At 40.8% G+C, this 277333-nt stretch overlaps 8 protein-coding genes and 3 long non-coding RNA genes across 11 annotated transcripts; 1 reads left to right on the forward strand and 10 right to left on the reverse strand.

Moving 5' to 3' along the window:
* Window positions 1-21917: 21917 nt before the first annotated feature.
* LOC120438714 lies at window positions 21918-25815 on the reverse strand. The gene is made up of 3 exons (XR_005612074.1): window positions 24581-25815; window positions 24134-24289; window positions 21918-21950 (listed from the first exon to the last, which is right to left on the reverse strand). It is a non-coding gene; the product is annotated as an uncharacterized LOC120438714 (long non-coding RNA).
* Window positions 25816-29054: 3239 nt separating this feature from the next.
* On the reverse strand, window positions 29055-33781 carry LOC120438653. Its single transcript, XM_039609114.1, has 6 exons — window positions 33722-33781; window positions 33540-33641; window positions 32892-33008; window positions 29872-29950; window positions 29511-29715; window positions 29055-29379 (listed from the first exon to the last, which is right to left on the reverse strand). Exons 1-6 carry the CDS (start codon window positions 33775-33777, stop codon window positions 29144-29146), a joined length of 795 nt encoding a protein of 264 aa, XP_039465048.1. The 5' UTR covers window positions 33778-33781; the 3' UTR covers window positions 29055-29143.
* Window positions 33782-51768: 17987 nt separating this feature from the next.
* LOC120438623 (NACHT, LRR and PYD domains-containing protein 12-like) lies at window positions 51769-58079 on the reverse strand. Its single transcript, XM_039609043.1, has 6 exons — window positions 57459-58079; window positions 56723-56896; window positions 56303-56476; window positions 55872-56027; window positions 53205-53251; window positions 51769-53029 (listed from the first exon to the last, which is right to left on the reverse strand). The coding sequence occupies exons 1-6, from the start codon at window positions 57716-57718 to the stop codon at window positions 52461-52463; spliced, it is 1380 nt and encodes a 459-aa protein (XP_039464977.1). The 5' UTR covers window positions 57719-58079; the 3' UTR covers window positions 51769-52460.
* A 19157-nt stretch (window positions 58080-77236) lies between these two features.
* On the reverse strand, window positions 77237-82460 carry LOC120434862 (stonustoxin subunit beta-like). Its single transcript, XM_039603376.1, has 2 exons — window positions 82424-82460; window positions 77237-81292 (listed from the first exon to the last, which is right to left on the reverse strand). Exons 1-2 carry the CDS (start codon window positions 82458-82460, stop codon window positions 80760-80762), a joined length of 570 nt encoding a protein of 189 aa, XP_039459310.1. The 3' UTR covers window positions 77237-80759.
* Window positions 82461-87320: 4860 nt separating this feature from the next.
* LOC116318191 (NLR family CARD domain-containing protein 3-like) lies at window positions 87321-107445 on the reverse strand. Its single transcript, XM_039608993.1, has 9 exons — window positions 107424-107445; window positions 107208-107348; window positions 106559-106666; window positions 101338-101390; window positions 99088-99372; window positions 96697-98488; window positions 88193-88366; window positions 87877-88050; window positions 87321-87691 (listed from the first exon to the last, which is right to left on the reverse strand). The coding sequence occupies exons 4-9, from the start codon at window positions 101384-101386 to the stop codon at window positions 87508-87510; spliced, it is 2658 nt and encodes an 885-aa protein (XP_039464927.1). The 5' UTR covers window positions 101387-101390; window positions 106559-106666; window positions 107208-107348; window positions 107424-107445; the 3' UTR covers window positions 87321-87507.
* An 8551-nt stretch (window positions 107446-115996) lies between these two features.
* On the reverse strand, window positions 115997-130165 carry LOC120434864 (ribonuclease inhibitor-like). Its single transcript, XM_039603383.1, has 8 exons — window positions 130128-130165; window positions 128938-129090; window positions 125568-125744; window positions 124478-124651; window positions 122828-123004; window positions 122048-122224; window positions 119266-119439; window positions 115997-116448 (listed from the first exon to the last, which is right to left on the reverse strand). Exons 1-8 carry the CDS (start codon window positions 130163-130165, stop codon window positions 116439-116441), a joined length of 1080 nt encoding a protein of 359 aa, XP_039459317.1. The 3' UTR covers window positions 115997-116438.
* Window positions 130166-134033: 3868 nt separating this feature from the next.
* Window positions 134034-137422, reverse strand: LOC120438682. Its single transcript, XR_005612038.1, has 4 exons — window positions 136063-137422; window positions 134974-135070; window positions 134422-134511; window positions 134034-134334 (listed from the first exon to the last, which is right to left on the reverse strand). It is a non-coding gene; the product is annotated as an uncharacterized LOC120438682 (long non-coding RNA).
* Window positions 137423-145983: 8561 nt separating this feature from the next.
* LOC116324328 (ribonuclease inhibitor-like) lies at window positions 145984-219779 on the reverse strand. Its single transcript, XM_039603390.1, has 4 exons — window positions 219675-219779; window positions 150680-150739; window positions 149695-149835; window positions 145984-146176 (listed from the first exon to the last, which is right to left on the reverse strand). Exons 2-4 carry the CDS (start codon window positions 150727-150729, stop codon window positions 145984-145986), a joined length of 384 nt encoding a protein of 127 aa, XP_039459324.1. The 5' UTR covers window positions 150730-150739; window positions 219675-219779.
* On the forward strand, window positions 190406-192948 carry LOC120438675. Its single transcript, XR_005612031.1, has 3 exons — window positions 190406-190438; window positions 191643-191669; window positions 192792-192948. It is a non-coding gene; the product is annotated as an uncharacterized LOC120438675 (long non-coding RNA).
* A 3550-nt stretch (window positions 219780-223329) lies between the features above and the next one.
* LOC120438674 (stonustoxin subunit alpha-like) lies at window positions 223330-223912 on the reverse strand (the record flags this gene model as incomplete). The annotated part of the gene is made up of 1 exon (XM_039609146.1): window positions 223330-223912. A coding segment is annotated over one exon (465 nt), but the record flags the coding sequence as incomplete, so codon positions are not given.
* A 116-nt stretch (window positions 223913-224028) lies between these two features.
* Window positions 224029-238062, reverse strand: LOC116316564 (ribonuclease inhibitor-like). Its single transcript, XM_039603391.1, has 8 exons — window positions 238010-238062; window positions 235632-235805; window positions 235263-235349; window positions 234895-235068; window positions 234568-234741; window positions 230082-230255; window positions 224177-224217; window positions 224029-224072 (listed from the first exon to the last, which is right to left on the reverse strand). The coding sequence occupies exons 4-8, from the start codon at window positions 235062-235064 to the stop codon at window positions 224029-224031; spliced, it is 603 nt and encodes a 200-aa protein (XP_039459325.1). The 5' UTR covers window positions 235065-235068; window positions 235263-235349; window positions 235632-235805; window positions 238010-238062.
* Between the last annotated feature and the right edge of the window lie 39271 nt (window positions 238063-277333).

Here is a 277333-nt window from a genome sequence, read left to right on the forward strand (position 1 = left end):
AAAGAGATGTTTCCTTTTCTGGACACTAGTTTACACTTAAATTACCCCAAACCAAATTTTAACCTTTTTTATATTTCTATTTTCACTTCTTTTTCTTCATCTAGTGTACAATATTGTTCAGTATTTTGAAAGGTGACTATGAATAAAATGTATTATTATTAAAAGCAGTTGTTGGGAGATCACATGACCCGTCGGCAGGATTGCCAGCATAGTTTTTAGCTCTGCACACATTGTCACAGTTTATCACGTATCCTGTCACATAAATAAGTTATCGATCTGAAGAATCAACTTGACCTACTCACGACAAAGCTCACAGATCTGGAGGACAGGGGTCACAGGAATAACATCAGGCTTGTTGGCTTACCTGAAATGATGGAGGGCTCCGATACAGTCAGCTACATTAAGGCTTATCTCCCCAAGTGGATTCCGTCGTCCTCTGCCCCAAATAAAACCAAAGGTGTCTGTATCTTGCTAAAGAAAAAAATGGACCTTACTACCAGGTATAGCACGAATGATGAAAACGGCCGGCTGGCACTTGTAACTGGCAGTATCTTAAACCATAAACTGGTATTCGTATCTGTATACTGTCCAAATGAGCCAGACAGAGATTTTTTTTACTTATATTGCCAATACACTATTAGAATACAATGATTATTCCATAGTATTGGGTGGAGACTTCAATGCCGTCGTCAACCCCGTTTTTGATAAATCGCATCCAGATGCAGTAGTTAATCTCTCATGTTCTCTGTTGAATACACTTATAAAAGATCTTAATCTCATCGACCTTTGGCGGATGCAGAATTTCGACTTTAGGGATTATGTATTCTTTTCTAATAGACATAAGACATTCTCTAGGATGGACTATATTTATGTTAGTCCTTCCTTAGTGTCAGGTGATACATCTATTTCTATTCAGCCAATCTTGATATCGGATTATTCAGCTTTGTTATGGTCTGTCGATCTGCCCAATACAAAGAATAGGGCCCCCAGGTGGGGCTTTAATACGTCTCTATTAACTAACACTACCTTTCTCAGCCTGCTTAAGCTCCAGCTGAAGGATTTTTTAGATATCAACGCTAATGAAGATATTGACTCACAAGTCTTATGGGAGATTACAAAATGTTTCATTCGTGGCTTTTCCATCTCATTCTCCTCCATGTTGGCAAAAACTAAACTTGCTCAGGTGTCCAATTTAGAAAATCAGATAGAATCTTTACAGAATCTTCAAAAACTTCGTGTAGACTGAGTGTAGACTGATCGGACGATCAGTCTACACTCCTAGCTTCACTAAAAGAAGAATATGATGCAATAACCTTGTCCAAAGCAGAGTTCATCTTGCATAGAACTAGACAGAAGTACTATTTTGAATCAGAGCATCCTAGTCGTTTGTTGGCACTAATGCTTAAAGAATGTGAAATAAGGGCACATATTCCAGCTATAACAGCTGCAAACGGTAAAATTACGATAAATCCTCAGTCCATTAACACCACTTTCTCGTCATTTTTTGAAAATCTGTATAAATCAGATATCAATTTTAAGTATACTACCTGTAATAGCTTTCTCGAAAATTTGGATCTACCTCATATTCCACAAGCAGATCAGGATGAGCTAGAGGCCCCATTAACTCTAGATGAGCTGCATAGAGCGCTGAAAGACCTTAATAAAAGTAAATCATCTGGACTGGATGGCCTTCCGCCAGAACTATTTCTAGAACTTTGGGATACAATAGGCTCACTCATGCTTAGCTTGATTTTGCAATCCGGAACGGGTCTTTCCATAGAGACCAGAAAACAGCACTTATTACCCTTCTCTTAAAAAAGGGAAAGGACCCTCTTGAGTGCTCTAGTTTCAGACTACAATATCATACATACAATACCTCTGCTCACAACTGATCTCAAAGTATTCGCAAAAGCTCTTGCATTGTGCTTGGAAAGAGTTATCCACGTTTTAGTCAATGCAGACCAGACAGGATTTATCCGAGGGCGGCTTGCATCTGATAACATAAGACGGCTGTTACACATCATAGATGCCGCTAACAGCTATCAAAATCCATGTGCAGTATTCTCACTTGATGCAGAAAAAGCCTTTGATAGGCTAGAGTGGTATTATATGTGGATGATATTAAAACACTCTGGGTTTAAGCAGAAATTTGTTGCTATGATTAAAACACTATATTACTCACCTCTTGTTAGTGTCTTAACAGGGGACCTGATCTCTCCCCCTTTCACATTGCAGCGTGGAATGAGGCAGTGTTGCCCTCTCTCTCCTCTCCTGTTCTGCCTCTCTCTAGAGCCCACAAGCCATTAGACAGTCCACAATTTCTCCCATAAGAATTGGTGGTCAAAATCATATCATATCTCTATATGCGGATGATATTATTCTGTTTTTAGACAACTATGAGACGTCCATCCATCCATTAATTAAAAACTTTGACCATTTCAGCTCTCTATCTGGCTACAAAATAAACTGGTCGAAATCTGCCTTGATGCCTTTGAACGTTAAAGCTACATAAATTTCCTTACCCGGGTGTGTTCAGATCAAAAGCACTTTTACTTATCTGGGCATTTCAATTCATAATAGTATTCCAAAGATAAACAAGGACAATTTTACTACTATGCTAAACAAGATCAAATCCGACTTTCAAAGATGGGACAATTTAAAAACTTCGCTTCAGGGTAGAATCAGCACAGTAAAGACGAACATACTGCCACGGCTTAATTTCCTTTTTTTTTTATGTTGCCACTCTCTCCTCCTCCAACTTATTTTAAAGACATACACTCTGCGGTATCTAAATTTATTTGGAATGGCAAAAGGCCTAGGATACGTTTGTCAACACTGCAGCGGCCCAAATTGTTTGGTGGCCTGGCAGTACCAAACTTCGAGTTTTATTACTGGTCATTCCAAATCAGGGCGCTTAGTACGTGGGTCAACCCAGAGGCTACTGCAGCGAGGAAAATGACCGAATCTGCCAAGGCAGCACCGCATAGACTACAAGATCTTCTGTTTTCTAATGTACCCGCCAAAACGCTCTGCAACAACAACAAATTTGGACCTGTTATTGCCAACTCTATACAGGTATGGAGGAAAATAGAAAGACGGCTAGGTGCTCCAGTTAAATTTTGTAAAAACTCATGACTCTGGCATAATTTAAAGTTACTATGTGGCAGCCGACCATTTGTTCAACCCTCTTGGTTTTCACTCGGGATAAACCTTTTTGATGATCTATTCAACGCCCAAGACCTTTGTTCATTTCAGGACTTAAGGACACGTTTTTCCTGCATCTTCTTACTTTGTGTATCTGCAGCTCAGATCAGCTTTAATAGCATATGGTGTCCCCTGGGACTCTCCTCTTCCCTCTCATCCCATGCTGGAATGGATCTTGCCTAACTCTGGCAGACCCTCTGTTTCCAAAATCTACAACAAACTAGTGGAACACGGTATAAAGCCCCTGCCCATTGAATCTATTTGGGTCAGGGAACTGGGAGAACTACAGGTTAATATAGGCTGGGATACAGTGTGGTCTAATCTGAGTTTGACTTCTAAGAACCTGGCGCATCAATTAATTCATTTCAAAACCATACACAGAACATACATTACACCCTATAGGAGGTTCCAGATGAAACTACAGGCTACGTATCATGTCACATATGTCACATTTGCAATGATTCGTCACCAGGCACGTTCTTGCACATGTTTTGGGACTGTGCCGTTGTATCCAATTTTTGGGTCTTTGTGAACTCTGTGTTATCTGAGGTGCTGGAAGTTTTTTATATTCCCAATCCTGGTCTTTGTCTCCTTAATGATACCTCTGAAATCTCCTTAAAAAAAATACAATGCAAAATGTTGTTCGCCGGATTCACATCCCCAAAGAAGACTATTACAAAGCAATGGTTCAGTCCTGACATTTGTATGGAATCATTCTGGATACGATGTCTTATCCATGTCATTAATCTTGAACATACCACAGCAAAATTAAATAAAGCTCGACCCACGACTGTTGAAGCTTGGAAAATCTTCTCACCCAAAGTTATCTCCTGGAAGAGGCAATAACTGGTCATGACTTTGTGTTTTTGTGTTTTTTTCTTTGCTGTCCCTATGCCTTGTAACTAGGGATGGGTACCGGTATCCGGTGCCATCATGGCATACTGCGCAAAGGAGGTAACACCTTGAATGTGATGAAACACCTGGCGACGCATAGCGTTTTTTATGCCGAGAAATGCACCGTATTTGATAGCTTGCTGCGAGACCCCACAACGAGCACATTTACTGCGGGTGGGTTGCCTGTTATCGGACCCGGAGTTAGCAACATCCCCCAAGAACCCGAAGAGGAGAGTCCTGGCCCCTAGCCCTGCCAGTGCAGCAGAAATGATGACAGATGATGATGGCAGCAGCAGCCGTTCTTCTCTGCGTGAGTAGCTTAATGTTGTTCGTGTGTAATTTACGTTGCGTAGGCTAACCACGTTATTAAATTAATGCATGTAAGGTGAACTAGCAAACACCGTCGTAGTTACATGCGGCTGTCTTCTTGTTTGATGGCAGATACTCCCTTCACCCTGGTCAAAAAGGCTAAAATGACCAAAGAAAAAGTGGGAAACAGCTAAACATGAGAGGTTTTTGGGCAAAGTTTGTGTTTTTTCCATTGTTTAAGCACTGCTTCCAGCCAAGAGTGATACCATATATGCCTTATAGCTGCAGAAAAGGCTAACATTGTTATCTTTTTACAAAAAAACAGCTAAAAATGAGAGGTTTTAGGACAAATTTGTGTTTTCCATTCTTTAAGCACCAGTTCAAGCACCGTTTAAGCACCGGCACCGTTCCAAAAGTACCGGTTTGGTACTGGTATCGGATAAAACCTAAATGATACCCCTCCCTATTTGTAACCAATGTTTGCTTTGCTACTGCAGTCTACAGTTGTGCTGTATATGTCTGTACCCCAACCCCCCCAACCCCGTTTTAAATCAATAAAATATTGATCACAAAAAAAAGCAGTTGTTGTACATGTACAAACCATAAATATGGAGTCCAGGTGTGTTTCTGTCTGCCCGGCAGCATTAGTACTGGGAACCTCTGAGCTCTCCTGGTCAACACTGTAGAGGAATTATGAAGAATTGGTTGTCACTGTACCAGACTTACAATCTGCTCAAAAAAAGGAAAAAACACATTTGCGATAAATGTGGCCAGTTTGTTTGTTTAAATTTACTAAAAGATTTTTTATGCTTATCTTATTGTATTGTATTTTTAGATATTTTCCCCCCAGAGAGCAAAAATGATCAATCATTCAAATTATACTCAGGTATCCTGCCACTGTTATTCTGATAATTACCACCATTGTATTTTTATATTTAGATTTTTTTTTGTCAGTTTATTCTGGAAAAACACCTGAGTGGAATTTCCTCCCTAGACTATGTTTGAAGCAAAGCACGAAGAAGACACCTGCTGGAGCAGCTGGAGTCCTACAGACACTCAGCCTAACACCTACAACATCCATTCTTTACACTCTGACTGCTGTGTTTGTGGAAACACTCCAAAACGCCGCGTCATATATGAACATAGATATTTGTGTGAAAAAGAGCTGAGCTGACGTTAAACATGATGGAGGATTTATTTACAAATACTGAGTCACAACAACGTTTAAACACACATGAGGGGAACAGAAGACTGATTTAAAGTCAATAGTGACTTTATTTGGTGTTTACAAAGCAGAAATTTGTTTCTATTCTGACATGATCTATTCCAGGACAGTAAGAGACAGTTTAATTGGGAATGACGTGTTTGCACTGCAGTTTATATCCAATAACATCAAGCAATTAAATAAGCTCTCCAGTAATTCATGTTATTAACAGCTCACCTCTCTACAGCAGACACCGGCTGCATTTTAAAACCTGTGACTGCATCTTTCGACCGGTCACTCTTTAACGACACACAGCTGGGTCCAGGTTCAGGTCTACTTTCAGGTTCAGGTCCAGCAGCTCTCCCATAGATCCTGTAAGAGAAGAAAATGTGCTTTCCATTTGCTGCCACAGAAGCTGAGGAAGACTTAGAATAACTTCATCATCCCAAAGAGAACCTGGATTGCAGGCTGAGCATAAGCAGAAGGAAACTTCAAAGACTAAACCTAGACAGGCATTTTCTAACTGGAAGCCCTAAAAAACAGACCAAAAAGCAGTTTGAGTTTGAACTACAAACACCCGCCAAAAAATAAAAATAAAAAATAAAAAATAAGGTTTAAGTTTAATCCAGATCTGTGTCAACTACAAGTTAGTCTGCATTGGTACTTTTAGGGTTCACCTAGATATCTTCAGCTGCATTTCAAACTCTGATCACTATGAGTCCACTCAGTTGTAATATCTTAATGTAATTAGAATGGACACAAATGCATCCAGTTAATTCCTGAATATTATTATTAATATTATTGATTGATTTTCTAACTAACCAAGGACATAACCAATCAGAAGTGGAGAACTAATGACAGACAAAATGTAGGGATTCATAAACTTCCTGTAGGAATCTCACAGCACAATCTCTAGGGATCAGGAAGAGAACTTCATTGAATAGATCACCTCTGTGAGAGTCTCCACAGTTACTGTGTTCTGTGTTGAAGGAGTCAAAGTGCCAGCAGTTCTGGAAACTTGCTGTTAGTTTGATTGCACTGGGGGTGTTCAAAGTCAGTGTGCATATGTGTACCACTCAAAAGTTTGGACATGTCTTCTTATTTAATGGTTTACTTTTATTTTACTACTTTCTACATCAGTGTTTCCCAACATTTTTAAGGTACAGCACATACTACAAGTTAGAAAAATCACATGGCACACCACCAAACAAAAATGTCACAAAAAGCATATTGATAACTTTTCCGCATGCGCCAGGGATAGAGGAATTGGCTCGTTTTGTCCCCAGTATACATTTTTTGCTTTTGTCGGACCACTGCCCATGACTTGATCTCAGTCAGAATTTTCTCCATCTTACCCGCTGCTTTGTCTCACTTCCAGAATGACTATTATGTACTTTCTTCACTGTCTTCTTCTGTTTTATTGGCAGTTGGCAACCCATTTAATTAGAGCAGGTAATTGTACTGCCCTCTAGTGGAAGAGAATGTAATTGTTCTGCTCGTTACTCACACCTGTTGCTTAGAGTGCTAATCAGTTGGAACCAGATAATTTTCCATGGCACACCTGATCATTTTCTCACGACACACCTATGTGCCCCGACACAGTGGTCTAAGGCTACGTCCACACGTACCCGGGTATTTTTGAAACGCAGATTTTTCTATGCGTTTGCACCTTTCGTCCACACGTAAACGGCATTTTCGGTCACTGAAAACGAAGATTTCTAAAAACGCCTGTCAGGGTGGATATTTTTGAAAACTCTGTTTTTGCATTTACGTGTGGATGAGAAAAACGGAGAAAATGCAGCGTCAAAGGTGTGCACCTTTTTTGACGTCACACTGTGCGCCACGTTATTGTTTCGGTAAAATGAATTTCTACAATACTGTTACTGTTAATTGTACTCTCTGCAGTGTTTAAATGCTTACATATACACACACAGTTACTGTCCCTCCACACATACGACTCGGTTCTGCTTCTTTGCCCCATCTTTGTTTACTATTTCCCACCGAGGCTTCTAGACTTCTGATTGGCCAACATTTCTACACGGTTAGGAATATATCGCCACCTGTTGCTTTGGTATGTTCCTATCAGTGTTTTCCTTCATTTCTGCGTTTACGTGTGGACGGGATTATTTTTTAAAACGAAAACGGAAAATCTCCGTTTTCAAAAATACCCGTGTACGTGTGGACGTAGCCTAAAACCTGCAGGACATCAGCCCTCAAGGCCTGCAGTTGCCTACACCTGTCCTACAGAGTTGTATTTTAGAAACCATGAAACAAAAACAAAACAAAAAAAATCAACATTTAAGTCAGACACCGAAGCGTTTGCTATTAAAGAGTTCATGCATGAGACTGTGACAGCACTGAGCAGCTCCTTCAGTGGGAGACTGCGGCATCCACGGTGTGGGACGGAGAGATTTCGCAGGTCTTTCCTCCCCACTGCTGTCAGACTCCACAACAAAGACTTCAACTGATCAAACACACACATCCACTAATGTGCAATAACACTAATGTGCAATAATCTTTTCTGGCATCGTTGTATTTTTACTCAGTTGTATATAGCATTTGTATTCTATTTTTATCTTATTGTATATTCTATTCTATTTTATTCTACTGTATATAGTATTTTATTTTATTCTATTCTGTACAGTTGTGTACTGTATTTATTCTTATTTTATTTTATTCTAATTTTTGCTTCATAACTTTTGCACTGTCCACTTCCTGCTGTGACAAAACAAATTTCCCACGTGTGGGACTAATAAAGGTTATCTTATCTTATCTTATCTTATTCACAGCTCACCTCTTCGCGGCAGATGTCTGCTGGCCTTTAAAACCAGTGACTGCATCTTTAGACCGGTCACTCTTTAAAGAAATGCAGCTGGGTCCAGATTCAGCACGTCTCCCATTGGTCCTGTTAGAGAAGTAAAACTGTGTTTTTCATTTGCAGCCACAGAAGCTGATGAAGACTTAGAATACCTTCCTGATCTCAAAGAGAAACAGATTTGCACGCTGAGCATGAGCAGAAGGAAACTCCGAGACCCAAACGTAGACGTACATACCTAGGATCCAGAATTGAATTCAAAATAATAATCAGGCCCCATCTTATCTTAATGACCTTGTAGTACCAAACCACCCTATTAGAGCACTTCACTCTCGCACTGCAGGCTTGTTGTTCCTAGAGTATTTAAAAGTAGAAGATGGGGGGTGGGATTCAGGAGATAGACATTTTAAGGTTAGTACTGGATCAGGTGACCCTGAATCCGCTCTCAGTTATGCTGCAACAGCTGTAGGCTGCTGTGAGATTCCCTTCATGCATTGAGGTTGTTTTTTTTTCTTCAGTCACCTTTCTCACTCACTATGTGTTAATAAACCTCTGCATTCAGTCATACTTGATATCAATCTCTGGCTCTCTTCGACAGCATGTCTTTTATCCCATTTTCCTTCACCCCAACCAGTCACTGCAGGTGGCCGCCATGTAATATTCTAATCTTAACTATTATAAAGAACATATTCTTAAACTGCTTCATGAGCCACCATTATTCTTTATTGCTGCTCATTCCGTATATCTATGACACACCTCCACTTCCATAATCATACTCACCCTGTTGCCACTACGGCAAACCCCTAGGGACAATAAGCACGGAGTGCACAAATTGTAAACAATGCAAAAATGCCGCCCCTCCCTGAGCCTGGTTCTGCTGGAGGTTTCTTCCTGTCTAAAGGGAGTTTTTCATTCCCATTGTCACCAAAGTGCTTGTTCATAGGGGGTCATATGATTGTTGGGTTTTTCTCTGTATGTATTATTGTAGGGTCTGCTGTACAATGTATAGCGCCTTGAGGCGACCATTGTTGTGATTTGGCGCTGTATAAATAAAATTAAAATCAAGTGGAGAAAAAGACGCTAAATATATATTGATGGTACTGAAAGTAGCTGTATCATATTATTAAATCTGTGAGATGATCACAAGATATTTATTTTTTCTCTCACTGTTAAAATTTTATTTGTGAACAAGTTCATGAAGTCATTACTAGTGTTAAAGGGATGGTTGGCTCAATAGAGCTCTTAATTTTTGTCAGCCTGGCTACAGTGCTGAAGAGAAACCTGGGGTTGTTCTTATTTAGTATATAGTAAGATCTTCTAACTTTGCAGAGGGCTTTCTTATAAAGCAACAAACTATTTCTCAGGGTTAAATAATCATCTTCTAAATTTGTGACACACCATTTCCTCTCCAGCTTACGAGTTATCTGCTTTAGGCTACGTGTTTGAGAATTATACCACGGAGTCAGGTACTTCTGATTTGAGGCCTTAGTTTTCACAGGAGCTACAGTATCCAGAGTCGTACGTAGTGAGGAGGTAAAATTATTAACAAGATAATCGACCTCTGTTGGAGTAGCGTTCAGATAGCTGCTCTGCTCTATGTTGGTACAGGGCACTGAAGATGATAACAGTGAGTGGATTATACTCATAAACTTAGTTACAGCACTTTCAGAAAGACATCTACTTTGATAAAGTCTACTCTCCACTGCTGTGTAATCAATTATTGTAAATGTTATCAGGAAATGACCAGACAGGAGAGGGTTTTCAGGAAACACTGTTAAATGTTCAGTTTCTATTTCATATGTTAAAACAAGATCTAGAGTGTGATTAAAGTGGTGGGTGGGTTCTTTTAAAGTTTGAGAGAAGCCAATTATAATAAATGCCATGTTGACGCTGTCATCTACATGGATGTTAAAATCACCCACAATAATTATTTTATCTGAGCTGAGCACTAAATCAGATAAAAAGTCTGAGAAATCAGACAGAAACCAAAGCCCCAGGTTCATGTTACTAACCGCTCACCTCTCTGCAGCAGACACCTGCTGGCTTTTAAAACCCGTGACTGCATCTTTAGACCGGTCACTCATTAATGACACACAGCTGGGCTCAGTTCCAGGTTTGAGTCTCTGGTGTTTCCTGAAAAAGTTCAAATTATCAATAACAGCCTCATCACATATAAACTGATATTATTGGCATGACCTTACTCTTTCGCAGATGACTGTTTTTGTTCAAATGTGTTAATGAAATCTTTCACTCGGTTCCTCTCATAGCTGAATTCTGGTCTACGTCGGTCCCTGTGAATAATGATGGAGCAGTGATGTGAGTGCTGAGCTGTGACATGGAGAAGACTCATGGACAGTTAGAGATGGTCATCTCACCTCTGAGTGGTTTTAGAGGGAGGGACTCCCTCCTTTCTGTCCTCACACTGATCCATGCTGCTGAATTCACATCCACATCAGCTCACACACACTTTCTACCTTCACCTAAAGAGGAAACACAAATTATTCATGTGCACATCAAATAGGTGCTGCAGAGGTCATGTCTGATGTGTTTGTACTAACATCTCCATCTGAGACACAGCTTACATCAGTTCACTACAAAAAGTGTCACAAAGACCCGATTTCAGCCTCTAAATCCCTCCATTACTGTATTCCTACAAAGCAGCAGGTCAGACATGACTGTTGAAATGGCAGAGAGCAGCTTTATTTTAGTTACAATGCCCATGGCCAAGCTGACTGCTTACACAATGTTCATACTCTAACTGCTAACTGCTTCTAACAGCTGTTTTTAGTTCTCTCTCTTAGCAGACACTTTGTTTCTAAAGCTGTGATTGGCTGATTAAACACCATGCTTCCATCTTCTGAGCATCTCTGCCTTTTATTTCTTTTTCACAGGTTGGTTTCTGGCTGACTACAACATCCACCATAAACAGAGGGAACCACTGTGTTCCTGTTATCTGTCCATCTCCATCCACTCTTTGACAGTGGGTGGATTTTTTTTCTGCACAGTTACATCACTAACTTGCTCAGTCTGATCTTGTATAAAGTTGTGGATCTTATCACACCTTCTGTCCAAGTACATGTAGCAGCACTTTGCAGCACTTTGCAGAGGAAAACTCATATGTGAGAAATGTTGCTGCACAAATGACACTGAGCTTGAAGCAAAACATATAAGTGTAGCTGTGAGAAACTAACTACAGTGGGACTGCAGTGAATCCCTTAAAGCCTCCATAAATCCATCCAACAGGATCACTGGAGTCTGACAGCAGCACTAAAAAGGAACCAGCAGGGGGCACTCACTGAGTCCTGTTAAATATTTTCCATGGTTTCAGGAGAACATTGAACTACGGAGCCCCGCAAGGGAGATTGGAGGAAAAAAAATAAAGCTGAAGTTTTGCGAGATCTCGCAAATCTAACTCGGGATCTTGCAAAAGTTTTGGCCACATTCTTCGGAGGCCGCCAGCTTGAAGCCGACCGGAAGGTCGAGGCACGATGTGCCGGGAGAGCGGTGTTCCTCCCGGCTTTAGTAGGTCTCGACCTCCCTTTAGCTTCAAGATGGTGGGTGTCATACGTCTCCGAAAACGTCGGAGCACTTTTGCAAATATGTGATGTCTTTTAAGCCGAGTGTTTACACAGCTACATTCACACCTCAAAATATCTTAAAAGTTTATTTTGTGACCCAGAAAGAGTAATATTACAACTAAGTAGCTGCTGCCATTGTTGGAATTCCTATTTTGCGAGACCTCGCAAAACTTTTGCGAGACCTCGCAAAAGTTCATCTTAATTTTTTTTTTTCCCATGTCCCTTGCGGGGCTCCACATTAAACAGACACGACTGTCATTATCATTCATGAAACAAGTGGAGTCCAGCATTTTACAGTTTGACTGTGAGCCTGTTCAGAGTCCAAATGAAGACTGAGTGTGACTGAACATCCCAGCACAATCACACGTCCTCTGTTAAAGAGGATCAAACAGTGGAAGATGTGTGAGGAACGTTTCATGATGTTGGTACCGACCTGCAGCACAGTCTGCTGAAGACCCACACAGACTGTTAGTCTGACGTGACGATGTGAGGAGAACAAATCTGTAACCGCACACTCTGTTTGAAAGGCTCTGATCTGGATGTTGGAGACTTTGTTGTTGCTTTGGAGTCTTTATCCAACACCAGACGCTAGAGATGAAACGAGTCTCCATGTGTTCTCTGCAGAAATATGCTAACAAACAGAGCAGCTAACAAACAGCTGCTCTGTGATGAAGAGGAAACCTCAGAGACTGGAATGAATCAAAGTTGCACTTACTCAGCTTCTTCCCATCAACTTCTTCACTCTGCAGCGCTCTGCTATCTGCACCAGGTCTGTGTAGAAAGAGAGAAAATCTGCTTCTACTCCGTCAGTCCTTTGTGTTTGCAGGCTGCCGCCACATTAAAAAACACCATAGAACAGTCTTATGACGCAGCTCACAGGTCAAAGCTCAACTGCCACACTCTAATATAACATCCTCACTCTTTATAGCAATTTGCAAATAATTTTCAAAAACATAACCTGAGTATGGGTGTCACTTCAAGCTTAAACCCTTTACACATTAAACACTTCACACTATAAAAAAGTCTGAAGTTGTAGCTCACAGGTCAAAGCTCAGCTGCTGCTCTCTTATGTGACTTTAGATTAATAGTTAACCTTCAACAAATGGTCATCATCTTTTCTTTCTATGCACGATTCACGATTCACGATTCACCTGGCTTTCTGGTGCTCCTGATTTAATATATTATCCAGCAGTTGCATAAAGTTGATTCTGTATTCTGATCTGCTGTACATCAGTGTTTAACAACTTTTTCACTCTGTTCCATATCTTAATTTTCAGTCAGCATATATGACCTATGTATTTCCATTGTTTTAAACAACAAAAGTCATAAATTGGGACTATTTTGGTTATATTTTGTAGTTGTGGATTAGCTATCTTAAAGTTCCAGCTAACATTTTGTTAGTTGAAATGGAATACTCTATAATTTGCTTCAGCTTGTCCAAAGATAGAGGATGAGGTAGGTTCAGATTTTGAAATAGTGTATCCAAGATACTTGAAGCTTCTGACATTCTTTGACTTGTTTTCTCTAAAAGTTAGATTCTCCTGTTGCATCACTTCTATCCTCTTTTAATCATCTAATATGTAGGCCAGACTTCTCTTTCACCCTTTTCTCAGACTTCCGGCATACATGTAATATCATGTTCCAGTCTCTTCCATTGTGTAACACAATTGACTACTTTGCTTTGGCATTTACAGGTTCTAACATTGATGGTCCCTTAGTCAGAAGTTGGGACATTTTGTCTCCATTAGTATGTATCTCACTAATAAACTGTAGATCACTAATCAGCATTAATATATTGTATCAAATATATAATTTGCCTTTTGTGAAATCCGTGTATTCCAGTTAGACAAAGACAACTCCACTTTTCTGGCATCAGAGCTCTGTTGACCTGCCACACAAGGAGATGGAGGTGGAGCTTAGTTGGGTGTGAGAAGTGATTAAGTTTACAACAGCTAACAGGGAAAAAAACTAATCTTTATACAACCTTTGCAAGAGGTTGTTCTGCATAACCAGCAATAAGTCATACTTATTCGTGGTTGGCTGCTCTTAGTCATTGATTCTGTTCATAATGTTCAGTGAGAGAATTTCGGGGCATAGTTAAATGATGGCTCCAGCCATCACTGATGGCCTCTAGTTCGCACTGGAGCTGTTCACAGCCAAGGGTGAAGTGGCAGGGGTGAGAATCTGCACTTCAAAGTCTGAGGTCATGGTCCTCAGCCGGAAAAGGGTGGAGTGCCCACTTCGGGTCAGGGATGGGTCTTGTTCACAAGTGAGGGGAGAAGGAAGCGGGAGATTGACAGACGGATTGGTGTTGCGGCCGCAGTGATGCAGACATGGTGCAATCAGCTATTTTCCCAAGACCCCTTTCCACTTTTTACATTATTAAACATGACAAGATCTCTCTCTACCTCCTGTATTACTTCCTATTCTCTCATTTCCTACCTCATTTTCCTTCTTTCCTTCCTTTACTTGTTTCTTTGCGTCCTTTATTTTCCTTCCTCTCACCTCCTCCTTCAATCTTGTTTTTAACATAAGTTTTAAAATAAGTTTTAAAATTACTTTCCTAACACAACAAGTAAGAGTATAAAGCAGAAAACAGCTGATTGACTTTAAGTCATTTCATTCATTAAGATGGAAATCTGGGATTTCTTTGTTTTGACTTTCAAACTAAATTTGACTCTGTGAACCTAAAAAAGTGAAACGTATAAAAAGCTCTTTAATTCTGCTCATTTTGCTTTGAAACAAATGTTCAGAATATTGATAAATGTCTTTTTATGCTTCTGGCTTTTATTGATAATGTGGATAAACATGAATCTGAGGAATGATTGGTTCTTCCTTTCTGCTGACAATCAACATAATAAATGTTGCTTTCCTCATTGGGATTCTGACCAGGTCAATAATAAATGGATTTTTGCTGAGCTCAGCACTTCCTGCTTTGATGAAAGATAAACATGAAGCTGGATTTCATGTTGAGGAGACTCTGAATGGGCCTTAGGATCTTAATATGTCCTCAGTTTCTTTCAGACACTCATGAATATCATACACCTATACTCTGCTGCAGCCTACAGCTCACTGATGAGAGAGACAGCTGGCTTTAAACACACATCCAGAAATAACGTTAGCAATGAGAGCAGAGCTCAAAGCATCCATCCAATTGTTGATCGGCACGGCCGCCTGAATGCGGATATGAAGAGCAGAGCTCATTGGCTGTGAGCTGTTTGTGACACTGCAGGATCTTTTCCAGTTTCACTGCTCACTTCAAACGTCTCATTGGCATCACATTTTACATACAACAGCAGGTAGTGATGGCCAAATGAAGCTTTCTGAAGCACTGAAGCTTGTATTGAAAAACGGTTCATTACTCGAAGCTTTTCAACACAGTCCTCTCTGGTGACACCTGGTGGCCAAAAATATGAAGAGCAGCTTGAATCCACAAAATAAAACCAACTGCTTCATTATAATTGCCCACTCTACAGAGTGGAGTTCTGTCTGATATTGGGCCGCCGTTGTGTTGCTTTGAACGTGTATTTCTTGGTGGTTAAAAAAAAAGTGGTTTATTTGTTTAATAAATAATTTTGACCAGTAAACTTTCCTTGGTTAAACATGCACCATTATGTGGTCTTTCTTTGCTTGTGACTTCTTGATGTTGGTAAATACAATAATTGAAAAATACCACGTTACATATAATATACATATGATAATGTACAACACATTATGGAGTATGCTTCTGCTGTGAGGTCCTGCCTCCATGCACTTGTGCAATTAATCGATAGATGGGTGTATTTATAAATAATATTATATTAGGGAAATTTTCCTATACATATTTTTGACCTGGGGGTAGAATTGATTGTGAAATGGAAAGGGAAAATGCTTATGAACTTGCAAATTAAAAACATGATGCATTTAAAGTAGCCCTTTGTCATTTTTATTTAAGAAGAAAATTTGTTCTAGTGTGCGATGGCCGAACCTGTTCCTTTTCGTGGAGATAATTTCTCCTGCCTTAAGGGAAATCCCTTCACATGGCACAGAAGAGGCTGGAGTGCAGAGAAACTGGTAGAGATGCAGTTATACAGTCTACCTGGGCCCCACAAACTATCAGAAAGAAAACAAATAAATTCAATTGTTGCACATTTGGCAGACTAACATTTTCAGATTAATTAAACAATAAAATATATTTTTACAACATTACATGTAAAGAGTCAAGTGGAAGTTTTTCTAAAGTTATTTAATGATATTTATATTATGGAAGCAGCTTTTTGACATTTTACGTTTTTCCCGTTTTCAGATAGAATAAACACGCACAAAACAAAAGCAAACGGCCAGAACACAAAGCTGGGGCCCGTTCTTCGTACCTCGCTTACTACATCCAAGATCAAATGACACATCCAAGATCAAATCATCGCGCTAACTTTGAGCTCGCTAATCCGGTTCTCCGAACACACCTGTTGTTGACGATTAGTACAGCTGGATGAAGTAATCTGAGATCACTGGGTGGCTTAAAAGGGGCTACGCATCGATAGTAGAAACATTGATCGGCAACCCTTTGATTGGTTGGCGAAGATGTCGAAGGAGCGCGCTCAGTATTTTTCGGCAGCAGAGCAAGAACTCTTGATTGAGGGATTTCAGGAGTTTCAGAGTTTAATTAAAACGCAAGGGAACACTGCAAAGGCTGCAAAAGCAAGGAGAGAGGGCTGGCAGAAAGTTGCTGACAAATTAAACTCGTAAATAATTTATTATATTATATTACATTATATCCTCTTTCACATTAGAGCCACAACAGGACCCACTAGAACATGGGAACAAGTAAAAGTGAAATATAAGAATATTCTACAGAATGGTAATATCTATCACTCATATTGCTCCTAGTCTCTTGAAAAGAGACCCTGAAATAATCTGTTTGTTTGTTCATAACAGCAACCAAGAAAAGGGCAGAGCAAATAAAGACAGGTGGTGGTCCTGCACCCCTCGTCACACCCCGGCTTTTTGTACTGTGACATTTATTGACATTGTGGGGTTTTTTGTGTGTAGTTTTACATAACACTCCATCACTTTTACCTGTTCCCATGCAAGAGGTGACTGAAGCATGCACAGTAAGTTGGGAGATATATGTATATATATATATATATATATATATATATATATATATATATATATATATGTAGATAGAGAGAGAGAGAGAGAGGGGGTGTGTGTGAGAGAGAGAGAGAGAGAGAGAGAGAGTGTTAAGTAAATAATACCCTCACGGAAAATCGATATCTCTCTATGAGCACACTGTCGCTGAGCTAAAGGATCCTGTCTATCCCGCAATATCGCTAAATTCTGAAAACTCTCTTTATCAATCTTGCACCTTCCGCAATGGGTTGCTCGGCGTACAAACGGACAGGACATGGCTGCGACAGACTTCCCAAATCCACCTTAAGCTTTTATAGCCGTGGTCTCTCATCTTGATTACACGAGTGTTTACTATTACTACTCTAAAATATGAATTACATCTGAAATAATCAAATACATGAAATAGAATGATTAATACATTTCCCTTTTTTTTAAGAAATGACCTGTATGTATCTGTATGAAATCAATAAAAGAATCAAATACTGCATTATCTTTAGTTACATTGATAATATTTATTTATGGAAAAACAGTGGAGAAATGTCGCTGTTGCTTTCGTATAAATGAAGCGGACATACCTGAGTGGCCGCGATCTAATCCTGTTTACATAAAGTAAGCCTGCTCCCAAGCAGGTTTACGCTTACGGATCTGTTGCTATGACAGCAAGTCCCGGATGAGCTTCGGAGAACCGAACGATCCAAGATCACGCGAAATCGTCAACAGTCAAATCCAGCTAACTTACTTAGCAAGGTACGAAGAACGGACCCCTGGAAAACCCACCCGATTGACGAAAATCAACTCAAAATTCTCCCACACAACAGAACCTCCTCTATTCCTCTCTGGCTCCAAATCTCTCAGTAGAAATATCAGTGGTTCGCTATCTGTCACCATCAAAACACTCCACAAATCCCGCGAATGATTCACTTCCTTATAAACCATTGAATCAGATACCAAAGCAGTTAGGTTCTAAACCAGGGGTGGGCACCGAGGGCCGGTGTCCCTGCAGGTTTTACATGTGTCCTTGAACCAACACAGCTGATTTAAATGGCTAAATTATCTCCTCAGCATGTCCTGATGTTCTCCAGAGGCCTGGTAACGAACTAATCATGTGATTCAGGTGTGTTAACCCAAGGTGAGATCTAAAACCTGCAGGGACACCGGCCCTCGGGGCCTGGAATTGCCCACCCCTGTTCTAAACGAAGCTTCGGACGTCAGTGATCACGTGACTCTGGCCAAACAAATCAAGCTTCGACACAGTGTTTCTGAAGCAGTGTGTTGATTTTTTTGACACACGCACCAGAGCTTCAGCTTCAAGCGGGCCATCACTAACAGCATGGGTCCGCTCTTCGTACCTCGCTAAGTAAGTTAGCCAGATTTGATTGTTGACGATTTCGCGTGATCTTGGATCATTTGGTTCTCCGAAGCTCATCCGGGACTTGCTGTCATAGCAACAGATCCGTAAGCGTAAACCTGCTCGGGAGCAGGCTTACTTTATGTAAACAAGATTAGATCGCGCCACTCAGGTATGTCCGCTTCATTTATCTGAAAAAGCAACAGCGATATTTCGCCACTGTTTTACCATAAATAAATATTATCAATGTAACTAAAGATAATGCAGTATGTGATTCTTTTATTGATTTCATACAGATACATACAGGTCATTTCCGAAAAAAAGGGAAATGTACTATTAATCATTCTATGTCATGTAGTAGATTATGTCAGATGTAATTCATATTTTAGGGTAGTAATAGTAAATTATTACGTGCAATCAAGATGAGAGACCACGACTATAAAAGCGAAGGTGGATTTGGGAAGTCTGTCGCAGCCATGTCCTGTCCGTTTGTACGCGAGCAACCCATTGCGGAAGGTGCAAGATTGATAAGGAGAGTTTTCAGAATTCAGCTTATATTGCGGGATAGACAGGATCCTTTAGCTCAGCGCGACGGTGTGCTCATAGAGAGATATCGATTTTCCCGTGAGGGTATTATTTACTTTCTTTCTTTCTCTCTCTCTCTCTCTCTCTCTCTCTATATATATATATATATATATATATATATATATCCCAACTTACTGTGCATGCTTCAGTCACCCTTGCATGGGAACAGGTAGAAGTGATGGAGTGTTATGTAAACTACACAAACCCCCCACAATGTCAATAAATGTCACAGTACAAAAAGCATTTTAATTAAGGCAACAACCAAATATTTTACATTGTACAAATAGCACCAGTTATGAAGGTGCTGCTACTGCACCCCGGCTGCTGGTCTAAGGAAGAGCTGCCCCCAGGGATGCCCTCAACAATGGGTCTGGTGGCATTCAACCCTAGGGCCAGCTCCTCTGCCGGGGTGTGACGAGGGGGTGCAGGACCACCACCTGTCTTTATTTGCTCTGCCCTTTTCTTGGTTGCTGTTATAAACAAACAAACATCTTCGCCGACCAATCAAAGGGTTGCCGATCAATGTTTCTACTATCGATGCATAGCCCCTTTTAAGCCACCCAGTGATCTCAGATTACTTCATCCAGCTATACTAATCGTCAACAACAGGTGTTTTCGGAGAACCGGATTGGCGAGCTCAAAGTTAGCGCAATGATTTGATCTTGGATGTGTCATTTGATCTTGGATGTAGTAAGCGAGGTACGAAGAACGGACCCCAGGAGTGTGGAACTCTAGGCCTCGAGGGCCGGTGTCCTGCAGGTCTTAGATATCACCCTGGGTCAACACACCTGAATCAAATGATTAGCTCATTACCAGGCCTCTGGAGAAGGTCAAGACATGCTGAGGAGGTAATTTAACCATTAACATCAGCTGTGTTGGATCAAGGACACAGCTAAAACCTGCAGGACACAGGACCTTGAGGGGCCCACCCCTGGTTTAGTCACATCTGCGTCTCCTTCAAACGACTGACAGAGAGCGTCGGCTTCTCTGACACTGTGACAAATTAAAGGAAAAAGCAAACCCTTTCACTAAAGCAATAAAACAAAGCATAAACCACTAAACAAATTATTAAAAGAGATAAATAAAACAAATACACCCCAAGTTACAGTTCTTCATAAAAGCATGTTTAAAATGTATAAAACAATTCAGAGTAAAAAACCCCCATAAAACCAGGAGTCAGTCGAGGCCAGTCCATAAACAGTTGTAAGATAACAGGCCACAACAAGACAGAATAAAACAAACACAGCACAGAATGAAATAAAACAAGACAGCAGCAGTGTGGCATGATCCTTTAACAAAAGAGGGAAACAGTTGTCAAGGTCCACCCTACTATATGCCATCCCATTTACCACTATCTAAAGGGCAATACTAAAATGAGCAGTTTTCCTGAGGAGATCTGCAGTGCTTAGTTACGTAAGCTCAGCTTGGATGGGAAAAGACTGCCAGACGACTTTGTGTGGTAGTGAAGCGCAGCTGTTTCTTATAAGGCCGCTAATTATCAGCTGGGAAGGTGTGGATGTTAATGCTGCATTTGCAGACATCACATAAAATCCTACCCCAAAATCTACTTCACTACACTACAGTAAGGAGATCCGGTGGCTCTGTTGTGCTGGTGCTCTACTAGAGACCCCAACACACTGGTAATTTTTCAAAGACATGACAGAGATAAATGACACCATCAAAGACAAGACTAGTTTTACATGTTTAATGCAGTCTTTGCTAGTCATTAGATGAGTCACATACATTATGACATCACAAAACAAACAAACTCCCTTAAAAACTATTGCGCCAACATTTTCATGTTATATGTCGGAAACATTTTCAACAATGAGTGAAACAGTAAAAGCATGTGGAAAGTTTGGAAAATCACATTAAGAAAGAGAAATCAAACATTTGGATTCATTTTAATGAGCTCAGACTGGTTGAAAATGCAGAGGAGCTGGTCATGAACTGAGCTTCAGAAAAAAACAATATATTTATATTCACAACCTTTGAGTGGAAAAAGACAGAAAAACAACATGTAGAACAGTTTAAAACATCAACTACTGAATCCATGAATCTGAAACGTGTGTCTGAGTGAAAGAGACAGACATGTACAGACTAAACAGTCAGAATGTTTCTCTAACAGGAGACACTCTTTACACTCAACTCAGCACAGAGTCACTGAAGCACCAGGAGACCAAAGTCTAAATCCAGGATAAAGAGTTTCAGTGAATGTGGTGTTGAAGGTGTGGAGATGGATCAGAGTGTCAGAGGAGATTCTGTAGAAGGACAGAGTGCCAGCAGGACAGTCCACATACACTGCCACTCTGTTAGAGACAGAGGATGAGGAGGAGATGGATATTTGTCCGTTATTGTGCCAGACACACTGAGGACCATCATCAGAGCAGTCCAGACTCCAGGACTGATCATTGTGCCCAAACACACAGTCTCTACTGCGTCCTTTCCTTCTGGTTCTTCTGTAACCCAATGATATATAAACGTCTCCTCTCCACTCGACCTCCCAGTAACAGCGACCAGTCAGACCATTTCTACACAGTAGCTGATGATAATGTTCAAATCTGTCTGGATGATCAGGATATGACTGAACGTCCTTCACATGTGTCACCTTCCTGTCGTTGTCAGACAGTTGGAGTTTTTTGTGTACTGTGTTTGTGTCAATTGTGAGTTGACAGGAATCTGATGGAGAGAACAAACACAATCCAGCTGCAGTTATTGATCCATCATCTGTTCATTGATTGACACTTTGATGATGACTCCTGACATCAGAGATGTGAATGAGTGATGTGACAGTTTGAAGACGGCTGAATGTGTGCTACTTTGTTTTCATGAATCACATTAATTACACACTTACACTTCCTCAGACCTGGTCTCAACCATCGGACTCCAGCAGGCTCCACCCTGAAAGGAGGAGAGGGGTCAGACCAGCACAGTCTCTTTAGTATGCACGCATGGATATTACATGGCTCTTATACACATGTTAGGGGTGTCCAAATTCATAGGCTGCATCCTCCTGAGGCCGCATTTGTAGGCCAATTACGTCACAGCACAAAAGGCTGTCCAAATATATAGACTCCTCCTAATGCAGCTGACAAATGCGTCCTCCTTTTACCCAGATTTGAAGGATGGGTCGGGTGTATCATTCGTAGCCCACCATATCCCAGAATTCATAGCGTAACCTTGCCAATTCCAGTTTCCAACAATGGTGGCAGCAAACTAGTTTTAATATTACTCTCATTTCTCTTTCTGGGTCACAAAATAAACTTTTAAGATATTTTCAGGTGAGAATTTAGCTGTGTAAGCTTCAAATATCTGCTCGCTTTATGAAGACATCACATATTTACAAAGGTGCTCTGACATTTTCAGAGACGTCTTTTACCCACCAGCTCGATAGCTCACTAGAGCCGGCGAGAACAGCGAACTACCGGGACATTGTTTTCAAACCCCTGCGTTTTGCTACTCAGGTTAAACATGATATATAAAACACTTAGATAACTTAAAAAATGTTATTGTTTGGCTTTTTTCAGTGCTTTATTTGTTTGTGAGTAAATCGGTTTGGCTGAGATTGCAGCTGAATAAATGTTGAAAGGAAAACTGATCAAACAGAAGTGTGGCATGATCGAGAATTTACGCCAGTGTCCTGTTATATTTTAGAAAGCAAGTAGGAGACGGCTGAGTTTATTAAACTCCACCGTGACAGCTGGTGGCTTAAAATCTGAAGGCTAGACTGTCCTATTTCACAGCCACTCACTTCCGGCCAACCTGGCCTCCTGAGGACCCGGTCCACATAGACCGCGAAGGCCGGGTTCTCAGGAGGATGCAGCGTATTAATTTGGACACCCCCACCGTTAGACACTGATAAAGGAACAGTCCAACCTTTTCAAAAATACACTTCAATCCATACGTGGATCAAACTGCTCATAATTTGGACTGATCCTTTTGTTATATTAAAAAAAGCCTAACGAACCCAAATATACAAGACTCTTCAAAAAGGGTAAGAAAAGGAAATGTGGATGTCAAATTACCTAAGACTGAAGAGAGGAGGACAGAGCTCATTACTACAGCCATATTATTTGATGCCTCTCTGACTTCTATTTGGAATCTTTGGAAAAAGATTGCAGCCCTGATGAACTTAAAACCAATTTTCTCACTGCGTTGTACCTGTTTTTCAGCACTGTCTGTTCATTTTGTTTTGATATATGGGTATATATACATGGGTGTATGTATATAACAGTGTGCTTGTGTGTGTGTGTGTATACATGGTGGGCATGTATTATTTAACTATTTTTTGTATACTTTGCATGTGAACAATATAAGAAAAAGAAAACTGCCAACAAATAAACTGATGTGCCTAAAAGAAATTATTTATATTCATAAAACATTATAAACATTATATATCAGAGCACTCAAAATTAACGCGTTAATGCAAATTAATCAGCCATCACGGTGAGCATGATTAAAAACTTTTAACGCAATTAACACAACTGGAACACAGACAGACTCAAAATCCCTTAAATGTTTCTGTCAACGCATTTTGGGCAGTTTGTCCGCATAGAGTTATCATCGCACATGCATAAATGGGCAGTTGATCTGGTAGTGATGTGCAGCTGAACCAATCAACCCAATATGAAAGATGATAAATACACACTGGCCCTCTCAATGGGAAATTTGAGTATTAAAAAAATAACAAGATGGAACAGTCGTCCGACATAAAGTGACATGCACGTTATTCAGGAAGGAATTTTCTTTTCATCAAAGCACTTCCAGCTTAAAATATCACATTGACGCGAAGCAAACGTTAGTCGGGGATGCTGCTAGGACTTTGGCTCGTCGCCCAGCTTGCAACACACCATTCACATTTATTGACAGCACTATCACGTATATATATATATATATATATATATATATATATATATATATATATATATATATATATATGTACATTCATGTATACACACACACATACACACACACACACAGATAGATGGAAATGCTTGTCTTGCTCATTGAGACAGCTCAGGAGTACTAATGATGATCTGAAAGCATAATGGCATTTAGGTGGTTTCATTTTTACAATTTCTGACCTGATAATTGTAGAGTTTGGACTCTTCAGCATTTTCACTCCTGAATCATTGAGGTTGTTGTTACTCAGGTCCAGCTCTGTCAGACTACAGAACTGGGAGCTGAGAACTGAGGACACATCTTCACAGCTTCTTTCTGAGAGTTTACAGCCACTTAGTCTAAAAAATTATAAAACCCATTATGAAATTATGAAATAACATTGGTATAAAAGTGCTTTCATGATGCAGCGAGAAGCTATAAGAGTTAATAGATTTGGCAATATGTATTTTTCTGATTTCATTTCTCATTTGATTATTTAACATAAGTGAAAAGTAAAATGTGCAGTCAAGTCAGAAAATTATAAATGTTACACTAATACACAAAACATTAAACAACACACATCTAATGTTCAAATTCTTAGTGATTCTTTTTTTATTACAAAGAAAAAATTCCATATCACTTCATCTGACCTGAGAATTTCTAGTCTACAGTGTGGACTCTTGACCCCAACAGACAGAATCTTCACTCCTGAATCTTGTAAGTTGTTGTTACTCAGGTCCAGCTCTTTCAGACTAGATGACTGGGAGGTGAGAACTGAGGACAGAGCCTCACAGCTTCTCTCTGAGAGGTTACAGACATTAAGTCTGAAAAACCACAGAGACAAACAACGCTGGTTGTTAAAGTGTCTTCATGATACATAGAGGAGTTACTAGAGTTGGTAACATGAATTTTTTTTCTGGCTTCACTCCTCACTTGATTATTCAATATAAGGATACCAGCCAAGTTCGAAACAAAAAAAATATAACAACACATACAGGTGAAACTCAATAAATTAGAATATTATGCAAAAGTTTATTTATTTCAGTAATTCAACTTAAAAGATGAAACTAATAGATGACATAAACTCATCAAAGGCAAAGCGAAATATTTAAAGATTTTGTTACTTAGAATTTTTCTGATTATGGCTTACAGCTTATGAAAACCTCAAATTCAAAATCTTGGAAAATTTGCATATTACATCAGTCTATATCTTACATTTGTTTCACCTTTTAAGTTGAATTGCTGAAATAAACGAACTTTTGCACGATATTTAATTTTTTGAGTTTCACCTGTATATGAACAGAAAAAGCAATTCCATATCATATATATTCCATATATATTGATCTGACCTGAGACTTTCTAGTTTACAGTGTGGACTCTTCACCCCGATGGACAGAATCTTCACTCCTGAATCTTGTAGGTTGTTGTTACTCAGGTCCAGCTCTCTTAGACTAGATGACTGGGAACTGAGAACTGAGGACAGAGCTTCACAGCTTCTCTCTGAGAGGTTACAGACATTAAGTCTGAAAAAACAATGATAGGAAGTAAGAGGACATTATTTCTTATTCCAGAAGATATCAGTGAATTCATTTTTAGGGATAGAGCCAGGTGGGGCTGATTGACACATTTTCAACAAATTTGCTAATCATCTACTTTATACTTAACCCTCTGAGGTCGGCAGATGTGCCGGCGCGTGAAAATCACATGACCTATTTAAGACGGCACAGCAGCAAGATGCAGCGACACAGAGTCTTGGCTTCAACTTGTGTCAAAAGCCCATATTTCAAACTATATACCAGTTTTTAAATCATGTTGCCATCATGATGCCAGATAAAACAGGAGTTATGATCAAAAATACACACAATGTTTTTTTCTGAATAAAACAGTAGGGTTTACAGCGGGAAGAAACGGTAAAAAACAGCGTTTTCTAGAGACAGCGCTAGCAAACACGCTCTGCTTGTTAGTAATTTTTTTTTTTTTTTTTTTTCTTTAAACACCCCTTTCCTTCCCTATTGGTGTTAAAGTCTATCATCTCAAACAATCAAAAACTTATATGGCAACATCTGGCATTTGATTGTTTAGGAAGAGGGGGAAGTTTTAGGAGTGACTGCAGTGAGCTAGAGCAAGCGAGCGAAAGAAAGAGAGACAGCAAGTTTTCACACGTGAGAGATTAGTGACATTCAGTGTGTTTGGAGGCTAAAGTTAGTAAGTAGTGTTGTCGTTGTTTTGTTTTGTGTGCTAGTTATACTGCTGAATGTCACAGTTGTGACAGTGCAAAAACGCCACCAGCTAGAAAACGGGAGGTGTGATACACCTCCTGGTGTCAGACCTCCAGGGTTTAGGCCTGTGGTGTTCCCCATGTCTTATAGTGGAGAGAAACTATTTTTTGAAGTTGCATAAATATTTTATGTTTTTCTTATTTGATGCAGAACACCTGATGGTTCTGTAGATAGTTTTAAATGGTTATATAAAAACGCTAGAGACCTTGGCTGCATTTTTAGGTAAATAGTACCATATAACTTAGTTGTTTGCAAATCTTATGTATAATTTAAAAAAAAAATACAATTTCTATTTGCATTTCAAGTTATTAAAATGATTCGTTAAACATGTTTGCAGTTTTTACAGAAAAAATATAATTTTTTTCTGCTCAGATTTTATGTTTTTTGTCTGAATTTAAATGTGTCAATACAGTATGTCAAAATGAAAGAATAACTCCAAATTCAGATATTTGAGTTTTTGCTGAAAATAATTATATCAAACAAAGCAGGCTGAACAGTTTTTAAAGATGGAATTAAAGGTCTACAGTCTAAAGTTGTCTTCAGAGCTGTTGGCCACTGTTGTTTTTTTGTTTGTTTGTTTGTTTTTAAATGACCTCTGATAAGAAACCCACATTTCTGCTGTTCAACACTGAAGAAAGTTTTACTTTTTTAAATGAGGCCAAATTGCAAAACCCTTCACTGTATCCCTAATAAAATCTCTATAGCTTTACTCTGCTTCACTTCAGCAGCATCAGGTGATTTTCAAATGTTTATTCATGGTTCTCTTCAATTTTTGTTCTACTGCAGAATATTTTTAAGGTTATCTCCTATTAAAAGCCAGGACAGGAATATCTCCTTCATGCTTTTCTGTGTTTTGCCCTTGAATTAAATCGAAATTCAGTTGATTATAGAAATCAGTGACGATACCCCCAGCCTTAGAACCAAGTTAGATATCCCCGACAGATTTTATTTCCCCTGCATTTTTTGAAAAATATACTGATAGCAATGTTGAATATCATTACACATCGAGAACAAACAAAACAACTACACATGGAATAATTACACCACAAGAATGGTTTGTTTTTCTGTTATTTAAAAAATAGGTAGAAGTTTTTTTTATTGCAACCTGTAACCTATGTCAGTTTACGTTTATTTGTTTCATTGTTTACAAAAGGTTGGAGGTGTCAAACAAACAGCAATGGAGTTGCACAATATGGGCGGGTGTGTTGATGTGTTTGTGGTTTTTTGGTGGGGAGCGGGCAAGGGTGAGGTTCTTGTAAAACAAAGGGGGGCCTAGGAAAAAGAAGTTTGGAAACCACTGCGCTAACTGATCCCACAACCACTTATGTCTGCAAGGATCAACAGAACCCTAAGGTACCCTCAATAAAGTAACATACAGCTTACAGAGCTTTGTTGGAAGCTTTGACCACTGGCAACAACTTCAGAAGAGCCTCCTCTGAAGTAGAATATTTCTTCAAGTCAAACACATCCAGATCTTTTTCTGATGACAGTAAAATAAAAACCAGAGCTAACCACTGAGCGGGAGACAGTTCAGTTGAGAGACTTCCTGAACTCAGGGACTGTTGGATCTCCTCCACTAGAGAACAGTCATTCAGTTCATTCAGACAGTGGAACAAATTGATGCTTTTCTCTGCAGACATGTTCTTACTGAGCTTCTTCTTGATGTACTGGACTGTTTCCTTATTGGTCTGTGAGCTACTTCCTGTCTGTGTCAGCAGGCCTCGTAGGAGAGTCTGATTAGTCTGCAGTGAAAGACCCAGGAGGAAGCGGAGGAACAAGTCCAGGTGTCCATTTGAACTAAGTAAGGTCTTGTCCACAGCACTCTGGTGGAGAGATTGAAGGTTTGGTTTGTTAAAGAATTTGTACTTTTTCAAGGTTGTTTGGTCTTCCAGCAGGTTGACTCCAGAATTGATGAAGGTCAGATGGACATGAAGAGCAGCGAGAAACTCCTGAACACTCAGATGGATGAAGCAGAACACCTTGTCCTGGTACAGTCCTCTCTCCTCTTTAAAGACCTGTGTGAACACTCCTGAGTACACAGAGGCTGCTCTGATATCGATGCCACACTCTGTCAGGTCTGTTTCATAGAAGATCAGGTTTCCTTTCTGCAGCTGATCAAAAGCCAGTTTTCCCAGAGACTCCATCATCTTCCTGCTCTCTGGACTCCAGTGTGGATCTGTCTCAGCCCCTCCATCGTACTTGATCTTCTTCACTTTGACCTGAACCACCAGGAAGTGGATGTACATCTCAGTCAGGGTCTTGGGCAGCTGCCCTCCCTCTCTGGTTTTCAGCACATCCTCCAGAACTGTAGCAGTGATCCAGCAGAAGACTGGGATGTGGCACATGATGTGGAGGCTTCGTGATGTCTTGATATGGAAGATGATCCTGCTGGCCTGATCCTTATCTCTGAATCTCTTCCTGAAGTACTCCTCCTTCTGTGGATCAGTGAACCCTCTGACCTCTGTCACCATGTCAACACAGTAAGGAGGGATCTGATTGGCTGCTGCAGGTCGTGTGGTTATCCACAGGCGAGCAGAGGGAAGCATTCTCCCTCTGATGAGATTTATCAGCAGCGCATCCACTGAGGTGGACTTTCTAGGGTCAGTTAGGATTGCAGTTTTGTGGAAGTCCAGAGGAAGCCCACACTCATCCAGACCATCAAAGATGAACACAACCTGGAAGTCTTCAAAGCTGCAGATTCCTGCTTCTTTGGTTTCAGTAAAGAAGTGATGAACAAGTTCCACCAAGCTGAACTTTTCCTCTTTCAGCACATTCAGCTCTCTGAAAGTGAATGGAAATATGAACGGGATGTCCTGGTTGGCTTTGTCTTCAGCCCAGTCCAGGGTGTATTTCTGTGTTAAGACTGTTTTCCCAATGCCAGCCACTCCCTTTGTCAGCACTGTTCTGATTGGTTTATCTCTTCCAGGTAAGGCTTTAAAGATGTCTGATTGTTGTTTCTGGTCTAGCTCGTTTCCTGGATGCCGTTTCAATCTGTCTGACCTCATGTTCATCATTGACCTCTGCAGTCCCTCCCTCTGTGATGTAGAGCTCTGTGTAGATCTGATTCAGAAGGGTTGGGTTTCCTGCTTTAGCGATGCCCTCAAACACACACTGGAACTTCTTCTTCAAGACAGACTTGAGATTATGTTGACAAACTGCACCATAAAGTTCTAAATTAAACAAAACATATATTGGTTCATTTTTATAAAGTCAATATGAATACTTTTTGAATACATATTTTGAGACATTAGTAAATGTTTCATTTATCCAGCAGCTTAAATCTTTATAGAAATCGCCTTACTGCTCTGCAGACGGTCAGCCAGCTCCTCCTGCCTTATTGTCCTCAGGAAGTTCAGTGTGATTTTCACAAATGCCTCTCTGCTGCTCCTCCTCTGCTCATCATCCTCCCTCTGACTCTCTAAACATTCTGGGTAATCTGTAGTCAGAACCTTCTGGATCTTCTTCAGCTCGTCTTTCACAAAAGTGATGATGTTGTCCCCCAGCACCTGAAACAGAATACCTTATGAATGACCCAATCAGACTGAAATCATGGAGCCAATCATCAGATCCATCTTGGACACACTGACAATCCACTGGTCTACAAAGAGCAGAATGGAGATGAATGTGAACAATGTAAAAGTAGTTGTAGTACATGTAGAGACCATAAATATGGAGTCAATGTGTGTTTGATGCTGCTGGGCAGACTGATCACTGGGAACCTCTGAACTCTCCTGGTCCAATCTGTGGAGGAATCGTTAAGAATTACTTCAAGCACAGAACAGATCAAGAAGTTTTCTGCCTATCAGCCATAATAGTCCCAAGGAATCCTGGACATCCTTTTAAGGTTCCCTGTGGCACCAAGTGATCAAAGAGGGGATTGAATAGCCATTTTAGTTTTATTGTTTATTGTAGTCGGTAAGCCAAGTGGGAAAATATGTTATTTAATAAACAGTAATTATTATAATTATGTCTACAGTTTTGGCTTGACATTAACAAAAGCTATTAGATCAGAACTGTGTGTAGTTTAGTTTAGTATGTAAGCAAAGATAATGGAATGGCTTGAGGGCCAATTATCAGCAGTCTATAAAATGCTGCCAATTAACATCAGAGGCTGTTGCAGGAACCCACCGCTGGGTTATTGAACATCAACAGAGAGAGAAAAAAGCATTTTTCTGTTGCGTCCCCACCTAAAATGGAAAACGAGCACAGTCAGAGGTTAAAGTGTATTCAGAAGGTGGCGGAACCTAAAATTGGTTGGAATGGCTCAATGTGGGGAAAAGAATCATAACTAGCAATAAATTCTATTGAGAGCTCCGGTAGATTTTCTTAGTGTACAGGCTGTGATCAGCTGACCTGCTGCTCTTTGTGGATGTAAACAACTGAATTCAACCAGATGTAAGCAGATGCTTTATGAGTTGTGCTGGCTGATTTAATCCTCTACACTCACAGTACACTGTTTATCCTGTCGGTTTTCTAGATGGTATAAACTTGGGATAAAGGTGGAATTCAGTGAATGAATCTCAGCATCATCAGCTAAAATTCATATGAATCTCTGCTACACCTGATGTAAGCTAACTGTGACCTGAGATACTTGAACTCTTCCACTTGGGGCAAGAACTCGTCCCTGACCCGGAGTGGGTACTCCATTCTTTTCCCTTTAAACTTCCCGTTTCCATCAAATGCAGCCCTACCTGTAACTATAACCTCTGTTCTTCCTCTCCTGTCCTGTCTGTCTTACATTTGTCCCCATCTCTAACTAAATTTAGCTTTCAATCTTGCACACACTGCCTGGTTTAGCCTCTTTAGCCTCATCTCTCTATATGTGATAACCATTGGTGATTAATGCAGCATTATGATTGCCTTTCATGTGTTACTGTTCAGGCCCAAACTAATTTGCTGTTTGAAGGAGGACAATGATATGAAACGATAGCTCCTCTGACTGATAAATAAAAAGTAGCAAGCGCGTTTTGAAAATGTGATAGAAAGTACTGATATTAATGTAAATAATATTCCTTCTAGTCAAAGCAAAGTTAGGTTTAGTATCAGATTTGGCTGATAAAGTTTTTAAACACACTTTGTAATTAAAGATTTGGACTCAGGAGATGACCAGGTCAGCTTCTAGAAGATCTGAGATTCACGCAATTTATGAATTTCTAGCAGAACAATTTTATGCTCCATCCAGATTATCAATGTAACAAATAATGAATATGAATAAATGTCTGACGGTAACTTCGTTTTTAAAGCACAGTCTGAACCACAATCTGGACCAACAGCAGTTCGCAGGCTGTTGAGCAGATCTATAAAACGTATAAAACTGATTGATCAGTGGAGACAAAATTTGCATCTTTCCTGTAGAGCTCATTTATTTCTGAGCTGTGCATGTCTGAACCTGCATCTTTAATAACTCAGTGGATCATCAGCAGTACAAGAACGCCATCTGCTGACATAATAATGTATAACATAACAGAAATGTTGAGATGTTGTTAGAATAATTTATTTTCTCCCCTGTGTGAGGACATCTGGCCAGCAACACCACATAAATCCACAGAACATGCTGGGACAACAGAACAATAGACACTGGCTGCAGAGGTAAGCTGTGATGCTGACAGGTGTCAGAGTTTCCCTGTGAATAGTTTTAAGGAGCTGTGGTATGTAGCAGGAGAAAATCAAACCAGGGCAGCAAACTGACAGAGCTGAGTGTGTCTGCATGATGCAATTGTTTTTCGGCAGATAACATCTGGTTCCAGCTGTTTTTCACTCAGCAAGTTTCAGGTTTATAGGAGAGCTGATCAATAAATATGATTTCTGTTTAGTGATTTTCTGTTTAGCTTCAGTTGATGCTGGATTGTTGTGTGACAACCAGTCAGTATAAACCCAGCTCGTAAGTTAAGACTTCCTCATTGTGTGAAGTTTACTTAGTTGTGTTTTACTTTAAGTCCAAGAAACCATCAGAATTAGAGAGAGCTCAAGAAACATTTTGTAAATAGTTCAGGAGAATCTGTGCAGTGTTTTGCATTTGGAACACCACACTGGGAGCTGGGATTAGTGGACATCACATTTTTGGAACTGTTGGTTATGATGTATTTGCATTTGTAAATAAATTCACTGTCTCTGCTAAGGAAGTCTTCTCTGAACAGTTTCAAAACCTCAGAGCTTGGTTTTATTAATGAAACTAGTATGTAGTTTGGCGTCAAGACCTTCTCACTATATTAACAATAGTTCATACATTTAATTAATTATATCAATGTATTAATTATGCATTTAATTAATGGGTTAATCAAATATTCATTTATATGCATGAAAGATTCTATTCTAAGATGTTTTCTTTCTTTTCTTATTTAGAATTGTATGCAGTCATTTAAAAAAATCTATTCCAAAATTTGTGTTATACAGTATTCCCTTTTGATGGTGTCCAAATAAGACTATTATTGACTGTATTTAATGTAATTAATAATATCTATGGTCAGTGTTTGCTGAGACTGACAGGTGTTGGGACAGACGCTCTGATCACTTCCTGTTTGCCAAAAAGGATTTTTAGTTGCTTGGAAACCAAAGACTTATTTTTAAGAGACAGTTTCAATGGGATTGAATGATTGCATGATGTCTTTGCACTGCAGTTTATATCCAACAACATCAAACAGTTACATCAGCCCTCTAAGAGTTCATGTTACGAATAGCTCACCTCTCTGCAACAGATGCCTGCTCGAATTTAAAATTAATGGGACGATCTGCAGACCAGCCACTCTTTAGGGACACACAGCTGGGATCAGGTTCAGGTCCAGCAGGTGTCATATGGATCCTGTTAGAAGAAAAAAGAAGCTGATAAAAACTTAGAATACCTTCTGTGGTGGAGGTGTGGTCCGTTCCTATAGTGAGGTCAACACGAGAGGAGTGTGCAGTCAGATGGAAACCTGGCTGGCATGTGTCCTGAACAAGAGAATTTGATACAAGTGCACAATCAATAAAAACTGCTACACAATTGAAAGACTAGTGTTTCCACGGTCCTTTAGACCTTCCTCATCCCAAAGACAATGTGGTTTGCACACTGAGCTTGTGCAGAAGGAAACGCCAAACTAGTGTTGGCAGTGTAAGAACATAATGTCACCCAGACGTAAATACAGTCATTAACACTGTGCAGGACTATTGATGGTCTTAGTGTGAGCAGCAGGAGTTTAAATGTACATGTTGGACATGTTTTAGAGAATAAAGGAATTCCTCGCTCAGTGACTTCCTTTGAGATGCAGTTTAGAAACTGGGAAACAAAGACAAGCAGTTCATTTAAATCAGACACCAAACTGACATCAAAGAGTTTGTGTTACTAACAGCTCACCTCTCTGCTGCAGACAGAGGCTGGACTTTAAATCTAATGGCTTCATCTTTAGACGCATCACTCTTTAAGGACACACAAATGGGTGGAGGTCCAGGTTGGTCCCTGTGAGTGATGTGCAGTTATGTGAGTGCTGAGCTGTGACATAGAGAAGAGCCATGGTGAGTTAGAGATGGTCATCTCACCTCTGAGTGGTTTTAGAGAGAGGGACTCCCTCCTCTTTCTCCTCACACTGATCCATGCTGCTGAATTCACATCCACATCAGCTCACACACACTTTCTACCTTCACCTGCAGAGGAAACACAAATTATTCATCTGCACATCAACTGAAATCCTCCTTTCCATCATGTGTGCTGTCCAAATATCAGCTGCTTCTTTTCTGCTTTATCTCAGTGTCAGCTGAGAGAATGACAAACCCACTATGTGTCAACAGTTGATGGATGATGACACAGAAATGTGAAATGATGTTGACCTAAATCTGTCCTGATGATAATGTGAAGCTTTGATGAGTTTTGACTGTCTGAAGTGTTACCAGGATGATGAAACACTGGGACTCAGCCCAGCCCTGAAATCTTTGCTATTTTCACTTGATAACAGCAGCTGTTTAAATTTATTGAGCGTATTTGAAAGTAAAGTGAATGTAAATATGAGACAATGTGCGCTCACTAAAGGCTACAGTCAGCTGTGTTAGAGCATCTTTCACACAATGATCCTTTAATAAACACTCAGAGCTCCATCTTGATGAAGCAGTCATGGGTGAGGTTTTCTGCTGACATGTTGACAGTGTGACTTCAGCTTTTACACTGTTCCTGTTTCATATTACATTATTATCACATTATTATTATCACATTATTCCTTCTCACAGTCGGCCTCATTTCACAGCTGCAACTAAATTTCCTGAAGAAAATCCACAGACAGCTGAAAGTTAAGGCATCACTTCCTGTCATGTCATAACTAAGTTACAGCTAGAATAAATCATCATTTACAAAGTCTGCTGCTTCTTCTGTAACCATCTGACCATTAACTAACTCTGCTGCTGCTCTCATTTACAAAGTGCTCAAATAGATTTTTAACTTGTGTCTTTTAGAGCTCTTAGCGTTAGGATGCTGTCTGCAGTAGCAGTATTTACGGCAACACGGGCCGTTGCCCGGGGCAGCATCGTGGTGGGGGGCAGCATCACGGGCATCAGCAAAAAAAAAAAAAAAAAAAGTTGCTCGCACTCGTGCTTTTTCTATCACCCATTTGGTTTTCTATCGCCCATTGGCTGGGAGTAAGGGCGCCCTCCGTTTGCGAGGTGTGCCTGCTGCTTGCGTCACAGGGAGGAGAGGGTGGGGCGGCGGGGGATACTCCGGCTGGCTGGAGCAGCATCTAATAACCAACTCGCAAAATAAAACAAAATAAAAACAAACCAAAAAACACAAAAACACCAGACATTATGATACAGACTCATAATTTGCACCGATGCTTTTTCGAAATTCTATATGCGAAAAGTGAGCGTGAGAGCCCTCGGTGCGCCTGCTTGCTGCTGAAGTCAAAGTAAATTTTATTGTCATCTCCGCTACATACAGTCCAGTATATAGAGACACGAGAGGAAAAGGTTCCAGTTACAGCAGTGCAAGTAAACAAACAATATATATAAGAAGAGTAAGAAAATAAATATACACTTTAGGACTCGAGGTACAGGGATCAATAACAATTAAAAATTTATAATTTACAGTTTGATTATTTTAAGTCTCACACACAACCTGTCGAAAGGGGTTGTGTGAAATCCCAGAAATAAACCTTAGACAAAGCTAACCTTAGACAACAACTAAGGTGTAGGTCTATTAGGTTATGTTGTGGTGATCATCGAGTTGGGGGATGGGTGTTCATACTGGAGTGCAAAATTAAAATTAATGGAAGATTGAAAGGAAAAGTTCAAAGCCATCAGGTGCTCAGTTTAGAAAACAAAAAAGAAAAGGAAGAGAAACGAGCAAAAGATACAGATAAGCTGGTGTGCCATTGGATAATGGCAGGTCATCCTGAAACAATCTGAATCAGAATACTTTATTAAAATCTGTAACATAATGTATTGTTTGGAGTTTCCATTTCTTCTTGGAGCAACTGTAACCCACATAATTTCCTTAGGGATTAACCTCCTAAGACCCGAACTCTTCCACGGCATGCATTTTTAATTTCTCTTTGATATTTGGGCATATTAGGGTACGATGAATGTAAAAACAAAGAATTTTCAACTTTTTTTACCTTATTTTTGTTTTAAAAAAAAAATATGAGCCACACATGAGGATATTCATTTAAAATTTTGATAGAACAGTAGCAGTATAACGTCCTCGTAAGTGTATATCAGGCCCATGTAGAGCAAAATTGAGTGTGTGTGTGTGTGGGGGGGGGGCACTGTCTGCCTACCTTAGCGTTAGGGCTCTGGCAGGTGTCTTGTGTGTAAATATTTATCACAATGATGGTAGAGGCTAAATCACAGAGTACAAAATATAAGTACAAACAAATTACAAATTATATATAGGTACACAAACACGAACGTAGCTCAGAACGGTGGACACACTCGGGCTCGTTACTCCAGCTGTGAGTCCGTTACCGTGAACTATGGAGCGGCAGATTTGTGCTGTTTGTGCTGAAACTAAGCTGCACACAGCTGATGTTAGCCAGGAAAACATTACACACTGACTATAATGGAAAGAACGGAAATAAAAACAGTTTGTTGTGTAAAGAAATCAAACATGAGCTGAACAAACGGTAAAGTTCCTAAAGACAAACTGTTAAAGGAGGAAACAAAGCAAACTTACAGTTTCTTCAAATGCACACCCACAACAAGCTCCACTCCACACCTAGACTGTGTCCCAATCCAGCGACCGCACGCTCCGGAGTTCGCGCAGTTCGCGTGCTACGTACGGCACGTACTGTAAGTGCGAGAAGTGCGGAAGTGAGAGGCTTGTGAAATGGGACGGTCTGGCCTTCGTCGCGCTGCTCAGGTTGCCTAGCAACCATGATACTAACCGCGAGAAACGTTTCATACAGCATTGTTTGACAGAAATGAAGGAGAAAAAAAAATTGTTTTATTCGTTCATTTTTTTATGACATCACTTTGATTAGTTGAATATCTGAGGCTGAGACCACAGGACTGTAAAACATGATAGTTGGGCTTCATTTCTGTACTGAACAGTCATTTCAAGATTAGTTAGTAAATAACAATTAGCTAATGTTGTTCATGAGACTAAAGTCATCTCACTGTGGTAATGTTAATATAATATGGACAATATTATATTTGTTGTCAGATTATTATGAGATATATATATATATTAGGATAATATAAATGTAATAGGATATATTACGGCAGCGAGCTTGAGCTCTGGGTCAAAGATTCAAGTTGCAGTTATTTATATTTATATCACCTTAAATCTTCACTCAAAGACAAGTATCTTTGACAGTGTATATATAGATGTATTATACATAAGAGACAAATATTGTTTGTTTAATATGTTGGCATTACTAAATTTGGCTCAATGCTTACATATATGTGTAAAAAGAAAATGTACGAGCTGTGATAACTGTTTCTGATAGAATGAAGATCAGACTGATATATTAAATATTCCTTTATTGGGTGAGAAAATCAGAGCATGTCATAACTGCTTTAAGTCATACAGAATAGATATCAGAGCCTTAAACAGGCTGACTTCTGCTAAATGGGTCAAACTGGGCAGAAAGTCTACAAACACATAACATCCTTATAGAATATGATCTAACACTACAGATCAACTTACCTCAGAATATATAAAGCATATAAACAATTACAGCAATATGATGCAACAAACACAGCAGTGCTACTAATCCAAAATACTCAAAGCTTCATAGAACTGAAACAAACATTTATTTTTAGCTCCATTCTGCTGCTGATACATACTTTAGGTTTCTGAATATTAAACTTGTTGCTGCCTTTCATAGTGTGTAACTTGAAGGCCCTGAGTACTTTCTCCCACACTGAAAACACTGGGATGATAACATTATTTGAACATTACCTAATAAGACTGATTCAGGACAGACAATTAGTTATGTTAAACTTTCCTAGCAGTCCTTCACAAACAGGGAACAGTCTGTCTATTCTCTCCATCTGTCAGCTGCTGCTGGCTCTTCCTCCTCCTCTTCCTCACACACTGCTGAGTTTGTCCTGGTGGATCATCAGGGGTGCAAAGCCTCACAGATGATGTGCAGCAGTGGGTCCCTCAGTCTGTCCTCACTCTGGACACTTGCAGTTGTCACACATGGAAATCAAATGTGTGATAAGCTGCAGGATTCAAACACAAGTGTAACTTATAAATACATGTTCATACTTTTATTCCACACTCAGAGAGAAAGAAACAGAGAGAGAGAGTGCAGGACAGACAGACAGGTGACAGTCTCAGGTGTATACACTGCTACAAAACAGCACAAGAGAAGGAGGATTTAGTGTTTGTGTTATTACGATTGACTTTAATTATCCATGAAATCATCACATTCTCTGTAAGATTAAGGTCAACTATTGAACGGCGTATATTCTCCCTCACTTCTGTTTCGTGTCAGAGGCTTCTCTAACATTTAATGGTGGTGGACTATTTCAACTTTTTTTCCTCTACTTTAATGGCTGAGAGCATTTTGAGCACAGCGGAGAAAAAGGTGTGCATGAAGGATTTTGAACTATGATGTTTAAATGTTGTCACTGCTGAGGATTGGTGGACACAGATCTTTATTCACTCAGCTGCTGTTTACAGGTTCAAAGTCTTCATCAGAACAAGCTCTTCTAATTGTACTCTGCTCTTAAGTGTCTTTGAAAAGCATGTGTTAGCGCAGACCAAACACTTTTACTTACTGTGATTGTTTTTAATGTCACTCTTAATTTATCTGTTATTGTATATTTTTCACGTTTGTACAAGATATTGTACAGTCGTGGCCAAAACCCCTTCATACTTCATTCAATATGGAGGAAAATCTAATCAAGCAAACCACCCGGAGCTGTACGACACCAGCTGCTTTCTGTACCGAGACAGGAATATAAAGGACCGAGCTTGGAGGAAGATATGTGAAGCTGTCAACCTGGTAAGTTCATTCATTTCTCTTTTGAAATTTTTCACTGACCCGGGGAAGCCGCACAAAAGCTAGCAAGCACGCCTACTGTCCCGCTATTTTCCCACTGATGTACAAATACCTTTCTGCTCTTATGCATGTTGTCATATAGTAATATATGTAATTGTTTATTAATAAACAGCACAAAGTGTATAAAGTGCATGGGGAGGGGCTAGTTATTCTGAGAACCCCTGCTGCAGTAAATGAGGGACCACTGTATATACTTTATGACTATTGTTTAAAACCTGTTAACATTTAATATTGTCTTAACTGAGTCAAGACAATATTCTGCAGCAGATCCCTGAGCTCCTGCTGCTGCACGCACAGGTATGTAATTGTAGCCTCAGATGTACAGCAAGCACTGATAACTTTTTACTTGGATTCCCTTGTGATTACCTTTACTAAATATCTACAACCAATCTATTTATATCCTGTTTTTTTTTTCAATGTTGAAAATGAAAATCTAGTAGCAGCCTTCTCATTTCTTTGTGTTGTTTTGTGCTGTTTTACAGGCCCACAGAGGAGGACAGCTCTGAGGCGGAGGAGGGACGGGTCCCAGGACGGTCCATCGGAGGTGGAGCTGGCCATTTTATATATTTATGTTATGTTTTTCTATTTGAGAATTTTAATATTATTTCAAATAAACTTTTGTAATAACTAATGTCTCAGTTCTACTACACAGCAAATATTCGCACACAACTTGACACATGTAGAATTAATTTCATATTATACTAATGAAAAAATATACTACTATATAGAAACATAGTGAAGACCAATTATTTAAGAGAATAAAGAGAGGTTAGTTTATTTTGGAGTAGAGCTCCATTTATTAAGAAAATTTTAAAAAGGCAGGCAAATGGTGAAACTCACCAAAATGCTCACGCTTCTGGAGGACCTGATGGACCCAGGTACGGCGAGGACGTCCTTTACGCCACTGCTCTGCTCTCCACAGTAAAGAGAGAAGGGAGACTCTCTCTTCAAACGCTAGATCAACAGCTGCCATCTTGCAAACATACTGTCTGGCACTACTTCCTCCCACATTTCCGGTTCATGTGCGTCAAAATTGCATATCTTGACACGAGAATAATTCACGTTGGACACGCATTGAGGTGCGAATGTGCACGCGTCAAGCTAGGGGCATCTGGCGCTTTTTGGTCGCGTCTATTGCGTTCAGTGTGAACACACCATAACCCAATCAGCCTGACATAATGACCTCCAGCCTTGTGCTCTTCAACATTCTCAGCTGAGTTAACAAGACAATTACTGAAATGGTCTCAGCAGGTCCTTTAATGAAAGCAATGAAATGCAGTGGAAATTTTTGGGGGGGATTACATTAATTTTCATGGCAAAGAAGGACTATGCAATTCATCTGATCACTTTTCATAACATTCTGGAGTATATGCAAATTGCTATTATGAACACTTAAGCAGCAACTTTTCCAATTTCCAATATTTACGTAATTCTCAAAACTTTTGGCCACGACTGTATCTGTTTTGAATGTTATGTACTTATGTGGTACATGTATTTTGACTTTTGTTGCAATGATACCAGGTCTGAATTGGAAATGAGATTTTTAATATCAATGAGACTTTTTTTTATCTGGATAAATAAAGGAATAAAAAAAAATACTGTAAGAAAAATGAAATAACTATTAGGTTGCAACAAAAAAAACAGCATGTGAATCAAAATAAACTATTTCCAACAGTCTAATTTGAGTTCTAACCATCCCAGAAACTATACAGAAAGGCATAAACTAGGGCTGAGCAATATATGGCCTAAAATCCATATCGTGTTATAATTTAAAACATGTGCAGTAACAATATATATCGCGATATATTCTTTTCTTTGTATAATGTATTTTCCACACTATAAGGCACACTTAAAATCCTTTAAGTTTCTCAAAAATCGACTGTGCACGGTATGTATGAATTCTGGTTGTGCTTACCGACCTCAAACCGATTTTATGTGGTACAGGGCACTCAAAAATCTGTCAAAATGTTTTAGCATGACTGTGGTAAGCTACAAAGCCATTTAATGGATTGTCAGAGCATTATGACTACCATAGTCAGGAGCCTCGCGGAGTAATCTGGGTCCAAAACTCGCTTCAGGTCCCAAAGTCAAACGAACACTGCGGCATCACTGAGAGTTAAAAACTGTCTGCAACCTTTTATCTTTAATAAAATGATCAGTGTTGCTGCTTTACCTGGTGTAATGACTAAGTTTAACATTCTGGCATCCATGAAAACAGAATTTATTAAATTTAACAGAGTTAGAAATTAGCCGGAAGTTAGCTCGCTAGTTTCCACCTAAAAAGGATATAGCATGTTCTGACTGAGAGATTTGTGAGAAAATTAAAACGTACAGCTCTTCTATCACTTCCAACATAAATGAAGACAGAAAACTAAACAGCAGTGACATTTGTAGGGTTACTGAAGTTGGACTACCTTGAATATAATGATGTGCTATGTAACGACACAGGTATGTTATTATAACATAAACATAGTGAAGCTGGAGGAGGAACGCTAACTTGTTTCCACTCGATAAAAGCTAACATGAGGATTCCTGATTGTTAGGCACAAATGCAATCGCATGGCAGGATGCTGTAAACGGACCAAACTTCAGTCAGGAGAACAACTGAGATTATTCATCCACAATACAAGGTTAGTCATTAATCTGCTACAATAACATGTGAATAGAGCAGCTGCGAGAGAATTCAATATTAATTATTCAATGGTACGGAAGTGCAGTTTTTGGCTTTCCTCATATTCCAAAACGTACTTCATCTCTTTGCTATTACTGTCACCCGGCATAATTTGCAGATGATATTGCTTGCGCTTGTTTTGGTCGATGGTTTCCACAAAAACAGGTGCAGCTTGATGACACCACCAACATGTGCTATCGCGGTAGAGCAGTCAAAATCTCTACCATTGGCAAAATGCCTATAATTTCTACCATATGCTGTTTATACCGCCCACTCCTAGCATAAACTCAAACATGAAATTTTAAAACAGAAGCATATCTAAATGACTTATAGGAAAAAACTGCATTTTCAGCGAAAATGACGCCACTTCCGGTTTTGGGCAGGTAATGGCGGACATCAGAAAGATCGTGCTATTCCAACGTAGGAATTGCAAGGAACAGCTGATCGGACTGGCACAATGTGTTTTTGGAATATTATGTTTTTGTTTCTGCAAGTGCTTTTTACGCCATTTTTGCAAAGCCACGTGTGGAAGGAAACCGTGACTTAGGACAAGCTGAATACATAAGATGTAAGTAAAATTCCTCCTGTTTGATATGCAAAAAAAAAAAAAAAATGTTTGCGCTAGCTTATTTGATTGCAATTCTACCAGGATTTAAAAATAATTACACAAAACCAGCTCTGATCGGCCATAAAGGGTTAATATGAGATCATTTGACAATTGGGTTGAAAATTGAGGCTAACTGACTCATGGAGGTTGAGAAAGTGTCTGGAGCATCGTAACACAAGGTAAAAGAATGCACGCACACATAAGCAGAGAGTGCATTAACCCACCTACTAACACACACAGATGCAATGACGATCAGCTTACACTCATGAACACACTCATATTTCTCATCAATGTTAAAACAGGGAAAACTTAACCAGCACCTGTTATCAAATGCTGAGTTCATCACTGCTGACAATTAACTCTCCAGCTTGCAGGACAACAGGTTAACTTTTTGTGGAAAAAAAAGAGACAATAAATGTACTTGTTACTATAGTAAAATTGTGTGATGCTTTCTGCTGATTGAGCAACACAAGGGATTTACTGTATGAAGGGAATTCTCTTCTGTGGTAATATTATCAACATGAATTTCTGTTGTCCTGTGAAATTAGTTGGTTATGAGTTTGCTATGTAAATTAGTTGATTGATTATAACACAAGTGAATAGGATGTAGCAGAGTCTGTTAGAGTGGTGACTAACAGACTGAGTTTCCTGTTTCAGATGTATGCATGAAGCTTGCACCTAGATGCACACAGCTCTGAGTACATGAAAACAAACTTGTTTTGTAAAATATGTGACAGAATGTCAAATGTTTTTATTTTGGGAAAAAAAGGAAAAGTTAAATAAAATTATTGTGGCTGTGACTAAAATAAGTGCAACACTGTAAACCTTGGGAAGAAACACCGCAATGAATCGTTTAGGAAGCATTTAGAGGTGAACATTAGTGTTGTGAATTCTCTGTGTATTTAAAGAAATCAGTCTAATTGTACTTGACATATACTTCTCACATTGGTGGTGTATCTGTGGAAATGAAAGAAAAATATTTATCTTATTCTACAAATACTAACACATGATTTGGTTTAGCCACAGCTCACTGCACTCTGGGAAAAAAAAGGAAGCAGAATTGGTTGCTGCTGTGGTTCCATCGCAGGTCAATGGTAACAACTGTGTTGTTCAGCACAATGACCTGAAATCATGGGAACCTCATCGCTGGTGAACAGGTGAGGTCTGCGCGTAATGCAGAGTCCAAATAACTAACTGTGCTAAAGTAATCCTTTCACACACAAATGTAATGAGCATGCTCGGCTACTAACACGGTCTTTTCCCAGAAATCATAACCTTACAGTCTTCACACTCAGCAAGCGCTCATAGACCTTCATATCATAGAGACTTCTTGGTGCCTTATCATCTGAATAGAGAACTTAGCTCTCCAGGCTTCCCTTCGCTGAGCGTGGTGCCTCTGAACAGGCACAAAGCTCGCGCAAGTAAACCATGTTGTGACCTGGCACCGTTCACCGTCATACTCAAATGCTATTTGAATGCATTAAGAAATTCTGATATTACATGTATGCACAGACCATGCAGAGTGTGGCCAAAAACTAAGTCAGCTGGACTAAACCCTAAAGATTCCTGCTTTGTTTCTCTGACAGCAAATAACAGCAGGGGCAGCCCTTCATCCCACTCCCGGTTTGATTCTATGGAAAACTTTCGTAACATTCTCTTCAAGATTTGGTGAATCCATTCTAAAACACCCCGACTGTCAGGATGATAAGCACTAGAGGTGTGGCGTCTGACTCCAAGTTCTATCATTACTTGTGCAAACATTTTGGACATGAAGTTTTTGCCCTGATCTGTTTCAATATGTTTTGGAAGACAGAAGGGAGAAAACACCTTTACAAGTGCGTTTACAAAGGCACAGATTTTTAATAAGCACAAAGGGATGGCCTCGGGGTAACGTGTAGCTGTACACATCATTGTAAGGATGCACTGGTTTCCTGATATTTTTTTTTTTTTTTGGAATCGATCCAACACAGTCAGTGATATCATGTTGAAATGCCTCTGTAATAACTGGGATGGGCACCTGGCTAGGTTTACATGTGAGCCTGCAGGTATGGCACAAGTGACAGAATTTCACCGCATCCGATTTGAGACTGAGCCCAAAGAAATAACGGAGGACCCGACTGTAAGTGTTTGTTATTCCGAGGTGACTAGACATGACCAGACATTATGGGCTAAGCTCAGGACATAGCTGGACTGGCCATCGGGCATACCGGGCATTTGCCCAGTGGGCCGATGGTGATTTTTTGTTTTTATGGGCCGATGTGGGTTTTGTTTTTTGTTGTTGTTTTTTTTGTGTGTGTGTGTGTGTGTGTGTAATGGTATAAACAATGAAAGGTGGTGAATTGGCCAGATGCTGTTCAATGTGTAAAAATAAGTCAGTTGTTTGGTGGTGGCTATAGCGGAGCTTCCACAGAGGCCAGCAGGTGGATGAGGGAAAGGGGAGGCAGGAGGAGGAGAGACCCGAGGCAGCCGCCAGTCTGAGTATCAGGTGAACTGAACTTCAGGTAAGAAGTTATGACCTGCAGTCTGTCTGGGTCAGATATAAACCAAGTTTAGGTGGAGTTTATTTTCGTTGTGCTGACTTTTTACAGTCAGTTACAATAACTCTACAAGCTAGCATGTTTCTATACAGCTGGGTGGGTGCTATGATGTTACTGATAGTGAACTTTATTTTTTTCATTAGGTTAGTTAGTAGAGTTGCCAACCGTCCCTTTAAAAAGGTAATCGTCCCATATTCAGAGATTGTCCCGTATTACGCATTCTGTATTGAGCTGAAAAGGAACACAGTTTGTCCCGTACTTCAGCTAGAATGGAAAAAGACACAAAGCTGGAGTTATTCTGTGTCTTTACGCTGTCAGCTGTTTCTTCTTCGCTCATTCTCTCTCCATCCCTCTCCTGTTGCTACTTCAGTCATGAAATTGATCAATGATCAGCTGATCGGCTTTTCTCACGCAAGTCCTGTCTCCCTTGTTTGTTTATCGCCCACTTTGCGCCAGAAAGAGGAAACCAACGGATGTTGCGCTAAACAACAGCAGCACGTTTAAGCTTGATCAGCTGTTGTTAGAATTTATTTTAATATTTATTTCTAGTATCAGCTGATTTTTGCTGGAGCCACAGCTGTAAAAGCTGCTGGTCATGATATTAGTTTGGTTATCTGGTGAGAGGGAAACATGGAGATGAAACCAGGAGATGTCCTTACTGAATCATCAGAGCTGAACAGGTGATGGAGAAACAGGTTTACCTTTTAGGTGACATAAATGAGTTGAAGGGAAGTTATGAACTGTTTCTGAGAGACAAATAACACCAGGATCCTTTTCTATGTAGCTGACAGCTGGTAACTGTGCAGGGGCGGGTCTAGCAAAGTTTTGCCAGGGGGCCAGGTAGGGCATTAACAGGGAAAGGGGGGCACAAGGAAATACTTTTCTTTCTTATTCTCATTTAAAATGTCTCGCTTTTAATAAATATTTCAATCTTACATCAAAGTTTTTATCTGATGTCAAATGTATAGAAATCATACATATACCAACAAGATAGTGTACATCACTGTCACAACAGCATTCATTTTCATTCAAAGGCTTTATGGCTTTTCTATAATACATGGTGGGCCGGTCTCTAGTCAAAATGCCCGATTTTTTGTCCCAGTCCAGCCCTGGCTCAGGATATGAATAAGAAATGGCTGGGAAAACTCCATGGAGGCAAGTGAATTTTTGCAGGTAGTGGGTTAGTGGGTGGGCTTGCTGAAAGTTTAAAGTTTTCTCCAAGTAATGAAATTACTTAGAGAAAACAAACCATAAGAACTATATGATACTCTAAACCATCTGATTTGGATACCTGAGATAAAATATATCTCCCCTTGGATTTCTTTAGCTCTGCATTTGTGGCATTTAATTTAGTGTTACATCTTTGCATATTTGTATATACACCTAAAAGATAATAATAAAAAAGTGTTCCATGTAAAAACACAGCTACAACTGCTGCAGTTCTCCCTCTGAACCAGTAGATGTCTCTGTTATCTAAATGATTGAAGACGTGCAGGACAGCAACTACAGCAGCAGTCAGATCACGTGTCCTGTTATTATGTATAAAGGCATTGAAAAGTCCACTTGTGAGCAAATTTTCACTTTATTCATGTACTGAATCATTTTTACCTTATCAACTGCTGGAAATGAAACAGGTGAGACTGGCAGGATCAATATTAATGTTCTGTAAATATATGAAAAACATTGAAATGTTTTAAATAAAATATGAAAACATTTAGTATTTCTAGAAAGATATTTTACCTAATAGCTGCTCACATTTATGTATTTACGAGTGACAAACTGCAATATCTAACTCTACAGTACATCTACAGTATGTATCAAATATATTCTGTATTCAAATATATATATATGAGATCCAAAACCTGCAGGGACACCGGCCCACGTGGACTGGGATTGGGGGCACCTGGTGTTGAGCATAAAGCCCCTCTGTAGTGCACATGTATACAACCAAGTGAGAAAGTGAAATTACTATTATTAATGTGAAATGATTCAATATGTGATTAATACATGAGAAAAGAAATCTTCCATCACAGTAGATAAGTTAGTGAAACAAACAGTTTGTGCTGAAACAACAACTAATTTCTACATTTCCACATTATTCTCAAACTGATCAATAATATTAATTGTCTTAATGTGGCCCTAATACTCCTTGGTATGAATCTAGAATGGTTGGTGATATTAAAGTCCTGTTTGTGGCACATTAGTATATGTGAGGGGGAAAACTCCTCAAGATGGGTGGTGACCATGGTGGCCATTTAGAAGTCGGCCATCTTGGATACAACTTTTGTTTTTTCAATAGGAAGAGGGCCATGTGACACATCAAACTTATTGGTAATGTCCATCCTCATCCATCCATCCTCATCCGCTTTATCCGAGGTCGGGTCGCGGGGGCAGCAGCCTAAGCAGAGAAGCCCAGACCTCCCTCTCCCCAGCCACCTCCTCCAGCTCATCCGGGGGAACACCAAGGCGTTCCCAGGCCAGCCGAGAGATATAATCTCTCCAGCGCGTCCTGGGTCTGCCCTGGGCCTCCTCCCGGTGGGACATGCCCGAAACACCTCACCCAGGAGGCGCCCAGGGGGCATCCTTGTCAGATGCCCGAACCACCTCAACTGGCTCCTTTCGATGTGGAGGAGCAGCGGCTCTACTCTGAGCCCCTCCCGGATGGCCGAACTTCTCGCCCTATCTCTAAGGGAGAGGCCAGCCACCCTTCGGAGGAAGCTCATTTCTGCCGCTTGTATCCGCGATCTCGTTCTTTCGGTCACTACCCACAGCTCGTGGCCATAGGTGAGGGTCGGGACGTAGATCGACCGGTAAATTGAGAGCTTCGCTTTTACACTCAGCTCCCTCTTCACCACGACGGACCGGTGCAGCGTCCGCATCACTGCAGCACCAATCCGTCTGTCGATCTCCGGCTCCCTTCTCCCATCACTCGCGAACAAGACCCCGAGATACTTAAACTCCTCCACTTGGGGCAGGAACTCATCCCGACCGGAGTGGGCACTCCACCCTTTTCCGGCTGAGAACCATGGCCTCAGATTTGGAGGTGCTGATCCTCATTCCCGCTGCTTCACACTCGGCTGCGAACCGTTCCAGTGCGAGCTGGAGGCCCTCACCCGATGAAGCCACCAGAACCACATCATCCGCAAAAAGCAGAGATGAGATTCTGAGGCCACCAAGTGAAAGCCCTCCGCCACTTGGCTGCGCCTAGAAATCCTGTCCATAAAAATTATGAACAGATTCGGTGATAAAGGGCAGCCTGGCGGAGCCCATCACCCACCGGAAACGAGTCCCGACTTATTGCCGGCAATGCGAACCAAACTCTTACAACGGGCTGTATAGGGATCGAATGGCCCGTAGCAATGGGCCAGACACCCCATACTCCCAACAACACCTCCCACAGGACACCCCGAGGGACACGGTCGAATGCCTTCTCCAAGTCCACAAAACACATGTAGACTGGTTGGGCAAACTCCCATGCACCCTCAAGTATCCTCGAGAGGATAAAGAGCTGGTCCAGTGTTCCGCGACCAGGACGAAAACCGCATTGTTCCTCCTGTATCCGAGGTTCGACTAACGGACGAACTCTCCTTTCCAGCACCCTGGCATAGACTTTCCCAGGAGGCTGAGGAGTGTGATCCCCTGTAGTTGGAACACACCCTCCGGTCTCCTTTCTTAAAGATGGGGACCACCACCCGGTCTGCCAGTCCAGGGTACTGCCCCTGATCTCCACGCAACATTGTAGAGGCGTGTCAACCAGGACAGCCCTACAACGTCCAGAGCCTTCAGGAACTCGGGCGGACCTCATCAACACCAGGGGCTCTGCCACCGAGGAGTTGTTTAACTGCCTCAGTGACCTCGACCCCAGAAATTGGCGGGTCATTCCCTCATCCCCAGACTCTGCTTCCTCCTCGGAAGACGTGTCAGTGGGATTAAGGAGGTCCTCAAGTATTCCTTCCACCGTCTGACAATTTTCTCAGTCGGCGTCAGCAGCGCACCGCCAGCACTATACACAGTGTAGGTAGAGCACCGTTTTCCCCTCCTGAGACGCCTGACGGTTTGCCAGAATCTCTTGAGGCAGTCCGAAAGTCTTTTTCCATGGCCTCTCGAACTCCTCCCACACCCGAGTTTTTGCTTCAGCCACTGCCCGAGCCGCATTCCGCTTGGCCTGTCGATACCTGTCAGCTGCCTCTGGAGTCCCACAGGCTAACCAAGCCCGATAGGACTCCTTCTTCAGCCTGGTGGCTCCCTTCACCTCTGGTGTCCACCATTTGGTTCGGGATTACCACCACGGCAGGCACCAACCACCTTGCGGCCGCAGCTCAATGCAGCAGCAGCTTCGGCAATGGAGACGCTGAACATGGTCCATTCGGACTCAATGTCCCCAGTCTTCCTCGGAATGTTGTTGAAGCTCTGCCGGAGGTGTGCGTTGAAGATCTCGCGGACTGGGGCCTCTGCTAGCCGTTCCCAGCACACCCTCACTACGCGTTTAGGTGCGCCGGGTCTGTCCGGCGTCCTCCCCCGCCACCTGATCCAACTCACCACCAGGTGGTGATCAGTTGACAGCTCAGCCCCTCTCTTTACCCGAGTGTCCAGAACATATGGTCGCAGGTCTGGTGATACGATTACAAAGTCGATCATCGACCTGCGGCCTAGAGCATCCTGGTGCCACGTGCACTTATGGACACTCTTATGTTCGAACAAGGTGTTCGTTATGGCCAAACTGTGATTTGCACAGAAGTCCAACAACAAAACACCACTCGGGTTCAGATCAGGGAGGCCGTTCCTCCCAATCACGCCCCTCCAGGTCTCGCTGTCGTTACCCACGTGAGCATTGAAGTCTCCCAGTAGGACAACAGAGTCTCCAGGTGGGGCACCTTCCAGCACCCCCCAGGGACTCTAAGAAGGCTGGGTACTCTGAACTGCCACTCGGCGCATAAGCGCAGATGACAGTCAGGACCCGTTCCCCGACCCTGAGGCGCAGGGAACAAACCCTCTCATCCACCGGGAAAAACCCCAACCCGGGGGGATATTAGAATACCCACCCCAGCTCGCCGCCTCTCACCAGGGGCAACTCCAGACTGAGACAGAGTCCAGCCCCTCTCCAGGAGACTAGAGCCAGACTATATCTAGCCGGTACTTCTCAACCTCACGCACTAACTCAGGCTCCTTCCCCACCAGAGAGGTGACATTCCATGTCCCTATTGCCAGTCTTGGCAGCCGGGGATCGGTCCGCCAGGGCCTCCGCTCCTGGCCGCCGCCCGACACACAATGCACCCGACCCCTATGGCGCCTCCTGCAGGTGGTGGGCCTGCGGGAGGATGGGCCCATGTCTCCTCTTCGGGCTGTGCCCGGCCGGGCCCCATGGACTAAGGCCCGGCCACCAGGCGCCGCCCTCGGGCACCCTCCCGGGCCTGGCTCCAGGGGGGGGCCCGCAACCCTATCCCGGGCAGGGTAAACTGTTCCCTCGATGTTCTTTTCATACGGGTCTTCTGAATCGCTCTTTGTCTGGTCCCTCACCCAGGACCAATTTGCCATGGGAGACCCTACCAGGGGCAAAAGCCCCAGACAACATAGCCCCTGGGATCCCTGTGACACACAAACCCCTCCACCACGATAAGGTAGCGATTCATGGAGAGGTTATTGGTAATGTCACAAGAAAAACAATGGTGTGATGGGTTTCAACGTAACTTTATTCTTTTATCACCAATCATTCCCATGTTATCACGGTGTATCCATATAAATGGCCCACCCAATATATCAAAGACACATCAATAAAAAAAGAACAATTTCCAAAGTGCGCTCTCTATCTTCTGCTGTCCCTGTAAATATAAAGACCCAGAGTTCAGGGGCTCTCAGGCTGTTTGTTTAGTCTGATTTACAACTCTGTAAATGTATTCCTATCATTGCTCAGATACTCTGTCCACACTCACATTACAACATAATGGTTATTAAATGTCAGCTCCCTCCAAAATAAAATTGGGTTTTTTTGTAACTCAGATCAACTAATTTTACTTTGAAACTCAGTCTGTTGAAACTGTTTCCTGGAGCAGGAGCCTGAACAATTAGAAAAAGCAGATTTAAAAACACTTCATGTCATCAGTGTTCTTAAGCTACATCATGCAGTTCATCTTCTCACCAGCAGAGGGCCACAAATCACCATCAATGAAGAGTTCAGAATCAGAAAAGAGTTTATTGCCAAATGTTGAGCAGATTTACAACATTAGGAAATTGTTGCGGTACTTTGTGCCAAACATACTAACATACTATATGACAAAAATACTAACATACTACAACACAAAAACTGAAATAAACATAAAAATAAAAATAAAAAAATGCTAAGCAGATTGATATATACATGAATGCAGGTGATGATCAGTGCAAAAATGGAACAGATGCAGAGAACATAATACAATAGGATCATGTGTTTGAATCAGAGCAAGTGGTGGGAACAATCTTATGGTTATTATTCATGAGTCCCACAGCAGAGGGGAAGAAACTGTTGCTAATGATGAGAGGTTCTGGTCTGAATGGACCGGAGCCTCCTACCTGAGGGGAGCAGGTCAAACAGACTGTGTCCAGGGTGAGAAGGGTCAGCTGTGATCCGAGCTGCATACCGCAGTGTCCTGGAGGTGTAAAGGTTCTGCAGAGATGGGAGTCTGCAGCCAATCACCTTCTCAGCAGAACGCACAACATGCTGCAGTCTCTGTTTGTCACTGATGGTAACTCCACCGTACCACACGGTGATGGAGGAGGTGAGAATGGACTCGATGATTGCAGTGTAGAATTACATCATTGTCCGTGTTGGCAGGTTGAATTTCTTCAGCAGCCTCAGGAATTACATCCTCTGCTAGGTCTTTTTTATGACGGGCATTCAGCACCACTTTGTTGTGTCTGCACTAGGACACCAGACGTTCAACCTCCATCCTGTAGGCAGACTCATCCCCGTCCGAGATGAGTCCGATAACGGTGGTGTCATCTGCAAACTTAATTAGCTTGACAGACTGGTGGTTGGAGGTCCAGCAGTTGGTGTACAGGGAGAAGAGCAGAGGAGAAAGAACAAAGCCCTGAGGGAAGCCGGTGCTGATGTCATGGGAGTCCAAGACATTCTTCCCCATCGTCACATGTTGTTTCCTATCCGTCAGGATAGGAAGCCACATGGAGATCATCAGAGTGACATCAGAGCTGTATGTATCTGATCAATATTCAAGTTCATGTTTCTTTCATTGGCTCAGTTTTTAAAAGCAGCTGTTTTTATAGAATGACAAAAACGTGAGAGATGCTCAGTCTCTTTAATATTTTATACACTGAGTACAATTGGATGTCCACTTATTCAGTCAAGATAGAAAAATTACATTAAGAAAGAGAAATCAAACATTTGCATTCATTTAAATGTGCTCAGAACACGCTTGTTGAACACGGAAATATAAAGGTTGTGAACGGAGCTTCAGAGACACACAAATTTTCACAGCGAGTTAGCAGAAAAATAAAAATAAAATGTGGATCCGGGAATAATTGTACCTTCCATCTTTAACCTCTTAAGACCCAAATTCTTCCATGGCATACATTTTTAATTTCACTATGATATTTGGGCTGATTGTTTTTACATTCATTGGGTCCCAAAGAATCACCAGTTTTTGTTTTACCTGATTTTTGTTTCTAGGAAAAACGAGAGAGCCACATGAGGATAGTTTTACATTTTGATAACATAGAGCCAGTATAATGTCCTCGTGAGTGGATATTAGGCCCTTGAGGAGCAAAATGTTGTATTTTGGCCAAGACAACGAAAAATGTGATGTCCAAATATGTGGACACCAGGTCCAAGGAGGTTAAGGGACTGAAGAGCAAGCCATTTACAAGGAATCATTTAGAACAGTTTAAAACATCAACTGATTGAATCCATGAATCTGACAACGTGTTTGTGAGTGACAGAGACAGACATGTACAGACTGAACTATCTGTTCAACAATCAGAGTGTTTCTCTAACTGGAGGACATTCTTTACACTCAAGTGCACACAGAGACATCGAACCTCCAGACCAGACTCTAAACCCAGGATAAAGAGTTTCAGTGAATGTGGTGTTGAAGGTGTGGAGGTGGATCAGAGTGTCAGAGGAGACACTGTAGAAGGACAGAGTGCCTGCAGGACAGTCCACATACACTGCTACTCTGTTAGAGACAGAGGAGGAGGATGAGATGGATGTTTGTCTGTTATTGTGCCAGACAGAACGAGGACGATCATCAGAGCACAACAGACTCCAGGAATGATCATTCCTTCCAAACAAACAGTCATAACTGCGTCCTTTCTTTCTGATTCTTCTGCAACTCACTGATATCTCAACTCTTCCTCTCCATTCAACCTCCCAGTAACAGCGACCAATCAAACTATTTCTACACAGCAGCTGAGGATAAACATCAAATCTGTCTGGATGATCAGGATATGATTGAAACTCCCTTACATATGTCATCTTCCTGTTGTTGTCAGACAGTTTGAGGTTTGTGTGTACTGTGTTTGTGTTGATTGTGAGTTGACAGGAATCTGATGGAGAGAACAAACACAATTCAGCTGCAGTTATTGATCCATCATCTGTTCATTGATTGACACTTTGATGATGACTCCTGACATCAGAGATTTGAATGAGTGATGTGACAGTTTGAAGATAGTTAAATGTATGCTGCTGTGTTTTTAGGAACCACATTAAAAACACACTTACACTTCCTCAGACCTGGTCTCAACCATTGGACTCCAGCAGGCTCCACCCTGAAAAAAAAAAGGGGGGGGGGGGGTTCTCTTTCAGCATGCACACATAGACATTAAATGGCATCTGTACATGCATCAAACTGCTGATGATTTGGACTGATCCTGGATCTGTCAGTACCCCAGGGTATTGAATGAAATATGACTGATTCCAAGTATCGTGGGTAAAAGAAAAGAAAAAAAAAGTATGTATCTTTCTTTTTTTTACTCGATTATTTACACTAAAGAATATGGTAACCTAAACATTAAAGTTTATCACAGGCCCACACACTGAGATTAGTACTTACTCCTTGAATCTCACCATTCTCTGGAACACAAATTTGGGGTGATCAGGACCAGTGATGGGAATACCGATGTTAAATTGTGGCATTACTAAACCCTAGTGTGGGCTGAGGTCATATAACCTGACATCACTTCAAAAAACCTTAGGAAGGACATATCACAGTCCAGGATCGGTGAACCAGTGTTTTGGGTTTTTGGATTATTATTATGATTATGATTATTATGATTATTATGATTATTATTATTAGGGTTTGGGTTCTGTTTTGTATTTCTTGCACTCCAGTTCTTCGTGGTTTGCAATTTCTTGTTCTTAGGTTTTGGTTCCTATGTCCTTGTGTTTAGTGTAGGTTTAGTTCAGTGTCAAGTTTGTGCCTGTCGTGTTTCAGTTTTTACTTTGCACGTCCGTTTCTCATGTCTTTGTTTCTAGTTTTGTTTCACTTTTCTCATTAGGTCTGATTTCTCCCAACTGTGTTCCTCTTGTCTCCCATTCCCTGATTACTCCAGTGTGTATTTAAGCCCTGTGTTATCCTTGCTCTGTGTTGCATTGTACACTCATACCTGGCTGTGCGTTCTCTCCTCCTGCTTAGTTTATTTTCGCATTTCTAGTCTAGTTAGTTTTCTGTTCTTTTTGCTGTCCAGCAATAAAAGCTGAGTTTTGAGATATATTTTTGCTGTTCTGCATTTGGGTCTTCATTTCCTGCCTTCTGTACACAGACCATGACAGGCCGGTCACTTTCTTTCCAAGCTCCTTAAAATAATTAAGAGCATATATTTTCTGTTAGTTCAATACAACTTCGATTCAATTTTATCTACCGTATTTTTTGCACTATAAGGCGCACTTAAAATCCTTTAATGATCTCAAAAATCGACAGCATGCCTTATGCATGAACTCTGGTTGTGCTCACTGACCTCGAACTGATTTTATGTAGTACACGACGCGCAGAAATCTGTCAAAAAATGTTTTAGTACGACTTTAGTAAGCTATGAAGGCGCACTGCTTGATGGATTGCCAAAGCATTACAGCTACCGTTGTCAGGAGTCTTGCGGATTAATCTGGGTCCAAAACTCGGTCTGTTAACACATAATGAGTGAGAAAGGTGACTAAAGAAGAAATACTCAGTGCATCATGGGAATCCCCCAGCAGCCTACACCTATTGCAGAATTACTAAGGGAGGATTAAGGGTTACCTGATCCAGACCTAACCATAGAACAGCACCAAGCAGGACAGACAAGATCTGCAAAGACTGGTGTGCTCAGCCAAACGCATCATTTGATCAGAGATTCCTGACCTGCTGTCCATCTACACCAAGCGGTGCAAGAACAAAGTCAGGAAGGTTATCATGGACCTCTTCCATCCCAACAGTGGTCTCTTCTCACTGTTGAGGTCTGGGAAGCGCTTCCGCTCCCTTCAGGCCAAACCAGAGAGAATGAGGAGGAGCTTCTTCCCCCAGGATATTCAGGCCCTGAACCAAGTGTAGGACTGGAGTCGCATACAACACGTCACTGCACGCACACGTTTATTTGCACATTTCTTATAATTTCTGTCTTAAATTGTTATTTGCACATAATTTTTTTAATGTAAATTTCTAAATTTTGTCATAATTTGTAAACCTGCAAATCTGTAGATTCTTTACGGTAAACGGCCTGTATTTATATAGCGCTTTACTAGTCCCTAAGGACCCCAAAGCGCTTTACACACCCAGTCATCCACCCATCCACACACACATTCACACACTGGTGATGGCAAGCTACATTGTAGCCACATCCACCCTGGGACGCACTGACAGAGGCGAGGCTGCCGGACACTGGCGCCACCGGGCCCTCTGACCACCACCAGTAGGCAACGGGTGAAGTGTCTTGCCCAAGGACACAACGACCGATTACAAGGCGACCTCCCAACTCTTGAGCCACGATCACCCTTACTGTTGTTTAATGGTTGTGCTTTGCACAGCAATAATCATTTCACCACATGTCGTACTGTGTATGTTTGTGTGTGTGACAAATTAAATTTTAAATTTGCAGTTGTCTGCAAATTTATCCATACATAACTAGTAGATTTTTTTAGTGTCGATCTTATGCATGGAAATAAGGCAAAATAGTAAAGAAATAAATTACTATGATTATGTCAAATAATCAAATTTAACGATGTTATTGAATAACAAAATAAAATAAAAATAGACACAATTAATGCATGGAAAGTATTTACTCTGCTCATAGAAACAGCTCCATGTCACAATAGCTGACATTTAGCAAGATTGATCTTTACAGTTTCTCCTCATTATCTTTAACTGTTGGTCATTGTTGTTGGTCATTTTTAAAAGAAAAATAATCTTGATCTGACCTGATAATTGTCGAGTTTGGAGTCTTCAGTATCTTCAATGCTGAATCCTGCAGGTTGTTGTTACTCAGATCAAGCTCTCTGAGACTAGATGATTGGGCGTGGATAACTAAGTACAGAGCTTCACAGCTTGGGTCTGACAGGTTACAGCCACTTAGTCTAAAAAAGGTTTAAACACAAATTTTAAAAAAACCCCACTGGTGTTAAAGTACATTTATGGTGCAATGAGGAGTTGCTAGATTTGGCAATATTATTTTTTTTTCCTTTTGATTCATGAATTCTGTCTTAATCATTTAGCCACGTTAGCCATGTTAGATTTTTTTTTTTTGACTAAATAACACAAAGATAAAAAAGCACATGGATAAAGTTTAGCCTTTTAGTGATATTTTTTTCTAACAATCATTGACAAAAATATAAATATCACCTGATCTGACCTTAGAATTTCGAGTTTGCAGTGTTCATTTGCTACTCCAACACACAGAAGTTTCACTCCTGAATCCTGTAGGTCATTATTACTCAGGTCCAGCTCTCTCAGACAAGAGGACTGGGAGCTCACAGCTGAGGACAGATCTTCACAGCTTGTCTCTGTCAGGTTACAGTCAGTAAGTCTGAAAATTATGAACGCAAAGACAAATAACACAGTCATTAATGTGTATTCATTGTGCAACAAGGAGTCACTAGATTTGGCAATAGTTTTTTTCTGTTCGTTAATGAATTCTGATTTGAGTATTAGTTAGAAACTTCAAATTTTTACTAAGATCACAAAGACACAAAAGCACATGGATAAATTTAGTCTTGGGGGTTTTTTTTTCTAACAATCATTGACAAAAATATTAAATATCACTTGATCTGACCTTAGCGTTTCTAGTTTGCAGTGTTGACTTGCGACTCCAACACACAGAAGCTTCACTCCTGAATCCTGTAGGTCATTGTTGCTCAGGTCCAGCTGTCTCAGATTAGAGGAATGAGAGCTCACAACTGAGGACAGAGTTTCACAGCTTCTCTCTGAGAGGCTACAGCCACTCAGTCTGACAAGACAATAATAGGAAAGAAGACAAAATTATTCATTTTTCTGAGAGATATCAGAGGATTTATTTATAGTGATAGCTTCAGGTGGGGTTGATTGGCACAGCTTCAACTAAATCATTCTTAATCAACTTCCTATTGATGCGTACAATGAGGAGGAGCCTCAGCCATACCAGATTAGAATCTGAAAACCAACAAAACACAATTTTCCATTGTACACATTTGCTGTGCCATGCTATTCAACTCAGCATTACACAAAGTGCAAAGCACTTAAGCTTTTCAACCCCACTGCCCCTTGTACTAGGGGTGAGCACTGCATTTCTCATTTTATTTTTATGCACCATCCTACCAATTTGGGGGGGGGGGGGTATTATAGCAAATGCCTTGATGGTTCACTTGAGAAAGTAAATCTGTTGGGCATCTTAAGGGGACTTTGGGCAACAATTCCGATTGCTAAACTGCCACCAGACACAACACACAGACACACAGACACACACACACACGTTGCAGTAAAAGGCTATTAAACTGCAACTACTGTGTCTGCTGTGGTGAAATACATCTTACAGAGCTGTGTTAGAGGCTTGTACCACTGGAAGCAGCCTCAGAAAAGCCTCCTCTGAAGCAGAGTATTTATTCAGGTCAAATGCTTCCAGTTCTTCGTCTGATGACAGTAAGATGAAGACCAGAGCTGACCACTGAGCAGGAGATGGTTTATCTGTGGAGAGACTTCCTGATCTCAGAGACTGTTGGATCTCCTCCACTAAAGAGTGATCCTTCAGTTCATTCAGACAGTGGAACAGATTGATGCTTTTCTCTGCAGACATATTCTCATTAAGCTTCTTCTTGATGTACTGGACCGTTTCCTTATTGGTTTCTGAAATACATCCTGTCTGTGTCAATAGGCCTCGTAAGAGCTTCTGATTGGTCTGCAGTGAAAGACCCAGAAGGAAGCGCAGGAACAAGTCCAGGTGTCCATTTGAACTCTGTAAGGCCTTGTCCACAGCACTCTGGTAGAAGAGAGTCTCTGCAGATTCTTTTGTTTCAGAATTCTGGGATGTTGTATGTTGTTCTACCAGAGGATTTAGTCCAGAGTTGATGAAGGTCAGATGGACATGAAGAGCAGCCAGAAACTCCTGAACACTCAGATGGATGAAGCAGAACACCTTGTCCTGGTACAGTCCTCTCTCCTCTTTAAAGATCTGTGTGAACACTCCTGAGTACACTGAGGCTGCTCTGATATCGATGCCACACTCTGTCAGGTCTGATTCATAGAAGATCAGGTTTCCTTTCTGCAGCTGATCAAAAGCCAGTTTTCCCAGAGACTCCATCATCTTCCTGCTCTCTGGACTCCAGTGTGGATCTGTCTCAGCTCCTCCATCATACTTGACCTTCTTCACTTTGGCCTGAACCACCAGGAAGTGGATGTACATCTCAGTCAGGGTCTTGGGCAGCTGTCCTCCCTCTCTGGTTTCCAGCACATCCTCCAGAACTGTAGCAGTGATCCAGCAGAAGACTGGGATGTGGCACATGATGTGGAGGCTTCGTGATGTCTTGATGTGGGAGATGATCCTGCTGGCCTGCTCCTCATCTCTGAATTTCTTCTTGAAGTACTGCTCTTTCTGTGGGTCAGTGAATCCTCTGACCTCTGTCACCCTGCCAAGCCACTGTGGAGGGATCTGATTGGCTGCTGCAGGTCGTGTGGTTAGCCAGAGGCGAGCAGAGGGAAGCAGGTTCCCACTGATGAGGTTTATCAGCAGCACATCCACTGAGGTGGACTTTCTAGGGTCAGTTAGGATTGCAGTTTTGTGGAAGTCCAGAGGAAGTCGACACTCATCCAGACCATCAAAGATAAACACAACCTGGAAGTCTTCAAAGCTGCAGATTTCTGCTTCTTTGGTTTCAGTAAAAAAGTGATGAACAAGTTCCACCAAGCTGAACTTTTCCTCTTTCAGCACATTCAGCTCTCTGAAAGTGAATGGAAATATGAACTGGATGTCCTGGTTGGCTTTGGCTTCAGCCCAGTCAAGGCTGAACTTCTGTATTAAGACTGTTTTCCCAATGCCAGCCCATCCTTTTGTCAGCACTGTTCTGATTGGTTCATCTCTTCCAGGTGAGGCTTTAAAGATGTCTTCTTGTCTGATGGTTGTTTCTGGTCTGTTTGGTTTCCTGGATGCTGTTTCAATCTGTCTGACCTCATGTTCATCATTGACCTCTTCAGTCCCTCCCTCTGTGATGTAGAGCTCTGTGTAGATCTCATTCAGAAGGGTTGGGTTTCCTGCTTTAGCGATGCCCTCAAACACACACTGGAACTTCTTCTTCAGAGCAGATTTATGGTTAAGTTGACAAACTTCAGCCAGATGTTCTGAAAAATCAGCAAAAAAAATATCAGTTCATTTTTTACTTTGTTTAAACCAATGTTATCCATGTCCTTAAAGATGAAAAAATGTTCTTACTGCTCTGCAGACGGTCAGCCAGCTCCTCCTGCTTCATTCTCCTTAAGAAGTCCACTGTGATCTTCACAAATCCCTCTCTGCTGCTGCTGCTCCTCTGCTCATCATCCTCGCTCTGACTCTCTAAGCATTCTGGGAATTCTGGACTAAGAACCTTCTTGATCTTTTTCAGCTCGTTCTTCACAAAAGTGATGATGTTGTCCTCCAGCAGCTGGAACAGAATATTTATGAATGAGCCAATCAGACTGAAATCATGGAGCCAAACATCAGATCCATGTTGGACACACTGACAATCCACTGGTCTACAAAGAGCAGCATGGAGATGACTGTGAACAGAATAGATGTAAAAGTAGTTGTTGTACATGTACAGACCATAAATATGGAGTCCAGCTGTGTTTGATGCTGCTGGGCAGACTGACCACTGGGAACCTCTGATCTCTCCAGTTCCACTCTGTGGAAAAGTCATGAAAAATTATTTCACATCAACTATGTCCCCAGATAGACAAACAAAGTGGCCGACAGAACTTTCTAGTGCACATTTTATCCCCAAAACATTATTAAAATTTGACACCATAGTTAGCTGTTCTTCCACCTTGTGAGCCAAGTGACTACTGACTTAAAGTTAGAGAGCAATGGGAAACATTTTGCAGGCTTTTTTTTTTTTTTTAAATAAAACCCAAGTCCTTATTTGTTATTGTGTTGGGTTTTCTGTTCATGCTTGAGTTCTGATTTCTGCTACATTTTAATATCATTACAGTACTTCAACATGACGTTTGTTGTGTTATTTAATTTCTTTTTCTTTTTTAGTTCCTGTTGAGTTGGTAATTTCCTATTTTGAGTTCATTTTGAGCTTTGAGTTCATTACTTTCATGTGTAATTCTTCAGTGCTCATTGTCATGACCTTTCGTGCTAGTGCATTGGTTCCCCTGTTCTTTGCTTTTATGTGGCATCTTGTTCATTGTTATTCTTCCTGCATTATACTATACAATTTTTTTTATCTTGCAATAATTGGTGTAAATAGGATTGAGGAAATGTGTTTGCATTGGAGTTTATGTCCAACAATATCAAGCAGTTAAATCAAAGAGTTCATGTTACTAACAGCTCACCTCTCTGCAGCAGACAGAGACTGGACTTTAAAATTAGTTTTATGTGGATTAGACCAGTCACTCTTTAAGGACACACAGCTGGGTTCAGATACAGGTTCAGGTCCAGCAGGTCTACCATAGATCCTGTTAGGGAAGAAAAATGTGTTTTTAATTTGGAGTCACATAAGTTGAAGAAGACTTGATACCTTTGTGTCTGTGAAGGTTCTCAGTCATCCAGGTCATCATAGTCTAAGGAGCTCGAAAAGAAAAGCGTCTGGACTTCTTTGAGTTGCTTGAAGACGCCTCACCTCTCATCCGAGAAGCTTCTTCAGTTCTAAGGGTCAATGGTGGGGAGTCCCAGATTTAAACCCAGTGGGAGTTTCCCCCCAAAGAGGGACAAAGGACCCCCTGATGATCCTCTACCTAATCACATGAGCCAAGGTGTGAAAGTGGGTGTGGGTCCCAATCAGCCAGGGTTTCGGGTGAGCTCATTGTGAAACAGCCAAACAGCCACTTCACAAGCGCATGGCACAACATAGAAGAGCCAGCTCCACGTGACAAGACAAAGGTCACTCTTTCGAGGATGCCAATGTTCACATTTTGGACAGAGAGGACAGATGGTTTGAAAGAGGAGTGAAAGAAGCCATTTACATCCACTGTGAGCGACCATCTTTGAACAGAGGCGGTGGTTTACGACACCAACTGTCTGCCATCTATAATCCAGTTTTGAGTTCCCTCCCCAGACGCCTTAACGCCCACTCACATCCTGGGCCATCTGACCTCAGGAAATCACATGACAGGGTGGGGCCAGGTTTCACAATGAGCTCTCTGAGAACTGGACAAATTACTCTAAGGAGTCATCTACACTGTACAAATGGCGCTGCACTAGCACTATATATAAGCTCTCACAACTTGCTGTCAGGAAAACTTCAGATGGGATTTAGGAAGAATTAATCACTGCTCAATGTTTACTTAACACTTTTAACTTCTGGTGTTTGGTATCAAACATTTTGGTTTTACTCTTAATTTCACCAGTTTTTTTTACAGTTTCTGCTCTTCAGTGCTTGACATGTATTCATCTCCTGGCACCCAAAGTAGCATAAGCACATATTTTAGTTCTAGTTCCTCCCCTCTGCACCAGTTACTTGAATCCAACTGTGAGGAACAGCTCAGACCTGTTATTAGTTTATCCTAACACATCCTACGAGACTCAGACTAAAATTAAAAATTTACTTTTGAGAATGATGATTACAACATGAGAAAGACTTTCAGCCAATATTTTAAAATAGTGACATGGTTCTTTTTAAATTTGGATTTATCTATTTAATGAAGATCGCAGCAGTGCTCTAACTTGTGTAGCACCTGATTCAGATTTAGAAGACTTTATTTATCCCCGAGGGGCAATTAAGAGACTGACCTTGCCGACCATACATACAATACACAAACATCACATTGGGGAGACAGGTCAGGCTAGGTAGTTGGCCGGTCAGCCGCACGAGCAGCGACCCGGAACCGAACAACAATGGAAAATGCACAATGTGAGGAAAGACGAGGAGAAAAAAAGAACTCCCCCCAGACTGTGTTCCATGTTCAGCTGAGAGAAAGTGTCCCTTCACCCGGTTAAGCAAAAGTCAACATTCTTCGGTCAACGCGGATGGCCTTGAATGAGGAGGGAGAAAGTCATAACAAACAGTCTTATTATCTAAGGGAGAATATTGTTATTCCCATAAGCTTTTGCCTTGAGCATCCAGCTGGCGCCAGGGGGGGCGCATGAGATGAAGATGGTAGCTGCTTTGGTTAGTGCGAACAAACTGCTTCCAGTTTTGCAGCTGGTCTAATGTCCGTCACTGGTCACCAGGTCTCTCAATTCCTGTTGTTCTTCTTCAAGATGTTATCCAATTAGCAGAGCCATGAGCTTCTCCAAGATCTTATCCATATTGTGTTTAAAAAACAAACAAACAAAAAAACAGTGCTCACAGCCCTGCCCATCGTCTATCACGTCGGCCAGCCTTGTGGGATTTTGAACAGCTGTAGCCACTTCTTGTTCTTCGATAAGCCAGGTCTGAGCCAATTGGTAGATGTCCAATAGGTACTGTAGTAATATGGATGGGGCCTTTGGTTGTTTAATTAGGTGACTTGCTTTACTAAATTGTATGTAATAACAGTTCCTACCATCGAACTGTCAGCAATATTACTGAAATTATTATCAGTGCCACTTTACATGGTAAATGGACTGGTTCATTAAAAAGCACTTTTCTACTCTGTGCATTCGACACTTTACCCACCTTGCCTCATTAACACATGCACTTTTGTCTATGCTCTCTCTATGTCTGTGCTTTCTATCTGTTATTTACATACATTTATAATCCAATTGAATGTGGATTTGTATCTTGCCCAATTATATTTACACAGGAAAACTGTTTAAGGTGAACTTCATGTTTCCTTACACATGACAAAAAAAATCCCAGGGAATGATGTGTTTGAACTGCACTTTATATCCAACAACATTAAATAATTAAATTATATAGTTAAATAATTTAAACATTAACATAATAATAAAGATTAAATAATATTAAATAAGCTCTCAAAGAGTTTATATTACTAACAGCTCACCTCTTTTGATTAGATGTCTGCTGGGCTTTAAAATTATTCCGATATTCTTTAGAAGCGTCACTCTTTAAAGACAACCTCCTGGGTGGAGGTCCAGGTGGGTTCCTGTGAATAATGATGGAGCAGTGATGTGAGTGCTGAGCTGTGACATGGAGAAGAGTCATGGACAGTTAGAGATGGTCATCTCACCTCTGAGCTTTGGTCTGGCTCTCATGTTCCCCCACACAGAGTGGTTTTAGAGGAGGGACTCCTCCTCTCTGTCCTCACACTGATCCATGCTGCTCAATTCACATCAGCTCACACACACTTTCTACCTTCACCTGCAGAGGAAACACAAATCATTCATGTGCACATCAACTGAAATCCTCCTTTCCATCATGTGTGCTGTCCAAATATCAGCTGCTTCTTTCCTGCTTCATCTCAGTGTCAGCTGACTGCAGTCAGACAGCAGCGTGAGGCAGAGGAAGCTGCAATCAGCTGCTCTACTTCTACTATCAGTCCACTAGATGGAGACATGACGCACACACGATGCATTCACTGACACAAACTGATTCACTGTGACTGGAGGCTTCAGTCCAGTAATACACAGCCAGTTCAACCAATGAGTCATTGAGTTCAACACTTATTACAAACATTTTCAAACATTTCAGCCGATCCATGATTCAAAGAAGATCAGCAGAGTTAAAAGTTTCAAACTAATTATTCCTGCTGAGTTTGCAGAGAACTGAACACACAATAATTTACTGATAATAAGACGCTCCTTATAGCTCTTTGTTCAGTACGGCTTTCCTTCTCCCCATAAAACTGGAGGTTGCAGAGTTAAAGATGTAATTGATTGTCACCAATAGGGACACATTTAGACATAAGTATGTCAGACGGACAGCTAGGATCAAACACTGTTGACGCAGAAACATCTGTGCTTTTACTTAAATCATGTCTGTTTATTAACAGAAGTCAGTACTTATTTTGTAATAATTATTTTGTAATCATTTTGTAATCATTGTCATAATTACCTTCTATTGAAGCAGATTCAACATTTGTGATGCAGTGTTTTTAATGAGAAGCCAACATTTTTTAATCAAGTCCATGCTACATCTATACAACTGCCTGCACTGTTATTATAAAGAATGGATGAACAGCTCCACTATCAGCTATTTCTTCATACAAATGCATCTGCAACTGTGTGTGTGTTTGTGTGTTAAATTATTTTCTCATGTCTCCATAAAATGACATGAAACTGTCTAATAGCTACCATTTTAAAAATATAAGCCTATAAACTACAGTTCCACACAACAACACAAATTCATAACCTACTCAGAACACATACCATCTTTTTCTTAGGGTATGAAGGCAAAAGCTATCAACACAAAGCAAAGACGAAAATTTTTAAGCAATCGTATAATCAGTATATTCGTGTTTATACTGTAAAAGCATGAACAAGTAAGAACAAGTAAAAACAAGGGCTGCAGTGTGACTGCTCATCAGTTGTAATTCAGGCTCTGGCTGCTGTGCTGGGGTCTGCAGAGACTCAGCTTTAACATCACTCTGTGTTCTTGGCTAGCTCTGTGTTATCATGCTGTCTGTGCAGATGGTCTGATGCCACTGTACTTAACTCAACTTTCACAGCCTTTCATTCTCCCTGGCTGTCAGTTCTAGTTGAGCAATATAGCTTTTCTTTTATATTGTAAATACAATCTTATTAACTTCTGTTATTGTTAGATTTTTTTGTAACTCAGGATTATATTTAGCATATATTTATGGTGAATTTAATGACTGGAATAACTTTATGCAATTCAAAGTTCAAAATAATAATGTCTATCATTTACTTAATTTCTTTCAGTTCATCATCTTTCTGAAAGCCATTTGAATTCTCCTCTTTCTCTCTAACCCAACTGTCTTCTGATGGCTGCTTTTACTTTGGTTCTACAAACAGAATCTACGGCGTGAACATACCACCTCCTCCACCAAGCGCTTTGGCAACTGGGAAGAAAACCCTCCAGCATAAACAGGCTTAGGGAGGCACGGCGGTCTCCCATGGCCAGTTAACTAGTAGAAAGCTGGCACACAGACCAGGTAAGGTATAAGGTATAAAGTATTATAGTGATCCCAATAATATTTATAATATGATGACAGAGAATAGAGGAAGTGGGTCTTGAGTCACCCATTTAAGTCATCTCTCTGCTTTGTCTTACATCATGTTCGTGATAAACAAAAATGCTATGAATGATGTTGCGTGCTTTTAGCTAGCATAATACAAAAGAAACAATCTTCCGTGAAAGTTTAAACTGGAAAAACTAGTAACTGAATGTATCAAAGTTTCAGTTTGCGGTTCACCTGATCTTTGTGAAGCAGAAACAATAACAAGATGTTAGCTAATAGATATATATAACATCAAAACACAACAGGAATTTCTTTGTTTTACACTTTAATTCAGATCATACAGCAGATTAATTTTATGTAAAGGAAATAATACATAATAAAAAATACACCTGCTGTTCTGCTTTCAGTTCCATCAGTCTCTGTGACGCCAGAATCATTATCTGTCAGCAGAGGAATTTTTAAACCAACACTTCCTCATGTTTGAGCTTGTCACGCTTCGTGTGTGTCTGCATATTTACTGTATACTATTAAAATTATATTTTAGTGAGTTCCTTCTGTTTTTCCTGTCTGGATTAGGCTGCCTCCTGCTCTGTAGGTCTTCATCTCTGCTGATAAGGAGGTCTCAGACCTGATCTTTTGGACATGAGCCTCTGATCCTGTTAAAGTAGTTCAAGTATTTCAGATCTTTACACCTGAACATTTCCAAAAGACTGAAATCGCACTGAGTTATCCGAGTGCGTGCTCTATAAGGACTCTGATATCAGATAATCTGTATTATTTGATCCAGAAATCAGGTTAAGGGGAAAAAAAGTTTGAAGCTTTTTTTTTTTTTTAATTCAAAGACTTGGAACCCAGAGGAGGGTAATACACAGTGAAACTCAAGAGGCCACATTCTGACCTACTATTGATGATTAAAAGCTTTAAACTGAAAAATAAAAACAAGAATAATAAAAAAAACCTCAAATCCAACGATTAAAACGTGAACATGACAACAGCACAACACAAAGACATGGAAATGTCTGCCACATCTAAATATTTTTCTGTATGTTATGCATGACTCGAGTCAAAGCCCAGTTCAGGTTTACTCCTGCAGAGTAAACCTGAACTGCTTTACTTTGTGTTTTGTTTTGTTTTTAATTTATTTATTTGTTTGTTTTTCATGAGACTTAAGTAAAAATCTGAATTTCAAATTTTTAACAAAAAACTGATTTTATCAGATTGATCTTCCCTTTAACTGGACACAATGTTCAATCAGATTAATGACCAGTGTCTGATTGGTCTAAAGTTTCACACAGATCTATTTAAACTGTTTATCACAGTAACAATTGTTTTAGTGCAGACCTACTGACTGATAGCATGTGTGAATTCAATCAGTCAATAATCTATAATCATGTGGAATTGTCTTCAAACACAAAAGTGATCAAAGTTTGTCCTGATATAAGAGCTTAACATTTGGTCCAAACATCACAGAGCGAAAACTAGCAGTCAAACTGCTAAAGAAGGAAACAAAGCAAACTTACAGTTTCTTCACACAGAGATGCAAACAACAAGCTCCACTCCACACCTGGACACTAAACACAGACACACAGGTGAGGTGCTTACTGAAAATAGGCAGGACTACACCTGAAGAGTGTGAGAGGGCCACACCTTCTTCTTCTTCTTCTTCTTCTTGTAAGTATTATTGGGGGTTGGCAAGCAACTGCATGGTGCATTACCGTCACCACTGGTATGGAGTGTGGACAGGACTCACGCTCAAAAAACAAAAAAACAAAAAATAAACTTCATATCCTTCCAAACAAGAGGGCCACACCTTCGTGTGCTAATTAAATTTCACAGCTGTTTTAGCTGCCAGTGTAAACACAACGAGGCCACCCACAGGGCAAGTAGTGAACGTCAGGGATCTAAAATCATATGAGCATATATGCTTGAAAATCCATCCAAACTATAGCCGAGCAAAAGAAGCTGGAAGCTGATCTATGAATAATGTTCATACCAGAGTTTCTGTTTCCAGCTCAGACGTGTTAAACGCTGCTGCTGTGCTACATTTGTCATTTCCTGCTTTCACTACCATCCATGTCAAAGCGCTGAAGTCATCTTATCACTTTAATGAGGTAAAACAGGAGCTGTAAGTCTGACATTTATTTACTGTCATCACAAACACACACAGCTGGATTAGCACCCAGACAAAGGTCTGAAAAGCTGAAAATCATTCTTTGATTATTATTATTATATATCCTGTTTATGTGGATGCACTTTTCTATCTGTCAGTGCTGAAGAAGACGTCACTGATCACATGACTCTGAGGGATGTTTCCCGCACCTCGCTGAATCTGAGCAATGAAGATTTAAGGCAGCTCTGAAGGCAAAGCAGGTCTGAGCCTGTGTTAGCAAGCTGTACCTAATAAAGTGGCAGTAAGGACTCAGTCAGTAATGATAAGAGCCAGCAGGGGGAAGCAGAGGAGCAGAGAAAAGCACAGAGAGGCGTGGCACTGGCAGAGAAGCAGGCTCACATCAGGCTGGTCATATTCCATCATCTATACCTGAAATAATCATCAAACACAGGACAGACTAGAAACATGTGGAAACATCTGCACCTCAGTCTCAGCCTCAGACCTACTCCTCTGCTTCCTGTTTACAGCGCACACATCATGCTGTGTACTGAGAGTCATGTGGTCAAAGCGAGGACCTGGTACTCTGACAGAGAGCGAGCACAGTTATCCTAATGTGTGATATCACTTCTAACCAGAGAGCATTCAGCTTTCACAGCCAGCCAACATCCTGTAACACTGAGCATGTGCAAACACAGCTCTCAGCTTCCATTACTCACAAGCTCCAGCCCTCCACTTAAAAGCCCAGAACAAACCTCGTAACAACACAGCCCAGAGAGGAGACGTTAACGTTCTGTTTCGGGTGGGAAACTCAGCTGTGGGTGTGGCTGTTCCTCTCCTACAATCTCTGATGTCAGAACCGCCAAATTAGACTGAACTGAAGCCAGACTCAATCATAAAACAGCCGCAAAGTCTCAGAGAGAGAGCGCTGCTCCATCTCTGGACCCAAGTATATGTGTCAGGAGTATCGGAACAGTTGAGATGCATTTTTTCTAAACATTGGGTCTCTGTGCCTTTTAAACCCCAAAACACGCTGCGCCAAAAACTGGTCCACCCCAAGGATCGGGTCCCCCGACACAAACAGAGTAACATAGTGTACGCTGTTAAGTGCCAGGAGGATTGCCAGGATTTATACATCGGGGAAACCAAACAACCTCTAGCGAAGCGGATGGCACAACATAGAAGAGCTACCTCATCAGGCCAGGACTCTGCAGTCTATTTACACCTACAGGCCAGTGGACACTCTTTCAATGATGAGGATGTACACATCCTGGACAGGGAGGAACGCTGGTTTGAGCGCGGAGTCAAGGAGGCCATTTACGTGAAAAGGGAAAGACCATCTCTGAATCGAGGAGGGGGCCTAAGGGTACATCTGTCACCATCTTACAACGCTGTGATTGCAGCCATTCCCCAACTCTCTGTGAATGGTACTCATGGCCATTGATCAGTGTTCTTTGATCAGTGGGTTTTGGTCAGTGATTGTTGATCAATGGTCATGAGAATTTGCATAATTATGATTAAGGAACTGACCTCACAGCCCATTGTTCCTTCAGTGGGCTGGTTTCAGTCATTATGCAAATGTACTGTTTATAAGGTTTGGGGAAACCTGCAGTCAGCTGAGACTGAAGAAGTCACTTGGATGAATGACGAAACGTTTCTCCCACAAAACGCTACGTCCAGATGAACAGAATCAACTTTTGGAGACCCAAGTATATGTTCCACCACCACGCTGCGATGAATCTTGGGATAGGGTGGGCCCACCTGTCCTTCAGATCCAGGAAGAAGGAGGACACGTTTGCGGGAGCCTTGGATTAGCAAGATGGCGCGGCCATGTCCAGACACCTTCACGACTGCTCCGCACAGACTATGCACCTTTGTAGTTGTTAACTTATTTATTGCTTTGTTCTATGTTCCAAAATCTTCTGGTTTTATAGTTTACGATAGCAGATTGCTTCTCAACATCGGTAACAAGTTTGCACATGTAATCTTAGATGCTTTTAAACCCAACCCATAATGGCTGACTGAGATACTCCGTGGCGCAGACAACAACAATGGACAGGTTGCTTACCTGAGGTGAAGAACAAAGATGGCTGACACCCACCAGCTGTCGGATTCATTCTCTGTGCTTCACGTTGACTCACTTTGTGTTAATAGACCTCTGCACTGAATCATGCCTGTTATTAATCTCTGTCTCTCTTCCACAGCATGTCTTTATCCTGTCTTCCTTCTCTCACACCAACCGGTCGCAGCAGATGGCCCCGCCCCTCCCTGAGCCTGGTTCTGCTGGAGGTTTCTTCCTGTTAAAAGGGAGTTTTTCCTTCCCACTGTCTTCAAAATGCTTGCTCATAGGGGGTCATATGATTGTTGTGTTTTTCTCTGTATCTATTTTGTACGATCTACTGTACAATATAAAGCGCCTTGAGGCGACTGTTGTTGTGATTTGGTGCTATATAAATAAAATTGAATTGAATTGAATGTTTTACTAAATGTTCATAACAGTTTCATTCCTCCAATTTAAAAAAAAAATAACTCCATACATTCTGGTTCAGTGTTTAATATATACGTGGCTCATTTGTCCAGCAGCTTAAGTTTACAGTGGCTTGCAAAAGTATTCAGCCCCCTTGAACTTTCCCACATTTTATCACATTACAGCCACAAACATGGATCAATTTTATTGGAATTCCACATGAAAGACCAATACAAAGTGGTGTACACGTGAGAAGTAGAACGAAAATCATACATGATTCCAAACTTTTTTATAAATACAGGGAGTGCAGAATTATTAGGCAAATGAGTATTTTGTCCACATCATCCTCTTCATGCATGTTGTCGTACTCCAAGCTGTATAGGCTCGAAAGCCTACTACCAATTAAGCATATTAGGTGATGTGCATCTCTGTAATGAGAAGGGGTGTGGTCTAATGACATCAACACCCTATATCAGGTGTGCATAATTATTAGGCAACTTCCTTTCCTTTGGCAAAATGGGTCAAAAGAAGAACTTGACAGGCTCAGAAAAGTCAAAAATAGTGAGATATCTTGCAGAGGGATGCAGCAGTCTTAAAATTGCAAAGCTTCTGAAGCGTGATCATCGAACAATCAAGCGTTTCATTCAAAATAGTCAACAGGGTCACAAGAAGCGTGTGGAAAAACCAAGGCGCAAAATAACTGCCATGAACTGAGAAAGGTCAAGCGTGCAGCTGTCAAGATGCCACTTGCCACCAGTTTGGCCATATTTCAGAGCTGCAACATCACTGGAGTGCCCAAAAGCACAAGGTGTGCAATACTCAGAGACATGGCCAAGGTAAGAAAGGCTGAAAGACGACCACCACTGAACAAGACACAAGCTGAAACGTCAAGACTGGGCCAAGAAATATCTCAAGACTGATTTTTCTAAGGTTTTATGGACTGATGAAATGAGAGTGAGTCTTGATGGGCCAGATGGATGGGCCCGTGGCTGGATTGGTAAAGGGCAGAGAGCTCCAGTCCCACTCAGGCGCCAGCAAGGTGGAGGTGGAGTACTGGTTTGGGCTGGTATCATCAAAGATGAGCTTGTGGGGCCTTTTCGGGTTGAGGATGGAGTCAAGCTCAACTCCCAGTCCTACTGCCAGTTTCTGGAAGACATCTTCTTCAAGCAGTGGTACAGGAAGAAGTCTGCATCCTTCAAGAAAACACGATTTTCATGCAGGACAATGCTCCATCACACGCGTCCAAGTACTCCACAGCGTGGCTGGCAAGAAAGGGTATAAAAGAAGAAAAACTAATGACATGGCCTCCTTGTTCACCTGATCTGAACCCCATTGAGAACCTGTGGTCCATCATCAAATGTGAGATTTACAAGGAGGGAAAACAGTACACCTCTCTGAACAGTGTCTGGGAGGCTGTGGTTGCTGCTGCACGCAATGTTGATGGTGAACAGATCAAAACACTGACAGAATCCATGGATGGCAGGCTTTTGAGTGTCGTTGCAAAGAAAGGTGGCTATATTGGTCGCTGATTTGTTTTGGTTTTGTTTTTGAATGTCAGAAATGTATATTTGTGAATGTGGAGATGTTATATTGGTTTCACTGGTAAAATAAATAATTGAAGTGGGTATATATTTGTTTTTGTTAAGTTGCCTAATAATTATGCACAGTAATAGTCACCTGCACACACAGATATCCCCTAAAATAGCTAAAACTAAAACAAACTAAAACTACTTCCAAAAACATTCAGCTTTGATATTAATGAGTTTTTTGGGTTCATTGAGAACATGGTTGTTGTTCAATAATAAAATTATTCCTCAAAAATACAACTTGCCTAATAATTCTGCACTCCCTGTAAATAACTTAAAAGTGGGGTGTGTGTAATTATTCGGCCCTGTCACAGCCCATTGTTCCTTCAGTGGGCTGGTTTCAGTCATTATGCAAATGTACTGTTTATAAGATTTGGGGAAACCTGCAGTCAGCTGAGACTGAAGAAGTCACTTGGATGAGTGACGAAACGTTTCTCCCACAAAACGCTACGTCCAGATGAACAGATTCAACTTTTGGATATTCAGCCCCCTGAGTCAATACTTTGTAGAACCACCTTTTGCTGCAATTACAGCTGCCAGTCTTTTAGGGTATGTCTCTACTAGCTTTGCACATCTAGAGACTGAAATCTTTGCCCATTCTTCTTTGCAAAACAGCTCCAGCTCAGTCAGATTAGATGGACAGCGTTTGTGAACAGCAGTTTTCAGATCTTGCCACAGATTCTCGATTGGATTTAGATCTGGACTTTGACTGGGCCATTCTAACACATGGATATGTTTTGTTTTAAACCATTCCATTGTTGCCCTGGCTTTATGTTTAGGGTCGTTGTCGTGCTGGAAGGTGAACCTCCGCCCCAGTCTCAAGTCTTTTGCAGACTCCAAGAGGTTTTCTTCCAAGATTGCCCTGTATTTGGCTCCATCCATCTTCCCATCAACTCTGACCAGCTTCCCTGTCCCTGCTGAAGAGAAGCACCCCCAGAGCATGATGCTGCCACCACCATATGTGACAGTGGGGATGGTGTGTTCAGAGTGATGTGCAGTGTTAGTTTTCCGCCACACATAGTGTTTTGCATTTTGGCCAAAAAGTTCCATTTTGGTCTCATCTGACCAGGGGCCCGTTCTTCGTACCTCGCTAAGTAAGTTAGCCGGATTTGAATGTTGACGATTTCGCGTGATCTTGGATCGTTCGGTTCACCGAAGCTCATCTGGGACTTGCTGTCATAGCAACAGATCCGTAAGCGTAAACCTGCTCGGGAGCAGGTTTACTTTATGTAAACAGAATTAGATCGTGGCCACTCAGGTATGTCCGCTGCAGTTATATGAAAGCAAGAGCGATATTTCGCCACTCTTTTACCATAAATAAATATTATCAATGTAACTAAAGATAATGCAGCATTTGATTCTTTTATTGATTTCATACAGATACATACAGGTCATTTCCGAAAAAAAGGGAAATGTACTATTAATCATTCTATTACATGTAGTAGATCATGTCAGATGTAATTCATATTTTAGAGTAGTAATAGTAAATTACTACGTGCAATCAAGATGAGAGACCACGACTATAAAAGCGAAGGTGGATTTGGGAAGTCTGTCGCAGCCATGTCCTGTCCGTTTGTACGCGAGCAAGGAAGGTGCAAGATTGATAAGGAGAGTTTACAGAATTTAGCGTATATTGCGGGATAGACAGGATCCTTTAGCTCAGCGCGACGGTGTGCTCATAGAGATATCGATTCTCCGTGAGGGTATTATTTACATACATATACATATGCACACATATATATATATACATATACATATATATATATATATATATATATATATATACATATATATATATATATATATATATATATATATATATATATATATATATATATATACACATATATATATATATATATATATATATATATATATACACATATACATATATATATATATATATATATATACATACATACATACATATATATATATATATATATATACATACATACATACATATATATATATATATATATATATATATATATATATATATGTATGTATATATATATATATATATATATATATATATATATATATATATATATATATATATATATATATATATATATATATATGTATATATATATATATATATATATATATATATATATATATATATATATATATATATATATATATATATATATATATATATATATATATATATATATATATATATATATATATATATATATATATATATATATATATATATATATATATATATATATATATATATATATATATATATATATATATATATATATATATATATATATATATATATATATATATATATATATATATATATATATATACATATATATATATATATATATATATATATATATATATATATATATATATATATATATATATATATATATATATATATATATATATATATATATATATATATATATATATATATATATATATATATATATATATATATATATATATATATATATATATATATATATATATATATATATATATATATATATATATATATATATATATATATATATATATATATATATATATATATATATATATATATATATATATATATATATATATATATATATATATATATATATATATATATATATATATATATATATATACATATATATATACGTATATATATATATATATATATATATATACGTATATATATATATATATATATATATATATATATATATATATATATATATATATATATATATACATATATATATATATATATATATATATATATATATATATATATATATATATATATATATATATATACTTACTGTACTGTGTATATACTTACTCCCGACTTACTGTGCATGCTTCAGTCACCCCTTGCATGGGAACAGGTAAAAGTGATGGAGTGTTATGTCAAACTACACACAAAAAAACCCACAATGTCAATAAATGTCACAGTACAAAAGGGGTGTGACGAGGGGTGCAGGACCACCACCTGTCTTTATTTGCTCTGCCCTTTTCTTGGTTGCTGTTATAAACAAACAAACAGATTATTCCAGGGTCTCTTGTCATAGACTAAAAGCAATATAAGTGATAAATATTACCATTCTGTGGAATATTCTTATATTTCACTTTTACTTTTTCCCATGTTCTAGTGGGTCCTGTTGTGGCTCTAATGTGAAAGAGGATATGATGTAATATAATATAATGTGGTATAATATAATATCACATGATATAATGTAATATCATGGATCACTTACGAGTTTAATTTGTCAGCAACTTTCTGCCAGCCCTCTCTCCTTGCTTTTGCAGCCTTTGCAGTGTTCCCCTGCGTTTAGACTCTGAAACTCCTGATATCCCTCAATCAAGAGTTCTTGGTCTGCTGCCGTGAAATACTGTGCGCGCTCCTTCGACATCTTCGCCGACCAATCACAGGGTTGCCGATCAATGTTTCTACTATCGATGCGTAGCCCCTTTTAAGCCACCCAGTGATCTCAGATTACTTCATCCAGCTATACTAATCGTCAACAACAGGTGTGTTCGGAGAACCGGATTAGCGAGCTCAAAGTTAGCGCGATGATTTGATCTTGGATGTGTCATTTGATCTTGGATGTAGTAAGCGAGGTACGAAGAACGGGCCCCAGAGCACCTTCTTCCACATGTTTGCTGTGTCCCCCACATGGCTTGTGGCAAACTGCAAACGGGACTTCTTATGGTTTTCTGTTAACAATGGCTTTCTTCTTGCCACTCTTCCATGAAGGCCAACTTTGTGCAGTGCACGACTAATAGTTGTCCTATGGACAGATTCCCCCACCTGAGCTGTAGATCTCTGCAGCTCGTCCAGAGTCACCATGGGCCTCTCGGCTGCATTTCTGATCAGCGCTCTTCTGGTTCGGCCTGTGAGTTTAGGTGGATGGCCTTGTCTTGGTAGGTTTACAGTTGTGCCATACTTCTTCCATTTCTGAATGATGGCTTGAACAGTGCTCCGTGGGATGTTCAAGACTTGGGAAATCTTTTTGTAGCCTAAGCCTGCTTTAAATTTCTCAATAACTTTATCCCTGACCTATCTGGTGTGTTCTTTGGACTTGATGGTGTTGTTGCTCCCAATATTCTCTTAGACAACCTCTGAGGCTGTCACAGAGCAGCTGTATTTGTACTGACATTAGATTACACACAGGTGCACTCTATTTAGTCATTAGCACTCATCAGGCAATTTCTATGGGACACTGACTGCACTCAGACCAAAGGGGACTGAAAAATTACGCACACCCCACTTTTCAGTTATTTATTTGTAAAAGATGTTTGGAATCATGTATGATTTTCATTCCACTTCTCACGTGTACACCACTTTGTATTGGTCTTTCATGTGGAATTCCAATAAAATTGATTCATGTTTGTGGCTGTAATGTGACAAAATGTGGGAAAGTTCAAGGGGGCCGAATACTTTTGCAAGCCACTGTATATAGAAATCCTCTTACTGTTCTGCTGATGGTCAGCTAACTCCTCCTGCTTCATTCTCCTCAGGAAGTCTAGTGTGATCTTCACAATTGCCTCTCTGCTGCTGCTCTTTGGTCCATTATCTCCCCACTGGCTCTCTAAGCATTCTGAGTGATCTGGACTAAGAATCTCTGAATCTTCTTCTGCTTTTTCTTCAGAAAAGTGATGATGTTGTCCTCCAGCAGCTGGAACAGAATACTTTATGAATGACCCAATCAGACTGAAATCATGGAGCCAAACATCAGATCCATGTTAGACACACTGACAATCCACTGGTCTACAGAGCAGCATGGAGATGACTGTGAACAGAATAGATGTAAAAGTAGTTGTTGTACATGTACAGACCATAAATATGGAGTCCAGGCGTGTTTGATGCTGCTGGGCAGACTGACCACTGGGAATATGTCCCCTTTTTATATCCTACTTTTCTGTTTGAGCTGATGCTTCATCTTTTTTTCTGTCACAGGTATATGAGAGAGCCACACTTGGAAGATCAGTAGACCCCCTCAAATACTTGGCAGCACATCAGACACTTCCAACAAATCCAACAGTGTGGAAACTGGCAGATATCTGTTTATTCCTGCATCACCAGTGCCAGGTGAAATTAGATTTTCTAAAGCTGCTGGGCTGCTGAGCCAGAGGAGGAGTCCACTGAGGCTGCCACAGGAGAGACAAAATGATTTTGGATGAAAAACCTGTGAAAAAAATCAATCTTTCACCTGCTTCTGTCAATAAACATTCCTAATGTACCACATTATTCGCCAAATGACTGATTAATCAAAGTTGATCAAAGATCAAAGACTCGAAGCTTTGAATGTTTTTGGGTGTAAATAGAAGTAAAGCCTCCAAGCTTAATGAGGCTTCACCTGCCCACCACAACATGTTTCTTCACAATTCATAAGCCTCCCCTCAATAAGGCTCCACAGTAACTTCCCTTTTCATCCAAGCTGATGTTCAGTGTGAAACAGCTGGATTAAAGCAGTACAGGATTCACTGTTTCTATCACATTAACTCTCAGAGGCACTAAAAGGAGCTTTAAACCACAGGGCTTTTCTCTGCCAGCTCTACAGTGTGGGGGCTGAGTCCAGCTAATATGTATGTGGGCGGGGCATCTCCACACCTCTGAAAAAGGTTTATCTTTAAAATAATGTGTGTGCAATTATTAGATTAATAGTAGTTTTTTTTTTTCAGTTTTAGAGCCAAAGATCAGTAAATACATTCCTCAATGAGACTGAATGAAGGAACAACACATGCTTTCGCTGTGCAAGAAACTGCACAATGACAATAAAAAGCTCTAAGTCTCTAAGTCTTGAGAACAGCACACGTGGTCATGACATGACACATGATTAAAAAGCAGCATCCAACCATTATAATGTGGCTTCTTTTATTCCAAACGAGCACACATGCACTTATAAAAGAAAAGAGCCAATGTCATTGTTATCATTTTTATTTATATAGCACATTTAATTACAACAGCAACACTGAACAAAGTGTTGTACGGAAATACAAAATAACTCATACCAAATAATTTATAATAATAGTACCAATTACCAAATAACTCTCATAATCTATTAAAAAGTCAGTGAATGCAAATGTTTTTTTGTAGATGAAATTTGAAAATATTGACAGTAGAAGCCTGTCTGATGAGTAAGGGGTTGAAATCCTTGATCACCTCTGTAAACCAGCCTAGACCCTGCTATGGCTAAAAGCAAAGAATCATTATCATTTGATCTAAGAGATCTAGAAGGTGGATAAGGCTGCAAGAGGTCAAATACTGACCCAAAAGCCTGTCCATTCAGGGCTCTTTAAGTCAATAATAAAATTTTGAAATCAATTCAGATGTGAAAAAAGGAAGCCAGTAAAGAGAGGCAAGCACCAGGGAACTAAGTTAACATCTTTATTTCGTGTCAGAAAACGAGTTGCAGCACTTTGGACCAACTGCCTTTGGACCAACTGCAGCCTTGCAAGGTAGGTCTGACTAGCTCCAACATATACGGAGTTACAGTAGTCCAGCTGGGATGTAATGGAAGCATGTATCAGCTGTTCAAAGTTTTTAGAATATAAAAATGATTTCACCTTGGATAAAAGCCTCAGTTTGAAAAAGCATCTGAGCTAATCTGTTTTTCAAAGGTGAAATTGCTGTCAAATATAGCCCACAAATTTTTGCCATTCGACTTAATAAAAGGCTCAAGACTGTGTAGATTAAAATGAGATGTGCTGGGATTACCACTTGGTTCAAACACCATCACTTCGGTTTTGTTCTCATAAACATTAAGGAAGTTAGAGGCCATCCAGACTTTAATTTCATCAACAGACTGAAGGAAAGTTAAAAGTGGAGGAGAACAGCTTCTCTTCAGTTGAAGAGAATTCTGAATGTCATCGGTGTATGAATGGAAACAAGCATGTAAACGCAGAATAAAATTGGCCCCAATATAGATCCCCGAGGAACACCACAAGTACAGGGAGCTGAGGAAGACATTAAATCTCCAAAACCCCCTGTTTGACGGCTATGACATGACCTGAATGTGTCATTATTTTTTTTAGCTCTAGACTGTGAAGACCAATAAAGGTTCTCCATTCACTTAAACAGTCAGATCCAAAGTGTGATGAAAAAAACGTGACCTTTTTGGAAGCATTACTGTAGTATATAATACCTGTAAAAGGTTTGGACACACCTTTCTTATTTAATGTTGTTTTCTTTATTTCCACGACGTTTACATTGAAGATTCTTACTGAAGGCATCAAAACTACAAATAAACACATATGGAAGTATGTACTAAAGACAGCACAGAAGCATGTTGGTTAGCATAGTTCCACTATCAGGCCAGGGACTTTCTGTGTGGTTTCTATGTTCTCTCCGGGTATTCCTGCTTCCTCCCACATTTCCAAGAGTCAAAAAGTTAGTGGGGTTAGGTTAATTGGTAATTCTATATTTTCACATGAATAAGAATGGTTGTCTGTGTCAGACTGGCAACCTGTCCAGGGTGTACCCTGTCCCTCACCCTAAGACAGCTGGGATAGGCTCCAGATCTTCTGACTAGGAAGAGGATGGGACAAAATAGTGTGAAATAACTTAAAAAATGTTTTATATTTTATATTCTTGAAAATAGCTGCCTTTTGCTTTGATTACTGCTTTGCACTAGTAAAATAATTATAAAAAATAAATGTCAGGGGGTGGGTCTGTGACCCTGCATTTTCATTTGTTTTTTGATCTTCTTTCTTATATTTTGAACATAATGTTAAGTTCTAGGTTCATTATTTAGTTGCCTCAAGTTTAATCTATTTATGTTTCACTTACATCTTCTGGTTAGTCTCATGTATTTCTTGTCTTTGATTTCAGGTTGTCAGGTGTGTATTATCATGTCTGCGTCTCATGTTTCCTGTTTTATTTTGAAGGTTTGTGTCCCCTGTCAGAGCAGTTGGCGTCGCTTCCTTTTCTCGTTATGTCAGATTAGTGTTAGCTGTTTCCCCATGTTTATCCACTTCCCCCAACCACCCTTGTGTGTATTTAGTCTGTGTTTCTGTTGTTCTTGTCATGTTTCCATGCTTCTGTGTCTCCAGGGTTTTCCAAGTACAGGTTTTTGCCACGTTCAAGGTTTTGTTCTTCGTCTTTTGTGTTTCACATTTATTTTCTCCCAGTTCGGTTGAAGTTAGTTTCTTCCTAGTGTATATGCTTTTTGTTTTTGTACCTTTCTTATCAGTCATATTAACCAGCTTGCTTTTTGTTATATTCAAGTTTTCTTCCTCGTTCCTTCGTGTCTGCATTTCGGATCCGGTCCTCAAATTTATACAGTCAGCTTCGCAGCCAGACTGTGACAATAAATCCCCAACAGTATCACCAGCAAAGCACCATCACACCTCCTTCTCCATGCTTCCGTTCTCCTTTTCTGCATCACACAAAGACATGTCAGGTGGAACCAAAGATTTCATCAGACCAAAGCACAGATTTCCACTGGTCTAATGTCCATTGTTTGTGTTTCTTGGCGCAAACAAATCTCTTCTGCAATTTGCTTTTCCTTAGTTGTGGTTTTGTAGCAGCTATTTGACCAGAAAGGCCTGATTCACACACACTCTCCTATGAACGGTTGATGTAAAGATGTGTCTGCTACTGGAACTCTGTGTGGCATTTATCTGGGCTCTGATCTGAGGTGCTGTTAACCTGCAATTTCTGAGGCTGATGACTTGGATAAATTTATCCTCAGCAGCAGAGGTGACTCTTGGTCTTCCTTTTCTGGGGTGGTCTTTACGTGAGACAGTTTCGTCATAGCTCTTGATGGGTTTTTTTTTTTTTACAAAGTCTACTTTCAAGGAGAATGTCAAACAGGCAGAAATGTTCAGCTCTGACTCCCTCCTGTTCTCTAGTTTCTACTTTCAATAGAAAAAGTGGAAATGTTTTTCTACTTGATTCTAATCTGCCGCTGAGTCTCTTTCAGACCACAAATACCCATTCAACCAATTACATTTATTTCACTTTGATCTGCCACAAACAGCAGCGATTTCCACATCCCCTTTATCAGGCTGTGGGACAGTAAGTTTTAATGTCTCAATGGAGTTTAAAGTTCCACAACTCCAATGTGTAGCCGTCACCTTAGAAATAAACAGCAGCAGTGAGAGTGCACTGGGAACTTTACTACGAAGACACAGTTTGGTGTCTTTAACAGTCTCAATGTTTTTCTTCCCTTGTTTTTCAGGAATTTCTCCAAAACGTGTTGATCAGACAGACATTAAATGTTGCTTTATAAACTATTGAGCCAATACATTCATCTTATATGGCTGAAGCATTTTCAACGTATTAGTTTGCAAAAATGATTGCTAAAGTTTACAAGGAATCATTTAACAGTTTAAAACATAAACTGATTAAATTTATGGCTCTGAAAATGAGTTTGAGCGAAAGAGACAGACATGTACAGACTGAATTATGTCTTCAAGAGTCAGAGTGTTCTCTAACAGGAGGTCACTCTTTACACTCAACTCAGCACAGACTCACTGAGGAACTAGAACAGATCCAAAATCCAGGATAAAGCGTTTCAGTGATTGTGGTTTTGAAGGTGTGAAGGTGGATCAGAGTGTCAGAGGAGACTCTGTAGAAGGATAGAGTACCAGCAAGACAGTCCACATACACTGCTACTCTGTTAGAGACAGAAGAGGAGGAGGAGGAGGAGGAGGAGATGGGTGTTTCTCTCTTATTGTGACAGACAGAATGAGGACCATCATTAGAGCAGCGTAGTCTCCAGGATTGATCATTCTGTCCAAACCTACAGTCATAAGTGTCTCCTTTTCCCCCGATTCCTTTGTAACTCAGTGATATATCAACCCTTCCTCTCCACTTGACCTCCCAGTAACAGCGACCAGTCAGACCATTTCTACACAGCAACTGAGGAAGAACATCAAATCTTTCTGGATGATCAGGATATGACTGAACCTCCTCCACATATATCACCTTCCTGTTGTTGTCAGATAGTTTGAGGTTTGTGTTCACTGTGTTTGTGTCGATTGTGAGTTGACAGGAATCTGATGGAGAGAACAAACACAATGTAGCTGCAGTTATTGATCCATCATCTGTTCATTGATTGACACTTTGATGATGACTCCTGACATCAGAGATATGAATTAGTGATGTGACAGTTTGTAGATGTTTGAATGTGTGCTGTTTTGTTTTCATGAATCACAATAAAAATACACTTACACTTTCTCAGACCTGGTCTCAACCATCGGACTCCAGCAGGCTCCAGCCTGAAAGGAGGAGGGCATCAGACAAGCACAGTCTCTTTCAGCATGCACACATGGACATTACATGGCTCTCATGCACGTACTGTTAGACACTGATAAAGGAACTAGAGATGGACCGATCCGATATCACGTATCGGTATCGGTCCGATACTGACCTAAATTACTGGATCGGATATCGGCGAGAAATAAAAAATGTAATCTGATCCATTAAATATCATGAAAACACCTCACAAAACTTGCAACACAGCGTAACTCGGCTCATAACCGTAGCACGTCGGAGCAGTATGCGCCACGTGATAGAGCGGCTGCATGTATTTGGAGCTTCGCTACCAAACCAGTATTTCATCTCTGAGAAAGTTATCCCAGAGAGAAGTAAAGCAAGTGTGTAAGTTCATCTCTGAATGTTTGTAAAGCGTTCCCATATTAAGCTTAACAAGCGATATATGGAGCGACTGCCCCTCTCTTCCTTCCTGCTGCTACTTCAATCATGAAACTGCTTAATGATCAGCTGATCGGCTTTTCTGTCGCGAGTCTGTCTCTCTTGTTTGTTTTTTGCCCACTTTGCACCAGAAAGAGGAAACCAGCGGCTGAATTTAAGTTGATTACATCGATTAAGAATCATGAGGTGGAGGGTGGTTCCCTATTTTTTTCTTTTGCTGGGAGTTTGCAACCCTATTAGTTATGTTGCTTAATATTTCTGCTAAGTACTCTTTAAAATACCAGAATAGGGAGGATGGTGCAGGTTTAGGTTACATGTGAGCTCATCTGTTTGAACATGAATAATATTACAAAAATGTTTCACATCTGTTCAAAAAATTTCAGCTGTTCTTAAATTTGTGGTCAGAAGCTTACATGCATTTATTATAAGCATGAATTTCGTGGTAATTTGGAGCTTTTGAAGGTTACTTGAAAGGTTATCCCCACTGTCAGCGTCACCCCACATAGTTTAGCCTGAGTCTCATCAGGCTAAGACAGCTCAAATAACAAAATAAGGCAGTGACATCATTTTAGAGAAACAGGGCCTCATTTATCTTTGGTTATGCAATATGCTGAAGAACAATCCCTACATAGCAAGCAGGTCTGGCCCGGATCTGGTATCAAGCCGGCACTGTTGACGGACTTCTGGCATGGTAAGTGGTATGTCATCCAGATATGGGCCAGGCCTGGCATAGATGGCACTGTCTATGTGATGGCATATGTTTTGGGTTATGTTGCCCAGGCTCATAGAAAAGATGTCTGGCCAGATGTGCCAGTAAGCTGTCACTTCCGACTGACTGACTGACTAGTGTCATGGCAGACTGTATGGCAGCCAGATGTGGGCCATGCGATGGCATGCCATATCTGTCCCAATTGTGGTTTTGGTTTATGTGGCACTCAGTTCAAAGAAAGTGTTTGATTGCATGAATGTGGCATGTTGTATAGAGCATTTTGAGTAATCCGGGAGAGTAGAGGAGCGCTATATAAGAATCAGTCCATTCACTGTCTGAACAGAGTTTCCTTTGCCAGAGTTAATCCACACATGGGCCAGCACAGGATCACCAGTGTGTCTGCAACCGGCCTTGTGCTGGCTCATGTGTGGGCCCCCTCTGGAAAACCAGATCTGGCCCACCAAAGGGCCGTCATTCTTTGCGGTGTGTGGGCCATACCAATTTTGCTATGTGGGATATGTTTGTCAGCCACAGGGCCACCATGACAATACATTGTGATTTTTAGTTAAGCTGGAGTTGAGACTGGAGAGTGTCAGAGTGCAGCTGGAAAGCTGCATGCTTGGCTGCCAAGCCAGAAAACAATGAAGAGGCTGCCAGTAGTGTGTGTCATGGCAATCAAAGTGGAAAACAAAAATGGACAGTGTTTCCATTTGATGACGTGGCTGCTGCATATTACATGGTGGCAATGAACAATAATCAGGCTGTAGTGCAGCAGAAGCACCTGGCAAAACTGCAGGCGCATGTGATTGGCAGTAGCAGAAGTGGCAGGTCGGGGCTACAGCATCACCATCCCCCATCCACTGTCGGTGTCGCTGCACAGGATAGGGGAGGGAGATGACTCCCAGGTCTTCCTGGAGACCTTTAAGGCCACTGCTGAGGTGTGTCAGCGGCAGAGTGGGCACCACGACTGTTGCCACTGCTGTCAGGGAAGCCCCAGATGGTGGCCCTGAGTCTGCCACCGTGTCTGCTGCTGAGCTCTAAGTAAGATCTTCTAGGCCGGAAGCTGCATGATGCAGTGGTGAGGTGGCAAGAGCCCGGGCAGTCAGAGAATGAGGCCCGCATGAATGTGTCTTTAGTACATTTTTATGCAGAGATTAATTTGATATGAATCAGGGTGAGACAGAGAAAAATAATTGTTAAACATAAAGCAATCTATCCAAATGGTGAAAAAAATATGAGCAAAAGACATTTATTATTGTTCCTGGAAAAGTTCTCCTCGGAAATTGCTACATATTTATCTCTTCATTGTTCAACTAGACTACAGTTTATGCTGTGAACGAAGAAAAACTGTTCCTACATGTGTGATTTTTCATGTTACATCTGCATGAAACAAACAGGAAGTGAATGAAGAATGTAGGAAATCCCAAAAAGTTGATTCTGTACATCTGAACGTAGTGTTGTTAGTGGGAGAAAATGTTTGTCACCCATTCAAGTAACTTCTTCAGTAACTGCAGGTTTCCCCAAACTTATAAACAGTACATTTGCACAATAACTGAAACTAGCACCATTGAATGAACAATGGGCTATAAGCTCAGTTCCATTATCATTATTATGCAAATTCTCATGACTATTGATCAATGTCCATGAGTACCATTCCCAGAGAGTTGAGGAATGGCTGCAATCACAGCTTTCTAAGATGGTGAAAGATGTACCCTTAGGTCCCCTCCTCAATTCAGAGAAGGGCTTTCCCTTTGCACTTGAAATGTATCCAGCTCTTCCTTCTTTAAAAGACATTATGTCCATACCTAAGAGTGTCCAGTCTCCAGCGTGGATCCTTCAGTCCAGCCGACAGCAGCTTCATTCCTGAGTCTCCTGGATGATTGTAGCTCAGGTCCAACTCTCTCAGATGGGAAGGGTTGGAGCTCAGAGCTGAGGCCAGAGAAGTACAGCCTTCCTCTGTGATCAGACAGCCTGACAGACTGCAGACAAACAAAACAACAATCAATCTGTAACCAATGACTTTCTGTTTGTTAGAAACAATAACATCTAACCATCTGTTTGATTTAATTTAACTGTACTTACAACTAAAAAGAAAAACGAATTTGGCAACTTACTTTACAATATAACTTGCTATGAAATATAAGCAAAAAAGCCCCATCAATAAGACCATCAGTGTGAGGAGCACTTTGTAGCACTGGGGATCAAGACTAGCCATTTAACATGGCTGTTTGGGTGGGAAGTGGGCGCAGGGGGATGTGCACGAAGAGAAAAGAACAAAAGACAAACTGAGGACAGAGAGGACAAAAGTTAAGCATATGCATATAAAAGCATCAGAAGTGAAAACAGAAGAAATGCTCAGAGTATCATAGCAAATCTATGAATAGCCCGAGCCTATAAAGAGAATAATGGATGAGCTAGCTGCTTCTCATAAGACAAAATATAAATGAATCAGTCTTTAATTTCTGAGATCTGTTTGACTTCAGCACTCAACGTCCCACCATAACCCATGGAGAAAATTAGGCACCTGAACATGAAGCGGATGAAGGTGGAATATTGTGAGGGTTGATAAAGATGATGATGTTGATGTGAATCCAGGAGGAGTGGGTGGATGGTAGCATCACTATGCAGGATCAGTGTGAGAATATATCATCATCCACAAAGCAGTACCCTCCATGGAGAAGGAGACTGTAGACTAAGACTAATAACAGACGTGGAAAACACCAGGTAGACCGAGCAATCAAACGAGACTGCAAGACCAGGCTGACCAACCTGTGAACTGCATGATTTGATTACAAGAAGGCCTATGACTCAATGCTCCATACCTGGATCCTATAATGCTTAGACCTATACAAGACCAACAGGACCTAAGAGCCTTCATCAGGAACTCAATGGGAATGTGGTGGACAACACTAGAGGCCAACTTGAAGCCCATAGCACAACTCACCATCAAGCGTTGGATCTACCAAGTAGATGTTCCGTCCCTGCTGCTGTTCTGCATAGGCCTGAACCCCCTCAGTAAGATCATTGACAAGACTGGCTACGGATACTGACTACAGAATGGAGCAGTTGTCAGCCACCTCCTGTACATAGATGACATCAACATGTATGCCAAGAGTGAATGAGACATGAATTCACTGATCCACATTAAAAAGGATATACAGCAATGACATTGGAATGTCGTTCGGACTCAAGAAATGTAGTCGGATGATAACAAAGAAAGGGAAGGTAGTCAGAACTGAGGGGATTGAACTACCAGAAGGCAAAATTGCAGACAAAGAGGACAGTTGCAAGTACCTGGGGATCCCACAGGCAAATGGGAACTATGAAGAGGCTGCTACCAACAAGTACCTGCAGACAGTAAGGCAAGTCCTGAGGAGTCAGGTGAACGTTAAGAACAATATACGGGCTATCAACACCTACGCATGATCAGGTACCCTGCTAGGATAATAAGCTAGCCAAAGGAAACAATAGAAACAATTGCATGCAGGGTTTCACCCCAAATCCAGCACCCCGAGGCTGTACGCTAAGCAGAAGGAAAGAGGTTGGGGATTGGTGAGTGTCAGTATTACCATCCAGGATGAGACAATGACCATTCACGAATACATCAGGAAGATTATCCCAGCTGAATGCTCAGTGAATACCTCGGGCATCAGAAACCCAAGAAAGAGGAGGAAGAGGAAGAACCATCATGGAACTACAGGCGCCTGTATGATATGGTATTTACCACGGGCAGATAAAGGAACTGACCGACATCCAGAAATCCTAACAGTGGCTGGATAAAGCTGGACTGAAAGAGAGCACAGAGGCACTAATCATGGCAGCACAGGAACAAGCTCTGAGTACAAGATCCATAGAGGCTGGGGTCTGTCACACTAGGCAAGATCCCAGGTGCAGGCTGTGTAAAAATGCCCCTGAGACAAGGGTCCAAGATTCTAGCAGGCCAGTAGTAATCGGAGCACTAGGAAGTGCAGATCCCAGCAACACAATTGGAGATATCTGTCGAGAAGAACACAGTCCTAGGAACAGCTAAGATACTGTGTAGAACCCGCAAGCTCCCAGGCCTCTGGTTGAGGACTGGGCTTGAAGGATAGATGGCCTGCAAGAGCAAGAGGGGATTTTGTGGGAGTTCTGTTCTCCCTGCCCCAGTGTTTCCCATAGGCAGTGTTTTCAGGCCTAGCCTGTTTCCAGTTTTCAATAAGTTTGTAGTTTTCAGTGTCTCTCTTTGTAGTTTATGTTTTAAATCGCCTGCTGTGGCTGCATGGGAGTGGTGAAGCAGCAGGTTCAGGGCACAGTGCCAGGGAAAGCTGGCTGGCACAGCGGATATCCATCACAGTAAACATGTCTTCCCTATTCCAGTTGCTGCTGTTCCAGAGGAAGAAGAGTGTGTGGTGCTGGGCTGAGATGACAGTTGAAAAGATGAACACTGAAAATCTCTGAATAAAACATTGACTTGCATTGCAACACTGTGTGTAGTTGGGTCCCTCTATCACACCTTCTTCCAGCCAAATAAATGAGTCACTTTTAGTTTTACTAAAACTAGGTCCTTATTTCATTTACACTCATAGTCTCAATAATATAAAGAAACATGGACAGTAACCAACACTTAAACATATCATTTGGACATTTTCTTAGGAATTTGGTATGTTATGGAAGCAAAACTGCACTAAATTTCAAAAAGAGCAGAAGAAATTATGAAAACGTTCCACTATGAAAAAATATAGGACAGTAATTTAGAAGGTAATAATCCATCCAAAGGCAAAGCTGACGATCGATCTTCTATAAGGATGATCTATTGATTCAGTTATAAACATAATGTGTTCAATGATCTTTGATGGAAAATTTTTAAACTGACCTGAGAATTTCCAGTTTACAGTTTGGACTTTCCAGTCCAACAAATAAATACTTCACTCCTGAATCCTGCAGGTCAGAGTTACTCAGGTCCAACTCTCTCAGGCTAGAGGATTGGGAGCTGATAACCAAGGAAAGAGCTTCACAGCTTCTCTCTGAGAAGTTGCATTGACTTAGTCTGAAAAAAATAATATGACCAATAAAAGAAATGCTGGTGTTAAATTGTAACCAGGGTGCAGTGAGGAACTATTATTCTTTAATGCCGTACTTTGATAAAACAACATATAGATGGGCTTGACATTTATTAGCTAGATATTTGATTTGTTAATTAAACAAACAAATATAATTTGACCTCAACCTGACCTCAGCGTATTCAGTTTACAATTTAGACTTTGCAGTCCAGAAGATAGAAGTTGCAGTCCTGAATCCTGCAGGTGGTTGATACTCAGGTCCAGCTCTTTCAGACTTGAAGATTGAGAGCTAAGAACTGAAGACAGAGATTCACAGCATTTCTTGGGGAGGTTACACACACTCAGTCTGGAAATAAAAAAAATCAATAATTAGCAATGATTAATCCAACATTTTAAATAATTCTTATTGCCTTTTGTTTAACAGGTTGTCTTGAAATTTTATAAATAATGAAAAATAATAAGAAACTACAACAAGCACTTGATCTGACCTGAGAATTTCGAGTTTAGAGTGTCGACTATCCACTGCAGCAGACAGCTTTATTACTCCTGAATCTTTCAGGCTGTTGGTACTCAGGTCCATCTCTCTCAGACTAGATGACTGGGAGCTGAGAACTGACAACAAATCTTCACAGACTCTACCTGAGAGGTTACAGCTGCTCAATCTAAAAGCAAGCAAACAAAAATAAATAAACTTAAACATTGTGTCTGGAAAAAATAAAAACATTATAAAATAACACAATTATACCAACAAGGTATAATAAAAGGAAAACAGGGAAGATTTTAATATCTGTGTTTATTCGGGCCAAAATAAGTTCTATTTGTCCCGTCTTGGACCATTTCTCTCATTTAATTCTCTACCTGAAGCAAGCAACTTACGCTTCTTTCCTTTTAATGTCACTAGCCTTAAAAGCCCACTTTTGACTGGCCAGTTTCAGGACATCTGAAAGGGCAGCACTCGGTCCTTAAGAACGGCACCCCTTTAGCTTCTACTTCTGAAAACAAACTTTAAAGAAACTTTCTGGCTCAGGATTGAAAATAAAGTCGTCTCATGCTGATGCATAAATTACAGAACCCGATTCTGGAATATGATAGTGAACATCCACACCATCAAAAATTACAGCAAGATACATCTTTGTTTTTCACATTATTAGACTCATTACTAGGGCTGGGCCATATCATACCATTCACGGTAATACCGGTATAACGATGGGCAATGATAAGAAAATGAAATATCGCGATAGAATATGGGTAAAACACACATGCGCAGTGCCTTTGTTTTCATATGCACATGGCAGATGCTGCGATGCCGCTGCAGTTTTGGTGGTGGTGATGTGTACGGCTGGCAGTGGGAGAGCTGCAGCCGTTGAATTTACTGTTACAGAAACCATTACAGTTACCGTTTAAAAAGGTGGTATTCAGAATACAGTTACTTTGCTGAAATAAAGGGATTACACTGCGGTATTTTCCTGTTTCATATGTTCAGCTATGCCCTCTCTATTTTGGTTTCCACGCCCCAAACAAAACACGCATTAAGAGACTCTAATAGCTATGTCTCAATCTCACGGCCCATGTCACTTCTACTTGTGGCCTGCATAAGGACGTGAAGAAATTTAATTTAAAAAAATTATTCACAGAAATGATTTAAATGATAAATGGCCTGTATTTATATAGCGCTTTAATAGTCCCTAAGGACCCCAAAGCGCTTTACACATCCAGTCATCCACCCATTCACACACTGGTGATGGCAGCTACAGTGTAGCCACCCTGGGGCGCACTGACAGAGGCGAGGCTGCCGGACACTGGCGCCACCGGGCCCTCTGACCACCACCAGTAGGCAACGGGTGAAGTGTCTTGCCCAACGACACAACGACCGAGACTGTCCGAGCCGGGGCTCGAATCAGCAACCTTCCGATTACAAGGCGAACTCCCAACTCTTGAGCCACGATCACCCCGATTTAATATGAAGGCAATAGGCAGAGTGTTACAGGCATAGCCCTAAAGAATGTAGCTTCATGGGCAGTGTAGTCCATGCTACAGGGAGAATGGACTGCTATACCCGTTATGTGTCTGTGAGCGTGAGGAGGGAGAAAAAGGAAAAGTATGAGCTGTCACCGAGCAGAAACGGGAGCTGAAAGCATGCAAATATAATAATAACCACTGCAGCCAAAAAGAGTGCCTGACGAGCCCAGTTGTAAGTAAGCTATTAAGACCCAGCTGTACACTTTTTTTGTGTTTTTCTCTGAAACAATAAGTTCCATTGGAGCAGCCTTTCAATGCCTCTCTGTCTCTCGCTAGCAATTTGACCTAGACAACAAAGTAAAGCTAGTTTTCGGCTGTGAGGCCGACACGGAACCCAACGTATTTGCTAGAGGGGGGGATTCCTTCATCCCCATTTGCTACGCAGCATCAAGATTTTCTAGTACCAAACTTCCGGCACCGAGATGTCTGCCTCTTTCTGAGTGGACAGTTTCACTGCATTTATCATCACAAAAGCAGCAGCAGCAAACCTTCTGGCATTGAAGTGCCAGGTTCTTCTGTAGTAACATTCAGATGTGTAGTGATTTTGGTGAAATTCGGGGGGTGAATGTAGCATATGTGTTAAATACTTCTGAATTTCACCAAAACATCTTGCCTATGTCTGTGTGTGTTGTGTGGTTGTGTGCTGCGTGATAACGTAGGCATGTGCATGTGTGCCCCGGTCACAGCTCCTTTCAGCATTGCCAGAGGTAAGTCATTGTCATGTTGCTCTGAGCTAACAAAAGTTCCCTAAGGCCTCAAGCTGCAATTTGAATATACCCAAACTGCTGTGTTTTGGTCAGTTGTTAACAGACTCATTTGGTGCAATTTTGGTAGGAGGCTAAGTTCACTAATACAAGTTTTTAATAAGTTTTAGACCAAGGATGCAGCTGTAGTACTTGCATGCTAAGTTAGCCTGATCACTAGCGGGAGCTGAAAGGAATCGCTGCCATATTTTGTTAACGGCATGCACTATGTTCTGTCAGGAGAGGTGTCCTAGCAGGTGCGTGACACACACAGATCACAGACCTGAATTTCTATGTGTTGCAGGTATCGAGATGGTTTTTTGTTCCGGGAATGTGGTTTTTCATTGATTGTGTTTGTGGTACAGTGTTGTATTGCCTGTTGAATGGCGTTTATTAATATGAATGTATTTGAGTTTAACGTTTGAATTATAAGCACCAAAATGTTGGGTCCTGGTCCTCAAGATGGCACAGCCACGTCCAGACGCCTTCCTGACCGCTCCGCTCCGACTATCCACTTTTCTTGTTTTTTACTTATTTTTTGCACTGGTTTACATTCCAAAATCCTCTAGTCTTATAGTATACGACGGCAGATCACTTGTAAACATCAGTGACAAGGTTGCACATCTAATCTTGGACACTTTTAAACCTGACCCATCCTGGCTGCCAGAGATTCTACACGGCGCGGAGAACAACAAAGAACGGGCCGCTCATCCGAGGCATAGAACAAAGAAGCGCCGGGGGAAACGCGCTGGCATTAGGAACAGACTGAGACAGCAGGTGCATCGCGCACCACTGCCCAGTATCCTACTGGCCAACGTACAATCCATGGAGAACAAGCTCGATGACCTAAGAGCAAGAGTCACCTTCCAACGTGACATGAGGGACTGCAACATTCTGTGCTTCACGGATACATGGCTGACCCCCACCATGCCGGACCAGGCCGTAACTCCGTCGGATTCATTCTTTGTGCTGCGCGCGGAAAGAACGGCAGAGTCGTACAAAACCAAAGGTGGAGGAGTGTGCTTCATGGTAAACAGAAAGTGGTGTGATGCCAGGAGCATTTCTACTCTTTCCAGCAGCTGCTCGCCACATTTGGAATTCCTGAGCATTAAGTGCCGCCCTTTCTATCTGCCCTGTGAGTTCACCTCGGTCATCGCCACAGCGGTCTACATCCCACCCCAAGCGGACACAGGTATGGCTTTGTCCGAACTACATGATGTGCTGAGTTCGCTTCAAAACAAGGATCCGGGCGCAGCCCTCATTGTAACAGGAGACTTTAATAAAGCGAACCTCAGACAAGTCATGCCAAACTTTTACCAGCATGTCTCGTGTCCAACAAGGGGGGATCGAATTTTGGATCACTGCTACACGCCATACAAGCAGGGCTACAAAGCTGTCTCACACCCGGTTTTGGGAAGTCTGACCACAACGCCATCTTCCTCATTCCCCAGTATAAACAAAACATACGGAGGGAAGAAGTAACCACGAGGGAGGTGAAACGGCGGTCTGCCCAATCAGAAGCTACGCTACAAGACGCACTCGACGACGTCGACTCGGACATGTTCAGAGCATGCGCAGTTGACATCAACGAGTTTACGGAAGTAGCAGTATGCTTCGTCAATATGCTAGCAGAGGAGATTATCCCCACTGCGAGAGTCACCACATTCCCAAACCAGAAACCGTGGATGGACAGATCGATCCGCGCTGCAGTAAACGCCAGGACCGCCACCTACAACGTGGGTCTCGCCACTGGCGATATGAGCGCCTACAAAGCGGCCTCATACGGTGTGCGGCGCGTGGTGAGAGATGCCAAACGCCGGTACTGGGAGCGTGTGGAGTCCCGCTTCCACCAGGGCGACACACGGAGTATGTGGCACGGACTACGCACCATTACAGACTACAAACCCAGGGACACTGTGCCGATCAACGCCGACTCTGCATTCACCAATGAGCTGAACCAGTTCTACACCCATTTTGAGGTTAGCCAGGAGGCTAATGCCATCTACCGCCTGACTACCGAGGACAGTGACGTCATCAGCGTTAGACCGGTGAACAGCTTCGCGGAGCATGATGTCTGAGCGGCATTGAGGAGTGTGAACACAAGGAAAGCGGCGCGGCCAGACGGCATCACCGGCCGTCTGCTGCGCTGCTGTGCTGACCAGCTAGCAGGTGGTCCCCATATGCTTCAAAAGATCCACCATCATCCCGGTGCCCAAGAACAGCAAACCCTCATCCCTGAACGATTACTGGCCAGTTGCGCTGACCTCGGTAGTAATGAAGGTGTTTGAGAGGCTGCTGAAGAACATCATCTCCTCCTCCATCCCAGACACCACAGATCCGCTCCAGTTCGCCTACCGACCCAACAGATCCACTGAGGACGCCATCGCCCACGTCCTGCACACCACCCTCAGCCACGTGGACAAGAAACAGGGTAACTATGTGAGAATGCTGTTTGTTGATTACAGTTCAGCATTTAACACAATAGTGCCCAGCAGACTGTTCACAAAGCTGAGGGATCTGGGACTCAACAGCCGTCTGTGCGCGTGGGTGTTGGACTTCCTCACTGGCAGAACTCAGGTGGTGAGGGTGGGTAGGTGTGTCTCCGACAGCATCACCATCAACACAGGAGAACCACAGGGGTGTGTCCTCTCGCCACTGCTCTACTCCCTCTACACTTCAGACTGTGTGGCTACCCACGGCTCCAACACCATTGTGAAGTTTGCTGACGACACAGTGGTGTTGGGTGCCATCTCCAACAACGATGAGGCGGCCTACATGGACGAAGTGGAGAATCGGGCATCATGGTGCCAGGACAACCACCTCCAGCTGAACGTCGGCAAGACCAAGGAGCTGGTGGTGGACTTCAGAAGGAGTCAGCACAGAGACTACAAGCCCATTATCATCAATGGAGCTCCAGTGGAGAGGGTGCAGTCCTTTAAGTATCTTGGCGTCCACATCTCCTCAGACCTGACATGGGCTGCCCACATTCAGGTCCAGACCAAAAAGGCTAGGCAGCGCCTGTATCACCTAAGACAACTGAGGAAGTTCAGGGTCTCTCCAAAGATCCTCAGGATCTTCTGTACAGGCGCTATGGAGAGCATCCTCACACAGAACATGACATCATGGTTTGGGAACAGCTGTGTGAAGGACCAAAAAGCTCTCCAGAGAGTGATCCATACAGCAGAACGCTGCTGCAGGATTGCTCTCCCCCTGCTTCAGGACACCTACACCAGGAGATGCCGGACTAGAGCAACGCAGATACTGAAGGACCCGTCCCATCCTGGCAACAAACTGTTCCAACTTCTACAATCTGGTAGAAGGTTCCGCATCATCCGGGCAAGGACAGAGAGACTCAAGAGGAGCTTCTATCCTCAAGCCATCCGGGCCCTAAACCAACTGCCTCCCCCAACACACACACACACACACACACACACACACACACACCCGCCCTCTCACATCATCTATAATTGACTGAGACTCTCCTCCAGACACTCAATTCCTTTAACTTTAAATATGTTTATATTGTCCATTCTGTAAAATAGTCAGATGTCTATTCATATTAATGTACAGAATTCACCTGCTTGCTCCTTCTACTGCACATTCACCCAATGTATATACTATATATATATATATATATATATATATATATATATATATATATATATACATATACATATTTATAATGTTATTCCTCTACAGCAGCAACATGCTTTTCTACCAACGTATTGCCAGTTTCCCTTCCCTCTATCCCTTTTTCACAAAAGTATGCAGCAGCATACTTTTGGAACCAGGATGCCAGTTTCTCTTCCTCTATCTGTCCTATGCAAATGCAGCTGCAAGCTTTGGCACCGGGATGACAGCTTCTTCCAAAGCTGCTTACCATCACTTCTGTTCATTTCAGAAATCGTCATGGTAGTTATCGCTACCTTAACCAAAGTAAATTGTCGCCTAGGTGCTTGCTTATAGGTGGTGTTGCAAAAAGCAGTTTCACCCCGGTTCGTATATTCATCAGGCCTCCAGAAAGAACACCGGGACTCAGTAGTCAATTAACAATACCTTTATTAATACACACTTATTGATTATACCTTCTAGAAGGGAGATGTACAGAACCCCGGACTTTCTCTGCAGATCTCAACTCCTTTGTCTGTTACATGCAGTTTTGTATAAGTGACCCCCTTCTAATCCCTCTATGAGGTGCCATAAAACTAAGCACTATGTTTACATGTTTGTGTGTGTGCGAGCACGTGAATGCCTACATGTGCGCGTTCCCCCGTGTCTATGTGAGTGCTCGTGAGTGACTATGTGCGCATACCTGTGTGTATGTGTGTGCACGTGAGTGAGTGTGCATGTGGGTGTGGGTGCGTAAGAATTAAAGCACTGTAGGTGTGTGTGTCTCTATATAGTGACTCCCCGGAGGTCATAAAACCCCATCTCCGTTCCAGACCACAGTTATCAAGTTACAAATGTTGAGACCCCCACACAGGTATTCTCTGGGGAATTTCCACTCAGCATTAACTCTTCTTTGTCTTACATTCACAGTTCAACTGGGGGAGGGTCTCCTAAAATCTACTCCTAAGTTTATGACACAGTCAGGCCTTTATTACATCCAGGGCAGTGTCAGTGTCTCTACAATAGTTCTATCCTATCTAACACATTCCTAAACCCTAAAATAAGCTAAACATTCCTACAGTGGTTATACGATTGTTGGGTTTTTCCTCTAGATATTATCGTAGGGTCTTAAAGCATCTGTCACTGAAAACTGAATTACTTCAAAGGTCTTCAACCCTCATAATGCAGGGTTTTTACTGCCCTAGGGAATGCCTTCTTTGGGGATCTGCCAGGACGGGGAGCAGCCACCAGTCTCCTTCGAGGCTTTCCCCAAGCTGCAGCTCAATTCTGTCTGAGCTTTACCTACTAAAATGCTATCAAAACCTAAAATGAGGATGCTGGCCCAACTAGTGAATGATTGGACATCTGTATAGCTGAGCACCAATGGTGTGTGTCTTACAAATGGCTGGGCATTAATCTGTTCAGACCAGCGTCTACCACCCCCAGACTGGTGGGGCAGCTTAAAAAAAAACTTTAAAGTTGATTGTAAGTTTGATTTGTAAGTTCATTCATGAGGATGAACGCAATTTGAATCACTGGTTGGACCCTTTGTTTTTTGCAGGGCATGAGGTGCCCCAGGCCTGCACTGCATTTTCTCCCTTTGAGATTCTGTTTGGTAGAAAAGCGCAGGGTGTGTTGGACCTAATGAAAGACTACTGGGCACAAAGCCCAGCTAAGAATTAAAGTCAATAAATTCTGGACCTGAGAGTCAAGATATACAGTTTGAGGTTGTCACGAGAGAATTTACTCACTCACATCCTGGGCCATCTGACCTCAGGAATTCACATGACAAGGTGGGGCCAGGTTTCACAGTGAGCTCACCTGAAACCCTGGCGGATTAGGTCCCACACCCGCTTTCACAAATTGGCTCATGTGATTAGGTAGAGGATCATCAGGGGGTCCTTTGTCCCCCTTTGGGGGGAAATTCCCACTGGGTTTAAATCTGGGACTCCCCACCAATTGACCCTTAGAACTGAGGATGCTTCTCGGATGAGAGGTGAAAAGTCTTCAAGCAACTAAAAGAAGTCCAGGCGCTTTTCTTTCCAAGCTCCTTAGTCTACAATGACCTGGATGACTGAGAACCTTCACAGACACAGGTCTATACAGTTCAGTGTTGATTTCAGCAATGTAAATGATGTGTCATAGTTTAACACCTACCCAAAGTGGATCTGTACTTTGATAACAACTGCATATACAAATGTCTCAGAAATCCTAATACTTTCCACTGCTGTGACACATTAAAGGTATGATATACCTGACTGAGTATATCAGTGGGTCTGTCGTATACCACAACAGACCCACTGACATTTCCATGCTTCGCACCATGCTTTATTTACACAAGCTATTTACACACAAGAATGCTTGCTTGCATGACTTCTCGGCTGCAGCTCTCTTCCTGCCAGCCACACGTACACAACAACAAGAACGCAATCAAAGGGAGGAACAGCTTTTTATGCCACCGAGATGTTGTAGATGCTGCGCAGGTGCATCCATAACACCTGCAGTGGCATCACAGATGATGTCCCGCCACAGTGTTGCGGTTTATATCCAATATTTTTTTAAAGGGGCCAAAATCATTACAATGTTTATGTAAAAATAGGAATGAGTACAAATGTACTTACAGAGCTGTGTTGGAGGCTTTGACCACTGGCAGCAGCTTCAGAAGAGCCTCCTCTGAAGATGAGTATTTCTTCAGGTCAAACACATTCAGATCTTTTTCTGATGACAGTAAGATGAAGACCAGAGCTGACCACTGAGCAGGAGAAAGTTTATCTGTAGAGAGACTTCCTGATCTCAGGGATTGTTGGATCTCCTCCACTAGAGAATGATCACTCAGTTCATTCAGACAGTGGAACAGATTGATGCTTTTCTCTGCAGACAGATTCTCACTGATTTTCTCCTTGATGTACAGTGCAGTGTCCTGATTAGTCTGTAAGCTACTTCCTTTCTGTTTCAACAGGCCTCGTAACAGAGTCTGATTGGGCTGCAGTGAAAATCCCAGGAGGAAACGGAGCAACAAGTCCAGGTGTCCATTAGGACTCCGTAAGGCCTCATTAACAGCACTCTGGTAGAAGTGTTTCTCTGCAGATTCTGTTATTTGAGACTTGAAGATTATTTGTTGTTCTTCCAGCAGATTGAGTCCAGACTTGATGAAGGTCAGATGGACATGAAGAGCAGCCAGAAACTCCTGAACACTCAGATGGATGAAGCAGAACACCTTGTCCTGGTACAGTCCTCTCTCCTCTTTAAAGATCTGTGTGAACACTCCTGAGTACACTGAGGCTGCTCTGATATCGATGCCACACTCTGTCAGGTCTGATTCATAGAAGATCAGGTTTCCTTTCTGCAGCTGATCAAAAGCCAGTTTTCCCAGAGATTCAATCATCTTCCTGGTCTCTGGACTCCAGTGTGGATCTGTCTCAGCTCCTCCATCATACTTCACCTTATTCACTTTGGCCTGAACCACGAGGAAGTGGATGTACATCTCAGTCAGGGTCTTGGGCAGCTGTCCTCCCTCTCTGGTTTTCAGCACATCCTCCAGAACTGTAGCAGTGATCCAGGAGAAGACTGGGATGTGGCACATGATGTGGAGGCTTCGTGATGTCTTGATGTGGGAGATGATCCTGCTGGCCTGATCCTCATCTTTGAATCTCTTCTTGAAGTACTCCTCCTTCTGTGGATCAGTAAACCCTCTGACCTCTGTCACTCTGTGAACATACTCAGGGGGGATCTGATCAGCTGCTGCAGGTCGTGTGGTTATCCAGATATGAGCATAGGGAAGCAGTTTCCCCCTGATCAGGTTTGTGAGAAGTACATTAACTGCAGTGGGCACTGTAACATCAGTCACACTCTCAGTGTTGTGGAAGTCCAGGGGAGGGCGACACTCATCGAGACCATCAAAGATGAACATAACCTGGAAGTCTTCAAAGCTGCAGATTCCTGCTTTTTTGGTTTCAGTAAAAAAGTGATGAACAAGTTCCACCAAGCTTAACTTTTTCTGTTTTAGCACATTCAGCTCTCTAAAAGTGAATGGAAATATGAACTGGATGTCCTGGTTGGCTTTGTCTTCAGCCCAGTTGAGACTGAACTTCTGTGTTATGACTGTTTTCCCAATGCCAGCCACTCCTTTTGTCAGCACTGTTCTGATTAGTTCCTGTTTTTCGGGTGAGTCTTTAAAGATGTCTTCTTGTTTGATTGTTGTTTCTGGTCTGTCTGGTTTCCTGGATGCTGTTTCAATCTGTCTGACCTCATGTTCATCATTGACCTCTGCAGTCCCTCCCTCTGTGATGTAGAGCTCTGTGTAGATCTGATTCAGAAGGGTTGGGTTTCCTGCTTTAGCGATCCCCTCAAACACACACTGGAACTTCTTCTTCAGTTTGGACTTAAGTTTAGGCTGACAATTCTGAAGAGCATCTGAATAAAAAAACATTAAAAAATACATATCCAGTCAAACCTGGTCTGAGGGTGCTATGTGAAGAACTTTGCCCGCTGTTCAGCCTATTATATTTGTTATATTTTTTATGCTCATTCTACCCAAAATTCATCAAAAAGAGCTCCGGGATTTCCTAAATGTAATTCCTGAAAACAGTCACATTAAATGCTTCAAACCCACAAAATACTGAATTACTTTACAGCTTGTCATATGTACCCAATCCTAACATACTTTACTTAATATATGTAAATTTTGCATTTTCTTTTTCTTTCATGAAGCACTCGAGTCAAATGAGTGACGCTGTTCATTTTTTTAAGGCAATCAGTTTCCATGGTTTTACCAAGTGAAGAAGACTGGCATTTATTTAAATACTGCTCACATTTGATGTTCTAAGTAGTTTCATAGGTTTATAATAATTATCAAAATACCTCCATGTCCTTTGGAAAATATTTTGCAGCCTTTCAACACATCCAAACATATGTTATAGAATGAAGTTTCTTACAATTAATTCTGAGGTTTCACACTTTTATACCTCAACAAGCTGAAAGGTGACCATTCATATAGAGATAAATGAACTTACCTTGCAGAGCAGATGGATCAGAGTATAAATGCAGTTGAAAGAAGAGAGAAGGATCTATGGTCTGAAGGTGTCTGATCATTATCTTGCATGCTTTGTCTCCTTTTTTCCTCACTGTGTCAATAAAGCAACGTGCCTTATCAGCTCTAATAGGGTTCCCCTCCAATATCGATTCTTTCTCCAAATCATTGAAGACACTTTCTGTTACAAGGGCCTCAAGCAGCTGTATAAGAATTTCTGGTGAGACCCTCCACACAAAGGTTGTCCGTACCCTGGCAAGCTCCTCCTCTACAGGAACAAGAAAGAGCTATAAATGTACATCTCACTCACTCTTTTAATAAACAGTGCCAAAGAATAATTAAGACATGATGCAAAAGAGACATAAAAAATCCCCCCTGTTGGTGTTCTAGACCTTGACGCTCAGGTCCTCTACAAGAGGGCTGGGAGCTTGAGGGTCCTGTGCAGTATCTTAACTGTTCCTAGGACTGCGCTCTTCTCGACAGACATCTCCAATTTTTTTCCTGTGATCTGCTGGAGCCACTCTCCTAGCTGAGGAGTCACTGCACCTAGTGCTCAGATTACCACTGGGACCACTGTTACCCTCACCCTCCACATCTCCAGGAGATTCTTCTCTGAGCCCTTGGTACTCCTCCAGCTTCTAATGTTCCTTATTCCTGATGTTGCTGTCATTCGGTATCGCTACATCTATGACTACGGCCCTCTTGTTCTGCTTGTCTACCACCACTATATCCGGTTGGTTAGTGTAATGGAATTTTTGAGTGATGTCTGTACCACATATCTGCAATAAACACAAGATATTTTGCTCTGATGTAGCAAAACTATCATCTGTCTACAGTCAGTAATGAACACATTACAGTAAAATCACCTTAAGGATTATATTGTCATGGTCCCCGTGCCTGCCTGGCTGGCCCTATGTGGCTACATGTGTTTTGCTTTTGTCTCGCTCTCTCTCTACTTGCTGCCTGGGCGGAGGTCATTGTGGGCTCCCGCCCCTGGCCTTCACCACCTGCAACCAATCACCTGTGGCTCCTCACCTTGTTTGCTCTCGCTACTTAAGGCAGTGACTGAGAGCACCTTGCCGCTGGATTATTGAGTAATGCTCGTCAGTGCTACTTTAGCCTATGCCAATTTTGAGTTCTCTTCGTGAAAGTTCTCCGTGTTAATTCCTGATCTCTGTATACAGATTCTTCGTGCTCGGTTTGGAAGTTTGGACACCAAAGCCTGTTCATGAGTGCCGCAGGGAGAGTGGCGTGTGTGAGCCTGCACCTGCTGTTTTTGGCTGGAAGACAAGTGGAAAGATGCTCAGCACCAGCGGGTCGGGTTACTGGTCCCTATAATAATGCGCCAGAGGACACTCCAGGGCTCTGCTTTTTTCTGTCTGTCTCTGTGTGGCTCTGCTGTCTTTGCCTAAGACTCTACACCCCAGGGTTTGCTTTGCTTTCTTTGCTATGTGTTGTCTTGCTGTTTTGTATATTTATTTTATTGCTGTCCATATGATTTGGTGTATTAAACAGTGTTCCAAGAATTCTGCTCTTTTCCAGAAGTTCTTTTTTACTGATTTAACTGATTTAAATTGGATCTATAAAAAAAACAAAAAACAAAAAAAAACTTGGAGCTCCACATCGTAGGTGGAATAAGGTTATCATGTTGGATTTAAAATTTGTGACCACATTAGCCATCATCATTTTGTTCGTGTATATCGGGAAGTCCCACAGGATCTTAGCTCAGACATTCTCCACCACCCTAGGGGGCATCTCCTATTTTGACCTCTGGACTTCCAGGCCATATTTGGCACGGATGTTTCTGTATACTCTGCTGGCCACTTGTTTATGGCGTTCCATGTATGCCCTGCCTGGTACCATCTTGTGCCCTGCTGTTATGTTCTGGATTCTCTCAGGGTCATCTTGACACAACCTGCACCTGGGGTCTTGCCTGGTGATAGACCCAAGCCTCTATGGATCTTGTACTCAGAGCTTGTCCCTGTGCTGCCATGATTAGTGCTGCTGTGCTGTCTTTCAGTCCAGCTTTGTCCAGCCACTGGTAGGACGGCCAGTTCCTCTATCTGCCATTGGTACAAATCATACCATGCAAGCGCCTTCATATTTCTCTCTCTTGATCATGTCTGTGGTAGGCTTAATTATCTAGGGGGGTTATCTAGGACCCTTACTGGATACAAAATTGAACTTCCTTTCAACTCCCGCTCTGAAGACATATAGTTTTGCAATATCCTACCTGCTGATGCTGTTTTGGCTGATGGTTCCCTCTGCTTCTCTTTTATCATATTTCTACAAAAAAAACATGAGTTGATCATTTTTTTCACAAGAAATGAAGTTTCTGTCAGTTACTGTCCTAAATTAATGAATATGATGGAAGACACTGTGACAAACATTTAGTGCATGCGCCATATACACCCCAAACTGGTGTTGGCAGTGCAGTAATTAAAATAAAGTCCAATGTAATTCAAGGTTTCATTTTTTGAAGCACATTTAGAACACCTTGTCAAGCCATGGGGGGGATTACAAATCTATGAAGGCAGAGCAGGTTCTTAGTTCTTAACTGTTGCAAATCGGCAACGTCTGCCTCGAGAGGGTTAAAGGGTGTGAATTAGACAGGTTTAAAAAAAGATGTAATTGTAATGAAAATAACATGAGATTTTTGAGAATTATTCAACATAATATAAGAGAAAGGTTTTTTCAATTATTTTCACGGTCACACACTGTCAGACTCTGCAACCATTTTTGCACAGTCTGACAGTACTTGCGTCAACTTCGGCCTGCTTAATATCCGTTTGCTCACGAACAAGGGACATCTCATCCAGGATCTCCTCACAGGCCGTAAGTTTGAATTTTTCTGTTTAACTGAGACATGGATACAGCCTAATAGCAGTTAGTAATAATAAAAATAGTTCCGGACTTACTCCGTCCAACTGCACTGCTGACTAACTACCAATCTCTGATCATCTGCTTCTCTCTTTTGATATCCAAATGACTTTTTCCATAATCAAGAACCCTCACACTATTTCCTTTGGGAATATCAAGACAACAAATCTTGATATCCTTTCTTCTGCTCTTTCTAGCTGTTTGTCTCTTAACAACATATTCTATTCAAAATGATTTGATCTGTTATTATAATCATAGCCTCAGCAGTATTTTGAATTCTCTTGCTCCACTAAAAACCAGACCTGTATCTATTTTCAGTCTGCACCCCGGTACTCACCTGAACTCCGACTTCTGAAAGCAAAAGGCCGACGACTTGAACGTCTCTATAAGAAAACCAGCCTTACTGTTCATAAGGAAATGTTCAATAATCATGTTTTATAAGGAGCATATCAATCGAACTAAATATGACTATTACTCTACCATTATCTGCTCAAGTGGAGATTCTACCAAGACACTGTTCTCACTATTCAATTCTTTTCTCACCGCCACCAGATTTTCTACCTGTCCAGCTCTACTCGTCTAACTTTTACGACTCTATAATGCTATTCTTCAGTGAAAAAATTCATAAGGTACACCAAGACCTGGTTCCCGATGTTTCATGTAGCCCCTTCTCCATAATCCCACCCCCATTGCATTGCCTATCTGCCTTCCAACTGCCATGTGTCACTGATATCTCTTCTACCTGTCAGCTTGAACCTGTTCCTACAGTCCTAGACAAGGCCTGTGTTAGGTCTAAACTCACAGACCTCGCTGTCTCAGAGACCTGTCACTGCGAACAAAGCAGACACTCAGAGCTCAGTTGGTTTTCTTGCCGGAAGGGGAAGCGTCTGTAGGGAACGCCAGGACTGACATAATGAATTAATTACATACACCATTAAATAATTAATTAAATGTGACAATAATTCATTAAAATTGGAAATAATTAATTAAATGAATTTAATGATGTATTTATTTAATTCATTTGAGCACTTTGGTCCCCTTCAGCTCTCACCCTGAAATAATTTCATCTCTCAGCCTTGCCCATCAAATTAAGGGGGCGGGGTTAATGGGGCCACTGCAGCTTCTCTAACATCTGATTGGTTGCCATGTAAAGTAAGTCAAGACAGGTCAATCCTAGATAATTGATTGCTGGTGTGGACTTGGGGTAACCAGGTATCTCAGGCTGTGTCCCAATTCAGGGTCTGCACGCTTGAAGTACGCATTTTAAGTGCGATTACGTCACCGCCACGCGACGACGGCTGTACCAATTCGAAGTGTACTTCAAATGCATACTCCAAATGCGCCGTCGATGTCTCCAAATATCAAGCGTGGTCTGGTGCACGCTTCGTGGTCCCATATATCCCACAATTCATTGCGCGGCAGTGGGTGTGGATAATTTTGCCGCAAAATACGGCAGAAGGGAGCGGCCGAAGAGTGAACTGTCAAAAGTAAGTATTGAATATGATGTCACTTATTCATGTGCGAATGTTTAATAACGAAGAACATAAAAACATTACTGTTGGCCACATGTCGGCAAAGTTATGTGACATTAGTGATGTTTGTTACAGAGAATGTGATGATTTTATGCGTAATTAAAGTCAGTCATATATCCACAAACACAACAAGCTGAAAGTCAGTGATGCTGCTCAGTTTGCAGTCCTGAATATGACGGCACAAGCAGGATTCACTGCACTGTTAATGTTAGCTATGTTATATTGCTGCCTCTGTTCGGTGGTGTCGAGCCAAACGGACTTTAACGTGTGTTTGAACGAGCTGACGGTTCACTCGTTAAGCTGAAAGAAAGATGCTTTAATCACAGGAGTCACACATGTGTCCACTGGACCATCTGGGAACTCTTCTTGTTTAGCACTCGTAATAACACAAACACTAAATCCTCCTTCTCTTGTGCTGTTTTGTAGCAGTGTATACACCTGAGACTGTCACCTGTCTGTCTGTCCTGCACTCTCTCTCTGTTTCTTTCTCTCTGATTGTGGAATAAAAGTATGAACATGTATTTATAAGTTACACTTGTGTTTGAATCCTGCAGCTTATCACACATTTGATTTCCATGTGTGACGACTGCAAGTGTCCAGAGTGAGGACAGACTGAGGGACCCACTGCTGCACATCATCTGTGAGGCTTTGCACCCCTGATGATCCACCAGGACAAACTCAGCAGTGTGTGAGGAAGAGGAGGAGGAAGAGCCAGCAGCAGCTGACAGATGGAGAGAATAGACAGACTGTTCCCTGTTTGTGAAGGACTGCTAGGAAAGTTTAACATAACTAATTGTCTGTCCTGAATCAGTCTTATTAGGTAATGTTCAAATAATGTTATCATCCCAGTGTTTTCAGTGTGGGAGAAAGTACTCAGGGCCTTCAAGTTACACACTATGAAAGGCAGCAACAAGTTTAATATTCAGAAACCTAAAGTATGTATCAGCAGCAGAATGGAGCTAAAAATAAATGTTTGTTTCAGTTCTATGAAGCTTTGAGTATTTTGGATTAGTAGCACTGCTGTGTTTGTTGCATCATATTGCTGTAATTGTTTATATGCTTTATATATTCTGAGGTAAGTTGACTTATAGTGTTACATCATATTCTATAAGGATGTTATGTGTTTGTATAGTTTATTAAACCCCGATTCTTTTGTCCCCATGATAGAACAGAGAAAACCGACTCATAGTGTATTAAAATATTGATATTTCTTTTTATTCAATCATCTTCCGGAAGAGAGAGACCCCTGCACAGCTCAAACGCCAGATGCAAGAGCTCTAACATTAGAATCATAAACATTGCTTCATATAGGTTTTATTTTGGTACTTTACACGTCACACAGTCTCAAACATTGCTTATATGGAAAGTTCCTCTTTTCTGGGTCTTATCTATTAATATGCCTGTGCACTAAAACTTCCTGTTTTTCAGTCTGGCTGAGCACTTAGTTTGTGAGTTAAAAGTGGCCTTGCTCTACAAGCCTTCATTATTAAAGTACATAAAACAATATAATGAGCAGATACACATTAAAAAATATTTCTTTTGTTCCTAACAACTTTCTGCCCAGATGACTTAAAGCAGTTATGACATGGTCTGATTTTCTCACCCAATAAAGGAATATTTAATTCAGTCTACTCTTCATTCTATCAGAAACAGTTTTCACAGCTCGTACATTTTCCTTTTTACACATGTATGTAAGCATTGAGCAAATGTAATAATGCCAACATATTAAACGAACAATATTTGTCTCTCAAATATAATACATCTATATATACACTGTCAGAGATACTTGTCTTTGAGTGAAGAGTTAAGGTGATAGGAAATATAAATAACTGCAACTTGAATCTTTGACCCAGAGTTCAGGCTCACTGCTGTAACATACATATATATATATATATATATATATATATATATATATATATATATATATATATATATATATATAAATATATATACATCATAATAATCTGACAATACATATAATATTGGCCATATTATATTTACATTACCACAGTGAGATGATTTTAGTCTCATGAACAACATTAGCTAATTGTTATTTACTAGCTAATCTTAAATGACTGTTCAGTACAGAAATGAAGCCCAACTATCATGTTTTACAGTCCCGTGGTCTCAGCCTCAGATACTCAACTAATCAAAGTGATGTCATGACAAAAATGAATGACCAACAAAACATTTTTTCTCCTTCATTTCTGTCAATCAAAGCTGTATGTAACGTTTCTCGCAGTTAGTATTATGGTTGCTAGGTAACCTGAGCAGCACGACGAAGGCTAGACCGTCCCATTTCACAAGTCTCTCACTTCCGCACTTCTCGTACTTATAATACGCACCGTACGTAGTACCCGTAGTGCGCGTACTTCAAGCGTGCAGACCCTGAATTGGGACACAGCCTCATATTGCATTTCAAATCATAGGCAGCAATGGTGGTGGTGTAAAGTTTTAAAATAATAAATAATAAAAATTTTCTGTCACCTACTACACTGTTAATAGTGTTTTAGCCGTGAATGTAGCAGCGCAATCTTCACATGTCTGGTCAGGTTTTCAACATAGAACGTGTTTGCTAAAGATGTCCAATAACTTTTTGATCCCATTGGTAGTGTGAAAAGGAAAACATACAAAACTTGTGTATTTCTCCAGTTGATTATTGACTTACTGTACCATGAACGCTAAAAGAAGTTGCATTACCTTTAATTGAAGCACCTAGGGCTACTATGAACTGGATAACTAAGAACCAGTAATTGGATAAAGGAGTACTTGGCTTAACATAGATCTGGCTACAGTGCTAAAAAAAGACCTTGGTTTGTTCCAGTTTTCCTCTCAGAGATAATGAATCAGACATCCTAGCTTCATGGAGGGATTTTTTTTTAAATTAAGTAGCAGAAGAGGAATTTCAGTTCTTTAGAAAACAAAGTCTAGATTTTAAGAGAATGTCTAAATAAGACTGATGTGTTTGTAATTTAAATAGGATATTTAGGGTAACAATAAACAGTTAATCAGTTAAAAAAGTACATGTTACTAATATCTTACCTCTCTGCAGAAGACAGTTCTTGTCTTTCAAAACCACTAGAACACCTTTCACACCAGTCACTCTTTAAGGACACAAAGCTGGGTTCAGTGCTAAGTCCCTGATGGATCCTAAAAAGAAAAAAAAAACACCCCTCAAAACATAAAACTCTTCACTGCATGGAGCTATGTGCGATGAGGAAATATACCGGATGACGAATTAAAACATCTATCGTTTCATGTTTATCGTTTGTTTCATGGTGTTGCAAAATACACTGTTTACGACAATATTGTTTTTTTTTTTCTTCTACCGCCTACACAACAATCACATGAAAGGGTATGGAGAGAATTTAGAGATGAGAAGCAAAAAAGAGCCGTCAAGTGCTTAAAGTAAACCTTAGACTCAAACATTAGAACAGGCTTTTCCCCACAGCAAGAAAATAGCAGCCGTTAAAACTTATGTATAAAAATAAATAGTTTTGTGCATTAATCAAAAAACTCGACTCCAGATATATGACACCCAGCTGAAAAAACTTCACCCAAGTCGAGTTGCCCGAGATTAACAGAATATATCGTTATCGGGATATGAGATTTTGGTCATATCGAACAGCTATATCACTGCATATAAACTGCCAATAAGTGTAGTGATAAATTAATACTGACACAAACTTACTCTTTCTTAGATAACTGTCTTCTTTTTGTGAATCCACAAATAAAAAACTTCAAGCAGTTGCACTGTAAGCACACGCAGCTGGTTTCAGGCTCAAGCTCGGGTTCAGGTCCAAGTTCAAGCCCAGGTTGGTTCCTGTGAATACTGATGGAGCAGTGATGTGAGTGCTGGGCTGTGACATGGAGAAGAGTCATGGACAGTTAGAGATGGTCCTCTCACCTTTGAGTGGTTTTAGAGGGAGGGACTCCCTCCTCTCTGTCCTCACACTGATCCATGCTGCTGAATTCACATCAGCTCACACACACTTTCTACCTTCACCTGCAGAGGAAACACAAATAATTCGCGTGCACATCAACTAAAATCCTCCTTTCCATCATTTGTGCTGTCCAAATATCAGCTGCTTCTTTCCTGCTTCATCTCAGTGTCAGCTGAATGCAGTCAGACAGCAGTGTGAGGCAGAGGAAGCTGCAGTCAGCTGCTCTACTTCTACTATCAGTCCACTAGAAGAAGCCATGTAGCACACATCATACATTCACTGATACACACTGACTGCTGTTACTGACAAGCTTCTTTCATCAAAAGCCAAAGTGATCTGAATGAGCAAAATTAAGTTTGCTCATGCAGAAAAACTGCGTGAGCGCAAAGCTGCTGCAGCGTGAGCATAGGAGAAACTCTGGTGAGCGTGGGGGCGTCTTTGTGCGAGTGGCTGCTGGGTTCTGCTTGCCTGGGTTGTTGAATTTACACGCGACCAGTTTAGTTACACATGTGAAAGGAAATAACTTGGATTTTTTTTTTCATATCAGTCTGTTACTGTGAACTATGGAGTGGCAGATTTGTGCTGGAACTAAGCTGCACACAACTGATGTTAGCCACGAAAACATTATAGACTGACTTTAATGGAGAGACCGGAAATAAAAAGACACATTGTTGTGTGAATAAATCAAACATGAGCTGAACAAACAGTAAAGTTCCTAAAGACAAACTGTTAAAGAAGGAAACAAAGCAAACTTACAATATCTTCAAACACACACACCAGCAATAAGCTCCACTCCGTTAAGTTCAGGAAGTGAAAGTAAATTCTTAGCAGGAAGGAAACACGCAGAGAGGTGGTGAGGTGATTCTGGAGCACCTCAGAAACATTTTGATCTCTGGCAGGTTGTCATTTATTTCTGCTGGTTTTCCTGTTTGAACCACAAACATTCAATTCAATTCAATTCAATTTTACTTATACAGCGCCAAATCACAACAGTCCCCTCAAGGTGCTTTATATTGTAAGGTAGACCCTACAATAATAGATAAAGAGAAAAAAAAATGGCCCCCTATGAGAAAGAACTTTTGCGACAGCGGGAAGGAAAAACTCCCTTTTAACAGGAAGAAACCTCCGGCAGAACCAGGCTCAGGGAGGGGCGGCCATCTGCTGCGACCGGTTGGGGTGAAAGAAGGAAAACAGGATGAAAGACATGCTGTGGAAGAGAGACAGAGATTAATAACAGATATGATTCAATGCAGAGAGGTCTATTAACACACAGTGAGTGAGAAAGGTGACTGAAAAAGAAATACTGAATGCATCATGGGAATCCCCGGCAGCCTACGTCTATTGCAGCATAACTAAGGGAGGATTCAGGGTCACCTGGTCCAGCCCTAACTATATGCTTTAGCAAAAAGGATAGTTTTAAGTCTAATCTTAAAAGTAGAGATAGTGTCTGTCTCCCGAATCCAAACTGGAAGCTGGTTCCACAGAAGAGGGGCCTGAAAACTGAAGGCTGTCCCTCCCATTCTACTTTCAAATACTCTAGGAACAACAAGTAGGCCTGCAGTGTGAGAGCGAAGTGCTCTAATAGAGTGATATGGTACTACAATGTCATTAAGATAAGATGGGGACTGATTATTTAAGACGTGGTATGTGAGGAGCAGGATTTTGAATTCAATTCTGGATTTAACAGGAAGCCAATGAAGGGAAGCCAATACAGGAGAAATATGCTCTCTCTTTCTAGTCCCTGTCCGGACTCTTGCTGCAGCATTTTGGATTAACTGAAGGCTTTTCATGGAAATTTTAGGTATATAAATAATAATATATAAATTATAATGACTTACACTAGTCCAGCCTAGAAGTAATAAATGCATGAACTAGTTTTTCAGCGTCACTTTGAGACAGGATATTTCTAATTGTAGAGATATTAGCAAATGGAAGAAAACAGTCTTACATATTTGTTTAATATTAGCATTGAAGGACATATCCATAAGGTTTTCAGGGCCGAGTACAATAACCTCAGTTTTATCTGGAATAAGAAGCAGAAAGTTAGCGGCCATCCAGGTCTTTATGTTTTTAAGACATTCCTGCATTTTAACTAAATGGTGTGTGTTATCTGGCTTCATGGATAGATAGAGCTGCGTGTCATCTGCAGAGCAGTGAAAATTTATGCTATGTCTTCTAATGATGCTGCCTAAGGGAAGCATGTATAATTTAAACAGAATTGGTCCTAGCACTGAACCCTGTGGAACTCCATAATTGACCTTAGTGGGTGAAATGGACTCTCCATTTACATGTACAAATTGGAGTCTGGTAGATTGATATGATACAAACCACTGCAGCGCAGCACCTGTAATACCTACAGCATGTTCTAATCGCTCTAGTAGGATATTATGGTCACCAGTATCGAACGCAGCACTGAGGTCTAGCAGGACAAGCACAGAGATGAGTCCACTGTCAGAGGCCATAAGAAGATCATTTGTAACCTTCACTAAAGCTGTTTCTGTGCTGTGATGAGCTCTGAAACCTGACTGAAACTCTTCAAATAAGCCATTCCTCTGCAAATGATCAGTTAGCTGTTTGACAACTACTCTTTCAAGGATGTTTGAAATGAAAGGAAGGTTGGAGATTGGCATATAATTAGGTAGACCCATAATTAGCTAGACCCAGCAGTCTTATAATTATAAGACAGCTGGGTCTAGAGATGGCTTTTTGAGTAAAGGTTTAACTACAGCCACCTTGAAGGCCTGTGGTACATAGCCGATTATTAGAAATAGGTTGATCATATTTAAGATCGAAGAATTAATTAATGGCAGGACTTCTTTGAGCAGTTTTGTAGGAATGGGGTCTAAAAGACACGTTGATGGTTTGGATGAAGTAATTATTGAAGTTAACTCAGAAAGATCAATTGGAGAAAAAGAGTCTAACTTAACATCAATGGTACTAAAAGTAGCTGTAGATAATATTACATCTGTGGGATGATTATTGGTAATTTTTTCTCTAATGATAAAAATTTTATTTGTGAAGAAGTTCATGAAGTCATTACTAGTTAACGTTAAAGGGATTGTTGGCTCAGTAGAGCTCTGACTTTTTGTCAGCCTGGCTACAGTGCTGAAGAGAAACCTGGAGTTGTTCTTATTTTCTTCAATCAGTGACGAATAGTAAGATGTTCTGGCTTTGCGGAGGGCTTTCTTATAAAGGAACAAACTATTTCTCCAGGCTAAATGATGATCCTCTAAATTTGTGACACAACATTTCCTCTCCAGCTTACGAGGTATCTGCTTTAGGCTACGTGTTTGAGAATTATACCACGGAGTCAGGGACTTCTGATTTGAGGTCTTAGTTTTCACAGGCGCTACAGTATCCAGAGCCATACGTAGTGAGGAGGTAAAATTATTAACGAGATAATCGATTCTGTTGGAGTAGCGTTCAGGGCATTGATGATGATAACAGTGGGTGGATTATATTCTTAAACTTAGTTACAGCACTTTCAGAAAGACATCTACTGTAGTGATCGGAATTCCAGCTCTTTTTAGAGAACTAGCTCTTTCGGCTCCCAACTGGCTCTTCAAGTTGTTTTGTTGCTTTAATTAATTTATTATCAAAAACAATATAAAATTATGCACAAAAGAAATTACTAACGTAAAAAAATTTGGTTTTATTTATATGTTTACATATAAATATATACAGTGGCCCTAGAGACGAAGCATGTACAAACTCCAAAACACATACAAACACCAAAAAGCACGTACAAACTCCGAAGCATGTACGAACCCCAAAAACACATTTCTAGTGTTAACTGACCTTCCAAAAAGAGAGCTACCTAAATCATATAAAGTACACAATTGAAAGCACATGTGTATTGTTTGTGTATTTATACACAGGCACTCATATATATTCAAATAATTTAAAAAAAAAAAAAGTTTACCTGTTACTCCTACTCACCAAATCCAGTCGTTTGTACTTCTTGGCTTGTGTAGCCACTAGGTAACAAAAGCTCAACACTGCGCCTAGCATCCTGGAGCACTTCTGTTGTGTTTTGGAGTTTGTACGTGTTTCTGAGTTTTTACATGTTTTGGAGTTTGTATGTGATTCAGTTTGCACGTGTTTTGCCTCTAGGGTCCACCGTAAATATACTTTTATTTATTCACTCCACATAAAATCTAATAAATAAATCATATAATACAAAAACCAACTATTTACATTTCAACTTTTAACTATTTAAATTTTCTGCTTTTTCCTTTTAAACAAAATTAAAGTGAAACAACACAAAACACTGCAAGCCAAAGCACAATTAAATATAAATTAAAAAATGTAAAACAAAAAGAAGATGCATATTCTCTGTCATATGGGCCTGCATGAATAAACGTTCTGAATCCTTTATCATCCGCAACTGAAAATAGTTATGGATGATTACTATACCTTTCTAATGTGACATTGTTGTAGGGCGATCGTGGCTCAAGAGTTGGGAGTTCGCCTTGTAATCGGAAGGTTGCAGGTTTGAGCCCCGGCTCGGACACTCTCGGTCGTTGTGTCCTTGGGCAAGAAACTTCACCCGTTGCCTACTGGTGGTGGTCAGAGGGCCCGGTGGCGCCAGTGTCCGGCAGTCTCGCCTCTGTCAGTGCGCCCCAGGGTGGCTGTGGCTACAACATAGCTTGCCATCATCAGTGTGTGAATGGGTGGATGACTGATTGTGTAAAGCGCTTTGGGGTCCTTAGGGATTAGAAAAGCGCTATATAAATACAGGCCATTTACCATTTACCAACTACTGCCCCTCCCCCCTCTGCCTAGTGCAAAGCACAAGGCTCGTGTGCGGAGTGAAGCGGAAAAAAAGTGCGAGACAGAGGGTGAGAGAAAGAAAGAAAAAAAAAACACGGCACTGGCTCGCGTTGTTCACGTCAAGGAGTCGGCTCTAAGAGCCATTTCGTTCGCAACCGACACATCACTAAATCAGATGCGTGGAGGCAAGCCAGGTGACAGAGCTGTTACAGGTTTGCATTGGCAAACACTTGCTTTTCCCGTTTTAATGCATTTTTAACCCTTAGATGCACACATGGGGTCAAAAATGACCCCATGGGTTGTTTTTCTTCAAAATCTTTAAAATGCAAAGTGGTAATATATTCATATTCCAGGTATTCCTCATAAAATATGTTTGTAACATGAGTCCATTTGCATTTTTATTTATTTTTTCATTAATTAAAAAAAATGCAGCTTTTGTATCACTACCCCACTCTTCCACAAGTGGGGTCAAAAATGACCCCAAGCAGTTCCTATGGAATCTTCTATGAAACTTTCATTCTTAGCAACTCTGACTGACCCACTTACACTTCTGATGGATAAAGAATTAATCTTTACACAATAATATACATGATTTATAGTCAGGGCTGCACATAAGTGGTCCGCAGGTGTGCATTCGCTGTCAAAATAAAAGTATTCCCGGAAATTCAGAGAATCCGCACTTCTTTTGCGGTGGAGGAACACCAAAGTAATTGCTTATGGAGCTTGCTTCTTCGACATCTTTAAGAGTTCTGAACAAATGTCTGTCCTCCTCCAGAGCATCTAATGTACGCAAACGAGCGTTCCAACTTCTTATCTGGTACGTGTCTTTTATTTTGACAGCAAATGCGCACCTGCGGGCCATTTATGTGCAGCCCTGTTTATAGTTTCCTGTGCATTTCAAACATTGTCCTTTCTGATGTTTTTTTTTTAAATATATATATTTAAAGTAGCATGGCTGCTATGAGGCCAGCTAGGATCCCTGTGGATCTTGCCCTACAAATGATCCAGGACGGATGGGATGAAGAGCCCATCGGAGGCATTGACTCAGAATCTGACATCTAAGATATAGAGGACCCAGACTATTGTCCCCCACACTGAACAAGACCAGTCATATACAGAGGAGCCCTCTGATCAGTCCCCTGAAGGGGAAATGGATATTGAGTCTAACAAAATAAGCCCCTCTTACTGCTCTAGCCACAATATTCTGAATTAGTCGGCCAGATCTTGCACCTGGGTTTAGTACTGTCTCCCCAACAGATGCATGGAAGATGTTCATGTCTGATAATATAATAGAAGAGGTGCTGACATGCACAAACATGTAGGCATAAAGAGTAGCCATAGACAGGGGAAAAGAGTGGAAAAATGTAATCAAACATAAGCTCCTAGCCTTCATTTGATTGACCATTCTTGCAGGAAGTGAGAAGAACTGGGATGTACCAGTCTGTGTGTTTTTTGGAAGTCCTCTGCATAACCCATTGTACAAGGACACTATGTCAATTCAAAGATTTAAAGATATTCAACGTTTCTTGCACTTTGATGACAAGAGGACCAGAGCCTACCGACTGAAAACAAACCACATGGCAGCTTCCCGGTACATATGGGGCCTGTTCCTGGTCAACTGCAGGAAGAAATTCATCGTCAGTGATTGTGTTACAGTGGATGAACAACTTGTGCCTTTCAGAGGGAAGACCCAGCTTCTGCAGTATATGCAGAGCAAGCATACAAAAGTGATACAAGTGATACAAAAACTGCAATTTCATAAAATTAATGAAAAAATAAATAAAAATGCAAAGGGCCTCATGTCACAATCATGTTTTATGAGGAATAAATCAAATATGAAAATATTACAACTCTTCATTTTAAAGTTTTTGAAGAATAACGACCGAATTTATAGCAAAATCCATTGTTTCTATTTGGGGTCATTTTTGACCCCCAAAATGACCCCATTTTTCTGAAGCGTCGGTTCAAATCTGACGCTTGGTGACTTGGACATGGAGCGGCTCTACTCCCGCACGGCGATATATTTCCTCATTGGTAATGCAATCCCGATATGTGATCTTGAGCAGCCGTCGAAGACAACATTTTTGGAAGACGTCAAGATGGCGGTTGATCTTTCCAGTTGATTTCCAAGTCTTCGCTTCATACAGTGCCATCGGTATAACGATGGTCTTCAGGAGCCACAACTTGGTTGATAAAGGCAGTGCGTGGTCATCCATATAGGTCGTAGTCGTTGAAAGGCTGCCCATGCTTCCCAATTTTGCACTTAACGTCATGCTCCACGTCCTCATCACTGCTAAAAGTGCATATATATACACACACACACATATATATATATATATATAATCAGCTCAAGCTGCTCATGTGCAGAGGGTATAACTAGCTTCAGCTCAGGATAATCAATAGTTGTTCTCCACTGATTACTCCTATGTCATGTTTGTGTAATCAAAGGCTGTCATGCTGCCTTCATTTGGTTTTTCATGCACTACAGACTTCATCAATTATGTTTCAAAGAACTGAAGTTTTTTCCCCTCTCAGTAGATTTGTGTAAATAGCAGTTTGCACAGAAGACCACTAGATGGCAGAAGAGTCTGAGCAGCTCATAGAGCCAACAGCTCCTCAGCCTCCTCAATCCTGAACTCCTTCAACTTTGTAAGAAATCCTTTGAGCCACATGGATGTAGAGTAATGTTGGCCAGTATTACACTTGGATCAATAACAGCATTATAAATATTTATAATGATGTCACTGATGATTTTTTTCTCAGATACTGTCTGTCAGCTACGTCTTGATGCATTCTCAATTGTCCAGGAAAGTAAATCTCCAAAAGTTGATTCTGTCTGTGAAGGTTCTCAGTCATCCAGGTCATCGTAGTCTAAGGAGCTTAAAAAGGAAAGCGTCTGGACTTCTTTGAGTTGCTTGAAGACATTTCACCTCTCATCCGAGAAGCTTCTTCAGATTCTGTTCATCTGGACGTAGCGTTTTCAGTGGGAGAAACGTTTCGTCACTCATCCCAGTGACTTCTTCAGTCTCAGCTGACTCCAGGTTTCCCCAATCTTATAAACAGTATATTTGCATGACTGACTGAAACCAGCCCGCTGAGGGAACAATGGGCTGGGAGGTCAGTTCCTTAATCTTAATTATGCAAATTCTCATGACCATTGATCAACAACCACTGACCAAAACCCACTGATCAAAGACCACTGATCAATGGCCATGAGTACCATTCACAGAGGGTTGGGGAATAGCGGCAAACACAGCATTGTAAGATGGCGAAAGATGTACCCTTAGGCCCCCTCCTTGACTAAGAGATGGTCTTTCCCTTTTCACGTAAATGGCCTCCTTGACTCCGCGCTCAAACCAGCGTTCCTCCCTGTCCAGGATGTGTCTGTCATCTAAACTTCATTAATGATGGCAGGAAGGATGAAGAGAAGTCTTCCTCCTCTTAGTGTGTTTCTGTGCTACTTTTACTGTGTTGGTCGTACTCAGTCATCTGTATTCCCTGAATGCAGTAAAAAGTCTTGTTCTGTACTCTAAGTACGTTAAAGCTGCTGTGCTGGGTGACTAATGTGAGGTGGAGGGCAGAAGTTGAAGGTCTGGATCAGATCAACATGAGAGAAAAGCAGGAACAAATTAGTCTGAGTCATTCCTTTGATTCCATTCAGGAAATTTATTGATCATTGGTGTCGACATTAAACATAAAGTACTGATTCATCCACTGAGGCTCAAACTGCACACATACATGAAAACATGATATTTATCTTATAAAAACATTATGTTTTTTTTTTTATTCAAAGATGTCTGAAAGCCTTTCCAGGTGAGTTTGATCCAGGAGGGTCTGAAGCCAGTGTCAGACAGAGACTGTGCAGAGAGTATAGAAGGACAGAGCAGCAGCAGAGCAGTCCAGATACACTGGCGATCCTCTATTAGATCCAGAGGGACACACAGGGATGATGCTGGACTCTAAATTGTGTCTGACAGTGGAGCTGTTCTCAGAGCAGTTCACTCTACAGCACTGACAGTCATCTGCACTTCTTCTCATGCATCTGTCAGTCACTGCTGGATGAAGCTCTCCTCTCCACTCCACCTCACAGTAACATGGCACACTCAGAGCGTCTCTACACACAAGCTGCTCCTGCTTCAACCTCTCTGGATCATCAGGACACAGCTCCTCCTCTCTCAGCACGCACATCGTCCTGTCTACCCTCATCACATCCACCTGCAGAGAGAAGAAGGAAGAGCAGAGGAGATAAACGAGTGTTTCCAGAGACTCTTCATCAGCTGTCAGTCAGTGATGCAGCACATCCAGTATAAAGAGCAGCAGGGCCTTCAGTGCTGAGACTGTACTAGTACTCGTTGTTTCACTTTTTCTAATCTGTACTTTGGATTTTTATTGAAGTTGATGAAAATGTTTTTCACTCCTAGTTTATTTTGGAGTTTCATTAATTAGAATAACCTTGGTCTGTCCACTCTGAGCTCTTTAGGAACCCCAACAACAACAACCCAACAGTCCAGATGGACGGTTCCAGCTGTTAACTGGAGGAATTCCATCCAAACATCTGGTCTCACTAAATTCTTCCTCACCTACAGACTGTGTTGTCTGCGAAGGTTCTCAGTCATTCAGGTCATCATAGTCTAAAGAGCTTGGAAAGAAAAGCGTCTGGACTTCTTTAAGTTGCTTGAAGATGTTTCACCTCTCATCTGAGAAGCTTTTTCAGTTCTAGGGTCAAATGGTGGAGAGTCCCAGATTTAAGCCCTATGCGAGTGTCCCCAAAGGGGACATGGACTCCATATTCATCCTCTTCCTAATCACACGAGACAAGGTGTGAAAACAGGTTTTAGGTGAACTAATTGTGCATCCTAGCCCCACCCCATCATGTGATTTATTGATGTCAAAAGGCCCAGGATGTGAGTGGGTGTTAAGGAGTCTAGGAAGGGATCTCAAAACTGGATTACAGATGGCAGACAGTTGGTGTCGTAAACCACCACCTCTGTTCAAAGATCGTTCACAGCGGACATAGATGGTTTCTTTCACTCCTCTTTAAAACCATCTGTCTTCTCTGTCCAAAATGTGAACATTGGCATCATCAAATGAGTGACCTTTGTCCTTTGTCAGTGGACTCATCTCTGTGCTTGTCCTGCTAGACCTCAGTGCTGCATTCGATACTGTTGACCATAATATCCTATTAGAGCGATTAGAACATGCTGTAGGTATTACAGGTACTGCACTGCAGTGGTTTGTATCATATCTATCTAATAGACTCCAATTTGTACATGTAAATGGAGAGTCCTCTTCAGACACTAAGGTCAATTATGGTGTTCCACAGGGTTCAGTGCTAGGACCAATTCTATTTACATTATACATGCTTCCCTTAGGCAGCATCATTAGAAGACATAGCATAAACTTTTACTGCTATGCAGATGACACGCAGCTCTATCTATCCATGAAGCCAGGTAACACACACCAATTAGTTAAACTGCAGGAATGTCTTAAAGACATAAAGACCTGGATGGCCGCTAACTTTCTGCTTCTTAATTCAGATAAAACTGAGGTTATTGTACTCGGCCCTGAAAATCTTAGAAATATGGTATCTAAGCAGATTCTTACTCTGGATGGCATTACCTTGGCCTCCAGTAACACTGTGAGAAACCTTGGAGTCATTTTTGACCAGGACATGTCCTTCAGCGCACATATTAAACAAATATGTAAGACTGCTTTCTTCCATTTGCGCAACATCTCTAAAATTAGAAATATCCTGTCTCAGAGTGATGCTGAAAAACTAGTTCATGCATTTATTACTTCCAGGCTGGACTACTGTAATTCTTTATTATCAGGATGTCCTAAAAAAACTCGCTGAAAAGCCTTCAGCTAATCCAAAATGCTGCAGCAAGAGTACTGACAGGGACTAGAAAGAGAGAGCATATTTCTCCTGTTTTGGCTTCCTTCATTGGCTTCCTGTTAAATCCAGAATTGAATTCAAAATCCTGCTCCTCACATACAAGGTCTTAAATAATCAGGCCCCATCTTATCTTAATGACCTTGTAGTACCATATCACTCTATTAGAGCACTTCGCTCTCGCACTGCAGGCTTACTTGTTGTTCCTAGAGTATTTAAAAGTAGAATGGGAGGGAGAGCCTACAGTTTTCAGGCCCCTCTTCTGTGGAACCAGCTTCCAGTTTGGATTCGGAGACAGACACTATCTCTACTTTCAAGATTAGGCTTAAAACTTTCCTTTTGCTAAAGTATATAGTTAGGGCTGGACCAGGTGACCCTGAATCCTCCCTTAGTTATGCTGCAATAGACGTAGGCTGCCGGGGATTCCCATGATGCATTGAGTTTTTCCCTTCCAGTCACCTTTCTCACTCACTATGTGCTAATAGACCTCTCTGCATTGAATCATATCTGTTATTAATCTCTGTCTCTCTTCCACAGCATGTCTTTCATCCTGTTTTCCTTCTTTCACCCCAACCGGTCGCAGCAGATGGCCGCCTCCCTGAGCCTGGTTCTGCCGGAGGTTTCTTCCTGTTAAAGGGAGTTTTCCTTCCGCTGTCGCCAAAGTGCTTGCTCATAGGGGTCATATGATTGTTGGGTTTTTCTCTGTATTTATTATTGTGCTATCTACTGTACAATATAAAGCGCCTTGAGGCGACTTTTGTTGTGATTTGGCACTATATAAATAAAATTGAATTGAATTGAATTGAATTGAATTGAATTGTCCTTTTAATGCAGACTGCTTGAAACTTGGAAATAATTGCAGTCATTGGTCTGCACGCTGCTTTGTTGAGAGAGCTGATTGGCTGCTGACCGTGTTTGATGAGAGCATGTGAGCTGTTACTATGGTAACCATACAGGTCGCAAAAAGGTAGAAACAGGAAGTGTTTGTGTCCAATCCTGAAGCCTGTTACCATACTCTTCTAACAGCTTCACTGAGAAGCTGCAGCTTTACAGGAAAAACTGGATCTTTGTTTCATATTGATTGTGTTTAGTACAACACTGCTGACAGCACCACCCACTCACTCCAACACTGTACTGACCTCAGAGTCTCCAGTCTGTAGTCTGGACTCTCCTCAAGATCACACAGCTGCTTCACATCTGGATTCTGCATGTTATTTCCAGCCAGGTCCATCATTATCAGATGGGAGGGGTTGGACTTCAGAGCTGCTGCCAGATAATCACAGCTGATCTTTGACAAACCACAGCTCAACAATCTGTATAAAGAATGAAAGATGTAGGTTTATTAGACAAAGTGTGTGCTTGAAATCATTCAGTGTTTCATAATCAGGCCTCATAGGCCTATCACTAGTTTAGAACCACTGGAGTAGTGGCCTGTAGTATACTGAACCTGTGGGGGAGAACATGTAATTGTCTAACTGTAGTATATGACTCTTCTGTATGACTGATTTTATGTTCTTTACTCTATTTTAGAGAATAATGGCATTGGAAGGACATGAGACCCCTCACATCCTGGTGTTCGTGGATGAAGCTTCAAGCTGGCCAAGGGCCGAAGACGTGGCCGTAATATTATTGGCCCCCGGGCCACAGTGGATGTCCCAGGTCAGCGAGGGGCAATATAACTATGTGTGCTGCCATTTCTGAAAATGGTGTGGCCACTCACATCCCCAGTCTTGGCCCATACAACACACACAAGCTCCTCATCTTCTTGGATCGCCTTTATACCGATTTTATCCCTGAAAATGAGAAAGGTCTCATAGGGCCTCACCTACCCATTTATGTAATTGTATGGGACAATGTCAATTTCCACCATAGCCCACTCATTAGGGGCTTGTTTTCAACGCATCCAAGGATGGTCATTGGGTTCCTACCACCTTACTCTCTTTTCCTCAATCCGATAGAGGAGTTTTTCTCTGCCTGGAGGTGGAGAGTGTATGAGCATCATGCTCAGGATCAGCCGTCCCTGCTCCATGCTATGGACGCAGCGTGTGACGACATTACAGGAGATCAATGCAGGGGATGGTTGCGGCATGCACGCCGTTTCTTCCCTCGTTGCATCGCAAGAGAAAGTATCCGCTGTGATGTGGACGAGAATCTGTGGCCAGACGGACAACAGCGTGTAAATAGGAGGTGAGGAGGGTGAAGACAGTGGACAAGAGCGGGAGAATGAGTACAGCGATCACTGAATAAGTCCTTGTTTTTTGATTTCGTGTTCATACAATTTCCTACTGTAATGTACATTTTCTTTTTACATATGTATGAAACTTTCTTTGCGTGTGAATATAAAATGGTTATAATTTCCTTGGTAGTGTGAGTGCAGTCTGTGATGTCAAACCTTGGAGGCTACTCTTTTCTATTGTATATTGTTGGTCCTCCATAGTGACAAAACATCTAAACATTTTGTATGGCAGTACTCACACAATGCCAAAGGGACGATGCATTTTGGGGGCACTGACTATTCAGAGTACCAAGAAATGTAGTTTTGACACATGAGTGAACTGTTTTAGGAGAGATATGAGCTTTTGCAGGTGGACCATGTTGTTGTGATCAACCATCCAGGTTTATTTTGACAAAAGCATCAAGAATGATGAGAATGTCCGATCTGTGTCGAGAAATGAGCCAAAGCTATTGAGAAGGATCTTTGCCAAGTTGGAGACACTGACTGTTTAGATGGGAAAGGGATTTAGATTGAAGCCTAAGTGAACAGTTTCGGAAGAGATATGAGCTTTTGCAGGTGAGCTATAGTGTTGTGCTGAATTGTAAGAGTGTTTTGCCAAATGATCTTAGAGTTTTGAGAATGTAATCTCTGTTTCAAGAAATGAGCCAAACCAATGGAGAAAAACTGTAAACAAATATGTAAGACTGCTTTCTTCCATTTGCTAATATCTCTAAAATTGGAAATATCCTGTCTCAGAGTGATACTGAAAAACTAGTTCATGCATTTATTACTTCCAGACAGGACTACTGTAATTCATTATTATCAGGAAGTTCTAAACACTCCCTGAAAAGCCTTCGATTAATCCAAAATGCTGCAGCAAGAGTCCTGACAGGGACTAGAAAGAGAGAGCATATTTCTCCTGTTTTGGCTTCCTTCATTGGCTTCCTGTTAAAACCAGAATTAAATTCAAATTAATGCTCCTCACATACAAGGTCTTAAATAATCAGGCCCCATCTTATCTTAATGACCTTGTAGTACCATATCACCCTATTAGAGCACTTCGCTCTCGCACTGCAGGCCTACTTGTTGTTCCTAGAGTATTTAAAAGTAGAATGAGAGGGAGAGCCTTCAGTTTTCAGGCCCCTCTTCTGTGGAACCAGATTCCAGTTTGGATTTGGGAGACAGACACTATCTCTACTTTCAAGATTAGGCTTAAAACTTTCCTTTTTGCTAAATCATATAGTTAGGGCTGAACCAGGTGACCCTGAATCCTCCCTTAGTTATGCTGCAATAGGCATAGGCTGCCGGTGGATTCCTATGATGCGTTGATGATGTGTTAATAGACCTCTCTGCATTAAATCATATCTGTTATTAATCTCTGTCTCTCTTCCACAGCATGTCTTTATGTTTATCCTGTTTTCCTTTTCTCACTCCAACCGGTCACAACAGATGGTCGCCCCTCCCTGAGCTTGGTTCTGCCGGAGGCTTCTTCCTGTTAAAAGGGAGTTTTTCCTTCCCACTGTCGCCAAGTGCTTGCTCATAGGGGGTCATATGATTGTTGGGTTTTTCTCTGTATCTATTATAATAGGATATACTGTGCAATATAAAGCGCCTTGAGGCGACTGCTGTTGTGATTTGGCGCTATATAAATAAAATTGAATTGAATTGAAAGTTCATCTCAGCACAAATAAAACATGGTGACTGACCCCAGAGTTTCAAGTCCACATCCTGGACTCTCCAGAAAACCACACAGCTGCTTCACTCCTGAATCCTCCATCTTGTTGTTCTCACTCAGGTCCAGCTCTCTTAGATGTGTGGGGTTGGACTTCAGTGCTGCTGCCAGATAATCACAGCTCGTCTCTGACAAACCACAGCTCCACAATCTGTATACAGAATGAAAGATGGAAGTTTATTAGATAAAGTGTGTGCTCTTATTGTGTTTAGCTTCTGTCCGATGTTTCTCTCTACAAAACATGGAATATGCAAAGGAATAGAGACGCGCATCAGTCTTTATGGACCTGTTTCCATACCTGCCACCACCATCCTACATGTTTGTACATAAGCTTATGAAATCCTGTCTGCTGTTAAAGTCTTTATTTATTACTCTACACCTGCTACACTGTGACTGTGTTGGCGGAGGTGCCTGAGCCCACTTGACCTGCTAAAGAGAGTCAGCTGTGGATTATTCATTGTTGTGTCTGATACTTAGACCTGTGAAGAAGAACACTACACTGTTAATCAGGCTCCCCTCTCTCTGAATTAGCAAAGGTTAGCGGGCCGTGTCATTGACTATCACTGTTTGAAATATGAACACTGTTCTGCTACAGTCAATGGACTAAACCAGAGAAGAAGAAAACAGACTTTACCATGAAGATCCTCCAGTATATACTTCTGCCAGTATAATATCAGCCTTATGTCTGCAGTTTAGTATCAGCACAACTTTCACATCATATTCATCTCAGCACAACTAAAACATGGTGACTGACCTCAGAGTTTCAAGTCCACATGCTGGACTCTCCAGAATACCACACAGCTGCTTCACTCCTGAATCCTGCAGCTTGTCATTCTCACTCAGGTTCAGCTCTCTTAGATAGGAGGGGTTGGACTTGAGCGCTGCTGCCAGATAATCACAGCTGATCTCTGACAAACCACAGTTCCACAATCTGTATAAAGAATGAAATATGTAGGTTTATTAGACAAAGTGTGTGCTTAAAATCATTCAGTGTTTCATAATCTGTTCAGAGCTGAAGAAGGTACAGAATGTAGAAGTTTAGTGAGCAGTCTTTCGAAGCCTTCACTGTCTGATAGTGATGTTTAAATGTTGGCTCAGAGCAGGAGTTTTATCATTAGTTTGCTTTTCTTATTATTATGTTTAGCTTCTGCTTCACAGATATTCTCTGAGATATTCTCTCAAATGTTTCCTGCTGTTGGACAAACTTTCAGAGTTTCTTCGTACAGGAGATCTCCTGTGGAGCCCATCTGTGCACTCACAGAACTACCAAACTCATCTTATACTAAGCACACACTTTGTAGGAATGATCAGTACTTTGACTGTTTCTCAAGTTAGTCATTTAGTATTTCTCCAGTCTAAGTCACAGAGCGTCACATGACGTCACAGAAACTCATTGGTCAGCTACAGTCATGGTGGTGGAGCAGCATTGATGATGCTGTTGAACAACAAGACCACGGGGATATCAGACTGTTAGTGGGTTTAGTCATGCTTGCTGCACTGTTTGTCGTTATTGAAGTGACCTGCTGAGAGCTCACACTGTTCTCTGTAGAAATGATGTCAGTCTGACTCATCACGTTTGGAGGCATGTTTGATGTTTGTACTTCTTGAAACTCTCACTACAAAACATGGAATATCCAAAGGAATAGAGACGCGCCTCAGTCTTTATGGACCTGTTTCTGTACCTGCCACCATCATTCTACACATTTGTACATCAGCTTATGAAATCCTGTCTGCTGTTAAAGTGTTTATTTATTACTCTTCACTTGCTTCTCTGTCACTGTGTGGGCGGAGGTGCCTGAGACCCACCCACACAGACACAGCTCATCTCTGGAGCTAAAGTTCTGTTTCATCTTCGCCTCTTTTCTTTATCCTTCATCTCTCTTTTCTATTCTTCTGTGGTCTGCAGCCACAGAGCCTCTTACAGACGCTAGCAGACCAATACCTGAGCAGCTAGGATTACCCAGCATGCCGAGCAGCAGTCTTAGTTTTAAATGTGGAATAATTCTTGCTCCATACCTTTACTGTTTCACAGATTGCTGTGTGCCGTGACCTTTGACCAGCTAAAGAGAGTCAGCTGTTGAGTATTCATTGTTGTGTCTGATACTTAGAACTTTGAAGAAGAACATTACACAGTTAATCAGGGTCCCCTCTCTGAATTAGGAAAGGTCAGCTAGACGGTTGGCACCCTGTGGAGGGCCACGGGCCATACGTTGAGTATCACTGTTTGAAATGTGAACAGTGTTCTTCTACGGTCAGTGGACTAAACCAGAAAAGAAGAAAACAGACTTTACCGTGAAGATCCTCAGTGTGGATCAGTATAATATCAGCCTTATATCTGCAGTTTACTGTCAGCACAACTTTCACATCATATTCATCTCAGCACAAATAAAACATGGTTACTGACTTTAGAGTTTTAAGTCCACATGCTGGGCCCTCCAGAAAACCACACAGCTGCTTCATTCCTGAATCCTGCATGTTGTTGTCACTCAGGTCCAGTTCTCTCAGATGGGAGGGGTTGGACTTCAGCGCAGCTGCCAGATATTCACAGCTCTTCTCTGACAAAACACAGGTCCTCAATCTGTATAAAGAATGAAAGATGGCGGTTTGTTAGACAAAGTGTGAGCTTGAAATCATTCATTTCATAATTTCATAATCTGTTCAGAGCTGGAGAAATTTCACAATGTAGAAGTTTAGAAAATGGAAACTCCAAACAGCAGAGGCCAACAGGAAGAGGCTTGAAACAAACATAACAAATGAAAAAGAAATTTCACACTAAAGTTGTACATTTGTACAGTCCAAAAAATGGAACAAGAAATATCAGAGTCCAAAAATATTACCAATTCAGGAGGCCGTCAGTGGGACTGTGGTGAAGGCTCTACACTAAAGCTACACCTAAAGCTGAAGTATTCCCATTATTACGTTTAGCCTCTGCTTCACAGATATTCTCTGAGATATTCTCTGAATATTTCCGCTGTTGGACAAACTATCAGAGTTTCTTGATATAGGAGATGTCCTGTGGAGTTAATCTGTGCACACACAGAGCTACCAAACTCATCTCATGCTGAGCACACACACTTTGTAGGAATAATTTAGCATTTCTCCAGTCTGAGTCACAGAGCGTCACTTGAAATCACAGAAGGTCATTGGTCAGCTGCAGTCATGGTGGTGGAGCAGTATTAATAATGATGCTGTAGACCAATAGGAACAGGGAATATCAGACTGTTAGTGGGTTTAGTCATTCCTGCTGCACGGTTTTGTTCTTCTTATTGACGTGACCTGCTGAGAACTCACACTGTTCTCTATAGAAATGATTTCAGTCTGACTCATTACATGTTTGGAGGCATGTTCGATGTTTGCTCTTCTGGAAACTCTCACTATAAAACATGGAATATGTAAAGGAATGGAGCCACGCTTCAGTTGTTATGAACTTGGTTGCAGTCAGCAAAACTTTCACATCATATTCATCTCAGCACAACTAAAATATGGTGACTGACCTCAGAGTTTCAAGTCCACATCCTGGACACTCCAGAAAACCACACAGCTGCTTCACTCCTGAATCCTGCAGCTTGTCATTATCACTCAGGTCCAGCTCTCTCAGATGGGAGGGGTTGGACTTCAGTGCTGCTGCCAGATAATCACAGCTGATCTCTGACAAACCACAGCTGTCCAATCTGTATAAAGAATGAAAAATGTAAGTTTATTAGACAAAGTGTGTGCTTGAAATAATTTGTAGCATATGTGTATATATATATATATATATATATATATATATATCTACATATATATCTACATATATATATATCTACATATATATATACATATATATATATATATATATATATACACACATATATATATATATATATATATATATATATATATACACATATATATATATATATATGTATGTACATATAAAAAAAAAAACCACCCATCTCACCCCTGCGGGCGGTTTATCCTTCAAGCTCGGGTCCTCTACCAGAGGCCTGGGAGCTTGAGGGTCCTGCACAGTATCTTAGCTGTTCCCAGGACTGCGCTCTTCTGGACAGAGATCTCCGATGTTGTTCCCGGGATCTGCTGGAGCCACTCGCCTAGCTTGGGAGTCACCGCACCTAGTGCTCCGATTACCACGGGGACCACTGTTACCTTCACCCTCCACATCCTATTGAGCTCTTCTCTGAGCCCTTGGTATTTCTCTAGCTTCTCGTGTTCCTTCTTCCTGATATTGCTGTCATTCGGAACCGCTACATTGATCACTACGGCCGTCTTCTTCTGTTTGTCTAGCACCACTATGTCCGGTTGGTTAGCCACCACCATTTTTGTCCGTCTGTATCTGGAAGTCCCGCAGGATCTTAGCTCGGTCATTCTCCATCACCCTTGGGGGCGTCTCCCATTTTGACCTTGGGACTTCCAGGTTATACTCGGCACAGATGTTCCTGTACACTATGCCGGCCACTTGGTTATGGCGTTCCATGTATGCCTTGCCTGCTAGCATCTTGCACCCTGCTGTTATGTGCTGGATTGTCTCTGGGGCATCTTTACACAGCCTGCACCTGAGGTCTTGCCTAGTGTGACAGACCCCAGCCTCTATGGATCTTGTACTCAGAGCTTGTTCTTGTGCTGCCATGATTAGTGCCTCTGTGCTGTCTTTCAGTCCAGCTTTGTCCAGCCACTGGTAGGATTTCTGGATATCAGCCACCTCCTCTATCTGCCGGTGGTACATACCGTGCAGGGGCCTGTCCTTCCATGATGGTTCCTCGCCTTCCTCCTCTTTCTTGGGTTTCTGCTACCTGAGGGATTCACTGAGCACGCTGTCAGTTGGGGCCATCTTCGTGATGTATTCGTGGATGTTTCTTGTCTCATACTGGACTGTGGTGCTGACACTCACCAGTCCCCGGCCCCCTTCCTTCCGCCTAGCGTACAGCCTCAGGGTGCTGGACTTGGGGTGAAACCCTCCATGCATGGTAAGGAGCTTTCTTGTCTTTATGTCAGTGGCTTCTATCTCCTTCTTTGGCCAGCCTATTACCCCAGCAGGGTACCTGATCACGGGCAGGGCGTAGGTGCTGATGGCCCGGATCTTGTTCTTACCGTTCAGCTGACTCCTCAGGACTTGCCTGACCCTCTGCAGGTACTTGGTGGTTGCAGCTTTCCTAGCGGCCTCTTCATGGTTTCTATTCGCCTGCGGGATCCCCAGGTACTTGTAACTGTCCTCTATGTCTGCAATGTTGCCTTCTGGTAGTTCAATCCCCTTAGTTCTGACTACCTTCCCCCTCTTTGTTACCATCTGACTACACTTCTCCAGTCCGAACGACATTCCAATGTCATTGCTGTATAGCCTGGTAGTGTGGATCAGTGAATCGATGTCTCGTTCACTCTTGGCATACAGCTTGATGTCATCCATGTACAGGAGGTGGCTGACAACTGCTCCGTTTCGTAGTCGGTATCCGTAGCCAGTCTTGTTAATGATCTCACTGAGGGGGTTCAGGCCTATGCAGAACAGCAGTGGGGACAGAGCATCTCCTTGGTAGATCCCGCACTTGATGGTGACTTGTGCTATGGGCTTGGAGTTGGCCTCTAGTGTTGTACGCCACATCCCCATTGAGTTCCTGATGAAGGCTCTTAGGGTCCTGTTGATCTTGTACAATTCTAGGCATTCCAGTATTCAGCTGTGGGGCATTGAGTCATAGGCCTTCTTGTAATACAATCCAGGCTGTGCACAGGTTGGTCAGTCTGGTCTTGCAGTCTCGGTTGACTGTTCTGTCTACCAGTAGCTGGTGTTTTGCGCCTCTGGTATTCTTGCCAATTCCTTTCTGTGCCTCGCTCATGTATTGACCCATGTGCCTGTTCATCTTAGACGATATGATGCCTGACAGGAGCTTCCATGTAGTACTGAGGCAGGTAATTGGTCAGTAGTTGGATGGGACCGGTCCCTTCTTGGGGTCCTTGGGGATCAGGACCGTCCGACCTTCAGTTAGCCATTCCGGGTGTCTCTCGTTAACTAGCAGCTGGTTCATTTGTGCTGCCAGACACTCGTGGAGTGCAGTCAGCTTCTTCAGCCAGTAGGCGTGAACCATGTCGGGCCCTGGTGCTGTCCAACTCTTCATACTGGAGACCCTTTCTTGGATGTATATATATATATATATATATACCCTCACTATCACCCTCCCTCCCCCAAATCCAACACCTCCTCCCATGCTTACCTCTCATCTGATGTGGACAGCGGATAAGTTGGAGGTGTGATCGAAGATTGCAGCGGTCCCAGATCCAGCTGTACACACTGGAATATTCTCCCATGTTGCTTGTCTGTGTTTTATTGTGTTATGGTACGATGATATCTGTACATTCCTGGATAATCCTTTTGTGTTACACATTTCAGTTTTTTCCTTTGCTATTTAGCCTGACGTGTCTCCCCAATGTGATGTTTGTGTATTGCATGTACGGTTGACAAGGTCTGTCATCTCGGTTGTGGGCAACTGCAACTGACAAATAAAGGCTATCTCATCATCATCATCTATCATCTTAATGTCACTGTTGACTCCATTCGGCAGAGCCAGGTCACTAAGACATGTGATCTGTCATGTCCAATTAGCTTTGGAGATACACATGACAGAGGCTTTCTGCAGCATGTGATCAAAGTAATCAGTGGTTTCCTTAATTACTGTGCTCCATTGAAAAGGGCTGCATGTGTGCGCAGACCATAGGTTGAGTATCACTGTTTGAAATATGAACATTCTTCTACAACAGACTTGACCATGGACATCTTCAGTGTGGATCAGTATAATATCAGCCTTATGTCTGTAGTTTAGCGTCAGCACAATTTTTACATCATATTCATCTCAGCACAACTAAAACATGGTGGCTGACCTCAGGGTTTTAAGTCCACATGCTGGACTCTCCAGAAAACCACACAGCTGCTTCACTCCTGAATCCTGCAGCTTGTCGTTGTCACTCAGGTCCAGCTCTCTCAGATGGGAGGGGTTGGACTTGAGCGCTGCTGCCAGATAATCACAGCTGATCTCTGACAAACCACAGCTGTCCAATCTGTATAAAGAATGAAAGATGGAAGTTTATTAGACAAAGTGTGTGCTTGAAATCATTCAGAGTTTCATAATCTGTTCAGAGCTGAAGAAGGTTCAGAATGTAGAAGTTTAAAAAATGGAAACTCCAAACAGCTGAAGTCAACAGGAAGCAGCTTCAAAGAAACACAACAAGAGAAAAAACTCTGAATTTTTTACATTAAAGTCATACATTTATCATAAAAGCATGATGCTGTGTTTCCATATCTGGTGTCTGTGTTGCTTTGTGAGGATGGATCACTAATCTACTGCAGCTCCAGATAAACAAGCTGGACCTGAACCTGAGAGCTTCACTTGTGAGGTGAACGTGTGAGAAGTTTTGTGCAGACAAGTGTGGATTTAGAGTCTGGGACGAGCTCTCCACAGTCTTTGTGGAGATCTACATTCTGTATACTGCCTGTGAAAAGCTGGAGACATTTCTCCTCCAAATCGACTGAGCAGCTGCTCGTGGTGGTGTTAGCTTCATGCACAGCTGGTTATTGTACTGGGAATGTTCTGCAGACGAGTGCAAGCAGTCACAACAAAGCTCAGTGTGGACAATGCTGTGCATGCTCCAATGCTGACTGGTTGGAAAGTGGGCGGGAACAGGGAAAAGAGTGACAGCAGCGTTCAGCACAAACATGGAGGATAAAAGAAGAGCATGAGAAACTCAGATGGGCTCAGTGGACACTTTTCATTGTTTTAATGCTCACTTTCACTTCATCTTTACCAACAACAGCACAAGCAAAGCAGTCCACTGACTGCATGGCTGTAACAGCACCCCCTAGTAACCGTAAACCACTACAACATGTAGACGGCCGTCTGGAGCTCGTTATCCTGTTTTTCACTCTCATTGGTTCTTTTGTGCTTGCTTTTAGAATAGTAGTCATTCTGATTGTTAAAAGAAGGCAATCAGCTATGATTACATGCAGCTCCGAAAGCAGTGATGGTAATAACTACTGAAGCACAGTAGTTTCACAGAATGCTGTGTGCTGTGACCTTTGACCTGTGAGGGCCACGTGTGGGCCACAGGCCATACGTTCAGTATCACTTTTTAAACTGTGAAGATTGTTCTGCTACAGCCAATAGACTAAACCAGAGAAGAAAACACACTTTACCATGAACGTCCTTAGTATAATATCAGCCTTGTGTCTGCAGTTTAGTGTCAGCACAACTTTCACATCATATTCATCTCAGCACAACTAAAACACGGTGACTGACTTCAGAGTTTCAAGTCCACATGCTGGACTCTCCAGAAAACCACACAGCTGCTTCACTCCTGAATCCTCCAGCTTGTCGTTGTCACTCAGGTCCAGCTCTCTTAGATGGGAGGGGTTGGACTTCAGCGCTGCAGCCAGATAATTACAACTCGTCTCTGAGAAACCACAGTCCTTCAATCTGTATATAGAATCAGAGATGTAAGTTGGTTAGACAAAGTGTGAGCTTGAAATCATTCAGAGTTTCATAATCTGTTCAGAGCTGAAGAAGGTTCAGAATGTAGAAGTTTAGAAAATGGAAACTCCAAACAGCTGAAGCCAACAGGAAGCAGCTTCAAACAAACACAACAAAAGAAAAAAACTGAATTTTTCAAATTGAAATCGTATATTTATCATAAAAACGTGATAAAAAAAAAACTTAAAGGTGAAGTTGAAAAGAAACTGACATATTAAAAGTTCAACAACACTTTTTTCCAGTCACATTATTAAAGAAGACAAACTACAAGCTCATTTTCATGTGCAGCTGGCTGTAAGACCAGTGCTCAGGACCGTCTACAAAGTGCAACACTGAAATAACATCACACACAAATTTGCTTACAGCGCTTTCACACAATCATCTACTGTCATTATTTTCACTAAACTCTGTGGAGTCCTTTATTGGAAATTCAAATGTGATTCAAATGGTCAGACAAAAGAGGGTTATGAGGAAGATGATGAAATGTTGTGTATTAGCAGTTATCGAATCATTTTCCTCATAAACCAAACAACACGATTCACAAACATGTTTTTACAAACTCAGTGTTGGACTTTGATCAGCAGGATAACCCTGATGTTTATGATGTCTATGATGATCTCCTTAGTCTTCTCCACATTCAGGGACAGGTTGTTGTTGCTGCACCACTAAGCCAGATGGTTAACTTCACTCCTGTAGTAGGTCTCATCGTTGTCGCTGATGAGACCAACCACAGTTCTGTCATCTACAAACTTGATGAAGAGGTTGGAGCTGTGTCATGGTGTGCAGTCATGGGTCAGCAGAGGGAAGAGAAGAGGAATCAATAGGCATCCTTGGGGAGCCCCTGTATTCAGTGTTCTTATGCTGGAGATGTTGCGGCCGACCCATACTGTCTGCTGTCTTCCTGTCAGGAAATCTAGCCACCAATTACACTGATCCCCAGCAGATCCAGTTTATGAATGAGTTGCTGGGGAACGATTGTGTTAAATGCTGAAATGAAGTCTATGAACAGCATTCTAAAGTATAAGTCTGTAGTGTCCAGATGTGTGAGGGCTGCATGAAGGGCAGTTGAAATTGCATCATCAGTCAAGCGGTTTGACTGGTATGCAAACTGAAATGGATCAAGGTTGGGGGGAGGAGATGTCTTGATTTGATGCATGACTACCCATTCAAAGCACTTCATAACGATTGAGGTGAGTGCAACCAGTAGTCGGTAAAGCAGGAGGGAGACGACTTCTTCGTTACAGGAATGATGGTGGAGGCTTTAAAACGTGGGAACGACAGCCTGGCTCAGTGATGCATTAAATATGTCAGTGAAGACATCTGAGTTTCAATAGCTCAGTCCCTGAGGTGCTAGGGATGTTGCTAGCACCTGGGGCTTCATGTGTGATCCTGCCTACGCACTATCTGAGGATAGTGTCACCACCTGTTCATTGAGGGGGAACAGGTGGTGAAGTCTTCTGTGTGGGGGTGTAATTCTGTGCCTCAAAGCAAGCAAAGAATTACTTCAGCTCATTTGGTAAAGAGGTGGAACTGACGGTAGTCTGCGGTGCGGGCTTGTAGTCTGCGTTGGTCTGTATCTCTTTCCACAGCCTGCATCTATCTCTGCTGTCACTAAAGCTTTGTGAAATCCTCCTGGAGTACTGCCTTTTTGCCTCTCTGATGCCACATGACAAGTTTGCCCTTGCTGTTCTTAGGCTCACCTCATCCCTGGCTCTGAAGGCCACTTTCTCACCCGCAGAAGCCTGTAGACCTCACCTGTGAGCCATGGTTTCTGATTGGCCCTGACAGTGATAGTCCTGGTCTCTGTAACACCATCCATGCATTTTGAGATGTAGGCAATGACAGTTTCTGTATATTCCTAAGGTATGAGGTGTTGTCATGTGCGATGGCCTGTTTAAAGATCTGCCAATCTGTGGCCAAAAACAGTCTTGCAGTGCCTCTGAGGACCCTTCTGGGCATACACGTACCTGCTTACAAACTAGTGTGGTGAGTTTGACCAGGGGCCTGGCATTAGCATAACAGTGATGTGATCAGAGGCAAGAAGGTTGGGGGAGGGTGCTTTGTAATCTCCTCTCTGGGTGGTGAAAACATGTTGTTTCCTCATGTAGGAAACTTAATGTGTTCATGCAGTTTGGGAAACATAGTCTTTGGGTCTGCATGATTGAAATCAACCGCTAGGATGAGAAAAGCATCTGTGTGGGCCGTCTGCTGCTCACTGACATGCTGATACAATTCATTCAGTGCCTCACTTCTGTTGTTCTTATTGGAGAAGAGAGGGATGTAGACAGCAACAAACAGCATGGCTGAAAATTCCCTCTGGAGGTAAAACAGTCTGTACTTGATGATCATAAGCTCCAGCAGAGGTAAACAGTGTTTTCAAGCCACAACAACATCACTACACCAGGTATTGTAGATGTAAACGCAGAGTCCTCCTCCGCTAGTCTTAGCTCTTTCGGCGAGAGATCTGTCTGCTCAAAAGCATATTAGCTGGTCAAGGGGGCCGAATACTTTTGCCACGGTAAGTCTACACGATCCAGCTTGTTTTCCATGGAGCGCACGGAGGACAGTACGATGGTGTGAACAGCAGGTTTCTGTGAATTAGCTGCTAGCTGACTCCAGGTACATTCGCCATTACCCCTCTTCCGTTTCCTCTTGCACCAACTGAGACATTTCTACTGTGGACGAGATCTAGAAGAGGGGGTCACTGATGGTGCCTCCAAAGCAGTCTGCAGTTCCTTACTGTAACTCATAGCTCTTGTTAGAGTTGATTATTTTAAGATTGGTACACTCTAAAAAATATTTTGTTGCCCCAACTTAAAAAATTAAGGCAACAATTTCCACTCAGCTTTTTAAGTTATAAATTTTGCATATTATTAAGTAAATTCAGCAAGTAATTTTTAGGTTTGGCTAACTCAACTTGTTTAACAAGCCAAGATGATTTACCCTGACCTCCAAAAGCATAATTAAGTTTATGCAACCTAATATTAATTTAAAATTTCTGGTAAAATTAAGTTGAGAAATCACATTAGTTGAGTTACACCAACTAACTTTTTTACATATATCCTACTCACAGTTATCCATGCCAATTAGTTTAGGTTTCTATAGTAACTTTTCTAAAATCACACAAAGCCATTTCACTTATTCCAATTGATTAATTTATTACAAAACATTTTCAAAGTAATACACTTCTGTATCAATACAACATAAATGAAACATTACAGCAGCCCTTTAATTATAAATGACTAAGCAAAAAAAAAAAGTACTTCATGTACATTAACAATAACTTAAATTGGTATCAACTTGTTCAACTTGTCGAGAATCAAGGAAATGACAAAAGATTTTAATGTTCAACAACGGAACAATCCAAAGCTAAGATTATATGTATTACAAACTTTTCTCAAAACTACACTCATCTAGGACTGCATACAAAAACATAAGAGGCACATCGAATGCTACAGTCCAATTCACATTCGTTTCACGACAGAAGTTTGCACTTAAGAGACATTACCCGTGGACTGGCTTTAAGCCCATCAAGTTCCAGAAATACCTCTAGAGTGTTCTTTACTTGTTTGGGGTAGCTCAGATTGAGAGCGTATATAAGCCCCATCATTAAGGCACACGCTCTGGGCACATCAAGGTCTTCCAGGACTGCTGTTCCTTCAATCACAATTTTAGCGACATCTGGGAGAGACACTGCTGCAAGTCTGGTGACTACAATCTTTACCACTTCTTCTGGGAACTGTTGTTCACCATCCTGGCAAGTAGGTAGTTTAAATGGAAACATGTCAGCATTTTATGTGCCATTTAAAAATAAAACACAAAGAATGCGAGATTCACCTACCAGCTGTTCTCTGAAGAGATCCTCTTCCTTCTCTTTCAGATACACCTTCAGGCAACGGATTGCAACCTCTCTCTTCTTTTCCACCGAACTCTGGAGAATAAAAAAAGCAAAACAAAAATTAAACTTATAGTTTATTAGGTGAAAAGTCAAAACTATTACATTTATGTGACTTGCGTTGTGCCATTGATTTTAAATATGTTTTTAAAAAGAATTAAAGATTTAATCTTTGTAACTTCAATTTAAACTGTTACACACTGGCCTGCTTTAAATGCCCACTTTGCTAGCAGTAGGATAAGGTGAGTAAAAGTAAATGTAATCTAAATTTCATCAACAGCACAATTGTGCTTTTGATGAATAGGACCTGAAGCAGAGGAAGAAATGAATTGTAACTGTAACAACTAATTCATCAATACACCTGCGAGGTACATTATATATACTTTCCAGTTTTAGTAGTAGGTGGGCTAAATGTTTCTCAATTAAATTAGGCAATTCACCAATTTCTTCATCCTCTGCATTTACTACATCTTCACACAATGGATTTTCATTATGTACCTCAAGAGGATCATCTCCTGCATTCAAATGACTGACACACCTCTGTATCAGGTCAGGGTTGAAGTCATCCAATGAGTGAGGAGTGTGTTTTCGGTTCCTATGAGAAGCATATGTTCAAATGAGCAGTAACAATCCCAGCAGGCAAGGCATAAACAGTTCACCATGGCTATGTCTAAGCCTGTAATGCTTTAAGAGCTCATTCCTTCTTGATGTTTCAAATTTGCAAATTTTGCAAGTCCAATGCATTTTGAAATTTACTGCAACCTTTTGTAATGCAAAGAATTATTGAAGCTTTTGAGTTAACAATCTATTTTAAGTATAAAACCTTCTCTAAAACTCTACAATGCAACACTGAAAAAAATGAATCATAAAGACTGAACAAAATTGAATTTTAAAATTTACATCTACAGACTTCAGTTTAAACTTGTAATAAGGTGTCAAATCAAAATGTGTAAGAGAAATTTCTTTTAAACTATTTAAATACCACTGTGGACATGCCACAATCCCACACTTTACATTATGCTTACAAATACAGAAAGCAAATGCAAGTCGTATGCACACACACACACACACAATATTGTTTTTGGGGGTTTTTTGCTAGGTCAACCAACTTTAACCTCAGGCAGAGTTCCCAGTCGAGCTTAGAACATCAACACAATTGATATAAATACTTTTAGTCAGGGATAAATTCACCAAATTTTACTCTGTCAGTAATTAGTTACCTCACCCGAGACCATCTTGTGGAAACACGAATTTACTCTGACACCATGATAAAAGTGCAGGCAGCTGCTGACCGGTTAATTTGAACATATACGGGTTCAAATTGAACATGCTCTGCTGTCGGCATGGTCTATCAGCTAACCAAATGTACCCTAACAAGTGACATATTTTAATTGTATCTGTACTCTTTTATTTGTGAGGAACGTTTGCTAGCTAAAAGAAACGGCTAGCTAAACTTAAAAAAACAACAACAACAACTCTACTCTGCTAAATTACGATTAAAACCATCAAATTTCAGTTTTTTAAAGATTACATTTTAAAGTGTACAAATATAAATTGTAATTCATCCATTTAGAATTCAGTACTTACTTAACTCACCGAACACAGTCTAGGGCAAACACACCTCTTCTCCCACGAGGCCACAAGAATCCAGAAACTGTTGCTACGGGGTTGCCCTCTGCTGTCTGAATGGTCTCAATTCAAACAAGAAGGATGTTGAAACTCATTTTTACATGTTACACAAACTTAATATTTTCTGTTGTTGATTGATGACAAAAGTATTTTATTCAATATACTCAAACATTTAAGTTAAGGTGCTGTTTTTTAATTTTTGTGTTGCACTGACTTTTAACATTGATTAGTCAACTCACTGAAACGTGTACATGTAGACAACTTACTTTTTTTAGCAGAAAAGTGGTTTTTTGTTAAGTTCTACCGACAAACACAACGAATATTTTTTAGAGTGTATTTGTGCAAAGTCACATGACCATTGCTTGCATGTGTGTTGATAAAATGATTTTCCTTATTAGGTCGTAGCTTCTGTACATATATGAGATGCAAGCAGCCTCGTTGCAATAGTTTTCCATTGCACATTTAGAAACTACAAGGTTTTGTTCTTCGAAGGTACAAGACTGCTCAGTTCTGCTTTTTACATGCTTAGTGCACATGTTGATTCGTTAAAAGGTCATGCCCTGTATGGAGCGACTGGAGATCTTGTGAAGGGTCATGCCATATATGGTGTCAGGAAATGTCTCACACACACACACACACACACACAGACGCTGACGTTGCGCACATATGCTTGCCTTGACTGCATGACTGTTTTCACCCAAATAAAAGGAGCTGTAAGGGGATTGAGGTTTGGAGTTGGGTGAGCTTAGGTGAGGAGTGAATGACTCTCTCCAAGATCCTGGCCGGGCTTCCCTTGTGGCAAGTAAAAGATAAAAGCGCTGTGGTTTTGCTTTGTTTACAAGGATCGGTCTCTGAGACAACGAGTTCTGTGAGTTTAGACCTAACAGCTCTTTCACGTATGAAAAGTTTGTGGAATTTCTTCTGTTGATTTTAAACAGGCGCTCACAACTGTATGAGGTTTTTTGTGAAAAAGAACAAGAAAAACAGGAAAACAAAGACAGGAACACTCTTTTGCCAGGACAGAGAGCTGCTGCTCTCTGTCCTGCTGCCGCACCACTATTGGTTAGGAATGACAGCTGTGGATTAATCAGGGTCCCCTCTCTTTGAATTAGGAAAGGTCGGCAGGCCACTCAGCACCCTGTGGAGGGCCACGTGTGGGCCGCCAGCCATACGTTCAGTATCACTGTTTGAAAGGTGAAAATTATTATGCTACAGTCAATAGACTAAACCAGAGAAGAAGAAAACAGAGTTTTCCATGTCTGCAGTTTAGTGTCAGCACAACTTTCACATCATATTAATCTCAGCACAACTAAAACATGGTGACTGACCTCAGAGTTTCAAGTCCACATCCTGGACTCTCCAGGAAACCACACAGATGCTTCACTCCTGAATCCTGCAGGTTGTTGTAGCTCAGATCCAGCTCTCTCAGATGGGAGGGGTTGGACTTGAGAGCTGCTGCCAGATAATCACAGCTGATCTCTGACAAACCACAGCTCCACAAGCTGTATAAAGAATGAAATATGTAGATTTATTAGACAAAGTGTGTGCTTGAAATCATTCAGTGTTTCATAATCTGTTCAGAGCTGAAGAAGGTTCAGAATGTAGAAGCTTAGAAAATGCAAACTCCAAACAGCTGTAGCCAAAAGGAAGCACCTTAAAAATAAAAACACACAATAACAGAAATAAATGTTCAAATTAAAGTTGTGCATTTCTAGAAAGAGTATTTTAAAGACAGAGTCGCTGATGATCATCTTCTGTTCAGTAAAAGTTTTCCACATGTGAGTGTTTATGATGCACAAAAGACTGAGTGCAAAGAAGGAACGAAGATGACAGAGAAATGGCACAAGAGCATCAACAACCCAGTGAAAAAATTTGCAGAAGGATTTTGGAACCTGTTGGATTAAATCACCAAACCAAGTGTTTCTGAAGAAACTCCATCATATTATTGTTCAACATGTCCCAGGATTCCTCTGGGATGTTTGGAACTTGTAGAAGTCAGATGATCCACTCACTTCTACATATAAACAGTAAATAGCCTGTATGGCGGCCAGGGCAGACCTGAGTAGAGGCATCAGGAAAGCTAAGGCTGCCTATAGGAGGAGGATTGAAGATCACTTTGCTGACAACGACCCCAGAAAAATGTGGCAGGGGATCAATCACATTACCAACTACAGAAGCAATAACCAGGCGACATCTAGGACTGATGCCTCGCTGGCTGAGGATCTAAATCGTTTCTTCGCCCGCTTTGAGACGACCAGGCCCTCAGCTGTCACACCACTTCCACCCGCCCCCAGCACCGGCACACTAACACTTAGGGAGCATCAAGTGAGGTGTGTTCTAAGGTCAGTGAATCCTAGGAAGGCGGCAGGTCCTGATGGAATACATGGAAAGGTTCTCAGAGCATGTGCTGACGAACTGACCGGAGTCTTCACTAAAATCTTCAACCTTTCCTTGTCATTAAACACCGTCCCGCCCTGCCTCAAAACCTCCACCATCATCCCCATTGCCAAGAAGACAGCTGTGGTCAGCCCAAATGATTACAGGCCTGTTGCACTTACGCCTGTAGTGATGAAGTACTTTGAGAGACTGGTCTATGAGGTGCCGTAAGGGACATTATTACTGAAACGCTCTCACACACACTACTGAAATTTTACCTCTCACACACACTACTGAAATTTTACCTCTCACACACACTACTGAAACGCTCTCACACACACTACTTAAATGCTCTCACACACACTACTGAAATGCACTCACGCACTCCACTGAAACCAGAGGCATTTCCGCTGAACAGGAAGTTGTTTCCTGACAAGGAAACTGATGGAAAAAGTGGTATATTTCAAAACACTACAAGGATGTCTACTCAGCAACCTGCTAGTACAGCGGTCCCCAACCTTTTTTGCGCCACGTAAACGATATAAAAATTAAAAAAAACGATAAATACCCTGAAAACCATAAATTTCAAACTCAAGCCTCAACTCTTGCGACCCGGTACCAAACGACTCACAGACCGGTACTGGTTCAGGAATTGGGGGTTGGGGACGGCTGTGCTTGTAGCCTAAGTGAAGCAGCCACATTACTTAACAATATTTTAGCTTCCTTGAATCAAGGAATGGATTCAAGGTGCAACAGGGAATTTGGCAAGTATGTCCTGTTTCCCCTAAGCTTTTTATATTGGCAACTCAGTTGTTAACACTGTTAATCAAAAATTCTAACGACAAGGAATATCAATTTTTAATAAAGACTTCAAAATAAGTCAATTCACAGATGATACATCTATTTTTTGAAAGATAAATACGTGGTAGAGAAAACGAAATTTTCTCTAAAGCTTCTCTTTTATCTCTCAGTATCAAAAAATGTGAACTTCTCCCGATTCATACAAGCTCTGACTCCTCAATAGCTTTGGTTAGAGTTGAATCTAAAGTTAAATATATAGGGCTGATAATATCTAAAAAACCCAATTAGCAGAAAAGACACCAATATTTCTAACTGTGTCATGGAGATGAAGAAATCACTTAGCCACTGGTTAATCAGAGACCTCGCTATTTTTGGCAGAAACATCCTATCTAAAGCTGAAGGCATCTCCAAATTGATTTATCCTTGTCACTCTCTATATATCTCCTCTAAAAGCATTAATAAGGCTAACACAGTTATTTTTCGAATTTTTGTGGAGGAATAAAACCCATTACATTGAAATATCTCAGCTTGTGAAGGAATACAATAAAGGAGGTATCAAAACTCCAGAATTAGAATTTATGGTGGGCACCCTTAGAAATAAACGGTTAAAATCTTGTCTGTCACAGCCAGACTCTACTTAGCTCCACATCCCATGATCCTTGTTTAATAAAATAGGAGGATTAGACTTTATTTTGAAATGTGATTTTGCGGTAAATAAAATCCCCATAAAGATATCAAACTTTCCAAAACAGACTTTGCATTTTTGGGAAAATGAGATTTACCCACAACTTCTCCCCATAATTCAACCTTATGGAATAATAGGGTAATAACACTTAATCAAAAATCAATTTTCAAGAGTGACTGGTTTAAACAAAAAGATTATATTCATAACAGATTTGTTGGATGATAACGGTGTCATTCTATGTTACACAGACTTTTCAGAAAAATATTGTCTAAACTGTTCTCAAAGAGAATATAACAAATTTTGTGAACTGGTCCCACTGCCTCTGCTTCATTTGATTAAATATTTTATGATATACAATAATTTCTCATCAGTGCTCCCAAATTTATTGCTAGGGCAATGTCAGCTGTTTGATAAAAATGCAATAAGAAATTTATTAGTAGTTTCTTCAAAGACAAAATATTTCATAGTTACAACAGAATGGTTACATTGCATGGTTCTAATTTAGTTATTTCATATACACTGGATAAAGCACACTAAAAAATTATGAAATAGCCTATTCTACCTAAAGTTAAAGAAACAAACTTTAAAGTAATAAACAAAATTAATCCTGTGGCAGAATTTCTAAAAAAAAGAGATTTGGCTTTGAGGTGGATCAGTGTTCTTTTTGTACTGATAAAAATGAAACCCTAGAACATCTCTTTTTTCCTATGCCCTATCACACAATGCATTTGGTGCAACTTAAAAAAATGTATTTCCCTAAATATTAATGATGTGCCACTATTTGAATTACATCATAATTTTTTTATATGGATCATCTAGCATTGGGTGTCTCAGACATTATTAACATCATCATACTTTTGAGTAAATATAGTATCCATTGTGCTAAATGGAGGAACGCTAAGCCTTCTCTCCCTGGTTTTATTGATGATTTTAAGATATTTTTTTCTTTGCTAAAAAAGACAAAAAGCACATATGCCAAAAAATAACCAGGATAATGCCCGTCTGCTATTATAAATTTTGACTTATGCTGAGGCTAATATATTGTTAAGTAATGCAGCTGTTTCACTTAGGCTACTAGCAGTAGGGCTGGGTATCATCACTGATTTCTAGAATCAATTCGATTCCGATTCACAAGGTCCAGAATCGATTTGATCCACGATTTGATTCGATTCGATTCAATTCGATTTGATTCTGGGAAATTTTGACAGTCAGAAATATTATAATTCAGATCAGTACATTTACATATTTTTGTATCTATAAAAAGGAAGCTGACACACACAAGACTTTATCAAAGGTGTGAGCGTCACAGCAGATGCCTTTGTGTCAAAGTAGCTGAAGATAAAACACAGAAAAACATGAAGGTGATTTTTCCTGGCCTGGGATTTTATAAAAAATATTCTGCAGTACATCAAAAATGAAAGAAAACCATTAATCAACATATGAACGTTACCTCTGATGTTCCAGCGGTTTTATTAGAGACATGGCTGAGCGTTTTGCATTTTGCATAATTTTAAAAAGTTTAAATTTGTTCAGTATTGAACGGCAGAAATTAGGCTTTCGCGAATAATGCAGAGAACAGATTTTTAGACGGGAAACTGTTCTTGAAGTACAGAGAGAGAGAGAGAGAGAGAGAGAGCGCGCTGTGCATGAAGTGTGATTTTTATCGTGGTGGAAGCAAAACAGTAAACGTCAGAGGGAATTCATGACGATGTTTATGTGAAGCGTAGTTTGGATCTTCTTTTGCTGCCGGTTCGGTCAATATTGTTTGGAGAGAGATAAAACTAACAGCTTTAGAATCGGCGCAAAAACGGCGTGAAAACAAAGCGCGGACCCGCCTACAGATCAGAATCAGCGAGCTGTCGGCTCCGTCAGTCCGTGCCGTCGGGTGAGAAAGGCGACATCTCACTGATTCTGATCCGCGGGTCCGCACTGTGTGTTTACGTCTTTGTGCAGAATCCGTGTACCTGCTCTCATTTACTGTCTTAGCTGTTTGGTGGTTGTTGAAATTTTGTGAGGTTTCACCTGAGATTCTGGCATTTCGGGCAAAATAAATTTATATTAAAAAATCGATTCAGGATTTTAATGAATCGATTTTAATCATAAACCGATTATAAAAACCCACCCCTAACTAGCAGGTTGCTGAGTAGACATCTGTGTAGTGGTTTGTTGAAATCTACCACTTTTTCCTTCAGTTTCCTTGTCAAGAATTAACTGCCTGTTCAACTGAAATGCCTTCCTGTTCAACTGAAATGCCTTCCTGTTTAACTGAAATGCCTTCCTGTTCAACTGAAACGCCTTCCTGTTCAACTGAAACGCCTTCCTGTTCAACTGAAATGCCTTCCTGTTTAACTGAAATGCCTTCCTGTTCAACTGAAACGCCTTCCTGTTTAACTGAAATGCCTTCCTGTTCAACTGAAATGCCTTCCTGTTCAACTGAAACGCCTTCCTGTTTAACTGAAATGCCTTCCTGTTCAACTGAAACGCCTTCCTGTTTAACTGAAATGCCTTCCTGTTCAACTGAAACGCCTTCCTGTTTAACTGAAATGCCTTCCTGTTCAACTGAAACGCCTTCCTGTTTAACTGAAATGCCTTCCTGTTCAACTGAAACGCCTTCCTGTTTAACTGAAATGCCTTCCTGTTCAACTGAAACGCCTTCCTGTTCAACTGAAACGCCTTCCTGTTTAACTGAAATGCCTTCCTGTTCAACTGAAACGCCTTCCTGTTTAACTGAAACGCCTTCCTGTTCAACTGAAACGCCTTCCTGTTTAACTGAAATGCCTTGGTTTTCCAGTAGTGTGTGTGAGAGCGTTTCAGTAGTGTGTGTGAGAGCGTTTCAGTAGTGTGTGTGAGAGGTAAAATTTCAGTAGTGTGTGTGAGAGCGTTTCAGTAGTGTGTGTGAGAGTGTTTCAGTAGTGTGTGTGAGAGCGTTTCAGTAGTGTGTGTGAGAGCGTTTCAGTAGTGTGTGTGAGAGGTAAAATTTCAGTAGTGTGTGTGAGAGGTAAAATTTCAGTAGTGTGTGTGAGAGCGTTTCAGTAGTGTGTGTGAGAGCGTTTCAGTAATAATGTCCCTTACGGCACCTCATACTGGTCTGTCAGCACATCAGGGCCAGTCTGCCTCCCACTCTGGACCCCCACCAATTTGCCTACAGGACTAATCGATCCACCGAGGACGCTATCACCATAGCGCTCCACACTGCGCTGAGTCACCTGGAGCACCGAGGAAGCTATGTGAGAATGCTCTTTCTGGACTTCAGCTCAGCATTCAATCACATCATCCCGGAGATCCTGGTCCAGAAACTGTCTCACCTGGGACTCTCCACCCCATCTGCCTCTGGATCAAGGACTTCCTGACAAACAGACCACAGTCTGTCAGACTCGGCCCCCACCTGTCCAGCACCATCACACTCAGCACCGGGTCTCCACAAGGATGTGTTCTGAGTCCCTCCTGTTTACGCCCACATCCGACTGCTCCCCTACCCATCTCTCAAACACCATCATAAAGTTTGCGGACGACACCACCGTGGTTGGACTCATCTCAAGGGGGGATGAGTCGGACTACAGAGATGAGGTCAACAGACTGACTGAGTGGTGTTCAGTTAACAACCTCCAACTGAACATCACGAAAACTAAAGAACTTATCTTGGACTTCAGGAAGGGCAGAGCAGACCCGGCCCACTTTACATTCACGGGAACTGTGTGGAGGGGTACACTCCATGAGGTTTCTGGGCGTGCAGATCTCTGATGATCTCTCCTGGACTGCAAATACCACTGCGGTGGTAAAAAGGCCCAGCAGCGTCTCCACTTTCTGAGAGTGCTCAGGAGGAACAACCTGGAGGAGAGGCTGCTGGTGACATTCTACAGAGCCACCATAGAGAGCATCCTAACGTGCGGCATAACAACATGGTATGCAGGGTGCTCAGCTGCAGACAGGAAAGTACTGCAGAGGGTCATCAACACAGCCCAGAAGATCACTGGCTGCTCTCTGCCCAGCCTGGAGGTCATTGCAAACTCCGGTACCTCAGCAGAGCTGGCAATATCATCAAGGACCATTCTCACCCCAGCAATCAACTGTTTGAACTATTACCGTCAGGCCGACGGTACAGGTCACATAAAACCAGGACAAACAGATTCAGGGATAGCTTCTTTCCCAGAGCTATCACCGTAGTAAATAAGCACAAAAACAATTGAACCTGCTTAGCCATACCATACTGTCACTGTCATTATATTATGCTGCTATTCATACTGTCATACTGTCATTATATTAATGCTGCTATCCTGTAAATATCATACTTACTTTTGTTGAGTACTTACGTTTGTTTTATTGTACCTTTTATATTTTACATTTATATTTATTATTGCATTTTGCACCAAGGGAGTGGCACTCCAATTTCGTTGTACCCTGTACAATGACAATAAAGGCTATTCTATTCTTCTATTCTATTTGTATTGCGCTTTACACTATATTCAGTCATCCACCCATTCACACACACGTTCACACACTGGTGATGGCAAGCTACATCAGCACATATTTAAACATGGTTGAGTTTATACTGCATCAGATTATCGTTGATCATCAGAAATCCTCGAGCTCAGCTCCACAATGATTTCCAGTTTGTTTACTGTTAATGCAACATGTACAGCAGGCCCTGAGAAACATTAGCAGTATGACAGCTGAGTGTCAGCTTCTTCTTCTCATTCATCACACTTTGTTTTTATTCATGTCCTCCTCACATTTACAGTTCAGTCACAGATGCACTCAAACACATGATCATGATTCATGCAGATTTGAGGAGCACTGTTAGCTGCTCTTTCTTCATGGTTAAGCTTGTACACTGATCTACAGCTGACTGACACTCTGAGTCATTTCCTCATTCATAAAGTCAAAGCTCAGAGGAGAGTGTCCATTTGCACAAATTTACCTTGTTACAAAAGCAGAAATCCCAGTTAAACACTGGTTTGCTAAACATAAAGCTTTTACGGCCAATCAGTCATCAATATATCAGGATGGGGACGGCAATGACGTCACAGATTAAGAATAAGAATAAGAATAATAGCTCAGAATAAGATCTATGATCTCCATCTTTGTAACTCTGAGACTCTTTGGACAGTGTTGATATCAGATTGTAAGTTTCCTGCACTGCAAACATTGACTGTGTTGCACAGTGATCAGTCATTGTTTGATTAGAATCAATCACACTGATCGATTCATCTGATCAAAGCTCAAGCTGCTCAATGATAAGCATGGACATTATAATAAATGATGGATTTCGTATAAAATTTATTAAGTCTGTGATGATGACAGAGTGACCCACACTGATTCAAACTGTTCTTCCCTCCTGTTTTTATATCACGCAGCACTGACACGTCTTTATATTCCTGGTCCTCTGGATTCACACAGAGTTTCTGCTATTTATTTACCCGTTGCCATGGTGAATCATAGTATCGGACTCCATAACTCAGACTGAGCATGCTCAGAGCTGATTGACCTGACTCTGATCAGCTCATCTGCAACAGGAAGGTACTTCCTGGAAAATAGCTTGTTATCTAATATGAGCTGATCATTATTATTATTAATAAATATTAATTAATAATTCTCCTCGCAGTGCACTGCACTTTCAGACTGCAGGCTTACTTGTGCTTCCTGGGATATTAAAAAGTAGAAGTTTAAAAGTGTTTCTAATAAAAAGCTTTGAAAATAAATGCTTGTGTGTTTTAACTGTTGCTGGAATCACTGATTTCACACCGTTAAAGTCAAAGCTGGAAATAATTCACAAGTAAACTTTATATTCACCAAAACGCAGTGTGATGTCATCAGGAAATGTGTGTGGGCCGCAGGCCATACATTGAGTATCACTGTTTGAAATGTGAAGATTGTTCTGCTACAGTCAATGGACTAAACCAGACAAGAAGAAAACAGTCTTTACCATGAAGATCTTCAGTGTGAATCGGTATAATATCAGTGTTATGTCTGCAGTTTCGTGTCAGCACAGGTTTCACATCATATTCATCACAGCACAATTAAAACATGGTGACTGACCTCAGAGTTTTAAGTCCACATTCTGGACTCTCCAGAAAACCACACAGCTGCTTCACTCCTGAATCCTCCAGCTTGTTCACGCTCAGGTCCAGCTCTCTCAGATGTGTGGGGTTGGACTTCAGAGCTGCTGCCAGGGAATCACAGCTGATCTCTGACAAACCACAGCGCTCCAATCTGTATAAAGAATGAAATGTGTAAGTTTATTAGACAAAGTGTGAGCTTGAAATCATTCAGTGTTTCATAATCTGTTCAGAGCTGAAGAAGGTTCAGAATGTAGAAGTTTAGAAAACGGTAACTCCAAACAGCTGAAGCCAACAGGAAGCAGCTTCAAACAAACACAACAAGAGAAAAAACTTTTACTTTTCTAACAAGAGTATTTTAAAGACAGCGTCACTGATGATCATCTTCTGTTCAGCAAAACTTTGGATGACCTTTCTGTCTTTATGTTCATGACTGATGCTTAACTCTGGGACTGTCACCAGTATCGTTATATCCTTTTTCCCTGAATTTCCACAGCTCTTATAACAGCAGTGTACATTAACCTGCAGGCACACACTGCCTCTGCTTCAGCACTGTTTATGATGCACAAACTGCAGGAACCAAAATGATACTGGCTTATTTGAATCATGTCTGTTTACAAAGACACTTTGAGGCTCTTATCAGTGTGTTTCCTGTCCTACTAGGAGTGATCAAACTCTGTTCTGGATCAGTAAGGGATGGTTTCCACCCAAAGAAAGACCAGCGCTGTACTTCTTGTGCATTTATGGCAGGAACATCAGCGCTGTATCGCTGGAACAACACCACACGCCCGGTGAACAATGAGGACAAAGAAAAGGCGAGTGAGAAGACCGGCAGGGACTCCAAGACTGAGGAAGAGAGACATCAGACTGAGTACCAGCTGAAGATGCTGCAGTGATTCGGGGAGCTCGTTCCAATCTGAGGCTGTACCGTGTGAACTACATGGACCACAGTTTTTTCACTGACTTCAGCCAAATGAACATCTGGAGATCCAGCAGTGCAGGAGCGAGCAATGAGCCGTTTTATCATATACACAGATTCTCTCATCAGCTGCTCTAATGTGAGCGCACTGCTTGAATCTGCTTGAGCAGCAGTATATCGGTGGTGTTGTTCCTTTCTAATCAAAGATATGGGACTGAGCCACAGGAGCTCTTTATCCTGTTCTTCACTCTCATTGGTTCTTTGTGTGCTTGCTTTTAGAATAGTAGTCATTCTTATGGTTAAAAGAAGACAATCAGTTGTGACTAACGCTTAGCCCCTTTAATATGATCCAGCCCAGGCTGCTGAGGGAGAAGTTGGAGGACATGCAGGTGTAGGCACCACTGGTCCAGTGGATCAGCGAGTGCCTGACGAGCAGACCACAGTTTCTGAGACTGCAGAGCTGTGGTCAGAGAGCCTGAACAACAACATAGGAGCACTGCATGGAACTGCGCTGTCCCCTTTCCTCTTCACCATCTATACGGCCAACTTCAAGTACATCACAGAAACTTGTCTCCTCCAGAAATTCTCTGGTGACACGGCCATTATTGAAACCATGGAGATGGGACGACAAGAGGAGTACAGTGGACTGATTGGTCGCTTCGTGGTGTGAGGAGAAACACCTGCAGCAGAATGTGGCCAAAGAAAGCAGCTGGTGGTGGACTTCAGCAGAAACAGATCCGACCCTCCTCTGTCTGCATGGGTGGGAGTAACGTTGAAATAGTCACATCCTACAAGTATCTGGGAGTTCAACTGAATCACAAGCTGGAGTGGTCTGCCAACATAGACAATGCCTACAAAAAAGGTCTGAGCCCACTGTACTTTCTATGAAGGCTCAGATTCATCAATGTATGCAGCAGGCTGCTCTTTGTTTTATCAGTCAGTTGTTGAGAGCAACATCTTCTTTGCTGTGGCAGGAAGAAGGAACACGAGAAGCTGCAGAAGTAGCAAGGGCTCAGAGAAGAGCTTGAGAATATGTGGCGGGAGAAGGTCCGCAGTGAGGAATTACTTTTAATATAATTCTTTATCTGTTTGGTGTGGAACAGTCTTTCAAACAGTGATCATATGAAACACAGTCCCAGTTAAAATGTGTTGTTTCAAGTAAAAAATGACTTATACTGCTCTGCTGCAGTTTCTGACATCTTTTGTCCCAGTTGTCAAGACAGAAAAAGGCAGCCTACTGGACATTTAACACAGGAGTTTAACTGTGACTAAAAACAGACCTGCAGTACAAACGTATTTTGGAGCAGTGTGTGAATAAAAAGTCCCCCAGTTGTAAACAAAAACACTGATCACAACAGCAGCAGTGATGATGACGCTGGTACAGTTTAACTTGGAAATGAAGTCTGTTTACTCAAACTGAGAAAAGAGGTTGTAACTGAGATAATGCACGAAGATTGAGTGTATTATAAGATATGAAGTCCAAGCTTTACCTTTGAATTGGATACAATTATGGCAGCCATAACAGATAAAAGAAAAGAAGAGGCACTCGACTCAAGATTAGTTTCAAACCAAGTCACGACTAAAACATCAGAAGTGCCGTGAAACAGAATTTGCCCCCTCCTAATTTCTTTTTGATCATTTGTTACATGTTTTTTTGTGGGTAGTAATACTGACTCAAGCTTTCCAAAACTGTGGTTCGGGGCAATTAATTTTTCATATAGGGGCAAAAGTCCTCATTGCTGATGTGAAAGACTCATTGAAAGTTATTGCAAATGTAGTTCTTGTTGCCAAGTGTGACACAGCCAATTATGTAAAGGCGCAATTAGTTCTTCACTAGGGTCAGGGTAGGTTTGGTTAGCTTTTTCCCCTTTAAAAAAAAAAAAAAAAAGGAAATCATCACTTAAAACCTCATTTTGTATTTAATCAGGGACTCTTTCTCTAATATTAAAATTTGTTGGATGATCTATAACATGCAATTAAGAGAAATATGCAAAACAAAGAAACCCTTACCCATGGTAGATTAGTGTAGTACAGATTAATAACTGATGTGTAATTATATTAAAATTGCTTCACATCTGCACTCTCTGATTGTTTGTAGACATTTTGCATATTTAATGAATGTCTGAAAGTTTTACATTCATTCTATGAATACAGTGGAAATGTTGAGTTATAGTCACCATATTTTTTCCAGCATTATAAATTCTTAAGTTCACAAAATTAGATTATTTTTTCACATCTGAAAAACAGCAACATTTATTCTCTATGGAAATCTGCATCGTCCACTCCAAAGGTCACAATCTGAAGATAAAATCTGGTTTTGTTCCCTGTGATTAAATCTGAGCATCAGTATGGTGGGATTTATCCACTACATCCACACCACTGTGGTTCAGTGTTCTCCTGATGGAGTCTGATTAACAGCAGCCAGTATGATCCAGGCTTTAGCTGCTCTGACAATACCCTGTGTCTCTTTGTGACCTCTCAGACTGTTTGACAGATCAGACACAAAGACATGAGAATCAGCGACAGAGCAGCTCTGTTCTTTAAAGACAAACATAAACCCACTCAGTACACACTTTCCCCACAGATATGAGCATCACTGTCCTGAAAAAGCAAATGTCCAAGTCTAAGATTTTTATCTTTGTTGTTTCATTGTTTTCTTTTTAATAAATCTTCGTAAATATCTGAGGATTTTTCAGGTCATATTTATCCAGGAAAACACAAACATGTAAAGGAGCTCATCACAGTTCTCTGACCTCGTTGGTCCAGGTTCATCACTGAAGTCTGGAGGTTGAGGTTTGGACCGGTCACTCCTCACAGATGGACAGCTGGATCCTGCAGACTCTGCTCTGTCCTCCTCTTCCTCCATCATCATCTTCCTGTGGACTTCAGTCAGTCTGAGAGGTAAACCACAAACACTCAGTGAGTTCACATTAACACAAGTAACTGAGTTACAGTTGCTGACCTCTGACCTGTCATGTAACCTAGAAACCAGGTCATATGATCCACATCAGGGATGCAGTCAGCTCTCTGCAAACTCCGACCTCAGTATGAAACTATATTAAAGCTCTTTAATGGCCACTCAGACACTTTAGGATCACATGATTTTCACACATGATACCTGTGACTGTCGTAGTTTAACATGTGAACTTCGTACATGTAACATTCATGCTGATGCAGATCTCAGCGCCACATCAGCTCTGCTGAATAATCTAAAGTTTCTCTGACATCAGGAATCAAACGCTGTTATGAACACACCTCCATGTTTCTGTCATGTTTCTCTGACAGACTGAATTCAAACAGTCTGAGGAAACAAGGATGAACTTAAAGCTCTGACTTTATTCCTGGAGATGCATGAATCACATGTTTAATCCAGATTTGGACTATTTTGTCTCCTCAGTTTGAGCTGAAGAGATTTTAATTATGAGTGAAACTAAAACATCAGCTCACAGCTGTAATCAGCACCAATCAGCTGTCAGAGCTCACAGTGTTTGACTCCTAGACTCATTCACAGTCTGCAGCTCAAACTCTTCTTTGCTGAATTGGAGAAGTTTGTTTCTCTGATTGTGTGAAAATCTGATCCACAGCAGAAGAGTTCACCGGATGTTCACATGAGGTGGATCCACAGTGAAACTTCTCAGTGTTGAAACACTCTGGAGACCTGATCATTGTTTCCATGCTGTCCTTTATCTTAGAAACACTTCAGTGTGCAGCAGTTTGTGCTTTAGTTGTTAGACATACCGTTCACAGCAGGATGTGATCATCTGCTCCACGTTTACAGGGAGAAACATGCAGCACCATCTAAAGTGGAGCACACACAAATGATGATTTTACTACTTTAGGGAACTTTCTAAAGTTTATATTTCCTGATGTAGAAATGCGTTCTACTACTTCTCTCAAAAATCAATGTTTTCTTTTAATAATGTTTATTTCCCTCGTGTCTTTAAGAGCTCTTATCATTAGCTTAGTGTTAGCATGCTGTCTGGCTAGCTTAGCGTTAGAGCTCTGCAGGTGTCTCCTGTGTAAATAGTAATCACGGTTTCCGGTACGGATCGGGTAGCGACAAACCGCACGCTCCGGAGTACGCATTTTGAGACCTATTACATCACAGCGACGCGACGACGGCCGTCCCAATCCGAAGTGTACTCCAAATGCGCCGTCGATTTCCCCCAATTTCAAGCGTGCTCCGGTGCACGCTTCGTGGTTCCATATATCCCACAATTCATAGCGCAGCGGTGGGTGTGGATAATTTTGCCGAAAAATACGGCAGACGGCGGAGCGGCCGAAAAGTAAACTTTCAAAAGTAAGTACTGAATATTATGTCACTTATTTATGTGCGAATGTTTAATAATGAAGAACATTAAAACATTACTGTTGGCCACATGTCGGCAAAGTTATGTGACATTAGTGATGTTTGTACTTTCAGCGTTAACTTGGTTTTAAAGCCTTTACTTTAAAATATACGCCGTTCGATAGTCGACCTTAATCTTACAGAGAATGTGATGATTTTATGGATAATTAAAGTCAGTCATATATCCACAAACACAACAAGCTGAAAGTCAGTGATGCTGCTCGGTTTGCAGTCCTGAATATGACGGCACAAGCAGGATTCACTGCACTGTTAATGTCGGTGCGTTCACACCGAACGCGATAGAGGCGGCCAGAGCGTCAGGTTTACATGTAAAGTCAATGGAAAGAGGCTGATGACACGCGATTGCGCGTCCGGCGAAAATTCTGAAGCAGATTTGCGTCGCGAAAACGCCAAAACGCCTGAAAGCGCGCGTCAGTGTAGCGCGTCTGGCGCGTTGACTCATGGAAAAAACCGCGCGCGAGTTTTGTGTTGCATTTTGTGCATACGCGTCTTTTCGCCTCTACCGCTCGAGTTGGAAAAATTTGAACTCCAGCGTCAATTCGCGCGCGTCAACCAATCAGGAGCCTGGTGACGTGGCTGTAACCAAGTCAAAGGGGCAGATCAAACCAAAGCCCTTCATTCTTCATTCAGTATGGAGGAAAACTCATCAACGCAGTGGCTAATCGTCCAGAACTATACGATGCTAGCTGCTACTTCTACCGGGACAGGAATAAAAGGACCGAGCTTGGAGGCACAGAAGTGAGGAGATCGGGCAACCTGGTAGGTTCATTTGTTCTTCTTTTTAATTTTCAGACTGACCCGATGAAGCCGCGCTAAAGCTAGCAAGCCCGCCTACTGTCCCGCTATTTTCCCACTGATGTACAAATACCGTTCTGGTTTTATGCATGTTGTCATATAGGAATATATTGTTTATTAATAAACAGCACACAGTGGTCCCGCTCATCCGTCACTGCCTCGCTTTTTCGCTGATTTTTCATTGCACCGTACAGCATTGCATTCTGCAGCCTGATTGACAAATCTCCTCCGTGTCGTGTCTCCTGCGCTTGCCAAATTGATCATGTTTGGTTTTGATAACCATCACGTCCAATAGAAAAAACAGCACAAAAACACTCATAACTATGACCCTCATTCGGAAATAGACACCTGCACCGGAGGAAAAGGAAAAGGCGCCACGAAGTGGCAGGCAGATGAAGACAAAACGCGCATAAAAATACTTTTACGTTTTGCAATCTACAAAGGTTTGCACTTTGAGAATCAACTTGTGAGAACTGTGACTAATGTTCATGTGTGTGGGGAAAAAGTGTATAAAGTGCGTGGCGAGGGGCTAGTTATTCTGAGAACCCCTGCTGCAATAAAACAGGGACCACTGTATATACTTTCTCTATGATTATTGTATTCAACCTGTTAACAGTTAATATTGTCTTGATAGAACCAACTGATTCTGCTGCAGAGCATCCCTGTTGCTTCTCCTGGCTCCCCAGTCCCTGAGCTCCTGCTGCTGCACCCACAGGTATGTACAGCAAGCACTGATAGCTTTTACTCGGTGTGGGATTGCCTTGTGATCACCTTTACTAAATATCTACAACTAATCTGATTATATCCTGTTTTGTTTTTTTCAATGTTGAAATTAAAATCTAGTAGCAGCCTTCTCATTTCTTTGTGTTTTGTGCTGTGTTTTACACGCCCAGAGAGGAGGACAGCTCCGAGGCAGATGAGGGACGGGTCCCAGGACGGTCCATCGGCAGTGGAGCTGGCCATCCTGGTGTCCCTGAAGAGGCCACGCCAGTCTGCAATGGAGCATTTCCTCCTCAGCCTTGTTCCTGCTCTGGAGAGCAGCTGGGTCTTTTTTTTTTTTTTATTCCTCTCTCTGTAAATAGTTATATTTTATATATTTATGTTTAATGTTTTTCTCTGTGAGAATTTTAATATTATTTCAAATAAATTTTTATAATGACTAATGTCTCAGTTCTACTACACAGCAAATGTTGGCACGACTTGACACATGTAGAATTTATTTCATATTACACTAATGACAGAATATACTAATACAGTGGGATGCAAAGGTTTGGGCAACCTTGTTAATAGCCATTATTTTCCTGTATAAATCGTTAGTTGTTACAATAAAAAATGTCAGTTAAATATATCATACAGGAGACACACACAGTGATATTGTCAGGGGTGTCGTGTGTGGAGGCGTGGAAGAGATGACCCAAACGCTGGACTCACGGTGCAGGAATGAAGTGGGTTTATTGGGAGCAGGTGAACGAACAAAGCAGGCCGGATGAACAGGACACGAACTGAAATGGCTGACTGACTGAAGAACTGAAAGGCTGGCTGACTGATCTGGACATACGACAGTAACATCACAGGAACATCATACGAACATCAATGACACGACACTGGACTGGTTGAACTGAGGAACATAAATACACAGGCTGAATGATGAGTGATTAGAAACCGGTGAGTACACAGCTGAACATAATCTGGCTAATGACACGAGACGAGCTGACACAGGAAAAGCAGGAAGTGAGAACATGGAAGTGGCAAAATAAACTGAACATGAACAAAACTGAAAGCACTGGGTCAACGACCCAGGAACCCTGACAGTACCCCCTTCAAAGGCCGGCACCCGACGGCCAAAAGAAAAAAAACCAGAACAGGGTGGGCGGAGGGGGCCCAGGACGGAGGGACGGAGTCCACAACAAAAACAGGTCAGGTGGGCGGCCACGCGCCAGTGGCTGAGCCCGGACAGTTCAGGTGGGCGGCCACGCGGCCAGTGGCTGAGCCCGGACAGTTCAGGTGGGCGGCGCGAGGCGGCGGCGGCCACTGAGAAGGTGATCCGGTGGGCGGCGCGAGGAAGCGGCGGCGGCCACTGAGGAGGTGGTCGGTGGGCGGCGCGAGGCGGCGGCGGCGGCCGCTGAGCTGGTCGGTGGGCGGCGCGAGGAAGGCGGCGGCGGCGGCCGCTGAGCTGGTCCGGTGGGCGGCGCGAGGAAGGCGGCGGCGGCGGCCGCTGAGCTGGTCGGTGGGCGGCGCGAGGAAGACGGCGGCGGCGGCGCTGAGCTGGTCGGTGGGCGGCGCGAGGAAGACGGCGGCGGCCACTGAGGAGGTGATCCGGTGGGCGGCGCGAGGAAAGGGCGGCGGCCACTGAGGAGGAGGTCCGTGGGCGGCGCGAGGAAGACGGCGGCGGCCACTGAGGAGGTCGGTGGTCGACCACGCTGGCGATGACGTCCAGCTGTTGGCCTGGAAAGTGGCCAGCGGTTCCAAGGTGCAAGCTCGGGCGGCGTGGCAGCCGCAGGACCAGGCGGCTGAGTCTGGACCAGGCGGAGCAGAAGCCGAGGCCGAGCCAGGCGAGGCAGAAGGTGAGGCTGAGGCCGAGGCCGGGCCAGGCGAGGCAGAAGGTGAGGCTGAGGCCGAGGCCGGGCCAGGCGAGGCAGAAGGTGAAGCTACACCTGCAGGGCCAGGAGGCGCGGAAGCCTCTGGCTGGAGACAGGCAGGGCCAGGAGGCGCGAAGCCTCTGGCTGGAGACAGGCAGGGCCAGGAGGCGCGGAAGCCTCTGGCTGGAGACAGGCAGGGCCAGGAGGCGCGGAAGCCTCTGGCTGGAGACAGGCAGGGCCAGGAGGCGCGGAAGCCTCTGGCTGGAGACAGGCAGGGCCAGGAGGCGCGGAAGCCTCTGGCTGGAGACAGGCAGGGCCAGGAGGCGCGGAAGCCTCTGGCTGGAGACAGGCAGGGCCAGGAGGCGCGGAAGCCTCTGGCTGGAGACAGGCAGGGCCAGGAGGCGCGGAAGCCTCTGGCTGGAGACAGGCAGGGCCAGGAGGCGCGAAGCCTCTGGCTGGAGACAGGCAGGGCCAGGAGGCGCGGAAGCCTCTGGCTGGAGACAGGCAGGGCCAGGAGGCGCGAAGCCTCTGGCTGGAGACAGGCAGGGCCAGGAGGCGCGAAGCCTCTGGCTGGAGACAGGCAGGGCCAGGAGGCGCGAAGCCTCTGGCTGGAGACAGGCAGGGCCAGGAGGCGCGGAAGCCTCTGGCTGGAGACAGGCAGGGCCAGGAGGCGCGGAAGCCTCTGGCTGGAGACAGGCAGGGCCAGGAGGCGCGGAAGCCCCTGGCTGAGGTGCGGCCGGGCCAGCGGGTGCGGAAACCCCTGGCTGAGGTGCGGCCGGGCCAGCGGGTGCGGAAACCCCTGGCTGAGGTGCGGCCGGGCCAGCGGGTGCGGAAACCCCTGGCTGAGTGCGGCCGGGCCAGCGGGTGCGGAAACCCCTGGCTGAGGTGCGGGAGAGCTCACAGCTGGCTCTGGATGCTGTGGCTGCTGGTCTGGGGACTGAACAGGAGAGTGGACTACAGACGGTGAGAGAACGGATGACTGAATAACAGGATGCTGGACGACAGACTGAACTGACTGAACAGGCTGGAGGACAGGTGACTGGGTGACAGGAGGCAACCGGGGAGCAGGGCACTGAGCTACGGGGGGCGACTGGACTGACTGGACAGGAGGCGACTGGAGAACGGGGGACTGGAGGACAGGAGGAGACCGAACTACAGGAGAGGACTGGAGGACAGAAGGAGACTGAACTACAGGAGAGGACTGGAGGACAGAAGGAGACTGGACTACAGGAGAGGACTGGACTACAGACTGGACTGGAGAGGACTGGACTGGAGGCGGTTGGACAGACTGAGCTACAGGGGCTGACTGGACAGGGGCTAACTGGAGTGGAGCAGGCTGTACTACTGACTGGAGTGGAGCAGGCTGTACTACTGACTGGAGTGGAGCAGGCTGTACTACTGACTGGAGTGGAGCAGGCTGTACTACTGACTGGACGAGAGCAGGTGACTGAACTGCAGGGGAGTGAACTGGCTGGACCGGGAGCTGAACGGCAGGAGAGTGAACTGGCAGGGCTGGAGGCTGAACAGCAGGAGAGGGAGCTGACTGGGCTGGAGGCTGAACAGCAGGTGAGTGAACTGACTGGGCTGGAAGCTGAACAGCCGGTGAGTGAACTGGCTGGAGTGGGGATGCTAAGGGATGAATAGAGGTGGGTGAGGCTGACGACGGAGCTGTGGTTGGTGTGGCTGGTGGCTGAGCTATAGACTGTGCTAGTGAGGGAGATAAAGCTATAGCCTGGGCTAGTAAAGCTGGTGCCTGAGCAGGAGAAACCTCAGCTAGCTTAACCAATGACAATGCGAGGGCGTGGAAGGGTGAATCAGGAGGTGGATGAAGAGGTGAAGTAGTAGATGGAGAAGCTAGCTCTTCCGAGACTCTAGGCGCTGGGACAGGCACGGGAGGTGGCTGGATACCAGTCACCCCACCCGAGAAACAGGAGGCGGGTGTGGAGGTAGGCTGGGTCGCAGCTGCCCTCCTCCTGGGAGCTGGCACAGGTGTGGGTGTAGGCTGGCTGATAGGAGTGGAAATAATGAGAGGGTGAGCGATACTGACAGGTTCAGGTGGCTGGGTGTTTTAACAGTGGCCTGAGCTGATGAAACTGGAACAGGCTGACAGGTGGACGAAGGAGCAGGCTCAGATAAAACAGTCCTAGAGTGAGCAGGCCTAGGGTTTGCATACACCGGGACTGTAACAGATTTAGAGATTGCGCTGGCCTTTCTGCCAGCACCATTTACAGTCTTTAATCGAACGGTCTTCGGGGGTGATGAAGTGCGGATATTGTCCTGAATAAATCCCAGCTCAGAGGGAGCAGGGCTGAAAAGTTCTTCCCAGTCCACATCCTCCTCCAGGAGGGAAAACACCCCACGGATCAGAGATAAGTCTATTGTTTGTCTTAAGTGAGGAATCAAATGAGGAGGATGAAAAACAGTCACTGGTACTCCCTACCGGGAGTTGCTGAAAACAGTTTGTTTTATGGCGGCGTGTGCGCCCCTTTCTCCGGGAAGAGGAAGCGGGCGGGGTGAACAGCTGAGCCTCCGGTGGGGAGCCTCCGTTGAGCCGAGGTGGGAGGCGCCGCTGTGCCGTGGCGAGGTTGGAGGTTCGGCGAGTGAGGCGGCGGGTGTGTGAGCGAGGAGCGGAGAGGCGAGAGAGGAAGCGGCCGCAGCGCGGTGTGAAACGCCCACTCTCCGCGGCGAATGATCCGGTGCAGGTGAGGCAGCAGGTGGGGAAACGCGGCGTCTCCGAGGCCCGCCCAGAGCCAGGCGAGTTCCCTTGAAGACATGCTCTCGCTCCGCGAAGAGCCGCTGTTTCTCCTTGAGCGTCTCCGTCCACATGGAGAGCGCTGCCTCCTGCCGCTCAAAAAGATCCGAGTCCGCTGGGTCAAAAGCGGGTCGTGTCATTCTGTCAGGGGTGTCGTGTGTGGAGGCGTGGAAGAGATGACCCAAACGCTGGACTCACGGTGCAGGAATGAAGTGGGTTTATTGGGAGCAGGTGAACGAACAAAGCAGGCCGGATGAACAGGACACGAACTGAAATGGCTGACTGACTGAAGAACTGAAAGGCTGGCTGACTGATCTGGACATACGACAGTAACATCACAGGAACATCATACGAACATCAATGACACGACACTGGACTGGTTGAACTGAGGAACATAAATACACAGGCTGAATGATGAGTGATTAGAAACCGGTGAGTACACAGCTGAACATAATCTGGCTAATGACACGAGACGAGCTGACACAGGAAAAGCAGGAAGTGAGAACATGGAAGTGGCAAAATAAACTGAACATGAACAAAACTGAAAGCACTGGGTCAACGACCCAGGAACCCTGACAGATATTTGAGAAGTGAAAAGAAGTTTACTGGATTTACAAAAAGTGTGCAATAATTGTTTAAACAAAATCAAGCAGGAGCATAAATTTGGGCACCACAAAAAAAGAAATGAAATAAATATTTAGTGTATATCAATGTGTGTGTCTCCTATGTGATATATGGGGGCCTTTGTCTGGACGTGCTTCCCATCCAGAGCTCCACAGCAGAGAGGAAGTTCCAGCGCTCCTGGAATCCCTCTGTGATGGACCGCCAGTCTCCAGGTGAAGGCACAGCCATGAAGTCGCCCACTAGACAGTCCCAGATGGCCGTCGCTACCTGGGGGTGATCTGGCACACCGTGGACACACCGACTCTGAAACTGAGCGCGATGGTCCTGAAGGAGTCCCGGTGGCAAGAAACCTGGACAAAAGTGTTCAAAATTAGTATTATGTGTACTGCAGTTACAAAATACATTATTCAAATTCCAAAATACTTTTGTGATGTCAGATTTAAATTACAAAACATAAATCTTACATAAAACATTTTCTAATTATAAGGATAATTACATAATATATATTAGATATAATATAAAACAGTCAGTTGTGTTTTGTTTTAACTTTACCATATCATAATTTGATTGGTAGCAACTTTTACCACTACAGTGAGCCAATCACTCATAATTCCTAAACATGTAAATCAGGCAGGAATGAAGTAAGACATTAATAGAAATAAAGAGTTGTATGTTGACATGTAGCCCTTTCCTTGCTTAAATCATTAATATTTTTGAAAAATTAATCTGTGATAAGACATAGCTTATCAAGATAGAACCATATAACTAAAGATGAACCAAACTGTTCACAATTTTATCTACCTCTCAGTTTAAAGAAAGGCTGGTGACCCCTGTTATAGAGTTTGACAGCTGCGAGGATTACATACAAATATTCATCTATACCAGAATTAAACCAGGTGTAAATAAGGAGTGAGTATCACTACAAAGATTAACCCACAGTGGCCCTTGTACCAGTTTGATATCAGCAAACACAGAGAGCATACACTGATAGATACCACAGCCATGCTATCAATGCAAACACTGATAACAGCATAAATTGAATTAAATCGGGACTTGATGAGACCTTTCAAGCATCACTAGAAATATTATAAACAGTCGTCTCCATACCACAGTTTGCTATCAGTAAACACCGACGGCATTCATTGATAGCATAGCACATCCATGTTAGCAGTGTATAAACGATAGTTTAGCATATTAGCACAGGTATCAATAAAGGACTACCGTATTAAACACTTTTACTAACCGCGAGGCAGATGGACAGGCGCTCTGCAGGTGGGATTGAGCGCCTGTAGTTGGTGTCTAGGCGGGCGATGCTTGGACCAGCGCGGACAGCAGGTCCTCAAACTGGGCGAGGGAAAGACGGCGATATCGCTGAAATCGGCTGTCATCCAGGCGCAGCTCCTGGAGCAAGTGGTGAAACTCACCAAACTGCTCACCCGTCTGGAGGACTTGATGGACCCAGGTGCGGCGAGGGCGTCCCTTAACGCTGCTGCTCTGCTCTCCACAGTAAATAGAAACGCTAGCTAGACAGCTGCCGTCTAGCAAAGATACTGTCTGGCACAACTTCCTCCCACATCCCTCCCACATTTCCGGTTCACGCGTCAAAATTGCATATTTTGACGCGATGGATTTTTCTTGGACACGCGTTCGAGGTGCGAATGTGCACGCGTCAAATTAGGGGCGTTTGGGGCGTTTTCGCTCGCGCCTATCGCGTTCGGTGTGAACACACCGTTAATGTTAGCTATGTTATATTGCTGCCTCTGTTCGGTGGTGTCGAGCCAAACGGACTTTAACGTGTGTTTGAACGAGCTGACGGTTCACTCGTTAAGCTGAAAGAAAGATGCTTTAATCACAGGAGTCACACATGTGTCCACTGGACCATCTGGGAACTCTTCTTGTTTAGCACTTTCGTAATAACACAAACACTAAATCCTCCTTCTCTTGTGCTGTTTTGTAGCAGTGTGTACACCTGAGACTGTCACCTGTCTGTCTGTCCTGCACTCTCTCTCTGTTTCTTTCTCTCTGATTGTGGAATAAAAGTATGAACATGTATTTATAAGTTACACTTGTGTTTGAATCCTGCAGCTTATCACACATTTGATTTCCATGTGTGACAACTGCAAGTGTCCAGAGTGAGGACAGACTGAGGGACCCACTGCTGCACATCATCTGTGAGGCTTTGCACCCCTGATGATCCACCAGGACAAACTCAGCAGTGTGTGAGGAAGAGGAGGAGGAAGAGCCAGCAGCAGCTGGCAGATGGTCAATGGTCAATGGTAACTTTATTGTCCCTAACGGGAAATTGATTTGCAGTATGTCCATACAAACAAACAAACAGACAACCAACACATCACATACACTCACCAAAATAATATAATATAAGCCTGATAAAACAACCTAGATTTTTCATCAAAATAAGTGCAATGTGCAATGGCAACAACACTCATGGTTTAGTGTTATTAACTGTGATAATAGCACTAGGTACAAAAGACAGTCTGTGTCTCTTTGTCTTCACTGCAGGCACTTTATAACGACGACCTGATGGAAGCAGTTGAAAATCATTAAAGAGAGGATGATCTGAACACAACAGGACAGAGTTTGCCTTCCTCAGCACCTGCCTGTTATAAAAGTCCACAAGCTGGACCTGAGGCCTCCCCGAAATCTTGCCAGCCACTTTAACCAGGTTGTTAAGTCTGGTCTTATTATTCAGGGACATATTACCGTACCAGGCAATGATACAGAAAGTTAAAACAGATTCAATAAAACTTTGATGGAGATGGAGAGAATAGACAGACTGTTCCCTGTTTGTGAAGGACTGCTAGAAAAGTTTGAAATAACTAATTGTCTGTCCTGAATCAGTCTTATTAGGTAATGTTCAAATAATTATATCAGTGTCCAAAAGTTGATTCTGTTCATCTGGACGTAGCGTTTTGTGGGAGACACGTTTCGTCACTCATCCAAGTGACCTCTTCAGTCTCAGCTGACTGCAGGTTACCCCAAATCTTATAAACAGTACATTTGCATAATGACTGAAACCAGCCCACTGAAGGAACAATGGGCTGGGAGGTCAGTTCCTTAATCATAATTATGCAAATTCTCATGACCATTGATCAACAACCACTGACCAAAGACCACTGATCAATGGCCATGAGTACCATTCACAGAGAGTTGGGGAATGGCTGCAATCACAGCATTGTAAGATGGCGAAAAAATTCTATTAGTGTTTTCAGTGTGGGAGAAAGTACTCAGGGCCTTCAAGTTAAACACTATGAAAGGCAGAAATAAGTTTAATATTCAGAAACCTAAAGTATGTGTCAGCAGCAGAATGGAGCTAAAAATAAATGTTTGTTTCAGTTCTATGAAGCTTTGAGTATTTTGGATTAGTAGCACTGCTGTGTTTGTTGCATCATATTGCTGTAATTGTTTATATGCTTTATATATTCTGAGGTAAGTTGATCTATAGTGTTACATCATATTCTATAAGGATGTTATGTGTTTGTATACTTTCTGCCCAGTTTGACCCATTTAGCAGAAGTCAGCCTGTTTAAGGCTCTGATATCTATTCTGTATGACTTAACGCAGTTATGACATGGTCTGATTTTCTCACCCAATAAAGGAATATTTAATATATCAGTCTGATCTTCATTTTATCAGAAACAGTTATCACAGCTCGAACATTTTCTTTTTACACATATTTGTAGGCATTCAGAGAGATTTAGTAATGCCAACATATTAAAAGAACAATATTTATCTCTTATATATAATATATCTATATATACACTGTAAAAGATACTTGTCTTTGAGTGAAGATTTAAGGTGATAGGACATATAAGTAAATCTAACTTGAATCTTTACTGAAACTCAGTATTTGACACAGTTCAAGCTCACAGCTGTAATAAATCATAATAATCTAATAATAATTATAATATTGGCTATATTATATTTACATTACCAAAGTGGTCAAAATGACCCGCAACAAAATCAATGTCATTTTTTTGTTTTTCAACATAATACAAGGGTTAATTTCCAAAACGTGCATATGATCTTCAATTTGTAGCAGATCCACTATCACATAGCGGCTGGAGCAGTCTCCAATGGAGGTCAGTCCACTGCTGCCACCTGTGGCCAAATACCATAGCTTGCTACTAGATTAACTTGTGACACATCTGCACCTGCTGCTATGATCACATTGAGTAGAGGCTGAGTGGCTGCACTTACCCCTGGTACATCCAAATCTACCCACAAACATGTTGAAAGACGCAATGCCAGCAATGTGGATTGTCAACACTAAAAACAATCAGTAAGCAAAGACAACAGGGATCAATTTTTTCTGTTTATTTAGCACCCACATTTCTAGTTGCCTTCTGCACAGGGGAAGTCCACACACACTGTGTGGTACCACTTTCCGCAGAAGGTGCATTCAATCTGCAAGATCTAATGAGATTATCAGGGTCATTGTCTGACTGTTTATTACTAATCACCTGCTGTACATTCACAGTAACTGCCATCTCCTTACAAATGTTTATTGGATTAACCACACTTATACAGACTGTATATAACAACCAACTCTAAAATGTTCATTTCCAGAGAAAAGACACAGGCAGACTATGCTAACGACATGTGATGTGACAACACTAATGAAATATTGATGTGTCATATTTGTCCAAGGCGTATTTCATTGTTATGGAAAAAGAGAATATTAAAATCATGATGACCAATTGGAGTGGTGATTTCTATGACTTTGTGTATATAATTTGGAATTTTGTACAAATGTAGGCCACAATAAATACATGATATCATTTCATTTTTTTCAAAGGTTTATTTGCATGACACACAAACAGAAACAATTGAAAGGTACAAATGTGTTGTGCATGAAACGAATTCAAACGTGCTGCAGATGTGTGTCACAAGTTGATCTGGCTGTAGGCTGTGGCACTTGGCCAGAGGTGGCGCTGGTTGATTCGAGTCCAGGTTAGTGCACACAAAGTAAACTGCACGCTTTAGTTGTGTATCAAAACGCTGAAATCGGTGTAATAAAACGTACAAGGGGACGATAACGACGACTAGATTCTCCCGATCGTTTACTCTTCCTGTCCTGTGAACCACACCGGCGTGGTGTTAATTGTGTGGATGCTGATTAAGCATCCACACTATTGAGTTCCTGTTTCTCTTTATTGTGTGGATGCCCTAAAAGGGCTTCCACACTATTGAGTTCCTGTTTCTCTTTATTCTTTATCTTTATTATTATCCTACTTTATTATTCTAGTTGCCACTTTTGTACTTTTTTTGGCACTTAACTACTTCCACAATTTTCAGCCGATTTTCACCGTTCAAATTTTAAACTATTCTGCTATTTCTGCTAATGTGCGCTATGACTTTTGGTATTTTTAAGTATTATACTTTTTAAAATATTAAGCTTTTTTCCTTTAATTTGTCCCATTGAAATGAATGGGAAACTTCAGCAATTCTGCTAAAACTTGCTTGTTTTTGAAACTTAACTACTTTCTCATACTTTCGCCTAGAACAACCATTCAAATTTTAAAATGTTCACAAATTATTGGGCTATTCATGAATGATTCAGCTTTTTCATATCTGTTACCGTTTTCATCTTATCCCTCTTTAAGTTTTGAGTTTCATTTTTGTGATTTTTCACAAAATACATGCGTTGTTATGGTTGCTATGCACTTGGCTTTCAGTGTGCCACTGAAAGTTTTGCAGTCTTCTCTTCATGTCCGAACAACTTCTTGCTACTTACTCAATCTTCACTCCACTTCCACAATTTATACATCAAAACGTAGGTATTTTTTTGCTGGCTATCAGAAAATGTTACTATCATTGTTGTGGGATTTATAGAATTTTGGCAAATCTCCTCAGACCAACACAAAGTCTGGAAACTCTCCATAGAAAGTCAATGGAGAGTTTGTTCAAAATCACCGCTGGATTTCTGTAATGAGAGGCATATTCGAATCTTCATATCTCCCTAACAAAGCGACGTTAAGACATGAGGCTTGTGCCAATATATCTTCAGACACTCCTGACGCTCACAGTGTACGATTTTTTTTCTCACCTATTACCATTTGGCCATGAATTACGTTTGTTTGAGGGTAGGAAATTTGTCCCTCGCTCAGATTTCTTCAGCTTTCAAACTCTGAAATGAACCACTTTTTTCTCTCGTCATATCTTTTTGATAGATTTCCACAAAGACCTGAAAATTTCCATGACTGTTCACCAAAGCCTGCTGTCTCTTACGGTGAAAGAATTATATCGATACTCCAAATAGATTTAGAGTTAGAAAGCGTTGTTTGAGGGCAGGTCAAGGCAGTTTTTGCTTCGCCTCTACTCAGTTATGGTGCATTACAAGTCAAAAATCTTTAATAATTCATATTTTAATGATAAATTGTTAACACTTTAAGATTCCCCATCTCTTCTGAACAAAACGGTGTAAGAATGACCGTTCTAGCCCCTACGGTTAGGAAATTATGGCCATTTGTTTGAGAGGAATCCTCACTATGAGAAATACACTGCAGAAATCCTGTCTCTCTCTGTGCTGAGTGTGTAAAAACGACTGCACCTGTTTTGGCGGGAAAAAGTACACAGCCTCTCTGATTGGTGGATTCAAATTTAGCAGCTCCCAGGCTGCTTGACTGACCTAGAAACTTGCTTGTCTCTCCTGTGTGTGTGTGTGTGTGTGTGTGTGTGTGTGTGTGTGTGTGTGTGTGTGTGTGTGTGTGAGAGAGAGAGAGAAAGGGAGGCGAGAGAGAGTTTTATGGGAGCATCTTATTGTATGATTTAAATTCAATATATTTAGACTGGTTGACTGAATTTGATCCTGTGTGTCTCTCTGTGCTTGTGTGTTTCCATATGTGTCCATATTTGTGATTGTGTGACTGTTATACTTTTTTTTGCTGATTTTTTTTTCATTTAACAATTACATTTGAGGGATCCTTAGCATGTTCAGCATTTTTCAGCTGTTCATTTTGCTTTTCCAATTTTTCTGTTTAAGTTATTACTATTGTGCTGAATCATACTATTTCTGCTATTTTATAAGATTTGTGCTAAATATAGTATTTCTGCCAAATATAGTATTTCTGATTAATTATAGTTTTTCTACCAAATCATAGTACAGTATTTTTGCTTTTATAGGATTTTTATAGGATATTTATATTGCTTAATATAGTATTTTTGCTTTTTATAGGATTTGTGCTTAATACAGTATTTCTGCTAAATGTAGTATTTATGCTTAATCATACTATTACTATATATTTCTGCCAGGTCCCCAGGCAGCCAATCCTCTGTGAGGACTGAGATATTCAAATTTACATATCAGGGCCTGCACGGCTTCCCAGCCAGCCAATCATATCTGACGTCTGCCGTTTCTTCTCTCGTCATATCTCAGCGACGGATGTACAAAGAGCAATGAAAATCACAGTCAAAGTACACGAAAGTCCGCTGATTCACCCAGTTCAGGAATTATGCTTCTAGTCCACCTAGTTTTTGAGTTACATGACATTTTGTAACTCCAAAAAACGGCGCTCTTTGCCTCTCACCGCGATCTAATTCTGACTGCTCATCACCCTGTTTTCCAGGCACTCGTTCTCTTTCCCAGTGGCACAGTTTGTAATGACACAGGTCTGCAACCCAAAGGTCGTGGGTTCAATTCCACCTTGGTCAACATGTTTTTTTCCCTGCAAATTAATACACTATCACAGACCACTAATTCATATTGATCATTTATTACAATTCTGCAAACTTTTATGATTTTAGCAGCTTTTCTAATATTGACCTCAGATTCTTGTTAACACTCCATGGCACAAATACTGTTCCCTTTAGGCTCTGTGTATGTGTGTGTGTATCAATATTTTCTCCCATTTTAAAGTATTACTCCTCTATAATTGTATTTCTGTTAAATCAAAGTACTTTTACTACATCTTAGTACTTCTGCTCAATCATAGTATTTTGCCAAATCATGGTTTTTGTGCCAAATCATAATATTTGTGTTATGTTATAGTATTACTACTAAGTGGAGGAATTTCTGTCATGTTACAGTATATGTGCTGATTACAGTATTTCTGTATAATAGAATTTTGGCAAATCTCCTCAGACCAACACAAAGTCTGGAAACTCTCCATAGAAAGTCAATGGAGAGTTTGTTCAAAATCACCGCTGGATTTCTCTAATGAGAGGCATTTTCAAATCGTCATATCTCCTTAACGCAGCGAAGTTAAGACATGAGGCTTGTGCCAATATATCTTCAGACACTCCTGACGCTCACAATTCAAGAATTTCTTTCTCACCTATTACCATTTGGCCATGAATTGGGTTTGTTTGAGGGTAGGAAATTCGTCCCTCGCTCAGATTTCTTCAGATTTCAAACTCTGGAATTGAGGCACTTTTTTCTCTCGTCATATCTTTTTGATGGATTTCCACACAGACCTGAAAATTTCCATGACTGTTCACCAAAGCCTGCTGTCTCTTACGGTGAAAGAATGATATCGATACTCCATATAGATTTAGAGTTAGAAAGTATTATTTGAGGGCAAGTCAAGACAGTTTTTGCTTTGCCTCTACTCAGTTATGGTGCATTAGAAGTCAAATATCTTCAATAATTCATATTTTCAAGTTAAATTGTCAACACCTTAAGATTCCCCCATCTCTTCTGAACAAAACGGTGTAAGAATGACTGTTCTAGCCCCTACGGTTAGGAAATTATAGCCATTTGTTTGAGGGGAATCCTCACTATGAAAAATAGACAGCACAAATCCTGTCTCTGTGCTGCATAGACTTGTAGTCAAGACCGCCTAATCCGAGACCAAGACAAGACCAAGACCAGAGGGTATCAAGACCAAGACAAAGACCAAGACCAGAGGGTATCGAGACCAAGACAAGACCAAGACCAAGACCAAGTTGAGACGAGACCAAGACCGAGACCGAGTCGAGACGAGACCAAGACCAAAACCAAGACCGAGACAAAAAAAGTCTTTAAACTGCAGCCAGATGCTGCTTCGTTTACAGGTGTCAGGCATATTTATGTGTTTTTGCTTTCGCACAGCCCTCCTCACCGCTGTCTACTGTCTCACTCACTTGCTGAGAGGACAGACGCACGCTCCACTTGACTGTCGCGTCTCTCACCCTCTCTGTTTTTCACATAATGATATTATCCTATATCCTCGCATGTGATTGGCAACAATATGGAGGGATTGGAGCATAACTGAGCCACTGTGTGAGAGCTGAGCAGCGAAAGGAAATTAAGTGAGGGTAGAAATGACTGAAAGATTATTAGGCTCTGTTTTGAGTTTTGTTCAAAAAAGAATGACTTCATATAGGAAAAAAAATAAATATCACATATGCAGGACACCTTAAACTAGTTTTTAATTAAGCAGCAAGGCAGAACAAAGTCGGGCTGTATCAAGACACAGGGACTAAACCCCAATTCAACCAGACCCAGAACTGATCTGGAATTAAAACAGGACTACAACAGTTCAAAATCAGGACTACTTAGGACTTAACCAAGACGGAACCAGAATCCAAACTAGATGATAGTAGCACTGAAAATCATCATAGACCTGCACTACACTTATTTTTTAATTCTACCAAAGTGCGCTATTTAGATTCTGAAAAGTTTATATAATTATTTAGCCTTGTTGTGCAAACAAGCCTGCATAACTTAATAAATATAGAATTTGAAAAGTAACAAATGGTATCTAAAAAGAAACAGGTACTAGATACATGTTCTGATGAGTTTTGGCAAACAACCATTTGACTAACATGTGTGTCTCACCTGCTCTTGTTCCATCTCTGTTCTGTCCTCATTCTCCATCTCCCTCTCTGTTCCTCTCTCTCCCTCTCTGTTCCTCTCTCTCCTCTTTGTGCTGACAATCAAGCCAAACACCAACATCATCAAATATACAGTTGAAACCAGATATTTACATACTCTTCAGATAAAAACACAAACACTTTTTAATTGTAACATCAAATCAGACTAAATGTTTATTTTTTTAGATTGATAAATATAAAAAACATATTTGTTAACTTTAAGAGTAAAGAGAAAAACTATCTGTATTTCTTAATTGCAAATGGCACCAAATTGTATTCAAAATTGAGCCACACTTATGTAGCTCCACAATTCTGTTCCTGGTGTTTTGGTTGACATCTCTTGATTTTCACATGTCACAGAAACAGGCTCTGTGTTTTGCCTTATATGCTTCCACAGCTGTGCCACCAATTTACTCACATGGACTCTACTAACCTATCAGAAGCTTCTTAAGCTCAGAATGGAATCGTCTGGAGTTTTCTTATTAATTAACAATAAACTTAGTGTATATGTACTCCTAAATTTGATGAAAGGGATAAAATAGACAGCTCTGTCTCTCTTTATTCTGTCATTAAACTAATTCAAAAGATTAGTTTATTTATCTAAAACAAAAGTTTACTCTAAATTAATGTTTAACAGTAAAAATAGTTTTTATGTTTTCTACCTAAAGTGTATGTAAATATCTTGTTTCATCTGTGAATATACTGCTGTGTATTGAAATTCCTCTTGTTTTGCATAGATATACTGAACAACATACAAAGCATAATATATAAAATAACATCTACCTGAGTTTTTCTTTGAAAGAAGCTCCTTATGTCCATTGTTGTGTTCATCAGTACACAATTGAAACCGATTTAGAGAGTTTGTTTAGCCGTGGAGGGTAACAACTGAAAATATGAAATGTAAGCTAAGACTCTCTAAAAATCAGCATTGTTGTTCGGCTTTTATTTATCCATTTGTTGATTCACTCGAAGAGCAAGTAACGCAACCAACTGATCAGTTTGATATCAATCTTTTGTGATACACGTCATATTTACATTATTAGTTCAGTACGAATGATTTGCTTTGGTACCTGGTCAAACTTAAGCTGTCCTCTATCTGCAGCAAACTCGCAGGCAGCAGCTTCTCCCCCCTCGCTCACATGCGTGCTGTGCTCAGTCGCCTAGTGCCTGAGCTCGGATCATACCAAAATTAGGGGAATTTACGACGGTGCCCCATGCTTCTGAAAAAATGACCGGGCTTAAGCCCAGTAAGCCACCCCGCTCCGCTAATGGTTGACTCCAAATCTCCCGAACACTATGTCGATTTGAGAACGGAAGACCGAAACAGCGAGACCAAGACCGAGACAAGACAAAAGTCCGTCGAGACCAAGACAAGACCAAGACAAAAGTCCATCGAGACCAAGACCGAGACCAAGACAAAAGTCCGTCGAGACCAAGACGAGACCAAGACCACGTAAAAGTCTCGAGACCAAGACCGGTCTCGAGACATCCAACTCTAGTGCTGCATGTGTGTAAAAACAGGTGCACCTGTTTTGGCGGGAAAAAGTACACAGCCTCTCTGATTGGTGGATTCAAATTCAGCAGCTCCCAGGCTGTTTGGCTGCTGCTGCTGCTAGTGTGTGTGTGTGTGTGTGTGTGTGTGTGTGTGTGTGTGTGTGAGAGAGAGAGAGAAAGAGAGGGCGAGAGAGAGTTTTTATGGGAGCATCTTATTGTATGATTTAAATTCAATATATTTAGACTGGTTGACTGAATTTGATCCTGTGTGTCTCTCTGTGCATGTGTGTTTCCATATGTGTCCATATTTTTGATTGTGTGACTGTTATACTTTTATTTGCTGATTTTTTTTTTCATTTAACAATTACATTTGAGGGACCCTTAGAATGTTCAGCATTTTTTCAGCTGTTCATTTTGCTTTTCCAATTTTTCTATTTAAGTTATTACTATTGTGCTAAGTCATAGCATTTCTGGTGCTTTTCAGTATTTGTGCTAAATACAGCATTTGTGCTAAATCATACTATTTCTGCCATTTTATAGTATTTGTGCTAAAACATAATATTTCTACTAAACGCAGTATTTCTGGGTAATCATAGTATTTCTATGTATTCCTGCCAGCTCCTCAGGGAGCCAATCCTCTGTGAGGACTGTAATTTTCAAATTGACATATCAAGTCATGCACGACTTCCCAACCAGCCAATCATATCTGAGGGCTGAGACATTCAAATTTGCATATTGGGGCTTTCATGGCTTCTAAGACAACCAATCATCTATGTCATATATCTATAATTATTCATATTTTCTTTTAAAAAGACAACACTTTATGATTCCCCCATGTCTTCTGAACAATAGAATGTTAGACCTGAGACCTGAAAATTTCCATGACTGCTCAATCATAGTATCTGTTCTAAATCATTGTTATTAAGCTATATTGTAGGATTTCTGCTAAATCATAGTATTTCTACTATATTATATTTTTCTTTCTAAATATAGCATTTCTGCTATAGAGTAGTATTTCTGCTATGTTATAATATTTGTGCTAAACTGGAGTATATTTATTTAAATTTACAATATTCATAATATATTACAGTGTCTCTGGTAAATCACAGCATTTCTGCTATGTTGTACTGTTTTTCTAAATCATAGTATTTCTGTAATGTTTAAGAATGTTTGGCTCAATATATTCTTTCTGTTATCTTATACTATTTCTCCTAAATTCTTGTATTTTTGAGAAGTTATCGTGTTTCTGGTGAGTTACAATATTTCTGCTAGGTTCTGCTGTGCTATTGTATTTCTGCCAAGTATTATGTTTCCTCTAAGATATTGCCGTTCTGCTAAGTTACTACATTTTAGCAAAGTTCCTTTGCTTCTGCAAAGTTTTTACAATTTCTGCAACTTTTTAGCTTTTTCAGCTATTTTTAGCAGACAGCTTCAGCATTACAGCATCCACACTGCATTTTCGCAGGAAATGCAAATTTTTCTAGTTGTGTGGATGCTGATTAAGCATCCACACTATTGAGTTCCTGTTTCTCTTTATTGTGTGGATGCCCTAAAGGGCTTCCACACTATTGAGTTCCTGTTTCTCTTTATTCTTTATTCCACTATATTATTCTAGTTGCTTCCGTACACTTTTTGGCACTTAACTACTCCTTCAGTTTTCAGCCGATTTTCGCCATTCAAACTTTAAAAAATTCTGCTCTTTCTGCTAATGCCGGCTATGACTTTTGGTGCTCATAACTGCTATACTTTTTGAGATATTGAATTTTTTTTGCAATATTTTTTGCCCATTTCTGCCATATTATCAGTGGCCTCACTGATTTTCTTTGCCGGGAAGACCTGTGTTTTAGCTCAGTGAGATGAGCAGCCGTTCTCAGACTGGGAGGCCCGGGTTCAAATCCCGCTTATGGCAACATTTCTTTCAGTTAACAGTTAAACTTTTTTAACTCTTTTCAACACAAATTTAAGCTTTTTCACCCCTTTTCAGCACAATTTTCAGTTTTTTCACCACTTTTCAGCACAAATCCCAGCTTTGTCAGCTGTTTTCAGCAAAAACCTCTTTTCAGCAGAATTCTGAAAAGAGTTCTGCAGAACTCTTTTCAGCAGAAATTCTGCTGATTGAACTCTTTTCAGCAGAAATTCTGCTAATTGAACTCTTTTCAGCAGAATTTTCACCCCTTTTCAGCCCAAATTCTGCTTATTCACCTCTTCTGCAAAATTTTCAGCCTTTTCACCTCTTATTAACACAAATCTCAGCAGTTTTCAGAAAAAACACTTTTGAGCAAAAAATCCTGCTGATTCATGTCTTTTCAGTGCAACTTTCTGCTTCTTTACCTCTTTTCAGCAGAAATTCTGCTGATTCACCTCTTTTCTGCAAAATTTTCAGCCTTTTCTCCTCTTATCAGCACAATTCTCAGCAGCTTCTGCTCATTTCAGCAGAGTTGTCCGTCTCTCCACCTCTTCTTTATCAGAGTGGGTTTAGCTCAGTGAGATGAGCAGCCGTTCTCAGACTGAAAGGCCGGGGTTCACATCCTGCTTATGGCAACATTTCTTTCACCTAACAGTTAAACTTTTTTAACTCAATTTCAGCTTTTTCACCCCTTTTCAGCAAAATTTTCAGTTTTTTCACCACTTTTCAGCACAAATCCCAGCTTTTTTAGCTATTTTCTGCAAAAACATATTTTCAGCAGAATTCTGAAGCGAGTTCTGCAGAACTCTTTTCAGCAGAAATTCTGCTGATTGAACTCTTTTCAGCAGAATTTTCACCTCTTTTCAGCCCAAATTCTGCTTATTCACCTCTTCTGCAAAATTTTCAGCCTTTTCACCTCTTATTAGCACAAGTCTCAGCTGTTTTCAGGAAAAACTCTTTTGAGCAGAAATTCTGCTGATTCATCTCTATTCAGCGCAACTTTCTGCTTCTTTGCCTCTTTTCAGCAGAAATTCTGCTGATTCACCTCTTTTCTGCAAAATTTTCAGCCTTTTCTCCTCTTATCAGCACAAATCTCAGCAGCTTCTGCTCATTTAAGCAGAATTGTCAGTCTCTCCACCTCTTCTTTGTCAGGATGACTTTGGCTCAGTGAGATGAGTTGCTGCCTTCGACCTGGAGGGCCAGGTTCGAATCCTGCTTAGGGCAATGTTTTTTTCAGCAAAAATTTTTCTGTCTTTACCCCTTTCAGTAGAAGTTTTGGTTTTCACCACTTTTCAGCAAACATTTTCTGCTTCTTCACCTGTTTTCAGCAGAATTTTCAGTTTCTTCACCGCCATATAACTTTTTGCAAGTTTTCAACTTTTTCAGCTTTTTCAGCAGGCAGCTTCAGCGTTAAGGCATCCACACAGCATTTTCGCAGGAAATGCAAATTTTTCTAGTTCTTTATTATTCTTCATCTTCAAGTTGCTTCCGTACGTTTTTTGGCCTTTAACTAGTTCCACAATTTTTGTGCTATTTTCACCGTTCAAATTTCACAATATTTTTTGCTATTTCTGCTCTTTCCGGCTATGACTTTTGGTATTTTATACTCTTATACTTTTTAAAATATTACGTTTTTTTCCTTTAATTTGTCCCATTGAAATGAATGGGAAACTTCCATAATTCTGCTAAAACTTGCTTGTTTTTGAAACTTAACTACTTTTTCCTACTTTCACGTAGAACTACCATTCAAACTTTAAAATGTTCTCAAATTATTGGGCTATTCCTGTCTGATTCAGCTTTTTCATATCTGTTACTGTTTTCATCTTATCCCTCTTTAAGTTTTGAGTTTCATCTTTGTGATTTTTCACAAAATACATGTGTTGTTATGGTTGCTATGCAGTTGGTTCTGTGTGAGCCACTGTACCTTTCATAATTTTCTCTTTATGTCCGAACAACTTCTTGCTACTCGCTCAATTTTCACTTAACTTCCACAAATTATACATCAAAACGTAGGTATTTTTGCTGGCTGTCAGAAAATGGCACTATCATTGTTGTGGGATTTACAGAATTTTGGCAAATCTCCTCAGAGCAACACAAAGTCTCAAAATCCCCATAGAAAGTCAATGGAGAGTTCGTTTAAAATCACCGCTTGATTTCTGTAATGAGAGGCATTTTCGAATCGTCATATCTCCCGAGCGAAGCGAAGTTAAGACATGAGGCTTGTGCCAATATATCTTCAGACACTCCTGACGCTCACAATTCAAGAATTTTTTTCTCATCTATTACCATTTGGCCATGAATTGGGTTTGTTTGAGGGTAGGAAATTTGTCCCTCGCTCAGATTTCTTCAGATTTCAAACTCTGGAAATGAGGCACTTTTTCTCTCATCATATCTTTTTGATGGATTTCCACAGAGACCTGAAAATTTCCATGACTGTTCACCAAAGCCTGCTGTCTCTTCTGGTGAAAGAATGATATCGATACTCCACATAGATTTAGAGTTAGAAAGCGTTGTTTGAGGGCAAGTCAAGGCAGTTTTCGCTTGCCTCTACTCAGTTATGGTGCATTAGAAGTCAAATATCTTTAATAATTCATATTTTAATGATAAATTGTCAACACTTTAAGATTCCCCGATCTCTTCTGAACAAAACGGTGTAAGAATGACAGTTCTAGCCCCTACGGTTAGGAAATTATGGCCATTTGTTGGAGAGGAATCCTCACTATGAGAAATTCACTGCAGAAATCCTGTCTCTGTGCTCTGTGTGTGTAAAACGGCTGCACCTGTTTTGGCGGGAAAAAGTACACAGCCTCTCTGATTGGTGGATTCAAATTTAGCAGCTCCCAGGCTGCTTGACTGACCTAGAAACTTGATTTTCTCTCTGTGTGTGTGTGTGTGTGTGTGTGTGTGTGTGTGTGTGTGTGTGTGTGTGTGTGTGTGAGAGAGAGAGAGAGAGAGAGAGAGAGAGAGGGCGAGAGAGAGTTTTTATGGGAGCATCTTATTGTATGATTTAAATTCAATATATTTAGACTGGTTGACTGAATTTGTTCCTGTGTGTGTCTCTCTGTGCTTGTGGGACTTTTTGCAGCTGTCCATTTTGCTTTTCCAATTTTTCTATTTAAGTTATTACTATTGTGCTAAGTCATAGCATTTGTGCTGCTTTTCAGTATTTGTGCTAAATACAGCATTTCTGCTAAATCATACTATTTCTGCTATTTTATAAGATTTGTGCTAAATCATACTATTTCTGCTATTTTATAGGATTTGTACTTAATATAATATTTCTGCTTAATTATAGTATTTCTGCCATTTTATAGTATTTGTGCTAAAACATAGTATTTCTACTAAATGCAGTATTTCTGGGTAATCATTGTATTTCTATATATTTCTGCCAGGTCCCCAGGGAGTCAGTCCTAATATTCAAATTTACATATCAGGACCTGGACGGCTTCCCAGCCAGCCAATCATATCTGAGTCCTGGCACATTCAAATTTGCATATTGGGACCTTCATGGCTTCTCAGCCAGCCAATCATATCTGAGTCCTGGCACATTTAAATTTGCATATTGGGGCATTCATGGCTTCCCAGCCAGCCAATCATATCTGAGTCCTGGCACATTCAAATTTGCATATTGTTGCCTTCATGGCTTCCCAGCCAGCCAATCATATCTGAGTCCTGGCACATTCAAATTTGCATATTGGGACCTTCATGGCTTCTCAGCCAGCCAATCATATCTGAGTCCTGGCACATTCAAATTTGCATATTGTTGCCTTCATGGCTTCCCAGCCAGCCAATCATATCTGAGTCCTGGCACATTCAAATTTGCATATTGGGACCTTCATGGCTTCCCAGCCAGCCAATCATATCTGAGTCCTGGCACATTTAAATTTGCATATTGGGACCTTCGTGGCTTCTAAGCCCACCAATCATCTATGTCATATATCTCTAATATTTCATATTTTTATTTTAAATGGTCAGCATTTCAAGATTCCCCTATGTCTTCTGAATAAAATGGTCTAAGAATGACTGTTTTAGCCCCTACGGTTAGAAATTTATGGCTGTTTGTTTGAGGGGAATTCTCACTATGAGAAATAGACTGCAAAAATCCTCTCTCTCTCTGTGCTGCATGTGTAAAAGCCTGCACTTAGTGAACCAGTTTTGGCGGGAAAAAGCACACAGCCTCTCTGATTGGTGGATTCAAATTGAGAAGCTCACAGCTGTTTGACTGACCTAGAAACATGCTGTTAACAGCCCCTGTTCACTTTCTGATGCTGCTGTCTGTCTGTCTGTCTGTCTGTCATTTAAATTCAATATATTTAGACTGGTTGACTGAATTTGATCCTGTGTGTGTCTCTCTGTGCATGTGTGTTTCCATATGTTTCCATATTTGTGATTGTGTGACTGTTATACTTATACTTTTTTGCTGATTTTTTTTCATTTCACAATTACATTTGAGGGACCCTTAGCATGTTCAGGATTTTTTCAGCTGTCCATTTTGCTTTTCCAATTTTTCTATTTAAGTTATTACTATTGTGCTAAGTCATAGCATTTCTGCTGCTTTTCAGTATTTGTGCTAAATATAGCATTTCTGCTAAATCATACTATTTCTGCTATTTCATAAGATTTGTGCTAAATATAGTGTTTCTGCTAAAAAATAGTATTTCTGCCAAATATAGTATTTTTGATTAATTATAGTTTTTCTACCAAATCATAGTACAGTTTTACTGCTTTTTATATGGCTTCTAAGACAACCAATCATATCTGAGGCCTGGCACATTCAGATTTGCATATTGGGACCTTCATGGCTTCTAAGCCAACCAATTCTCTATGTCATATATCTCTAATATTTCATATTTTTATTTTCAGTGGTCAGCATTTCAAGATTCCCCTATGTCTTCTGAATAAAATGGTCTAAGAATGACTGTTTTAGCCCCTACGGTTAGAAATTCATGGCTGTTTGTTTGAGGGAAATTCTCACTATGAGAAATAGACTGCAAAAATCCTGTCTCTCTCTGTGCTGCATGTGTAAAAGCCTGCACTTGGTGCACCAGTTTTGGCGGAAAAAGCACACAGCCTCTCTGATTGGTGGATTCAAATTTAGCAGCTCCCAGGCTTGCAAGACTGACCTAGAAACATGCTGTTAACAGCCCCTGTTCACTTGCTGCTGCTGCTGCTGCTGCTGCTGTGTGTGTGTGTGTGTGTGTGTGTGTGTGTGTGTGTGTGAGAGAGAGAGAGAGAGAGAGATACACAGAAAGACCCCTTTTAGGGTAGCATCTCATGGTTGGATAAAAATGTAATATATTCAGACTGGTTGACTGGCATAGACCCTGCCTGTGTGTCTCTCTCTGTACATTTGTGTATCTATATTTGATTTCTTATGTATCTGTTGACTGTTCTTATTTGTTTTTCTTCTAAATGTATTTTTGTTTTATTTTTCACAGGTGAATAACAAATAGTTTTCAGCGAACTTAACCATGTTCCTTTTATTCAGCTTGTCATTTTACCTTTCCAATATTTTCACTTAAGTTATTACTATTCTGCTCAATCATAGTATCTCTTCTAAATCATTGTTATTAAGCTATATTGTAGGATTTCTGCTAAATCATAGTATTTCTACTGTATTATATTTTCTTTCTAAATATAGCATTTCTGCTATAGAATAGTATTTCTGCTATGTTATAATATTTGTGCTAAACTGGAGTATTTTTGTTAAAACATAGTATTCATATAAAATAAAAATATTCATAGTATATTACAGTGTCTCTGGTAAATCACAGCATTTCTGCTATGTTGTACTGTTTTTCTAAATCATAGTATTTCTGTAATGTTTAAGAATGTCTGGCTAAATATATTCTTTCTGTTATCTTATACAATTTCTCCTAAATTCTTGTATTTTTGAGAAGTTATCGTGTTTCTGGTAAGTTACAATATTTCTGCTAAGTTCTGCTATGCTATTGTATTTCTGCCAAGCATTATGTTTCCTCTAAGATATTGCAGTTCTGCTAAGTCACTACATTTTAGCAAAGTTCCTTTGCTTCTGCAAAGTTTTTACAATTTCTGCAACTTTTCAGCTTTTTCAGCTAGTTTCAGCTGACAGCTTCAGCATTCCAGCATCCACACTGCATTTTCGCAGGAAATGCAAATTTTTCTAGTTGTGTGGATGCCCTTAAAGGGCTTCCACACTATTGAGTTCCTGTTTCTCTTTATTGTGTGGATGCCCTAAAGGGCTTCCACACTATTGTTTTCCTGTTTCTCTTTCTTCTTTATTATTATTCCCCTAGTTGCTTCCGTACACTTTTTGGTACTTATCTACTCCCTCAGTTTTCAGCCGATTTTCTCCGTTCAAACTCTAAACTGTTCTGCTCTTTCTGCTAATGCCGGCTATGACTTTTGGTGTTTATTACTGTTATACTTTTTAAAATATTACACTTTTTTCCTTTAATTTGTCCCATTGAAATGAATGGGAAACTTCCACAATTCTGCTAAAACTTGCTTGTTTTTGAAACTTAACTACTTTGTCATACTTTCACCTAGAAACTCCATTCAAACTTTAAAATGTTCTCAGACTATTGGGCTATTCCTGAATGATTCAGCTTTTTCAGATCTTCTACCGTTTTAATTTTATACCTCTTTAAGTTTTCAGTTGCAAAATTGTGATTTTTCAGAAAATACATGCGTTGCTATGGTTGCTATGCAATTAAGTCAGAGTGAGTGCTGGTCCGTTCTGAATTTTCTCTTCATGTCTAAACAACTTCTTGCTACTGACTCAATTTCCACTCAACCCCACAAATTATACATCAAAACGTAGGTATTTTTGCTGGCTTTCAGACAATGTCACTATCTTTATTGTGAGATTTACCGTTTTTTGCAATTTGCCTCGGAGTGACACAAGGTCTCAATACTCCCATTCAAAGTCTATGTGGGAGGTTTTGAAATTCAGAGCTGAAATTCTGTAACGGGAGGCATTTTAAAATCGCCATATCTCTTTAACAAAGCAAAGTTAGGACATGAGGCTTGTGCCAATATATCTTCAGACACTGCTGACACTCACAGTGGAAGCAGTTTTTACAATTATCTTACCGTTGAGCAATGAATTACGTTTGTTTGAGGGTGGAAATCTGTCCTTCTCTCAGTCTTCAAACTCTGGAAATGAAGCCGTTTCTTCTCTCGTCATATCTCCGCGACGGAGGTAGAACGAGCTATGAAAATCGCAGTCAAAATACACCAAAGTCCGCTGATTCACCCAGTACAAGAATTATGCTGCTAGCCCTCCTAGTTTTTGAGTTACACGACGTTTTGTAACTCCAAAAAGCGGCGTTTTTCGCCTCTCACCGCGATCTATTTTCTGACTGCCCAAGTATCTGTCTTTCAGACCGCCGCCCCTTTTCAGGTGGCGCAATCAGTAATGACACGGCTCTGCAGCTCAAAGGTCGTTGGTTCAATCCCACCTTGGTCCACGTTTTTTTTTTCACTACAAATTTATACACTATTACAGACCTGTAATTTATATTGCTAATTTATTACAATTCTGCAAAGTTTTATGATTTTAGCAGCTTTTCTAATATGGACCTCAGATTCTTGTTAACGCTCCATGGCAGAAACAAGTACACAGCCTGATGAAGCAGACTGAGGCAGTACCTCTGATTGGTGAATTTGAGCAGAACCAGGTCGTTCTTTCATTTCATTTCTTTATTTATTTCACACATGGTTCAACAGTGTTTCTTTTTCTACATACAGAACCTTCTGCCTCTTTTCAGCAGAAATTCTGCTCATTCACCTCATCTCTTGTGTTGGAGTGCCCTCTTGTGGCGCCTTTTGGGTAGTGCCTTAGTAAACGTGAACACTGCAAAGAAGTGGTATCAGACTGGTTTGTAGTGGAGGAATTTGTTGCCAGTTTCTTTCATCTTTAATCCGTATTCATGTTGTAATGTAGTAGTACCACAATATGGCAGAAAGTCTATGTTTTGGCACAAATACTTTGATTTAGTATACTTTAGCTTCTTCAGCTTCTTCACCCTTTTCAGCAAAATTTTCATTTTTTTCACCCTTTTCAGCACAAATTCCAGCTTTTTTGGCTGTATTCAGAAAAAAGACAACTCTTTTGAGCAGAAACTCTGCTGATTCATCTCTTTTCAGCGCAAGTTTCTGCTTCTTTGCCTCTTTTCTGCAGAAATTCTGCTGATTCACCTCTTTTCTGCAAAATTTTCAGCCTTTTCACCTCTTATCAGCTTCTGCTCATTTCAGCAGAATTGTCCGTCTCTCCACCTCTTCTTTGTAAGAGTGACCTTGGCTCAGGGAAATGAATAGCCACCTTTGAGCAGAAATTCTGCTGATTCATCTCTTTTCAGCGCAAGTTATTGCTTCTTTACCTCTTTTCAGCTGAAATTCTGCTGATTTACCTGTTTTCTGCAAAATTTTCAGCCTTTTCACCTCTTCTCAGCACAATTCTCAGCAGCTTCTGCTCATTTTAGCAGAATTGTCGGTCTCTCCTCCTGTTTTTCGAGAGAATGAGTTTAGCTCAGTGAGATGAGTAGCTGCCTTGATACCAGGAGGGCCAGGTTTGAATCCTGCTCAGGGCGACATGTTTTTTTTCACCACCATGCAACTTTTCAGCTTTTTCAGCTTTTCAGCAGACAGCTTCAGCGTTAAGGCATCCACACAGCATTTTCGCAGGAAATGCAAATTTTTCTAGTTCTTTATTATTATTATTCTTCTAGTTGCTTCCGTACACTTTTTGGCACTTAACTACTTCCTCAGTTTTCAGCCGATTTTCTCAGTTCAAACTCTATACTGTTCTGCTCTTTCTGCTCTTTCCGGCAATGACTTTTGGTGTTTATTACTGTTATACTTTTTAAAATATTACACTTTTTTCCTTTAATTTGTCCCATTGAAATGAATGGAAAACTTCCACAATTCTGCTAAAACTTGCTTGTCTTTGAAACTTAACTACTTTGTCATACTTTCACCTAGAAACTCCATTCAAACTTTAAAATGTTCTCAGACTATTGGGCTATTCCTGAATGATTCAGCTTTTTCAGATCTTCTACCGTTTTAATTTTATACCTCTTTAAGTTTTCAGTTGCAAAATTGTGATTTTTCAGAAAATACATGCGTTGTTATGGTTGCTATGCACTTGGCTTCCAGTGTGCCACTGTAGGTTTCGCAGTCTTCTCTTCATGTCCGAACAACTTCTTGCTACTTGCTCAATTTTCACTCAACTTCCACAAATTATACATCAAAACGTAGGCATTTTTGCTGGCTTTCCGAAAATGTCACCATCATTGTTGTGAGATTTATAGAATTTTGGCAAATCTCCTCAGACCAACACAAAGTCTGAAAACTCTCAATAGAAAGTCAATGGAGAGTTTGTTCAAAATCACCGCTTGATTTCTGTAATGAGAGGCATATTCGAATCGTCATATCTCCTTAACGAAGCGAAGTTAAAACATGAGGCTTGTCCCAGTATATCTTCAGACACTCCTGACGCTCACAATTCAAAAATTTTTTTCTCACCTATTACCGTTCTGAGATGAGTTACACTTGTTTGAGGGTAGGAAATTAGTCCTTTCGCTCAGATTTCTTCAGATTTCAAACTCTGGAAATGAGGCACTTTTTCTCTCGTCATATCTTTTGATGGATTTCCACAGAGACCTGAAAATTTCCATGACTGTTCACCAAAGCCTGCTGTCTCTTACGGTGAAAGAATGATATCGATACTCCAAATAGATTTAGAGTTAGAAAGCGTTGTTTGAGGGCAAGTCAAGGCAGTTTTCGCTTGCCTCTACTCAGTTATGGTGCATTACAAGTCAAATATCTTTAATAATTCATATTTTAATGATAAATTGTAAACACTTGAAGATTCCCCATCTCTTCTGAACAAAACGGTGTAAGAATGACCGTTCTGGCCCCTCGGTTAGGAAATTATGGCCATTTGTTTGAGAGGAATCCTCACTATGAGAAATACACTGCAGAAATCCTGTCTCTCTCTGTGCTGAGTGTGTAAAACGGCTGCACCTGTTTTGGCGGAAAAAGTACACAGCCTCTCTGATTGGTGGATTCAAATTTAGCAGCTCCCAGGCTGCTTGACTGACCTAGAAACTTGCTTGTCTCTCCTGTGTGTGTGTGTGTGTGTGTGTGTGACAGAGAGAGAGAAAGGGAGGCGAGAGAGAGTTTTTATGGGAGCATCTTATTATATGATTTAAATTCAATATATTTAGACTGGTTGACTGAATTTGATCCTGTGTGTGTCTCTCTCTGTGCATGTGTGTTTCCATATGTGTCCATATTTGTGATTGTGTCACTGTTATACTTTTTTTTGCTGATTTTTTCATTTAACAATTACATTTGAGGGACCCTTAGCATGTTCAGGATTCTTTCAGCTGTCCATTTTGCTTTTCCAATTTTTCTATTTAAGTTATTACTATTGTGTTGAGTCATAGCATTTCTGCTGCTTTTCAGTATTTGTGCTAAATACAGCATTTCTGCTAAATCATACTATGTCTGCTATTTTATCAGATTTGTGCTAAATACAGCATTTCTGCTAAATCATACTCTTTCTGCTATTTCATAAGATTTGTGCTAAATATAGTGTTTCTGCTATTTCTGCCAAATTTAGTATTTTTGATTAATTAGGGTTTTTCTACCAAATCATAGTACAGTTTTACTGCTTTTTATAGGATTTTTAGAGGATATTTATATTGCTTAATATAGTATTTCTGCTTTTTATAGGATTTGTGCTTAATATAGTTTTTCTAAAAATGTAGTATTTATGCTTAATCATACTATTTCTATATATTTCTGCCAGGTCCCCAGGCAGCTAATCCTCTGTGAGGACTGATACATACAAATACATATCAGGGCCTGCACGGCTTCCCAGCCAGCCAATCATATCTGGGGTCTGCCCTTTCTTCTCTCGTCATATCTCAGCGACAGATGTACAAAGAGCAATGCAAATCACAGTCAAAGTACACCAAAGTCCGCTGATTCACCCAGTACAAGAATTATGCTTCTAGTCCACCTAGTTTTTGAGTTACACGACGTTTTGTAACTGCAAAAAAAGCGGCGTTTTTTGCTCTCACCGCAATCTGATTCTGACTGCTCATCACCCTGTTTTCCAGGCGCTCGCTCTCTTTCCCAGTGGCGCAGCTGGTAATGACACAGGTCTGCAACCCAAAGGTCGTGGGTTCAATTACACCTTGGGCAACATGTGTTTTTTCCCTACAAATTAATACACTATCACACACCACTAATTCATATTCATTATTTATTACAATTCTGCAACCTTTTATGATTTTAGCAGCTTTTGTAATATGGACCTCAGATTCTTGTTAACACTCCATGGCACAAATACTGTTCCCTTTAGGCTCTGTGTGTGTGTGTGTGTGTGTGTGTGTGTGTGTGTGTGTGTGTGTGTGTGTGAGAGAGAGAGAGAGAGAGAGAGAGCCTTTTGATGGGAGCATCTTATTATATCACTTAAATTCAATATATTTAGACTGGTTGACTGAATTTGATCCTGTGTGTGTCTCTCTGTGCATGTGTGTTTCCATATGTGCCCATATTTGTGATTGTGTGACTGTTATACTTTTTTTGCTGATTTTTTTTTTTTTCAATTAACAATTAGATTTGAGGGACCCTTAGCATGTTCAGGATTTTTCCAGCTGTCCATTTTGCTTTTCCAATTTTTCTATAAGTTATTACTGTTGTGCTAAGTCATAGCATTTCTGCTGCTTTTCAGTAGTTGTGCTAAATACAGCATTTCTGCTAAATCATACTATTTCTGCTATTTTATGAGATTTGTGCCAAATACAGCATTTCTGCTAAATCATACTATTTCTGCTATTTCATAAGATTTGTACTAAATATAGTGTTTCTGCCAAATATAGTATTTCTGCTTAATTATAGTATTTCTGCCATTTTATAGTATTTGTGCTAAAACATAGTATTTCTACTAAATGTAGTATTTATGCTTAATCATACTATTTGTATATATTTCTGCCAGGTCCCCAGGCAGCTAATCCTCTGTGAGGACTGATACATATAAAATTTACATATCAGGGCCTGCACGGCTTCCCAGCCAGCCAATCATATCTGAGGTCTGCCCTTTCTTCTCTCGTCATATCTCAGCGACAGATGTACAAAGAGCAATGCAAATCACAGCCAAAGTACACGAAATGCGCTGATTCACCCAGTACAAGTATTATGCTTCTAGTCCACCTAGTTTTTGAGTTACACGACGTTTTGTAACTCCAAAAACAGCGTTTTCGCCTCTCACCGCAATCTAATTCTGACTGCTCATCACCCTGTTTTCCAGGCGCTCGCTCTCTTTCCAGGTGGTGCAGTTGGTAATGACACAGGTCTGCAACCCAAAGGTCGTGGGTTCAATTACACCTTGGGCAACATGTGTTTTTTCCCTACAAATTAATACACTATCACAGACCACTAATTCATATTCATCATTTATTACAATTCTGCAAACTTTTATGATTTTAGCAGCTTTTCTAATATGGACCTCAGATTCTTCTTAACACTCCATGGCACAAATACTGTTCCCTTTAGGCTCTGTGTATGTGTGTGTGTGTATCAATATTTCTCCCATTTTAAAGTATTACTCCTCCATAATTGTATTTCTGTTAAATCAGAGTACTTTTACTACATCTTAGTACTTCTGCTCAATCATAGTATTTCTGCTAAATCATAGTATTTTGCCAAATTATGGTTTTTGTGCCAAATCATAACATTTGTTTTATGTTATAGTATTACTACTAAGTGGAGGAATTTCTGTCATGTTACAGTATATGTGCTGATTACAGTATTTCTGCTAAATCATAGTATTTCTACTATATTATATTTTTCTTTCTAAATATAGCATTTCTGCTATATAATTGTATTACTGCTATGTTATAATATTTGTGCTAAACCAGAGTATTTCTGCTGAAACATAGTATTTCTGCCGAATGATAGTATTTCTGTCAAATTACAGTATTTGTGCTAAAACATAGTATTTTTTTTAAATTTCAATATTAATAGTAAATTACAGTGTCTCTGGTAAATCGCAGCATTTCTGCTATGTTGTACTGTTTTTTTCTAAATCATAGTATTTCTGTAATGTTTAAGAATGTTTGGCTAAATATATTCTTTCTGTTATCTTATACTATTTCTCCTAAATTCTTGTATTTTTGAGAAGTTATCATGTTTCTGGTAAGTTACAATATTTCTGCTAAGTTCTGCTATGCTATTGTATTTCTGCCAAGTATTATGTTTCCTCTAAGATATTACAGTTCTGCTAAGTTACTACATTTTAGCAAAGTTCCTTTGCTTCTGCAAAGTTTTTACAATTTCTGCAACTTTTCAGCTTTTTCAGCTATTTTCAGCAGATAGGTTCAGCTTTAAGCATCCACACTGCATTTTCGCAGGAAATGCAAATTTTTCTAGTTGTGTGGATGCTGGAGGCATCCACACTATTGAGTTCCTGTTTCTCTTTATTCTTTATTATTATTGTGTGGATGCTTTAAGCATCCACACTATTGAGTTCCTGTTTCTCTTTATTCTTTATACTTTATTATTATTATTCTAGTTGCCACTTTTTCACTTTTTTTGGCACTTAACTACTTCCACAATTTTCAGCCGATTTTCACCGTTCAAATTTTAAACTATTCTGCTATTTCTGCTAATGATCGCTATATCTTTTGGTGTTTATTACTGTTATACTTTTTAAAATATTACACTTTTTTCCTTTAATTTGTCCCATTGAAATGAATGGGAAACTTCTGCAATTCTGCTAAATTTTGCTTGTTTTTGAAACTTAACTACTTTTTCCTACTTTCACGTAGAACAACCATTCAAACTTTAAAATGTTCTCAAATTATTGGGCTATTCAGGAATAAATCAGATTTTTCAAATCTTTTACCGTTTATTTTTTATGCCTCTTAAAGTTTTGAGTTGGAAAATTGTGATTTTCACAAAATACATGCGCGTTGTTATGGTTGCTATGCACTTGGCTTCCAGTGTGCCACTGTAGGTTTCGCAGTCTTCTCTTCATGTCCGAACAACTTCTTGCTACTTGCTCAATTTTCACTCAACTTCCACAAATTATACATCAAAACGTAGGTATTTTTGCTGGCTTTCCGAAAATGTCACCATCATTGTTGTGAGACTTATAGAATTTTGGCAAATCTCCTCAGAGCAACACAAAGTCTGAAAACTCTCCATAGAAAGTCAATGGAGAGTTTGTTCAAAATCACCGCTTGATTTCTGTAATGAGAGGCATATTCGAATCGTCATATATCCTTAACGAAGCCGAAGTTAAAACATGAGGCTTGTCCCAGTATATCTTCAGACACTCCTGACGCTCACAATTCAAGAATTTTTTCTCACCTATTACCGTTCTGAGATGAGTTACACTTGTTTGAGCGTGGGAAATTAGTCCTTCGCTCAGATTTCTTCAGATTTCAAACTCTGAAATGAACCACTTTTTTCTCTCGTCATAACTTTTTGTTGGATTTCCACAGAGACCTGAAAATTTCCATGATTGTTCACCAAAGCCTGCTGTCTCTTACGGTGAAAAAATGATATTGATACTCCAAATAGATTTAGAGTTAGAAAGCGTTGTTTGAGGGCAAGTCAAGGCAGTTTTTGCTTTGCTCTACTCAGTTATGGTGCATTAGAAGTCAAATATCTTTAATAATTCATATTTTAATGATACATTGTCAACACTTTAAGATTCCCCATCTCTTCTGAACAAAAGCGGTGTAAGAATGACCGTTCTAGCCCCTATAGTTGGGAAATTATGGTCATTTGTTTGAGGGGAGTCGTCATTATGAGAAATAGACTGCAGAAATCCTGTGTCTCTCTGTGCTGCATACACCTGTTTTGGCGGGAAAAAGTGCACAGGCTCTCTGATTGGTGGATTCAAATTCAGCAGCTCCCAGGCTGCTTGACTGAGCTAAAACTTACTTCTCTCTCCTGTGTGTGTGTGTGTGTGTGTGTGTGTGTGTGTGTGTGTGTGTGTGTGTGTGTGTGTGTGTGTGTGTGTGTGTGAGACAGAGAGAGAGAGCGAGAGAGAGTTTTTATGGGAGCATCTTATTATATGATTTAAATTCAATATATTTAGACTGGTTGACTGAATTTGATCCTGTGTGTGTCTCTCTGTGCATGCGTGTTTCCATATGTGTCCATATTTGTGATTGTGTCACTGTTATACTTTTTTTTGCTGATTTTTTTCATTTAACAATTACATTTGAGGGACCCTTAGCATGTTCAGGATTCTTTCAGCTGTCCATTTTGCTTTTCCAATTTTTCTATTTAAGTTATTACTATTGTGTTGAGTCATAGCATTTCTGCTGCTTTTCAGTATTTGTGCTAAATACAGCATTTCTGCAAAATCATACTCTTTCTGCTATTTCATAAGATTTGTGCTAAATATAGTGTTTCTGCTATTTCTGCTAAATTTAGTATTTTTGATTTAATTAGGGTTTTCTACCAAATCATAGTACAGTTTTACTGCTTTTTATAGGATTTTTAGAGGATATTTATATTGCTTAATATAGTATTTCTGCTTTTTATAGGATTTGTGCTTAATATAGTTTTTCTAAAAATGTAGTATTTATGCTTAATCATACTATTTCTATATATTTCTGCCAGGTCCCCAGGCAGCTAATCCTCTGTGAGGACTGATACATACAAATACATATCAGGGCCTGCACGGCTTCCCAGCCAGCCAATCATATCTGGCGTCTGCCCTTTCTTCTCTCGTCATATCTCAGCGACAGATGTACAAAGAGCAATGCAAATCACAGTCAAAGTACACCAAAGTCCGCTGATTCACCCAGTACAAAATTATGCTTCTAGTCCACCTAGTTTTTGAGTTACATGACGTTTTGTAACTGCAAAAAACGGGGTTTTTCGCCTCTCACCGCAATCTGATTCTGACTGCTCATCACCCTGTTTTCCAGGCCTTCGCTCTCTTTCCCAGTGGCGCAGTTGGTAATGACACAGGTCTGCAACCCAAAGGTTGTGGGTTCAATTACACCTTGGGCAACATGTTTTTTTCCCTACAAATTAATACACTATCACAGACCACTAATTCATGTTCATCATTTATTACAATTCTGCAAACTTTTATGATTTTAGCAGCTTTTGTAATATGGACCTCAGATTCTTGTTAACACTCCATGGCACAAATACTGTTCCCTTTAGGCTGTGTGTGTGTGTGTGAGAGAGAGAGAGAGAGAGAGCGAGAGAGCCTTTTGATGGGACCATCTTATTATATCATTTAAATTCAATATATTTAAACTGGTTGACTGAATTTGGTCCTGTGTGTGTCTCTCTGTGCATGTGTGTTTCCATATGTGCCCATATTTGTGATTGTGTGACTGTTATACTTTTTTTGCTGATTTTTTTTTCAATTAACAATTAGATTTGAGGGACCCTTAGCATGTTCAGGATTTTCCAGCTGTCCATTTTGCTTTTCCAATTTTTCTATAAGTTATTACTGTTGTGCTAAATCATAGCATTTCTGCTGCTTTTCAGTATTTGTGCTAAATACAGTATTTCTGCTAAATCATACTATTTCTGCTATTTTATGAGATTTGTGCCAAATACAGCATTTCTGCTAAATCATACTATTTCTGCTATTTCATAAGATTTGTGCCAAATACAGCATTTCTGCTAAATCATACTATTTCTGCTATTTCATAAGATTTGTACTAAATATAGTGTTTCTGCCAAATATAGTATTTCTGCTTAATTATAGTATTTCTGCCATTTTATCGTATTTGTGCTAAAACATAGTATTTCTACTAAATGTAGTATTTATGCTTAATCATACTATTTGTATATATTTCTGCCAGGTCCCCAGGCAGCCAATCCTCTGTGAGGACTGATACATATAAAATTTACATATCAGGGCCTGCACGGCTTCCCAGCCAGCCAATCATATCTGAGGTCTGCCTTTTCTTCTCTCGTCATATCTCAGCGACAGATGTACAAAGAGCAATGCAAATCACAGCCAAAGTACACGAAAGTCCGCTGATTCACCCAGTACAAGAATTATGCTTCTAGTCCACCTAGTTTTTGAGTTACACGACGTTTTGTAACTCCAAAAAAACAGCGTTTTTCGCCTCTCACCGCAATCTAATTCTGACTGCTCATCACCCTGTTTCCCAGTGGCGCAGTTGGTAATGACACAGGTCTGCAACCCAAAGGTCGTGGGTTCAATTACACCTTGGGCAACATGTTTTTTTTCCCTACAAATTAATACACTATCACAGACCACTAATTCATATTCATCAATTTGATATTTGATATACCTTTATTAGTCCCACAAGGGGGAATTTATATGATTACAACCATTATGTTTTAGAAAAAAAGAAATAAATGTGCATTGAACACTCAGGGGTCACTGTTAAAAAGTCTCATGGCAGTGGGGTTAAAGGACCTCCTGAACCTCTTGAGTCCTGCAGAGCAGTGAGATGAGCCTCTGCAGCTCCTACTGTCCTGAAGACTGTTCTTATTACTGCAGTCAGTTACATAAATCTATCTATCTATGTATAATACAGTACATTTTAACATACTGACCTTATGTTTATTTATGTCTTTTAACCATTATTTCAAATTCACAGAATCCTGTTTGAAACATTTAATGAACTTATAGAATTAAATTTCTGCATGTTGTTTTTGTTGCAAAAAAAATCTAGTATAATAATATTTAAATTTACATATATTTTCACGTTTTCAATGCCAATTTTGTGTAATGGCAAAGTTTCCCACTACCCGTGAATGCCTCTTTTTTATGTCTCTGGCTGACTCCTTAATCTCCGCCCAGTCTCTGCTCCATCCCTGCCGGTAAGCCTGCTTCTCTGTCTCTCTTCTCTGAAATAAAATGTCTATAAGCTGTTTGAGTGATTTACCGAGTTGTTGTTAGTGAGTTATGAAGCCAGTCAAGTATAAGTCATGTTAAAGTAACACAATGGCTGCTTTTTAGTGAAACGTTGTAATTTTAGTATTTAAAAGGAGTGTTTGGTATGCCCCTAAGCGCTAACGCCTAGCCTAGCTCCTATAGGCCTAGTGTGAAATTAATATGGTTCATTTGATTGTTTAATACAGTTATTGTGTTGTATTTGGTTCATTCAGTGTGTTAGTGTTTCTGAGTCTCTTAGGGAAGCTGAAGTTAGTTCTCCTCTTCACAAATCAGTCAGTTAAAACGGCCTCATTCTATAGGTTGTAAGGTAATGAGCCGCCATTTTAGAACCACTGATTAGCTGCTGGAGCAGCAGGGTCGGCAACTTCAAAGGAGCCATTTTACCGCCTCTGACTGAAAGCCGGGAGAAAAAGAGTCACGTGCCTGTGCCGGTGTGTCTGTGTTGTGGGTTAATTAACAGAAGGGAGCAATAGAGTGAGGATAAAACACATAATATAAGAATAATGACATTTCTTAACAAGAAGAAGTTTTTTAATTAATCAATTTTAGTTTTTAGTTAAATTTTTAAGAACTGTTTAACAAACACTTGTTTGTACAGGTTGTTTTTTTTTAAATAAAACCTACACCTGCAGCTCTGTTTAACTTCTCACTTTGTGAAAAATTAATGAAATCTAAAAAGGCCACCTTCAAATAAATAAAATGCAGCAGTGCACCATTAATATTATAAATATGATATGTAGATATTTAAAACAACAGCATATTAAATGATACTGTGTGCAGGTAATATTTTTAGGAAGCAGAATTTGAATGCAGACCAACTCAAATGTTGAAGCCTACAAAAATATCATCCAAGCTTTCATTTATGATTGTTCATGCTTTGAAATTGTGATGTCAGAATTTGATAAAGTGTGCAGTGCTAGGTGTAGCAAATCACTGCTTATGAAATCTACTGTGTTATCTAATAGCACCAAACTAATAGAGCTATCACATAACTGAGAAACTTGTGTGGCTTATTACAAATGGATGAAACCACATTTTACCTTAATGAAGACAGTAATATTTAATAAGGTGTAGAAAAAAGAGGTGAGTTGTTTGTTGCTGTGGTAAACAAAAAAGTGTACTGAATCTTTTGGACTACACAGAGTGATGCAGTATTGACTCTGATGCTGATTTGAGTTGTCTCATTCTGTATTTTTGTGCTTTGTCTTTTGTTACACAGAGTGAACGAGATCTTTGGTTTTGCCTTTGCTGGTAAGTTAACAGTGATTGTAACTGAAGCAGTATGAACCTGGCATTGTGTAGCACATTTGACGACTTACATACAGTAGTTTGACTTTTTGTGATACGTTTCCATTTACTGATTGGCAAAAACACAAGATTTGTGACCTGTAGCAGCAAAGCCCCACACAGGGCCTCTGACTGTCCCTGAAAATGTCCCTGAAGTTTAGTAGCCCATTTATGTATGATTTAAATTTCATATGGCTTATTGAATTCAAACAGTTAAATGTCAGATGTCTTTATCCAGGTGTTCATTTTGTCCTTATGTTTGTGGATTTAAGTAGCAGACAAAACAATGAAAGTGTTTTAGGAGAGTCCGTATAAGTGGTGGCTCAAACACTTAAGAGCTGCACAGGTATTGATTCATATTGTCTCTCAAATTCTGCTGATGTATTATATTAAAGTCAGAACACTGTAGAAGTACTTTGCCTCACTCGGTATAAGTAATAGCTTTAACAGTTAAGCAATAATAAAAACGAAGAGAACCAGAGGTGTGAGTGGACATTGTTAGGTAAATTACAGCCAGTGTGTCTAATTAGTTTATTACTTATTTAGTGAATATAATGATTTTACAATTAAATAGAAATGTTGCCAAAAAGGGACATTGCAAAATACATAAATATTCCTAGCAACGGGTACAATGAAAGGACTTTTTAGTGTAATATTTTAGGACATTTAATTTTAATCACAAACATTCTGCACCTCTGTTATTGTAACATGTCAATATTTACATGTAAAACCTCATCATGTAAAACATGATGAGGTTTTCTGTTGCTTCTGATTACAAGAATTACTTTGTATTTAATGTTTTTAACCTGAAAGGACATTAAAAGTTTTGATTTTTCACACTTTATTAGCACTGACCTGTTGTAGAAAATGTTTGAGCCACAAGGCTTCTGTGTAGGAAATATTTGGTGTATCCTGCACTTGTGCCAACAAATATTGGTGCCTGTTCTTTGCATTTCTGTAGTAATAATGCTTTTATTACACATGCTAAAGCCATGTGAGACCCTGCAGTTCAATTATCTCCTCTTCAGACTACAGTAAACTTAAAAAGCTTAAAGTAATTTAGGATTTTACTAGTTAATTTGTGTCACAGTAAATTGGATTGTGTGTGAAGAGGCTCAACAGTCTGAATCATCTAACAGTGATCTGATGAATTGTTTCCTTTCTCTAGACTGCTGATCTGATCGTCTCAAGTCTGGTAAGTAAAGGTTTTTCTGAGGTGCAGTGCTGGGAAATGTTTCTCATGATAGGAGATTCAGTGTAGTGGTGTGAGTGAGCACAGCTATTGGTGATCATCAAAAGTCATCAAATCCTAGTAAAGTCTGTGTAAACATTTCCAGACCTACAGAGGTCCGTAGGTTATTGTAGCAGCACATATTTTTTCACATTAGAGCAGCTCATGAACAGCAGTTTAGGTACAATTAAGTCTTCAAATAGGGCCTTGTGGTTTTCAAAAGCTTCTTTCCTTCAATAATTAAGTCACTGTCTGAAAACTGCTCTTTGAATTAGTCTTTTATAATTAAAGATTTTGTTGATGACTGGAAACAATCAAAAGCACAGATACAGCATTCATTTCTGTATTTTATGGTTAAATGATCTACAAAGAAATTATGGTCATATATATTTTTAATTAGGCCTTTAAATCGGTCATTATAAGTATGTCCTAGATTTAGTGGAGTGCTTATGGCTGTGTATTAAACATACCCCAAATGTGACTGAAATATGTAGAAACAGTATTGTTTACTTTTATGTTAACGGTAATGTACTGTATTTTTCGGGTTATAAAGGCGTATGCAGCTAACCAAATATTCAGATAACTCAAACTATTCAACTCATTCACAGTAACTCTCAACATTTTCAGTGGTAACACATAACAATACACTAACTTTTTCTGTTCAGTCCTCTTCCACAAATCTATCAAATTCTTCATGGATTGATCGGTTTGAAATCTGCTTCAAATCGCATGTCTCTAAACAGGTGCCAGATTCTCATACACACACCATAATATTATGTTTAAGGACAATAGGAATTACTCCATGAGGCACCTGACTACTGTAGCTGTAATGCTCCAACAATCCATCAAGCGCTGCAGCTTTGTAGCTTTCAAAGTCGTACTAAAACATTTTGACAGATGTTTGAGCGCCGTGTAACACATAAAATTGGTTTGAGGTCAGCAAGCACAGCCAGAATTAATACATACGGTAAACTGTTGATTTTTGAGAAAATTAAAGGCTTTTAAATGTGCCTTATAGTCAGAAAAATACTTGGAAGCCATGTTTATTGAAAATATGCCTAATTCCAGTCTCTTTCTGTCTTACAGGTGACCTGCTGCAGAATACCCTCTCCTCTATCATTAACAAGCAATTCAGTCTGTCCTATCACTCTCCCTCTCCCTGCTCCATCTTTTTGACAAGCCATTCTATCTTCTATCATTTCTCCGCCATGAGCTCTATCTAAGTTGACAAGCTTGAACCTGAGTTGAAACGCAAATCCTGTGACTTGAAATCAAGTTTTACCAGAATCTAAGTTTTGGAATTGAAGTTACCAGAACTTAGATCGATCTGTTTTCAGAATTCTGAGAGATCTCTGCTCTCACTGCTCCATCTTTCCTGTCGTTAAACTCTCTCACATCCAGTCATTTTGCTGGAAATCACAAGTAGAAACTTGAAATTACAGTAGTAGAATTACACTACAGTAGAACTCACAGTAGAAACTACTTACACAGTCCTACATTTGTCATTTTAATTTTTACATTACACTTTGGAATAAACACTGATAGCTTGGCTTACGTGTGCAGTTACTTTGATAAATTATATAAAATACACACCTTTTTCAAGGTTTATTTGTAATAAGATAATCTGGTTATTTTGTAATACATACATTCAGACTGTTATATTCACATAGATAATAAATTGGATTCAAATATATTTTTCAAGTCTGTTTCATTGGCTATAACATTTGACTGCAAGTTTATACTATTATTATTTAAGGACAAACCCTTTTTGTCACTCTGTAAGTATTCAGTTACAATTGTCATCTAGAGGCTGCCCTGAGAACCCAGACTTCCTGTTTCCTGACTGCTGCAGAACATCCAGCTGAAGAATCTTCATCGCCTGTCATCTGATCACCACACCATCACTCATATTTGCTTAAAATATTAGATATCTTAAAGATTTACACAAAGTCTACTTAAAAGTTAAGAGTTTTATTATAGACTGTTGATTGTTGAGATTTATTCTGTATATTGCTTTACAGAAGTATAGACCTATTTGTTATCCAGTCTGGTTAAAAAAATAGAAGTAACAATATACAGTTTTTGAAAAAGCTACAATAAAACTGTTTTAAAGAACTTTCAATAAGTTTTATATAGAGTTTGTATTTAAGTCAGCCTTTTACATCAATTACATAGTTATAAGAACACTTTACCATTTGTATAGTTTACATTTCTCCATTTAATAGATTAGTTTTTCAGTGTATACAGGTTGAATTTTGTTTACATTTGTGTATAAATATAAGGTCCAGTTTGTACTTGCACAAAATGCCAAGGAAAGGTCAAAGGTCGCTGTCCCAGAAGCTTAGGCGGCAAAAGGAGAAGGAACAGGTAAATGTTTCTCAGAGTGGTGAGGAGGTAAAGGTGTCTGTTGCAAGTATTCCCAGTCCAGAAGTGCAGAGCAGTGCTCAGACAGCTGCAGTGTCTTATGCAGATGTGGTAAAGAGAGGTGTTTGCTCATCATCTGTGCCAAATGCTAAAGTACAGCAGGTAATCCAGACTGAACCCCAGGTAACTATGCAAACGCAGTGTGATGGAGAAACTCCAGGACCGTCTCATGTACAGATTACAAACAGTGAAACTCATCCACGAGTGAGTAGCATCTGTGCATCCCGAAGCCAGGCTTCTGCTAAGTATGGAAAGTACAGGAATCAGCAATGCATGGCGAACAGTTTGGTTTTCCTCTCATTCTTACACGAGGATGAATTCATTACCAGAGCCGATCTTAACCGTGTGTTGGACAAAGGCCATGCCGTGTATTCAGATGCCAGAAAGAGGTTTGTGAACAGCGTGTTTCTAGCCTGTGATGAGCTTCCCACAGTGGTCACCAGCCGCGAACCACGAGTATCAAGTGGACATGTCTCAGTTTGCTCATTATGGCACATTTGATGGTACAGCTCACCTTCCGAGCCTTGAACAGGGACTACAGTGTTTGGCTTCAGCGGTTCGCTATGCTTTGCTAGTCATGGGAGGAACAGTCATTGCAGTTTGCAGGCTGACTTCAGGTGAATCGCATACTTTGACCCTCACCCACGTAAGTCTACAGGAATGCCATTGTCGCTAGCTGTAAGTGGTGGAACTGCAGTTATGTTAAAATTCACCGTCTTAACGACATGATTGACAGGATCAAACGCTTGTACCGAATGTTTAGCATCGCGCCAACCTGCACTTATGAGCTACAGCCTGTCGAGTTCCACAGTGAAAACGCAGCTGACCAAAGAGATGCTGATGAAAACAGACAAACAGCTACAACTGTTCCAGCACCAGCTTTAAATGAACCTGAATTTGAAAACCCAAAATCCACTGAGCAGACACAGAAAACTGTGACCGACACTTTAGCCACTGAAGTGATGTCATCCAGAGTGGATTATTCAAATGAGCCAGCTGCTGAGATGAACAATCGTCCTTCTGATTATTTAGAAATAGAAACCTCTGCATCTTCTGTAAGAGACACTCAGGTAACAAAAGAATCTGTTCCTCAGAATGATTTAAACATTGCCTCCTGTTTAACTGAGACAACAGAGGAACTTTTACATAAACTGTTAAAGCATAATAAACAGCAAAGGAGAAAGATTAGGAGACGATTATTGGTCCAAGAAAAACTACCACAGAGAAAGGAAAATGAGAAAAGAAAGAAAGACAGACATACACTTTTGATGAAAGCTTTAAGGCAAAGAAAAAGATTGTAGTAGAAAGTCTCGTGATTCTGATCACAGTAAGAAAAAGAGTGTGTACAAAAATAATCTGTATAAACTCAATGCTACATATAGAGAGAAACAGAGAGACATTTGAGAAAAATCTATAGAGATAGTGCTAAAATTAGAGAGAAAAAAGAGAACGTGTTATAAGGATGTATAAAGAAGATTCTTTATTCCGAGAAAAGCAGAAGGAGCGTATAACAAGAACATATAGAGAATCTCCCATTTTCCGAGAAAAGCAGAAGGAACGTATAACAAGAACATATAGAGAATCTCCCATTTTCCGAGAAAAGCAGAAGGAGCGATATAACAAGAACATATAGAGAATCTCCATTTTCCGAGAAAAGCAGAAGGAACGTATGAGAAAAACATATAAAGAATCTTATAGACAATCTCCTATGTTCAAAGAACAGCAGAAGGAACGTATAAGAAGAAATTACAGAACTTGTGCTGGATTCAGAGAGAAACATAAAGCTTACATGAGGTCATATGTATATAATCTATATAAAGAAAGTGAAGAATTTAAACAGAAAAAAAGCGATCGTACATCACTAAACGTTATGGAGAAGAGAGACAATTTCAGCAGAAACACAAGGACAATATGAGAGAACGAATGAGAGTAAAATATTGGAGCGGTTTTCTTTTAGACAGATGCATAATATCAGATGTGCAGTGAACATAAAAAAAATATCGTCAGATGCATCGACCAGCTGAAAGTTTACAGTGTCATCCAGATAACAGTTTAATGAATGAGGCCATATCTCGTTTCAGATCAAACATTAAGTCAGCACCATCTTATGTTTGTACTGTTTGTCTAAAAGCTTCTTTTCCTAATCAGGTGAAAATCTGCAAAAGAAAATTACTCAAAACACCAAACTGTAGCTCAGCAGTGTCTAACTGGTAAATTTGTTCATATGTGTGATGAAGCATGTAATGATCACTGCAGCTTCCCTGTTGAGAGAAAAAAGGAGTATATCTGTCACACGTGTCACAGTTCCTCAAAAGTGGACGCATGCCAAGGCTTGCTGCTGTCAATGGTTTAGAACTGCAGGATATTCCAGCTGAATTGTGTGATCTCAACATTCTGGAGAGACATCTGATTGCCAAATGCATCCCATTTGCAAAGATTATTCCACTTCAAAGGGCAGACAAAGACTCATACGTGGTAATGTGGTGTGTGTACCATCTGAAGTCCAACAAACAGTTGACTGTTTACGAGGCCCAGAAACCAATCGCAGATAATGAGGATCAAGCTGAAAAGACGACTGTGCTACAAAGGCCATCAGCTGTTCCAGACTGTCACCTGGTCTAAACTGATCCGAGCCCTCGTAAACTGAAACAGATTCATCCACAGTACACAGATATTGTTATCAGAGATGATGCATTGCTTTGTGATCCAACGTTACCTGATGATGACAGCAGTGATGAAGCCAGCATGGCAAGTGATGATTATAATGAAGCAGATTTAATGGAAATTGACAACTATGAAAAAGATGCCCTTTTGTGCGAAAGTGAGTCTGAAAGTGAACAAGATATTAATATGCAATCCTGTGATGAACAACCAGAGGAAATCAATCCAGAGGAACCAGAAAGTGATTTGAACAATGGAGGTTTTGCTCTAGAAAGTTGTCTGCAGCCTGTAGACATTTCAGAAGAGATTCTCTGTTTCAGTGATAACACATATTGTGTGGCGCCTGCAGAAAGAAACAATCCTGTTAGCTTCTTCAGAACTCCTCATTTGGAAGCCATGGCATTTCCTGTGCAGTTTCCTACTGGTCAGAATACACTGGATGAAAAGAGATGTCTTAAACTCACACCAAGTGCTTACTTCAAGTCAAGGCTTTTCAACATTGATGCAAGATTTGCTAAAGACACAAATTACCTGTTTTTCTCACAGTTTGTCACTGAAATACACCTGGCTAATTCCAGCATGACAATACAGCTAAGGAAAGGTAAAACTATGACCAAAGATGGACGCAAAATCACATCAGGAATGTTACAAAGTAAGACAGAAGTAGAGAAGCTGGTAAGAAATAAAGATGCAATCAGATTTATGCAGCCACTCAGAGGAACTCCAGCTTACTGGCAGAAAACCACCAAAGATCTATTCAGTATGGTCCGTCAAATAGGAACACCTCAGTTCTTTGTCACTTTCTCTGCTGCTGAGATGAGATGGCCTGAAGTGATTCAAGCTATAAAGAGACAACAAGGTGAAGAGGTTGATTTTGAAGCCCTGGACTGGTCAGAAAAGTGTGAAATTCTAAGATCAAATCCAGTAACCACCATGCGAATGTTTGATAAGCGTGTTGAGGCTTTGTTCAGAGATTTGCTTTTTTCTCCTGCACAGCCCCTTGGTGAAATCATTGATTACTTTTACAGAGTTGAGTTCCAGCACAGAGGTAGTCCGCATATACACATGTTGCTGTGGATTCGAGAAAAGGTAGTAGTAGATGTGGATGATGACCAAACTGTCTGTGACTTTGTGGACAGATACATCTCAGCTCAACTCCCTGATCCAGAAAAACAACCTGAACTGCACAAAAAAGTCGCTGAACTACAAAAGCACAGCAAAACCACACAAAAACATGCTTTAAGAGTGTAAACTCTGGTTGTAGATTTGGGTTTCCAAAACCACCAGCCACAAGAACAATGATTGTGAGACAGGATGAGGATTCAGACACTGAAGCTGCAAAAGCCAAACTCAGACCTTTGTTGACCCTGCTGAAGGAACCTGAAGCTGCTTCTCTCACCATAGAGCAGATTCTGTCACGATGCAACTTGACAATGAATGAGTATGAGCAATGCCTCCAAGACATAAACAAGAAAACAGCTCTTATTCTGAAACGTGACCCAAAGGACTGTTGGATCAACAATTACAACCCACACCTGCTTGAAGCCTGGAACTCTAATTTAGATGTCTCGTTAATATTGAATGCCTATTCATGTATAGAATACCTCTGTAAATATATAACGAAGAAAGAATCTGGCCTCTCTGAATACCTGAAGACAGTTATTGACAACTCTGATAAGAACACGGTCAATGAATGTGATGAAATGAGAGCTGTGATGCAGGCTTACTCAAAAAGAGAGAAATCAGCGCACAGGGTGTGTGACTCGAGTCTGTGGCCTAAAAATGAAAAAATGTTCCCAGCAGTGTTGTATTTGTACCAACAGATGATAACCCAGTAAAAATGAGTCGCCCGATGAGCTACCTGGAATCCACAACACATGACAGTTGTAATATTTGGATGACAAGTTTGAGTGATAAATACAAATCAAGACCTGAGACACCAGAATATGAGGAAATGTCACTGGCTGATTTTGCTGCCTTGTGCCGGTTGGTGAGTGGTCCAAATGAAGGAAAAGATGTGCTTCCTCTTCTTAACCAGCTTGGATTTGTACTAAGGCGAAAGAATGATAAACCAGCTATAATCAGGTATTACCACTGTTCACAGGAAAACGATCCTGAGCAATATTATGGACGACTGTTGAGACTTTACCTTCCACACAGATCAGAGCAGGAACTGAAACCACGAGGGTTCCAAACCTATCAGTCCTTCTACAACTCGGGTTTTGTACGACTTCCATGTTCAGACCACAGTGAGTCTGTGAAAAGGGTTGTGAAGAGAAATAAAGACAAGTATGAGAAGAACTCTGAGGATATTGAGAGTGCACTGGAAGAGTTTGAACAGAATAGGGATGTTGTGATCGATGAATGGTGTAATCTTGCTCCTGAATCTGAAGTTGTGAGGTTGCAATGTGATGAGAATCTTCCTGAGAGACATTCTGATGATGAGAACGAACAGGAGAATGTCCCCGACTACAGTCGTCAGTCTGATGCTGTAACAGAGATCAAAGCCATCAGAGAACAACCTGCAGTCGATCCAGCCGTGGTACGTGTAATGTATCAGAATCTGAACCAGAAGCAGGCCTGCGTGTTCTATGCTATAAGAGACTGGTGTATTCAGCGAGTTTGTGGTTTAAACCCAGATCCATTTTTCTTCTATATCAACGGTGGTGCAGGAACTGGAAAGTCACATCTGATTAAATGTATTCACTCTGAAGCATCAAAGATCCTGAGCAGACTCCTGCTAATGCAGAAGAAGCTGACATATCAAATCCAACTGTTTTACTGACGTCATTTACCGGGACAGCAGCTTTTTCTATCAATGGCTCTACATTACATTCCCTACTCAAACTACCCAGGAGTCTGAAACCACCCATTCAAGGACTTGGTAACCAACTGGATGAAGTCAGATCTGAGCTTATGAATGCTGAAATTATTGTTATTGATGAGATTTCAATGGTTTCAAAACCCCTTTTTGCTTATGTGGATGCAAGACTGAAACAAATCAAAGGCACTCAGAGACCTTTTGGTGGAATGTCAGTTTTAGCTGTTGGAGATTTTTACCAGCTGCCACCAGTGCGACAGTCTAAGCCTCTCTGTGTTTATGATCCAGAACAGATTGACCTATGGCAGGAACATTTTCAGATGATCACTCTAACAGAGATCATGCGTCAGAAAGATGATGTGGCCTTTGCAGAGATGCTGAACAGGATTAGAATCAAAGAAAAGACAGATGAGCTTTCTCAGTGCGACAGAGATTTGTTGTCACAGGCTGTGACTGCACCAGAAGAATGTCCAACTGAGGTCTTACACATTTATGCCACCAACAAGAATGTTGAATCCCACAACACAGATACGCTCAAGAAGCTTCATTCAAACATTATAATCATCAATGCAGACGATTTCCAGAAGGATAAACGTACAGGCAGAATGGCACGAAGAGACAAACCATTTACAGGTGGGCAAAATGATTTACCCGACACCCTGAATGTTGCTGAAGGAGCCCGAGTGATGCTGACCAGAAACTTGGACACACTAAACGGTTTAGTCAATGGTGCTTTTGGTATACTGATAAAGGTGGTGAGATCTGAAAATGATGGACAAATAATTAAACTGGGGCTCAGAATGGACAACCGGCAGCCTATGAGACACAACCGCAGTGCTAATGCAGCATCTGATGATCTGGTTTACATTGAGAGAGCAGAGGAGAGTCTGAAGTTTAAAGGAGCGATGCGCAGACAGTTTCCTGTAAAGCTAGCATTCGCCTGCACAATTCACAAAACTCAGGGTCTTACAACACAGACAGCTGTAGTTTCAATGAGGAACATTTTTGAACCAGGTATGGCTTATGTTGCTCTCAGCAGGGTGACGTCTCTCAGTGGACTCTATTTGCAGGACTTGGATGAGAACAAGATTTATGCCAATCCCGAGGTAACTGCAGCGCTCAAACCATGAGACAAGCCAATGTTGAAGAAATGATGCCTCTTCTTCAGGTCAGAGAAACAGCCAGCAGACCTGACACTCTTACACTGATCCATCACAATACGGAGGGTTTGCCATCTCACATCAGTGACATCAAGAGTCATCATGAAATGTGTTTAGCAGATGTTTTGTGTCTCACAGAGTCTCACCTCAAAGGCTCCTTTGTTGCAGACAGTCTTCATTTGGACGGCTACACCATGTTCAAACGCAACAGACATGTGTCCTACACAAACTTTCCTCACATGGCCAGCAGAAGTGGTGGTGGAGTTGTTGTGTATTTGAGGAATCATTTTCAGGTTCAGGTAAAACAGTATCTGCATAATGTCACTGATCTTGAGTTCTTAGTGTTAAAGGTTCAGGCTCCATTCCCTGCGCTCATTGCGGTTGTGTACAGACCTCCTGACTACAGTTTGACACCATTCATGCAAAACCTGGTAAGTCTTTTAGATTCACTTGAAATAATGGACTGTCACCCAATAATTGTGTGTGGAGATTTTAATGAGAACCAGTTACAGAGTGGAAGGAAACAGATTCTGGAGCAGTTTCAGTCGAGAGGGTATTCACAGCTGATCACTTCTGCCACTACAGACAAGAACACCCTGCTTGACCTCATTTTTGTTTCTCAGCCACAGAAAAGTCTCTATTCAGGTGTCCTGAGAACATATTACAGTTACCACAACCCTGTGTTTTGTGTCCTGTCCTCCAGCCAATCATGAAGTCGTCTGGTGAGTTTTGAAACAATTACAGATCATGTTTGTTACAGAGTTTATTTTTGTAGAGCATGAAAAGATTTTCATTGAATAATTATATTTCTTCATATTGTCTTCCCTACTCTGTCTGTAAGAAGACCCTTTCTTATTGCAATGTTATTAATCATTTCACCAAATCATGGCTGTACTTCATGCAGAGCCGGAGATCTGCTTTCTGTTATCATGCAGCTCAGATCTGAAATATGCTGCAAAAAGTATTAAACGGACATAATTTATTTTTATTCTCATGTTTTAAATGACTAAATCTACTAATGCATTTTTCATGGATGTTAATTGTCATCTCCTTTTTGATACTTTTTTTACTGTGACGTATGTAGCTCAACAAACGAGAGCTTCCCTCAAAGGGCTTTCAAATAGGAAATAGTAAATAAATCCCAGATAAATGCAGGTATTTATTATGGGTCACATGAATAATAACAGACAATTATATTTTCTTGATTATAGTAAATTTTGTAGAATCAAATGTTTTTGGGATGAATGAGGTTTTGCTTATCATGTTTTACAGGTAAAAATGTTAAAAGTTTTAAACTATCTTTAGGCTACCAGAGATGTCTATAATGATTCATTATGTAGAGAAAAACATTTTTATAGCTTACAGAATATGTATAAAAACTGATTTAGAAGTACATGGAAAGTTTCTGCATCCATTTTCTGACTTGGCCTTTATCCGGGTGGGTTTGGGTTTGGGTGGATAAAGGCCAAGTCAGAATCTCTGAGCAGCTGGAAAAAGCTGCTAATTAACAAAGACATCAGAAAGCGGGGGCTTTAGGTGTAGCCCCGCTTTCTGACGCACTAATTAGATTTAGTAACTGACACCCCATACCAGCATTACATAGACACTTGGGGCTGAGATGGGTGGGTGGGGAGGGTGGGTTGGTGGTGTTAAAAGCACTTTATGTTTTGTAGATGTATTTTTTCAGACAGGGCACACACAGTCCTGTCTCCTTTGTGGGAAAACCTTCGAACTTCACCATCCTCAGCTGAAACAACAACATCTTAACACCATCTTCATGAACTGCTGAGCCAAACCTGATCCATCAGTGCTGGACTGCACAGATAACTACATGCCACAAGGAGACTGCTGTGTTATGAACTGCCATACCAGTGTGTCTTCAATGGAGAAGATGACACACCATCACCTGACCTCCTGCCTGATCTGGAGACCATCATCATGCTGCCACACTACACACCTCTGAGACCATCAATGATGACTCATACTGAGGAAACTGTATTTCCTGTCAGAGATGCTCAGTGATCCTCAGAGCAGAGAGAGGTATGATTCTTTATCTTTGATTAAAAAATGTCAGTGCTTTTAATTCATTTAATTAATTTAAATCCTGTTTATTGCATAAAGAATTACACACTCAAATGATTATACTTGTTAACACTTTTTGAGTTTTAATTCACATTATGGATTACAAATCTATGCTTTTTCTACTCTGTCTCTCTGTGCAGGTATTGCTGTCTTCTGAGTTCTTCACTGTCCCAACTGAAACATTCAAACCTCATTGCAGAGCTCATGTCTTTCCTCACCATCATGTGAGTGTGAGATTGCTCTGGATTCTGGTTATGTGGCCTGCAGCACCTATAAGGTATTTCAACATTGTTCATTTTATAACTTATTTCTAGTTAACACAAATAAAATGTTCCTTTTTCTGTATTTTTTTTTTTTTTACAAGCTCGTACAGTGTGCCTGCATTCCAGCTTCTTAGACTCTCACGCAAGTGGACAGAGTATCAGTGCTTGGCCACCCTTACAGACACCGACTTCTGTCAACTCACTGCTACTGATCAGGCACCTCACTCCAGGAAGACAGAGGGCTGCAAGCCTGTTATCGTTTCCAGTGTGGCTTTGTATTCTTGGGGTAGCATCAGATTTTTCCCACAAATATTCAAAGGTAACACTTATTTTAAGCTTAGTTATTAAATCAAAAGTCTTCCCTTGTGTTAATTGTTTTATTTTTTATTTTTATTTTTTTTTTTTACATTTATATGCAGTTATCAGATGTGGTGGAGCTTTGTTAACTGTGTGGAAAACATCTGTTTGTGATGATATTTACAATGAGGTTTTAAGGTGACAGTTTCAAGTGATTTCAATCATTTGACTAAGCAAAAACATGTTTGCAATTAACATATTTTTTTCAGTTTTGTCTTCTTTGGATTTAACATTCCTCTGTGACAGGAAATACTAAACTGGTCCAAGTAACCAGCATATCATTGGTCAAAGACAAAAAAGGACCACATGTCACGCTAGCAATGAATTTTTGACTGTGTTTGTGTCACCAGATTTAACAAACAATATCAGACATATGAAACTGAACTCTGGATTAATGTCTAGATGTTTTTGTGTTTTTTTTTTTTTATTGTTGAATAATTATTTTGTAGGACAAACCCAATTTATTTACCCAAACAAGTTACATTGTTTGGGTAAATAGTGGATTAATATATCTAAGTCTATAAGTATAGCAAGCTGAATTCATACAAACACACAGCTCTAAATCTTGAATTGTAGGATGTACAAAAATGATCATGTGATTATTATGGACATTTAAATAACTATATCTATTGAACCATTACACATATTCTTTATAGAAATTACACAATCTCAAAATGTGAAAAAGAAAATGTTTAAGAGAATAAATAATGTGTGTTTGTATGAATCCTGCCTTAGTATGGGGTGTCAGTAACTACATTAATATAGAGTAGGTCTAACAGTGGTTTTCCACATCTGCTCTAATATATATAGATAATGGGTCAGACATATAAAGTCATTTTGAAAAGTTCATAAAGGTCACATCCATTTATATGTGTTCCTCTTTATCATTTTATATCAGGTCACACAGCTGACTTGAGTTTTGATCAGAGTAGAACCATAACATTCATGCTAATGGTTCTACTGTTTACAGTTACTTTATGATGGATTTCATCCTGGTCACAGCACTATGAGAAAAGCTGTTAAAGGTAAAGTTAACCCAATTAATACCTCATCATAAGTCACTCTATAACGCAAAGCAGTGATTATTTTCACTGTAATTTATTCCACAATAATGTTCTTTATTTGATCCCTGTTTCTTTAAATATGCACATCGATTGTTCAGCTGTGTGACTCTCTACACCTCAAATATATCACAATGTGGACTTCATTTCGACAGTATTTTTGTAGATTGGTACCACATTTATCATAAAATCAGGAAACTGTAAACTAATTGAAAAAATGAAGCTTATGAAAATTTTAATGTGGCATTGGAACATGTTGTTTATCCTTGCCAAATGGTATTTACACAAAACTCCAGCAAATCAGAGGATATATTTTTGTCTCTCACTTGCGTATATGCGCATATGTGTATATTTTTGCAGTTAATAGCCTATCATGTGTCTGCGCATCTTAGGGCCATAAACATAAACATGGCAAACAAGGATATGTTCACAATTCCAACAGATGCTTCAATTGTTTGTATAGATGTTAGATTCATTTGATTTGCATTTTCTATTAATATTTTTCTGTTTATCCCAAATGGGATTTTTATTTCTGTTTGCCATTATTGTAATCATTGGAAACAACTGAATAAATATTTTGTATCATATGTTTCTAAAAGTATTTGAATGTTCTACTTTTCTACTACTGGTTTTCTACTTTCTAAACTTTCTTCCACTCTTTGGCATTTCAATAACATTATTTTTGGGTGTTTTATCTCTGACCGCAGCATCTTGTGCATTTATTACCTAAATGTTGTTTGTGTGGGTTTTCTTTTTTTTTTTTTGGTTTTTTGCCATTTTAGATTTCACCAGCTGTGTAAACTCTGCAATTTTACCTTGGTTTTGTTCCACATCAGTTTATCTGCTGGCTGATTTTCTTCCTTTTCTAGTGTTTCTGGTAATTTTAACAGTTAAAAAGTAACTTTGAGGTTACTTCAGCCTTTTCAGCTGTTATCTGTTGACAGTTTTGCCTAATTATTACATTTCTGCAAAATTATAGCAGTTCTGATAACTTGTAATATTTCTGCTAAGTTTTTAATTTTCTACTAAATTATATTATTTTTGCTAGGTTACACTACTTTTTGTTTGTTATGTTATGTTATGTTATGTTATTCTAAATTATTACATTTCTGCTAAGTTGTAGCTTCTGGTAAACTACAACATTTCTGCTGAATTGTGATGTTTCTTCTAAGTTATTGCATTTCTTCTAAGTTATTACATTTTGTTTTACTTGATGTTGTTCTGCAACGTTATTAAATTTCAACAACTTTTTAAACACTGACTTTGATTTCTTCAGCTTCTTCAGCTATTTTCAACTATTTTCAGCAGACAGCTTCAGCTTTAAAGCATCCACACTGCATTTTCGCAGGAAATGCAAATTTTCTCTAGTTCTTTTCAAGTTGCTTCCGTACGTTTTTCGGCGTTTAACTACTTTAACAATTTTCAGCCGATTTTCACCGTTCAAATTTTAAACTATTCTGCTATTTCTGCTAATTCCAGCTATGATTTTTGGTATTTTCTGCTATTATACTTTTTAAAATATTAAGCTTTTTTCTTTAATTTGTCCCATTGAAATGAATGGGAAACTTCCGCAATTCTTCTAAAACTTACACTTTTTAAACTTAACTACTTTCTCATACTTTCGCCTAGAACAACCATTCAAATTTTAAAATGTTCACAAATTATTGGGCTATTCATGAATGATTCAGCTTTTTCATATCTGTTACCGTTTTCATCTTATCCCTCTTTAAGTTTTGAGTTTCATCTTTGTGATCTTTCACAAAATACATGCGTTGTTATGGTTGCTATGCACTTGGTTCTAAGTGAGCCACTGTACCTTTGGCAATTTTCTCTTCATGTCCGAACAACTTCTTGCTACTTGCTCAATTGTCACTCAACTTCCACAAATTATACATCAAAACGTAGGTATTTTTGCTGGCTTTCAGAAAATGTCACTATCATGGTTGTGGGATTTATAGAATTTTGGCAAATCTCCTCAGACCAACACAAAGTCTTAAAACTCTCCATAGAAAGTCAATGGAGAGTTTGTTCAAAATCACCGCTTGATTTCTGTAATGAGAGGCATTTTCGAATCGCCATATCTCCTTAATGAAGCGAAGTTAAGACATAAGGCTTGTCCCAATATATCTTCAGACACTCCTGACGCTCACAATTCAAGAATTTCTTTCTCACCTATTACCGTTCTGAAATGAGTTAGACTTGTTTGAGGGTAGGAAATTAGTCCTTTGCTCAGATTTCTTCAGATTTCAAACTCTGGAAATGAACCACTTTTTCTCTCGTCATATCTTTTTGATGGATTTCAACACAGACCTGAAAATTTCCATGACTGTTCACCAAAGCCGGCTGTCTCTTACGGTGAAAGAATGATGTCGATACTCCAAATAGATTTAGAGTTAGAAAGCGTTGTTTGAGGGCAGGTCAAGGCAGTTTTTGCTTCGCCTCTACTCATTTATGGTGCATTAGAAGTCAAATATCTTTAATAATTCATATTTTAATGATAAATTGTTAACACTTTAAGATTCCCCCATCTCTTCTGAACAAAACGGTGTAAGAATGACCGTTCTAGCCCCTACGGTTAGAAAATTATGGTCATTTGTTTGAGGGGAGTCGTCATTATGAGAAATAGACTGCAAAAATCCTGTGTCTCTCTGTGCTGCGTGCACCTGTTTTGGCGGGAAAAAGTGCACAGGCTCTCTGATTGGTGGATTCAAATTCAGCAGCTCCCAGGCTGCTTGACTGAGCTAGAAACTTACTTCTCTCTCCCTGTGTCTGTGTGTGTGTCTCTGTGTGTGTGTGTGTGTGTGTGTGTGAGACAGAGAGCGAGAGAAAGAGAGAGAGAGAGAGAGTTTTTATGGGATGATCTCATTGTAAGATTTAAATTCAATATATTTAGACTGGTTGACTGAATTGGATCTTGTGTGTGTGTGTGTGTGTGTGTGTGTGACAGAGAGAGAGAGAAAGAGAGGGCGAGAGAGAGTTTTTATGGGAGCATCTTATTATATGATTTAAATTCAATATATTTAGACTGGTTGACTGAATTTGATCCTGTGTGTGTCTCTCTGTGCATGTGTGTTTCCATATGTGCCCATATTTGTGATTGTGTCACTGTTATACTTTTTTTTTGCTGATTTTTTTCATTTAACAATTACATTTGAGGGACCCTTAGCATGTTCAGGATTCTTTCAGCTGTCCATTTTGCTTTTCCAATTTTTCTATTTAAGTTATTACTATTGTGTTGAGTCATAGCATTTCTGCTGCTTTTCAGTATTTGTGCTAAATACAGCATTTCTGCAAAATCATACTATGTCTGCTATTTTATGAGATTTGTGCTAAATACAGCATTTCTGCTAAATCATACTCTTTCTGCTATTTCATAAGAATTGTGCTAAATATAGTGTTTCTGCTATTTCTGCCAAATTTAGTATTTTTGATTAATTAGGGTTTTTCTACCAAATCATAGTACAGTTTTACTGCTTTTTATAGGATTTTTAGAGGATATTTATATTGCTTAATATAGTATTTCTGCTTTTTATAGGATTTGTGCTTAATATAGTTTTTCTAAAAATGTAGTATTTATGCTTAATCATACTATTTCTATATATTTCTGCCAGGTCCCCAGGCAGCTAATCTTCTGTGAGGACTGATACATACAAATACATATCAGGGCCTGCACGGCTTCCCAGCCAGCCAATCATATCTGGGGTCTGCCCTTTCTTCTCTCGTCATATCTCAGCGACAGATGTACAAAGAGCAATGCAAATCACAGTCAAAGTACACGAAAAGTACGCTGATTCACCCAGTACAAGAATTATGCTTCTAGTCCATCTAGTTTTTGAGTTACACGACGTTTTGTAACTGCAAAAAACGGCGTTTTTCGCCTCTCACCGCAATCTGATTCTGACTGCTCATCACCCTGTTTTCCAGGCGCTCGCTCTCTTTCCCAGTGGCACAGTTGGTAATGACACAGGTCTGCAACCCAAAGGTCGTGGGTTCAATTACATCTTGGGCAACATGTGTTTTTTCCCTACAAATTAATACACTATCACAGACCACTAATTCATATTCATCATTTATTACAATTCTGCAACCTTTTATGATTTTAGCAGCTTTTGTAATGTGGACCTCAGATTCTTGTTAACACTCCATGGCACAAATACTGTTCCCTTTAGGCTCTGTGTGTGTGTGTGTGTGTGTGTGTGTGTGTGTGTGTGTGTGTGTGTGTGTGTGTGTGTGTGTGAGAGAGAGAGCGAGCGAGAGAGAGCCTTTTGATGGGAGCATCTTATTATATCACTTAAAATCAATATATTTAGACTGGTTGACTGAATTTGGTCCTGTGTGTGTCTCTCTGTGCATGTGTGTTTCCATATGTGCCCATATTTGTGATTGTGTGACTGTTATACTTTTTTTGCTGATTTGTTTTTTTTCAATTAACAATTAGATTTGAGGGACCCTTAGCATGTTCAGGATTTTTCCAGTTGTCCATTTTGCTTTTCCAATTTTTCTATAAGTTATTACTGTTGTGCTAAGTCATAGCATTTCTGCTGCTTTTCAGTATTTGTGCTAAATACAGCATTTCTGCTAAATCATACTATTTCTGCTATTTTATGAGATTTGTGCCAAATACAGCATTTCTGCTAAATCATACTATTTCTGCTATTTCATAAGATTAGTACTAAATATAGTGTTTCTGCCAAATATAGTATTTCTGCTTAATTATAGTATTTCTGCCATTTTATAGTATTTGTGCTAAAACATAGTATTTCTACTAAATGTAGTATTTATGCTTAATCATACTATTTGTATATATTTCTGCCAGGTCCCCAGGCAGCTAATCCTCTGTGAGGACTGATACATATAAAATTTACATATCAGGGCCTGCACGGCTTCCCAGCCAGCCAATCATATCTGAGGTCTGCCCTTTCTTCTCTCGTCATATCTCAGCGACAGATGTACAAAGAGCAATGCAAATCACAGTCAAAGTACACCAAAGTCCGCTGATTCACCCAGTATAAGAATTATGCTTCTAGTCCATCTAGTTTTTGAGTTACATGACGTTTTGTAACTCCAAAAAATGGCACTCTTTGCCTCTCACCGCGATCTAATTCTGACTGCTCATCACCCTGTTTTCCAGGCGCTCGTTCTCTTTCCCAGTGGCACAGTTTGTAATGACACAGGTCTGCAACCCAAAGGTCGTGGGTTCAATTACACCTTGGTCAACATGTTTTTTTACCTACAATTTACTACACTATCATAGACCACTAATTCATATTGATCATTTATTACAATTCTGCAAACTTTTATGATTTTACCAGCTTTTCTAATATGGACCTCAGATTCTTGTTAACACTCCATGGCACAAATACTGTTCCCTTTAGGCTCTGTGTATGTGTGTGTGTATCAATATTTCTCCCATTTTAAAGTATTACTCCTCCATAATTGTATTTCTGTTAAATCAAAGTACTTTTACTACATCTTAGTACTTCTGCTCAATCATAGTATTTTGCCAAGTCATGGTTTTTGTGCCAAATCATAATATTTGTGTTATGTTATAGTATTACTACTAAGTAGAGAAATTTCTGTCATGTTACAGTATATGTGCTGATTACAGTATTTCTGTACAATAGAATTGTGGCAAATCTCCTCAGACCAACACAAAGTCTGGAAACTGCATAGAAAGTCAATGGAGAGTTTGTTCAAAATCAGTGCTGGATTTCTCTAATGAGAGGCATTTTCAAATCTTCATATCTCCTGAACGCAGCGAAGTTAAGACATGAGGCTTGTGCCAATATATCTTCAGACACTCCTGACGCTCACAATTCAAGAAATTCTTTCTCACCTATTACCATTTGGCCATGAATTGGGTTTGTTTGAGGGTAGGAAATTCGTCCCTCGCTCAGATTTCTTCAGATTTCAAACTCTGGAAATGAGGCAATTTTTTTCTCTCGTCATATCTTTTTGATGGATTTCCACAGAGACCTGAAAATTTCCATGACTGTTCACCAAAGCCTGCTGCCTCTTACGGTGAAAGAATGATATCGATACTCCAAATAGATTTAGAGTGACAAAGCATTGTTTGAGGGCAAGTCAAGGCAGTTTTCGCTTTGCCTCTACTCAGTTATGGTGCATTACAAGTCAAATATCTTTAATAATTCATATTTTAATGATAAATTGTCAACACTGTAAGATTCCCCCATCTCTTCTGAACAAAACGGTGTAAGAATGACCGTTCTGACCCCTACGGTTAGGAAATTATAGCCATTTGTTTGAGGGGAATCTTGACTATGAAAAGTAGACAGCACAAATCCTGTCTCTGTGCTGCGTGTGTGTAAAAAGAGGTGCACCTGTTTTGGCGGGAAAAAGTACACAGCCTCTCTGATTGGTGGATTCAAATTTAGCAGCTCCCAGGCTGCTTGACTGACCTAGAAACTTGATTTTCTCTCCCTGTTTGTGTGTGTGTGTGTGTGTGTGTGTGTGTGTGTGAGACAGAGAGAGAGAGAAAGAGAGGGCGAGAGAGAGTTTTTATGGGAGCATCTTATTGTATGATTTAAATTCAATATATTTAGACTGGTTGACTGAATTTGATCCTGTGTGTCTCTCTGTGCTTGTGTGTTTCCATATGTGTCCATATTTGTGATTGTGGGACTTTTTTCAGCTGTTCATTTTGCTTTTCCAATTTTTCTATTTAAGTTATTACTATTGTGCTAAGTCATAGCATTTCTTCTGCTTTTCAGTATTTGTGCTAAATACAGCATTTCTGCTAAATCATACTATTTCTGCTATTTTATAAGATTTGTGCTAAATACAGCATTTGTGCTAAATCATACTATTTCTGCTATTTTATAGGATTTGTACTTAATATAATATTTCTGCTTAATTATAGTATTTCTGCCATTTTATAGTATTTGTGCTAAAACATAGTATTTCTACTAAATGCAGTATTTCTGGGTAATCATTGTATTTCTATATATTTCTGCCAGGTCCCCAGGGAGTCAGTCCTCTGTAAGGACTGTAATATTAAAATTTACATATCAGGACTTGGACGGCTTCCCAGCCAGCCAATCATATATGAGGCCTGGCACATTCAAATTTGCATATTGGGACCTTCGTGGCTTCTAAGCCAACCAATCATCTATGTCATATATCTCTAATATTTCATATTTTTATTTTAAATGGTCAACATTTCAAGATTCCCCCATGTCTTCTGAACAAAACGGTGTAAGAATGACCGTTCTAGCCCCTACGGTTAGGAAATTATGGCTGTTTGTTTGAGGGGAGTCCTCACTATGGAAAATAGACAGCACAATTCCTGTCTCTCTCTGTGCTGTGTGTGTGTAAGCAGGTGCACCAGTTTTGGCGGGAAAAAGTACACAGCCTCTCTGATTGGTGGATTTAAATTTAGCAGCTCCCAGGCTGCTTGACTGACCTAGAAACTTGATTTTCTCTCCCTCTGTGTGTGTGTGTGTGTGTGTGTGTGTGTGTGTGTGTGTGTGTGTGTTGTGTGTGTGAGAGAGAGAGAGAGAGACACATACATACACACACAAAGACCTTTTTAGGGCAGCATCTCATTGGTGGATAAAAATATAATATATTCAGACTGGTTGACTGGCATAGACCCTGTGTGTTTGTCTCTCTCTGTACATTTGTGTATCCATATTTGATTTTCTGTGTATTTGGTGATTTGTGTATCCATATTTGATTTTGTGTATCTGTTGGCTGTTCTTATTTTTTTTTCTAAATGTATTTTTATTTTATTTTTTAACAGGTGAACAAAAATTAGTTTTGAGCAAACTTAACCATGTTCCTTTTTATTCAGCTTATCATTTTACCGTTCCAATATTTTCACTTAAGTTATTACTATTCTACTCAATCATATTATCTGTTCTAAATCATTGTTATTAAGCTATATTGTAGGATTTCTGCTAAATCATAGTATTTCTACTATATTATATTTTTCTTTCTAAATATAGCATTTCTGCTATAGAATAGTGTTTCTGCTATATTATAATATTTGTGCTAAACTGGAGTATTTTTGCTAAATGATAGTAGTTATATAAAATTACAATATTCATAGTATATTACAGTGTCTCTGGTAAATCACAGCATTTCTGCTATGTTGTACTGTTTTTCTAAATCATAGTATTTCTGTAATGTTTAAGAATGTTTCGCTAAATATATTCTTTCTGTTATCTTATACTATTTCTCCTAAATTCCTGTATTTTTGAGAAGTTATCATGTTTCTGGTAAGTTACAACATTTCTGCTAAGTTCTGCTATGCTATTTTATTTCTGCCAAGTATTATGTTTCCTCTAATATATTACAGTTCTGCTAAGTTACTACATTTTAGCAAAGTTCCTTTGCTTCTGCAAAGTTTTTACAATTTCTGCAACTTTTCAGCTTTTTCAGCTAGTTTCAGCAGACAGCTTCAGCGTTCCAGCATCCACACTGCATTTTCGCAGGAAATGCAAATTTTTCTAGTTCTTTATTATTATTCTTCATCTTCAAGTTGCTTCCGTACGTTTTTTGGACCTTATCTACTTCCACAATTTTCAGCCGATTTTTGCCGTTCAAATTTTAAACTATTCTGCTATTTCTGCTAATCCCGGCTATGACTTTTGGTATTTTCTGCTCTTATACTTTTTAAAATATTAAGCTTTTTTCCTTTAATTTGTCCCATTGAAATGAATGGGAAACTTCCGCAATTCTGCTAAAACTTACTCTTTTTTGAAACCTAACTACTTTCTCATACTTTCGCCTAGAACAACCATTCAAATTTTAAAATGTTCACAAATTATTGGGCTATTCATGAATGATTCAGCTTTTTCATATCTGTTACCGTTTTCATCTTATCCCTCTTTAAGTTTTGAGTTTCATCTTTGTGATTTTTCACAAAATACATGCGTTGTTATGGTTGCTATGCAGTTGGTTCTAAGTGAGCCACTGTACCTTTGGCAATTTTCTCTTCATGTCCGAACAACTTCTTGCTACTCGCTCAATTTTCACTCAACCCACACAAATTATACATCAAAACGTAGGTATTTTTGCTGGCTTTCAGAAAATGTCACTATCATTGTTGTGAGATTTATGGAATCTTGGCAAATCTCCTCAGACCAACACAAAGTCAGAAAACTCTCCATAGAAAGTCAATGGAGAGTTTGTTCAAAATCATCGCTTGATTTCTCTAATGAGAGGCATATTCGAATCGTCATATCTCCTTAACGAAGCGAAGTTAAAACATGAGGCTTGTCCCCGTATATCTTCAGACACTCCTGACGCTCACAATTCAAGAATTTTTTTCTCACCTATTACCGTTCTGAAATGAGTTAGACTTGTTTGAGGGTAGGAAATTCGTCCTTCGCTCAGATTTCTTCAGCTTTCAAACTCTGGAAATGAACCACTTTTTTCTCTCGTCATATCTTTTTGATAGATTTCCACAAAGACCTGAAAATTTCCATGACTGTTCACCAAAGCCTGCTGTCTCTTACGGTGAAAGAATGATATCGATACTCCAAATAGATTTAGAGTTAGAAAGCGTTGTTTGAGGGCAGGTCAAGGCAGTTTTTGCTTCGCCTCTACTCAGTTATGGTGCATTAGAAGTCAAATATCTTTAATAATTCATATTTTAATGATAAATTGTTAACACTTGAAGATTCCCCCATCTCTTCTGAACAAAACGGTGTAAGAATGACCGTTCTAGCCCCTACGGTTAGGAAATTATGGCCATTTGTTTGAGAGGAATCCTCACTATGAGAAATACACTGCAGAAATCCTGTCTCTCTCTGTGCTGAGTGTGTAAAAACGGCTGCACCTGTTTTGGCGGGAAAAAGTACACAGCCTCTCTGATTGGTGGATTCAAATTTAGCAGCTCCCAGGCTGCTTGACTGACCTAGAAACTTGCTTGTCTCTCCCTGTGTGTGTGTGTGTGTGTGTGTGTGTGTGTGTGTGTGTGTGTGTGTGTGTGTGTGTGTGAGAGAGAGAGAGAAAGGGAGGGCGAGAGAGAGTTTTTATGGGAGCATCTTATTATATGATTTAAATTCAATATATTTAGACTGGTTGACTGAATTTGATCCTGTGTGTGTCTCTCTGTGCATGTGTGTTTCCATATGTGTCCATATTTGTGATTGTGTCACTGTTATACTTTTTTTGCTGATTTTTTCATTTAACAATTACATTTGAGGGACCCTTAGCATGTTCAGGATTCTTTCAGCTGTCCATTTTGCTTTTCCAATTTTTCTATTTAAGTTATTACTATTGTGTTGAGTCATAGCATTTCTGCTGCTTTTCAGTATTTGTGCTAAATACAGCATTTCTGCTAAATCATACTCTTTCTGCTATTTCATAAGATTTGTGCTAAATATAGTGTTTCTGCTATTTCTGCTGTGCTTCTGGTTGTTTGTCCCTGTGTGTTGGCCCTGCGACAGACTGGCGGCCTGTCCAGGGTGTACCCCGCCTCTCGCCCTATGACAGCTGGGATAGGCTCCAGCGCCCCCCGCGACCCTGAAAAGGATAAGCGGAAGCGAATGGATGGATGGATGGATGCTATTTCTGCCAAATTTAGTATTTTTGATTAATTAGGGTTTTTCTACCAAATCATAGTACAGTTTTACTGCTTTTTATAGGATTTTTAGAGGATATTTATATTGCTTAATATAGTATTTCTGCTTTTTATAGGATTTGTGCTTAATATAGTTTTTCTAAAAAATGTAGTATTTATGCTTAATCGTACTATTTCTATATATTTCTGCCAGGTCCCCAGGCAGCTAATCCTCTGTGAGGACTGATACATGCAAATACATATCAGGGCCTGCACGGCTTCCCAGCCAGCCAATCATATCTGGGGTCTGCCCTTTCTTCTCTCGTCATATCTCAGCGACAGATGTACAAAGAGCAATGCAAATCACAGTCAAAGTACACCAAAGTACGCTGATTCACCCAGTACAAGAATTATGCTTCTAGTCCACCTAGTTTTTGAGTTACACGACGTTTTGTAACTGCAAAAAATGGCGTTTTTCGCCTCTCACCGCAATCTAATTCTGACTGCTCATCACCCTGTTTTCCAGACGCTCGCTCTCTTTCCCAGTGGCGCAGTTGGTAATGACACAGGTCTGCAACCCAAAGGTCGTGGGTTCAATTACACCTTGGGCAACATGTTTTTTTTTCCCTACAAATTAATACACTATCACAGACCACTAATTCATATTCATCATTTATTACAATTCTGCAAACTTTTATGATTTTAGCAGCTTTTCTAATATGGACCTCAGATTCTTCTTAACACTCCATGGCACAAATACTGTTCCCTTTAGGCTCTGTGTGTGTGTGTGTGTGTGTGTGTGAGAGAGAGAGCGAGAGAGAGCCTTTTGATGGGAGCATCTTATTATATCACTTAAATTCAATATATTTAGACTGGTTGACTGAATTTGATCCTGTGTGTGTCTCTCTGTGCATGTGTGTTTCCATATGTGCCCATATTTGTGATTGTGTGACTGTTATACTTTTTTTGCTGATTTTTTTTTTTTTCAATTAACAATTAGATTTGAGGGACCCTTAGCATGTTCAGGATTTTTCCAGCTGTCCATTTTGCTTTTCCAATTTTTGTATAAGTTATTACTGTTGTGCTAAGTCATAGCATTTCTGCTGCTTTTCAGTAGTTGTGCTAAATACAGCATTTCTGCTAAATCATACTATTTCTGCTATTTTATGAGATTTGTGCCAAATACAGCATTTCTGCTAAATCATACTATTTCTGCTATTTCATAGGATTTGTACTAAATATAGTGTTTCTGCCAAATATAGTATTTCTGCTTAATTATAGTATTTCTGCCATTTTATAGTATTTGTGCTAAAACATAGTATTTCTACTAAATGTAGTATTTATGCTTAATCATACTATTTGTATATATTTCTGCCAGGTCCCCAGGCAGCTAATCCTCTGTGAGGACTGATACATATAAAATTTACATATCAGGGCCTGCACGGCTTCCCAGCCAGCCAATCATATCTGAGGTCTGCCCTTTCTTCTCTCGTCATATCTCAGCGACAGATGTACAAAGAGCAATGCAAATCACAGTCAAAGTACACGAAAGTCCGCTGATTCACCCAGTACAAGAATTATGCTTCTAGTCCACCTAGTTTTTGAGTTACACGACGTTTTGTAACTCAAAAAACAGCGTTTTTAAGCTCTCACACCAATCTAATTCTGACTGCTCATCACCCTGTTTTCCAGACGCTCGCTCTCTTTCCCAGTGGCGCAGTTGGTAATGACACAGGTCTGCAACCCAAAGGTCGTGGGTTCAATTACACCTTGGGCAACATGTTTTTTTTTCCCTACAAATTAATACACTATCACAGACCACTAATTCATATTCATCATTTATTACAATTCTGCAAACTTTTATGATTTTAGCAGCTTTTCTAATATGGACCTCAGATTCTTCTTAACACTCCATGGCACAAATACTGTTCCCTTTAGGCTCTGTGTATGTGTGTGTGTATCAATATTTCTCCCATTTTAAAGTATTACTCCTCCATAATTGTATTTCTGTTAAATCAAAGTACTTTTACTACATCTTAGTACTTCTGCTCAATCATAGTATTTCTGCTAAATCATAGTATTTTGCCAAATTATGGTTTTTGTGCCAAATCATAACATTTGTTTTATGTTATAGTATTACTACTAAGTGGAGGAATTTCTGTCATGTTACAGTATATGTGCTGATTACAGTATTTCTGCTAAATCATAGTATTTCTACTATATTATATTTTTTTTCTAAATATAGCATTTCTGCTATATAATTGTATTACTGCTATGTTATAATATTTGTGCTAAACCAAAGTATTTCTGCTGAAACATAGTATTTCTGCCGAATGATAGTATTTCTGTCAAATTACAGTATTTGTGCTAAAACATAGTATTTTTTTTTTAATTTCAATATTAGTAGTAAATTACAGTGTCTCTGGTAAATCGCAGCATTTCTGCTATGTTGTACTGTTTTTCTAAATCATAGTATTTCTGTAATGTTTAAGAATGTTTGGCTAAATATATTCTTTCTGTTATCTTATACTATTTCTCCTAAATTCTTGTATTTTTGAGAAGTTATCGTGTTTCTGGTAAGTTACAATATTTCTGCTAAGTTCTGCTATGGTATTGTATTTCTGCCAAGTATTATGTTTCCTCTAAGATATTGCAGTTCTGCTAAGTTACTACATTTTAGCAAAGTTCCTTTGCTTCTGCAAAGTTTTTACAAATTCTGCAACTTTTCAGCTTTTTCTGCTAGTTTCAGCAGACAGCTTCAGCATTACAGCATCCACACTGCATTTTCGCAGGAAATGCAAATTTTTCTAGTTGTTTTCTGTTTTCGCGATCGCGTCGTGCATGAGAATATCAAACTCGCCACATTTTTAAACATTTTGTTGTTCAACAGCATCAAGGCTGACGGAGTGTGTTTGAGATAACCTCACAAGTGTCACAGATGACACATTTGGCGTTTTTTTGCTGGTTTGTCGGTAGCAGCTCCTGAAACGCAAGTCTGCCACACATCTGTTCGACCAAATCCAGTTAATCTAAGCGCCAGTTAATCTGGAACACCGGCCCCAAGTAGTCCGCGAAGCGCGGGTACTCCGAAGCATGCGGTCCCTGAATTGGGACACAGCTTCTGAGTGAACTCACAAAGTACAAACTGTAAGTACACAAACACGAACGTAGCTCAGAATGGCGGACACACTCAGCCTCGTCGGTCCAGCTGTGAGCCCGTTACTGTGGTGCAGCAGGTTTGTGCTGGATAGTGATGGGTCCAGCAACACTGACGCACCGACGCTTGTATCAAGCTCACAGAGTGAAGCCTGTATCGGTGCGTGCGTCGCTTTAAGAAAAAGTCACGTGATCGTTACAGCTGCTGTATCGCTCATTGCCAACGCGCCAAGCTGTGTTTAAAAGGTACCGCATCCGCATCTGCCAACGGAATGAGTCACCACCAAAAAACCCCCCACAAAATTACTCTCGCAAAGATAAAAAACAAAAATACACATCTCTCCATAACAAAATGGAGCCCGAAAGAACAAGAATTGTTTCTGCTGTGTGGGATCATTTTGATCTTTTAACTGGAAATAAGGTAATAGTTTGTCTGTCTTTGTTTCAGTGTAATCTATCAGAACACCTCCTCAGTGTTTAGGCATTACAGAGCCAAACATGAAAATGAGGAGACAAACACACCGAGAATGAACACAGGTCGGCCTATATAGACACTGAACAGCTTTATCATATTTTTTTTAATTATGTGTTTTATTATTTTGAAATCAAGCATCTAGGAAGACTGTTCTGGGCCAGGCAGTCCTGAATTTTATTATAAAGGACTGCCAACCCCTTAGTATTGTGGAGAGTGTCGGAGAGAAACATTCCAAGATCAGAGGATCCTTTAACGTACTGGGGGAATAGGAAGACATCTTATCAGAACCTTTTCCACCTGACTTTACAGTTTTTATGTACCCCAGCTTCATCTGTGCCTGTGAGTTTTCCAAAGCTGGGGAAATGGTGCCAAAAAAAAAAAAAAAAAACCCGCAATAGACTGAATGCAAAAACAATGGATAAACTTATTTTTCTGGATGGAAATTTATAATAAACTCTGAGTCAATTACATTTAAATGGGTAATATTATATTCACAATACTTTCATTTTAATTTTCACTTAATGTCATTCACAATATATTTTAAAGATGTCTACAATATTTGCAATATAAAAGATATAAAATGATTCCATGGAAAATACAATACCTTACAGTGTACAAGTATGACTAGGTCATTGAATCAGTGTCTGTTGTGAGTCTCAAGTAAGTTGCCTGCAATGATATTTAAGGTCCAGCAGGTGTCAATATGGAGCAAAACAGCAACACTGTGTCGACACAGTGTCGATACAGTTTGGGGAATGTGTTGAAACGCTTCACGAGGCCTCATCTACCCATCACTAGTGCTGGAACTAAGCTGCACACAGCTGATGTTAGCCAGGTAAACCTTACACACTGACTTTAATGGAGAGACCGGAAATAAAAAGACACACAGTTTGTTGTGTGAAGAAATCAAACATGAGCTGAACAAACAATAAAGTTCCTAAAGACAAACTGCTAAAGGAGGAAACAAAGCAAACTTACAGTTTCTTCACACACCAACAACAAGCTCCACTCCATACCTGGACACTAAACACGGACAAAAAGGTAAGCTGCTTCCTGGAAGGAGGCGAGACTCCACCGGAAGCAGGACAGGGAGGGGGGGAGGAGGCAAATCTTTTCACAATAAGAGCACTTGAAAAAAAATTCAGTTCATGTGAATCTGCCATCAACACCTCTGTTGTCTCTGTCTCTGAGTAGATTCAGGCATTACTCTAATAATAAAGGCTTTTTTATTATTATTATACTTTTCGTTAGTCTCCAGGTTGATGATTATAAACAGAATTATTAAAGTTTTTATCATTTCAGGCTGAAAATCAACATGAATTTGGTTCTAATCAAAGAAGCTCCTTTAATGTCTCTCATTAAAATCCTCACACACACTTAAAAAGGCGACGTTAACATTAAAATAAATCAATGAAACTTCAGCTGAGAGCTTAATGCAGTCATCATAAGCAGTTCATAGCAGTCACAGCTCTTGATTACGCAGCTTTTCAGGAATTAAAGTCACTGAAGTGTCAGAGTTTGTGTGAGAAGCTGCCTTATGGACAGCTGTAGAACACTTCTTTATTATTTTTTCATAAATCAAACACACAGGTTTGTCTGTAGATGATTTAAAGTGTGTCGTTGTGCAGTTAAAGCTGTTTGTGTAACGCACTGACCTCCTGTGAAAGCAGCTATGTAAGAAAAAAACGCTTCACTTTGGTACAACATCTGCATGTTAACATGAAACACAGAGACTGCAGAACATCTGGAACATCTTCACTTTGACCCAAACTGTCATACTGAGAATATTTTCTACATATTTCAGACATTAAGCAAACCTTTAATTTGATTTCTTACATGTTGATGGATGGATGTGTTTAAACTGCTTCCACGTCCCACGTCTTCTATTTAAATATAAACTGTGAACGACATCATCTTTAAATGGTTTGAGGCACACTGTGTCCACTGCAAACACAACATGTCAGCGTCCTCATTCTAGGACTGCTTTAATCTGCAGAGAGCCGATGGTTTCCTGTCTGTTCTCCTTCATGATGGTCCACACTAAGGAGAGAAGCACATGTGATTAAAGGCTCTGATACATCTGTAGAGACATCAGTGCAGCTCACTCACTCACTCACTCACTCAACAACTCACTGTCCTACCTTCTGATGTCATTATGTTACAACATCTCTGCTTCTTTTTGCTCCATTGAAGAAAAAAAAAAGACAACGTGACTTTTTAAATAAGTCAAATGTTCTCATCCAACACAGTGAATACTGAGAGAGAGAGACAAACATACCTTCATCTCTCTGTTGTGTCTATAATCAAATAAAACCAGTGTCAGAAAATCTGATGATCCAGTAAATCAAACAGCTTTTATCATCCTCACCTGGATTTACACACAAATTTCTTCTTGAAGTTCAGTAATGGGCGTTATATGAATGCTTCATTTACTCGCCACTTGAACAGCTCCTTCTCATGTCTTCATGGCGTGGATCATCAGCTTTATCCCTCTGTATTTCATACAGCTCTGCACATCAGCCTTGTTCTTGAAAATCAGCACCAGTGCACTTCTTCTCCATCCCTCATCATCCTGTCACTCTCCAGGATTGTGTTAAGCAGTCTGGTTCAAATGCCCATGGCCCTCTCCTAAACATCTCTGTACCTTTACACTCTTCATCCTCTTCATAGCTGCCCTCCCTTCCTCCTTCCTCATCCTCTGCATTTCCTCATTCACTGTCTCCATCCATCGTCCACTCTCATTTTCTTCATCCATCAGCTCCTCAAAGTCCTCCTTCCATCTCCTCAGCACTCTCTTTACTTGTTGCTACATCTCCATCTCTGTCCTTAGTCACTTTAACCTGCTGCACATCCTTTCCAGCTCCATCTCTCTGCCTAGCCAATTAATAGCAGTCGTTGTCCTTCCTTAGTGTCCAGCCTCACGTACAGCTCTCTGTAAGCCCCTTCCTTTGCCACCTCTCTCTTTGCCACCTCTCTCTCTGCTGTATGCCTCCCAGTACTCCCGTCTTCTTCCTCTTTCAGATGATGTAGTCCACCTGTGTGCACAGTCCTCCACTCTTATACATGGCCCTGTGTTCCTCCCTCTTCTTATACTCAGTGTTTCTCGCAGCCATTTCCATCCTTTTCATAAAATACACCACCCTCTGTCCTTCTACATTTCACTTGGAGTACACTGGCTTGTGCCCCCTTGCTTTCCTCCTTTTTGCTGCTCACAAACCACCAATTACACTTTGAATCTTACCATTAAAACAAGAGTATGAAAATGTACCGACAGAGCCGCGATACTTTAAATGTTCTCCAAGTTTCATGATTCATGTGTAGGTGTTCAATAAGAAAAGCATGATGTTTAAAGTATGAGTGTATCTGACGAGTTATTCATGTTCCCTTTAATATAGCAGTGATGACGTACAGCGGAGAAAGATATGGAGAGCTGGATTAGGCGTGGGAGCGTACAGTTTTTCTACTGTGTGACAATGATGTCATTTTGATCCTTTCAAAGTAAAAGTTTTCAAACTGAAAAGCATCCCGTCATGTGCGCCAGACTGAAGTTATTGTGCACGAGCTCAAAGGTGTCTTATTTAGAGCTTTAAAAGAATACCACTACATGGAGGTTGGATAGTTTTAGTAACATTTGGCCAGTGTACCATCTTATTAACCACTTTGTGCTTCAGTTTTGCTCTCATCTTATTTAGGAACCCAACTAATAACACAGGTAATAACACAAACAGGAAATGCTCCTTCTCTTGTGCCGTTTTTGTAGTGTCCACCACCTGAGCCCGTCACCTTTCTGTCTGTCTTGCACTTTTCCCTTCTCTCTCTTTTTCTTTCTCTCTGATTGTAAAATCAAAGTATAAACATGTATTTATAAGTTAAACTTGTGTTTGAATCCTGCAGCTTATCACACATTTGATTTCCATGTGTGAGAACTGCAAGTGTCCTGAGTCAGGACAGACTGAGAAACCCACTGCTGCAGTTCATGTGTGGTGTCTCTGAGGGAAAGCTGATGAGACGGAGGCTCTCCACCCCTGATGATCCACCACGACAAACTCAGCAGTGTGTGAGGAAGAGGAGGAGGAAGAAGAGCCACCGTGGATTCAATAGATTTGATCATATCAACTAGATTTGAAATATATTTTCTCACCAGCAGAGGGCCACAAATCACCATCAATGAAGAGTTCAAGGAGATGTTAGTGACATCAGAGCTGTATGTATTGTTCATCGTATCTGATCAATATGGAAGTTCATGTTTCTTTGATTGGATTAGTTTTTAAAAGCAGCTGTTTTTATAGAATGAAAGAAGCATGAGAGATAACGAATGTCTTTAATATTTTATACACTGAGTACTATTGGATGTCCACTTATTCAGCCGTGATGGAAAAATCCCATTAAGAAAGAGAAATCAAACATTTGGATTCATTTTAATGAGCTCAGACTTGTTCAAAATGCAGAGGAGCTGGTTGTGAACTGAGCTTCAGAGAAACACAACATACTGATATTCACTGTGAAGCTTTGAGTGGAAAAAGACAGAAAAACAACATGTGGATCCTGGAATAATGGGAGCTTCCATCTTTAAAGGACTGAAGAGGAAGAAGTTTACAAGGAATCATTTAGAACAGTTTAAAACATCAACTGATTGAATCCATGAATCTGAAAACGTGTTTGTGAGTGAAAGAGACAGACATATACAGACTGAACTATCTGTTCAACAGTCAGAGTGTTTGTCTAACAGGAGGACACTCTTTACACTCAACTCAGCACAGAGTCACTGAGGAATCAGGTGACAATGGATTAAACCAAAACCCAGGATAAAGAGTTTGAGTGAATGTGGTGTTGAAGGTGTGGAGGTGGATCAGAGTGTCAGAGGAGACTCTGTAGAAGGACAGAGTGCCAGCAGGACAGTCCACATACACTGCTACTCTGTTAGAGACAGAGGAGGAGGAGGAGGAGGAGGAGGGGGATGTTGCTCTCTTATTGTGACAGACAGAATAACCATATTTATCAGAGCAGCTCAAACTCCAGGACTGATTATTGTATCCAAACAAACAGTCATTAGCACGTCCTTTCCTTCTGATTGTTCTGTAACTCAATGATATATAAACGTGTCCTCTCCACTCGACCTCCCAGTAACAGCGACCAGTCAGACCATTTCTACACAGCAGCTGAGGATTAGAATCATCAAATCTGTCTGGATGATCAGGATATGACTGAACCTCCATCACTTGTGTCACCTTCCTGTTGTTGTCAGACAGTTGGAGGTTTGTGTGTACTGTGTTTGTGTCGATTGTGAGTTGACAGGAATCTGATGGAGAGAACAAACACAATCCAGCTGCAGTTATTGATCCAACATCTGTTCGTTGATTGACACTTTGATGATGACTCCTGACATCAGAGATGTGAATGAGTGATGTGACAGTTTGAAGATGGTTGAATGTGTGCTGCTTTGTTTTCATGAATCCCATTAAAAACACACTTACACTTCCTCAGACCTGGTCTCAACCATTGGACTCCAGCAGGCTCCACCCTGAAAGGAGGAGGGGGTCAGACCAGCACAGTCTCTTTCAGCATGCACACATGGACATTACATGGCTCTCATACACATACTGTTAGACACTGATAAAGGAACAGTCCAACATTTCCACAAATACACTTCAATCCATATGTGGATCAAATTGCTGATGACTGGACTGATCCTGGATCTGTCAGTACACCACTGTATTGAATCAAATATGACTGATGCAAACTGTGACCTTCATTATCTTTATATTCTTCTTCTGTTTAGCTGGAAAGGACACCTCCCTGCCTTTGCTGCCAGCTGTTTTTCTCCTCTTGGTGTCTGTGTGGTTACTATACTTGACCTCTGACCTCTGAGTTAGTGATTGATTGATTGATTGATTGATCATACTTTATTCATCCCGAGGGAAATTGGATTAAGGCTGCCAGCCATGCCAGCGCCGTCTTACCCTTCCGACCATACATACACAAACATCACATGGGGAAGACAGGTCAGAGGGGTATAACATGGAAAAGCACAACATGAGGAAAGATAAGGAGAAAAAAATAACTCCCCCCAGACTGAGCTCCAACAGGGAGATCAGTTTGAGAACAGAAAAAAACACCTCTGCACATAGCACATGAAAAACTCTAATACACCAAAGAAACACATGACAAGCAACAGGGGCGGGTAAAGGGTGAGAGACAGCCAATGTAGACAGTACAGTGCAGCATTGTTTTCATGTGTTTTAATGCCACCTGAAACCTGTTCATGTTCTGATTTAACAGCAGATTTCTCCACATGCATACAGAGAAATTTCTGCCTCTGTCACACAAACAGTGGACCATATATTTGTTTTTGAATATTTCATGTTGAAACTATTAAGGGACCAGTGTATTTCCTCAGCAAAGACTCTGATCCTCATGTTAGTGCACTGAATCGTTCTGCTCTCAGCTGACATCACTGAGAGTCATCTGTCAGTCTCCTTCTGTCCTGTGAAAGTCTGAAAATTCATTTGTCATTAAGATTACTTCCAGTCTGAGTTATTGTCACATTACTTACAACTCAATGAAGACAAACTGGGAAGTAGAAAATCATTCATTTTACAATATTTACTCTATATCATCAAAATAGGAAAATAAATATTAAACTGTGACTGCTGCAGGTTAGCATACAATGTTAAAAATAATCAAATGAACAACAGGAGCATCTCTGCCTGTGGTAATACAAACTTAAATATGTGAAGAAGGCAGGTAACACTGATCCTTGAATATTTAATTTTATATACAAAGATGTAACTACATTCACTTCACTGTGGTATAAAAACTATTGTAGATCAGTGTATTTATTGACTAGTAATGACCTAGAAACACAGTTCTCTCTCCCTATGTTCACATATTCCAGTCAGCACTTCAGGAACTATCTGAAGTCTGCATGAACCACATGATGTTCCCACATTCTGAACTTCTGCTGACACAACTCTCCATCCCTAGTATATACACACAACACAAAACAACGTGTTGCTGAGCTAACCGTGGTATGTCAACATCATCACCTCTGAAGCAGGTGCAGCCAGTGACAGTCAAGAAGCTGAGTCATTTCAATATTGAGGTGGAAGGTGGGAATAACGAAGTACAAATACTTCAGTACCGTAAGCAGAATTTTCAGGCATCTTTACTTCAGTATTTACTTTTTACTTTTACTCCCTACATTTTTAGACACATACCTGTACTTTCTACTCCTCACATTTTCAGAACAGGCTCGTTACTTTTGGTTAAACACATTTGTGGGGACTTATTTCACGTCACTGTGAGCCTTTATACATCAAACCAATTTGAGGGTTGACTTATTGGGAAACATGCTGAAAACAAACTTAACTAGACTAATTCCACTATTTAAAGCTTGTGTAATATTCTGCAACATGTTTAACGTGTTGATCCTGAATGCAGTTCATTGCTATAAGTCAGTGTTGGAGTCGGATTGGTCCTTTATGTTTGTTGGTGACATCACCCCAGTGCATCATGGGATATGTCTCACAGGAAGCTAGATGCTGCTGAAGAGCTTGATGTAATGACTACCAAAGTTGTTAATAACAGTTAAACTTGGTACGCCTGGACCCTTTGTGCATACCAGCCCTAGTTTACAACACAAAATAAGACAGGCTGCATGAAAATACTCTGCAGATTAGTGCAGGATAAACAGGTTAGTTTGCTGTATTGTGATGGATTTAAAGTAAAGAACAGTGTGTGACTGGTGCACAGTGGCTGTGGGTTCATGGTCACAGTTAGCTTACATCAAGTGTAGCAGAGATTCATATGAATTTTAGCTGATGATGCTGAGATTCATTGACTGAATTCCACCTTCATACCAACTTCATACCATCTAGAAAACAGACAGCATAAACAGTGTACTGTCAGTGTAGAGGATGGAAATCAGCCAGGACAACTCATGAAACACCTGCTCACATCTGGTTGAACACTAAGAAAACAGCCACCGTAAATAAAAGTGTTACAAGTGAACTATGTGGTCGAGTCTGCCATGCGTCATTTACACTCCACTGTTAAGGTCTGTAGTATACATTCTAAATCTAAAAAACTGCCCCCAAGTCATTTTTATGCATTTATGAGCTGCTTTGAATTCACACATTTCAAACTGAACATTAGAACTATCCTCCTCTCCAGGATTTTCCTGATTTAACATTTCAATATGATTCCTTTTTGTTCTCTCTCACATCTACTTTCATCACTTCAATTATTCCCACTGTGGATTTGATCAAATTCTTTAACCAGCGTCTTTGATTTTTTCCCCAATCCATACATCATGTCACTTCTTGACCTGCTAAAACTGGATACCACTGTTGTTACCTGACTTCATTCATATTCTTAACTGTACTTCACACACTCTGATTTCATCTAGTTCTTTCTAAAGTACTGCAGTATTCCTGCCAGTTCATTGCCTTGTTTCTTCACCACTGCATAGCTTTTTTTATATGGTGCTTCTTTTTCCTTTTTCCTGAGCATTAAGTGCCGCCCTTTCTATCTGCCCCGTGAGTTCACCTCGGTCATCGCCACGGCGGTCTACATCCCACCCCAAGCGGACACAGGTATGGCTTTGTCCGAATTACATGATGTGCTGAGTTCGCTTCAAAACAAGGATCCGGGCGCAGCCCTCATTGTAACAGGAGACTTTAATAAAGCGAACCTCAGACAAGTCATGCCAAACTTTTACCAGCATGTCTCATGTCCAACGAGGGGGGATCGAATTTTGGATCACTGCTACACACCATACAAGCAGGGCTACAAAGCTGTCTCACACCCAGCTTTTGGGAAGTCTGACCACAACGCCATCTTCCTCATTCCCCAGTATAAGAAAAACATATGGAGGGAAGAAGTAACCACGAGGGAGGTGAAACGGTGGTCTGCCCAATCAGAAGCTACGCTACAGGACGCACTCGATGACGTCGACTGGGACATGTTCAGAGCATGCGCAGTCGACATCAACGAGTTTACGGAAGTAGCAGTATGCTTCGTCAATATGCTAGCGGAGGAGATTATCCCCACTGCGAGAGTCACCACATTCCCAAACCAGAAACCGTGGATGGACAGATCGATCCGCGCTGCAGTAAACGCCAGGACCGCCACCTACAACGCGGGTCTCGCCACTGGCGATATGAGCGCCTACAAAGCGGCCTCATACGGCGTGCGGCGCGCGGTGAGAGATGCCAAACGCCGGGAGCGTGTGGAGTCCCGCTTCCACCAGGGCGACACACGGAGTATGTGGCACGGACTACGCACCATTACGGACTACAAACCCAGGGACACTGCGCCGATCAACGCCGACTCTGCATTCACCAATGAGCTGAACCAGTTCTACGCCCGTTTCGAGGTTAGCCAGGCGGCTAATGCCATCTACCGCCTGACTACCGAGGACAGTGACGTCATCAGCGAGAGACCGGTGACCAGCTTCGCAGAGCATGACGTCCGAGCGGCATTGAGGAGAGTGAACACAAGGAAAGCGGCAGGGCCAGACGGCATCACCGGCCGTCTGCTGCGCTGCTGTGCTGACCAGCTAGCAGGTGTGTTCACTTACATCTTCAACGAGTCCCTGGTGAAGTCTGTGGTCCCCACATGCTTCAAAAGATCCACCATCATCCCGGTGCCCAAGAACAGCAAACCCTCATCCCTGAACGATTACCGGCCAGTTGCGCTGCCAGTAATCGTTCAGGTGCCAGGACAACCACCTCCAGCTGAACGTCGGCAAGACCAAGGAGCTGGTGGTGGACTTCAGAAGGAGTCAGCACAGAGACTACAAGCCCATTATCATTAATGGAGCTCCAGTGGAGAGGGTGCAGTCCTTTAAGTATCTTGGTGTCCACATCTCCTCAGACCTGACATGGGCTGCCCACATTCAGGTCCAGACCAAAAAGGCTAGGCAGCGCCTGTATCACTTACGACAACTGAGGAAGTTCAGGGTCTCTCCAAAGATCCTCAGGATCTTCTATACAGGCGCTGTGGAGAGCATCCTCACCAAAAAGCTCTCCAGAGAGTGATCCGTACAGCAGAACACTGCTGCAGGATTGCTCTCCCCCCGCTTAAGGACACCTACACCAGGAGATGCCGGACTAGAGCAACGCAGATACTGAAGGACCCGTCCCATCCTGGCAACAAACTGTTCCAACTTCTACAATCTGGTAGAAGGTTCCGCATCATCCGGGCAAGGACAGAGAGATTCAAGAGGAGCTTCTATCGTCAAGCCATCCGGGCCCTAAACCAACCCCCCCCTCAATTCCTTTAACTTTAAATATGTTTATATTGTCCATTCTGTAAAATAGTCAGATGTCTATTCATATTAATGTACAGAATTCACCTGCTTGCTGCTACTACTGCACATTCACCCAATGTATATACTATATATATATATTTATAATGTTATTCCTCTACCCCCCTTTTTTTTTTTGCACATGTCGAGGAGCGTGTCAGGATACATTTCACTGTGTGTTATACTTGTATAACTATGCATGTGACAAATAAAGAACCTTGAACCTTAAGTTGACTGAATGATTTTTCTGTCCTTTACTGTTGTTGCAACAACCCTTATTATGGTATAACAGCACTAGTGGCGTGTCATCCTATTATTGTAGTAGTTGGAGAGTCTCGTAGTGTGAGTGCATCGGCAGCCATTACAGCATTCTGCTTCGAGTTGTCCGGCTAACCTCCACATCACATGCCCGCTGGACCTTCTAGCTACTCCTTTGCCAAACCGCCGTTACACCATGTCACATTGTTGATCCCACCAAGCTGTTGGTCTGCACCTGTGTTTTGCTCCCACTTGTCTCTTGTCTGCAGGTCGCTCCCAGTGTATATACTGTCCTCTTTTCTTGTGCCTGCTTTGTATTTCTGTTTAATGGACTTTGTGTTACCTCATTTTTCAGTTTTGCATTTGGACCAATAAATGCTCCTTTTTGTCACTTCCTTCCTGCCTCTGTATCTTCCACCTGGGTTGTCTCTAAATGTATTTATTTATTGTTTTCAGTTGCATTATTTTATAGTGTGTGTTGGATTTTCAAAGCACATTATTACCTTTGTCTATGAAGAGCACTGAAATACGTAAATGCATTTCTGCGGGACTGCTTGCCTTTAAATGTACAGAAAACATCTCCCTGTAGTTGTCAGCTTCTACCACAGCTCTGATTCAAAAGAAAAAAAAAATTGTTTCTTTGTATCAAACTATGCTAACAGTTTCCCCCGGTACTAGTGATTGTGCTAATCTAGGATACATATGTCCTTAATCTCTCTCTACAGAGATTAATCTAATCTGAATCACACTTTATTTCTTATATGTGTAGCTGTTTCCTGGATATGTTCTCCTTGGAGACAATGATGTTCTCTGCATACCTGAGAGTGTCCAGTCTCCAGCGTGGATTCTTTAGTCCAGCTGACAGCAGCTTCGTTCCTGAATCTCCTGGATGATTGTAGCTCAGGTCCAGCTCTCTGAGATGGGAGGGATTGGAGCTCAGAGCTGAGGCCAGAGAAGTACAACCTTCTTCTGTGATCAGACAACCTGACAGACTGCAGACACACAAAAAACAATCCATCTGTGAACAATGATTTTCTGTTTGTCAGATAAAATAACATCTATACATTTACATCCATTCAAATTCATTTATGCTATATTTATAACACAAACTAAGAGGAGAGACAAAATTTAAGTCCAGATGAACAGAATTAACCTTTTGGGAAAAGTTAAGGACACACAGTAGTGGAGTAAAAAAAGGGGAGTGGAGAAGAAAGCAGAGCATCATGGGAAGTCCACCAACAGCCTGAGCCTATAGCAGCATAACTAAGGGATGGTTCATAACTAACTATATAACTATAAGCTTTATCAAAAAGGAAAGTTTGAAGCTGATCTTAAAAGTAGAGAGGGTGTCTGTCTCCTGAACTCAAACTGGGAGCTGGTTCCACAGCAAGTTCAACATAGCCAGGCTTTCTTTGTGTTAGCTGGTTTGACAAAACCTAAATTCCCAGTCAGAGCTGATGAGTATCATCACAGTGATGATCATTTCTCTGTTAACCTGGGCTTTCTGCTTCAGGATGTGTGCACGCTCACATAACAAAGAGCACTTTAAACTAGGGCTGTTTGATATAACGATATATATCGGATGACGATATAAAAATGTCTATCGTTTCATTTTACGCTATCGTGTGTTTCGTGGTGTCACAAAATAAACTGTTTACAGCAATATTTTTTCATCGTTTTGATGGTCACTGTAGTGGCTATATTAATTTCTTAAAGTTCTCTCTTTCTCTTATATTTAATATAACCACACTACAGACAGACAAGTGCCTGTTTTTATGCGTTGTCGTTAGCAACAATGACGGTAAAACCATTGCGTGTCCGGTTGTTTATTTTCCACATAAACCTTTCACAATAAAGCTCAAGATCCTGTTGAGACTTTTTAAAATAAACTGAATCACGTGAAAGAGTATGCAGAGTATTTACGGATGAGAAGCCAAAAAGAGCCGCCAGGTGCTAAAAAATAAACCTTAGACTCAAACGTTAGAACAGGCTTTTCCCCGCAGCACGCTGTGTAATAAATACTCACAAAAAAAACGGCGGCCGTTACAACTTATGTCTAAAAATGTATAGTTTCATGCATCGGTTAAAACACTCGACTCCAGGTACACGACGCCCAGCTGGAAACACTTCACGCAAGTCAAGCTGCCCGAAATTCACAGAATTGACAGAAAATGTTAAATTTTTGTGATTTATATCATTATCGGGACAATAGATGTCTTATATCGGGATATGAGATTTTGGTCATATCGCACAGCCCTACTTTAAACATCATTTCACTATTTCACAAAACGGATGGACTGAGCACGGCCTACAGATCCACAGATCCATCCATTTTGTTCCACTTGTCGAATTCAGGGTAACAGGGGACGCTGGACCCCATCCCAGCAGTCACAGGGCGAGCACACACCAGAAAGGTCCCCAGCATGTCCCAGGACTGAAACAGAGAGATCATTGATCGTTGGCTGGTGGAACAGCATTTCATCTACAGCTGTGAGGAAGTGGTTGAAAAACCTCACCAGGAAGACCAGCTTTGATGTTTTTTTTTTTTTAAATATCGTACTCAGCTGCATATTTCTTTGAGTCTGAGTATGCTATTTCTAAAACGTCTACAGTATTTTCTTTCTTATGTTATAAATGTGCCCTGTACAGTCTCATATTTCTTGTGTTTTATTTAATATTCTTTACTTTTGTTTGAATCTGCATGTTTGATCTCTCTGTCACTTTGCTAGTGGAACACGTGAATTTACTCAGTGAGGGACAACAAAGGATATTTCTATTCTACTCTATTCTACAGACAGTCAGAGGTTTTTATTACACCGTTTTCTCCTGTTTATGAGGCATTTACACCAAAAGTATATGGGGGTAAAAATAAAGTAACTCCTTTGTTGAGAGAATTATTAACAAATAGTAAATCGTTTATCACAGGTGATTGAACTATCCATCAGTTTCTTAATGTACAGAATGCAGGAAACAGGTTAGATTAACTATTAGCTCACTTTATGAGGTTTAGGCTTTTCTATCCTCTAAATAAAATATACCTGCTACATTAATAGGAGTAGTAACTGATATGTTGGCCTGTTTAACTTTCTCCTTGAAAGCACTGATGCTTTTATTGCGATAATTTGATGAATTTACAGCACAGTCAGCTGTACTCTCTCTGCTTATTTGAGTAAATAAATCTCACCCAGCAGTTTTTCTGTCTATCATGATGGAGTGACACCCACAATTCTTGTTTTATTGACTTTTATTTATTTATTTATAGCCAAAATACAAAATCTGAGCAATTTTATTAGGAGTATATTGTTAATAACAGAGTATTGATGAAACACCTCTGTAAAAATCTTCAGAATGCAGACAGAAGTCACACTGGTGTGTTTAGTGGATGAAAGTGCTAAAGAAATAAGTAAGTAATCTTACTTCCGGCGCCGCTCCGAGCTGGCAGCCAGTATCAGCAGAGACGCGGTACTCGGGCCGGGATCGGGCATCGCAATAAAGTCAGGAGGTACCGGCCAGCGATTCCATCTATTATTATGAGGAATGTGAGATCTCTTCCCCAATAAAGTAGATGAACTGGCAGCCCTTACCCGACATCAGAGGAGCTACAGGGAGTGCAGCCTGATGTGCTTCACAGAGTCATGGCTAACTGCGCTAACTCCAGACTCACACATAAACATGGATGGTTTTCATCTGATCCGGGCCGACAGAACAACAGAGAGTGGTAAGAAGAGAGGAGGGGGTCTGGCTGTGTTTGTGAACGATAGATGGTGTAACTCTGGGCATTTATCTATCAAAGAGACGCTATGCTGACACCGGTGAACATCCAGGGAGTGGACATTGAGATAGTGGACTCTTATAGGTACCTGGGTGTTCACCTGAATAATAAACTGGACTGGAGCCACAACACTGATGCTCTTTACAGGAAGGGTCAGAGCAGACTCTACCTGCTGAGGCGGCTGAGGTCATTTGGAGTACAGGGAGTGCTTTTAAAGACCTTCTATGACTCTGTGGTGGCATCTGTCATTTTTTACAGTGTGGTATGTTGGAGGAGCAGTTTATCGGCAGCTGAGAGGAAGAGGTTGGATAAACTCATTAGGAAGGCCAGCTCTGTTCTGGGATGCACCCTGGACCCAGTGCAGGTGGTGGGAGACAGAAGGACTCTGGCCAAAATAACATCTCTGATGGACAGAGTCTCCAACTCCATGCATGGAAATGTTGCTGAACTGCAGAGCTCCTTCAGTGACAGACTGCTGCATCCTCGATGCATGAAGGAGCGTTTCCGCAGGTCCTTCCTCCCCGCAGCTGTCAGACTGTACAATCAGAACTGCTCCCAACAAACATAGATGTTTACATCAGCACTGTAACTGCAATAAGTTAATTAACCGATTCGCACTACAACCTGGTTTGCCTCTTATCTGTAGTTATTTATATTTAATTTAATAACTGTACAGTACTCTCTGTATATAGTAACCATTGTCCTTAATGTAAATATGTAAGAAAAATTGTGTATGTTTCTGTTCTGTGTCCTGTGTACTGTCTGTTTGTATATGTGTCTTTTTGGCTGCTGTTACAACCAAATTTCCCCTTGTGGGACAATTAAAGGATTATTCTATTCTATCTATTCTAATTCTGACTTGAAGAAAAGATAAAAATCTCATTTTGAGAAATTGCCTTTAAAATTCTGCATTGTGAATTAAAATTAAACTATGAACCAATATCACCAATAACTTCCCAAGCTGATAATTTACATTAAGACATCCCTATGATGTTTCCCAACATTTTATGTAGTGCTGGGAGCGTTAATCGCGTTAACGTGAACCGACACGTGTTAATGTGTCAAAATTGGCAAATCCCCATTAACGAGTTAATGCAGATTGGTCCGTATGAGGAGTTACTCAGCGGTAACGCGTTAATACAGCTTAAGCACGTTAAGGCCGTCATCACAACTAACGCAATTAACAGTTAACTCATCTGGAGCGCAGACTGACTCAAAATCCCTGGAATGTCTCTGTCAACGCATGTTGGGCAGTTTGTCCGTAGTTTGTCCATTCTGCGCTCCAGACGGGTTGAGTGCATTAAAAATTTTAATTGGGTTAACAGCAAGGTGACAGCACTAATTTTATGTAATTAATGTCAAAAAGAAATCTAAAAATGTAATTTGGAATTTTTTTTCCTTCCGGTATGAAAGGAAATTGGTCAGTGCATTAAGCAATTATATTAAAATAATTAGCTGATAATTTTGCGGTTTTTGGCAACAATATAAATCACATTTTAAATGATCATCTGTGGAAAGGTTTGAATCCTGACCTGAGAGTTTTGAGGTTACATTGTAGACTCTCCACTGCAGCAGAGAGAAGCTTCATGCCTGAATCCTGCAGGTTATTGTTACTCAGGTTTAGTTCTCTCAAACTAGAGGTCTGGGAGCGGAGAACTGAGGACAACGCTTCACAGCTCCTCTCTGACAGGAAACAGCCATTCAGTCTGAAAAATCATCAAGAACAGAAACAACACCTGTGTTAAAGTATAATCAGATGGACGATACAACACATAGATGAAGTTTATTGAATTAGCTACAATTACTGAATATGGCCACTGAAGTCAATAAGTAAGTAAGATAATATTACTTCAAGTGACCTGAGTGTTTCCAGTGTACACTGTGGACTCTGTATTCCTACAGACAGAGGCTTCACGCCTGAATCATGCAGGTTGCTGTTACTCAGGTCCAGCTCTCTAAGACTAGATGACTGGGAGTTGAGAACTAAGGACAGAGCTTCACAGCTTCCATCTGACAGATTACAGTCCATCAGCCTGAAAAACAATTAAACAAACACTGCTGTAATCAGTGTGGAGTTACTGTTAATATTGAATCCTGTTTTTTTTTCTCTCTCTTTTTTCCCAATAATACTTCAGGAAACTTTATAACATGCAACAAAAAATGGACAGCAAATGAGCTTTGGTTATTAATTGGTTAATTCTGAAAAACAAAATATCTTTGATCTGACCTCAGAGTAATCAGCTTGCAGTTTAGATTCTGCAGTCCACAAGAAATAGTTTCACAGCTTCTCTCTGAGAGGTTACAGAGACTCAGTCTGGAATTTAAAACATGAAAAATGAAACAACACTCATGTTACTAATAAGGGTGTAGTGAGGAGCTACTACTTTTAGTGATGTATTTTAAAGAATCCATAATGCCTGGGCTTAATGAGGTTAGAAATGTGACAATTTCACTTAGAAATAATGAAAAATACTAAAAAACACTTATGGGCTAAAATTTTTACAGTTTAATTTTTCACCTGAAATCGAACCCCCCCCCCCAATAAAAAAAACAAAAACAAAAAAAAACACCAAAAATGAAAACTAAATATACTAACATCAGTGTATTCAGTTTACAATGTTTGCTCTTCAATGCGTCAGACAGAAGCTGGACGCCTAAATCTTCCAGGGTGTTGATACTCAGGTCCAGCTCTCTTAAACTAGAGGACAAGGAGCTGAGAACTGAAGACAGATCTTTACAGCTCTTCTCTGAAAGTTCACAGACACTCAGCCTAAAAAAAACGAGAGAGAATAAAGAAAGAAACATGATAATTGTGACATTACAAGTTATGGTTAACAGTACTTTTTTTCACTTTCTAATTCTAATATTTGTGATAGCTTTTAGTAGATGCAAGTGAAAACGATCTGTATTTATCACATACTGGACCTCAGTTTAGCACTGTATTTCTTCTTCTATCTGAAGCAAGCCAGTTTAGCTCATTCCTAAAAGTGCACTTGTTTAATTGGCTAGTTTCAGGAAACATGTTGAGCAGCATTCGATCTTTGCGAATTCTACCTCCTCCACCTTCTGGTTAAAAACGTGGTGAATACAAGCTGTAAGTCTGCTAGGAGACATAAGTTTTTGGCTCCTGATTGGAAATAAAATCTTTTCTGATTCATTTTAACATTTTAGGTCCTGTTTGTGGAAAATAATAGTGGACAGCACAAACATCCACAGCAACAAAGATTACAGCAGTAAGTCTCTGGTAATTCTTAATCTCATTACCTGCTTAATGTGAGTAACATCAGCTTTATGTTCTCAAGAACATTCATTATCAAATTTCTCAACATAGTTTAGCCTGACTGTGTGCCCAAGAACTGTTTCTAAGAATGGGTTAGTGAGATTTTTCTTCAATTTATAAACACGAAACTGCAAGCAACATATGCAATATGATTCAGTTAACAGCTGCAGAGCCTGGGCATACAATAAAGAATAATTGGATACTAATCTGTAGTTGAACTTAAACTTCTGGGGGGAGAGTGGACGCTGGCACGTTTGGCTGCCGCTGCTCTCTCTATATGCTGTCTATACTTACTGCTCAGTATAGCTCAGTATAACTACAAAAGTTTGTTTTTATTTTCTGAACCTATTCTATCTGCCAGGTAAAGTGCTTCCCTGCCTTACCTTTTTGGCTGTTGTGCTTTAGCTATATTAACTGTCAGCTGTTAGCATCAGCTGACAGCATCAGCTGTTAGAGTCACCTGTTAGCCGCTGTGCTGTTTTCGGACAGCCGGTTTCTGGACAGTATAACATCATGAGTATTGCTAAGGTGCTGTACTTCCTGGCTGTCCTTGCTGGGCTTGCTCTGCAGTCCATACTCCGGCCCGTCTCCTCCACTCTGAGGTACACTGCATCAGAGCTGCTCTATCTGCACTTCCAACACCACTCAGCCCTTCCGCCGGCTTTACTGCTGCACCCAGACATCGCCTGGCATCCGCGTTGAAAGTATGCCCACCGTGGATCCAGGCGGAATTACAGGATCGACAGCAGGAACCCGATACCATCCCTGTGGTCATCTCACCACTGCTCCGCTAGGAAGCCTGGTGGACAGACTGCTGACCGTAGTGTGCTTGCTAACCTTGCCTGGTCGGCTTGCAAAACTAGCGGCGACTATCCCGTCTCCGTCGGCTTGCTGAATGTCCGATCATTCTCCAGCAAGGGACCTCTTGTCTATGATCTTCTTCATGATCATAAACTGGTCTTTCTATGTCTGACGGAGACCTGGCAACGTCCAAATGATTTCGCCGATCTCAATCTGACCACTCCACAACCAATTCCCACAGTATTAGTTGCTGTTTACCGTCCACCTAAACCCAAATCTGACTTTTTAACTGATTTTTCTAACTTTCTCGCTGAAATTCTACTCTTATCTCCAAATATACTACTGGTGGGCGATTTTAACATCCACATGGACTGCACATCAAATCCATCCACAAAAGACAATGGGGATTTGCCAAGACAGTCTGGACAATTTTGGCTTACACCAATATATGGACGTTCCCACACACTCCAAAGGACATATTTTGGATCTTGTTTGCTGTACTGGTGTCACCCCAAAGAACTGTGCTGTATCGGACATGCGTTTTTTCAGATCATAAATTAGTTTTATTCAGTGTTAGTCTCCCACTATACAAAAATAAACAAAACCACTCAATTACTTTTAGAAATATTAGGGGCATTGATCTGTCAGCTCTTTTCCATGACATTAATAATTTACCTACCATTGATGCCTCAGCCTCCACAGACGATCTGGTATCTCGCTATAACAACGGACTTGTCAACCAATGATCATTTAATTAAACTTTTTAAAGTTGTTGTTTTGTTTTGTTTTTATCAATGGACCAGCATCCATCATTGTTTAGATTTGTTAACTGCACACCTGATTTTTTTTGTTAACTGGAATAATTAAATAAGCCTGATCACATATTTACTTACAGAGATTTGTTGGAGGCTTTGACCACTGGCAGCAGCCTCAGAAGAGCCTCCTCTGAAGCAGAGTATTTCTTCAGGTCAAACACATCAAGATCTTTTTCTGATGACAGTAAGATGAAGACCAGAGCTGACCACTGAGCAGGAGACAGTTTATCTGTGGAGAGACTTCCTGATCTCAAGGACTGTTGGATCTCCTCCACTAGAGAAAGGTCATTCAGTTCATTCAGACAGTGGAACAGATTGATGCGTTTCTCTGCAGACAGGCCTTCTTCACTGAGCTTCTTCTTCATGTACTGGACTGTTTCCTGATTAGTCTGTGAACTACTTCGTGTCTGTGTCAGCAGACCTCGTAGGAGAGTCTGATTGGTCTGCAGAGAAAGACCCAGGAGGAAGCGGAGGAACAAGTCCAGGTGTCCATTTGTACTCTTTAAGGCCTTGTTCACAGCACTCTGGTAGAATTGTTTCTCTGCAGATTCTACTGATTTTTGTTTTTCAGAGTGTTTTTTCAAGTGTTTTTCTGCAGAATCTCTTGTTTCAGACTTCTTTGAGGTTGTTTGTTGTTCTTCCAGCAGATTGAGTCCAGAGTTGATGAAGATCAGATGGGCATGAAGAGCAGCCAGAAATTCCTGAACACTCAGATGGATGAAGCAGAACACCTTGTCCTGGTACAGTCCTCTCTCCTCTTTAAAGATCTGTGTGAACACTCCTGAGTACACTGAGGCTGCTCTGATATCGATGCCACACTCTGTCAGGTCTGATTCATAGAAGATCAGGTTTCCTTTCTGCAGCTGATCAAAAGCCAGTTTTCCCAGAGACTCAATCATCTTCCTGCTCTCTGGACTCCAGTGTGGATCTGTCTCAGCTCCTCCATCATACTTGACCTTCTTCACTTTGGCCTGAACCACCAGGAAGTGGATGTACATCTCAGTCAGGGTCGTGGGCAGCTGTCCTCCCTCTCTGGTTTCCAGCACATCCTCCAGAACTGTAGCAGTGATCCAGCAGAAGACTGGAATGTGGCACATGATGTGGAGGCTTCGTGATGTCTTGATGTGGGAGATGATCCTGCTGGCCTGCTCCTCATCTCTGAATCTCTTCCTGAAGTACTCCTCTTTCTGTGGGTCAGTGAACCCTCTGATCTCTGTCACCCTGACAACACAGCGAGGAGGGATCTGATTGGCTGCTGCAGGTCGTGTGGTTATCCAGAGGTGAGCAGAGGGAAGCAGTTTCCCCCTGATGAGGTTTATCAGCAGCACATCCACTGAGGTGGACTTTCTGGGGTCAGTTACAATTGTAGTTTTGTGGAAGTCCAGAGGAAGTCGACACTCATCCAGACCATCAAAGATGAACACAACCTGGAAGTCTTCAAACCTGCAGATTCCTGCTTCTTTGGTTTCAGTAAAGAAGTGATGAACAAGTTCCACCAAGCTGAACTTTTCCTCTTTCAGCACATTCAGCTCTCTGAAAGTGAATGGAAATATGAACTGGATGTCCTGGTTGGCTTTGTCTTCAGCCCAGTCCAGGGTGTATTTCTGTGTTAAGACTGTTTTCCCAATGCCAGCCACTCCCTTTGTCAGCACTGTTCTGATTGGTTTATCTCTTCCAGGTGAGGCTTTAAAGATGTCTTCTTGTCTGATTGTTGTTTCTGGTCTGTGTGGTTTCCTGGATGCTGTTTCAATCTGTCTGACCTCATGTTCATCATTGACCTCTGACGTCCCTCCCTCTGTGATGTAGAGCTCTGTGTAGATCTGATTTAGAAATGTTGGGTTTCCTGCTTTAGCAATCCCCTCAAACACACACTGGAACTTAGCCGTCAGGTCAAATTTGAGTTTAAACTGACACTTTTGAACAGCCTCTGTATTAAAAACAGGAGACAAGATGATTAATCTATCACAATTTATACAGTGTCAACAACTATTGATATATTCTGTTATTTTCCATCTTGAAAACTTTTGTTTTACATCTCATCAGATATTTGGTAATTTGATCAAAAATCACACTGGGTCTTCTTACATCTTACAGCACTGTAAGATGGCGAAAGATGTACCCTTAGGTCCACTCCTCGATTCAGAGATGGTCTGAATCGAGTGGGGAGTCAAGTAGGCCATTTACGTGAAAAGGGAAAGACCATCTCTGTATCGAGGAGGGGACCTAAGGGTACATCTTTCGCCATCTTACAATGCTGTGATTGCAGCCATTCCCCAACTCTCTGTGAATGGTACTCATGGCCATTGATCAGTGGTCATCAGTGTTGGGCAAGTTACTTTGAAAAAGAAATTAATTATAGTTACTAGTTACTTCTTCAAAAAAGTAACTGAGTTAGTAACTGAGTTACAAGATTCTAAAAGTAATTAATTACTTGAAAAGTAACTATTGTGAAGTAACGAAGAACGTTTAACCCTCTGGGGTCCAGGGTATAATTGGCCATTTTTAACTACTTCTGATTTTCCCTCCACATTTCACCTTTAAAAACTATTTGCTTTGACTTGTTTGGTATCATCCTTTTCAGCACAACCTCACGTGTCTGAATTTACAGTCATGTTTTCATTTTGACATACTGTATTAACACAATTGATCTAAAATCAGACAAAAAACATAAAATCAGAGTAGAAAAAGTTGTATTTTTACTGTAACAACCACAAACATGTTTAATGAATCATATTTCATAACTTTAAATGCAAATATAAATTGTCAATTTTAAAATCCTATGCACAAGTTTTGCAAACAAAGTTATTTGCATCCATTTACCTTTTACCTTGATTTTTTAAATAACCATTTCAAACTATTTACAGAACAATCAGCTGTTCTGCATTCAACAAGATGCCACACAAATTATTTGTGCCACTCCAAAAAAATAATTTCTGTCCACTATAAAGGAGAACATCACAGCCTGATACCTGCAGGCCTGACAGCAGCAGGTGTAACACTCCTTTTTCTACCTGGAGACAGCAGTCGCCTCATTGTTCTGACACACAACACATAACTATCCACAACACTACACACTAACTACACAAGACAACACATTAACTACATACACCAAACACGCTAAACGTCACAAATCTCTCACATCTCAAAACTCGCTCTCTCTCTTTTTCTGCTCTCTCTCGCTCTCTCTCTCTCTCTCTCTCTCTCGCCGTCAGTAACGCCGTTACTTGTAATGCCGTTATTCCCATCACTGGTGGTCATGAGAATTTGCATAATTATGATGAAGGAACTGACCTCACAGCCCATTGTTCCTTCAGTGGTGCTAGTTTCACTCATTATGCAAATGTACTGTTTATAAGTTTGGGGAAACCTGCAGTCAGCTGAGACTGAAGAAATCACGTTTCTCCCAGTCAAAGCGCTACATCCAGATGAACAGAATCAACTTTTGGAAAGTTATTAGTTCAACATACAATTGACGACCTTTGACCTTCATCAGGTTTGAGAAAAATAGCATGTCCTTTCCATGCAGCTGATTACATTCAGTGTTTAAAGCAGAAGCTGTGTAGTTCTGAGATGAGCAGCTTTCTGAAACACGAAAGTGAGGTACTCTTAATGCTTTTTTTTTTTTTTTAAACTCCAAAATATTGACTAAGTTTACTGAGTGTTCTCTTTTTTTTTGTTTGTTTGTTTTTGTTTGTTTGTTTGTTTTTGCCTGTCCCATTTGGTTCTTTAGCCATCAGAATTGTTGTCTGAAGACCAACAAGGATACCAAATGGATTTACTTGGATCATCACGGCCTTGCCGTATTGGTCCATTTGATCGACCTTTGTTGTTATTATTTATTTTATTTTATTTTCAGTTGTTACAGACGGGACAGACATGACTGGGGGATAGGAAAGGGAGAAAGAAAGATGAAGGAAAAGAAAACCCTCAGAAGGGAAGAGGGACAGTGAGAAAGGACACTTAAAAAGAGAAAGAAGGAAAAAAAAATCTCCTGGATCACCTGTTGAGAGAAAAAGAAGAGAAAACAAGCAAAAAAAACAGAGCAACATACTGAACACAACACCATCGCATGAATCTAGCTAAGTGTAAACAGCAGTAAATACTAAATATTGAATGTTGTTGTGCAGCAAGCAGGACCGACAGCGCACAATGTGCTTTGAAGTAGCAGCCAAGAAAGGTGTAGTTTATGTCTATGAACAGTGAACACCCGTGTGCACACCTGTGTGGATCAGCCCGCTTGTATTCAAAAGGTTTCCCCATGTAACGGTCTGCTAGAGGGTGTAGAGGGCCATAGCCCTGTCCCCCAGGGCATGAAGCAGGCATGGAGGAGATCCAGGCTCCAGACATCCAGAGGCCCCAGAGTGCGAGAGCCCAAGGAGGACCATCGGAGGGGCATCCGTGCCACCCTCAGGGAAGAGCTGAGGAGAGCCCCAGACGAGGGGTCACCCAGTAGCCACGGAGCAGAAGCCAGAGGGGGCTGCACTGGCGTGCCCACCAGCTCTGCCGGCAGCCAGCTGTGCCAGAGTGAACCGAGCTGCAGGCTCAGAGGCTGGAGGCCCGAGGGCCCCCTACGCCCCGGAAGAGGCCTGACCGAGCAACAGGACCCAGGCCCCGCCAAGTAGCCACCGGGAGTGAGCTGGTGCATACCTGAGCGCCCAGCCCCGGACACCAAGAACCACCAACGCACCGACCCCTGAGGGCATCAGTCACCAGCAGGGAGTGTGGTGGGGGGAGATAGGCCTCCATACTTTGGAGGGCCTGGGAGTTCCCAGAGAGGTGGAGTCTAAGACCCGACCTGATATATAGACACAGACAAACAGGCACACACAGACACAAACATGCTTTCCCACCCTCATGCACACATATACAAACACTCAGCACTCACCCAACGTAGGGATAGACATACATAGACATGTACACACAATCACACTCCCAAAACATACTCTGTACCCCGGGTCCAGGTACCCACACCCCCAGAGGGGAAAACGGCACCTAGACCCAGGAGATGTTACCCTTTCCCCCGGGGTGGAGGCAAGCAGACCGTCCCAGGCTCCGCAGCAGCAGGGAGGCCCCGCATCCCAGATCCCAATCGGACAGCCAACACCTCCTCCCAGCCCCCCCGCCCCGATGGCCAGCAGAGAACGGGGGTGTGTGAAGACCCCATACCTCCCTCCTCTCGCTCATGTGTAGTGTTGCTGCGTGTTGTTCTAAAGTGCATTTAAAACACGGGAGGGCATGGTGCTGCTGCCAGAGAGCAGCAGGTGTTAGCACGGCCCTTCCCGAGAGCCCTCAATGTTTACATGGATTTAAAATTGAGAGGTGAGCACCGGCGCCAGAGGTGGGGTTGAATACACAGACCGTCCTCTGAATACACAGACCTTCTGGTACTGTTAATGCTGATATATAGTGACAGTTACATGGATAATTGAAGACCTGACAGCTTTTGTCCTGAGACCTGAGGATTTCCTAAAATGTACACCGTAGGCTGGATTAGGTCACTCTGACTCTGAAAGAGTGAAGGTTTTATGAAGTCACTGTATAATTTTCCTAAAGTATTACTTCGAAAACATTTTAGATGGCTTTCAAGTTGTTTTTTTTTGTTGTTTGTTTAGTTTTTTTTTAAGAATCTGCTATGGATGCTTACATTTTATCTACAGCCCTGTTGTCCTCTGTTTAAGTGGATGTAACTACATAGCATAAATATTAGGTAACTGCTATATATTTCACTGCTATTCATTCATTAGAGCGCTGACTTTAACCATTCTGCAGAGCTACACTGAGACTACCGAGATATCACATGGTAAGAATCTGACCTCTGATTGGTCAGTTCAGGCTTCATGTGTTTCTGCCTTATCGACGTCTCTTCAGACAAACTGATGAAGTCTTACCTTCTGATAAACGCGATGAAGCTTCCTGGGCTGAGGGACTTCCTGTTGGAGGAATGTGCACATTGAATCATGAACTGATCTTTTTAAAAATGAAAACCTGCCTGGCTGAGAGTCATCTAAATATAATATTTGTACTCAAAAATTATTTAAGGAGAAAAAAACACTACATTAAAAAAGTTAGACTAAAAAATTCTTAATTTAATACATTTCATAATATAAATTGCAACAATGTTGTGTCTGCATGTTGCACTGAGTGTTTCATGTCTTTTTTTCTCTGACTGACCTTCATTCATCTTCTTTAATATTGATCTCGCCACCTCCATCACATGGTCTGAGTACACCTGCACCATCACATCAGCTGTTTTCAGTCTATCTGCGTTGTCTAGCTGGCACTTATAGATGGTTGGAAAATCACCTCCTGGGCCATTCTTCAGGTAAAAGTGGAAAAGCTTCAGCTCCTCCTCTCCAAAATTCCTAAACATTCCCAGTAGCTGCTCAGGAACAGACTTCTCCATCTTTGATCTGTAAAACATGAGAACATAAGTGAGTCTCATCTGATTTCCTATTTACATATTTAGGAAAATACACAGCAGATTACATCCGTGTTTCATCTGGATTATTAATAAGGACAGACTTTTACTGTGATGAGAATACTATCACATCACAAATGATACTGAATCAGCTACATGCCTCATGGATGTCATTAAGATGGAGACCCAAATGCAGACCCTCAAGCAGGAGAAACAATCAACAGGACTAGCCATTTAGTTTGGCTGATGACCAGAGTTCGTAAAGAAAAATATAAAATACAACAAGGACACTGAAACTTCACAGTTACTAAAACCTAAAAATTAGAAAATGGGTGTAAAGTTGATTTGGTTGTATGTGTGCTCTTCTCTTTTCATTGTCCTCAGTTATTGGTAAGTCCAGATCAGTGTTTCTTTGTTTTATTAAATGTAGGACCCTACTAAAACTTACTGACTGTGCTACAGTTTACCTTTATTGTGATCAATGCTGTGATTGCTTATACTTCTCTTGTTTTAGTTTTTTTAATGTATTTAATAAAAGGTATTTTAATATCGGGACCAATCTGTCTCAGTTCTGCATTTTCAAACCTGTAGAGCCTGGAAAAAGCTAAATATCTCATGTTCTACCACTTAGAAACTTTTAAACTCCACACAGCTATGTCCCAGTACAAGCCCATTTGACTGCTGTGATTTGTCTTTAAGAGGAACGGGTTCAGTTAAAACAGTGAGTCTGTGTCTAGTTCCAATGTCTGGAAGGGGGGAACAGGAAGTGTTTCACTTTTGTTTTGAACACTCATGTCAAAAATATTTGTGTTTCTAACTCCAAATTTACTGAACAGTGGAATCAAAATGTGCCCAACGACTTGGCAAGTTTTTTGTACTGAAACATTTAAAACAGTTCTTACAGTGAGACACAAACAAAGAGTCATGACTTGCAGGACAACAGGCAGTACAGCCATTGGGCAGAACATATTTGTATCAATTTTTCATTGAAAATAAACCAGTCAGCACAAATATCTGGTCATATCAGGTAATGAACTTTATTTAGTTAAAATACACCTACATTTGTGAGGTATTTTAATAAATCCATGAGGAGACACTTTGGTACATTTTGGTACTTTGTGTTACTTAGGAAATTAGTCACTTTTTAGTAGAAAGCACAATTTTTGTTCAAGAAACCAACATTTTGTTTCTTGCAGTAAAATAAGGAAGTATTTGTATGTGATTTGTACACATATCAAAGGATTTTGCTGCAAAACATTGGAGATATTAAATATAGAACCGCAGTACTACATTTGCTGGAGAGAAGCACCTCACATATCTTTAGAAAACTCAAATATTAGCAGCTAAAAATCAACTGAAGTCTTAGATATCACATCAGAACACATCACATATAGAATTAAAATAAATATGAATGAAATATGAAGTTTAATAAAGAAGATAAAAGAACAAGACTCAAAAAAAGAAAAGTCAAATTACTTTTACGAAGAATTTCATATATAGTGGCACCAGTTTAACATCAGGTTTCTAAAGCTTGTTTAGAATCAGGCATTAAGAAGGAGTTGACAAAAACCACAGTTATTCCTAAAGAAGCTAAAGCTGTCACTCAAATACTTTGTTCAATAGGAGCAGAAAGGCTGTTTTCAGCAGTTAGCTCATTAACAGGAAAGAGGCAATCAGAGCGAGCGACAGTCTGAATCCCCACAGAGGACAGAAATATATTCATGACATTTATCTTCACATTAGTGCAGAGCATACTAGCCTGAGAGAAATCAAACTTCTTTCTTCTGGTTTCACATAGAAACTTCTCACGTTCTCACCCTCACTAAACTATTTGTCCTCCTCCATCCAGCAACACCTGAAACACCTGAGTGGAAGGTCCTACCTACACTGTGTTTGAAGCAAAGCACAAAGGAGACACCTGCTGGAGCAGCTGGAGTCCTACAGACACTCAGCCTCTTCACTACAGAAACAACATCCATTCTTTGCACTCTGACTGCTGTGTTTGTGGAAACACTCCAACACACAGCGTTTCACATAGGAACAAAGAAATGTGTGTGAAAAAGAGCTGAGCTGACATTAAACATGATGGAGGATTTATTCACAAACACTGAGTCACAACAACATTTACACACACATTACCTCTCTGCAGGAGAAGGACCGTCGCCCTTCGACTCATCACTCTCTAAGGACACAGAGCTGGGTGGAGGTCCAGGTTGGTTCCTGTGAATAATGATGGAGCAGTGATGTGAGTGCTGAGCTGTGACATGGAGAAGAGTCATGGACAGTTAGAGATGGTCATCTCACCTCTGAGCTTTGGTCTGGCTCTCTCTGGCTCTTTTAGAGGGAGGGACTCCCTCCTCTCTGTCCTTACACTGATCCATGCTGCTGAATTGACATCCACATCAGCTCACACACACTTTCTACCTTCACCTGCAGAGGAAACACTAATCATTCATGTGCACAAAAACTGAGAGCTGCAGAGGTCATGTCTAATGTGTTGGACTAACATCCACTCCATCTGACACACAGGCTTCATCAGTTCACTACAAAAGTGTCCCAGAGAGTCACAATCAGCCAAGGTTTCGGGTGAGATCATTGTGTAACCTAGCCCCACCCTATCATGTGATTTCAGCAGCCACCAGGCCCAGGATCCTCCAGCAGCCACCAGGCCCAGGATCCTCCAGCAGCCACCAGGCCCAGGATCCTCCAGCAGCCACCAGGCCCAGGATCTGCCATCAGCCACCAGGCCCAGGATCCTCCAGCAGGCACTAACAACTAAGCAACTTTTTTGGTGAGTCGCAGTTAACTACTACTTCAGAAAAGGGGCCTAAGAGAACACCGACAGCTGAGGAAATTGAGGACATTAAAAAGTCACTGGACTTTTTAACTGAAGAAACATCAGCTATCAAGCTACAACAGAAATATATCCTGGACATTGTCGAGGAGATAAGGTTGCTTCACAATCAGAATGCAGAGAAGGAGAAACGGATTGTCTATCTGGAGAGCAGGTCGCGGACCAGGAGCAATACACCAGAAGGAACGATGTGATCATCACGGGGCTACACATAAAACCTCGGTCATATGCTCGGGCCGTGACTGCTGACAGCAAAGAAGAGCATGGACAACTGGGTGTTAGCTCTGCAGAGCAACAGGTGGCTGGTTTCTTGCATTTAAAAGGGATCGAACTGGACTGTAATAACATCGAGGCATACCACCCTCTGCCCAGGAGAAATGCTAGTGATAAACCAGCTGTCATCATACGATTTGTAAACAGGAAACACAAGAATGCACTGCTGAAGCAGGGGAGAAAACTAAAGGGATCGAATGTCTACATGAATGACCATCTAACGAAATACAACGCTGACATAGCTAAGAAAGCACGACACCTAAAGAAACTGGGTAAAATTCAAAATAAATGGACTACAAGCTGTAAAATATTTATTAAACTCAACGGAACACCGGAGGAAGCCGAAGTGCTGGTCATTAAACACATCCAGGATCTGGAAAAATATTAACAAGCCACATGGACCACAAATGCAAGGAGCTGAACAAACAATCTACACTCATCAAAGCATGAAGGTAACAACGGAAACTAAAGCACAATATAGAAAGAATAAGAATGGTGGGGGTGTGGCTGTGTTTATAGACAAAAATTTAAAATACAGGGTGCAGGAAAAATTGACGGTAGTGGTGGACAACATATTAGAGTGTGTAACAATAGAAATTAGTATGGAAAACAAGAAAAATGTCATTGTAAGTTGTATATATAGAACACAAGGTTCTAATATTGAAATATTTACGGAGTGGGTATATAAAACATTTATTAGGACAAATCAAAAAGTTATGTTCATTTGTGGGGATTTCAACATAGACCTATTAAATCCAAACAAACATAGTATGGCAGATGAGTTTATTAATACAATGTATAGCATGGTCCAATGATCACTAAGCCCAGCAGGATTACAGTACAGTCGGCAACCTTAATAGACAATATATTAACTAATGAAATAGAAAACAGATCTATAGATTGTCTCCTAATTAATGACATTAGTGATCATCTACCTGTTTTTGCAGTGTATGACAGCAATTAAAGGAAGGTCAAACAAGAAAATACAAATGAGTGAGAACAGAGGAGTCCATTAATGCATTTAAAAGTGATTTACTTAGCAAGAATGGGTGATAATAATGTATAAGGCAAAAAATATTGATAAAGTTTATGAGACTTTTTTTTTTTTTAGGAAAATTTAAACTGTTATATGATAGCCATTACCCAGTAAAGAAATATAGCAAAAAACAAAAATATGCAATATGCATGAGTAGTAATATACCTTCACTTTTTTGCCCCTCACCCCCCACACACCCCTCACCCCCCACTTAATAGCGTTTTATTTAATGAAACCATTATGTGTTTTAATTAAACTGTTTTTAAGGATTGTATAGGTTTAGATTATATATTTAGACATAGATGATTTAATTTAACTAGTTTAGGAGAATTTTTGCTCTGAAACACACAGAGGCTAATAGTTTCAAACAGAGTGCCACAAATAACAGGTATCCCTTTAGAAATAAACTTTTCTTGTGATACTTCTAAAAAACACACCTAATTCACACCTAGCCACTCTAGCACTGTGTCAACCCCCAATGTTCCTTTAATGCAACTAGCCCTATAATTATCTACTAATCACAAACACACAGCAACAGTAAGACTCAATGATTACACATAGATGATTTAACTGCTTTAGGACCATTTCACATTCTTTAGAGCTCTGAAAGAGACAGAGGCCCCTAGTTTTTAAATAGAGCACCACAAACAACATGTATTCCTTTAGAAATAAACTTTTCTTGTGATACTTCTAAAAAACACATATTCTTAACTAGCCACACTCTGCAACAGTAAGACTTGATGATTAGACAGAGGGGGTTACGGGTGGGTCCCCAACAGTCAGCAAAACAAGTCATAAAAAGAATACACATTGTTTCTTTATCAAGAGCATCCAAGGACACACACACTAACGTTCACATAGAAAGGTATCCCCCCCAACTGCAACTCTATAGTTTCCACCCTTTTCTTTACAACCTGCTCTTTATCTCTGCATGTCAGAGGCCAACTGAAACCAAGTCCACCTATATAAAAACACCCCATCAGTATGGGCTCAAAATGTGGTCATAAATATTTTGTACTTGTAAATCAGGATTTGTATGTGTAAAAAGAATTTGTGTGTGTGTAAAAAAGATTTGTATGTGTAAAAAGAATTTGTGCGTGCGTAAAAAAGATTTGTATGTGTAAAAAGAATTTGTGCGTGCGTAAAAAAGATTTGTATGTGTAAAAAAGATTTGTGTGTGCGTAAAAAAGATTTGTATGTGTAAAAAGATTTGTGTGTGCGTAAAAAAGATTTGTATGTGTAAAAAGAATTTGTGCGTGCGTAAAAAAGATTTGTATGTGTAAAAAGATTTGTGTGTGCGTAAAAAGATTTGTATGTGTAAAAAGAATTTGTGCGTCGTAAAAAAGATTTGTATGTGTAAAAAGAATTTGTGCGTCGTAAAAAGATTTGTATGTAAAAAAGATTTGTGTGTGCGTAAAAAGATTTGTATGTGTAAAAAGATTTGTGTGTGCGTAAAAAAGATTTGTATGTGTAAAAAAGATTTGTGTGTGGACTTAGCCAAAAAAAACCCTGCAAGTTACAAGTACGAATTTTGACCCTATTTTTCTTCCTATCATCTGATTGGTCAATGTCATGTCAATCACAAATGTAACAATCCAATCAGAGAACAGATGGGTTTGGCTGTCGGAGGGTAAGTAAGTAACTAAACACATAAAGTCACCCTTACCAATATTCGACTGCTCCTTGAAAAAAGTAGTACAAACAGACAACTGACTCAGCAATGATAAGTAGAGCTACCCGAGGCCGAGACTCAAGCAGAAGAAAATTAAAAGTTGTCGTTTTTGTGGCTCGAAAAATTAAAGAAAAATATATTTAATAATTCAACAAGAGCCGCACCTTCAACACATGTACATTCAAACTTTGGAACAGACTAACATCGCTGTTGTTCAATAGTTTTTAGCCACTCGAAACAGTCATTTTATGACCTTTATGTTCCCAGCTGATAAGGAAAATTAGTGGATTTCAAATGCGCGTCGAAAGGCTTTAAACAACCGCTTTGTCTGTAACGACAGTATCAAACTACAGAGGATTGTTTTTACTAAAATTCAACATTTTCAGATGAAAATTTGGCTTTTTTTCCCACTTTTTCCCCCTCATTGCCATTTTCGGGATATTCTTGGAGATTCCATTTTTTATATTTATGCTTTTGGAGTGAGGGTATCTAATACACATGTTGTCACTGTGATTTGTACTACCAGCTGTGAGGGCTCTGCTTATGCTTTGAGCAGTCTGTTTTTTTTATTTTGTCTCGTGAGTGTGTGTGTTTTTCAAACCAGATCTTCATCAGTTTGATTTTGTCACCACAAACTTTGTGTGAACTTCACAACAGAGGTAAAGAGATTGAAACACACCAGTTTAAGGAGGCAGGGGTTGGACCAGCTGCACAGGAGAGGTGAAACAGAGAGTGTCCGGGGAGATGTGCAACAGAAGCAGAGGGAACATTTTACAAGATGATAAATGGCACATTTAGATGATTAAGGATTTGTTGACAAGATTAAAAGACACGTCCGTCAGAGTTCAACAACATTACAGTTTGATTAAATAAAAAGTTTCTAAACTACACAAGGTTTATTTTCTCCTCTGATAGTAATCATATTAAACATGTCAAGAAAGAAAGAGTACAAAGAAAAATAGTAAATGTGTGTCTAATTAATCTCTTCCTGTGAACCACTAGAAAGCATCACAGATCAAATAAGCCATGGATCACAAAGGGGATAGAAGATGCATGTAAAAAGAAAAATAATCTATATAAGAGATTCATAAAACAGAGGACAAAAGATGCTGAAATAAAGTACAAGTTATATAAAAATAGATTAGTAAATATTATAAGAACAAGTAAGAAAGAATATTACCTCACATTATTGGAGCAAAGCAGAAGTATCACACAAGAAACATGGAGGATATTAAATAGTATAATCAAAAAGGGCTCAAAAAATAACAATTATCCAGACTATTTTAAAAAAGATAAAGATATTGTGCTTGATAAAACTAAAGACATTGCAAATGAATTTAATGATTTCTTTGTAAATGTTGGCTTTAATTTAGCAAAACAAATTCCAGAGTCAAGAAATAATAACGACCTAAATAAACATATTACTCAGAATGTGTCCTCCATGTTTATTGGTGCTGTAACTCATAGAGAAATAATTAACATTGTGAAAACATTTAAAAATAAAAAGTCCACTGACTGTTTTGATATTGACATGATATTAATTAAAAGTATTATAGAATGTATAGTGCAACCTTTCGCATACATTTGTAATCTGTCCTTTCGAACTGGTGTGTTTCCCTCACAAATGAAAATAGCAAAAGTTATTCCAATCCATAAAAACGGAGAGAGATGTCAGTTTACCAACTACAGGCCAATATCACTACTCCCACAGTTCTCAAAAATTTTAGAAAAGTTATTTGTTAATAGACTTGATAAATATATTAAGAAGTATAATCTCCTAAGTGATAACCAATATGGCTTTAGAGTGAAAAGGTCCACTTCGATGGCAGTGATGGAACTTGTAGAAGGGATATCTAATGCAATAGATAATAAGGAATATACTGTTGGTGTTTTTATAGACTTAAAAAAGGCGTTTGATACAATTGATCATTCTATATTAATGAATAAACTAGAGAGATATGGCATAAGAGGGATAGCATATAAGTGGATGAAAAGTTACCTGGATGACAGATGTCAATATGTCGAAATCAATAATGTAAAATCTAAGCAGTTGAAGGTAACTTGTGGTGTTCCTCAGGGCTCTGTGCTGGGCCCTAAATTATTCATATTATATATATAAATGACATATGTAGTGTTTCCAAACTGTTAAAATGTGTATTGTTTGCTGATGATACCACTCTGTATTGCTCAGGTAAAAACCTAGAACAGCTTCTGACTACAGTGGAAAAGGAGTTAAATATATTAAAAAACTGGTTTGATATAAATAAGTTATCGTTAAATATAAAGAAAACAAAATTTATTATTTTTGGCACTAGACAAATGAAAAATGTATCTAAAATCAGGGTTAATGGAATGGAAATTGAAAGAGTGTACGAAAATAAATTTCTTGGAGTGATAATTGATGATAAGCTGAGTTGGAAGTCTCATATCAAATCAAATCAAATCAAATCAAAATTTATTTATATAGCACATATTAAAACAACAGTGTTGACCATAGTGCTTCACAGTCAGTAAAAGCATGAGACAATTAAAACAAACAATAAAAGAGGACAACAAAAAATAGGTAACAACACAACAAGCTCGACCAGCCAACTAGTAAGAATCAAAAGCCAAAGTAAAAAGATAAGTTTTAAGACGAGATTTAAAAGACTGGATAGACTCGGCAGTACGAATATGAACAGGGAGGTTATTCCAGAGTCTTGGTGCCACGGATGCAAAGGCCCGGTCACCTCTCGACTTCATTCGAGACCTAGGTTGTGCTAGGAGCCTGTGATTGGACGATCTAAGTGCTCTGTTGGGATTATATAAGTGGAGTAGTTCAGAAAGATAGCTGGGCACTAAATTATTCAGAATTTTAAAAGTGAACAAAAGAATTTTAAAATCTATGCGATATTTAACAGGGAGCCAATGTAATTTGGCTAAAATTGGAGTTATGTGTTCATAGATTCTCGTACCTGTTAAAAGACGCGCAGCTGCATTTTGAATTAACTGAAGCCGGTAAAGAGAAGAGTGTTGGAGGCCCGAGTAGAGGGAGTTACAGTAGTCCAATCTGGATGTAATAAATGCGTGGATAAGCTTTTCAAGGTCCTTTAAAGGAAGGAACCATATATAAACCATGTGAAAACAAAAATGTCAAAAACCATTGCTATTCTCTACAAAACAAAGCATGTCCTGAACAAGAAATCATTATACACAATTTATTGTACTCTGTTGCTTCCATATATGACTTATTGTCTGTAGATATGGGGTAATGCATATAAAACAAATACTCTTCCTATTTTCAAGTTACAAAAAAGAGCTATAAGAATTATAAATCAATCAAACTATATAGAACCAACTAACATTTTGTTTATTAATCTGAATACCCTGAAATTTTATGATTTAGTTGAATATAAAATGGCACAGATAATGTATAAAGCACAAAATAACTTGCTTTGCCGCAGTACTCAGAAGCTGTTTAAAGTCAGAGAGAGTCCATATGACTTAAGGGGAACAGATTTCTTTAAAAAAAACAAGATAAGGACAAACATAAAGCAGAGATGTGTTTCTGTTAGAGGAGTTAACCTGTGGAATAGTTATGACAGTGATTTAAAAAGGTGTAGTTCATTTTCCTCGTTTAAAAACATGTTTAAAAATAGAGTATTAGAAAAATATATAAATCAAGAATGAAAAGAGCAAAAATAATAATACTGAAACTCTTGATTGTTTTGCTTTGATGTAGTTACTTATCTAAGGTGGAAAGTTTTTTTGTTTTGTTTTGTTTGTTTGTTTGTTTGTTTTTGCTTTGCTTTGTTTTATTCTTTGCTTCGAGCCCTGTGTACAGGAGCTGCATGCAAAAAGATATTTTGTTAAAAGGGTTGGCGTAATAAGCAAATGGTTCAGCCAATACCTTTTGATTAGCCTTGTCTCATGCTTTCTTGCCTTCACTGAGATATTTGAATGCTAATCAATCAATAAATCAATAAAGTCATCATTGTATCATCCTTTAATATGTTTGGTGTTACAAACTTGAAGAAGCACAGAAGAGATCATCTAATCAGTTTTCAGCCTTCATTCATATTGAAAAGTTGGAAATCTTCCCTGCTAGACCGAAGTGCAGCGTTTAACACTGTTGGCCATAACATTTTATTACAGCTATTATTAAATGGAGAGTCCTCTTCACACACTGAGGTTAATTATGAAGCTCCACAGGCTTCTGTGCAAAGACCAGTTCTGTTTACATTATACGTGCTTTAGAAGACGTAGCATACATTTTCACTGCTATGCATATGATACCCACTTTTACTGGTTAAAATGTCTTAGACACATAATGAGCTTTAATTTTCTGCTTCTAAGTTCAGATAAAACTGAGGTTATTGTAACGAGGCGTAAAAATCTTAGAAACACTGTGGCTAACAAGATCCTTACTCTGGACGGCATTGAGCCGCCTGTTGTAGTGATTTGGCACATTATAAGTAAAATTGAAGCACACAATCCCGTCGCACAACATCAACATTTATTTATATACAAAAATAAAAATGCATTTTTACAGAAAAGAATTGTAACTTCACAATTCATCACCGATTACGTGGGTACATGTTTTTAAAAAGGCGCTTAATGTAGGATACTTGTTTGTTTTTTTTTAAAATGCGCTAAATGTAGGATACATTGTTTGGTAAAATGCAGGTTACACGTTTTAAAAAAAAGAAAAAAATCAGTCTTTCAGAGAAAACATTAGCAGCCTCCTTTGTAACACTCTGCGACCAACCGTAGCTGTCTGATTTTCACCATGTCCAACCCTACCAGATTGGTGTATGCCTCGGCGATGGCGTCAAAGACTTTCTTTACCGATTTCAGTTCATGCAAGAGAGTTTCCGCCACCATGCGGACTTTGATATATAAAGTTTTTGGTAACTTCAGGTCACTGCAACAAGCCCAGGTACAGTTTACTGACGGATGGGTACAGGACCTTGAAATGCACCGTGTAGAACGAAAGACCATCCTACGAACAAAAGTAAGTTTACCAGTCTCACAAATCGTCTTCATAAATACACATTCGTTAACCGTTTATTAATAGGACCTTTGAGCTCAACGGTAATTAATTAGTAGTGGAAATAATTTCTAGTACGCATTACAGAAATGTAGCAGTGACAATAATATTGTATGCTGTAATCATACTGGGCAATTAGTGATACAAAAAAACGGTTTTATCCTGTGAATAAAAGTATATGATTTTGTCAATGTACCATGGTAATAACAGAAGTGAAACGCAATATTGTGTCAGGATAATTCACTATTTATGCACAATAAATAAAGGAGCATAGCGCGACAATTTCTGTTCAGCGCCAGACTTGCTTGTAACCTATATCACCAATTATGTTATGAAAAATGACGTATTAACTACTACAAAACACTGACCTTTGTGGGAATGCTTGGAGCAGACTAACATGTGAGCTGGAGTGTTCTGAGACGTTATATTTGGTATATCCAGGCCATCTGTCGACTCTTTGTTACTTCGGAAACATGGCTTAAACAATTCCTCTTCCACGACATAATCCGATAAAAACCGATCTCTTTACCCGTCGGCTTCCCGTGGCTGTCATGCGACCGGCTATTGCAGTTAATAATATAACAGATTCTTGCCATTTTTTGTGTTTCTTTTTATCGCTGTGTAACTGATTTCAATTGAAAGCCTGCGTGCGCTAGTACCTCTTGCCACGAGTTCCCAGAATCCTTTGCGGTTTTCCCCCTGAATGACGTCACATTTTCAATCTCTATAGAGGCTCTACACTTTATCCTGCAGCATCTGGACTAACCGGGAACCTACACCGAATCCTGTTTGTGGACTTCAGCTCTGCTTTCAACACCATCCTTCCAGTAACATCCTCACATGTTACTTCCTGACGGACAGGAAGCAACATGTGAGGCTGGGGAAGAATGTCTTGGACTCCCAGACCATCAGCACCGGCTCCCCCCAGGGCTGTGTTCTTTCTCTTCTGCTCTTCTCCCTGTACACCAACTGCTGCACCTCCAAACACCAGTCTGTCAAGCTAATTAAGTTTGCAGATGACACCACCGTTATCGGACTCATTTTAGACGGGGATGAGACTGCCTACAGGAGGGAGGTTAGACATCTGGTGTCCTGGTGCAGCCACAACAACCTGGAGCTGAACGCCCAGAAAACAGTGGAGATTATTGTGGACTTCAGGAAGCACACAGCCCCACTCCCCCCCCATCATCCTGACTGACAACCTCATCACCACTGTGGACTCATTCCACTTCCTGGGTACCACCATCATCCAGGACCTCAAGTAGGAGCCCACCATCACCGCCGTCATAAAGAAGGCCCAGCAGAGGATGTACTTCCTGAGGCAGCTGAAGAATTTCAACCTGCCAACATGGAAGATGATGCAATTCTACACTGCAATCATCAAGTCCATCCTCAACTCCTCCATAACCATGTGGTATGCTGGAACCACCATCAGGGACAAACAGAGACTGCAGCGTGTTGTGTGCTCCGCTGAGAAGGTGATTGACTGCAGACTCCCATCTCTGCAGGACCTGTACACCTCCAGGACGCTGAGGTGTCCAGCTCGGATCACAGCTGACCCTTCTCACCCTGGACTCAGCCTGTTTGACCTACTCCCCTCAGGCAGGAGGCTCCGGTCCATTAGGACCAGACCTCTCACCATAAGAACAGTTTCTTCCTCATGAACAATAATGAAAAGACTGTTCCCACCACTTGCTCCGATTCAATCACATGACCCTATATTGTGTTCTCTGCACCTGTTCTATTTTTGCACTGATCATTACCTGCATCCATGTATATATCAATCTGCTTACCACTTTTTATTTTTATTATTTATTTAAGTGTTTTTGTCTTATTGTATGTTTCACACAAAGTACTGCAGCAATTTCATAATGTTGTAAATAATTTGTAAATTATTTAGATTTTAATCTTTAATTTTAATCTTTAATCTTAATCTGAAACACGAGAAAGGGATGGGACACTCCACACTGACGCTGTGCGGAGCTTCTGAAGCGCACATGTAACCATGGTTACAACTGTTACAATAACACAACAGGAAATAATACAATACAAAATAGAAGAACAAATATGATTAAATAGAAACAGCAGTGAAAAGGGTGAAATATTAAAATAAAGATGAAGAACTGAAAGAGAACAGAGAAGAAAATATGCGGAGGAGCTTTCAGTGCTTGAAGTTATAGAAGCAGGTCAAATGTTTAAAGAACAAACTGAGAGCAAAGATGAATTCAGACTTACTCGTTTGCTGCTGTGATTCAGCTCAACCTTGTAAGTCCAGCGTGACTCTGTTACTGTGAACTATGGCATGATAGATTTGTGCTGTTTGTGATGGAGACGATCATGTGATCATGTGATGCAGAGTTCAGAAAAGAGAAGTGAAACTTTGAGCAGGGAGGAAGGTGTTTGTGGGGAAACTGGGATTAAGCAACTACGGTAGTTGCTCAATCAAGACTTTAGAAACATGTAGAAATGTTTGTTGGAGGCTTTCTGTCCTGTTACTGAGCGCAGCATTAAAATGATGTTTCTTTTGTAGTTTCTATTGTAGTGACACTTTAAACTGGTTTGACTGCAGATCACAGAAACACTCAGTGTGTTAGTGGAAGTTGTTTTTAGCTGAACTGTGTCCTTAATCCAATCTGAAGTGAACAGTTTGCTGTAGAGCGGGAAGCCTCTTCATGACAAACTCATGTTACACTTTATCAGCTCCATGTTTCTTCTTCTACTTGTTTTAACTGGAAACTTCGACTTCCTGTCTTACTACAGTGAATAACTGTTCTTCTTTAATGATTTGTTTCGAGCTGATTTTACAGATTCATTTAGATACAATCAGTTCAAACTTGTTTCCATCAAATTCGTCATTATTCTATAAATGTTCCATTGACTGCAGCAATAAATAATAAATCAAAGGCTTCACAGTCTGTGGGCCCACTGTGGGTCATGAATGATTTCCATGAAAAACTTTTAAAGTTTCTGATAGAAATTCTACAAGTGAGTCCTCTTCTCTCAGGAGTCTGAGCTCCTTACACATTACAACCATTTTAAATTCAAACATCATCACTTACACACTGAGTCACAGTCAGCTGACAGCTCCTGTAGATGGAGGAAAGATGACACTTTACAAAGAATCCACTGATTCTTTGTAAAGTTCATCTGGTGCTCACATGAATCCTGTGATGAAAGCTTTATTTCACTGAATGTTTCTTCATAGCTCGTTTCATCCTGTTGAAGTCATGAATGAAAGTGCAGACTGAGAGTGGATCACATGATGTTTAAGTTGTGTCATGTGACATGTTCAGTATTGTCACGCATGTCTAGATTGTCCCTGATATCATAACTGCTCAAAACTGATGACTATATTTGAAGAATTATTACTGATGACAGCAAAGTTTGAATGGAGCTCTCTGTCTGTGCTGATTTGTCGCCCTCTAGAGGTCAAAACACAAACTGCATGATGTCACTGTAACCACCACAGTGACAGGAAGTGTTTTTAAATGATAAAATTTGTGTATGATGCCGATAGTGTGTTCATCACAGACGCTCAGGCTTTATGTTGACATGAATTAAAGTGAAAGCAGAGAAACTGGAATGAATCAGGTGTTGCAGAAGATGGAGAAACAGGTTGGAGAGAGGATACTGCTCGTTCGTTGAAATCAAACATGTTGTGTTGTTCCAGTGCTGTCAGCGTCACACAAAGAAACCATGGAAACGATGACGCTCAAAAGTTCTTTGAAAACAAAAGAAGAAAATGAGTGTGAGTGAAAGGATTTCTAGGCGCAGCCAAGTGGCGGAGAGCTTTCACTTCGGTGGCCTCAGAATCTCATCTCTGCTTTTCGCGGATGATGTGGTTCTGTTGGCTTCATCGGGTGATGGCCTCCAGCTCGCACTGGAACGGTTTGCAGCCGAGTATGAAGCAGCGGGAATGAGGATCAGCACCTCCAAATCTGAGGCCATGGTTCTCAGCCGGAAAAGGGTGGAGTGCCCACTCCGGGTCGGGGATGAGTTCCTGCCCCAAGTGGAGGAGTTCAAGTATCTCGGGGTCTTGTTCGTGAGTGATGGGAGAAGGGAGCCGGAGATCGACAGACGGATTGGTGCTGCGGCTGCAGTGATGCGGACGCTGCACCGGTCCGTCGTGGTGAAGAGGGAGGTGAGGGTAAAAGCGAAGCTCTCAATTTACCGGTCGATCTACGTCCCTACCCTCACCTATGGCCTTGAGCTGTGGGTAGTGACCGAAAGAACGAGATCGCGGATACAAGCGGCAGAAATGAGCTTCCTCCGAAGGGTGGCTGGCCTCTCCCTTAGAGATAGGGTGAGAAGTTCGGCCATTCGGGAGGGGGTCAGAGTAGAGCCGCTGCTCCTCCACATCGAAAGGAGCCAGTTGAGGTGGTTCGGGCATCTGACAAGAATGCCCCCTGGGCGCCTCCTGGGCGAGGTGTTCCGGGCATGTCCCACCGGGAGGAGGCCCCGGGGCAGACCCAGGACACGCTGGAGAGATTATATCTCTCGGCTGACCTGGGAACGCCTTGGTGTTCCCCCGGATAAGCTGGAGGAGGTGGGTGGGGAGAGGGAGGTCTGGGCTTCTCTGCTTAGGCTGCTGCCCCCGCGACCTGGCCTCGGATAAAGCGGATGAAGATGGATGGATGGATGGATGGAAATCAGGCCAAAGTAACAGAGTGAAGAACAGCAGATAAAGCACAGAGGACACAAAAATGAAGGAAAGAAGGAGAAAAGTGCCATCTGTGTCCTTTCAAACAAACAAGCATCAACATCCAGGACTGAAACATGAATCCACTGAGAAACTGAGTGCTCCACCATCTGCTCCAAATACACTTACTCCTGCTTTGTAACAACACTCCAAAGAGGCCATCTTTTACATCCAGTCTATGCTCTGGGCTCCTGCAGCCTCTCCTTCAAAGCTCTGAGGCTTTCTGCCTGCACTGACTCTTCAAACACGTGTTCAAACACCTGTCCTCAGGTGTTCCAGGTTTGCTCCCACATACAAAGCAGCATACGTTAGCAGCATCAAATGAATGCTGCAGTGTTTAATTGCAAAGGTTATATAGAAGCTGCACATCAGCTTGAGGGATTCTTTGGTCCAAATGTTTGGGAGCAGAAACTCTCAGCTTTGCCTTCAGTGTTAGTGACGTGTCACTTTAACCTGCTGCTAAATGAAATCAACACATTTATGTCTATGATACAAAAGCAGCTTTGCTTCCTGTGCTGATGCTGCTGCAGCTGTGCTCCTGCATGATGCAGATGTGGATTTGAATGCTTCTTAAACTAAAACATTGCTCAGTTTGCTCAGATTTTAGGTCTATTCAGATTAGACTAAATACTGATATTTTTGTTTTTGTGGTTAAAAAAAAAAAATGTCAACATGTTCAATCCAGAATGAAAGTTTTTTACAGACTGAGAGTAGACTAGACTTTGACTCAGAGCAGAGCTGAAACCAACCATCCAATCAACGAGCAGCATCAACACCTGAACTTCATTCAAATGTGGTAACAGAGTGTGGTCATTTGCTCAGCTGCAGGGGAGTGGTGCAGCAGCTGCCAGCTGTCATTTAATTTTGTCCCTCATACGTCAAAGCAGTGTGCTGGACTGAGAGTCTGTGTGACAAGGAGAGTGCAGCTGTCAGGACAGTAATGTGAAAGCACAGAATAAAATGTGAAAATCACAGTATATTACATTGCAAACATAAGACAACAATAATAACATTTCTGACAGTTTTCATACCTTGTTGGGAGAGATTAGGTCAAAATCTTCCCATAGGGAGGGAAACCTACTTTTTATGCCGGGCTACATGAATGAAGAAGCAGTTCATTACATTTCTCATTTGTCTCACTATGAAATACACAAAACACCAACAACAACCCATGAGCTGGGGATCCATTCTCAGGCGTTCCCAGGCCAATCGAGAAATAGATTCTCTCTTGCATGTTCTGGGTCTGCCCCAGGACCACCTCCCGGTGGGAGATGCTTGGAACATCTCACTCAGTAGGCGCCAAAGAAGCATCCTTATCAGATCCCCAAACCACCTCATCTGGCTCCTTTCGATGTGGAGGAGCAGCAGCTTTATTCTGGGCCCCTCATAGATGGCTGAACTCCTCACCCTAGCCTAGCTCTAAGGGAGATGCCAGCCATCCTTTATAGGAAGCCCATTTCCGCCTATATCTGCAAGCTCATTCTTTCGGTCACTACCCACGGTTCATGGCGATAGGTAAGGGTAGTGATGTGGATCGATTGGTAAATTGAGAGCTTCGCTTTCACACTCAGCTCTCTCTTCGCCATGAAGGACCAGTACAACATCTGCATCACTGCATACGCAAGACCAATCCGTCTGTCGATCTCCTACTCTCCTCTCCGGTCACTCGTAAACAAAACCATGACATACGTAAACTCCTCTATTTGGGGCACGAACTTGTTCCTGACCCGAAGTGAGACCGTTTGTTGTGACTCTCTTTCCCCTCATTCAAGGCCATCCGCGTTGATTAAAGATTGTTGACTTTGCTTAACCTTGTCTCTCGGTTGAACATGGAACACACACACACAAACACATGTACGCTGACTGTGACAAAGTGGAGGAGCAGTTGCAGTGCTCTCCATTTGTCCCATATGTGTTGACCTTTTTTTTGCACATTATACACATTATTCTGTTTCTATGTATTTGCTATGATTTGCTATTTGTCAAGTAACATTGCTGCACTCACTATCCCGGGTTTGTTTGTGTAAGCGTTTTGTTGCCGGCAAATCAAACATTCTGCAAATTAAGGCAAATACTCAGTTACGTTTCTTTATATTTTATTATGTTACAGATTGAGTCATTTGTTCATACTTACTTTGTTTGTCTTTTCAGTCTTCATGAGGGTCAGGTATGGGGAAACGCCCGCCTAGCATTTCCTCATTTTAAAATCCTGATGATGTCAAACATGACATCAGCAGGTCAAACCAAGTGGAGGGGTTTCTTTTTCCATAGAGATGCTTCCTTTTGTTTGTGTTAAGGTTTAAAGGGATTTGTTGAATGTTTTTCTTTTCATTAATACCACCATTTAGTTGTCTAAATGTGCATATTAGAAGTGTGAAGAGGTTTTGTGTCTTTTAGATCATCTGTGTAGAGTTTTAGATCCCTCAGTTTGAGTGAGTGGTACTGGCTGGGCAATTGGAGGGAAATTGATGGCCCTATTTAAAGCCAGTCTCTACCAGATGCAACAGAGAGAGGAGAGGAGAGGAGAGGAGAGGAGAGGAGAGGAGAGGAGAGGTGAGGTGAGGTGAGGTGAGGTGAGGTGAGGTGAGGTGAGGTGAGGTGAGGTGAGGTGAGGTGAGGTGAGGTGAGGTGAGGTGAGGTGAGGTGAGGTGAGGTGAGGTGAGGTGAGGTGAGCTGAGCTGAGCTGAGCTGAGCTGAGCTGAGCTGAGCTGAGCTGAGCTGAGCTGAGCTGAGCTGAGCTGAGCTGAGCTGAGCTGAGCTGAGCTGAGCTGAGCTGAGCTGAGCTGAGCTGAGCTGAGCTGAGCTGAGCTGAGCTGAGCTGAGCTGAGCTGTGTTATCAGAGCCATGTTATGTTGAGTTTTGTCAATTGAATTGAATTGAATTGAATTGATTTGATTTGGGGGGAAGTTTTGTTAAGTTATACATTAAATTAAGTTCACTGTAAATAAATTGCTCACCTTTGGAAACCTGAAATGTCTGCATAGTCTGCTTCCCTACCACCTTCCTTGATGTTCAAGTCTGACTACTTCACACTGACACAGACCTACACTCACTCCCAAACGCCTTTAAAGCTTATGTCTTCTGTGTTGTGAGATGTGATCATTCATGTGTTGAGGTGGTTTTTTTTTTTCTTCTGTTCTCAAACTGATCTCCCTGTTGGAGCTCAGTCTGGGGGGAGTTCTTTTTTTTTTCTCCTCGTTTTCCTCATGTTGTGCATTTTCCATTGTTATACCTCTCTGACCTGTCTTCCCCATGTAATGTTGTCACAGCGGAGTGGTAGATACAAAGCCCTGTACTGCCCTATATTGCACCTTAATTTGTTTTTATATAATTGCGTGGAATGAGTCTTCAGTTGAATGTTTTTAATAGGCAAAAAATACTTAAAAAGTTAATAAGTAAATGTTAAAATTTTGTCATTTTTTTCTTTTTTGCTGATCTGAAAATTGATCCGATCTGTGACTTCAAACCATGATCTGATCCGAACCGTGAGATTTTTGATCCGTCGCACCACTAGTTGACAGCATTTAAAAATTACAGATGATTGAACTTCCGGCTAATGGCAGCTTGGAGTGAGTAGTGTTTTGGTGAGCTCCTGCACAGTCGACCTTTTTTTTTAATAATTACTGGGCACTTTTTTTCTGACTCGACCCCAAGCGATATCTAACTCGTTTTAAAATAGTACACTTTTTCATTTTGGTCACTAAAATGCCACCAAAGCCGACTAAAGGAGGAAGCTCGATTCAGCCTCACCTGCGGCCTGCTTCTCCTGATGAGCCCTTGACCCACCCCGAGCCTGGGACTGCGGCCCAGGCCGCCACCAGTAGCGATGTCGGCACTCTCAAGGCGGAGTTGCTTTCGGCTCTCCGCGAGGACTTTGCTGCTACACTTAAAACGGAGTTTCAAGCTATCCTTGGTGAAAGTCTTTCCTCCATTAAGTCCGAGCTTCTCTCCTTCAAAAAGGAATTGTCCTCTGGCCTGTCCGCGATGCAGGAGAGTTTCACTGGGCTAAAGGTAACGGTCGCCGAGATGGAGCGATCCCTGTCTACCTGTACCGATGACATCATCAGCCTCCAGAGAAAAGTGGAGCATCTATCTAAAGCGGTAGCCAAGTTGGAGGATAAATGTGACGACTTGGAGTCCCGGTCCCGGCGTCAAAACATCCGCATCGTTGGGGTTCCAGAGGACGACCCCTTGTCGGCATCCACGGCCGCTATTTCACGGTTGTTGAAGGAGGCCTTTGACCTCGCCGAGGAGCCGCTGCTAGACCGTGCTCACCGTACTCTGGCTCCCAAGCCTAGAACAGGTGAGCGGCCCCGTCCCATTGTAGCGAGTCTACACTACTACACTGACTGTGTTAAAATCCTGTCGAGGGCAAGGGAGCTTCAGCGGATTAAGGTGAACAACATGACCATCTCCGTTTTCCCGACTACACCGCCAAGACAGCCCGAGCTCAGGCGGCCTTCGCGGACTGTCGCCGTCAGCTCCGAGGAATCGAAGGGGTCCGGTTCGGCCTGCTCCACCCAGCCCGGCTGCGGATTACCCATGATGGGGTCACAGGGGACTTTACCTCTCCAGAGGAGGCCAATACTTACATTAAGACGATAACCAAGTGAGGAAAAAAAAAATGTATATATACTATAATATATTTAAGGAAGCAATTGACGTCTCCGGTTTATATTTCACTGTTTGAGGAGTGTGTTTTTCTTCGTCTGGGGTAAGGTATTCTTTTAGGTTCAAAAATGTATGAGTCAGTCTTAAAATGTTTGTCCCTTACAGGGTTAATTTAAAAACAATATTTTCACTTAGGCATTCTTAGATTAGTGCCTGTCCTATGTTTCCATTTTATATTGTGTGTCTAGTCCTGCGGGATTCACCCGACACTTAAAAGTGTTTTTGTTTTTTGTTTTTTCTTGTTCCTATTGCGCTATTTAGCTGAAAGTACAACTTTGTCAATGACTCCCATAGGAGTCTGCACCGCTCCTTCGTTTGGGGAAGGACAGTGCAAGCAAGGGGAGGGGGGTGGGGTGGGTGGTCTTTGTTTTGTTTTTTGTTGTTGTTTTTCGTTCTGTTTTTGTTTTGTTTTTTCCGTCTTGTTTTCCTTTGGGAGGGGGGTGCCTACTTACTTCTGCTATAAATGACTGATCACATGTCCTGTGACATACAAGCCTCATCTAGTTCTTCCTCAGTTAGATTTTTAAGTTGGAACGTCAAAGGCCTTAACAACCCGGTGAAGCGTTCTAAAATATTTTCACACTTGAAGCGTCTAAATCCAGATATAGTATTTTTACAAGAAACACATCTGCAAGATACACATCATTGCAAGCTCAGGTACTCATGGGTTGGGGAGACCTTTCATTCAACCTTTAACTCTAAAGCCAGGGAGTAGCTATTTTAATTAGTAAGAAGGTTGATTTTATGGTTTCCAAAACAATTGAGGATAAAATGGTAGATTTCTTATAATTGCTGGTAAACTATTTCATACTCCTGTTTTGTTGGTCAATATTTATGCTCCAAATTTTGACAACCCTGATTTTACAAACAATGTATTTAGCACTCTTCCTTTTCTTGACACCCATTGCTTAATTCTCGCTGGGGACTTGAACTGTGTAATTAACCCGACACTAGACCGCTCCTCACCTCGTGTCTTTACTCAGTCCTCTATGTCAAAATCAATCTCTGACTTCATGTCTCAGAATGGGTTTGTAGATCCTTGGAGGACGCGTAATCCACAAAGAAAAAAGTTTTCCTTTTTCTCTCAGGTACGCCAATCTTATTCCCGTATAGATTATTTTTTTGTTGATGGTTCTCTGATGCCTAAAGTCACATCTTCTGAATACCACCCAATTGTTATATCAGACAATGCTCCACTAAGCCTTGATATAAACTTCACTGGTAGACCTCGCTCCTGCCCTTCTTGGAGGTTCAACACTCTCCTACTATCTGCTGATTCATTCAACCAGTTCATTCTATCAGCAATCGATGACTTTCTTGCCTTTAATAAAAGCGATTCAGTCTCCTCCTCATTATTATGGGAAACACTGAAAGCATATCTGCGTGGCCAGATTATTTCTTATTCAGCTAATCTTAATAAAAATTCCAGGGCCAAGGTAGCAGAAATTTCAGCAAAAATTCAGGACGTTGACAACCAAAATGCCATTAATCCATCACAGATATTATTGAAGCAACGACAGGATTTACAGACTGAACTTGATCTCCTCACAACAGCTGACGCGGAACGTCTTTTGATTCGATCCCGTGCTACCTACTACGAGCATGGTGAAAAGCCAAGTAGACTTCTGGCACACCAACTGAAACGTAGAGCCAGCTCTCGCACAATTTCACAAGTTAAAGACCAGTCTGGCAATCTGGTTTCTGACCCTTTCTCTATCAGTGGGATTTTTAAGAGATTTTACTGCAATCTCTACAGCTCTGAATCACAGTCAGTTTCAGATGAGATGCTTGCCTTCCTCCAGAATTCTGACCTTTCCACAGTAAATAAAGCAGTTTCTGATGAGCTCGATGCTCCCATTAAAATAGAGGAAATTTTGGCTCAATCAAATGTATGCAGAGCGGTAGGGCCCCAGGCTCAGACGGATTTCGGCTGAGTTTTTCAAAAAAATTTAAAGACAAGCTGGCCCCTCTCCTTCTTGATGTATATAATGAATCACTGCGAAATGGCCGGCTGCCCCCCACTTTAACGCAGGCATCTATTTCAGTTTTACTGAAGAAAGGCAAAGACCCTATGGCCTGTGAGTCCTACAGGCCCCTGTCTCTCCTAAATGTAGATTTTAAGATTTTGGCGAAACTACTTGCAATTCGGCTCGAGGCCGTTCTTCCACAGATTATCTCACAGGAACAGAATGGATTTATCAAAGGCCCTCAGTTGTTCTTTAACACACGTACAGTGCTAAGTACAATTTTTTCTGCTCACTGTCCCTCGTCTCCTGAGGTGATCATTTCTCTAGATGCAGAGAAGGCCTTTGATCGGGTTGAATGGGATTATCTTTTTGCTGTACTGGCTAGGTTTGGGTTTGGAGAAAGGTTTGTGTCTTGGATCAAACTTCTTTATACATCCCCTCAGGCTTCTGTCATCACCAACTCAGTTCGATCTGATTATTTTCCACTATGCCGTGGCACTTTCGACAGGGTGTCCTCTTTCTCCCTTCTCTTTGCTTTAGCCATAGAACCTCTTTCTGTTGCTCTGAAATCCTCTCTTCCTTTCATGGAATTATCCGTGCAGGTGTTGAACTTAAGGTATCCCTGTACATGAGATGATCTTCTTTTGTATGTAGCTGACCCCATATGTAGTCTTCCTTCAATTTTATCTGTCTTGGAAAAATTCAGCTCTTTTTCTGGCTATAAAATTAATTTGCTCAAGAGCGAATGTTACCCTGTGAACTCCTTAGCGTTAACACTTGAGCAGTCTGACATTCCTTTTAAGCTCAGCCCCTCGGGATTTAGGTACTTGGGAATTAATATTACACAAACTTTGCCTTTACTGTTTTCTGAGAATTTTGCCCCCCTGGTCTCACAATTTGCATTAGATTTCCAGAGGTGGAATTCCCTCCCACTGTCACTAATTGGCAGGATTAATATTATCAAAATGAATGTGCTACCCAGATTTCTCTTTCTATGTCAGTGTATCCCCCTATTTTTGCCCAAACAGTTTTTTAAGTCCCTGGACCAGATGGTTTCTTCTTTTTTGTGGAATGGAAGGGCCCCTAGACTTAGGCTCTCTTTATTACAACAGTTTACCTCTAATGGGGGTCTTTCCCTACCAAATTTTTTAATGTACTATTGGTCTTCGCATATTCATAAGCTGACCTACTGGCTAAATTCGCCTAACCTGATTTGGTGTAAACTTGAAATTCAATCAATTTCTCCATATTTTTCACCCGCCTCCCTTATCTATTCATCACTGCCTGTTAAAACATCTTCTGTTGCTTCAAATCCCGTAGTGCTCTCTACACTTAAGATATGGTTTCAGTTCAGGTCGCATTTTAAATTCATATCCCCTCTACCAGATTACCATTGTTAAGAATCATCTATTTTCCCCTGCCACTACCAACGCCGCCTATTTGACGTGGCAAGAAAGAGGCATAAAGACCATGAGAGCCCTTTACAAAGATGATGTCTTTCTTAGTTTCTCAGAGCTATCCTCAAAATTTAACCTACCTCCTACTCACTTGTTTCTCTATTTACAAATTCGACACTGTGTCTCATCACTGTTTCCAAATTTCCCAATTCTCCCTGCTGATCCTCCATGGGTTGACCTTCTGCTTGTTAGGCCTAATCAAAAATCACCTCTATCAAATATATATTGTATGCTTATGGCGACCGAATCTGACTTATCAGGTAAAATCAGAACCGCCTGGGAGCGTGAATTAGGTGTTGAACTGTTTGAATCATGGTGGGATAAGGTGAATCTCATCATGCGTTCAAGTACACCATGTGCTAGGCTACAGCTTATACAGTTTAAAGTAATAAACAGAGTCCATTTCTCAAAATCCCGTTTATCTAAAATTTTTCCTTCAATTATAGACCAATGTGACAGATGTCACACCTCCCCTTGCAATCTAAGCCATATGTTTTTTGGAGTGACTTCTTTTCTGTACTTTCGGGGGTTTTTGGAATTCAGATCCGAGAAGACCCTCTAATAGCCATTTTTGGAGTTCCAAAGACCCCTCTTAATATAACTCCCCAGCAAAATGAGATCTTGGCCCTTTGCTCTCTTCTTGCTAGACGGTGTATTTTACTTCTTTGGAAATCTCCCACGCCTCCATCTGCATTACAATGGCTTAATACTGTCCGGACATTCTTGAGGGTGGAGAAGATCTCACTCACAGTGAAGGGTAGTTCTGCAAAATTTATCCACAAGTGGACACCCTTTGTGGAATATCTCAAATCTGTTCCTTAGTACAATGCAATTTACCCATCCTGCGACTATATTGAAAAGAATTTGGAATTTACTTTTTTTTTTTTTTTTTTTTTTAAGGTAGGCATAGGATTTAAGCACCCCCTTTTATTCTTTTCTTTTCCTTTTTATTTATTTATCTATTTATTTTTTTTTAATGTTGTTTCTTCAATTTTCTGTTCTTCTGTTGGTATGATGTTTGGTTTTTTTTGTATTTTAATTGCTCTTTTGTTTAACAAGTTAAAGTTAAAATGATTGGGAAAGAAACGTTTGAGAAAATATGTCATGTAAGATGCATATAATACAATGTATATAAGTTTCTATAATCTCTCAATAAACAAATTAAAAAAAAAAATAAAAAATTACAGATGATTAAATAAACTCTTACTGCAGCCAAAGGCGGTGAGTTTAGCCAACAGTGCTAACAGTGGCCCTTGAGGGCAGCGCATTACTCTTTGCAAAGAAATGAAAAAGACAGAAACATGCCTGAAATCTGACCAATAATCCACAACGATTGATTTCTTGGTTGGCCCAGCAGCTTAGTGGACTAATACGCCTGCTTGGGAAATACCATTGATATCAGCTGCACATGTCCATTTCCCAGTCAGAAAGCTTTGCTTTTGGAGGTTTTAACTGGAAATAAAGCCAAAATGATTAGCACTGTCGGGTTCATAACAATGCATCAGCAGTACAGGGAAGTTTAGAACCTTCCACTATGCATCCTGCAGACTATACAAAATATTGGCAATCAATTTCATCACTATGACTGCTCTTAGATCAGTGTGCTTGTGTGTGTTTTCACTTACAGAGATAATCACAGGCGAGATGAATCTCCAGCAGACTCTGAATAAGAGAGGAGTCAGGAAGCCCAGCATCATCTCTACATCTTTGTAGTAGTTCCTGTGGCCTGCAAGGGAACAAAAACCCAGCATTCATCATCATCCTCATCAACTTTGATTGCTTGTACTGGATTATGTTACTAATATTATGGCTTGCTGTGTGATAAAGACCATCCAAGAAGGTCCTGCATCAGTTTTGTTAATTGTTATACACGAAGATAGAGACCAAAGCCATCTATGAAGCATGGAGTGATACTTGGTTCGAGTGACCCATAGCCAGTGTTGAATTGAATCAGTGCTGGTGTCCAATTCCTGAGTAGGCAAAATACACAAGACCTACTACCAGGTTTCACTGTGGGTTTGATCCACTGTGGTATCATTCTCTCTCCTCTTCATGTTCTGAATGACACCCTACTGAACTTGCTAATCATCTATAACTTGGATCCAAATTAATAAATTAGAGCTTTTTTTTCATCATCCACTGACCGTTGCTGGTATAGCTGAGATCAACTTGAGCACTTGACCTTGTTTCATCCTCCGCTGTTGGGATAAGTCCATTACTCATTCTATGACACAACTAGTAGAGCACCTTCTTTTGACAGTATTTTTGCTGACTAGGTCCTTGTGACAGTTGTAACTGTCTTGGAGGCATAAAAACAATTACACTAAGATTGTCTTTTCATTATTGAAGGGAATATCTCTAAGGCAAGAGAAATTAGGAAGGAGATCAGATCCGAAATAAAAAAAAGCCAAAATAAAATACAAGAATAAGGTAGAGGCTGAGATAGCAGCAATAACTTAAGGTTTGCCTGACACATGACTGGTCACTGTTACAGTGACTGTAATAAGTCTCCCTGGTTTTAGTTCAGACTTTCAGTTTGCCAATGAGCTGAATACATTTTATTTGAAATTTAATGATAATTATAATTTTAGTAGCACATTGGATTTGTTAAAACAGAGTACCAGAGCCCCCCCAGCAATGTTCTTTGATGAAAGAAGGGTGGAAAAATTTTTTTTTTTAAATGAGTACAACTAAGAAAAGTCCAGTCCCTGATTAACACTAGAATTACTGAGCCTTTTTTCCCTGGTGCAAGTCCCTACTACTAGATTTACTGGCCTGCGCAGATTTGCGTAAATTCCCCCCAACCTTAACACCTCTTGGCACCCCGCTGAGATTTTCACAGGTCGTCAGCTCCATTGTTCTCCTGCTTTTGTTGTGCAAACACACCCTCCCCCAACCCCTAACCATGAGAGATTCAAGTTTTTCCTTCCCTGCAAGGCTGCTTTCCTTCCTTACCTGCCTGCATGCCTGTCCATAAACATATATACACAGAGTTGTACATATATTTATATATTTATATAGCCACACCTTATATAATATGCATAAAGTCTAGTTATACACACAGACACATCTATATCATATACACACACACACATATATATATATACACACACATATGTGTGTGTGTATATATGATATAGATGTGTCTGTGTGTATAACTATGTATGTATGTATATATATATATATATATAAAATATGTATATATGTATATATATATAAATGTTTGTATAGTGCACTTTCTATACCGTGCTCTGTCCACTTTTTTGCAATGACAATGCAGATTTTCTACTTGTGGGACAAATAAATGCAGATTTGCTGTGTGTGTGTGTGTGTGTGTGTGTGTGTGTGTGTGTGTGTGTGTGTGTGTGTGTGTGTGTGTGTGCACATTGGCATTTGTTTACTCAGATCCAAGGCAGGCCAAACCTCTGTGTTACAACCTACATACAAAAGACAGACATTCACATTATATGGGTACACAAGTCTGTTTTATTTCAAAGTGTTTCAAACTTTACAGGGTTTGCAGACCCAGTGTCCATCATCCCTGCATTTGGCACAGGTGAATTTCTTACATGTTGCACAGGTAAATCTGCTGCGATTCCTGTTGCAGCTCTCTTGCACCTGGCACTGTGTTGTCTTTACAGTCCCTGGCACAGCAGCTGCAGCAGCCTGCCTCTGTGCTAAGATTTCCTTGTGCTGCATGAATCGGCAACGAAGTTGCTGAGCTAGAAGACGCAGAAACAATCTTCTTTTGCCTGTCCACCCTGTACATGCCTTGTACAAAATGTAGGCATTCACTGCCGCCAGGTCCAGCATATTGTAGAAAACCGCTACTGGCCACCTGCGTGTTGCTGATCTTACAGAATACATCCGTGCCATTTGGTCCAACACGTCTACACCACACTGTAAAAGCAGAGCGAGAGAGTCATGAGTATATGTTTTTTTCTATAGGCCTGTATAGCACTGTAAGGAAGAGGACTCCCTTACTACATTTATTTGTATTATATTATCTGTATAGCACTTTAGAGCACACCTTTCACTTTATTAAAAGCACCTTATCAAGCACTTTATTTAGCATTGCACTTTAAGCATGGATTTGCACAGTAAAACATTTGCACACAAGAAGTTTAAATATTTATTGATTATTTATTGGGAATTTTAAAATCAGTTGGTAGCCTTGATTCAGATCCTGCACAGCTGCTCCTCATCAAGGAATGTGGTGGTTGTCTGTCAGGAGAGAAGAATGGTGATTGAGATTATGATTAAGGTTTACCAGTAAGGAAAACTAATGCAAATGTGTGTGTGAAATCTAGGAAGAAAGTGGTGCAAATAGGTGTTTGTAAGATAATGATTACTCACCTTTCTTGCCTGTGTCCTCTTCAAGGTGTTTGGGCAAATGTTTCCCCGGGGGTCCAGACACCATTTAAAGGTTCCGGGAGAGACCATTGGTAAAGAGAGTGTGGTGAATCTTTTTTTGTGCTTGGGTTTCTGGGTTTTTATAGTATTGGGTTTGGTGTAAAATTAAAGTGTGAAATATTTATTAATATGAAAATGTGAAATGTATTTATGTATTTATTTATTCTAATGGATATATTGTATACTGTGGTGGAAGGTTGGGATTTAAGAATTTACCTAAGAGTGGAATAATGGTTTGATCTGTGACAGCTGAACATATTTAAGGCTGCCGGTTGTCATTAGAAGGGATATATTGTGCTGTGAAGAAGCTCGGAGTTAATTGTTGTGAGGAGAGCTGTATGGCAAATAAATACTTTTGTTCCACTGCACTTGCCTTCGTCCAACTCACTGTGTTTCCAGCCGCTAAGGGCCGCCCTATTACAAGTGGTGTCAGAAGTGGGATCACTCATGCCACAGTGAGAAGATGATGACAAGAGGTGGAAGAAAGCCAGGCCAAGAGGAGCAGCCTGATGAAGGAGTTGGAGCTTCATCTGAGCTAGAGGCCATGGCAGCAACAAGCCCTGAGGACAAATTGGAGGAGTTGACAGGGTTGGTGAAATCTCTTATGCGGTCTCAAGCAGCCAGAGACCAAAAGTGGGAGAAGGATTTGTCACGTCAGGAGCAAAGGTGGAAAGGCATGCAGCATCAATTTCAACAAATCCAGCTACAAGTTAATGCTGTAATTGATAAGCCTGATCCACCAGAGGCGCCAGCGCCCCTACAACATCTGAAGAACAAGAACATGGATTCAATGGTGAAGACATTCTAGTGGCCAGTGGGTCCAGGTCTTTAATTGAACCAAAACTTTTTCCTCTGTCACCAGAAGATGACATTGAACATTTTCTGACTACGTTTGAAAGAATGGCAAACGTGTGTCGATGGCCCAGAGATGAGTGGGCTATTCGTCTGGTTCCCCTGTTGACAGGTAAAGCCCGCACAGCCTACATTCTTATGGATGTAACAGACTCTGAGAACTATGATAAAGTGAAAGAGGCAATTCTGGCAAAATATGAGATCACTGCTGACACCTACAGACGCCGCTTCAGATCTATGAAAGTTGAACCAGGTGAGACGCCACGTGAACTTTATGTAAGATTGAGAGACCTGTTTTCAAGATGGATTAAACCTGAAAAATCAACTGTAGAAGAAATATCTGAGCAGATAATTCTGGAGCAGTTTTAAGAATGGTTAATCCAGAGCTGGAAATCTGGATACGTGAGCATGACCCAAGACTGCAAAGGAAGCAGCTAGCCTCGCAGAGGTTTTCACTTCAGCCAGAAAAGGAAGCAAGAGCACCTACTTCAGCCGGGAGACCCACTACGCCCAACCAAGTAAGTCCATTGGGGGTGAACAGGGTTCTGGTCAAGTTCAGGCTAGAAATCTTTCTAGTTCTAAGCAGCTCCCTTCCCATAGACCTCACAATGTGAAGAAATCCTTTAAGTCTTCAGTTCAGGATATTAAATGTTATCACTGTCATAACTTTGGCCATACACAACAATTTTGCCCTGCCCTTAAGTCAAAACCATCTCTTTTGTGTGCAGTTCCAAGACCAGCCACAGAGCCAGTAGGAAAGAAAGCTTGTACTGTCCCTGTTTTAATTAATGGGCGCAAAGAAGAAGCTTTGCTTGACTCTGGGTGCTTCCAAACTCTTGTACATTCTAGCATAATTTCAGGAGAAAAGCTAAGTGGGGTTGGGGCTACAATAAGTTGTGTGCATGGAGATGAACACAGGTACCCTACTGCTGAGGTTTACCTGACAGTGGGAGGTCAAACCTACTTGTTAGTGGTAGCTGTGGTTCCCAGTTTGCCATATTCAGTGATACTTGGTAATGACATCCCCACTCTCTTTGATCTAATACATCAGTCAGATTATGACCCTCAAATGAGTGCTGAGAAAGACATTCTAGGTGATGAATCTGGAGGCTCACTTCCTCTAGATATGACAGTTGAACCATTTAAACCCTGTCATGTAGTCACAAGAGCACAAAGTGCAAGGGAAATGATGCAAGAGCTACCCTTTTTTGAGGAGTCTCTCGAAACAGAGCCAGGGAAGATTAGGAAGTCTAGGGCTCAGAAAAGAAGAGAAAAGTTCAAAGGCTCAGGGGAAAAAGGTACAGCATTGTTTCCTAAGCCGAATAACCAGCTTGAGTTTGATGTTCCCTCAGATTTAGGTGCACTCCAAAGAAGCGACCCTACTCTAAAACCCTGGTTTGAGAAGGTAACAGAGGTAGAGGGGGCTAGTCAAGGTCAGGTAAGCTGTCTTGCAGATACTGTTTACCTAATTAAAGGAGGCATCTTGTACCAGAGAAAGGGGAAGTGCGAAGCTGTAGCACTCCCACAACAGTTCAGAAACAAAGTTATGGATTTGGGTCATTCAATTCCATGGGCAGGTCATATGGCTTTTCACAAAACACTGAATAGGATCAGCAGCCGTTTTGTTTGGCCAGGAATGTATGTCCAGGTTTCTGAGTTTTGCCGTTCCTGTGAAAAATGTCAGTTGACCTCAGGCAAAGGAGTAGCACGAGCCCAGTTGCAACCACTGCCAATTATTGAAACACCATTTGAGAGGCTAGGCATGGATATTGTGGGCCCTTTAGAGAGGAGCTCCACAGGTCATCGCTACATATTAGTCATATGTGACTATGCAACACGGTTTCCTGAGGCCTTCCCACTCAGATCAATTAAAGCCCGTCACATTGCTAATTGTCTGCTTCAGCTTTTCTCTAGGGTAGGCATACCAAGAGAAATTCTGACGGATTGTGGAACGAACTTTCTATCCAAGTTGTTGCAGCAGGTTTATAAGCTGTTAGGGATAAAGGGACTTAAGACCACCCCTTATCACCCCCAAACGGACGGGCTAGTGGAGAGATACAACCAGACTCTCAAAAGTATGCTGCGCAAGTTTGTCTCTGACACAGGTGCTGACTGGGATCAATGGCTGCCATACCTTCTGTTCGCCTACCGGGAGGTCCCGCAGGTTTCCACTGGTTTCTCGCCTTTTGAACTTTTGTACGGCCGCCAAGTGAGAGGCCCCCTGGATCTGCTTAAGGACTGCTGGGAGGACCCCAAAGCAGAGGGCGAAAACATCGCAGCCTACGTCATCACCATGAGAGAGAGTTGGAGAAAATGGCATCATTGGTGCAAGACAATATGAAAGCTGCACAAAACATCAAAAGACATGGTATGATCAGAAGGCCAGGGATAGGGTCTTCCTTCCAGGTCAGAAAGTACTGTTATTGCTCCCCACCAGCGATAACAAGCTGCTGACAAAATGGCATGGACCATATGAGATCGTCAGACAAGTGAGTAAAGTCACTTATGAACTGAATATGCCAGAAAGAGTTAAAAATATCAGACATTTCATGTGAACTTGTTGAAGGAATTCCACAGCCGACAAGAGCCGGTCCATCAGTTACTGGTGCGTTCAGTTAAGGATGAGGAGGTGACTGAGAAGTTCTTTCCAACTAACATTCAAGTTTGTGCTTCAGTTGACCTTTCTCATTTGTCTCATACTGAGCAGGCTGATATTAAACCACTCGTGGACCCACAGCTCTTTCGAGAAACACCAGGCTTCACATCACTGGTTCAGCACAAGATACGGGTGAAGGAGGATGCACCCGTTCGACAAAAAGAGCTACAGAATTCCAGAACGGTTGGTGCCAGTGCTTCAGAAAGAAATAAAACTGATGTTGGACCTGGGAATCATTGAGGTGTCAAGTAGTGAGTGGTGCAGCCCGATTGTTTTGGTACCAAAGAAAGATGACACCCTGAGATTCTGTATTGATTTCAGATATTTGAATGCAGTATCCAAGTTTGATCCCTACCCAATGCCCAGGGTGGATGACCTGCTGGAGAGAGTTGGATCAGCAAGGTACATTACGACACTCGATCTGTGTAAAGGATACTGGCAAGTGGCTTTGGCACCAGAAGCGAAAGAGAGCTGACAGCCTTCAAAACTTCTTTTGGTATGTACCAATTTAAAGTCATGCCATTTGGGCTTCAAGGTGCACCAGCGACATTCCAACGATTAATGGACCATGTACTGAGAGATGTGTCAGCATTCTCTGCAGCATATCTGGATGACGTGGTGGTGTACAGCCAGTCCTGGGAAGAGCATGTCATTCACCTACAGAAGGTGCTACACTCCATCAGAATGGCTGGACTGACTATTAACCCCAAGAAGTGTTCCATAGCCAAGAGAGAAGTGGAGTACTTGGGCTTTGTGGTTGGCTCTGGGAAGATAAAGCCGCAGGTTGGAAAGATTGAAGCAATTCAGTCCTTCCCAGTTCCGACAACAAAAAGGAAGGTGAGAGGTTTTCTGGGTCTAGTAGGCTGGTACAGGAAATTCATACCTTCTTTTGCAGAGCGATCCACTGCACTGAATGATCTCACAAAAGGCTCAGCCCCCAACAAAGTGCGTTGGACAGAAGACTGTGAGCAAGCATTCAGAGACCTCAAGGAAGCAGTTTGCACACATCCAGTTCTACACAGCCCAGACTTCAACAAGCCATTCATCTTGCAAACTGATGCTTCGGGAGTTGGCCTTGGGGCTGTCCTTCAGCAAGAGGTGGATGGTGAAAGAAGGCCTGTGGTGTTTCTGAGTCGGAAACTACTCGACAGGGAGACGAGGTATTCGACGGTGGAGAAAGAGTGCTTGGCCATGAAATGGGCTATCGAGGCCTTGAGGTATTATCTTCTGGGACGTCACTTCACTCTAGAGACGGATCATCGTGCCCTCCAGTGGTTGAACCGCATGAGGGATGCGAATGCCCGCATTGCAGGATGGTATCTGTCTCTGCAGCCTTATGACTTTACGGTCCAGTATAGGCCAGGGAAGTCAAATGTGGTTGCTGACTGTTTATCTAGGATGACAG

Source organism: Oreochromis aureus, linkage group 3 (genome assembly GCF_013358895.1).
Source record: "Oreochromis aureus strain Israel breed Guangdong linkage group 3, ZZ_aureus, whole genome shotgun sequence".
In the NCBI taxonomy this organism is placed as follows: Eukaryota; Metazoa; Chordata; class Actinopteri; order Cichliformes; family Cichlidae; genus Oreochromis; species Oreochromis aureus.

Coding starts and splice junctions, on each gene's coding strand:
- LOC120438623 (XM_039609043.1), bottom strand. CDS start 57,718: ATGTCTGCAGAGAAAAGCATCAATCTGTTCCACTGTCTGAATGAACTG. Junction 56,477..56,722: donor TGCAAACTAGAAACGCTAAG/GTCAGATCAAGT, acceptor CATAATTTTCAG/ACTTACTGACTGTAACCTGA. Junction 56,028..56,302: donor TGCAAACTCGAAATTCTAAG/GTCAGATCAGGT, acceptor AACCTTTTTTAG/ACTAAGTGGCTGTAACCTGT.
- LOC120438653 (XM_039609114.1), bottom strand. CDS start 33,777: ATGGATCAGTGTGAGGAGAAAGAGGAGGGAGTCCCTCTCTCTAAAACC. Junction 29,951..32,891: donor CAGGCATCTGTTGCAGAGAG/GTGAGCTATTCG, acceptor ATTCCTCCACAG/ATTGGACCAGGAGAGTTCAG. Junction 29,380..29,510: donor GGCTGACCGTCTGCAGAGCA/GTAAGGCGATTT, acceptor TGTTTAATTTAG/AACTTTATGGTGCAGTTTGT.
- LOC116324328 (XM_039603390.1), bottom strand. CDS start 150,729: ATGTTTCTCCCTGTAAACGTGGAGCAGATGATCACATCCTGCTGTGAA. Junction 149,836..150,679: donor ATCACATCCTGCTGTGAACG/GTATGTCTAACA, acceptor TTTACCTCTCAG/ACTGACTGAAGTCCACAGGA. Junction 146,177..149,694: donor GATGAACCTGGACCAACGAG/GTCAGAGAACTG, acceptor TTCTTTATACAG/ATTGGAGCGCTGTGGTTTGT.
- LOC120434864 (XM_039603383.1), bottom strand. CDS start 130,165: ATGGCCTGTGGCCCACACGTGGCCCTCACAGGTCAAAG. Junction 124,652..125,567: donor TGTGGACTTGAAACTCTGAG/GTCAGTCACCAT, acceptor TTCTTTATACAG/ATTGAGGACCTGTGTTTTGT. Junction 123,005..124,477: donor TGTGGACTTAAAACTCTAAA/GTCAGTAACCAT, acceptor TTCTTTATACAG/ATTGTGGAACTGTGGTTTGT.
- LOC116316564 (XM_039603391.1), bottom strand. CDS start 235,064: ATGGACTGTAATCTGTCAGATGGAAGCTGTGAAGCTCTGTCCTTAGTT. Junction 230,256..234,567: donor TGTAACCTCAAAACTCTCAG/GTCAGGATTCAA, acceptor GTGTGTCTGCAG/TCTGTCAGGTTGTCTGATCA. Junction 224,073..224,176: donor ATGGTTGAGACCAGGTCTGA/GGAAGTGTAAGT, acceptor TGATGTCAGGAG/TCATCATCAAAGTGTCAATC.
- LOC120434862 (XM_039603376.1), bottom strand. CDS start 82,460: ATGTGGGGTGACGCTGACAGTGGGGATAACCTTTCAA. Junction 81,293..82,423: donor CAGTGGGGATAACCTTTCAA/GTAACCTTCAAA, acceptor CATCAGATTCCT/GTCAACTCACAATCGACACA.
- LOC116318191 (XM_039608993.1), bottom strand. CDS start 101,386: ATGATAAAAGAGAAGCAGAGGGAACCATCAGCCAAAACAGCATCAGCA. Junction 99,373..101,337: donor AGCCAAAACAGCATCAGCAG/GTAGGATATTGC, acceptor TTGTTCCTGTAG/AGGAGGAGCTTGCCAGGGTA. Junction 87,692..87,876: donor TGTAAACTGAATACGCTGAG/GTCAGGTTGAGG, acceptor TATTTTTTTCAG/ACTAAGTCAATGCAACTTCT.